At 41.1% G+C, this 242,894-nt stretch overlaps 16 protein-coding genes and 1 long non-coding RNA gene across 35 annotated transcripts; 7 read left to right on the top strand and 10 right to left on the bottom strand.

The window, feature by feature from the left end:
* Window positions 1-16,219: 16,219 nt before the first annotated feature.
* Window positions 16,220-22,215, bottom strand: LOC112573749 (ethylmalonyl-CoA decarboxylase-like). Of its 4 annotated transcripts, none has more exons than XM_025254338.1 (5): window positions 22,065-22,215; window positions 21,087-21,156; window positions 20,540-20,713; window positions 17,023-17,336; window positions 16,220-16,666 (listed from the first exon to the last, which is right to left on the bottom strand). In XM_025254338.1, exons 2-5 carry the CDS (start codon window positions 21,154-21,156, stop codon window positions 16,280-16,282), a joined length of 945 nt encoding a protein of 314 aa, XP_025110123.1. In that variant the 5' UTR covers window positions 22,065-22,215; the 3' UTR covers window positions 16,220-16,279. The 4 variants fall into 4 exon arrangements, with proteins under 4 accessions (XP_025110123.1, XP_025110121.1, XP_025110122.1 ...); XM_025254336.1 differs by lacking the exon at window positions 22,065-22,215 and adding an exon at window positions 21,746-21,830; XM_025254337.1 differs by lacking the exon at window positions 22,065-22,215 and adding an exon at window positions 21,501-21,620.
* A 1,757-nt stretch (window positions 22,216-23,972) lies between these two features.
* Window positions 23,973-34,109, bottom strand: LOC112573748 (fizzy-related protein homolog). Of its 2 annotated transcripts, none has more exons than XM_025254333.1 (14): window positions 34,020-34,109; window positions 33,328-33,407; window positions 32,779-32,883; window positions 32,184-32,315; window positions 31,950-32,009; window positions 31,353-31,454; window positions 30,888-31,043; window positions 30,479-30,544; window positions 30,091-30,193; window positions 29,643-29,764; window positions 28,742-29,038; window positions 27,954-28,058; window positions 26,971-27,069; window positions 23,973-26,309 (listed from the first exon to the last, which is right to left on the bottom strand). In XM_025254333.1, exons 2-14 carry the CDS (start codon window positions 33,391-33,393, stop codon window positions 26,268-26,270), a joined length of 1,455 nt encoding a protein of 484 aa, XP_025110118.1. In that variant the 5' UTR covers window positions 33,394-33,407; window positions 34,020-34,109; the 3' UTR covers window positions 23,973-26,267. The 2 variants fall into 2 exon arrangements, with proteins under 2 accessions (XP_025110118.1, XP_025110119.1); XM_025254334.1 differs by having other exon boundaries at window positions 26,977-27,069.
* Window positions 34,110-34,254: 145 nt separating this feature from the next.
* Window positions 34,255-36,602, top strand: LOC112574322 (protein FAM183B-like). Its single transcript, XM_025255332.1, has 4 exons — window positions 34,255-34,401; window positions 35,350-35,403; window positions 35,611-35,714; window positions 35,953-36,602. The coding sequence occupies exons 1-4, from the start codon at window positions 34,275-34,277 to the stop codon at window positions 36,064-36,066; spliced, it is 399 nt and encodes a 132-aa protein (XP_025111117.1). The 5' UTR covers window positions 34,255-34,274; the 3' UTR covers window positions 36,067-36,602.
* Window positions 36,455-44,079, bottom strand: LOC112574321 (probable rRNA-processing protein EBP2). Its single transcript, XM_025255331.1, has 9 exons — window positions 43,787-44,079; window positions 43,202-43,285; window positions 41,866-42,008; window positions 41,502-41,625; window positions 40,446-40,535; window positions 39,605-39,680; window positions 39,093-39,159; window positions 38,731-38,848; window positions 36,455-37,558 (listed from the first exon to the last, which is right to left on the bottom strand). Exons 1-9 carry the CDS (start codon window positions 43,829-43,831, stop codon window positions 37,493-37,495), a joined length of 813 nt encoding a protein of 270 aa, XP_025111116.1. The 5' UTR covers window positions 43,832-44,079; the 3' UTR covers window positions 36,455-37,492.
* Window positions 44,080-46,905: 2,826 nt separating this feature from the next.
* On the top strand, window positions 46,906-48,466 carry LOC112573735 (NADH dehydrogenase [ubiquinone] 1 beta subcomplex subunit 7-like). Its single transcript, XM_025254320.1, has 3 exons — window positions 46,906-47,102; window positions 47,588-47,759; window positions 48,041-48,466. The coding sequence occupies exons 1-3, from the start codon at window positions 46,991-46,993 to the stop codon at window positions 48,129-48,131; spliced, it is 375 nt and encodes a 124-aa protein (XP_025110105.1). The 5' UTR covers window positions 46,906-46,990; the 3' UTR covers window positions 48,132-48,466.
* A 2,815-nt stretch (window positions 48,467-51,281) lies between these two features.
* Window positions 51,282-59,502, bottom strand: LOC112573733 (elongation of very long chain fatty acids protein AAEL008004-like). 5 transcript variants are annotated; one of them, XM_025254315.1, is made up of 8 exons: window positions 59,371-59,502; window positions 58,435-58,551; window positions 57,392-57,579; window positions 56,916-56,996; window positions 56,202-56,258; window positions 55,775-55,880; window positions 55,186-55,322; window positions 51,282-54,784 (listed from the first exon to the last, which is right to left on the bottom strand). In XM_025254315.1, the coding sequence occupies exons 2-8, from the start codon at window positions 58,493-58,495 to the stop codon at window positions 54,569-54,571; spliced, it is 846 nt and encodes a 281-aa protein (XP_025110100.1). In that variant the 5' UTR covers window positions 58,496-58,551; window positions 59,371-59,502; the 3' UTR covers window positions 51,282-54,568. The 5 variants fall into 5 exon arrangements, with proteins under 5 accessions (XP_025110100.1, XP_025110104.1, XP_025110101.1 ...); XM_025254319.1 differs by lacking the exon at window positions 59,371-59,502 and adding an exon at window positions 59,307-59,327; XM_025254316.1 differs by lacking the exon at window positions 59,371-59,502 and adding an exon at window positions 59,160-59,300.
* A 4,806-nt stretch (window positions 59,503-64,308) lies between these two features.
* LOC112573412 lies at window positions 64,309-84,604 on the top strand. The gene is made up of 19 exons (XM_025253757.1): window positions 64,309-65,000; window positions 71,796-71,869; window positions 74,117-74,205; window positions 74,493-74,635; window positions 75,402-75,500; window positions 75,770-75,898; window positions 76,251-76,342; window positions 76,555-76,627; window positions 77,097-77,834; window positions 78,103-78,300; window positions 78,487-78,693; window positions 78,840-79,024; window positions 79,442-79,503; window positions 79,732-80,031; window positions 80,349-80,464; window positions 80,788-80,852; window positions 81,219-81,360; window positions 81,976-82,115; window positions 82,569-84,604. The coding sequence occupies exons 1-14, from the start codon at window positions 64,868-64,870 to the stop codon at window positions 79,835-79,837; spliced, it is 2,328 nt and encodes a 775-aa protein (XP_025109542.1). The 5' UTR covers window positions 64,309-64,867; the 3' UTR covers window positions 79,838-80,031; window positions 80,349-80,464; window positions 80,788-80,852; window positions 81,219-81,360; window positions 81,976-82,115; window positions 82,569-84,604.
* A 135-nt stretch (window positions 84,605-84,739) lies between these two features.
* Window positions 84,740-103,272, bottom strand: LOC112573411 (telomerase protein component 1-like). Its single transcript, XM_025253756.1, has 22 exons — window positions 103,131-103,272; window positions 102,122-102,249; window positions 101,515-101,583; window positions 100,959-101,068; window positions 100,513-100,646; window positions 98,935-99,065; window positions 98,526-98,618; window positions 97,981-98,133; window positions 97,342-97,484; window positions 97,025-97,136; window positions 96,756-96,863; window positions 96,070-96,243; window positions 93,992-94,179; window positions 93,382-93,551; window positions 92,901-93,075; window positions 92,254-92,503; window positions 90,470-90,588; window positions 90,146-90,278; window positions 89,688-89,804; window positions 89,271-89,414; window positions 88,860-88,940; window positions 84,740-88,531 (listed from the first exon to the last, which is right to left on the bottom strand). Exons 2-22 carry the CDS (start codon window positions 102,242-102,244, stop codon window positions 87,689-87,691), a joined length of 3,570 nt encoding a protein of 1,189 aa, XP_025109541.1. The 5' UTR covers window positions 102,245-102,249; window positions 103,131-103,272; the 3' UTR covers window positions 84,740-87,688.
* A 223-nt stretch (window positions 103,273-103,495) lies between these two features.
* Window positions 103,496-111,266, bottom strand: LOC112573413 (PCNA-interacting partner-like). Of its 3 annotated transcripts, none has more exons than XM_025253760.1 (11): window positions 111,252-111,266; window positions 110,202-110,403; window positions 109,219-109,533; window positions 108,653-108,817; window positions 108,188-108,352; window positions 107,371-107,525; window positions 106,687-106,855; window positions 106,307-106,485; window positions 105,695-105,776; window positions 105,075-105,166; window positions 103,497-104,580 (listed from the first exon to the last, which is right to left on the bottom strand). In XM_025253760.1, exons 3-11 carry the CDS (start codon window positions 109,438-109,440, stop codon window positions 104,259-104,261), a joined length of 1,551 nt encoding a protein of 516 aa, XP_025109545.1. In that variant the 5' UTR covers window positions 109,441-109,533; window positions 110,202-110,403; window positions 111,252-111,266; the 3' UTR covers window positions 103,497-104,258. The 3 variants fall into 3 exon arrangements, with proteins under 3 accessions (XP_025109546.1, XP_025109545.1, XP_025109544.1); XM_025253759.1 differs by lacking the exon at window positions 111,252-111,266 and adding an exon at window positions 110,809-111,205; XM_025253761.1 differs by lacking the exon at window positions 111,252-111,266 and having other exon boundaries at window positions 103,496-104,580; window positions 110,202-110,344.
* Window positions 111,267-111,411: 145 nt separating this feature from the next.
* LOC112573842 (scavenger receptor class F member 1-like) lies at window positions 111,412-141,134 on the top strand. 6 transcript variants are annotated; one of them, XR_003101287.1, is made up of 13 exons: window positions 111,412-111,586; window positions 112,604-112,645; window positions 112,968-113,006; window positions 113,403-113,414; window positions 114,101-114,256; window positions 115,502-115,855; window positions 116,260-116,439; window positions 117,321-117,506; window positions 118,299-118,367; window positions 119,422-119,530; window positions 121,499-121,672; window positions 122,166-122,362; window positions 140,368-141,134. XR_003101287.1 is itself a non-coding variant. In XM_025254483.1 (11 exons), exons 1-11 carry the CDS (start codon window positions 111,529-111,531, stop codon window positions 121,548-121,550), a joined length of 1,257 nt encoding a protein of 418 aa, XP_025110268.1. In that variant the 5' UTR covers window positions 111,412-111,528; the 3' UTR covers window positions 121,551-122,806. The 6 variants fall into 6 exon arrangements, 1 of the variants encoding a protein (XP_025110268.1); XR_003101286.1 differs by having other exon boundaries at window positions 122,037-122,362; XR_003101284.1 differs by having other exon boundaries at window positions 121,499-122,362; window positions 140,368-140,505; window positions 141,035-141,093.
* LOC112573759 (multiple epidermal growth factor-like domains protein 6) lies at window positions 122,827-133,978 on the bottom strand. The gene is given in 8 exon segments (XM_025254348.1): window positions 122,827-124,379; window positions 124,382-127,236; window positions 128,202-128,513; window positions 128,545-129,667; window positions 130,222-130,513; window positions 131,309-131,416; window positions 133,426-133,743; window positions 133,886-133,978. Coding segments are annotated over 8 exon segments (6,507 nt in total). The 3' UTR covers window positions 122,827-122,973.
* A 14,348-nt stretch (window positions 141,135-155,482) lies between the features above and the next one.
* LOC112573758 (multiple epidermal growth factor-like domains protein 11) lies at window positions 155,483-157,116 on the bottom strand. Its single transcript, XM_025254347.1, has 2 exons — window positions 156,096-157,116; window positions 155,483-156,057 (listed from the first exon to the last, which is right to left on the bottom strand). Exons 1-2 carry the CDS (start codon window positions 157,114-157,116, stop codon window positions 155,483-155,485), a joined length of 1,596 nt encoding a protein of 531 aa, XP_025110132.1.
* Window positions 157,117-167,600: 10,484 nt separating this feature from the next.
* On the bottom strand, window positions 167,601-174,287 carry LOC112573757 (multiple epidermal growth factor-like domains protein 6). Its single transcript, XM_025254346.1, has one exon. The coding sequence runs from the start codon at window positions 173,575-173,577 to the stop codon at window positions 168,505-168,507; it is 5,073 nt and encodes a 1,690-aa protein (XP_025110131.1). The 5' UTR covers window positions 173,578-174,287; the 3' UTR covers window positions 167,601-168,504.
* Window positions 174,288-178,462: 4,175 nt separating this feature from the next.
* On the top strand, window positions 178,463-186,949 carry LOC112573925 (putative defense protein Hdd11-like). Of its 3 annotated transcripts, none has more exons than XM_025254626.1 (6): window positions 178,468-179,036; window positions 181,028-181,161; window positions 181,669-181,763; window positions 182,270-182,588; window positions 185,148-185,304; window positions 186,788-186,949. In XM_025254626.1, exons 1-5 carry the CDS (start codon window positions 178,829-178,831, stop codon window positions 185,283-185,285), a joined length of 894 nt encoding a protein of 297 aa, XP_025110411.1. In that variant the 5' UTR covers window positions 178,468-178,828; the 3' UTR covers window positions 185,286-185,304; window positions 186,788-186,949. The 3 variants fall into 3 exon arrangements, with proteins under 3 accessions (XP_025110413.1, XP_025110411.1, XP_025110410.1); XM_025254625.1 differs by having other exon boundaries at window positions 178,470-179,036; window positions 185,148-185,315; XM_025254628.1 differs by lacking the exon at window positions 185,148-185,304 and having other exon boundaries at window positions 178,463-179,036.
* A 4,087-nt stretch (window positions 186,950-191,036) lies between these two features.
* Window positions 191,037-200,305, top strand: LOC112574502 (putative ferric-chelate reductase 1). 2 transcript variants are annotated; one of them, XM_025255627.1, is made up of 9 exons: window positions 191,037-191,216; window positions 193,532-193,739; window positions 194,244-194,374; window positions 194,654-194,748; window positions 195,246-195,321; window positions 195,565-195,600; window positions 196,959-196,997; window positions 198,278-198,316; window positions 199,820-200,305. In XM_025255627.1, exons 2-9 carry the CDS (start codon window positions 193,538-193,540, stop codon window positions 199,958-199,960), a joined length of 759 nt encoding a protein of 252 aa, XP_025111412.1. In that variant the 5' UTR covers window positions 191,037-191,216; window positions 193,532-193,537; the 3' UTR covers window positions 199,961-200,305. The 2 variants fall into 2 exon arrangements, with proteins under 2 accessions (XP_025111412.1, XP_025111413.1); XM_025255628.1 differs by lacking the exons at window positions 195,565-195,600; window positions 196,959-196,997; window positions 198,278-198,316 and having other exon boundaries at window positions 191,048-191,216; window positions 199,820-200,303.
* A 1,440-nt stretch (window positions 200,306-201,745) lies between these two features.
* LOC112573756 (F-BAR domain only protein 2-like) lies at window positions 201,746-223,782 on the top strand. Its single transcript, XM_025254344.1, is given in 29 exon segments — window positions 201,746-201,836; window positions 202,554-202,645; window positions 202,899-202,973; window positions 203,450-203,591; window positions 204,237-204,308; window positions 204,601-204,681; window positions 205,335-205,359; window positions 206,056-206,135; window positions 206,372-206,470; window positions 206,777-206,873; window positions 208,099-208,218; window positions 208,680-208,700; window positions 210,698-210,781; window positions 214,295-214,332; window positions 214,335-214,375; window positions 214,556-214,574; window positions 214,802-214,865; window positions 215,057-215,107; window positions 215,541-215,674; window positions 216,365-216,432; window positions 216,946-216,978; window positions 218,679-218,863; window positions 219,203-219,377; window positions 219,697-219,733; window positions 220,570-220,769; window positions 220,969-221,124; window positions 221,363-221,498; window positions 221,918-222,120; window positions 222,826-223,782. Coding segments are annotated over 29 exon segments (2,841 nt in total). The 5' UTR covers window positions 201,746-201,806; the 3' UTR covers window positions 223,109-223,782.
* A 5,029-nt stretch (window positions 223,783-228,811) lies between these two features.
* Window positions 228,812-234,821, bottom strand: LOC112574566. The gene is made up of 2 exons (XR_003101459.1): window positions 233,065-234,821; window positions 228,812-230,445 (listed from the first exon to the last, which is right to left on the bottom strand). It is a non-coding gene; the product is annotated as an uncharacterized LOC112574566 (long non-coding RNA).
* Between the last annotated feature and the right edge of the window lie 8,073 nt (window positions 234,822-242,894).

Here is a 242,894-nt window from a genome sequence, read left to right as displayed (position 1 = left end):
ACCTAGAGGGTTGTCAAACCCTCAGTTAAAATATTTGGGGTTTCAACTCCCCTTCACTCCTTAAAAAAAATATTGGAGGTCTTATCTACCAGTTGTAAAACACACACACAAAAAAAAAAAGAAAGGAACAGCCACGTATATTTCTTAATATTATCGCAACCTTGTCCGTGATGTCATTCGTGTTTTTATGTAAATAAAAGTATGCCACTGGCATTTTTGAACGACGAATGATTTCCTTTAATTTTCGTTGTATGACAAAATGTCACAATGAGACTTTCAACTCCTCAACATTCCAGCACCTGGCAGCCAAATCGTTTACGTGTTCAGGCCCTTCACGGTTTCTTCTCGTGGTTAGGAGCTGCATTACGTGATTTGCACGTGTCTGCGCAGATGGGGCAAACAGAGACGTAAGAATGGCGGCAGGTCATGTCACTGCAGTCGCTGGCCCACAGGACTTGTTGTCATGCCAACATCAGCATTGGACGAGGGAGACATCGTGGACCTCCACCACCGCAGTTATCTGCTGATCACCGAAACTCGATCGCAGTGACAACCGTGATTACGATCGTCAGAGAACTTGGACCATTGTACCACTCCGCTCTTTCTGAAACTCGACTCCGTCAAGGACCTCAAATCTTCACTGTGGACCATCGAGTAAGGAGGAACATCCATATGAGTCTGTGAGTGTCGTGTAAATGGCTAAATGGATATGGGTGAGCATACGAATGAGTGTACAGGTGTGTGTAAGGGGATATGAGGGTGTGGGTGTGTGGATGATGTGTATACGTGTATCTGCGTGTGCGTGTAAATGGATAATACATATGATCGGAGTGTGAGAGAGAGATCTGTTCGCGCTTCCGCATTCGTCCGTGCATGCGAGTCAAACTGTTGAGTGGACACAGAATTCCAATGTTAATTTATCAGCTCGTAAATCAAAGTAGAATCGCCTCCCTCCCATTCCCCACCTCACCCACCTTTCCGAAAAAAAGTCTCGTTCGGGCCGAGCGAAAGGTCAAAAGGTTACAGACACACTCTGTCCTTAAATGACTTAACGTCTATTATTATCACACCTTGCACTTTATCTCTGACGAAACAGGTATACGTACCTCCCATTACAAGTCTCCTCATCCTGGACCCTCTGTCTTTCAGCTACCTGTAAGGAGAATCCCGATCACAGCATTTTTTTTTTTTTAAGCTGGTCTTCGCCAGGAACCACTTCAACGACCTCCTGCGTCCCGAGGTTTGGACACTTCCTGTCACTCTTTCACCTTCGCGACAACGAAGTCCACAATCACGCGCGGAGTTGGCGAGGTCGCTAAGCCAGCTTGCCGCCAGACGACTGCGAGCACGCGGCCACAGCGCAGACGACACAACCGTAATGGGACTCAAGAAGGTAGGAGGGGGGAAGACGGGAAGGGAGGAAGTGGAATGGAGGTGTGTGTTGGATTTTTTTCTTTTTTTTTTTCCTTTTTTCTTTTTTTATGTCGCGGTTAATGCTAATACGAAAAGGCTGGGGACCTTCTGCCCCTTCACTCTGCTGTGGAGAGAGGTAATGGGGGGGGGAGAGAGAAAGATTGGGGTGTGGGGAAGCTCGTCTGCTGCGAACGAAACGCTGAGCAGACGAAAACTATTTCTGGTCGCGCAAAAGGGCGGTCCGTATAAGGTCACGTGACTAGGCCGCGCGCGACGACGACTGCCATCCGTTTCCCGAGCGGTTCGTCTGCCGGGTTGGATACGTTCACCCTTTTCTCCTGCGAGTGTTTTGAGAGTGCCTGCCTTCCTTCCCCACCCACCCACCTCCCCTTTTCTACTTTTCTCTGATTTTATACATAACAAAACCGCCATGTTTATCGCCAGCTCGTGCAGTTTCCATTCTGTTGATGACTGTAAACTGTTGTCTGCAGTCTGGAAACAGCTTTAATATTTACGGAGTAGTTACATTTTATGCTAAAAGCCAAACATAAAACTAAGCCCAGAGCTTCTAACATCAGTGTGATTATTTTGTTATAAAATAGCAGAGATTTTGTATTGAATTATTTTTATTGGAAAGCGGCACATGTGATGAACCTAAGTTCAAATCCCCGGTGCTGATAAAGAGTTTTTAGTTTGTGCTCACACCGAGGCTTTAATGGCGAGATTGTTTTAGTGATGTCGCGGGAAATGTGATCTTGGCATCTTTCTAAATAGAATTTCAATTTCAGAACGGATATTTTTTAATGAAGTAAGCGTGGCCTCTACAAAACATTTTGACTAGGGTAGGCCTTTAATCATGGCTCTTGTGTGGCTGCACCTGCAGGGTTGTGTGTGGAATGTTATAACAATGCCGTGAGACAACGACAGCAAGTGAGGCAACTCAACATTCCTCTCTTTCTCCCCATTAAATGTTACTCGCTCTGTTTATTAATAGAAAAAGAGTGACCGAGAGGTTCACAAGTAGCTCATTGTCATGTAAGTGCGAAATACTCACACGAACAGGCTCGCTCTCATATACAAACACTTTCAGGTATATGCACGTAACAAACACCAGGGGATAAAAAGTACACACGTTTCAAACAACTTGTCATTTATTTCTCAAAGTTTGACACAAACACACATTATGTTCTTGCAATATCCTGTCGAGTGTGTACATGTACGCACGCGCGCGCCTACGTATAAACCTCATGACGTCAGACGTTGTGGCGAAGCACACCAAGAAGACAGAAAGTCCAGGAAAGCTTAAATGCCTAGTGGAGTTTAATTATTTTCAAACGACCAAGTAGAAATCTGCGAGTCGATCGAGGGAGACAATCAATTGAACTAAAGGGACTTCACTCACCGTAACCGAGCGTCAACAAACGGTAACTTGTGGTCACTGTCATTGCCATGCCACGTAAGAAGTATCTATACAATGGCAATGTTCAGATTAATTGAGGATAAACAGGGTTTTAGTGTCGCTAAATTATCTTCTTACTTCTGTAAAAACCTAGACTGACAGTCTGACGAGAACGATCCTTAATCCTTTGTATTCTGGAGGTTATTCGGGTGGCATTGGCGGTTTCAGTTATTACATGTGTCTCCTTAAACTGCCAAAACAAATGGAAAAAAATTAATGCGCAAAAACGACAAGGGAAGGTTCGTGAAGACAGCCTGTACACCAGGGGTGGGCAATTAATTTTCCCAAGAGGCCGGATGAGAAACTGGAATGGTTCTAGAGGGCCGGATGAGAAACTGGGATGGTTCTAGAGGGCCGGACTAATATAGTTAACTCAGTTTTACCCAATACTGTATGTATAGTATATTTACTGGTGGGCGGCCAGCGGGCTGGCCGGTCAGAGACGGGAGGCGGGCCGGATCCGGCCCGCGGGCCGGCGTTTGCCCAGGTCTGCTGTACAGCCTCGACAGAAGCCAGCAGTCACACAAAGAACCTTTTGACCTTTTGAGGAATTACAATCTTCGCCGAACCCCTGGCTTCTGTTCCCTTTGACCCTCGTTGATCTGTACATTTGTGTGTGTGTGTTAAGGCGGATTAGCCTCGCAATGCCAAGCATCCTGTTTGTGGATACAGTGTGTGGAGAAGGCACTTGCTACGAATATGTCTTACTGTTTGTATTGTATGGTTTTTATATATGGACTGCAAATTGTGGTTTATATATGTCAAAGCTGTTCCTGTTTCGGTCTTGAGCACCCAGTCCGCTATCATCTTGGACTGTGAAAAAAAACAATGCAAGGATGAATGAAAAACTCTCAGTATCCACTGTCCTTCCACTCCACAAACCGATCACATCTTTATTCTCCTGTTTATTTTAATGCTGAACTTTTTTGTAAAGTTCTTTGAGCTCTCTTCCGAGCGAGGGAAAGCGCTTTATTATATTTTTAAAGAAATCATTTAACGCATTTTTTCACTAGGCAAAATTAATAATAAAATAAGTAATAAATGTATCGATGACTAAAGACAGCATGAAAAAATAACCCAGACGGGCAAAACCCCAGAGTCAGACCGGTAGCAAAAATAGTTCTCGAATAAATAAAAAGGCCAGTCTGCATCAATATTATTATCACTTCCACCATCATGCTCACGTCATCATCGTCGTCGCCATCATCATCCTCTACTTGTCCTGGGTTAGTGGCCGCCGACAAGAGCCCTCCCGATAATGTTTCCAAGGGCTCCATGTGCACCTGCCATCCTCACTACACCTTAGTCGCCATTAAAACTTCAGAACTCTCCCGGTGAGGAAATGTTGAGAGACTATTTACTGCCTAGAAATGCCGCCGAGATACCATCTTCAAAAAAAAAATAAACAAAAAAAAAAAAACACCGTAGATAGCACGGACTTACCTCTAAGTATTAGAATACCTTGGTTTCAAAGTTTTTTCTAGTTGTAACTTTTCAGCGAGCCTCTGATCATGGCTTCTGCTCGTTAATCCCGTTATGTGTTCTTCTCCGTATGCGAGTTCTCTCTCTCTATCTCGCAAATCCGACCAAAAACAATCTGCACCTGCAAGTGAGAACTCTAGCCGAGAGATTTTCATTCCTGGGGTGCTATCAACCGTCACATCTGTATCGGGCTGCACACCTCCCACTACACTTCCCTTGTAGCCGAGTGTTGAGTTACGCTCACCCCAACTGACTTCTTTCTCACCACTGCCTTCTCTTTCTTTGTCTGCATGCTAATCCACCCGAGATTATTCAGTCTACTCACACGGAGGGAACATTAATGTTGGCAGGTATACTTGGTGTGCACTGGCAACCGACGGCTGTTCACAGCAATAAACCGTCAGAGGAGTGAAAGAAGGGGGGATCCAATGTAACTGAACAAACTGTCTTTTGTCCTCCGTTCGCCATAATGACTGCAGTCGTCCACATGTCTTCGTGTTATTGGGAAATTATTGCATTGGTTTACTTCTCCACTTCACCAATCCCTCACTGTACATTGTAAATATAGACACAGTCTTATTTCATTCAATCTTTGCGTGTTTTTCACATTTCACAAGTTCACGTTGATCACATCATAATTGTAATGTCAGCGTGTTCAGGGGTCGAGAAACATATTTATTTATTGAGAAACTCACGAAACAATCGATGCACAAGGTCTTTAAATAAACAAACTTCACCGCTCACCTTCTCCACACGTCTCCTCGCAGAAAGGAAGGAGAAAATTCCCATCAATTCATCTTTCACTTTCGCCGTCTAATGACTTCTTCATCATCCTCTCTTTTTTTCTCCTATTCTTCTGTTGTTTTTCTTCTCGTCTTGTCTTTTTGTGCTTTACATTTTTAGGATCCGTGAGTTCAGTGTTTGTGACAGCTGCGCATCTTGTCAGGTCAACTCAGTTCGCTGCTCCTGCTGCTGGAGGATCGTCAAGCCAGCGCCTGGCGTGTGGTTCATCGTGCAACTTATTTTTGTCAGCGCTCACAACGCACAAAAACTTGAACAAAAGGCATCTACCAACATCCCATCCTATCACCTTCCCAAAACATGTGTACTTTAGTCTCTCTATCTCTTCTTTCTTGTCTTTATTTTTCAGCGGCACCGCAACAGTAGCAAAGTCCCATTGAAGACAAAAATCAGGAGTCCTTTGAATGTCCGAGGACGACAAATGCACGTGCAAAGGCGCGGCCAGCATATTTCCCTGTTGTCATGGATACCACACAGAAAGGTTCTTTGTTTGAAACCGGTGTTTGAAAGTCTTTAAAGTATACGCTTTGATTAAGGCAAACAGCAGCACCCTGTCTGTGAAGGCTTCCCCTGATTAAAATGTCTTTAATTTGTAGGCCACTATCAGCACGCGCACGTACACACATACAAACACACAGTAAACACTAGTATAGCGCGTGTTCTTTCCTGTTCGCGCGTGCATATGTATGTTGGAATATGTATCTCACTATTAGCAAATAGATGCACAGCGCGTTCTACTGTGTGTGCGCGTACATCTGTGTGCTTGTGTGTGTGTGTAGTATAGATACCACTTTCAGATACCGTCTATCATTTTTGGCTGTTATTGTTGTTGTTGTTGTTTTGTTTTTCCCTAGAACCTGCGAAAGTGCTTCGCGGCGACAGATTGTGACATATTTCTCTCCCCTTGGTGTTGTCAGGCCTCCTCATCACCACCCCCTTCCCCTCTCGACATCAGGGAGGTAGTTGCCAAACGAGTTCGACGACAGTTGAGAGGCCGAAGCAGGCAGAGAAGATGGAATGCAAAGTCGAGGGAGGAGTGCGGGAACCACGGGGCAGGGTGTATGTGTGGGGGGGATGGCGGAGGTGCTGCTGTGACAGAGACTACTACTGGGAGAGTGCTTTTGCCTCTTGGTGGTTTGTTTTGTCGTCAGCAACTAATTTTCCAACCGCTAATTTCAAACTGCTAGAGTTTCAACTCCGAATTCGAGGTCTGGACCCAGAACCTACGAACCTCTAGGTCCTAGAGAAATTTGCTTAATAACTGAAAAAAAAAGTAACGCAAGCAGCTAGAATTGTCCGTTCCTGACCTCTGTGCACTTATTAATTCCTACCTCAGAGGTCGAAAAACCAGTTTGGGGTCAGTAATGATGAAGTAGTTGAGATACCACCAAACCGTTGAGTTACACTGTACCTATTTATTTACACTCCAGAAATATTTCACAATATGAATAAAATAGTAATATTTTGTTAGTATTTTTATAAGTAGTAAAGCTAGTAACAACACTATATTCTATTTGTAGTGGGCCGGTAGTCCAGTGTTGTTGTTAGTTTTGGCGGGATCTGCTAGGGCATGGCGAGAGATGGCAAATAGCGGTGATTGGCTAGGGTAAAACGGCGTGTTGTTCTGACCGTATCAGAGCATCGCAAAGTTTACCCTTCCCAGAGGTATATAAGGCAGAGCTGAGACGAGGAGATCAGAACAGAGTCGGGGAGACAGCGCGCACAGCTACACGACAAGAAGAGACAGCTCGACCTCTAGCGCCTCGGGCGAGTGACGCAGCCGTGACCATTGTACGAGAATAAAGGTCGCACACCTGCTGACTGTTCTGGCTTTTTGGTTCGAGTGTTGAACTGTTGTTGTCACCATACAACCCACCTTACCACTCGGTTACATTTGGCGCTGCGAGCAGGATCAGTGTCAGCAGTGAAAATTGGCTGCAGAGGGCGACAGGTCAGCAGAGGCTGTACGAACGTGTCATTTAGTCCGTCTTCAGAAGTTTGCCGAGGGCCAGTGTCGACGAGTTTGAAAGAGAGGTGGAGATAGGTCTTGCCCTAAGCCGATGCCTGAGGTCGCCGCGTGTGTCTATGTTCTCAACGCGCTGGAGGGACCTGCTAGACGGCGAGTTCTGATGTTCCCTTATGACATGAAAAACACGCCGGAAAGAATTTTGGATGTGTTGAGAGAGGCATACGGCGAGCGGAGAGATGTTATATGGACATTATCGCCAGTTTTTATAACCGCCGACAGCAGAGTGAGGAGGCGGTCATCGAATATGCTGCGACACTGAGAATTTACAGGCGAAAGCAATCGCCTGATGAGCGACGCCATATCAGTACACACGTTTTGGCGACACGCTTTGTGAAAGGACTTAAACACAGCCAGGTCCGACGTGAGACTCCAGACAGCTGGCGACCATGGGTCTTTCTTTTGCCGATCTCCTTAAGACGGCCGACGTGTAGAGACGAGGAGATGTGTAATGACAGGAGGATGAGATAGATTCGTCTGACTGCACGAGTCAGACAGCTGGAGATGGAGGCGGCACTCCCGACTTCACACGACACAGCAACGTGATTCCCTCCGAGCTGATCGTCATCGCAAACATAATATTTTGCGCGACAGCAGACAAGAAACGGAGCGCAGCGACCAGCACTTCCATGACAGCGATGGTGGAGGGGCAGAAGGCGAGGTTCTGCAGGTGGTTCAACGTGGCAAAAAGGATGGGGTTCATAACACCTGATAATGGCGGCCAGACGTCTTTGTCCACCATTCAGTTATTCACAAGGCAGGCTTCCGCGCCTAGGCAAGGTGAATTGGTGGAATTTGAACCAGACTGTCATACAAGGGGTTTGAAGCCACGTTCGTCTGTGGTATCGGAGGAGTGAAATGCCGAGGCAGTGATCGCCGGCCGATTTCAAGAGAAAAAGTTTCAAGACAAGCCGGTGCAACTACAACAGCGACAACCACAACGACGGCAGAGCCAAGCAGAACTGCAAACAGGACAGATTCCATGGGCGGAGCCGCCGGAGTACCTGTATATCACCAGCCGGCCAGTGGATGACAGTGCTGTGTACACAGTCAGGCCCCTTGTTGACGGCCCTGCACGTGCCCGCAGTAACGACATCAAAGCAGCGAAGCCGTCTCCGCAGTTAGAGGACAGTCAACTGCCGGAGACACAGAATTGTCAAGACTACGACAGGGACGAAGAAACTCTGTTTTGGTATACTACTGTCCCACCCCGTCAAGCCAGAACTACAGTGATACCAAAAGTGACAGTACCTGTGGTTCCAGAAGTGACAGTGCCTGTGGTTCCAGAATTGACAGTGCCTGTGGTTCCAGAATTGACAGTACCTGTGGTTGCAGAAGTGACAGTACCTGTGGTTCCAGAATTGACGGTACCTGTGGTTCCAGAATTGACAGTGCCTGTGGTGCCAGATATGACAGTACCTGTGGTGCCCGATATGACAGTAACTGTGATTCCAGAAGTGACAGTGCCTGCAGAGCACAGCAAATTGCAGCGGCTTGCTGTGAGACAGGCATAAACTCAGATGCAATATGAAAAGTGGTGTGTGACACATTCACTGACATTGTGGATAAGACGTACATATGTTGTAACATTAGTTGTCTATGTTGCTATTGTTCATTTCATTTTTGCCACGGCTGCGTCTACGAAATGTCATGACATACGAGACAGGTGGACGGAATGCCTGCCCTTATATACACCTCGTGCCCAATGTAGCAGTTATTTTGGAAAAGAATAATCAGTCGGTCAGATCAGCTGTTAGGCGTAGTACAGATATTTTGTTTACAAGGCAAAATCTTACTCCACTAGGTAAATAATACCAGCGGCTGATATGACTAGGCGTTGCTTGCGGCAGCAACAGATCTTCTTTAGAGTTTTAAATATTTGAAGCCCCCCCGGGCCAGCATAATTTAGGTGAGCTTGTATATAGCCCTAGTCTTGCTAGCTAAAGCTCATCAGCGAGGACGCTGTTGGAGAAAGAGTCGGCGGGGATGTAGTGGGCCGGTAGTCCAGTGTTGTTGTTAGTTTTGGCGGGATCTGCTAGGGCATGGTGAGAGATGGCAAATAGCGGTGATTGGCTATGGGAGATGGCAAATAGCGGTGATTGGCTAGGGTAAAACGGCGTATGGTTCCGACCGTATCAGAGCATCGCAAAGTTTACCCCTTCCCAGAGGTATATAAGGGCAGAGCTGAGACGAAGAGATCAGAACAGAGTCGGCGGAGACAGCGCGCACAGCTACACGACGAAGAAGAGACAGCTCCGACCTCTAGCGCCTCGGGCGATCGACGCAGCCGTGACCATTGTACGAGAATAAAGGGTCGCACACCTGCTGACTGTTCCTGGCTTTTTGGTTCGAGTGTTGAACTGTTGTTGTCACCATACAACCCCACCTTACCACTCGGTTACATATTAATAGTAGCGTAGTCCCGACACTGGTCACAAACCTTTTCTCTGCCCCAACATGAGTAGAAAACTATTAGGTTAAGTTAGCCCAAAGCCAAACTAATTCCTAATTCATCAGCTACTGAGCAATTGAAGTTGCATAAAAGACCAGACTAAAAGATGTTTGTTTGCTTGTTTGTTTGTTTGTTTGTTTGTTTGTTTGTTTGGGGTTTTTTTCTTTCTTTCTTTCTTTCTTTTTGTGAAGAGTGATGCGGCGACACACAGAGAGAAGAGAGAGATGCAGTCTAAACTTTCCACAGAACGAATTTCTCCCGAGGTGAAGATCCATCTCTTGTCTTGTCGCCACCTTGGTGCTGTGGAACAAGAAATTGCGGAAGGTAAAATTTATTTGTTTTTGGCTAAACGGTGCTTCTCGAGCAACTAGCTGACGACCAAAATATTTATATAAAATACAAAATGGAAAAACAAATTGTATTTCAATATTCAGTTGCGTTTTTTATGAAGTCTGCTACTCTCAGATTATGAATGCAATAAAAACACTACACATCAAATAGTTCTATGCCATTATATTATTGCAGTTACTTGTTAGCTCGCGAAACCGAAACCAATCATGAACTCTGCCACATTTATCCAACATTGGTAAAAAGTTATCCGATGAATTGCTTGCTGGTAAAACGATTTGGGTATATGTAGGTCTACCCTGAGGCCAAGAATATGGGATTGTCTCCGCTATCCGATGACAACAGATTTACCCAGTCCTGGTTACAGGCTAGGTACAGATCCTTAGTGAGTACAGTGAAGTCCTGCTGGGTCCTGACATTTGAGTCACGTGTAGACCAAAGAGTTCACCTGTAGAGGTCAACGTCTTAGGTACGGTCGACAGTCACAGACGGTTTGTGAGAACTGTAGGTAATCAGCCAAGGATTGTGGGGTGCAAATGTGTCTCTGGCTCGTAACTACCAAGCCTTCCCGAGATACTTGAATCTTAACCATAATGCACTTGTGTACTTGCCAAAAGTGCTCGTATGTTAGCTATAATACAGTTGTAGTCTTGCCGCTGGAATTTGAACAAGAGCATCAACTCCGTCCTCTGACTAATGTGTCTTGACTGGTAACACGCCAAACGTGCAGACACCACGGAGGGCAATCTGCACGCGCAAGTGATAACGAGAGAAGTAGAAAGGACGAGAGCATCACAGAGACTCCAATAAATACGTTTTCAAAATCTTTGTTGGGTCTTTCTTCTCTTATTTTAAAATAATAATCGCTTGTCTTCTTCGTCAGAGACAGGTAACAACAAAAGTAGCATCTACGAGGGCAAAGAGTGCGAAGGGGGTGGATGGATAAAAGGACACCCTGCTGGAAGGAAGGAAGGGAAGGGGAAGGTAGTACTAATGGAAAAAAGTAGTTGATGATGCAGCGGCGTGGAGGAATCCGCTGAGACAGCAGTGAAGTGGTGCTGTCTGCGATGCTGCAAAGATGTCGGACGGCAAGAAGTACACACCGCCAGTGGTGTCAAAGGAGTGCTGCGGGGTGTACTGCTCGCAACGGATTCGCTGATTTACGGTAATTATCCAAAGGGAAAAGTGGGGAAGAACTACAAAAAATGAAGAAAGTCGTCTGGAGAATCATAACATTTCACGCTACACCGTTCCTGTGAGTCACAGGCAATGACAACATTGCTGAGTTAAGAGGGAAAGCGTGTTGATGATTTATTTGTTCTTCTTCAAAACGAGGCTGGTGATTGTAAGATGCAACACACGTGCTTTCTGCTCCTCGCGGATTCATCCATGCACGCGCATGTGGGCACTCCAATGTAAAAGAACTTATTAACCTTTTAGCTCATCATTTTTTTTTATTTTTGATAGCTTTGTTAAAGCTATTTATCTTCTTCAAATTTTGCTTCATAATGGTTTCTCTTGAAAAGACGGAGAGCTGTGGGGTGAGTGGATAGGATGGCGATTAAAGATTTGAATTGAGAGGCGTGTGAACTACTCGGTTCTGCATTTCCTGAATAAGATTATTTCCATGGATTTCCATCTAGAATTTACCATATTCATTGACTACACGCTGTATTTGCCAAGCATAATACATAACGAAAATATACACACATAACCAGGGAGTGGAAGATATGTTCCTATCAGAATTCAAAGACCGTCTCATCTGTTGTTTTAACCAAAGACTGACGACCACATTATATTTAGGTTGAAATTCTATGACAATGTCCATTAGCTGCTAGAATGCTGTTGAAAAGTTGTTTTTTATTGTAAACATCTCACCATGTCATAATGACCACGAGTCGTTAACCTTAAGGGCGGCATGTCACATACACTGGCTTGTGCATTGAAGTACAAACTTTTTTAACACACACACTTCTTTGTCAGAGAAACTGAAGGTACAAAAAGAAAGAAAGGCTACACATAAATGTCGAATGCACAGGTTCTGGTGCAACACTGGGGCGCATCTCCAGAAGCAGGTCATCAGCTGTGTGCACATGGCCCTGTAATGGCTTGTCAGTGATAAGACTTATTCATAAACCTCAAAACAAAAAGGACCTTTATTAGCGGGCATTTCAGCTGCCAAAAGCAGCATCTATTACCAAACTGTAGAATTTCGGAACTGTGACCTCTGCCACAGACAATTAAGATAAAAGGTGAATGGAGAAGAAGGGAAAATATTTGGACAAAACATCCGCATGCTCCGTTGCTGATGGCGAGTATTTGTAGGTGCATTTCTTGTTTTAAGAAAACAAACCAAAATATAATTTTATGGCGAACAGGAGGTTGGTGCAGAAAATTATTGCGACCGGATGTTTTTTCCTGCATTTTCTTACGATGAATGCAGCAAAGTATGAGCACCATCTGCAGAGGATACGCAACAAATGGAGACATGCGAACTGGCCAACCAGACACAGCAGACATTTTGTCATGGAGGTCTGTAACATCTTAGCTGTCAGTCGAAAGATGTCCGCTGGCAAATTATGTAAGCTGAAATTAATCCTAACACTTAATGATGCTTGGTGTTTAATCAATCGAGTGCTTTTCAATATAACTGACTTTAATTTCTACCCTCGTCAGGCAGCTGAGTCAAATGATAAACATCGACATCACCCATCTGTAAGCATCTGGAAGAAAGAATATCGAAAGGGTTAAAGATTTTTTTTTCTCGTGCAGATGAACTGGGTGTTAATCACGAATACCCCAATTCAGACCTGGACAAAGGCCGGCCCGCCTCCTGTCTCTGACCGGCCCGCCCGCCCGTATATATACTATATATACAGTATTGGGTAAAACTGAGTTAAGATTATATTAGTCCGGCCCTCTAAAACCATCCCAATTTCTCATGCAGCCCCTTGGGAAAAATAATTGCCCACCCCTGCCCCAATTAAATGAAATTCACATCAAATGTGGCAGAAATGTAAAGAAAAGTAAAGAATAAAAACTGATGAATAGACAAGCTACCCACTCGACAGTTCTTTTTCCAATTGTTGAATGTCAACAAGCATAAAACGTTCCTTAACAAGGTTAAGTTCCAAACAAGAAATTTCTTCCCCAAAATAAGAGAATAAGGAATTTTTTGTTGTCGAGATACAAGACTAGAAACAGCACCATGCACGTGATGCCATGGGGATACTTGAAAATGAATGATTGTTTTAGGGTGGCTGTTCTCCCAGTCGCTGTAACCTTGGCAACGTAAGCATCAATCCCAGATGTCTGTGAAGATGATGATTGTAAATCTCTATCTCTGAGATGGCAAAGGGGGCTGTTCCCCAGAACTGGAGACATCTCGTACTGAGTTCAACTAGTCATTACAAAAATAGCACTCTAGTAGGTCTTTAACCCTGCTCGAATGTGAAGCTTCAGCGGGGCTTGATCAAAAGGTATGCACGAGATGAGCACAATTGTGGTGAAGGGGAAAACATCTAAGCACAATTACTTACCCTGCCAGAGTCCTCCCTTTGAAGTGGATGCGACGCACCATGCATCACTCACAAGTACTTGGAAGCAGCTGCGCTTGTTTACAAGACTACCGTCTGCATGGTGTGTGACTGTAATTTGTAAAAACAACAAGTGTGTGTGCCTGGTTTTCAAGAAGATGTAACAGCATTGACAGCACAGAGAACCCGCCTACACGTGTGGCTTTGTTTGTAACAGCTACAGTGCTGAAAGTAGTCCACTCGTCTGAGACAACTTTGACCTGCTTCTGCTCCTTTGAGACACCTCCTGATGCTCTCGACTATAAGAAACAATTTAGGACAAGACCACACCACATAAATGTGAGGAGACACTGCTAACGCCGACCTTTCTCACAATCGTGTGAAATTAATCACTGAGAAGTATTGTTTTATAGCAAGATTGCCAGCAGCAACAAATAGTTCTCAATCAAGAAAGTAGTTCGGTTTTTGTGGGTGGGTGATGGTGGTTTGCAGTGTACTTTTCTTGTCATTTTTGTCGGATATCCATATTATTCGGTAAGTGCTTGCTCTGTTGTATATTTGTTGGTGAGCAAGCATTATGTTAGGATTTTTAAAATATGATTTTGATTCATTTGTGTATCTAATGAAAATCGCATAAAATATGCCATTTTGCTGCCAGAGTTGACAAAGAAATGAAAAGAGCAAGACACAAACATTACTTTTTTAACAAAATTATATCTCAATATCCACTTTCCAATTTTTAACTGTTTAATAGACTTTTTAATTTAACAGACTTTGTCATCTTTTACAGAAATACAGTTTTTTTCTGGAAGATTTAGTCGTAAGCAACATGTCACATCTCAACAGAAAAAGTATCGTCAAATATTTTGGAAATAAATAGCTTCTCCAAATATTCAGGACAAACTATAAACTTTGTCAATCTGCAGAGAAGATGTGTACTGTTTGTGTCTCGTGCATAATAGCAATGTCTGGGCCGGAACCACAAAGAACTTTAAACCTCTGAGTACATCTTTAACCAATTAACTACAAAAATGGTGGATATCTATAGTTATTTCCTTAACCAATGACCTCTTCTCAAATGTTCATTAGATCAAATATCTTTCAATAATCGAAACTGAGAGCCAGCAGCACTGGGAAATAATCACTAAAATGTTGCTTTCAACTGGACATGTATGGGAGAGCACAAAAACTACCCGACTTTGAGGTTTGTGCGATCATGTCTCCCATTTTCAGGCTAAATACCCCAATTTCTCTCCTCGCTTGGGGTTCTCCCCCTTCCTCGCCTCTTTTTCTTTGCTTCTAGCGGCTGACAAAGCGGGCAGTCTCCAGTTTCAAACGATGCTAATTCCGACATTTGTCAAACAGACTGACGGATGGCGACAGTCTAACGTTTCCCTACAGGCTTACGTGAGCATCAGTGCCTCGCTGGCTGCACGTCTGGCTGGCTAAAGGTGGCTGGCTGGAGGGTGTGCGCCTGCAGACGAGGGTAAGGGTTGGCTGGTGATTCAGCCACCAGCCATATGCTTTACTTCAATGCCTTGTGAGTTAATTTTTCGGCAGGTCTAAATCTTTTCACACCAGTTCACAATTTTCTGGCCTCCTCTCCTGGAAGTCGGCCCTGCTGAGTCAGTGATGACGAAGCAGTGGGTCATGACCGCGGGGTTTCTAACCTCGGTGCTAAACAAAAGAAAGCGTGTAATATGTTTCCTCCAATATTATTTTCTTATTCCATCCTTCATTTACAGACCACGTGTACACACAGAGCAGAGAGAAAGAGAAGTATGCAGTCTAAACTTTCCGCGAACGAATTTCTCCATAGCTGGAGATCCATCTCTTGTTTTGTCGCCACCTCACCTCTTACCCAGTGTTTGTGTTGGACGGATGATGACAAGAAAATGGGCTGACCTATCGGCGCGGAATGTCTTCCATCATCATTAATTAACGTCCATGTTTGGCGGAGGAGGAGTGGTACTGGTGTTTTACTCCGAGCCAGAAACTAAGGCTACATCAAGAGAAAGCAGTCGGCCCGGTAAACAGATGCCACATGCTGAGAAAGAAAAGCGTGCCTTATTCAAGATCTGAACCCAGGTCAGCCAATCATCACTGTATTAATGACAGGCGCTAACCGCTGCGCAACTGGACCGCCTCTATGTTTGGCGAGATGCAAGGCAAGAAAATTCTAGAAAGTAAGCAGACACGTACCACTCACTTTTTTATTGACTGATCTTTGGTAATCTATCATGCATAGTTCAAAAGACTTAACAGTCAAGGGAGCTGTGAATTGTAGATGGTTCGCAAAATCAAAGACATGACGAGTGAAGTGTGCTGAAAGTAGTGCCCAATCCCTCTTTCCAGTGCCACCTCATGGGCTGGTTATTTGGAAGCTGTCCCTGCCCACCGACTAGAAATTGATAGACAAGTTTTCAGAGAGGTAAAGGTGGCGGAACGTGGGCCATTTACATTCACTTTCCCTGTGACCTATCGGCTTTAAGAGTCCCAAGTGTTATTTTGCCCAAAGTATCGTTCAGAAAAGCACATTTGATTTATTCGTTCAGTGTTAATCGTTTAATCTGATTTTTTTTAAATAAACCATAAATTAAGATCAACAAATCAAAGTGCAGTCTCTGCTAGCCCTAATTTGAAAGTAACGCCTTCGATTGTGACCAGTTAAACAGGTAGACATCCTAGTTTGCCTAAAGATGTTCACAGCGGATTTAAGGTGGTGGAAGTGGTTGGGGGAATAAACTTAGTTTGTCTTTGCCTCAAGACGTTTTGGCGCCGGTGTGTTTCACGTTCTTGGCCAGGGCGGCCTTGTGAAGGTCCCCGCCCCACACTGTCGCAAAAACGTCTCTCTCCTCCTCCAGGCATTCCTCCAATGTCCTCCCATCGTCGTCTGCTACCGTCACCACGCTCTTTGTCGCCCGCACCAGCGGCACTGCGCTTGCGCAGTAGATCTCGCTCAAAAGCGCCTGCGCTTGCTCCAGTGCGTCGCCACTTCCGGACAGAAGGTGCTGGACGAGGCCAAGGCGGAGGGCTTCTTCGCCCCCGATGACCCGCCCCGAACACAGCAGCTCCAACGCCCTGGTTCTCCCGACCAGCCGCACCAGACGGGTGCCTCCCCCGAAGCCTGTGATTACTCCCATCTTCACCTGTGGCGGCGAAACGACAGAAGATCGGAAAAAGAATGTTACAAGGCATGAAAAAATTAAATCGATGCATGAAGAACAGGTATCTAGGTGTTAAAAATGAAACAGAAGCGGACAAAGACGAATCTATAATTAAAGGAATAATGGAATAATCTAAGGGAGACAGCAAGACAGGTGTATATGAAAAAAAATTAGAAAAGTCAAAGGTGGGTAGGAAGAAAAAGAAGGTAGGTAGGACAGAAGCGAACAAAAAAGAATGAATAAATTTAAGGACAGAAGAGAGGGACAGGAAAGGTTGGTTAAACGAAAAGGATGTCGTTTTATCATCATCATCATCGGTGATTTCTATGAAACCTTACTTGCACAAAGCCCACCAGGGCGTCTGGGGTCATGGCCCTGATGTCGCAGGCTGTGGCGAGCTCTGCCCCGCCCCCTAGTGCAGCGCCCTGCAGCAGCGCCAGCGACACCAGCGGCAGAGCGTGCAGGCGAGTGAGGGCGTCGTGCATGAAGACGGCTAACCGTCGGCCGTCCTGCGGCTGCAGCAGAGCGCGCACCGTGCTCAAGTCGCCACCCGAGCAGAACGTGGCGTCTGCGCCACGCACGATCAAGCCTCTCCCTTTCGTCCATTGGCTCAGTTCTGTCACGTGGTCGGCCAGCGATACCATCATGGAACCTGCGACAAAACCCGACCGGAAGCAACACAATAATTATTATGGATGCTGCCGTGATACACTGACTAGTCACAGCTGCAGTTATCACACATTCAACAACACCCAGTCTTTTTATTCTATTTATAATCACTTTGTATTTGCATCGGATTAAAAGCAGACGATCGAGTCGTCGTGACACTGAGCGATAAGGGGTTTCTCTTCGATTCTGTTTCTTGCTCTTAAAACTAAGACAAGCTGTCGTTTTTTTTTATTATTATTATTTTATATTAATCTGCAGAAGCTGCTTCGAAATTTATGGTCCCTTGCATATTGACTAAGAAACCAGCCATTTTCGGGGAGTCAGCTGTATGCAGGTGATGGCAAGACACAAAACTTCAATCAGCGATGAAGTAGTAGCTGACCACTTTTAATCACAACTTCTGACTTCCTGAACCTAATTAGACCGATAATAATTCCCTGATTGTGTAAAACACTAGATTAAGACCTGGCTTAAAAATTTTTGTTTCGCCAAAACTAGTTCCTTCTAATAAAAGAGATCCCTCTCGTGCAATCAAGCAGCTTGACTTCCTGAGTAGTGTTCGAGAATAAAGTAAGAAAAACTTTCAAATCTACCCGAGAAAGTTAAGCAGAAGCCCTGGGGTATATAAAGGTTTCAGTCTGAATAGTGTTAGAAGACCGAGACTAATGGGTATTATGTAGCCCTACCACCATATGAATTCATCTGGGTAGCTGACGATGAGTTGGGTACATAACTGTTCTGATTCACCGTTCTGATGTTCATTGCCTTGATTTATAACGATCTTTGGAGAGTAGGGATTCGGCCTACCCAAGAAAGGACAGCCACACCTTATTCAGCAATTAAAGTTCATCCTAAACGTTTAGAGCTCGACTCCCAAGATGTATGATGAGGTCACAATCCTTTTACAAAATGGTCCTGAAGAAACGCCTCTCTTTTCAGGAAATCACTTCCTGGGGGGACACGTGCTTCCAGGCGTGCAAGCGAGTGCGTTATGTCTGCGGCAAACATCAAAGTCAGATTAACAACGGCCGTTCAAACATCCACCCGAAGATCTACACCTCGTTCATCTTTCACTTTTCTTGGTCTGTCCCGACACCTTTTCGTCACTATCCTCACAAAGGAAACCTACTGCCTCGCTAACAACCTGTCACGTGACACAGATGTATACATGCCCACAGACCTATGTTTCAGCTCCGCCTCATGCCCTGACGAAGGAACTGCTGGTGAGTGATGCTGGAAATTCGGTCAGCACCTGGGTGGCAAATATCCAGTTTAAAAAAAGTGAAAACGTGGTGAGCTGCGCGTCGGAAAACTGAGTCAGCGAACGAGGTATAAACACATCCACCTAAAGCCGCCTAACTGTGGAGGAAGCGTTGGCGGACATGTGTGGGGGAGAGAATGATGTCATCGTCCCCCGCGACATGATTTGACTTCTGCCTCTATTTTTGTGCTGATCATCAGAAGGCATGATGGTTTTATTTCTCGATTTTTTTTTTTTAGATCGCATTTACGCGTGATTTTTTTTTTTCGTTCTGATACACAAACAAAAATCGCTAATTTATACCAGTGTTTTGTCCTTCTGTGATACAAGCAAAAATCAGAAATTAAAGTCAAACGTTTTTATTGTAAAATAAGGTGTGGCACAACACAATGCGATAAGGTTTAACACAGTACTCTTCTAAAAGTTTACCAATTATGCGTGACCGATTTTTCAATGCCAATATTTAAGATGTAAGTCTTTTGTAGCTGAAAATAAGTAGGAATCAGGGAGGCAAGGGAAGCAGCCGCCCTCAGAAAAGACACTGAAGAGGCAAGAATGTGAGCGTCGTTCACTGTCCGCATGGTGTTTGCGTCCATCTTCCTACGCCACTGAAGACTTCACACCATCTCCAGTCTCACATCCTAGCGTTAACCTGATTCGTTTTTTTTTTTTTAACCTCGATAAACCCTATCTCAAAATTTCAAATGGCTAAGATTTGAATTTTTATCCTGTTTTGACTGTCTGTAGTTGAATACTTATTCTGGCTTTCTTTAATACTCTTTTTTGAAATTCTTTAATATTTATTAACATTCTTTCTGTGATCACTGCCAGATGACTTTCATTTCTAAAATGGTCTGCGGTTGTTGTTTTTTTAACCCTAAGAAACTGCTACATCAGCACAAATTCAAGACCATGCAAGCGTATCGAGTTATTAAAGCTCCGCGTGTACACGTTGAGTACGACACGCGATAAAGAAATGATCTGCGATTTAAACATTTAAATCTGTATGCTTAAGCCTGAGAAAAAGATATCTGTGTGCCCTACATCGGTAAGAGGGTGTTAAAAGCTTTGATAATGTACCACTTGTTCGTGATCCATTTTTAAAATTTTTTAAATTCTCATCGCGCGGAAACGCTAGCCTTCGAAATAAAATCATTGTAATCCTCACTTTAAAGATTGCTTGATGACTATCCTCGACATATTCTCTACTTCGAGAACAAAACATTGAGACAATATATGTTTCGCAGGAAGATCCGGAGTTTATGAGAACTGTTGCAAGAATCTCATTCAGCAGATAATAAAACGACAACTCGAGCATTGAAGAGCCTAGTTAGGATTTCAAGAGTGATTCCCCTTGATAGATCACGTACCTCACTTCAATTTGAACATGGCTGATATATTACAGAAAGTTTTGTCACAGTCATGCGTTTTATTCAAACTTCAAATTACTCTAAGCTGTCAATGTTTTAAACAATTTGCGTTATTTCATAGTGAACAACTAATAAATTTTTTGATTTTGTTGGAATTAGTCAACAAATGTGTAGGGAGCTTCCCCTAGAAAGCAGCTAAATATGAATTCAAGCTGGTCTAATTTCACCAATTTAAGTTTCATCCATTCTTAACTCATTTTGCTAAATCAACAAAGAAATATATATATAATCCACAGCCGGATACCTTTCCGTCTAAATTTTCAGACCATGACTGCAAGATCTACTTTGTATTTAGAAAATAATTTAGAGAACCTTGATGTAAAGTAGAAGTTCACTTGTTTTCAACACATCAGATCATGGGATAAATCAACAGTCCAAATTATGACTGAAGACTATTTTCTCCATTTGTAAACCTGGCACATGAACCACTAAAACAATGAGTGTAATAAGAACCCTAACCTTGTAAATTTTTCACATGATGTTCAAGAGACATACCTGACAAAGAATTTTTCTTTCCCAAATTATTTAGAGTGATGACAGCAATACCAGTGTCATCATCTTTTGTCAGCTCAACTGAGCCACCAGGGTATTTCTGTAACTCTTCTCTAATTTCTTGCAAGTAAGAGGAGCAGAAAAATCTCTTTGGAAAACTGCACATGTGGTTTTTCACTGAAACATAAATCAGAGTGTTGACCTGAGATATGCATATAATAAGTTAAGATAAATTTAATAAAATTACTTCGTTGTGCTATTCTACTTTAAAAGTTTGGCATTTGTCCTCACTCAGACATCATCCTTTCCTACCCTTCAAAATCCAGGCATTCAATCGAACCTTCTTGAAAATAAAATGGCAGTAGAACCAAATATGGTTTTTCTGCTACATGTTCAAGCAAACTGCAAAGAAAGCTTTTTTAGAAAATGAAAATTAATTTGCTGATTGGATAGTAGACTATATATATATAAAGAGCTTTGTTCAGCATTAGCAAAATCACTAAATGGCAAAAACCAAAAACTCAATGCATAGCATATGAAAGAATCTTACTGGACAAGTTCACAGCATGATTCAGCCATGAAAACCTCTTTGGTATGTTGCACTTTACCTTCCAAGCCATCTGAAAAAAAAATATGCACATTTCAAATGTTAATTCTTGTAGAACACGAGGAAAATTAGCAAAGAATTTTATATTTTAATGTTAATTTCTTTCTTTTAACTAATTCTAATGTGTAAAGTCCCTGAATATACCCAGTGCTCAACTTCTAAAAAGGGGGTGACTCCATGCACCATACACGGGGAGCATCCTCGTAATATGATGTATAGGAAACGGGCCCTAAAATCATTTTTACTTGCTTCAACTCTCACCCGTGCTACACTCTCGATCGTAAGACAAGGTGGTATATTGAGCATGGCTTTCATATGCTTTGACTCGATTCTAGTAATCAACACAATACAGATAACCTTTAACCAAATAACGGCTGAGAATAGGATGGATGCCGGTAGCTGTTGTAGTCATACCCCACAACATGTACACAGCCTCTGTTTGCGGGCACAGCGAAACAACAACGGGGTCGGTCAGTAGTCTGATGCCAAGATCTTAAATTCATAAGCGACTGTTCATACTCTCGTGTTTGGCATTTGTCTGTAAAACGTATTATATTTTTAATGTTTTATCAAATATGACACCTATAACAAATCGTATTTACATGTACTTGACTTTTTTCTGTCATACAACCCACAGATTAGTCGACGGAATACTCCCTACTGAGGCTTGGCGAGGACTTTAGGCTGTCACATGAGCGACACGTGACTAGTACAGAACCTCGTGTCATAAAAACCATTTTTAAAAAACTACAATTCTTGAAATGAATGAGAACGCAGCACTGCGAATTTTATCGATATATATAAATGATTGATCTTTTTTATAACCTTTGTCACCTTTGTGCAGTTAATGTGTTTGCGGTTTCTGTAGCGTTTAGTTTCTTTTACAGGGTGGGGTTGCTAGCCCCACGCTCAATTACGTACCCTCCTCCATCGTCCGGGCGTGGTTGGGACCAGAGGTTACCCGGGTGGTTTCCAGGCGGAGTTGAGTTGCTAATTAGCACCCCATAATTGGCTGTTCCCAAGGGGCACACCGCATATAGGATGCAAACAATCGTTTGACTGCAGGGAGGACTCAGTTGCCATTTCATTCTTCAAATACAAAACTTCAGTTTAATAAAAATCTTTATATATTTACATTGTCAACTGTTAAGTTTTCATTTAAATACACAAATGACCAAAATTGTCATGAGCGACCATTACATATTTCAGTATTGTTGGATATTACGTTTTTAAGACTTCCATCTACTATCTATACACAAACCAGATTTTATTTCATTCTCCGCACACACAACGAATACATTTTCTCACCTTATACGTCAGCAATGCGTGTACTGTATTCGTGTATTGAGACACCTTTGAGCGATGACTTACTGCAGCATGCTCTGTAATTTAGTCAGTGCTCTCGACCCTGAAGCGTAGGTAGTAGGTTTAACACTCGTCTGCATCTGTATTTGACAAATTCCTCCCTGCGTCCAGTTGATGGCTATACCTGTCAGTTAAGCCTACAAAAGAGGAAGTTCAACCACAAATACAGGGAATAGACATGATAAACCGCTCTTCATGTAAGTCGTCGAAGATATTTTTCCTTCTGCAGACGTATATGACATGTGGCCAACAGCCATCCACCTTCCAGGATTGCCTCCCCCCTTTTTTAAATTGGTCAATCCTTGCTCTCAGGATAGTTCATGCACTGACCACTTTGCCACCCTCCATATCATCATTGAACAGTCTATTGAGTGGTAGTCCTCCCTTTATATAACTTTTGTGGACTTTGAGAAGGCGTTCGACAGTGTAAACAGGGACATCATCTGGAGGCTAATCTCCAACAGCAGCCTGTGGAAAAGAACCAACAAGCCAAGACATCAAAAAGCGCAAGTGGGGTGGATAGGACACACGCTGCGCAAACCAGCTGACACCATTGCTGGGCAGGCACTTGACAGGAACCCTCAGGGGAAGAGGAGAGTTGGGAGACCAAAGCAGACTTGGAAAAGAACAGTAGACAGCAAGGCAAAGGACGTCAGAACCACACGGACCCAACTGAGGGGGTTGCCCTAAACCGGGTCCGCTGGCGAGGTGTTGTTGCGGCCCTATGCTCAACAATTAAAGCCTTAACAAGGTTGATGAGTCACTACAAAGGAATAAATACAGACGCCAGTCAACGGCCGGGTACATCGACTGGAAACATAAATGATGTTGAAGTGCTGATCCCGAGACAGGTATATTGTGATAGAAATAATCTGAGGAATGCGTGGATCCTCACATAGAACAGAAGATCAGCGAGCACAAACAAACCTAATCGTAATTTCGTGGTGAAGTCAGCCGTTTCTTCTCCACGGCCGGTTACATCAAAAAAATCAAGCAACTGATGGAACTTCTTCTGTCTGGTACAAAGATGAGTGGTAGCATCTTCATGCCAGTATGGCTATAAGGAGATCGAAGTTAATGTAGATAACACGTGGAGACTCGTATAGGCAAATTAAATCAAAGTTGAAAACAAGCCGATAGAGATGGTAAACACTGGCAAATAAGAGATCAAAAGACAATCAAAATCTTGGAGAAATCTTTAGTCAATGTTTAGACGAAGTGCTGATCTCGAGACAGGTATACTGTTATGTAAATAATCAAAAGAATACGTAGATCCTATCATATCGATTTAGATCCAACGAGCACAAAAACTGTTATCATTATGTTACCAGGATTTCAGCCATCTTGAATCAAGTAGATGTGCATTTTTACGTGTATGCAGTATCCGGAAGGCAATGATAGTTGAAGAAAATAAATTTGCATAGAAACTACATCAAACACATTATAAATAACAGTTAACTAAGGTTTGAGTATGACAAATGCTTTATTTCAGGTTTGCATCGTGTTGCATCAAGGTAATCTGGTTACGGCAGTGCTGTCGCACGATGTGACTCAAACAAGCTGGCAGGCACCCCCACAGCAAGTGTGCCGCGTCCCTTATAATCGTAACTTGCAGTAACCACACTTGCTCTTCGTTCCATCTAAAGACGATCACACTCTACAAACAATCTTTTTCGGCTGAACTTTCGGACAAAACACAGTTTCTGCCCTACGTGTGGCCTGAAGTAGCTGCTGCTATAAGGATTAACTTGGTGGACTGTCATGCACGGAAAAGGGAGACAAAAAATGACAGCTGTAAATTTTCGGACAAAATCAACAAACCACAAGATTACCAGTCTCCAGGCTGGTAACGACTGTCTTGCCAAAATTAAAACAATGTTAGACAACTTAATGTTCTTTTGTTTAAGACTTTAAACTGCTTGCAAATTCCTATTGCCATGCAGTTTACTTTAATAATTTACTTATGCAAACAGAAAAAAATATGGGAAGATAACATTTAAAAATAAGAAACTGCAACAAAATCAACAACTTTATATTAACAAGGAGTAAATCTTCCATTTTCCTCCACATCCTTAAAGTAAAAGTTAAAAAAAAAAGCCACAATCTAAAATTGTACAATTAAGTAGCCATGATCAAACTATGCTATTCCTTTCTCAGAAATCTAAACTCCTTTCATCACAAAATGAAGTGACAGCAACATCGTGCTGGATATCTAAATCCACAGGCGCATGGCCAAAGGCATGGTCAACCTTTATCACTGACGAATTCACAATTATTCTATCCAGAATCCTGCCTAAAGATTCAGTCCAATTGAATCCCTAAGCTTTAAGTCCCTAAGCTTTCATGATCGGTGAAATGCATAATTACATGAGAGGACATGCAAATATGTTGTCTCCTTAATCATCCATCTCAGACTAAACTTTCATGTACACCACTAGCAGCACTAAGTTCAACTCCCACTCCAAAGGATACATTCTTCAATATTACAAGCAAGAAAAGCTAAAACAGTTACCCAAAGCAAATTCTTTTTTTTTAAACGTGCAGCATAATTATGTCATGATGAAAAATAGGTTTTAACATTTAACTGACACATGAGTCAATATTTCATAGATGTTGTCCCACTGCACAAATCAAAAACTTTTCAAGTTACATGTTCACGTCCTATCAGTTCACAGAAGACTAATATTATGTAAGAAGTTAGGTCAACCTTTAGCCAGTTACTCAGACCCTTGCCCTTTCCATGTTTACCACTTGTACCACATCAAGGTGAACTCGTTCTTACCTACAATACCTTTTTCTTACTAGCAAATGTGAACAAGCTGACTTTTACAACTCAGTATCTCAAGATACAGTATTTGCATCTTTAGAAATTTACATGAAACACAGATTCAGCTACTATCTCACACTCTCCACACTGGAGAGTCTCATGCAAAACTACTTTGCACAAATGGCACAAAAATCCAAACCTCTGATTAGAGGAACTATAGTCACATGATCAAACAAGCGCACACCATGTAGCCATACTCAACAGTTCTAATTTCAGGTCATCACTGACTCATCAAAGATCTCTTTGATCTAAAGGCAATTAGTTCCAAGACCCAGTTTCCTACACAGAGCAGTAGCTCACTAGCTTTAGTGAAAGATGTTACTAATTTCAGTTCAGACATTTCATCAGTCTGAAATAACACTTGAAAACAAAACATTCACAAACAAAATACATATCACACAAGATGTACACCACCATATCATCAGGTGTTTTTGGTTCTTTAAGATTCTTAAGCACACAAGGAAGAAAAGGCATTCCAAGAAAATAACACAAAAGGTAAACTTTCTGATCCCCAAACATTTGGAAAGACTCGATAGTCCCATCAGACAGCAGATAAATACTTAAAAAAAAAATTCATGTAACTTTCCTTCGTAAAAGTTTTATATACTTTAATGTCCTCTCAAAAGAGTTTACTAAATAAATCAGGATATAACAACATTCTAATGCTCATAACAAAATGTCAACAACATATCCTGTATGGTTTCCCCATGAAATAAAAATGCTGCAATAATCTTTTCTTTAAACGAATGCCTCAAGGTCTTTTATTACACCATTTCTAGCCGAATGCCAGACATTGGGTGCTTTATTGCACAGATGTGTTCATCATCCTCGTAGTATATGTCACTCACACATGCACACAATTTAAATTTTTTTTCCTTCTCTCTCACAGACACATACACAAAACTGGCTTATAGGTTACTGATCTGCTGCCCTCATCGAATCCTTGTAAAGAGATTCAAGACTGACTTGGACTCCTGCAAAATACAGTTGACAACATTTTGCAACCGAAATAAAGCATCCTGCAAACAGTAACTTTTCAACATAATGGAGTCAATATTCATATTAGCAAAAACTTAGTTTGTGCAGGAAAAACTTGAGTCTGGCTGATGCTGGAAAAAGGAACTATATAAATGTGCTATTCATTTATTATTTTCCCATTACCACACAATTTTCCCTGGTCTAAACTATGATTTCTATCGCGATTACATGCATATTAGTAAGACTCAAAACAAAATGAACATGGGCATGGGGTGAATAACATTTTCATCTATATTTTTCTATTGATTTTGGCTTAAGTACTTTTTTCTTAATTTTTCAATTTACTTTCTTAATTTCTTTATAAAAATGATTCAGAAACATATGTACTAAAACCTAAAATGGAATAATAAATATCCAGCAAGCAGATACAAGAAAACCTATGAGATCAAATAATTTTTTAACACACCAATACAAACAAATCCAGATACCCCAAATGTGCCAACTAAAGTGAAAATTTTAAGACCATAACAATCACAAAATCATAGTTTCTTCAGTACATGCCAAAAATTACAAACAGCCACCACCCAAAGCATGCAGGTGCTGAGCAAAAAATAAAAAAAAGCTAAACAAAAATTACAAAACACAAACTTCACGTACACTCACTTTAGTGGATCTGGTTTTGCTGAATACATTCCAGAAGCGAAGAGTTTCATCACCAGCTCCAGTAACTATAGCTTCGCCATCAGGTGACATGGCCTGAATAATAATAACAAAATCCTTCCTTCATTTCATGAAATACATTTAAAGTATATGTCTTTCAATCTGGCGCAGTCACTATCCCCTTGTGCTTCAAATCACAAAAATGTGAAAGAAATGTCACTTAAAGGTTTTAGAAGGATCTGGTAAATCAGTAAAGTTCTAGGGGACAAAAAGATGACATACATCTGCATGATACATTAATATCAGCCTTCAGATCCAGCTACAATTCTGTTCCGTAACCATAAAGACCAACCTGAATGGTTTGCATTTATTGCAGATATCGGTAGATATAGGTGATATAAACATAACCTGTAAATTTCAGCCTCCAAACCCCATCGGCTAATTATCTGCTATTAAAGTACGCAATTTGCACCTGCAATAAATGGGCACAACTAACAGTGTACTACATCACATTGGTACACCATTCACAACAATGCCAGCCATCAAAACCAATCAGAGTGACAGTTCAGGTTATTCGGACATTGAAAGTCAGCATTTCTCGTACTAAAGTAGTATTTTTTCAGAACTGCAAGAAATGCAGACTGTCAGCATCTGAATAATCTGAACTGTCGCTCATTCTCTCGCTTGCTGATTGGTGTTGACTGCCGGAAATGTTGTGAAAGCTGCACTAGCGTGATGTACACTGTTATGGTGCTCGTTGATCACAGGTTCGAATCGTAGCAGATAATTAACGGATGGGTTTTGGAGGATGAATTTACAGGTTATGTTTATATTGCCTATATCTACTGATATCTGGAAAAAATGCAAACCATTCAGGTTGGTCTTTAAGAATAAAATCCATCCGATGAAGAGGAAAACAAAATATAGGACAATAAACAACAGGTGAATGATCAAAAAGGCTTGCAGAGGTGGATACTTACAAGGTAAAGCACCCGATATGAATGGCCGGTGAGCTTTGCAATCTGCACAAGTGATGGGTACTTCCAAAGCAGGATCTGGTTCTGTGAATAGCCATGAGTGCTCACCTACCAAACAAAACACATTCAGTGATAATTAAGTTCTAGTAATTAACCCTCAGCATGATGGGCCACGAACATGGCTCTGCTGATGTGACACAAGAAAAGCTCTCCTGTTGGTTGATCCAGTTAAAAACCAACCAAACAGGAAGTTTGTTTCTATTTTCAGGTCTTCTTCCTGCAGTTTAGGAGCCATTTTTAATTTATTCTGAGTGAATATTTGATTTCCCCCCTCCCCCTTTGAAAAAATGGGTAGAATCTGTTGTTGGAAGTGACTCTGCCAACAATTTTTAAGATACTTGAACCAGTCTGTGTGCTGCTAATTGATGGAAATATGTTTTTGCTGATGTTTTTGATAACGGCAGGTAACCTATTTAGATGGGCTGATGTTTTTTTAAAATGAATTTTCTTGGATTATTGCTGTCGCCAGAGTGAAAGTAGGTAATTTTCATTACTTTTATTGCAAAGTTCAAGTTTTCTCCTTCCCAAAACTGTATAGGTTTTTGGTCTAATGTTTACATGAGAGCAGCAATAATAAAAACAAACATCACTCTATATCATCTTCTCTTCAATTATATGCAATTGCTTTAGTACATACTTTTACTTTTTTGTCCTGCTAAGGGTTAAGACAGATGATAAAGGATATAAACTTGCGCTCGTCACACATTCTTCCAGAAAAATGCAGTATTCACCAGTTCATTGGAGTGTTTGGACCATGCGAGGTTGCACACCTGCGACCCAGTGTCCACACACTGCAAAGGTTGACCAGTGAGTGTGTTCCAGAACCGTACACATCGGTCTGCAGTGCCCCCACCAGATGCCAGCAAACCATGCTGGTGGGGGGACCATGCAATAGCTTTTACTGCTGCTTGGTGGTCTGTGTATGTCTGCACTGGCCCATTGCTGGTCAAGTTCCAAACAAACAGCTTGTTGTCATTTCCACCTGATGCGAGATGCTGGTGGTCAGGTGACCATTTTAACCCACACACCTGTAGTTCAGCACACACCATACAAATAAGCCCTCATTAAAGACAAGGATGGCATGATTGTAAGGCCATAAAGATGAAACTATACTGACAATTCCTGAATGTGACTGTTTAAGGAATCAAGCTCTTAATTCAATCTTGGTGACATACAAAATTTATGTCAAGATATGGACAAATTTATTCAACTTTTAAAATGCAGTAGTTACTAGAGCAACAGAAGACAGTTCATGAGTAGAAACCTGGGTTTCAGCATATCAGGACTGAGCTAAAAATAGTTCAACGTTCCTTGCTAATGCATAAGTCCATGCAAGTTTGGTTTTTTTTTTGGCTTAAGTGTTCAAATGAACTGCAAAAGTTCTGTATTGTTTTCTGGTTGTCTCTACATCATTAGAATGTATGTGCCATGTAAACATACATGCAAATTGTTAAGGGGGGGGAATTGGTGTTTTACGCCGTGTCAGCAACTAAGGCTATATTACGGCAAGCAGCCAGCCCTGTAAACAGATGCCACATGCAGAGATGCAAATTGTTAAAATCTCTGTCATGCTGCATAACTGTGTTTAAGGGCAAGGGTGGTCCAGGGGAGCTGGATAAAATTCAAACATACCTCTTGCTTATGACCAGCCAGCCGACGTTCTGGAACCACAGATGGAGTCCTAACATCCCTCTGTAGTATAAGTCTGTCCCTGCTTCCTGATGATAAGATATCCCCATTCCATGCCAAAGCCCCTAAACAAAAATAAATAAAAAATTGTTCTTCAGAACATTGCAACAGAATTTTGAAATAAAAAACCTCTGTTACTTATACAACAAAGCTTCTCATGTTACTCATGTAGTTTTAGGCCTACACGCGAGAATCCTGAAATTTGTTTATTAAGACTTAAATGATCCAAATGCACTTTCTGGACACTAATTTTTCTCTTAAAAGGAACATCTCTCTCTCTCTCTCTCTCTGGGATTTACTGACATTCCACTTGGATTGTCCATTAAAAATATGCACAAAAAAGATATTTGAATAAAAAGGTGACCAAAGGCAGTTTAGGCCAGAGACTCACCAACTCGTGCACCATGTCCCTCTAGTGTAGTAATTTTTTTATTTACAGCGACATCCCAAATCTGTACATGGCCCTTATGGGTACCCACAGCCACTTGCTGTCCCTGTAAAATACACAGCCAAAAAATCTTCAAAACCAAACCACAGAGCATTTGGACGTATTGGATTAACTAAAACTAACAGGCAGAGGAAGTTAGTCCTCTCTTAGCTGAAGCAGTTTAGTAATACTGTGATCGATCCTTCAACTACTATGTACACTATACTGTACAACATAAACACACAATAATGGTTACGCAGAAGAAAAATATTTTTGGCTCAAAAGATAAATGATGCATCCCAATATCCACATATCACAAAAATGGCTTCAAAACCCAGAATGAATTACTTACTCTCTCCGACCATGATACAGAAGTTACTGTGTCACTGTCTTGAGACAAATCACACAGCCTTGTCACCTGAGCAGACAAAGTCTTTTCATTCAAAGTTATAGTCGTAATAAGAACTCTAAAGTTGCATTCATTTTCAATACTACGTAAGAAATGAAAAAAAAAAAAAACCAACAAAAAAAACCCAAAGAAAATAAAAGAATAAAAAATATGAATTTTTTTTTAACTATAAACATTTTCATCTGTTCTAAAAAAAAAATAATTTTAAATCTAAGGCATCATGATTTTAACAGATTTATGGCAGTTAAAAAAACAGAAAGAAAGAAAATTTTTAGTAGAAGTTGTATCAAACAAACAAAATCAGAGCATGATTATGATCACACATGTACATAATCCACAAACAAAGAGCTACCTGGCTTGTGCATGCACTCCACAGGTAAACTGAAGTACCCAGTCCAACACTAAGGACATTTTGTGAAGACCAGTCCACAAGATTCAAATAGAAGTCATCCTGAAGTTCGGGGGCATCAAGTACTTTGAAGGGTATTTTTGAGATCTTTCTTACTGCCTGAATTAAAACAAAGAACCTTTAACAACCAAACAGGAACTATATTTATCAACAGGTTTCATAAAATGGAGACCATAGCAAAAAAATCTCTTTGACAGAAATGGAGAATAATGACAGTAAATATATATGTCCAGAAATACAGGTAACAAAAAGTTTTTAAAAAGAGACTTATGGAAGGGGACAAAGGTTCCAGGAAATATGTTGGCTGGTCAGTTATTTGCATTTTATGCCATGCCAGCAACTAAGGCTATATTACAATCATCCAGGAATTACAGAACATAATGAAAATTAAGCATTCATGATAAGTACTTTGCGTGGAGAACGCAGAAGCTTCTGGCTCTTGCTACCAACTGGTGAGAGGGAGTAAGGTGAAGCATCACAGCCATCTGCACAGCGGCGAGGAGTGTTATACTGTAGACAAATATTCATTCAAAGCTCAACATTCTGCTGCAATTGTCGATTGGAAACCTTTTATTCTGATCAAAAGAATGATCATAAGTGAACTATTCCCTTGACTACTACCATGTGCTGATTTCTTTTCACTGAGAGAGTGATAATCTTAAGACATAAGCTTAGTATAAGGCATTACCTCTGATACATCCCAAATTCACCTTTTTTTAAAAAGTCATCTAAGGCACAAAAGCTAACTGCAAGCATGTTTTCATTTTAGTTCAATCATATACCACTTCTAAAATCTCATATTTCTCGTAAAAATTATAATCACTTTAGAACGATCAGTTTTTATTTTCTACAAGATTCTGCCTACATTCAGTTGGCGAGTCCTTCAACATCTTTCCACTGTTAAACAAGAGTCTGCTAAAGGTATTTAGAAAAATGTTTCTGTAAGAAATATATTCTAGCTCTTTAAGCTGAGAAAGATAGGACAAGACAACCCTCTAAAATTACCCTGAACAGGTTCTTAGTTTCTTTGGGAGTAAGCACTTTCCTCTCCTCCACCTGAACTTCCTGAGGAGAAAAATAAAGACATGTACATAATCCACAAGCCTTTCCTTTATGAAACAATTTTCACTATCTAAAGAAGTCATTTCACCAAGAAATATTTCTTGTAATTTACCAAAAAGTAATTGCAAAAACAATTACACGGTGTTGACTCTTTGCTATTTCTGGAATCACACCTACTTTAAGGTCTTCGATGCCTGCAGACAACAGCTCGTTTTTCAGTAAACAGGAATAGGCTAATCCATCCTTAGCACTATCCGAATTAGCCTCTTTAGCCTTTCTGGTCTGAGGTGGTGCCTGCACACTGCTTTCCTGTTAAGCAATAAGATGATATCAAAACAAATTTTTATACTTGAATTCAAATGTGAATAGTATAATGCTAAAAGTCAGAAGTCTGAGCTTTTTTAGGATTATCAACAGCATAGAGATACAATATAAGACAAAAAAAAACTCAATGATAAAACATATTGTGGGACCATCTTTTGATGAAAGTATAAAGAAGTTCATTAATTATAAGCCTAAGCCTATTGTATAAACTACTGTATAAACTAATGTGGTCGCATAGCAACTGTAAGGAAAGTTGACTGATATCCTAGAAGTTTTAAGTTATAATAAATATGGAAATCAAATCAACAATTAGAAAAACACAATTTGGCTATTAAAAATAAAGATAAAGTTCTGAACAAATAAATCTTAAATTATATAATAATTTGAAATTTTTTCCAAAGAAAAGTTATCATACATCTATCAAAAAACTAGCAAAAAATATGGTTACCTGAACTAAATCAAAGCTAATATGCCAGCAAGCATTGGTGCGTGAAGGAATGAATCGATCTCCATATATTTTCTTGTTTGGTGACACAACTGGACTTAAATTTGGCTGTTTAAAAATATAGTCAAATACAATCAGAGCTTTTTAAGTGTTTAGGTTAATTTCAGTAAAACACAAAAGGAAAAACAGCACATCTTAACAATACTCTCTCATAAATTTACACCCGGAGGACAAAAGGTAAAAATAAATCTAAGGTTTTTGTAGTCTACAAGAACATTGATTTTAAATACAGTAACTGAAATTCTTAATGATACAATTTTCAAAGCAAAATATATGGCATAAGTTGCTGTTAGGTTTTGCATTCCTTGGTCATATTATAGTTTTAAATAATAGTAATAATGTTCGACATGTCTGCACTCACCATGAACCTATTACTCTATATTTTTTTCCTCAAAAACACTTTCTGAACAACTCATTACGATCAGTGCAACAACATATATACACATACAAAGTGCCTTAAAATTGGATTTTGAAGCTCAAACTAGAACTTACAGATCCAAATGGTGACATCTGGCCATTTTGTTGTCTCAAAAGTCTTTTTTCGTATTCAGGATCCATTCCTCTTTACAAACCTGGAATAATTACAATTCATCACTTTGAGCACATATTTAAAGATGCTTGTTGATATCAAGTGATACGATCACTGCAACAAGATCTGCTTGTCGTCTGGGAAAGATAATTCTTGATCATCAGTTTAGCACTACAAGGATTTTATTTTGAAATATGTATGGTTACAGCGATTTTGCATTGCCTTGTTCTCGGGAAATGGCTCCATGGGTCACTGAAAGAGTTGTATTAATCTTTTATTTCTAGCCTGAAACCTAAAAAAGACCTACTACAAGTAATACGCAGTACTAGATGAGTTCATTAAAACCGTTAGAATCGGTAATTTACAGAATGTTAACTAGTTGTAAATTCTGTCGGCACTTAAAAAGAAGACATTTAAAAAAATTATGTACGACGAATGATAACATACATTTGCTCTTAAATGCATAGAAAATAAGCTGCAATGTGATGCATCCTCTACGACGGTATTAGCAACTCATCAGCGAAGTTTGTTTTGGTTTTGACTCAGTAAACTCGACAATTACATAGCCTACTCAAAAATAGAGAACACATTGAAAATAATATTGTGTTTTGAAGAAAATGGACAGTTTGTTACAAAGAAAAGAAGATATGAATACCTCAGTGCTCAGAAGAACAAAACTCAAATATAGTGAATATACACAATCACTTTACGCTGTTAAGGCCATTATGGCGTCATTTCAAAGCATTCTGGGAAAGATTAGTTAATCCCTTAAAAATTCATATATGTAAATGTAAGGCAATTCTGTATAATAAAAAAGTTAATATAGTAAATATATGGTGATTTTTGTTACAAAAATTAATATAGTTTAAACGTGATTTTTCCTTGACGACCACCATAACAACTAGTCAAGATGGCGGCCCCTCCCAAAGAACCGAAGAACTTGGTACATCAGCAAGCCATCATATCAGAAACCATTGCTAAAGAAAACCGATATCTAAAGCTTCATACCAACTTCACCATAAATCCTCATAATAAATGTAGGTATATTGAATAGTATGCAAACTTATTGATTTTCCCGGCTGCTTAGAGACTGTCAAAAGCGCTCTATATATATATATAGTCGGGATTGATTTCTGCTGCAGCATGCGACTCTTCCATCCGTAATTTTATTGTCAATTTTCGATCTAGCTCTTCCTTTGAGTTAAGGTTATCCGTGTGCGAAGTTATTATAGCGAAATTGTGAAACTTGTGATTCTGATGTTTTTGACCAGACAGGTTTGACGTCTCTAATGTTCGCCAACAGATCTACGATCGACATTTTAGTTAACGAAGTTAATTCTGTTTTCCTGGTGATAACCAAACACAGTTTTCAAAAAGAAAACATCTGTGCATCTTGTAAATAAAGCAAAGTGCTATATAAATGTGCTATAGTAGTGATCAAAACCTATTCAAATCCACACATTGTGTTCAATCTTCACCAAATCTGGCAGGAATATATTTATTATTTATTTCTTAATTATACTGTAAGCTGCCCAGTAGCATGTTGGTTTTCTTTCGCCACTCTATTACCAGTGGGTCCAAATAAAAGGAATACCTTGACCTACTCAAAACAAATTTAGACTACTAATTAGTTCAAACTCGGACTATATCATAACTTAAGAGTATTCTATGCAAGAGTAAAAAAAACAGAGAAGGAACAAGAAATGAGAAATTGAGTCATTTGGCAGCTGAAACCCTAGAAGCATGGAATGCTGAAAGCATATTGGCCCCATATGTATAAAATTTAACTCTTGTATTTTAATATTTTACAAAGTTGTATTTTATAGTTCTGTGAAAGGTATTAAAGTAATCCATGCTGGTATTTTTCTGATTGACAATACTTTCTTAGTTAATAATATTCATGGCTCATTTAACATCTTACCTCTTCTTTGTAAGCGAAAGGAGATAATGCAAATTGGTCATTGTAATAACTATTTTTATTTCAGTTGGTTTCATTACTGGGAAACCCAATGAAGAAGAAATAAGAGGGGATGAGGACCGTAAGTATACCATCTTCACTAAAGACAGTTTTAGGTTTCTATGTAAAAACCAAAAGGTTGTCTAAAATAGAATATTTTTTCCTTTGATATTGGCTTCAGCAAGTAATGTTCAAACATACAGAGGCAGTATTAGTAGTTAACCAAAGTACTTATTGTTGTTCACTGCTTAGTGGACTGGCATACAGCTAGCTTGCATATTTGCTGCAGCATATTTCAAACAAGTGTTTGAGAGAGCACATCAAGAACCTACAAAAAAGTACAAACGCCCACAGACAGAAGCACAAGAATATGGCTGGATTTCAACTCCATTGGTAATGTTTATACAAATCACTCATGCATTTAAATTTTTTAGCCTCTAATTGCATGTTTTTATTCCACTGTATATTTGTAAACAAATGCTCATGAAGCCAGACTTCTGGAGTAAATACCACTGAAGAAAACATAATATCCAGTGCACCTAGCAAGATTATACTTCTTTTCTCTCTACCTATAACCCATTACTTTGTCACTGGAAATGCATTTCTAACAATAATTTCATAATTTTCACAGATCAAAACAGACAGACATGACACACGTCTGAATCATTTTCATCATCATTCTTCAATCACAAAGTTCATGGAAAAGGCTTGGCTGGAAAAGGAGCAACAGAGCTTGGGAAATTAAAGACACTATTACCAATTAATTTATGGTTAATTATAAAAAATATGTGAATATCATGCTCAATATTTGCCTTACAGTATGTCCCACACTGGTCTCTATATTTGATTTAAAGAATTAAGATACTCTCTCACTGGTTGTACAAGATTCTTCATTTCCAATTTCAGTCACACAAAGCAGTGTATGATCTACATATTTGTTCAAATTAAATCATCAGATTTGCTTCAAACAACCATCTCTTCAGTCAACTTATGTGTGTTACATTTTTAAAAACTGCATTTGCTTTTGCATTATAAGTACTTCTGAATAAAAGGGTCTCAGATATTATCCTGTTTAATGATCAGTTTTATAACCAATCTCTGTGGCGTAAATCATTTGCTGAAGAATTCTAAAGTTGTCTCCATGCTGTTGGAAATCTTTTGTACATGTCATTTATAAGATTATTTATGAATTTATAAGAAAAGCTTCTCAAAAGGAATCATGCAAAACTTCACACACTAATAATGTACAAAAACATTACCTATTAAAACAGTTCTGACGAGCACCAGATATTTTTGTGTTCTGTAGCATACCTTGAGATAGGCAGGAAAATACTACAAAATTACATGCTTCATTCCAGTCAAACTCAATTTGGAAGCTTATAATTCAAGAAGCCTTCATGACCAGACATTCACAATTACGAATTAGTAAACCAGTCCGCTTTTTTTTTTTTTTAACTTTTGGCTTGGGGTGTCTTCAGGACAAGACCGCCATATTAAAATATTTTAACAGTTAAAAAGGAAGAAGGCTGTATGTGTCAAGTGTCCTGACATTCAGCTCTTGTATAATCACAAATTAAAAAAAAAAGAGGCTCCTCTTTTCTTAGGATATAGCACCAAAACGTAGTTCTCCTTTCCTCTTATGCTTGGCAAACTTGATGCACTTAAAACTATAACCCAAGAATTTGCTTTACAGACACCAAAAAACTGTTTTGAAACCTTTTCATGATAAACTGGGATTAAAACATGCGAGACATGCACATACCGAGAGATCTGAACACTGTGCATCGACTGGGTATAAGGTTCTGATTATCATCTACATGGGATTATTGTCTGCCTTGTGTCCCAAAAGACATGCGATGATCAAAAACTGAAAACTAAAAGGCAAAGCCAAATCAGAGTGACTGAGGCACAGTCATCGAGAAAGACCTAACACCATGAATAACTACCTATTGTGTCAACAGCGCATGTGTGCACACATTCACAGTAGGGCAGTGCAAAATCTTTGTTAACATGCTTTCAGAACCGTCACATGAAAAAACTAAACTCTCAAATTTCAGTGTAATAAGATAATTATGTCATTCTAAAGTATAACTTTATAGTATTCTTCATGAAACTGTTTTAATATTCATTAAAAAAGAACACACAAAAACAATTTACATTTTTATCAACTTTTATTTCTTGCTCTTTTTGTTTTTTAATATTTTTCTTCGAACCTTCCCAGGGCGCACCTGTTTTACCTGAAAGCACACACAAAAACTTAAGGTTATTTGCACTGCATCTCTTTCGTAAATGTGAAAAACAGAATTTTTAAGGTTTTACACAACTATCATGGCAAGTAACTAATAACCTTTAAATTAAAAACTTTTGGTTAGGCACCTGTATACAGCAACAATAATAATAATAAATGAAGTACAGGCAGTCCTCGACTTACGACGCTGTTCCATTCGTACGCCGATTTCCACTGTAAGTCGGAACATACGTACATACTGTACACACTTATCCTATCCTAACACAGTAATTATCAAAAAACACTTATAAAACAAGTTTAATAACGTAATGAAATGCGCATCAAACAGACGTTTCCGATGCAAAACCACTTAAGTTGAAACAAAGCTTTATACAGTAAATGGGAGATGTGTCGTAACCATGAAACATCGTAACTCGGGGCTGACGTAACCAGAGGACTGCCTGTATAAAGTACAAGACTCTTTGAAATAATTTTTCAAGTTTCAAATTCACCATAACAGTTACAAAAAGAAACAACTCAGTCACATTGACAATTTAACATCAAAAGATAAAAAACTAATAAAGCACAACATATAGTAGTCCCTTAACTCATTGGTCAACTAGTTCCCTAACTCCTGTGCTGGTACTTTTAAGACCCATATAATGATATATAACAGTGCCTATGAACTATCCAAAGAATACATCATAATTCCAATTCATTTAACATGCATTTTAAATTTTGTCACAAGTAATGGTGATTTCTCTTACATTTTTTAAATGCCTAAAAGGGGGTGACATGCTGCAAACCTTGCATCACAATCGTGTTGTAATCTTTTTTTCAAATATTTTGGAAACTCACTGATTCCAAACCTCATGAATGAAAACTGTTGCAGGCCCATTGTACTAAACTAAATGCAGATTTTCACACTATAAACTGATCACCAGTCACATTGTCCTTCACAGAAATTTAAAAAAAAAATTTTAACAAAATTGTTAATGCACCCATGTGATCTATTTAAAAAAAAGTGTTTTGAACACATTTCTAGGGTGCACAGTGGCTGCTTCAAGAGACAAGACATCTGCAAGCATGCTATTATTATGTTATAAATTTCAAATAGGTATGTACACATTCAAGTTATAGCTGCACAAATTTTTTTATTTTTAAAATAAAAATCTCCCAAACCTTCTTCTTCATGCTGGATGTTGATGACGAAGTGCTCTCCTTAGTATTTCGTTTGGACCGCTTCTTTTGGCCACCAAAACCAAACTTTTGGTTTTTCCAATCCCTTCTTTTATTTGCTCTGTAAATGGAAAAAAATGTTTGGATAAAACCCCTTTTGATAGACTATGCAGTCAACCAGAGGCTGTGAACTGATCCTGCTGCAGCAGGCTTTAAATGCACCATGACTTACCTAGCATTGCCTTTGTTTATCCCATAAAATCCCACATCATCTATAAAAATATTTGTAGCAAAAAGATACTGTGTTTTTGTGTACAAACATTGATTATTTATCAAAAATAACATAAAAACATAGAAATACTTACTTGGGCTGTGCACTTTTTGTCTTCTTTTCATTTATATCATTCAAGAAATCAAGTTTTTCAATTTTTCCTGTGCCAAAAAAAAACAATGCATCATAAATAGTATATTTAAATGCACAAGTATGGACAAAAACATTTTGTTTAGCATCACCAGAAGATCAATCACGTGTGAAAGAAACATGAAAAAATGCACTACAGCTATATACTATATAAAAAAAGTATACAAAACACAAGACTATTCTCCCGAACTAAAACAGCTCTGCGGATTCTCGTTAATAATACACATGCTGCCTCCTTGTGCCAACAAGCACTGTGGATATGTTTTATCGTCAAATTAGCAAAAGATTAAGTTTTTTTTACTGCTATTGTCAATATACAAAATTTATGGGGGGAAAAAACTTTTCATTCTTTCTCACTGGAATGATTTTGAATTAAGAAAGGAGGGTAGAAACTGAGACCTAAAAACGCCTATCATCACCATACAGTAACGGCAATAACAATTTTTTTTATTTTACCTTTCCTGTATTTCTTCACTGCATCCAGCATTTCTCTTTTTTCTTTTTGCCTCTTCTGCAGTACTTCTTGTTGGACCTAATAAAACAAACAGTGAGTATGATTTATGCTCTTCAAAGCCTTGATTCTAGAAATTTTAAAAAAATGCATTTCACATTAAAAGGCAATGAATATAGTGTGAAATTTATCTGTTTCAGTACATTAAGGGTTGACAGATGTATTTAATCAAGTGGAAAAGTCTTGTCAACTCCATCTTATAGACTTTTTTCAATTCTGTTCACAGCAGTTGCAGTCTTTGGCTTTCAAATTGTATTATCTTTTAATATTACTGGGATTTCTACAATTACAAGATTAAGTTTTCAGGATGGATCACAACACACCTGGTGCAAAAATTATTCTAAAAAGGTTTATCAAAAGTTGATCAATTATTTTTTTTTAAATTATCTTAAGAACTAGTCTAAACCATAGGTTGAAGAATTTAAGAAGAATTTAATAAAAGGTTTTGTCTTTGAATTAGCAACACACAAGTAGATTTAGACCTATTTACTATTTGTCATGTCTGCACGGGCAGACACTTCTCTGTAAAACCTAGCTCTGACAACATAAAGTACAGACCCTACAGTACAAACTCACCTGAGGGTGTGAGTGTGAGTGTGTACACGCATGAACACAAAAGCGTGCAATTAGTATACATTTTAAATGCACTTGTACTTTCAAAGAATACACTGGTAATGGTGAATGGTATTTCCAGAAAGTACTCTGTTCAAAATATTCTAAGAGAACGATAAAAATAAGAATGGACTATGAGTGTGCACAGAAAGGAATAAATTCCTAAAATCTTACCTTTTTGCCATATTTTTTAAGTTCTCGTAGTTTTTTTGCTTTCAACGACCTCTCTAATGCTTGTTGCCTCTCCTGGAGTTTGGCCCGTACCTGCATCAATACAATCACATGCAAATATAAGCAAGGCATACAACCTCTTCATTTAAATATCAAGTCTTTGGCATGGTCCACAGCTTAAAATACAAGCCATGTAACTTCATATCTGTCATGTGGTGACCTGTAGGTGAGACAAGATAATTTCCTACAGTTAGTAAACTGGCTATATGACCTAATGTTTACATCTAGGGACAGACAGGTAAAAAATGGGAGTCACTTAGAAAAACTGTCTGGACATGTTATGCAAAGTAATGGCTATAGATTAGAAAGCAGTCAAGAAAAATTATTTGGATAAAGCTGTCAGGCTGGTGCTGCATCATAAGGCCATAAGAGCAAACCACAACTAGATAAGAAAGTACCTGAGGATATTCTGCCACTTAGGTCAGTACAAGGCTGCCTGGTAAGAAGAAATGGAAAGTAAGCAGGAAGTAAAGTCGTCCTGGTCATGTTAGCCAGCAATGTTTGCTAGGTTGTGTCCTCTTTTTACTCTAGCTAATTCGTTCATATGATGCATGAGATGTGACTGACCAGAGGCATTCTTATTACTGTGGGCTTATAAATGAGAGAGGAGGAGAATTTAAGTCAAAAGCAAAACATCTCAGTGGTGCTTCCTTCTAGGCAAAGAATCTACCTAAGCCATGGAGGAAAAAGACTAAAAACAAAAACCAAAGGACACTTGGGCTGTAGAACTATGCTGTATGCGACTTGCGATGATGATGTGATAATTATATACCATCTCCTGCATGTCTATGTTAATGTGGGTGAACAGACTAGGGTACAGAAAATCTAAATATAACCCTCCACTCATGTGATTAGTTTCCCAGGATCAATATCATATTGTTCATGGAAAGTGCCACTCTGTCAAATGGAAAATACAATGAGCAATACAATACTTGGAGACAAGCACCACACACATTAAATCTGGTTAAAATAAGGCACTCAAGCTAAAAATATACTTGCTTTCACCATGTGACTGTCTGATTTGGCCATTTCTGCAAAATAGTCCTCAGGCCTTTTTGTCGACAACCCTAGCTGAGACAGTTTGGGCAAAGCTATGAGAACAGCTGCCTGTGCCTGCCTGTAGCTGATTGTAACAAAAACAAAAAAAAAAAAAGGTGAGAAAAATAGGGTGAAGAAGCCACTGTACATGCAAAGCAAAATCTCTTAAAAGGATGGCTAAGATCACAGAGAAAATAAAATGATCAACAAACAATCTGTCTTTTTATAAAGGAAGCATGTTTTTAATTTTTAACAGTAGGTCTTTCACTGCATTCCCTGAAAGCAGGAATGTCATTTTTTTTTAAATTCTCTGAAAATTACTTACAACAGGAGCTCTCTCTTAAATTCATCTTCAACATCCACAACCTCTTCAGATGCTGAAGATATAGGTGCCGCAGTTACGTCTAGCCTCTCAAACCAAGAGAGATCAGTCCTCTGAAATTCTTCAAGTTTCTGCTTCATTCCAGCCTATATGAAAATGTAGGAGTTCAATCTTTTTTGCCTTCAAAGAAGTCCACTGTCATCTATACATATATATCTTCCAAACTTTTAAAAGAACTAAAACTTTACCATGTTTTCATTAATGGGTGTTTCAACAAAATAAATCTGCATAAAAAATACCAGTATACACAAAAAGATTAAATTTATAATTGTAGTGGTACAAAGTGCCACTCACTTTCAAGGCTTTTGAGGCCACGATGGATACAGAACAAGTACATCCCTTCTTTTTTCAAGATAATTGGTTTGTAAAAACAATTCACACTCAAGTCATATTGTAAAAACCACAGATCCCTAGCAATTTATAAACATTGTCAGGCTTCATTTAGATCTGTTCAGTCAAATATGGCAAAGGCAGGCCAAAATTTTCGCACTAAGAAAAAGCAGCTGATTGTGGTGGGGCTGGTTGTGATTTAAATCCATTTGTCAAAGTGTATACAAATGATTTTGAATGAAAACAGGCTCAGTGAAATGTTTAATAAATATGCAACTTTCAGACAGCATATATCATCAATATTTTAAGTGAATAAAATCTGACAGAAGCATGATAGTAGAAGGATATGGATATCAGTAGAAATTTTATTCACTTGGGATTAGTTTTTTTGTATTTTGGAAATATATATTGTGATTATTAAAATGAAAGAAAATAAAGGGCAAGTGCTAAGAAAAATTTAATATATGAATAAATATTAAATGAACTGAGTACACAAGCAAGTCCATGTTTGACTTTTGCAAACTTATGTTTCAGTTTGACTGCTTCACATTCAGCAAACATGATGGATTAAAGAGACATAGGATGGTATGTCTTAAAAATTTTAGATCACCCTTGTTAAAATATATAAGGCGCTGATAGCCAAATTAATAGCTTATAGCATAGCTCTGTCTCCTTTTTGTTTCATGCATTCACTGAAATAACATTTTAACACATTGTGCGATGCCAACAACATAAACTTTGTTCCCTTTTTACAGTGCTGTTTGCCCATGTACTTCAAACATCTTACCCTGAAGAAAAGATGGAAATTTCCCTTGGCTTGCTTTATAAAAAAGGAGCTTCAATGTAAGACATCGCAACAGTAGCACCCATCCTAATGTAAGCAGTCATGATTTAATGATTAATAATTATACGCTACGCATTCTTAGTAGTGCAACCACATCATACTCACCACATTGTTGATAAAACTGCGTGGTGGTCTAGCCTCTATATTCAGACCAGCTTTAAGACGGCCATCTGCATATGCACGCTGAAGCTACACCAAGAAGGGGGAAAAGAACAATTATTAAACTGCTGCAGAAAACAACCATTATATATATATAAACACACACAAATCCTGACCCTCTAAGAGTATTTATTACATTTTAATTCCTTAATAAAAACAATCTGACGGCAAATAAATTAATCCCAAGGATTAGGATGTAACGTGCTGGTACGTGTGTATACATCTCAAGAACAAACTGCTGTCTAGTCATGAAACAAGGTAAATCGCTTTTTTTTTTAATCACTTATTACGGTCATTGTGTTCAGTAGAATTGTTGTGCGAACGCAACATTCTGGTTGTTTTAATAACACTGTTTGCTATTCGATAACGCATTTAACGTAATCTAAGAAAGTCGAGTTTGTTTATTTCTTGTAGTTTGGATCGGCGGCAGTGATTTGTCTGTATTTTACAACTTTTCTTTTTTAAAAAAAAAAGTATTCCGCAATCCATGGCTTAAATCTGTTTTCAAATTGATAGATTTAGTGCTTATACCTCTGTGTCGGAGTCATATTCACTGTCGTCTTCGCGCTCGTCCATTGCACTCTGTAAACCGCGTGTTGGTGGGTTGATGTAAAAAGTCAGATTGAGTTCCGTCGCTTGATCCGGAAAAGGGAGATAATGCTCTCGCTGTATAGGAGATAAGCGATGTCGATGGTTTTGTGGGTGTTACATGGTGCTAATCGAAAAGGCAACAATATTTCACACGCCAAGGCTCATGGTTTCGGAAGGGAAGCATTCATTATAGTAGTGCATAGAGGTTACTAAAACACTTGCTTGTCATAACTGCAGTGAGAACTAAGAAGGCTTTGGCCCAAATCTCGACTCGGGGCCTTATTCATACTAAGTGCGATATCGCCTTTGGGATGAAGCATTTCTTATCTGCTTACCTCACTCTACGCGCACTTTTCTCTTGTTCTCTTATTTCTTTTTATCACTTTTAGTTGTTCTAGCATTGTGGACCATGTCGCTTTCCTTTTATTATGTACGAGCCACGTACGTTGCTTCATATTCTCTAGATTAGATTCTGGATCTATACGTTTTCAGCCATGGACGTGTATAGGTGGATTGCTGTCTGCCAAGACCAGTGATTAGCCTCTTGCGAAGTGATCCGCTGTTAGTATCGGCGAGAATATTAGTTCGTGCTTTAGCGATGTCGTCTGGTGATGAGATGTTAGTGTGTGTGTGTCATCCTGCATCTTGCTCTCTGCATGTCATTTACTGCTGTTGCCTTTGCTTCTTCAGTGCCAGGACTGTGCTCTGCTCTCAAATGTGTTGCTTTAAAACTTCAAATTCAATCAGGGCCGTTGTGAGCCAGCACGTTCGGGCCCAGGGGTACACGACTTGCTAAAACAAGTTACTTGTTATATAGCTATATATAGCTTGTCAAGTTCATAGATTCAGGGTAACATGAAGCTATATAAAGACAGACAAAAGTTATGTCATAAAAATCAGTAACAAAGCATATTGTGCTTGTTCCTGATCTCCGCTGTCTGATTCTCCAGCAAGTCGATCAGCCTGACATCACCTCCCCACCATTGTCAGAATACAAGGTGAAGGTCATTCTCAACATACATGAGTTATCATCAGAAGTCATCGTGCAATTTGACAGTGTGGCCTGTGTCTATCAGCTATATGCAGGATCGAATAGACAAAGCTCAAAAAAGATACAACCACAGTGCATCTACCTCAGTACTTGCCAATTACCGGACTGCAGGTGGCCGTTAAGCGGATTGCTCTAGAAAACGTACATCACATGTTCTCTTATATACAGAAAGAAGTTGTATTAACCAAGCGGCTACAACATGAGACTTTTCTCCCTCATCACTGTGGATGCTCATGCTTGTTATGGGCTATGGTTCTTGTCGTCACATGCTGTATGCCAGTGTTCAAGTGATTTACCAGAGGTAGCGGTCACATATCTTGCATATAGAGCTAGAGGTCACATATAACTTGTATATAGAGCTAGTGGTCACATATTTCTTGTGTATAGAGCTAGCGGTCACATATATCTAGCGGGTTGTACTGCATGCTTTGGAATACTTGCATAGCAAAGGTGTCATACATAGGAGTGTGAAGGCTATTACCATTGACAGGTACAATTCGTATGTCCCATTGGCCTCCACAACTCTCTTTCTACACAGTTGTAGGAGGCCAGCGCTCGTGAACAGTCTATATATGAATTAATATACTCCAACTTGCTGATGGTAATTGCCCCATGTATTTCAGTCCAGAAATTCTTGAATCTGCATGGCTATTTCTCAGTGACTGTAAAACTAACCTGATGATTTTAATTTCAGTTAAAATTCGGCTATTTTTCAGTGATTGTTTCTGAGACATTATTATTATTATAACATTATTATTGTTGTTTGTTTTTCTTTTTAGTAAAGTGCTTTGAGCCCACTTTTAATGGTGGGGAAATAAACTATTAATAATAATTTCTACTGTGTGGCATTTAGCTATTGTATATCTTTCTTTTTTAATCATGAGCTTCATTAGCGGTCCGGTGGCGCACCGGTTAGCGCCTGTCACCAAATGAGGGTTAGCTGCCCAGAGTTCATTTCTCGTCTCGGGCACACTGTTCTTTCTCTGCAGGTGGCATCTGTTGACAGGGCTGGCTGCCTTGCCGTAATATAGCCTCAGTTGCTGGCACAGCGTAAAACATCAATTCCCACCCCACCCCCCACACCCCCCATGAGCTTCATTGAATCAATTAAATGTTGTGTATAACGTCTTATGTTGATTGCAAAAATGAGTTTTAAAAATAATTTTAAGACTATAAAAAGTTTTAAATTTATGTTACCTAGCTCTTTTTAATTTTTGTGTCCTCACAGCAGAGTTACATTTTACATTCTTTTTTGAAGTGGGATTCAAATAATTTTGTAATGTATTTAATTATCATTTGTAAACTTGAGTTGTAGTATAGTATATGAGATTTTAAGATACGACCACAGCTGTCATTAAAAAAAAAAAACTATATTCACTGATTTTTGTGGACCAATGTTGATACCATGCAGTTGCCGACCAATAATTAATAATAAACTGTTAAAAAAAACAAAAAACAAGTGTAACGTATATAGGTTCTCTTTTGAGAACGTACCTATATAGTTTTCGATCCGGCTTTGACTTCGACCAAAAAGGTATCCTCTTTGCTTTGACTTACCGTGGACACGTAAATATATAACTATATCTTTGTATAAACTATATATATAACTCGCTTAAATTTACGCTTTACTACAATTACTATCCTCCATTTATCGAGAAAAAGTGGCAAGTTGAGATTAACTAAAGTGCACTTTCATTGATAAACAAATTAATTAAGACCAAATTAACTATTATAAACCCATCAGAGCCTCTGACGTAAACATCAACGCGGGGTCTGTCCTCCAAAAGGGATATGACCGTCATTTTGCATGTCACGTGATACGCAACAGGAACGAGCTCAATTTATGTCGTACTCTGCACTGTAATAAACCAAACCAAATGATAAAAGATAAATATTCAATATCTCGCAGGAACTTAAAACAAACTTGAATTAATATAAATATTTTACCCAATCAATTTCGATTCTATTTAGAGTCCGATCCGGTAAAACCCTCGTACCGGTAGAGGTCTCACGTTATTGTGCGAGAAGTGCTGACTGACTTTGAGAGGGTCAATGAAGTGAACGAAGGCAGAGTTCGGTTGTATATCCTCAACATGGGGAATATGATGTATGCGTATGTAACGCATCCAGATACCGCTCCAGATATTAAAAATCCTCCCACTTTTAATCCATTATTAGGATTTCCAAATGGACGAAAGGAAAGAAGTGAGTTCTAAAACGCTTGTGATATGGTTTTAGATGGTCTCGATATAGGTAGTTTGTACTGCTTTTATTTCATACATAATGAGAAAAGAGGTTAATTTCCAATATTTTTGAAATCTTGTATGAAAATGGTTTTAATTAAGTACATTGTTTGCTTACTTACAATAAAACATCCAGTATATTAAAAGAATAAAGTTTACACGAAGCCGATTAGTTATCCTTATAGTTGAAGGTGTGTTTTTCTGCACTCATTGTAGATACTCTTATTCAATTCTTTGGCTTAAGTGTGCAAGTGTTGCAGCATTTCTTTTCATGTGGCATATAAAGGAAGGATTTAATTAGATTTTTTACTAATCAGTTTATTAATTTACGTACCTGTTAACTTTGATACAGGAAAGTTAAATGTTAATAGAACATTTACCAGCAGGCCTGAATTGGTTTCCATGGCCACTTTAAAGAGTGTCTCATTAAATGTGTAATTATTGCAGCCATCGAGGCAACAAGGGAAGAATTAGATCGAGCAGCCGTGCCATTGGACAAACGAGACTACTGTGTTGATTTCTACCTAAAGTATTTGCGGTGTCGGGAGCAGGCATTTCCATTTGTGAAGTCCTCTTGTCATCATGAGTGGCATGAGTATGACGTCTGTCAGTATGAAGAGTAAGTGCTTTAATTTGATAACATGAAAAACGAAAAAGGGGTTTAGATTAGCATTTAATAACTTACAAAGATATCTTTGTATCAATTACTCTTAAAAAAAAAAAGTTTAGAGAACTAGACCTGAGGTATGATGGGTAAAACAGCCAGCTTTACTTGCATGCTGGTGTCATTAAACGATCTTTGTTCTTTTTTCCCAATCATTTTTTGACAGCAGCACAGTCTGTATTTGTGCTTAGGACTTTCAGGTTCATAAACAGTTTAGATCTTATCTTTTTTTCCAGCTTTGTGCTGCGCATGAAAGAATATGAAAGAGAAAAAAGACTGAAAGAAAGAGCCAAGAGGATAGAAAAAAGGAGAAAGCAGAAGATGTGAGAGAATAGTGTTCATCATTTTCCATTATATGGAACCTTCTGCAGCTTCTCTTCTGTAGTAGTAATGGTAGTGCCGCACTTTACTGTTTTCCAGATACTTTTAGAAACTTTTAAAGACATTTAAGCAGCATTCTTATCCACACACTCCACTCCTGTTCAGTCACAGGCCAGCACAGGCATCATAGGTTTTTCATTACAAATGAAAGTGCCAATGCCAGATTTTAACATCTGTGAAAAGATTTGTGTGGAATGAAATTAAATAGATTTTCATGTAATGTGTGCAAGAAAAATGTTTATATACAATGTTTCTGGCATATACATTATGCTGAGCACCTTCCTGTGTTTGCATATTTGTAATTCTGTGGGCAGCAAATGTGGAGAGTTGTGTTGGCTCTTTTTTATCTTGTGTTACCTGAATGAGTGAAGCAGTGGGGGAACATCAATAAGCTGTTTTTATTATTATTGGCCAAAGTTCCCACCATACAATCAAACCTTTAGATGACCATTTGGTTAAGCCAATTGGAAGGATGTATGTCATTTTATCAATCTATAGTTATCACCCATGAAGGCTTCATATTCTGGTGGAAGGTTTCTGGCTTGAGGCCTTCTCAGGTCTGTGGCTGGATTTATCAGGGAAGGTAATGGGGCTCTTTACCTTTAGCTTGGACTTGACACTGAAAATAATAAAATTTGTAGTGTATTTTCCCATTTAGAGGAGAGCTTGATTCACTGAACATAAAAAACATAAGGTAAACAAGCTGTCAGTTCATGTAATAAAGCAGCCACAAGAAGGTGGGGAATTACGGAATTAGCAGGAGAGGTCACTTTAATATGGATAATATTTCTTGATTAATTTTACTAAATATTTCTATGCGATATTGATAAACAAGCTTTCAAATCACAAATGCAGAGAGAGCACTCAGCTAGACTGTGTCCTGTGTAAAGTTATTGATGTTCATGCCCCAATGTCTTGACATCTGATACTCTCATCCAATTGTATACCTTGGTATTCGGAGCTCCACGTAGAACTCCATGACCTGAAGTACACTCTTTAGTGAGCTGAGCATGAAGACTGGATTACCATCCGCAAAGTAATCCAAATCACTTCGAAACAACACACTGCGTACACACAGCCAAAACAACCTATCTTCAGTCCCTGATAATTGACTACACCTCTTCCAAAAAGCTGCTTGACATCTGCAATAGAATGAATTGACTTATCACAAAAACACTACTGCCTACCATGCTTCACAGCTACCGCAAGTTTTCAGTGACATTTTCACTAGTAATATCTCACATTCAGTCATCCCTAGACTTGATATCAACATCTGTTGTGATGTTCTCCTGGTAATGCTGTGATGTTCTACTCAACCAGTCTCCAAGGCTGATGTAAAAGTGATCATAAATATTGTTAATGTCAGTTTGTCAATAAGTGTTTTCCCATCTTTGTTTAAAACTTGCCTGGTAAGGCCATTTCTTAGGAACTCCATTCTTGACATTAACGTGTTCAACAACTACTGCCCAGTTTCAAGCTTACCTTTTCTCTTAAGATAATTGAGAAAATGGTTTTGACACAGATTTAATTATCTGAAGTAGCATGGTTCAACTCTAATTGATGGATTCAGACCTCGTCTTGGACACACTGTTCTTTCTCTGCATGTGAGATCTGTTTACAGTGCTTGGTGCTTTCTGTGATATAGTATTAATTTTCCCATCCTCCCTATCTAACTGGTATTACCCAGACTGTCAAATGTCAAACATCCTTTTATTTCTAGGGTGTCTCCCAAGGCTCCGTACTTGGCCCCATTTTGTACGCAAAACCACCATCATGCATCCAGTCTCCTCTTGTTTCTCGTCAATCATATGCTAATACATGTAGTCCGCTGTACGGCTGCACCCATCAGATGGCACAGAAAACTTAATGACAAAACAGAGACCCTCTTCTGCTTGAGAAGAAGAAATCGGCTATTACTCATCAATCAGTCCACCCAGGTACATCAAGGTGGGTGACACCAGCAGCATGTGGTCCATCTAAAATCTTGGGTATATTGTTACTGCAGACGTGACCCTTGAATGACAAGATACAGCAGTCAACCTATCACTAGGTCTTTAAGATCTGTCATCTACCACATTCTCTCTACATGCACTGCTACCACTCTTGTGTCTTTATTTTATCCTGGCTTTATTTTTATTTACTTGCAGGCTGCCTTGCATACCTTCCAGAAAGTACAGAACTCTGCTGTTTTGAGCTAAAAAATGGGACCATGTCACTCTTCTCCATTGGCTACACATCTTTTCTCACATTCAGTACAAACTGTACTGTCCTATTTCTCTGAACTTCTCTTCCCTTACATCCTAGCCAGACTACTTAGCTCTTTGTCTGATGACCATAATTATGCTTTCAATCCTGCTCCCCAGAAAACCACATAGAGTCACCAGATTTTTAGTTACTGTGCTGCAAAACAGTGGAACTTTCTTCCCTTACGTATTTGCCATCTACCCACTTTCAAATCCCTTAAATGTGCACCAAAAACACGTCTTTTCAATAAGCATTATTCCATACACCGATCAACATAGTTGTAATTGTAGTCAATTGACTAGTCCATCTGCTTCTTCTGTAGATTTATGATACTCTCAATCCTTACTGATTCTTCTTTGTGTCCTTCATGTTTGTCTTTTATTACTTGTCTGCACGGTTCTACTACTTGTCTTAAGTGTTGAGAGCATGCTCCTTCACAATTGTGATAAAACACTAAATAAATCACATTTATTATTGTTATGGTTGCCGTTGAATGCACATCTACAATTAAAAGGGGGAAAGCCCATTACCCCCCTCTCCATATTCCAAACTTAGAAAGTAGTAAAAATCTCCTGGGCAAAGTCTTGCCTTGATACTTCACAGGCATGCTTAGTCTTTGTGCTGTGTCCTAAATGTTGAAAATATGCACGTGATTGGCTCGCGATTCCAATCTGCACTGATTCAACTGCTTTCATAATGTCCATTGAAAGTAGTTTCAAAAGACAAATCATTTGCTTTGTTTTTAACATTGTTTTCAGAATATTTCATCTGAACACAAGTTTACATTGTTATTATACTATTAAGGCAATCAAACAATTATTCTGTTACAAAGGACGGATAAAACAACAGCTGTTAAGTGATGACTAGGACATGGTTTAATGTGTGCAGGGAAATGAATTCTGGAAAAGACTGCAAACTCTACACATAAAAGCGATAATCACACTTTTATCTAGACAATGCACATTTATACATTTGGCAAAATGAGCTGCACAAATATATAAACATCAACAAAAGCATTATGCAAGATACATATATCTGGAACACTTTGCAATCCAATTTGAAATGTAGAATAATAAACAAAGTGTAAATGACTGCTTTGTAAAAATTAACATGAATATAAAATACAAAACTAAAAAATTATATATACTTTTTACATATCTCTTACAAATTTATCAAAAAGTTGTGACATAAAAGGTTAAGACTCTTTTCAAAAGCAGGTAAAATATAAATAGCAGAAAGCCATAAAATTGGAAGTGGTTTATAGATCATGAAGAATTTTTTTTATGCGGCTTTTCTATTCATTTTTTTCCAATAGCTGTGTTTTTTTACAGGTAATGAAATTGTTGAAAACTATAATAAGACGTGTGGAAACATAAGGCTCAGAGCAGACTGCAAAATATTACAACCGAACATTTAGTGGTTAGTTTTTAACACATTGCTCATTACTGAAAGCACAACACCTAAATTAAGACTGAACTGTCAAACTTGAGGGTGAAATATTTTACCCCTTCCCTCACATAGCAAGTTTTAATCATGACAGAACTGGGTATATCTATATGAAATATTCTTCATATGGTTCTAAAGAAATTTTATTCAAGCATAAGCAGGATTTGGGTTTATAAAGGATTCAGAAAGTATTTACACTAACAGAAAGTTTGGCTCTTGTTTTTCTTAAGAAGTAGGTTGTGTAGCTTGAGAATTCGCTTTTGTTGTTGTTCATAGGCTTCAGTTTAAAAAAAAAAAAATCATCTTTTAAGTGTTCATAAAAATATGGAGTGCCTAACTAAAGGCATTGTAATGGTACAGTTTTACAATTAATTTTAAAGCTATAAATTCTATTCTGGGACACACTACCAGATAATGTTGACGTATGCACCAAAAACAGCAGATGGGATTTGCATCTTGTCATGATGTTTTAGTGCAACAATGTCACTATAGATGTATGCTAGTAGTTACACATGTGAAGGCTTGAAACTGTCATCAAAGTCCATGTCTGAAATTGATCTTGTCTGCTTAATTTTCTCACAGTTATTATCATTAATATATAATCAAAATATGAATAACTTAAAGCATTCATAATGCAACTGTGGCAAATGGTAATCATTCACTGGAATATGGGGAAACCAACTCTGTATATTAAGAAAGATTTATTTTTAGGTGAGGAAATGATAGAAACCTTTTCACTGTTAAAGCTGCTAAAAAGTTTGAAAAGAGAAAAATATTCTAAAGCAGGAACAACTTTGGCACAATTTACTTGCCATGCCCATTTTTCATTCTTGTGGGTGGCCGATTTTAAGATTTGATGATTTATAATCTGGTGATGAAACATAATCATTGGAACATGTGTCAATGAGGCCATGAAATAACTGGGGAATCTGCAAAAATGATTAAATTATGCTAACAGAAGACTTTTTCAACTGTTACAAGTGATGACAGATTTTAAGACTTAAGTTTCAATGAAAGTGTAAAGAAATGCATTCAAACATAAAAGTCAAAAGTCAGCATAACTTCAGCCATAGTAACAAGCTTGCTAAAACACATGCCAGCAATGTGTTAATAGCTTTTCATAGATGTTAGAAAGACCAATGGTTGAGAGCTCTATAATGCTAGTCAAGATAACCCCAAAAGCACATCACTCTCACATCCATGTTTTTCAATCACACAATGATAAATATTTCAACACGATTCTATGATTTCTACATAAGATTCATAAAGATGAATAGCCAAACACAAAAAATCATTCAAATTTGAATAATAAATTATAAAATTAAAAAAGCGCAATAAGAGAAAATTGAATGCTGTTTATATCTTCATACACGAGTTTAACTTTTTTCCTAATCTTGATTATTTAAGTATGTTAATGACTTGTCAGAAGAGCGAATTTATGATTTGACTCAAGTTGTAAATGATACAATATTCAAACACCATTTTCCTGAAAACTTCTGAGTAGGCTATTAATGGCGTCACACAAACCCTACCTCTCCTTCACCTCAAAAAAGGGGAAAAAAATGTAGCTGCTTGTTCTCAGCTGTATAGTTTCATCTTTGATGCCTCTAAATAACATCAGCTAGCGAAAATAATAGTCCTCACACACAGCTATAACTAAGAAACTTAAATGTTTAAAGTAAATTAGCATTAGCTTCTAAAACACTTATGATATATTGAATGCTTTTTCACAGGCTGGCACTGTAGCATAAAATACAACCATCTTGATTATCCACAGAAATTGGTGATCGGAAGGCGGACATTTTCTTGTTTAGATGGATTTTTTTTTTTGCCTGTGTATACTTTCTGATTCAGTTGGACGATATTTGGTGCATTCATTCCCTGAAATATTTTTTGACTGCGCTGGTACAATGTCTTGCAAATCACTCATATAACAATGGCAGTAACTTTCAAATACATGTTTGCAGTCTTTGATGCTTACTCATAATACCAGGGGTCACAGTGGTATTATATAATTACAACACACAACCATGATGGAAAACAGAATAATATATCATCTCTTACAACAGACTTGAATGATTACAACAAAAAAAACAAAAATAGAAAGTGTCTTGGCTGAAATGATTCTGAATAATGTAACAACTTTTTGGAAGGGTGCTTTGTAATGTTAAATCCCATCATTTGATTGTCTTGATCTCTTAATGGAAGCTTATAAATTGATGTCCTTCACCTTCTCTATGCAAAGTTCATTAACTCTCTGGTTACCTTAACTGAAAAAAGTAGTCAGAGAAATTTGGTGGTGCATCCATCATTCATTGCAATTTGACCTGGTTTATCAGCTGTTTGATAAATATTTGTCTTAAAAAGTAACTTTTTTTCCAAAATTGGAATCTTTAAAAAAAAAAAAAAAATACTGTTCTACTAATTTAAATGAATCTTGTTTAAGGTTGCCAGGAAAACTGCTGCATACTGTAAACTTTGTTGCTTAATAAGGTGTAAGGTCTTAGAAAGTACACCTACTAACATAAGCTCAGCACAAGGACCAGAAGTCCACTACATAAGAAAAAAGGCAGGTGGGGGAAGAGGCTTAGGTGAAGGCGAATTGGGTCACTGGGCATCAGCAGACCATGGCAAAGCAAGTAAACAGAGAACTTCTGATAAAGCAGATGCCGATCTTGCTTGAAGTGCGATCATCAACTGGACTTCTTCTTCTTGCTGGTGACACCATTAGCAATATGGTTTTTGTGGTCAGGTCTTGAAGGCTTTTTGTATGTCTTGATGTAGAAGTGTGCAAACATAACTAGAAAGATGACAGCATAAAGGCCAATCCAGTAAACGAAGAGGATTGGGTAGTCACATTCAATGAAGAGCAACTGAGCTGAATGAACCGTCACCAGAATGAACTGTGTCTGCAAAAGACAAAATGCAACTAACCTGCACACAACTCTAGAAGACTAAATTGCCTCAAAAGTATACAAAGTACAACTAGGGACAAAAACAAAAATAAAAAAAAAAAAACCAACAAAACTCAAGGGTATACTAATTAAAAGAAGCCAGATCTCTTTACATCAATGACCCTATACATAATGTCTTTGCTTAACATCTAAAGTCTAGGTCTTCAGTTTTCCAGGTTGAAGATTCTTTTATTTGAATTTCAGGTGTTAGAATGATCAAGAGACTAAGTGCTGACAGATTATTCCAACTAAGCATGGCTAAATTTATTTCAGGCCTGTACTGTCCATTCAAAAGAGCTTGATTTGGTACAAGGATAATCTTCATAAGCCTGATGTCATAGATTGTGGCTACTTACAATCTGCATGGATGTCATGTATTTTTTCCACCACAAGAATCTGCTGAATTTAGGGCCCAGAGCTGACAATCCATAGTATGTATACATCATCAAGTGAATAAAGGAGTTCAGCAAGGAGTGGAACGTTCCAAAACCACCTAAACAATAGGGAATAAAGAAATAAACTTTGAGACAAACATAAAAAATGCCCCCTAAAAATATGATTAAACCAATCACAATCATTACTCCTAACAGCCTTTCCCATAATGCTAGTCCTTTTTCACACCTTTTCTTTTGCAATATCATGTTACGCTTAGTTCTTGTTCTTAGGTTCCTCTTTGCGTTTTCTGTACTTTATTTTCTTTTAAGGTTCATATGATATTTGTTTTCCTGTCCCTTGTATGCTGTCCATGTTTCGTTCTTGTTCTTAGGCACTAAGAGCATGCTCCTTAGGATTGTGAGTTTGCGCAAATTATTATTAAATGCAAATTTATGGTAATGATAAGGGTGGAATAATAATCCATGCAATAAACCTGCATGTTAGTTTAATCAATCCATCAGTGAATTTACTGCAGATGTGTATGTTACATGAATAAAGGTCTGCACAAACCTGGAACAAATTTAACTCCAAACCACCATGAGATCGGCATAATGCCATGGTGAAACACATGCAGAAAAGAAACCTGGTTAAACTTTTTCCGCAAAATGAAGAAGACCTGCAAATACAGAAAAAACATTGAGAGACAGTAAAAAGGTGAAAGGAACATTCAAGTGTAAGCTTCTCTTAAAGCCACATGATTTAAAGGATTAAATCTTATCTTTAATGGCTGATAACATACTTTGTCCTTCAGCTGCTATATAACACTATCTGTTATACTGGACTGAAATATGCTAGAGATATGTCCTATGAGACTGTACACAAGAAAGAAGGGAAAAAAATGAGCAAGGAAGAATGCAAATGTGTATTTTATATTATGAGTAAGCATTATTAGATCAAAATGTAAGAAATCTACAATACGAAGGACAAATTTACTCACAGTATCTAAAAGTTCTATGAACTTTGAGAAGTAGAACCACCAGCAAACTCGTGCCATCTGTAACAGATAATGTAATTATATACAGTTTAAGTGAAATGTTTTCTGTGCTGAAGCAATTAGTTCACACTATATATCTCAATACCCCTTAGAGCAGGACCTGGGCAATTAAAAGGGGCCGCATGAGAACTGTTCTTTGAGGGCCGGACTAATATATAACTCAGTATTGCGTACCCAAACTAAGTATACATAGTATATATACTGGCGGGTCCGGCCGGCCAGAGACATGCGGCCGGGTTTGCCCACCCCTGCCTTAGAGGGTGACAGAATAAAGAATCTTGAACTGACATGTAATAATATTTCAGTGGTGTTAAAAGCGCAGCTGTATTTTACTTTATGCCTCAAGAAAATTTTAGCAAACAGAATGCCTTGTATCTGAAAGGATTGGAGTTCACTGTGCTACAGTAGGTCAGATATTCATAGGTTAAAAAAAATTTACACACACACACACACACCAATATTATTATTTTTGGATGTAACATTACACAGAACTACAAGTCCAAAGATCACACATAGTTTAGACAATGCTTTAGCAGTATTATGGTTTTAACTCCTAGGTTGTAACATCCTGAAAAATGATTATGGTGGGTTACTTTTGTCTGCATATAGCAAATGTACCACATTTAACAAAATGCACATCAAAATTTGCTTGCTTACCCTCAGTGGCTGAGGTGTGTTGGAATAGTCAACTGGCTGACAACCTAAGCTGTAGCCAGCGAGCCATCCTGACAACAAGAACTGCAACATAAATTACACATTTTTGGGTGGCTGCTTGTCTTGCCTCCAATGTTTATTTATGTTTATTCATTAAATTTACCAAAGCAGCAAGTGCCTGCATATTGTTTTTTGTGGGCTTAATTTGAAAAGTAAGGGAAACATGCAAGTACTTTTTTCCTGAAAGGATAACTGGAACTGACTTTTGTAGTTAAGCATTTTTCTTGGTTCTCTTCAGCCCATGCAACTGCCACTACTACTTCTATCTTGTCACTGAGAAAATGTATGTTCTTTTTCTTAAGCGCTAAGAGCATACTCCTTAACAGTTTGAGTATGCACTTTACAAATTTTGCATTATTATTATATGCAATCAGTTTAAAAAGCAGGAATACAAGCATCAAAAAAATGCATAGACCCACCTCTACAAAGCAAAATGTGGACATTCCAACCATGGCTAAGTTATATACAAGCAGGACTGATCTCATCTCCACTGGTTTGCGACCCTCCATGATGCGAGGGCCCAACAGCACAAAGACCACATATGCTATGCAAACCAGCAAGGTAGGCAAAGGAGACTGCATTAAGAACCAGTCAGCCACACGAGGATCTGTGAACATAAAATCAAATTTATAAATTTCAGTATGATTATAGTTAAATTTACTATCGTTTACATGGTTAACATTAACATGTTTAAAAATCACTGGAATCAAATGCTTAGGAAAAGAGGAGGGGAGGCTACTGATGTATGGTGGCGAGTGTACTCGACTCATTGTCAGTTTGAGGAATGCTTCCACAAAGAAAAATCAAGGTCTGATCTTTCTGGGAAGGTAAACTTCAGCAGAAAAAGAAGGGTCAGCTATGCACTAGACAGGGTAAACCCCTTACAGTTCATTGCCCTTACAGCCAATAGCATATGGATCCTTTACCCTAGCTTTTATTTTTATCTGATTGAAAATCCTATTCTATCACTTATCCTTGTTGGGTGTTCATTAGTGATGACTTTGTACACAGTACTCTACATCTTCCTTCAACCTTTCTTTGGGGAGTGGTAAAGGCAAGACCTGTACACTCTTGGCTATCATCTTTTGCTTCTTATCTGTCACCATTTCTCTCTCTCTCTTATAGCTTGGCTAGTCCTGAGGCTTTGAAACACTCTTAAATCATTTAAGCTCATATATTTGTAACCAGGACGTCTACACCAGACTCTTTGGTTTGCTTTACAGATCATATAAAATATGGACTGGTTGGCAAATATAATCATTTTTATTTCATACTTTGTATATTTTATTATAAGGATTAGTTCAAAATGTACAATGTACTGATCATATTAAAATGTACAATTCAAATTAAGTACATGAAGATTGATACTCTGGCCAAGGGTGGTAAATGATGGACCCATAAATGCTGCTCACACACACACACACAAAAACTGCCTGCCAGATATTTTTGTTCCATGGCTTACCTGCATTTTTCTCAATCGCTTTGTCATATATTTTTGCAGCCTGAGTGATGTAGCTGGCCATGTTGAATTCTAATTACTATAGAATACAGGCACTGTAGGCTAGCTGAGTTTTGAAAACTGCAAATCAAAAGAGCATACAATTAATATCACGTTAATGTTCCTTCTAGTTTTGGGGCAATCTTTCTTTCTGAACGTTTTCATAAAACTGCTATACCGCAAATATATGCGTCATACATCTTGATTACTGGACCTTACGCATGAATCTGTTTTAAAAATACCGAAAACCTCCAAACAACATAAGCGGGTGAAGTGCCTAAGAGTGCAAATGTATGATGCGAGCCAGACTTTGATCTCTCGTCACATCGTGGCGATCGACTGAGGTGAGGGCGCTAACTCGACCAGACCTGTAACATGTTGTGAACAGGCCTCATGTTGCATCTTTCGTTACTTTTCATATATGTCTGCCTATAATCTTGAAAAATTTTAGAACAAAACTTACAGCTCGGCGAATGGAGACTGTGATTATCATACTCACGCACACACAGCCGTATTGCAAGCTTTATAATAAACAGGATGCACTATCGTTGACAATGCATTATCATATATATATATTGGATAATGTTAAATTCTTGATTTTTTAAAAAAATATTTCTATCATTTACACAAAACGTTCACAGAAATCGAAGGTTACTAAGGCAATAGCTGCTTCAGTAACCAAGGCTGACCCCAGATCGTAAGGTCACAGCACCGATCAGCTCATCACCGTCCGATCAGAGAGCATGGTCTGATGACAATCCCGGTGACAGCGAAGGAAGTGTTTCTTCTCTAAAACGATCTTAAGGAATTTGACATTTAAATATTATGTATCACACATTTTTATGTTCTTGCAATAGGGCTTTCTACTGAAAGTAATAGTCTTGGCTCCGTAACACTCACCCGGCAACTGTCGGTGTCGCGTGCACCGATGTCTGGGGATGAATGATTGCTTGGCATGGTCTGCGCATGCGTTTCATGAAAAGGTTCATTACCGCTTGTAGGTCATTTCCTCTGTGAGGCGACGTGAGTGTACACAGTGACAGTAGAGTCTAATCGCCAAACGCTCACGCACTGTCGTCCGAAGCTTGTTTTATTGTAATGAGATTTTTTTCTTTCTTTTTATTAGTTGTCTAGTCTCTGCCAACGAAACCATATCGCTATATAGACATGTAAAATGTTCACAGCATATTTTATTGTGCAGACGACGTACTCTTTAAACTTACCGCGTTTCGTTTCGCTGATGCACATTTAGTCCTACTTTCACTTTTACATTTAAATTTTAATCGATGACCTTTTTGCAGGCTTGTTTGCGTCGAAGAGAAGGAACACTAAAGTATTACCAGTGGTCATCGCTAAGAGACAAAACAGCCACGTTTCTATTTCCGCTGTGCGCATATTAATAAATCGGCCATAAAACAGAAAAATAACGCTTTCTCAGACGAAATCAACCAAATAAAAATGTGCCTTGCAGCATATATAGGTTGTCGACATAAAAATTTATTTTTAGTCACTTTGTGTTTTGCCAGATACAACCACTGTACTCTGTGAAATCTGTAAGTTCTTATATAGACAAAACTGCTTACGGTGATGAACAAATCTATAAATAGCTTACTTAATAAAGTGTAGTGCAAATATTTGGATGCGCTTATCTTAAGAAGAACGAATTCGTAAGCAGGTAGCATGCTAGGTGTTATGCATAGGTACGAGCGTCCTCGATCCCTCAGGGCATGCGCTCTGTAAGTAAAAAACGTTTTCCCTTAACGAGCAACCTGCGTCATAACCACTCAGTATTTTTAAGGTCACCAAGGATGATGAGATAGAGGTTTTCGAATTCAAGATCGCAAACTTCCTGAATGCAATGAAGTCCCGATCAAAGCAGGACATTCTGATAAAGGTACATATGCCCGTATAACGAGACCCAACGACCTATATATAGTGATTATCAACGACTTCTCGAGGTCGGCGCTTAAGGCCACAGTTCATTTTTACAGGTCACTTATAAAAGAAGCCTACATACACTGAACATTCTCTTTGCACATCACAAATCGCAATTGAATTGTTGTTTCAAAGTTTTGTTCGCCGATCGCAAACAGACGTGGTAGTGTGCTTTCTTCGTTTGATAGCATTTCGCGGATGTTTGATCGTCTGCTAAAGAATAACTACTCTTCAAATCTAAATAAAAATAACATGAAAAACTATACACACAGCCCGTTATAACGTATGTTATACATAAACTTATGTTCTCCTCGTTGACACTACCCACAGATGTGTTGAAACCTTTGCTATGGATAGTAACTGCCCATTCTGTCATGATATTGAAGAGTCCGAACTACACTTTGTTTTTATTTGCCCGGCCTACAATAGCATTCGAGAGAAATTCAAACCCATTAATTTCCGTAGATGGCCTTCTATAGTTTTGAATTAGCTATGTTGCTTAGCACTACAAATGCTAAAATTCTATCCAACCTATCGCTATTTGTTTTTAAGGCATTTCAAATTTGTATGGATGTATGGGAGTCCGTTCATTTGTTCGTTCCTTGTATATAGTCTCTATATATTTATGTTGTCTTTATAAATATAGATATATTATAGTCTATATGGTGTTTCTCACTATAAATATATCTTTTCTCTCTCTTTCTCCTTCTGTCTTTTTACCTCACTCACTCCTTCCTTCCTCCAATCTTCTTCCAACCAGCGTCTGTTTCGTCACCCACGCAAAGGAATGGGTTCTGCAGGTCTTCGCCTTTTCATTTGTGGACAACGTGACCTTTGACACGAGCAGCTGTGATATGCTGGTGTGAACGGGGTCGTCAACAGGCGCTGCTGCACGTGCTGAGACCTTCGTAGTGAATCAGCAAAGACAAGGGCGCGTTGTGCGTGACCTCAAGGTATACACGCACCTGGTGTCCGGAGCTTACCTACACAACAGCGTATGAAACCGGATCTGAGATGAAAGTGTGGGTGCACCAGGCGATGTCTCTCTCATCTCACAATAGGTCTTTAAGAATGTAATTCAACGATTACTTACCTTGTCCTCGGCACTGCCAACATCCTCGTCGTATGTCGTAGTCATCCACACTGTAAACTGTAGAAAAGTGTCTTAATTTAGCTGCCATACCTATCTACAGTAATTTGTTTTAGGCTTGCAGGGCTTCTGCTAAGGCTAAATTCTTTGGGGTCCCAGGGAACCCTTCTTCAGATTTTAAGGGGTCCCTGTTCTTTGCCCAAATTTGAAGGGGACCCCATTGAAAAAAAAACAATGCGTACTGTACGCAATTTTTTGCGTAAGCAGAAGCCCTGGGCTTGGATGCCAGGTAAAAAAAAAAGACATATATAATGCAGAATAACCTAAGCTGTGTTTTAGGTTTTTTTCCTTTTCTTTTCAAAAGTTTAGATTGCAATTTAAATAAACCATATTTGCGTAAACATACTCGCTATCACGCACACCCACATACACATCGTGGACGATGAAATGAACATCAGTACTATCATGATGAATTTCAAAATTACATCTGGAGACTTCCTCCAACTTTTGTTGTTTTTTTTTTCAGCGAAAGTTCTCGCATTGAGTCATATACCTGCCCAACTAATCATAATCATCGTCGTTGTCTGTCGTTGTCGTTGTCGTCATCATCATCATCCCCTGACTGGTGCTAGCTGATCACCCAATAACTGACGCTAAATAACGACGCCGGTCGTTGAGTGGACACCCGACGAGATGGAGGAGCGGCCAGGGTGCGCAACTCGTGACGGTCTGGCGTGGTGTTAATCATTCCCAGTTGATAGTATACATATCTCGTTTCGAAATTCCGTTTTTCAATAAATGTACATTTTAAGAGATATAATTGTACATATTAAGATATACAGGATATAGCTGTACAAAGAGATAACATCGCTGGAGTCTGTATTTTAAATGTGTACTTTTCCTGCCATTCTCATTTTTCTCTGTTCAACCATAATTTTTTATTTTTTGTTTAAACGGTCTTTTGTGTGTGTTTTGAATTCCATAATATAATGAAAATGTTAACAATCATCCCTTCGTCATATATCGACATTAAGCTTGTTTTGTTCACTCCTACGTCGTTAAACCGTCAGGTTGTTTTTAGCCTAGTAAGCAAAGTACATTGAACTCCTCTCCACGTGGGGAAGTGCATTTATAAATCCAACTTTATGTTATAGCTGCTTGAAACTGCGCCAAGCTTGTATGTCAGGGTAGAAGGTTAGAGTTGAAAGGCTTTCATCACGAGAAAACCACTTTGTTTGACAGGTCGTTTTGGCGGTATTTGCTTGATGCTGGAAGTTCACCTGACCTTAGTTGTAGTTTCCTTTAAACCTTTCCTCCCAGTAGCAAAGGAGGGTTTCAGAATAGGCTTTACTCCATTGTGTTCTTCACTGCTTTCCCTTTTACTTCTTTTTCGGTGCGAAATGTCACGTTTCTGAGGAGAGTTTACGAGAAGTCAGGCTGAGATCACGACGACTCATCACTCTGATTCATTCAGGCATTTTGCTTTTGACAAGATTCAAGATTCTTTATTAATCTGTCACCCTCTGAGGGCCATTTGTATTCAGTGATGTTATAGTAAATAAACACTTGTAATTGGCCACTGAAAAGACAGGTTATGTTCGTGTATTCTCTGGTAACTATAATAATAATATTCTGCTACTGTTGCTTTTTCCCGACTATCAAAGGCGGCTCACGGCGCTTTACAGAATCAAACACCCAAAACAGACGATGGTATTTAGATCGCATCATCATATAACAATACATGGACAACACATTTTATTCCTTTTAGTTACATGGACATAAACATCGAATAGAAAACAACTCAGGGAATCTTTTATGATCTCTGGAGTATGGATATGAGTATATTTCTTTGCAGCAAGCAAGCGCGCACACACACGCAAAATCAAACAAACGCAGAATACAAATACCAATTTTTGAAAGGTTTTTTGGCCCACGGCTCATTCGATAATAAATTGAAATTAAAATATATAAGAAATAAAAGGCGAAAAAATAGGAGAGTGAGGCCCTCAGGTTATGGTAGCTGATGGCCATTTGACAAAAAATAAATAAATAAATAAAAAATAAAAAATTCTCGGATTAAATTCATGATGAAGGCTACGAACAGGGGCAACACACCAGGCGACTTGACTACACGGTCTTCATCTCGACCATCAAATACATTCAGTGTCAGTTTTACTGCTAAGGAGACATGGCAGTGCTAGTTGTCAGTAAACATCGACTACACGAACTGTTGACAATCCTCACTCACCTCTCACCCTCTCACCCTCCCCTCCCCCGCCTTTCTGTGAGAAATGACATAAACTGCCGACAAGTCTTACCCGCCATGACAAATGGTGGTCTGAGACACGTACGACAGACATATTTCCAATGCGGTCGATAGTCATCAAACGAAAAAGCAGTTTAAATACATGAACAGAACGATTCACATGGATGCACACGGATTGACAGATATATATATATACAAACGCACAACTACATATATAATTCAGTGGACACGACAGCAAAACCCACCAACGTGCTCTTTCTTTCTTGTCAGTTAAGAAAGCCCAGACAGGCCGTGGTACATCCCATCAGATGATGATCGACTGTCCTAGGTCTGTCACCAGACAGAAGGAGGCCATAAACCGTTGGGCGAGGTTCTGTCGTTAACGTTATTCCCGATTCGCAGATTCGCATGACTAAGTTCTTATCTCTTACCTTTGAAAAAAAAAGGTGAAGAGGTAAGGAAGCTGTGGGGATGATGATCCTAGGAGAAGGAGAGGTTGAGGACACTAAAACGATGGGAGGGCAGGGTAGCTGGTGCACGCTTTGAGTGCGCATGCGCAAACTGAAGGCTGGAGGGGCTCCGCGAAGCAGACCGGGCCGAACAGGCATTGCGAGCTCGGCATCAAGAGCAGGTAGACCGCGCGCACACCTGACGACAACGTTCACAGTGGATTGAGGCGTTTCATCCAACATCAACAGTTCACGTGAGAGCAAAAATCAGTAACATCTGATTTTTGAAAAGCCCGACAGAAAAAGTTTTATCAAAATAGAGGAAAACCAAGAAGAGGAAGAAGAAAAAAAAAGATACTTTCAGTTGCTGAGGATTAAAAACGTTTTGTATGTTCAAATAGACCTCCATTATCGAAACATAATTTACTGACATTTGAGAGGTCAGGGAAAGACCAGCTAACGCATACCCACAGCCTTCCACCTCTACAATCGTCATCGTCACAAGACTTTGCTTGATAGTTTCGAAGAAGGTGTCAACAGCCGCAACGACAAAGGACAAAGGAAAAAAGAAAAGAAGACAGGTAAAAGCAACAGTGGTGACAACACGTGGGTGAGGCAGACGAAGAAGATGAGAGGCAGGGATCGTTGCAGTTGTGGATGCTGCTGGGGTTGTTGCTGTGCCGCGAGTGCACGGCTCACATACGGCTGACATACCCACAGGCCCGCAAATACGACTTTGACTTTCTGGACAACATCCGTACTCCGGCCCCCTGTGGGGGGATGCCCAAAGGTAAGCACGATGATACCATCAACTTTCATGGCTTCATGTGCGGATTGAGTTCTCGCATATATTAAATAACGCCGTACCGTCAGGGTGTATTTTAAATTAAAGGTTGTCCCTTAGCCATTTGGTGTTGAAGACCACATCTTTTTTCGGAGCTAGTTTATTGTAAGAGCTGTGCCTATTTTTTCTTCCTCTCTGTCTTGCCTTTCCCAAATCCCTCTATTGATTGTGCTACCCGGGTATCAAACCTGCGCATCGCCGTATTCAGACGCCATTGCTTTAACCGCTCGTGTGTCGGTTTGCTTCCGATGTATTTAGGGTTAGGTATTTTCCCCGCTTATTAATTTTCTTCTTCTTACTTTTTTATCTTTAATTTTTGTTTCTTTTTTATTTTCTTGTTTTTGTTTAAATCATCTCTGGTATCTTTATTTTCTACATCAAATATGAGCCATCAGTCTGTCAAGTTTCCATTCCATTTCGGTTCCCAAAACAGGAATTAAATGGAAACTGCTCACAAAAAACTTACTAAAGCCATATTACAACTCTTACGTATTTTACTCTGTTTTAAATAACACACAGGCATACAAAACACATCTTTTAAGATTATAATCATTCCTACATAAACGTGATAGCACGAACAAAATTTCGATAATAAGTGTGCAACTATGTTCTTGTTTTTCTTCTTTTTTAGTCCTGAGACTTCATACTGTAAATAGACACCAATGGATTACAGGTGCGAGACAGTGAAATCTAGAAAAAACAGAGCTATAGACTACAGGAATGTCAAATACAAGCCCTTGGGGGAAAGGGGAAAATACAAATGCAGCAATCAATACCTATCCATCATTGTTTTTCCTTTCTACGTTTAGTCACATCGCCAGAGGCGCGAGATCTTTGATCATGATGAATAGGATGAATGAACAAGTATATTGCATATGTACATTCTAGAGAGCATCCAAGCACGAATGCCTATCTACATATTTGTATGTAAATATATATAAAAGTTGCGCAATTAATAGTGAAGCGAATTTTTGCTTGCCAGAACCTCCAGACAATCCACAGAAGGTCTGTCTGCCAGATGGAAGACTAATGGACTAGCACGTGCAGTTCTCTTGCATATCAAAACATCCGAGAAACAACTCCCTAGTGTCTCTTTTAAAGTATGTCTGCACAGACTTTTCAGTGCCAGATGCTGATTTTAAAATTTTCGATGAGAACAGAACCCATGGCCTCTAGTGCATGAAACGGCAAGAAGGATGTTTGTCTTGAGAGCCTGAACACACAAGGCACGGGGCATGAGCAATGGTGGTGTAAAACAAGATCTCACAATAATATGTTTGCCCTTTCGGCTGTGAGTATACGGTCAAGAATACATAGAGGTCAAAGGTTAAGGTTCAGCACTGAAACAGTAAGACACGAAGATTTTTTAAAAAAATGCTATAAAGTAACGCGGATGTTATTTCTTCAAGGACCAGCTTGAGTTTAGGCACAAAATGCTTTGAGACATCAGCTTCTGTTCAAAGGACCTTCTTAACCGGACACAAGTCGAAACTAGGACCATGGCATTTAAAAAACCACAACCAGCAAGTAAAGAATATGGCAAACATAGTAAGATATTTCATAATGTGTCCAGTTAATACGTCTTCTAGAATGCAGCTCTGTTCTGGATTAGTATCTATCTAGATGAAAAAATAACCATCAGTTTCAGAGGAGGAACAAATATTTGATGGAAAAAGAGATACAAAGATCTACAATAATGTACAAAACAGCATAGCGATTCAAAGTAATATTGAAAAATTGGAGGAATGGTGTAAAAATAAAAATATCAAATAATATGAAAATGTGCGATCATTATATGAAGGTAAAAACTCATCCGAGATCCATATATAAAAGGGTGATGAGGTGCAAATAAATACTTATAATGAGGAGAGGGACCAGGTTTAATTTTGACTTTGAATTGTCTTTTGACATATTCAAAGAGTGGTAAGTAAGGCAAATTAAATGATTGGCATTATTATCAGGACTTTTATTTGGATAGAGAGATTTTTAGAATATACTGTAACAAGCACGTGCGCCTACAATTGAAATATGCCAATGAGGTCTGGAGTCCGATCTTAAAGAGGCAAGTGATATAAGTAGAAAAAGTACAAAAGTGCGACTAAAATACTTGTAGAATGTAATGGTATGTCTTATTCCAATGAATTAGGTACTTAAGACTCTCTGAAGGGAAAACGTATCAAAGAAATCTCATTCAAATATTCAAGATATTTCATGGATGTAGTGATATAAATCTGCGTGTATATTTCTCACCACCACAAACTAACAATACTAGAAACTAAGATGAGTAGCTTCAGGAACTCTCTAGATAATAGTCCAAAGCGTCTAGAACTATTTTAAAGTTATACCTGCTATACTTATTTATTTACGAAGTATTTACTTACTTATTTGAAAAGCACGTTTTGTTAAACATTCACAAGACATGAAAACAAAGGTGTTTGTAAATATTAGTCTTCGCAGCTGTCTTAAAATGTACTACAAAGGAAGAAGGTAGCTTTGTCAGACTAGCACAATTGATATTTATTTCATAAACTTACTTCCTTACATAAATATTTTAAACCTTCTTTTCAGTTGTGAGTCTCAAAGGTGACATCACGTTTTGTAAGGTTGTGAAAATGTCTTAACACATCAAAACATCTTGTCCTTCATTTTATTGTCTTTCTCTACCTTTCAGCCCATCCTCTTCAAAATATCGCTGCACGACTATGTCCTACAACAGTTGTACTTTCTAGACTACTTCATCTTCTGTATAGTTTTACATATTCAACAAATCTTTAGTACCAGAAATATCTTCTGACAAAACAGTCTACATTTAAAGTTTATAGCTGAATTTTAAAGTTTCGTTTTCCCTGTTTAAATCAACAAGTTCTTATTTCCTAACCAAGGGGTTCTGTTTGACAGATTTTATGATCCGTCTCCAGGTCGTAAGCGCCAAATCTTTCACTTGTCTTTCCATGACATAAAGTTTGTTGCTTTCTAATTTTTGTTTCTTGTTGCTGTCTTCCATCATTCACTTCAGCGCTCTGGGGCTAAATATTTCAACATTTATGTCAAATACAAGTATTAAAATGTATAAGAAATGAAAACTTTTCTTGATGTTGAGAGAATAACTTTAAGTATTGACAAATTTGTAAAGACTGAAATTATCTGCAAGTGGAGGTGACCGAGGGGACACAATACCATCATTTAAAGGTGTCCAAACAGATGATCACAATAATTCATCTCAAATGGACAGGTTTTCCTGGCAGAAAAGAACAAAAACGATTTTTTTTTAAGTACTGGTGTTTTTAAAAGCAATTACAAAACTGGTTTGGAATCAGTTCCGGCAACTAAAGAACCCAGATAACCTTTGAACATCTGTGTCCTTCACGCTTGATTCATCGGCGGCTATTTATACAGCAGTTATCTGACAATGTGATCACGCCCTGTCGATCGACGATGACGGTGCGATTTCCACAGAGCGATGACAATCGCGTCTTCACGCATGGAAATGTAGAGCACACCCTCACACCGGCCTTGTTTGAAATTTGGAGTAGTGACTTCCCCCTAAAAGCAATATCTGTATTTAAGGAAAGAATATTTTATAGACCAACAATTGCTTCTGGGGACAGACGAGACCCTACAGTAGAATTATCACTAGGCATGGCCATGTCAACGCACTAAAAGAAGAAAAATCTTCTAGAAATGTTTTTTATTTTGTTCTGTTTGCTTTGTTGTTGTTGTTTTGTTTGTTTGTTTGTTTGTTTGTTTGTTTGTTTGTTTGTTTGTTTGTTTGTTTGTTTGTTTGTTTTGTGTGTGTTTTTTTGGTTAGTTGGTTTAGTTTGGTCTCCTCTAATTTTTTTCTTCTCAAATTGTTTTCTTTATTTTGTTCTAATTCTTCATTTTCTTTTTTTCTTTTTCTCATTTGTTCACTGTTGATTTTTGATTCTTTTAAATTTGTGCTCTGGTATCATTGTGATGCTAACCACGGTTTAGCCTTTTACTTTGTAGAGGAAATCCTGTTCAGTTTTCTCCGCAATATTAAACAGACCAGGTGTCAGTAAAAATCCTCAAAGGTAGGTACAGGTAGCTGGTAAAGGGTGGAGCTCGACAGCCTGCGGCCTCCATCATTAAGTCTACTGCTGCATCCGGGTTTACCTCATAGTTTGATCAACCAACAGACCGGAAAGTAGGCCATGGACGTTGATTTCCTGAGAGAGATAAATCCGGGGATGTCGGGAGTGCTACGAATAACCGTTCCAATGCATGTCCGTTGCTAGCGATAGAGAACAGTTTTGCAAATTTCGACTTTTATATTCTTTCTCACTTTGTCTCTCTCACACACACACACACACACACACACATCCACCCTACGTACGAACGCATGCACGGCGGACTAGCACAAATCATTTTACCTTGCAGTGCTTTTATTTAGACCAGCATGAAGCCAAGCTTTTAAAACAAATGGATGTGATTTAGCACAAAAAGCATCCTAGAGCCCACCAATAAGATTCTTTCATTACACGGATTTTCCCCAACAAAATGGATGTAAAGGCCATTAAGATGCACTCCTCATCCTCGTGGCACACTATGTCAGCGTCGACTTTTAGTTTTTCTGTGCTTTTTACCTCTGTTCTGGGTTGTTCTTCGAAGCCTGTGACAAATCGGTCTGTTCCTATAAATATCGTCCACAAGCGGTCTCTGCAGCTAATTCTTGTTGTCACCCTGTCTACAGTTGTCATTGTCTCCACCGCAAACTCAACTGTTTCGACTCTAAAGATCATAAAACCTTTTACTTAGAATGTGACATTTGTGTTTTAATTTTTCTGTACAATACATTCAGACCACTTTAGGAAAATAAGCTATAAAATCATCATCGTCATCAATACTACTAATACTTTACCTTGTGCACTTCTGCTTTAACAAAACCAGTTTTGTTTGAGTTCTTTCCCCTTAAAGGACCAATGGGGTACAAAGTCTGTTTTTTTCCCAATGATTGAGGAAATCAAAATGCAAGATTAAATTTTTCAAAATCTGGGTGATTAACCCTTTACGTGTTCAAAACACGCGCCTACAAACATCATGCACAGGTCGAGGTCAACAACACTGACGTCAGGATTGTACTGTACATGGGTTCGTTTAAGTTGTGAAGGCCTTAGCCTGTGGTGGATCACGTGAGGGGAAGTAATTGGTGTTTTACGCCGAGCCAGCAACTAGGGCTATATCACACAAGGCAGCCCTGTAAACAGATGCCACATGCAGAGAAAGAACAGCGTGCCCGAGATGAAAGTTGAACCCAGGACAGCCATCACTGTATTGGTGACAGGTGCTAACCGCAGATCCATTGGGCCGTCATGGTAGAGAATGGACCACACGGCAAATAGGTTACTGCACTCAACTAGTCCTTTTAGTTCGCGGGATATCTTTTATCAAATGCATGTATTATATTTCGTTTGATCTTTTCAGTAATGGTCTGAGCTATTTAACTAATGGGCATTCTTCTTGGTCCAAACAGCAGAAACCTTTCAAGTCATCAGTCCAGGTGGACTATTTTTGAATGAGACATATTTACATAAAATATTATTTTTACTATTTCTTTTTCTGTTTGTTACTAGTTATTACTCAGTTTCCTAAACTTCACCCTTAAATTACAAAAGGTAAACAACTATAGTTCTGGTTAAAAATACTAATTCATTTAAAATTAATAAATAAATGTAAATCAAATGTATACCGTAATTAACGTCTTTGTTTTTAGAAAGAATAGACATTTTCTCTCAACAGGAAAATTTGCCCGAGCGTTTTCTGCCAGGCTTCTGTTAGAAAAACCTGCTTGGCGGCAAGACTGCAATAAAACCACGAATTATGGGCAGATTCACTGCCTTCGCTGTCCTTAGCAACGCGATTTCAAGCGTGTAATGACACTTAAAATGCATGAGACTCGACCCAAACCCTTCCACGTCATCTGGTCTGCAGACACGGACATCAGTAAACTGACAATTTTTTTCCCGAAGTCGTCTTGTGAAAAGCGCGTGCGTGCGCGTGCGTGCGCGTGCGTGCGTGGGTCTAACAGACTGATGATTATTCAATTCATTTCAACACGGAAAATGTGACGGACACAGCGACAGAGACAAACAAGTCCGAAACTTTTGGTGATAAATATATAATTAGCATGACTGCAGATAGCCGATAATAAACATATTTACGACCTGTTTTTTTTTTCTATGAAATCATATCTTTTAACCGTGTAATGTGTAATCCGTATTCTAGCTAACCGTCTAATGCAGACCTGGGCAAACGCCGGCCCGCGGGCCGGATCCGGCCCGCCTCCTGTCTCTGACCGGCCCGCCCGCTGGCCGCCCACCAGTAAATATACTATATATACAGTATTGGGCAAAACTGAGTTAACTATATAAGTCCGGCCCTCTAGAACCATCCCAGTTTCTCATCCGGCCCCTTGGGAAAATTAATTGCCCACCCCTGGTCTAATGTGTAATCATGTATTCTAGCAAACCGTGTAATGTGTAATCAGCTTTTTTAGGAGAATACAATCAACAATCCTGGCCAACAGCAGGAACTAACAGATTGATCGTGACATCGTAACAAACACAGATGTCATCATCTGTGACAGGCAATCCCAAGTGTTGTTGTTGTTTGAATAATAATTATTTAGTTATTTAAATAATTTATATCTAATAACAATTTATTACAATTCTTGACCTAATACTTTTAAATAAATATGACTTAATGATCTGATTTGTTTTTCAGATCCTGGACACAGTACCAAACTGCAAGCGGGCACGAAGATGAAGATCGAATGGCACCTGTCTTATCCACACAGAGTAGGTTGAATAGTCTTTGATTTACTTTCTTTCCCTTTCCTTCCAAACCCTCCCTCCTCGCTGCATGACAGCAATACATGAGGCAAGATAATAACTGATACTAAATGCACTTATTGAGGGCGGTACACCAAGGATGTGTATAAGGGGACTGCTGTCTGTCTACCAAGACCAACGCTTAGCCTCTTGCGAAGTTCTCTCCTGTTAGTCTCGGCGAGCCTAAGCAAAGAATGTGACTAAACCGGAAGCTTTGTAGTCGCATGCCTCGTTTTAGTAGTTAACTGGGAAAAAAATCGTCTGACAGCAGTCCAGTAATACAAGTTCGTGGGTACACTTGGGGTTGAAGTCCACAGGACGGGACAGGCAGGAGCGTTTGTAGTTCTTTTTCTTCTCACAACAATGCCCACACCACTTCACAGTTCCATGGTACAACCCATATCTTCTCAACTGATACGCCATCTAGTGGGGAAAGGTCTTTTATAATTTCATAGTTCTATCATAGCAGCTGGCCAATGTCCATGTGTATTCGGTTCATACGCCATCCGGTAGGAAGGTCTTTTAACTGCTTCAGAGAAATACATCGACAAGATGAAAGCATGTACTGCTTGCTTAGGCGACATAAAATTCGACACGCAAGAGGGGGAAAAAACAAGGAATAAAAGCCACATTCAGCAAACCATACACTTAAAAGAAAGGAGAAGGGACACCATAAAAAGGAGAAGGGACACCATAAGACTAGCAGTGTTTTGTCCCAAGATCTTCCCTCGCGCACACTCGAGAGAGCAAAGGTCACGACAGTTTGGTGTTAGCGTTGAGCAAAGCTACGAGCGTTTACACTTTACGAGCCTGAAAACCACGGTGAACCCACCGAATGAGCTCGTGTATGGATACCTATGGCTGGACACACACAAAGGCCAATTTTAGTGTAATGAATGTCGAATCTGTACATCGAATTATAAAAGAACTGAAATAGGAACGGATACGTAATCGAATTTTTCAAAATATTTTGATGAAGCCCTGATTCTAGACTTGAACACGATGTAAAACTGTTTACCAGTGTTCCCTCTATTACATGTTTGTTTAGTTACATCCTGGTATACGATTTGATCGTTCATTTCTAGGAAGTTATTTATCCCGAGGATAAAGAACTCCACCTTTATCCTGGCATGTGCGTTGGGCGAGCAAATATTGGAACTTTAGGTGGCTGAAATATTAAAGTAGTGTAAATACTTTAGTGTGCATGCTTTGATACAGTCTACCTTTCGTGTCCGTGTATCGTTGTGTGAACTCGGGGATCTTTAGTTTTCCTCTGTATCTGAGTGACCAGGATGTAAGCGCATCAGAATGGATGGCGGAAGCACGTTCGGTGTGGCTGGCACGATGGGCGATTCCTGATCGCACGTGCATAACAGGATGGGAGTAGTGGGCAATTACTTGACATAGCTACCCATACAGACAAGTACACACACACACCAAACATTTACTTACTAACTACCCCGGATCTGAAACTAAAAGATAGACCCTGGCTAGCTCAGACCTACTAGTAGAACTCATAAAGCGATACTGTCTCAGTATTTAGTATCTTGAGTTCTCACAAAGCTCTGCAGTTATATTTTCGTATTTTTCATAAACTATCAAAGTTCCATGCTTTTTGTTTTCATGACCTGCTTTAGTTATCTTATTTCAACATTTAAGTGGCGAAGGTCACATTCTGCGCTGGATATCAGTGGTGTAGGAACTAGGAAGATGCTCTGCTCTTTGGAGGCAAACTCCATGATGACAGTGAACGCCGTTCGCATTCTTGCCTTCTCAATATCTTTATTGAGAGGGCAGCTGTACCCCTGGTTTCTCTGCAATTATTCATTGGACATTACCATTGGTACTACTGGTAAAATGGCTGCGTGGTGGTTTCAGTGGTTCTATTATTGCACGTGGAGTTACCAACGTGTACAGGTGTAGAAGAGAGATCACTCACAGGCTTGACACTCTGCATTGTCTATCTTGTCCCCTGTTGCCGTTCTTCTTTTCAGCAAGAAATACCATTGTCATCCAGCTCAGAAAGACTGGTCAGTGTTGGCGCCCTCAGCACTAGGTCTCTCTCCTAGTCATAAAAACTTTCTTTTTAACCAGTGGTATATTTCCAGTTCTTTCATTTATCCATTTGTGCTTTCGCTCATCTGTTGATTCATTTAGCCATTTTGTTAAAAATATAAATATATATTGCAAAATAATTTTTTTGTGTATTCAAAGGGAGGCTACTACTTCCAACTCATGGGCGACAACAACACGGAGATAAGCCGCTACCCAGCGTCTGGTATGGCAGGACAGGCTGATGGGACGTGAGTCTAATGTGGTTGATTGATTGATTGATTGATTGATTGATTGATTGATTGATTGATTGATTGATTGATTGATTGATTGATTGATTGAAGACGATGATAATATCATGGATGTCACTGTAATTCAGCTGATTACACACTGAAGCTTTTTACCTTGATGCACCTCAAAGCATCGGCCATATTAAGATGGTCGGATTTAAAGGAACTCTAGAAGTCCGCTGCATCTCCGCGCAGAGGCCTCGGGTCGTGGTTTAGTGTTTGGCGACAACCTCTGGTGTCTTGTGCAGGTCTCTCAGCTATGACATCAACCTGCCGCCACAGTCGTGCAGCAACTGTACTCTTCGGATGGTCAGGCAAGCGGGGGAGTGGACAGCAGGGTCAGGCCAAGACTACCTCTTCTGGTCATGTGCAGATATCGACATAGTCCCACGTACGTCGAGACACGCAAATGTCTCAGACTTTTCTTTCTATCTAGTAGTTGATGTTTTTTGTTGTTTTGTTTGTTGTTTGTTTGTTTGTTTGTTTTGTTTGTTTGTTTTTTTTGTTTTTTGGTTGTTGAGTCCGCCGACCAGCACTGTATACAAAACATTCTTGCTCAACCCTTCAATGAAATTGCAAGAAAAAAATTTCAAAGTAAAAACAGTAACAAATTTTTTTTGCCGCACGCCGCAGTTGTACTAAATATTTTAAAAAAAAAAAAACCTTTTCCCAAAAAGCAGTTGGTCAGTGGTATTAGGAGTATACTGGGGCAGGAGACACTGGATACAGAATACACTCAGTATAAGAGTCATGAGATTCACCTGCCAGGTACACTGTGGATACAGTGACTGAGAAAGACAGATCCGACTAACAATCTACGTTCTCCGTGTAAACAAACCTCAGTGGGCTTAGTGCAGCACACCTACACAGTGGACCCAGTAAGTAAGCAACGAAATGGAATGCACCTGTCGGTACTACAAATATAGTCACACCCATCTCACCTGTCGGTACTACATGATGTACACACAGCTTACTTTTCGGTATTACAGTTATGTACACTCTTTTAGCTCACCTGTCGGTACTACATGTTGTATATACACAGCTCACCTGTCGGTATTACATGTTGTACACACACACCGCATCTGTAGGTAATAAGTACATGATGTACATACCTAGGTCTGCTATACTGTCAGGAATTCTTCTCTTTCACTTTTCAGAGTTGACAGAAACTGAAATGTGCAGTGGTCACGGGACCTACAAAAACGCTAAATGTGAATGCGACCGTTTGTTCCATGGAGAAAACTGTCAGTTCAAAGGTATGTTGTGTCTTCCTACCAGAAATTCTGCAATGAATCTGAAAATGTGTGAGTGCACACTTCCATAGAATTGTGTGTTTGTGTGTCTTGTAGGTTGAGGGCTCTAATTTTTAGGGAGTGAGTGATGCTGACCTAAATGACTAAACGCAAACAAGTACGCACACAAAGCGCAGAGCGGAAGTACAAAAATGATGATGGTGATAACAATAATGATGATGATGGTGGTGGTGGATGGCTGATGATGATGATTGATGGATGATGATGTGCAGATGAGTGTGTTGACGATGGCGACTGTGGAGGTCCAACACAAGGACAGTGCGTGCAGACAGACTCCACTTCGTACCCTAAGAGTCAGTGTTACTGCAAACCCGGCTGGTTCGGATCCACGTGTCAGAAAGGTGGGCCTCCATCCTTCCACTTAGTCCGTCTGTCTGTTATCAATTCTGTAATCAACAAGGAAGTTTGAGGAACTTCTCACGGTAGTGGAGTAAGTTACCATAGGTGTTGTTCCATTGATCTTATATGGCAATATCTGAGTCATAGGCATGTCTATAAATGGCGCTTGTCCATTGGCCAAGATGCCCACACTGTAAGTGTTTAACATGATAATTCACTCCCTTTATTTTATTTTTGTGTTATACATTCTAAGGACATCATTTGACATTTCTTACGCCATGAATTTCCCTGACGAAGATTTTTTTTACTTTATCATCACATTTGATGTAACTGTCTCCTTTAATATTTTTCTAGTCTCACCTGTAGCCGCGCCACCTGTCGATCTCAACGGGTACCAGCGGGTACAGCTGCGACAGGACATCACTCTTCACTACAAGATCTTACAGGTGAGTAGTTTCTCCCATGTTTGAATTGGCAGTCAAAGTCAACTGGAACTTTCTGAGTTTTGAAAACTGTGTGCGATAGACGACATTCAACATGAATCAACGGCTTTACGTCTCATTGGGTTCCAAGTGTAGCGCGAACATCGTTCACGTGCCTACAGGAACATTGCACCGAGCTGCTTGTGTTGCCTAAACTTTCTTTGTTGCACGTGCAGGACACACAGGAAGTGGAAGTCGTCATGTCAGCCAAGACTGTGAGCTGGATGTCCCTGGGATGGAGGACTCGCGGTGAGTGGCACTCTCGTAAAAGGGGATGAACCCTGGTGACGTAAATAAGATGGTGATGACGTGACAACGGTGGTGACAGCCGAGAAAGACGTAAACATGCTGGTGATGACGTAACAACGGTGGTGACAGACGAGAAAGACGTAAACATGCTGGTGATGACGTAACAACAGTGGTGACAGACGAGAAAGACGTAACAACGGTGGTGACAGATGGACGTAGTGACACGTCACGTCAATGACGGCTCACGTCTGTGAGTGGTTCACAGAGCCTACATTCCTTTACTGTCGCGGTTTGTTGTCTGATGCGGCAATCGACTCTCGATGGCGGTCTGCTGCTTGCAATAACAATAAAGACATGTTTCTTATATTAGTCAATGTAGCTGTTGTTGATGTTGCTGCTGGTGGTGGTGGTGTGTATCAAGTATTGTTATATTACCGCATTCTTTACTGGTTGTTCTCTTGTGGTTCAGGAACTGGCGCCAGCTGTCGCAATTTCCCTAACCTTTCCAACATTAACTCCTACGCCACCCCAGAGGTCGAACCTGTCGCCGAGTCAAAGCCCGAACCTAAGGCCGAAGGGACAGCTAAACCCGAAGGCGCAGCCGAACCCAAAGCAGAAGTTACCGCAAAGCCTGCAGGAAGTGGTGTTGCTGAACCTGTCGCAGAAGTCACTGGAAAACCTGCAGGAAGTGGAGTTGCTGAACCTGTCGCAGAAGTTACCTCAAAGCCTGCAGGAAGTGGAGTTGCCGAACCTGTAGCGGAAGTTCCCGCAAAGTCTACCGGAAATAGTACTGCCGAACCTGTCGCAGAAGTTACTGCTAAACCCGCGGTTAATGCCACTGCTGAGCCTCTGGCCTGGGGTAAAGCTGAGCCTATCGCAGAAGTCACAGTTAAGGTTCCAGCTGCAGAACCTGTAGCAGAAGTCACAGCTAAGTCACCAGCTGCAGAACCTGTAGCAGAAGTCACAGCTAAGTCACCAGCTGCAGAACCTGTAGCAGAAGTCACAGCTAAGGCACCAGCTGCAGAACCCGTAGCAGAAGGCACAGCCGAACCTGCTAGAGTGGTTGACTGTGCCAACGAGCCGTCTGGTGCTGCTGAGCCGAAGAGCGAAGGTGAACCGAGCAGTGAGGGGACAAGTGAGCCTAAAAGTCAGAGCGAACCTAAAACCGAAAGCGAGCCCACCAGTGAAGGAGAGCCCTCAAATAATGGTGAGAACAGAAAGGAAGAATGAATGAACAAAAAATAAAAAAAAGGAAGAAAGAAACTGACAGACAGACATTCTCGTTTTTGGTCGGTCTGTCTTCTAGACTTTTCTTACTACTCGCATTATGAAAACATCTGTACCTGACATCTCTAACGTAAAATTCTCTTTTTTTTTCATCTGTGAATCATATCTTGCACTTGTTTGACATTCTCTTCCTTTCTCTGTGCATGCTTACCTGATGGAGGAGAAATGGCTTTTCTTGTGTTCGCCAGGGCTCCACCCGATGGACTGCACCGACGTTGTGATTGCTCAGGCTAAAGGAAACCTCTACCGGGTGGGAGATTTCTACACTAGGGACCGCTCTACACCCGTGATGGACGAATATTTGGGGGGTGTCAACAGCCTGACAGCCGCCCTTGCCTGGGAGAAGGACGACACGACGACCATGATTTTCAGGAGGAAGCTAACGAGTGAGGAAAATGTGCAACGTTTGACAAAGTTTAGCAACGCTGGGTGTTGAAGGTCTAGGAAACGAATGGTTCTCGAGTAAATAGTCACAATTTGTCAAAATTTTTGTGAAAATTTATTATTTGTTACTAAGCTTGCTCACATCCATAAGACTGATGCCAGATTTTTCCTGCACGTGTGTCTGACAGCATCCGATCCTGCTGACCACGAGTTTAAAAACGAGCTGATGCACGTGATCTGGGCAGTGGGGCAGCGCCAGGGTGCGTATCGCCACAGCCCCTGTTCAGCCCTGGAGACCAGTAAGGTCTCCATCTCGGACTACTACAAGAAAGACGAGCTCAAATACCACGGGGTGGGCGCTCTGCAGAGGGGGACCGCTTCTGTCAACTTCTTTTGTGAGTCCATGTTTCTTTGCCTCCATGGCGGTTCAGCAAGATGTTAGATACGTCAGATATATGAAATAGTAGATGAAGTTGTAGAAGTGGAAAATAATTTTGCGTTTATGTTTGTCAATAAAACATCACCAACATTTTCATGGCAGCTGTAAACAACCCCACTCCACAGAGCAACTGCCTGCGGGGGTCATGCCCGGCGGGTCAGTGTGGGCTGGACGCCAGCTGGGAGTTCGACCCGACGACGGACACAGTCAACTTCACCCTGCGCGCCAACGTCAACACCAATCGCAACGCCTGGGTGGCCGTTGGCTTTTCTGATGATTCTCTCATGGTTAGTGTCCATGATTGATAGTAGGGTGGGGGATGAAAAGACATACTGTCATCAAATTCGATGGTGGGTGGGTAGGTAGGCTGTCTTCAGATTCCTGAGTGGGTGGATATATGAGTCAGTTGACTGCCGTTCGAATTTGCGGGTGGATGTAGTACACCATTGGTACTATCAATAATACTAGAATTTTTAGAAATAAAATGTTGACAGGATGCAGGATAACGACGATCAACTCTGAAGACCTCGGTTAGTAGTGAGAGCACTGGCTTTAGGTACCTGTAGCAATATTATGTAAATTATCTTAGGTATCTTCAGCATTATTATGTTCATGGACTAGAGTGCATGTAACCATATTATTCCAAACCAGTTCCTGTGGTAGGCTTAAATATCAAGGATGTGACCTTTTTCTTTCTCTTTCAGGCGAACACAGACGTAGTTTACGGGGGAATAACTCAGGATGGAACTCATCACGTATGGGACGGGTAGGTGAAAGTTCCCATTTGTTTTTCACTAACGCGAAACTCTTAAAGAATAAATGCAAATATCTCATACATTTGAGTGAAAATTGTATTATCTCTGTAGTCTGTCGGTTGGTGTACAATACATTTTTTTTAAGTCATGAAGAATTGAACAGTTCTTGATGACTCCAATTTTTTTTTCGCTGCTTCCTCTTCAATCTCTATCGAATTATTTTTGTCTTCCTTCTTTAGATACCTGAAAGGGTATTCAACACCAGAGGTGGACAAAGCACAAGATGCGACCGACTTCTCGATTAACTACGACAAACGGCTACCTGACCTTCACCTTCAAGCGTAAACGCGACACCGGGGACAAGAGCGACTACAACCTGGCCACATCCTGCCCTCGCCTCTTCTTCGGCGTTGGAGGCAATGTGGTCGACGCGCAAGGAACCATCCGGAAACATATCGCCGTTCCCTACGTGTCGCCACAGCAAATCTGCTTCCGGCCTTGTGGTGCAGTGGGTAACCCGGATGTTAGTTCCATGACTGGTAAGGCCTGTCCCTGCGATAACCCATCTTTTATTTTATAAAATCCTAGAACACAGAGTTACACAATTAATGTGCCTTCTTGTAAGTTGTAACTGCATTAGTGCATTTCAACATTGTACACGGTTATACATTAGTGTTAGGCCTTTTCACTGTCTTGTTTAACACCACCTAGGAATAACAGTTCGTCCTGTCTTGTTAAATGGTCTGGAAATTCATATCTTTTCACTCACGCATTGAAGAAGCGGTGAGCACAACTCACATGTAAAAGAGTAAAACACTTGCCTCTGTAACACATTTGAATTAAATTTCTCACGCAGAAAAGAACTATAAAATCCAAGGGGAGCTGACTCTTCGAAACGAAGTGTTTGTACCAGCCCTGAGTGACCCCAAGTCGCCAGAGTTCCAGAAACGTGCCGCGGATGTCATGAGCAATGTCAGTACTGATGTGCAAATTGTTTGTCTTTAAAGTATGCTATTACAGTCCTGTCATCTTGTTCATAATGTTATTTATTTATACATTAATATCCTTGATTTATAATTTAATTTGTCTGTGGCGTGTCAACGGACGAAGGAAATCCATCTGTGTGGCTGATGATCTTAGCCAGGGCTTATATTTAGGATAGGGCGCATAAAACACGAGCATCTTGCAAAATCATTTACGGCTTATTTTCAGGTTAGGTCTGTTTTTTTTTTGTTGTTTTTTTTCGAGGAAACACGGTACGTCGATGTGAATTGTATTTATTGATATCTCTGCAGGTTGAGCATGTTCTTCGGCCCTTCTTTGGCGACAGACTCGTGGGTGTTACCATATTACAGATGAAGTAAGTCGAGAGACAAGCCAAAAATAACAGTTCGAAGTCAATAAAGACGAAGACACTAGAGCGTATCTTAGATTGTGTTTAATAAACAAATACGATAACAAAACATTAATGACATATTGAGCCGAAAACATATTGTTACCTTTGTTACTATGCTAAGTAAATTTATTACCTGACAGCCACGGTCAAGACAATTCTGTTGACAATTCTGATGCCGACAGACATCCTCAAACACTTTTATTTGCTTTAGAAGTTTATTGGAGCCTTAACCTTTCCAACATCGTAGGAAATACGTGCTAACATTGCTTGGGTATCCGGGTCTGCACATCTTCAGAATGTACCAGTGAGTGTTACATCTTGCATTTTTAGGAACGGTAGTATCATCGTGGACTTCCTGCTGAGCTCAAGTCTGCCTCTTCGTTAGACGAAGTCGTACAGAAAGCGAATGCGACTCTCCGCGAGCAACTTCCATATGAGAACTTCAGCCTTAGACTTGCAGAGTTTTCGCCAGGTAAGTGGTTTTTTTTTTTTTTTAATTTTTGTACGTTTTCTTTGCTTCCTTTGAGTTGGCCTGCGGTTATCTGACTGGTTGGGTGTTTGGCTGCGTAAAGCTCTGCCTTAATTGAAAGATCCTTCTAGACTGGAACCTGGTTCGGGCAGTCAAAGGTTTCCTATAATAATGTGACCAATATCAGCCAACTGTCAGTCCCTGATGACTACGTAGGGGTGGGCTAGTCGTACAAGAACACAACAAAAATAAAAAATGCCGCACAACTGTAGATTTTATTCAGAGTTTCACTCGGCGACTGGCTGGCCGTCTCTCTACTCACTTCCAAACCCAAAAAGCTTCCTTCAATCCTAAAGCTGCGCTACTTATTCTTTCTCCATTGAACGTTCCAGAACCGTCAACCTTTCCAGTTAGAAGAGAAACCAAAAGTAAAATTTGGGTGTTTCCCTGTGTGGCTTCACTAATGCCACGCATAAAGCTTCGACTCAAAAGTAGAGATTGAAAATTGTTATTAAGACCAAAGCTCGAAACGTTAGCGACTTTAATCAACTTGAGTTGCCATGCTAGTTAGTACATAGAAAACCATCGGCAGAAAGTAGTGATATGATTACATTCTAGTTTCAGCCAATGAAATGCATCAAGAAGGCCTCTCAGAAGTGGAGATAATCGTCATTGCTCTTGCCGTTGCCCTTGTTGTCGTTGCCATCATCATTGCTGTGTGCAAGATTGTGGAGGTCAAGAAAGCTAAATCTGGATATGTAAGTGTATTGTGCTGTTGTAATACACTCCCTCAACTTTCTTTATCCACTTGACCGTTAACTATTTGAATATTTTGCTTAGTCGAGTTGAAATGGGGAAAACAATAAACGGAAAGCTTATTGCTGGAGTTATAACAGGTTCTTAACAGCGGACAGACCGAAGGCTTGAAGAAGATTTTGCTGCAAATTTTTAAATAGCGGAAGAGGAATATATGCGTAAAAGAAACGGTCCTGTACTGCATGCCGTTGATGTCTCACATCCGTTGCAGTCCGCGTGTCGAACATTCAACCGGAAGTAGATTGTCGCTCAAAAGTCCATCACAGCGCTAATCTTGACAATTCCATGCAGTAGTTATACTACACTGTTCAGCATCTCTTAATAATTAGAAATATTTTAAAATTGTAATTAACATTATTATATTATCAATATATTAAATTGTCATCACCTTACAGAAGCGAGGAGTCATTCGAGAATATTCCATGTCGTCCGGAAATACAGCTACAACGACCATGACCTACCGTGAGTTCATAGCTTCCGGTGATGCAGACGCGAGCTACGAAGGCAAGAAGCCGCCGTCGTCTGGGAGTTCCGCATACGTCAACCACGCCTATGATGCATCCGGCTACCAGAAGAATGCACCATGATATCCACCTGATAATCTCGGACTTGGATAGTACATCAACACAAAAATAATTACCTACCGGTCCATTAAGCAGGATAGAAGGATAAGTAGAGAAGGAAAGAATGTCACAACGAACTGGCCATTAGTGAAACAGTTACAACAAATTTACAATGTATTAGAGAAAATTTTGCAACAAATTTACAAAGCATTAAAGAAAAGATTACTATAACTGTGGTAAAATATGTTGATAGCAGAGATGAATTTTGAAATTTTTTTTGTGAAAATGCTGTTTGTATATAATTCTACACAATTTGCCAGACGCGATTTAAAAAGGAAATTTCACTGATTTCTGTAACGCATGCGCATGTTATGGTGGCCAGTGAAGATGCAGAATCTCAAATAGCTTGCCTGGTGATTGTGTAAGTAGAAGTTCCTCATGCGTAGAATGTTAAAACTTAATTGTTTTCATTACGAATGTTAAAGGGTCATTGTTTTCATGGATCTGAACAGTTGAAATATATATATATGTAAGCTTTTTTTCTGTTTTGGGGTGGGTGGATGGGTAAACTGTTTTATCCCGAGCCCGCAGCTATATCACGGTAAAGCAGCCGGAACTTGCCCATATATTTCTGTTTTGTCTGTTAGCTCTATGATTTAAATCGCTTATGGATCTGAATTTTTTAAAATCGCATGCTGGGCATATTTTTTCTCGTTTCGTTTTTCCCTCCTCCCCAGTTACTATATATAGCACATTTTATGTGTACATTGGTGAAATAAGTGTATATACATGGCTGGAAGTAGTCGATGAAATAACAATGATGATTCTGGTATTATTTTCCCGTTTTACAGCAGGTTTAAGTAAGGCCCGGTGAATAAGCAGAGATTTCTGACGACTTCATTAGCAAATAACAGGCAACGAGAGAGAGAGGACGAGGGAAAGAATTCTTTTAAGCTGAACAAAATCGCTATACATACAAGAATCAAAATGATTTTAAAAAAGTACTGTTTTCAACCTGTATCACACATTTTTTGTTTATTTTTTTACCTCCCTTTCTGTGTCTGCACTCTTGTTTAATTAATTTCCATATCAGAAGCTAACCTGACACGAACTGACTGTGAACAAGGGGTGGGGTAGTGGATAAGAAACCTCTGCACCGTTCCACGCAGGTGTTAGAGTCCAGATTTCATCTTCTGACATTGAAACAGTCGGCTTTCTTGGACATAGCCATGTATCAGGATTGGCTGTTCGCAGCGTTCACTCAGCTCGAATGTAGGCAGCCCTACGGATGCTTTTTCGCAAAACGCAATAAAAACTTTGCTTCTTCACTAAAACTAATGACCGCGCCAAGTTCTGTGAACTTTTCATCAACGCTTAGCTAGTTAAATGTTGGACTAAGGTTGTATTTACAGGCTTAAAATCAGCACGTGTGTACCACCAGCCTACACTGAGGTCTTACACAGCAGAGAAATGTTTTCAATAATTTCATTCCCCCCCCCCTCCATTATGTGTTGCTGCTTATATACATCTAAAATGCTAAATATTCGTAACTACTGTATATAAAATTAATGGACATATATTAGTTCAATTAACAATACGCCTAATCGTTACAGGTGTTAGAATTTTGACGAAATTAGGCTGGTTCTAATGGACTATGGTTAACGATATTTTGTAAAGGTATATTTTTTTTTCTTAAAAGTAATGTATTTGCATTTTGTGAACTTGACGGCCTATGTGTGTACACTAAAACTTATTTGCAAGTGTTAGTTTGGCAGTGTCGTTTTGAATGCAGCAACAGAAGCCCATTGTTTGTTGACAATAGCATCTTTTACACCTCAACTGTAATAAACGCTTCTATTGACCTTTGAAAACAAACGCTTTTTTCTTCAAACATCTTTTTGTGTGGGTGTGTCAGTGCGTGTATTCTGTTTTATGTCTACACGCTCACACAGAATGAAAGAAAAAAATCATAGTTTCGCTTCCGAGCGATTTATTCGCATGGATTTTTTTTTTTTTTTTTTTTTTTTTTTGCGCAAATGCCCACATCATTTTAGCGTTCGTTAACCTCCATCGCGGTACTTCACACATAATTTACGGAGTATAAAACAAATGAAAAAGTCTTTCCAAGCATTGCACACACTCTTACACTTCGCCGGTTCCGCACTGTGTGCAGTTGCAGCAGCGGAGTGACCACGACAACACCGACACTTCACTGCGGCAGCTGCAGGCAAGTCTAGGCTTCGTCTGCAGACTAAGTCATGTGAGGATTCAGGTCCTGTGGCGTTTTTGTTGCACAGCAACGTATTTTTCTAAGCATGGCTGTTTCTCCATTTTACCCGTCACTCTTTCTTGCTTGCCAACAATGGTTTATAGGTTGCCAGTCTTGGAGCAGACGAGAAAGTACTTGCACAACCGAGTTTCCCAGCGCCAGTCAAATGTTCCTAAACACACTAGGTTTCAGAGCTGTTGCCTCTTCCATCCACAATCCCTTGCGACAGGCACCAACCGCCAGAGTCCAATACTGCGCTCCCTGCAAAATGCCGTCTGATGTCACATCGGGAGAAGACGTGAGACTGTCGCTGTCTGACGAGATCACAGCTCTCTATTCCTACCACTACCTTCTCCCCTCCGAAAATTAAAAAAAAGTCCCGCTAACATTATAGTAAATATGTCAAAGAATCATGTTACAACACACTATGCCAGCACATTTTAAAAAATCTGGTGAAATAATAAGCAGTACTTTTGCTATTAAGATTGTTCTCATTTTTCTTTTCAAAAATTGGCGGGGGTGTGGAGGGAGTTCAAGTGTTCTGTCTGTAGGCAGGATGCGTAAGCTCGCCTCCAAAAATACCCCCCGAACACCGGCAGTCTAATATTGTGTATACCATTGTTACTGTGATTTTCCTTAGTCACACATCTCTAAATATCTGTCAATTAAAGACACTCTTAAATGAGTGCAAGAAAAAACATGGGGAGAAGCATCCAAGAATCTAACAAGATTTTCTTATGTAGTGTTCCTCTGGTGAGTAGTCCACCGTATGAAGTACCTGACTCCAAACAAATGTTTACCCCACTGCCAGTTTGTGTTTTGTTTATCTTTTTTGTGCTGGGATAAAACTGTATAAACTTCTGATTTAAATTTTGTAGACAAACTACTGCTAGTAACTTTGTCTGTAAAATGCCATCTCTTCTAAAACTGCATGCCAAAGCTTAGGATGGCAGAAAGAGGCAAGAATACAACCAACACAAAATAAGCAGCTGCTACTAATCTTTATGCAAACAGGATTCATGAAGCTCCTTTACCAAGTCTGATAGCCTGCCCTACCCTGGATAAATGTGTACCTGCAGTAGCTATCACCTATTCAATGGCCCAAGGATAGGCCTACCTAATTACAAAAAAGAAAATCTGATAATAGCAGAAGCCCTAAAAAAAACTTCTGGTTTCCAAATGAAAATCAAACATTTTGTTGTCTAATATTTGCTCTAAGAATATCTGATCAGTAGATAAATTTGACTTTTCACAGCTTATTGGCAGCGTTCTTGATGTCTTTTTCGTTAAATGTTTTAATTTTTAAGTGTAATCTTCTTACCTCATAGTTTAGTGAACAACACGAGCATTCACATACTTTTCCAGGAAATTCTCATCAAGTGGATTGGTTCACCTATTCAGTAGGTCATATATTGGCAGTTGGGTTTGCCTGTTGGTTAAACTTAATCAGCTAGCTGCCTACTCAATAGCTTAATTGCATGAATATCATCCCTGGTGGTTCAGATAATGTAGATCCAAAACAAGATTCTGGAAGTTTTCAAAAACTAGTTTTGCGTATTGAGAAATTTCAACTAGATGTATTAATATAACCTTGCCGTCAAAGCATGTGCTCTGTTTGTTAAAATAATTTTTGTGAAGCTAAATACAATGAATTCTGATGTCAGTAAATAATGGTCAATAGTTCAAAGACACCTTTGTTGTTTCCAGAATCCCAACATATCTTTGACCCAAGCAACCAGTAATTGACATTTTAAACAAACATGCACGATATGTAATTTAATATATGAGAAATAAAATTATGATTGACTGCAATGGATGATTGGAATTTATAAATAAAGGGATTTTTTACTTCATCAATAATGTAAGTAAATATTAACACATAAAAACATCAATTTCCACACACATATTCATAACTCTTCTTTAGCTGCAACTTTTCACAGTAGGTACTTTTGAACAGTTTATGCAGATAAGAGTGAAAAACACAACAGAAATCCAGGTAAAATAACACATGGCACACTTCCAAAAAAAAAATTAACAGCTGGAGAACTTGACTGTGTAAAAATATGTTTCTGAAAAGTGACAGAAATGCAAATCAAGAAAATTTATTGCAAGCTTTCTTTTGGTTTTGTGCAGCAACAACAGTCACAGTCTCCCTTACATGCTCAGCTCTCACACATGCAGTTACTGACGTGCAAATTGCTAGAATGTAGTGGAGAATACTACTTACACCTTGTAATTAAACAGTACTATGCATAAGTATTGTTATTAAGATTCTAAGCTTAAAACCTCTTAGGGTCACACCACTTCACATCAATCCACAACCCCTATCTTTCCTGTGATAAATTATCACTTCGCTCACACAAGGTTGGTTCTTTTGATAAAAAAATAAAATAAAAAAGAAAAAGCAAAGTGTCTTTAACAGAAGGTCTCAGCATGCTTCTGTTACTGTTAAGCTCTTGAACACACATGTGAGCACTTAGACGGGCCATTCACTGAGATCCTCTCTTTAAATGCCACTTTAAAAAAATTCCTGAAGATGTGATGCTTTGAACCAGCCAAATATCATCAGATTTTGCACTTGTGGTTTCCTGTTACCCCTTTGCCAGGGCACCAAGAGGTATTTCATCACATACACCTTTCCTTTCCATCCAGAATTGAATAGAACCTTCAACAATCTATCCTTTCATGTGGACGTCATGCTTTCATCAGGCCCCTCCTCCTCATGGCTATCTGATGCAAAGCGGTTATCAAAATCCTCTAGCATCAATGTTGCCAACTCATTTATCTCATAGTCATCGTCCTCATCATCAAGATTGACATTGAACTCATCTATTGCAGGTCCATTCTCTGAGTTCAGAATGTAGTGCTCATCATAGTCTTCAAAGTTGTCGTCATAAAAGTTCTCACTGTCAGTGTGCTCATCGTAGGTTGAGGAATCCTCCTCTTCTTGGTTGGCTCCCTCCTCAAAGTACCCGTTCATGATCTCCCCACCATTGTCTGCACCAGAAACATCAGATGATGCAACTTCGGTGCTGGTGCTGTTGGGGACGACAGCACCCAGAACATGAAGTAAGGTGTGTGGCCCAGCCTGGGTGTTCTCCCCTAACACGTTGGAGACTAGCTGTGCCTCATCCTGTGATGTCAGCATCTGGACATTGACCACATTGACTACATCATCGTAGTTGTGTTCGATGTCTGGATTCTCTTGATCCTCTCCATCCTCGCCATCATTGTCATCCTCATTGTTGTCATCAATGTCATCTTCATAGGCATCCCATTCACCTAGGTCTTGGGCAATACGACGATAGCGAGATTCACGCAGCACTCCCTTAGCCCGCTGAGTTTTGGGATGTTCTGGCCCAAGGATCTCCTCAGAAACACGCGCCCACCGTTTGAAGTAGGCATATGCCTTGCGGTAGTCATTATTATCTTCGTACACAATGCCGATGTTGATGTACAGGCGGGAGGTGAGAATGTGATACTCACCATACATTTGCATGCACAGCTCCATGGCTTGGTTATACAGCTGAGGATAAACCAGAGGTCAGAACTTCATTTTAAGATCAGTGAGGACAAGAAAAGGTATTGATTCTCTCACGTTACAATCCTTGTATATTACAGGAAAAGGAACTGTAATACCTAAAATGTCTAGGTGCACTGAATTATTGCTCCTGTTTACATGGTAAACAGGGTTACAAATTTAAAAACAGGCACACACACACACACTCACGCACACACAAAATGTTGTAATGCAATGTAGTAAAGCATAAATGAGTGAACAGAAACATGGATACAAATAGCGGCAAGTAGTCATGTGAGCACACCTATGGACATGTACATTGACTACATAGTACCTTCAGCTGCTCCATGCTGCCCCTGGGCGCCAGGACACCCTTTGTCATGAGGGCTTCAGCATAGTGACCCATGTCATTTAACTGCACCAAATATAGAACAATAAACTCGTAGAAGCTACAATGCACCTATACTATTCCTTAAGCATGTGAACACTTTCTTTTTTCCTTTTTTGTGGAAGAGGTTACCACTCTGCATTTTAAGAATGAGTTTTCTCTTAATAATTATGTTATCATGATGGAAATATGATTGTGACAAATATCACAATCAGGTAAATAAATGAAAGGTATAAATTATATTTTTCAAAGCAATGCATAAAGCCATTTTAGAGCAATACAGATCAATAATGACCTCCCTTCATCCAAGCATATTTAGCACTGCTGTATGATTTTCATATGTGTGCCAGCACTGACCTCCATAAAAATTTTCAAGGCCCTGTCAATGTACTTGTTCCCCTCCACTATGGCTGCTTCTCCTGTAAGCTCAGGGCCACCTCCACAGGCTTCCCAACTTTCCATGTTGAAAGCTAGCTTCATTAAGCTCATAGCCAGCTTGAACTGCAGAAAGAGTAATTATGTAAACAGAAGCATCCCTTGTAAAATAAAATACTTGACTTTTTTAAACAGTCGAACATCACCTCATCTTCAAATACTTCATACTTTATGACAGTATTTACTTTCAATGCTTGTTAAATATGATAAGTCTCCAGACTCTGTGCAAATTGTGTTGTCACATCCATTATCAAAGCCTGGATTATGTACCTTTATAAGCAGGTAGCTGAAATGATAGCAATATAGCAACTTTAGTAAAACAGAATAAAAAATTTTCACCCTATGGTAGTTTCCTGGAAGAGTTTTCCGAATGGCAATAGATTTGCGACCATAATATATGGTTTTTCGTAAGTCTGGTAACTGACTGGGTGATACAAAGTCATTCAGCTTCAGTTTCTATTGAAGTAGAAACACAAACATGATAAGATTTTCAGACTAAAATAAAAGGTCGCACTATAAAAATAGTATGTAATATGAAAATATAATAATTTTTCAAAATAATCCAATTTTTCTCACTACATGAATTATTTCTCTGTTAAATCAGTTTAAAAATATGACTTTTGGATAATAAAACAATAAAACCACAAAATAACTCGAACTAAAAAAAAATATATAAAGAAAGAAAAGTAGTGTTTTAAAAATGTGTTGTGGCCTCTTAAGTATTAAAATAAATTGTAAACTATGAGCTATCTCAACAAGCGGTAAGAATAAAACTTTCAGCATTAATGCAATGTTACCTCATCATATATCTCAGACATGAGAGCATACAGTTCCACCATGCGATGTGGTCTGGCCCCCAGCTCCTTCTCCTCTATCTTCATGGCTGTCTTCAGCAACTCCAGGGCTTCATAGTGCTTGCCAGCCTGGATTCTGACAGCATCAAGTTGAGATATTACATATGTATGCTGCTAAAAGATTCAATGCAACTACAAACTAAACAAAATTTCACTTAACCACCAACAAGCATTCATTTCTAATGTGTTTCAACTTCTCAGAGAAAAGAAAACTAAACAGGTTAAAAAAGTTCTGTCAAAGATCCAGAGAATTAAACCATCACTTACACAACACGACACACTTTCTCATAGCGAAGAGACACAGCTTCTTCATTCACGGAATCATCCTCCTCAAACTGGGAAAGGGCTGTTTCATAGCTTTCAATCATCTCATCAATAGGACCAACCTGCATCAGGCCAAAACGTTTTCCAGTAACATCATTATCATGCATAGCCAGCACTTTCTCCCATTCCACTGAATGCTTTGAGAGCCAAGATTTAGCACATTAGTCCACAAGAATATGGCTGCCAATCCCAAGGGTAAAGGTCGCGATTAACAGCTACTGGGAACACAAAGGGACTAAATTGGACTTTTAAAAAAAAAACAACTGAATTTGCATTGAGTACTAGTTCTGTCAGCACTATTTGCACACAGGTTTTTAACATTACGACAAAGTTTGCCTAAATATGTTGGCGTAACCTTTAAACCAAAGACTGAAACTTGACAATACTGATTAACGCAAATACTTTTAATATGAATTACAATTGTGTTTATACACTATCTGTTTCTGTGTGCTCTATTTTCCCTCCCACTCACTTCTCCCCACTATCATTGTCAGTTACTGGACTAAGTCTACCTTCACAAATATTGCCTGTTATACTAAGCATATATAATGCTAAGAATCTTGAAGTGCAGGTGCTGAAAGGTCTTTCATAACTGTACTGAAGAGAAATAGCTAAAAGCAAAACACTGAAACTATGATCAAACTAGTTCCACATTCTCTTTATCACTCTTACTTCTATGCCCAAAAAAGAGAAAACAAAAATCTCATAAGCTGCTAAGCAAAAGTAATGTTCACACCAAGAGTTTAGACCACTGAAAAAAACTCATCCAAGACTCAAAATATCTTCTTCAGTATTGCAAAAAAAATGAAATTTTTATTATAAATTGTTTTGTTTCTTCAAGATTTACTAGATGACTACAGGAGAAAAAGGGCACATTTGTTTTTTTAGTAAATGAAAGTGGACTTCCTGAAAGTTAGTACTTGCCTGGTGTTATCCGGGCACACCACTGGTCTAGTGAGCAACAATTTTCAGATAGGTGACAGCACTGCCAGTATAGCAGTGTTTTTTTGGGGTTTTTTTAACCAACACTCAACCTAATCAGACTGTGGGGTAGTTGGAAGGGCCTCAGCATCATGTCATCTGGTAACTCTCAAAGAAAGAGAACTTATAATAAAAATTTTGTTTTTTTTCTTTGACATTGCAAGATGACATGACCATAGGAGAATAGAAATCTGGAGAAGTAAGCACACAACCCATATGTCCTTGATCTTGTGGGATGTTACGCCACCAAGATCAGGCCCAAAAGTGCCAAAAGGGCAGTGTGTGTAATAGATCACTCAAATGAACCTGAAAAGTAGAGTCAGAACTGAAGCTGATGGTGGACATAAATATCTGATAATGCTACATTACAATCCCCAATGTCAGGAGCAGACACATGTAGCGAAGGGGAGGCCTGCATTGTTTGCAAAAACCTCTCAACAGCGATTATGCTTTGTGGGCTGAAAACTGGAGATAATTCATGACTACTTCTCATTTATTTTTGTAACTGGCATTGCTTTAGTAAGCTGTTGTAATGGTTTGAGATGAACACTGTAATGTGATGCCACTAAACATAAAATACCTGTTTTATGGCTATTGAGACTAAACACACAGAAACTGTTGGTTGCTAATACTTGCACTCCTATATCAGTGTGGGCACAAGATGAGCCAACAAAAGATGATAAAGCAACAGTAGGACAGTGAAAAGAAAAAAGACAAAATACTGAAGAGAGACAAAAGTAGCTTACCTTACGCCAGTAAGCTAGCAGTTGAGAGCTGTACTCTTCATGGTACAGCCTGTCAAACACTGACCACTGAGACAGGGCAGCAGACAGGTGGAAAATGTCATCAAGACACAACAACTGGTGAGGCCACTCTTCTGCCCGCCTCTCTAAGTTGTCAGAGTTCTGGAAGTATTCTGCTAGCATGCGGTGCCACCAGATGTAGGCCATTGTCCGCTCGCTCTTTTCATTTTCACATGCTTCTGCGGTGAAATATCTGCATCAACAATACCATGAACATATATACACAGATATCCATGCATGAACATGCACGAACATACGTTAAAAAAGTAAACAAACAGCTTTTTCTCCCCGTAGAAGACTACCTTTCACTCTGTCATTATCTGTTGCCATGAACTGCCTGTGGTGGGAGGAATACTCTATTAATATTTAAAGGAAAAGGGCTTTGCATTTAGAACTGGTAGCAGGATGGCTGAATAGCAGTCACTGACTGCATATTATGAAGCCAAAAGCAGCAGCTATTACTACTACAGCCCTTCCAATTATATACACTGTTTACTAATTAGTGGAGGGTGTTGGACTGGGGGCTAAAAAGATGGAAATGAACAGACGACATAATCATCCCACAAAGATATAAACATTTTCTTTCTAACCTCTTCCTTACAGCTTTGCTGAGAGCCCTGTGATAAAAGTCAAGCCTGCCGTCTTTGCTGTCGCCATATGGTCGCAGGAAGGGTTGTAGTCGCGTAAAAATCCACTGCCACTTCTGTTCTGACAGTAAATCGTGCTTCTTCTTTTTTACTTCTTTCTCTTGTGTCTCTTTCTCCTCTGGACATAAAAAAGTAGCATGACTCATGAGAACATAAATTCGAATGAAGTCCCATTCTCACTTTCTTATTTGAAATTTTTAAAAAAAAATCTTCATGAGACTCAGCTATGATTTTAATTAACTGCAACAGTTACAACTTTTTCTAAACTTTAGCTGTTTTAAAAGACAATCTGCTTTGGACTTTAAACAGTGAAAAAGCAAATACTGATACTACAAAGAGTATTATTTAAATATTCCACCTAACACCAACCATTTCTATGACTTGTGTTCTTCAAGAAGGTAAAATTAATATTTTGACAAGGAACCTTTTTCTTCATATGGTGATGGTGGTCTAAGGACACTCTCATCAGCCAGAAGTTCTCGCAGCTCTGACTCCAGGAGGCCTGATGATGATGCCTCAAGGAGGCACAATGTTGCTACAAGCAGTTCGCCACCAGTTTCTTTTTCTAACTGACACAGAAGCCTGTCAAGTATGCTGCAATATTAGCAACAACAAATTCTTTAATGCCTGCACGTCACTGGTGCTGAGGTTAAAATAAATTGGAAAGAAAAAGTGTAAGATTGTGTATGCCTGTGTAAAACCATAGCTGGCAGTACACAATCTTCAACATGTGTTTTATTCTTCATGCATGTATTCGGCAGCATGTGACAGGTGTAAAGAGGCACCTATAAGAATAAATGCAGCAGTGTGCTAAGAACATGCCAGGACATTCTTCCCTTCCAGCTTGACTGGTTATATCAAGGTCAGTAACACTGTCAATGTGGTTGTTCTCAGCACTTCTTCAGATATCCTTCTAATATTAGTTTTCCAATTTTCTGACAATGTTAGTAGCAAAGTTTCTTGCTTAGCCCCTCTAGGCAGGCTTCTACATAGGCCTGTTTGCTTGCTACTCTTCATGCTTGAATAACATTTACCTCAGGAGTCCTTCTGGCAGTTCAGCAATCTTTTCATCAATGTGAACACTTTCATCCAAGTGTCGTATCTCCTCACAGGCCACACACAGCCACAAAGGGTTATCCGATGATTCTTTGGCTAGCAGCTTTGCCATCTGTTCTTCTGAGAATCTTTTACCATATTTGTCCAGCATGTCTTGCACTATTTTCTAGAAAAGAAAGAAACTGCAAAAGAATTCATGCAAAGAAGCAAGGCACTCTAAGATACATGACAGATTGTTACACACCATTTAGCATATGTTAATTTTGCACACCTCTCTCCCTTGCCATAGGAGATCTCTTGCACACTCACCTGCAATCATAGCTTGTTTAATTAAATGGGAAGGCAAAGAAAAATATTAATTTTGGTGGTAAAATTTCTTTTCAGTACTTACCAGTGGAGTTCATCCTACTTTCTACCACAATTCCAGTCATTTGCTCCTGGTTGGTCAAAGTTGACCAATGAGAAGGGAGCACACGAACTCAAACAATTCACCTTCATCCCTCTACCTATAGCCAGTGACTTTATCTCTCCACTTTGTTACCATGACTGTGAAGATACCCATAGTAGGGAGGTAGAACAGGCATGGGCAAGGTGACACATCAAAGTGTCAGCTGTCTTGGAGCAGGTCGACCATGCATGGATTTAGATAAGAAAACATCCATATCCTAGTCTTTTTGAGTAAAAGGAAAAGCATGGGCAAAGCTTGTGTAATTCTTCTTCTGGAACCCACAACACCTAAGATGAACTTTTTTAGGAATTCAAGTAGACAAAGTGGCAAGTTTCACATCTAGATACATAATTATCAAAAAAGGAGGCCAATGGTAAAGATCACCTGGTGCCTAGTCACTGAATATTATTCTGTTCTTATCAGTGACAATGATCAAGACTGTGGAAACAGCCATGGTAACAGATGGGAAATCCTCCGTTCGTAAAGTACAAAAATGAATATTGACTGCTTGCTGAAAATCCGCTCTCCTGTGCTACGCCCATTTGAGTTTGAACCAGACAAAGTCAAGGCTGTCATATGTGAGCTGGAAGCCAGTGATGAGTGTCACACTTGTGTTAACGAATGTACAGACTCACCAACCTAATCGGAGTGAGGGGGAGATGGAAAATGACTAATAGGCTGCACAGAAAAAAACCCAAGAAAACCAAAAAGAGTGCAAAAAAAGCCTACCCGTCTAACAGTCAAACATTTGTACCCAAAGCCACCCCATTACCCTCAGTGCCAAGCCCCAACAAACATGGGGAGGAAGGAGCTGAAAAAAAAAAAAAATTTAGGAAAGTTCAAGATGCTGTACCATTATGTCTGGTCCTTCAGTTGAGTGAAGTGGTGTCGAAGTGTGTAATTGTGCTGTTATTTGCCAGTAAGAAATGAAGGGTTTCTCACTGTCTATCCTTACCTTTATCCTCTGAAGCTAAAGAACGTGTCTTAACAGGGCAAAGCACCTCTTCCCGACATGTTTAATACCTGACAGTAAGTACTCATCTGTCCTTGGACCAATAGTGGCAAAGATCCTTTGATGAGTTGACAGAACATGACAGCAAGTATGCATATTGGACACCACAAGCAATGCAAGGTTTCTCCATGACACAATGCAAAGAAACATGACCGACACGGTAGTTGCCTGGCAAAAAACTGGAGAGGTGAACTCACTGGCTACACCAGGCAGGATGAGTTGTGAGTCAGTTCAGTTTGTGTGCTCCCTGTTCACTGGTCATCTTTGACCAACCAAGAGCAGACACCTGTACTTGTGTTAGCAGGTAGGATGAACTTCATATAGTCATCTGGTACAGTAAAAAGAAGAAATTTATTTTGTCCTGTTCCTGTTGGAAAAAGTTGCCTATCTTTAGAGTACAAGGCATAACCAGGTTTTACAGAGTTTTGCTACAAGCAATCCGACAAATAACACTGTTTTGTTTTGCAAAGGAACCTCTGAAATATTATATTGGTCTTGAAAATGCCCTAAAAACCTAGCAGACTCTCTTCAAAATACCACAGTGAAAATATATTCCCTAGACTTGAATATATCACCATAAAAACACCACCCCTCACCTTGCGTGAGTCCAAATCCAACGGAGAGATGATCAACTCGATAGGCTTGGTTTCTCTAGCAACTAATGCACGGTGCACATCTGTGTCATTTATCATTGTCAGTATGCACCGAACATGTGGAGCAAGCTTGCGAGGCAACCAGCTGATGACACGAGCTGTATTTTCTTCCGTGAACTGCAGACAACATCAAAAAGTGTTTAAACCCTACACTTAAAGATGAAAATGGTCACGAAAAAGCATGAAGCTCATCTACATGCTCCCATGCACCACCCCTCTTCCCACACACACACACACACTGAAATCTTTAAAACACAATCATATCTTGCAAGTGACTGACCCCAAAATGTACCCACTCTGCCTCAATTTCTCATAAGGTTTAAATAAAAATTCTTTTCAAATTTATAAGCATATATAAGCTTTTTTATTCTTTTAGTAACTGCAACAATCACAAACTTTGCATACTTGTAGCATGGCATGATATAATTTCTGAATTTTGAGGAAATAAAGCCCATACCTGATCTGATAGAGAAGGCCCTGAGGTTGTTTGACATTTAGTCTGTAGATGACCTTAACATTAAAACAACTTTCAGAGGTTCATGGAATACCTCAATAATTTTGTTGTCAGATTTTCATGCTTACTTACCATGTTACAAGCGAAACAATTCTTTAAAAAAAAGAGGACTAACCTGGTTTAGAGCATCAATAAAAATTATGAGTGGTTTGGTGTTAGGGTTTGACAATATACTACAGCACATCATGGATGCTGAGTCTAGATCCTTCGGCATGTTGGAATTCTGTAACAAATGAAATGCTGGTGAAGAATATTTAAGGGTGGGATTAAAAACAAAAAGAACTAAACAAATACCTTCATGCAATAAAAATGCATATGTGATGCTGAAGAAGAAAAGTATCTACTACATCTGTGATATCACTGGTGTGATGTAGTGCAGCTCACCTTTGCCATGTCCATATCCCGGAGCAGTCGTTTGAGCATACACTCTAAAGATGCTGAGCCAGGTATTGCACCAACAAAATGATAAAAGACATGCCATTTTCTGTTACCTCCCCTAAGACAGAAAAAAAAAATGCAATGATAAGAACAATCACTGAAAACACTGTGATGTATTTCTGACATTTTAACGTTATCAAGAAAAGGTTTATCCCAACCTGTAATAACAAAAAGGAAAACAGTCAAAAGCAATATACCACATGGAAAAAAACGAGTTTAAAAAAAGAAATTTTAAAGAGCGCGATGAGTGGATTTCTACTTACCCAGGCACCACTAAACGCCCTTCATCAACTTTTGCCAATGTTGCCATGACAGCTTGACAAAGTATACATGATTTGCCACATCCAGGGCTACCCAGTAGCAACAAGGGTACGTCTCGGTCCTCCTGACTTATGTACTCTAGTATCTGCAATTTAACACACAAAGTGTTAGTATTAACACAAATTAACATTTTCATAAACAATTCTGGAAAATGGGTGGGAATTAACAGCTGTTCAACACTTTAGTTAGAAAGTCCAGTGCTTTAACAGACTGAAAAAAATTCGTTTTTACCCTTATTTTATTACTCTTTTAAGAGCCTCTAATATAGCTGTATCCCCCTACCCCCACCCCCCAAAAAATTGAGCAAATTATTGACAAAACATTGGGCAAACTAAATGAAAAAGAACATTCTGACAGAGCTAACAATATCCAGCTAGCAAATCTACAGCAGTTAGGAGGCATTTATAAAAAAACAAAATAAAATGAATAACAAAAGATTGTAACAGAAGATAATGTTCTGGAGAAATGCTATTTGATCCTTTGTTAAAAAAAAATTACTGCTAAGTTTTTGGAATGTGTGATGACACAATACACTACTTCTTCCATAAATTGTAATAGACAAGTTAACAAACAAGACAAACCTTCTGAACCATGGCTTCCCTTCCTTGAACACTGTGGGCTTTGTGAATAAGAAAGCTGTGGTGTGCAGACAAGGCAAAACAATCCGGGTGTTCCAGCATGCTTTCTTCCCCACAGGATTCACAACGGACTCTCTGTTGTAAAAACTCTCTTACCTATATGATCAAAAGGAAATAAATAAGAGACCAATCAAAGAAATTTAGGAAAATTTCTCAACAATTCTTTGCAGTAAATAGGTAGAACTCTATTACTCACTGTTACTGTGTCACTAAAAATTCATAAATAATTTCCATACTATTGATGTTAAACATATAACTGAAAAAAGACTAATTATCACGAATAGTTTAAATAATGTTAACAAAGACATCTGCAAAGTAAACTGAGAAAACCAAATCAATGTCACGATATTAAACAGAGGACAAAAAACAAAAAAAGGAGAAAAAAGAACATATATACATAAGAGTGCGAACTGAAGAAAACGCACATAGGCATTCATTAACAAACCAGAAGAGTACTAAATAAATCAATACTAGTAAAGAAATCTCACCCTCTGCTTCAGATCATCACTAAACTTTAACAAAGGTCTTCGTTTGTGATCAACACCTCTGTATTCACAACCGTAGGCAATGATGCGAGAGCTCTGGTGAGCGATCAGATTTAAGGTGAAAAAAAAAATGTCTTTCAATGTTGCTTTCAATGTTCAAACACAATAACTGAATGAATTAAGTAGACACAAGCTGAATCCCTTTATTACCTATCAGGATGCCCAGTTATTAATACACACATTAAGCATTCATTTATCAAAAGCATGCTCTCATTCTGACATTCAACAGATATTTTGTTTCCAATAGATCATGAAAAAGAGATACAAAAATCTCATGTCAAATAACCTATTTAAAAACAAAGATCTACTCTAAAAATTGATGAATGTACAAATAGGGAATAACAAAACTTACAGGGAATTTTTGAGAAATTATATCATTGGGGCCACAGATTTTCTGGGAAGCTGAAGTCTTTTGGACGAAACATGACCTTTCCTGCTCAGGCACTTGTTCCAGGAAAGAATCATCCCGTATAAGGAATATGGCTGTAACATGAAAACTCTTCTCTCAAAGAAAATTCATTTGCAAATAAAACCCAATAAAACAACTGCTCTGAATATGTTGACACACATCTATCCTTTTTTTATTATTCTGTCAAGGATTTTCAGGATTTTTTAGTATTTATTATAATCTTTAAGCTGAAAGTACCATAAAACCTCCCTTTTAAGACTTGATAAAATTCACTGAGAGGGGTTTTAGTATAGAAATTGACCAGTCTGTTTTTATTCCTCAGACTATGACTTCAAACACCTACAAATTAAGTTCATCTATTTAAATGTTGAAAAAATGCTCTTGAAACCATATTATAGTACTTTCCTTTATTGCTTTTGCTCAGTCATGCTTGCTTATTTTGTTGCACTTGAGGGAAGATTTATAGGGGAACTAACTCTTCAGGTAAGAGCAATTGATCAAGACATGTGAACTGATAAACAAAAAGAAAACCATGAACAGGGGCCAGTCATTTCAACCCAAAACCACATTGTCCCAGCCATATCAACCTCATGCCCAAGTCGAATAAGCTCTGCCATGACCATGCTGTCTCTTGTACAACATTATCCCACACCAAAATATGAATCAACCCAGGCCCAGGATAAATGAAATCCTGAGCAGCAACACCTGTTTAATATTATCCCAATGTCTACATATTTAATATGAACCTCTAAACTAAAGAATAAATAAAAACAAATGCTTAAAAAAATTGATTAAAGAGAAAATCAATTTATGCATCACTGTAAGATTTGTTTGAATGTTTATTGCCAAGTAACCAAGTAACCACTTCTGTTTTGTAAGATGTTAGCTGAACTTGTTTAAACAACGAATGGCTCTGTAGGTAACATTTAACTTTTATAGCTACTTTTGTCATAGGTGATTGGTTTGTCTTTTGGGCCTGGGTTGATGTAGTCTTGCATGGTATGGGTGAATTTGACTCAGGTGGGTGACCAATATGGTTCTGGGTTGAAATGACTGGTGACCCAATGAACAAGCATCCTTCTTCAAAATGTACTTCACTTATTTTAAATTATTTCTGTGGAAAGTCATAATATAGGGCAAATGGATGACCAGAAGTGCACTCTATTTTAAAATGCACTTAATGTGTTTTTGGTATGCAAATGTTTTCGGAATATGAATTCTGCAAAAAAGGTCATAATAAAGAACAAATTATCGGTTGTTAAGATGCACTGGCCATGTAGTCATAATAAGGATGACAGTTATATAGTGAAATATATCCGTGAAAATATGTTGGGTTATATCTAAAAGCAGTCTTAATGAGGAGGTTTTACTATATTTATAGAATTTATCAATGTAGATAAGGAGGACCGAAAACACAGGCACAAAATTAATCAGAGAGCTATTTATATGTGACATAATTTAGCAACAAAAACAGATGCGTAAGCATTCAAAATGTCAGGCAAATATATGATCTTTACTTACAGTTCCTATTGTCATCCCTGTAAGCACTTTTTAACAGCTCCAGATCTTCAACCAGAAGTCCATAAGCCTCAAGGTAGTCTTCTATAACTTCATCAGCATACTCTCCCCACATTGGAACCCAACCTAATGACTCACTTCATTCAACACGCACCCAACCCCCAAAATTAGCACATGCTGTAAACTAAATTATACTGAAATTCATATATTTTAGTTTCTTTTCATCATAAATCACAAGCTCTATATTTCATTTTCCAAAAACTAAGAATTATTTCTTGAAAACTCTCTGGATCAGCAAAGTTTAAAGGTGAATTTCAGTTTAATGATACACAAAACAACTTTATCAGGAACCCTTAAAAATGCTTTGAAGAAAATTCCTTGGAAGAAACACGATAACAAAAATTCTCACTGGAAATGTCAGGCAAAATTAGCGGTAAGCTAAGCCTGACCTTGTGATGTTGATGAAGATGGGCATTATATCACTGTAGTAGCAGTTCTCAATGCTCGTCTGCATCTTTTCTAATTCTGCTACATCCCGCTTGTCAGGGTGTCTGCCTCCCTAAGCACCCCCAGCCCCATTAAAAGCATTTTACTACATGCATGTCTCATTACATATACATTACGAACAGAACAATTTTATGCATAACAATAAATACATGTACACACAATTTTTAAATCTATACAAAATTGTGTTAATTACATTACTTTTTTATAAGAAAATTTTGTTTAAATTTTTTTCTGACTGTCCAAGAAGTGGGATGATATACAGACAGTAATAAATAAGTTAAAGCTGTTCCATTCTCAATACTTTAAATAATTTCATGTTACATTTGCTTAAATCTCTACAATTTAGTTTTTTGCTCATTACTAACACAGACATTAAACACACAAAGTACTTGATTACAATAACATTAATAGCAGACAAAATACTGAACATTGTTTTTGACTGACATGGTTATTTCTACATCAGGGAGCAAATACAAATTTTCTATCTGTTGCACTTACCCATTTAATAAAATTTTCCTGCAGATTTAACCTTTTCTTCTCACACCATGCACGCAGCTCTGTAAGAACCTGCAAACATTATTTTATGATGATTGCTTTTGGTTTCAGACATATGGAAACTTGTTTTAACTTTATAATTTTAAAGTTTAAAGTTTCTTGCTTGTCTGCTAGGTAGACACAGTTTTTCAACTATACATATGAAGAATGAAAGCTCAACTTTTATTTTAAAATAGACAGTATCAACAGCAAAAACAAATATTTATATTTTGAAGGAAACATTTTAACAGTGTCTTTTGACAAAAAATGCAAACAGTAATAAAACTAAGATATACTATTTAATAAAATGGATATGTGGAATAACATACAATATATGTTTGATAGATTACCATTATTTAAAAGATTGTTTTTTTTAAAAAGTCATACTTTTACTGGTATGATTAATAATCTATTATAAATGAAGAATAGAATTAGGATTAAGCATGAACATTAATAAAATGGTTTGTAGCATCAAACCTGGCCCATTTTACAATGAATAAAGACATTATTCACAAACAAAAATTGCTCCATAAAATAAGGTTACAACTAAGTTAAAAAAAATAATACTCACATCCTTTCTTAGCATGTCTCTCTCTGCAAAGAATTCATCTGTGTATGAAGTGATAAATAGTTTGACATTGACTTTGTCTCTAGGTGCACGGACAGGTGAGTCCACCGCCACAGCACATGCCATGTCGTCTGCAGCATGAATATATTAATAAATTTACATGCACATATGTGCTGCTTTAATTTCAATGAACTTATCTTATACTAGTTTGAGTGAATGATATGAAAGTGGTATAAATGGAAATTTAAGCCAATGCAATTTTCAGCATAAACAAAAGTCAACCAAAAAAAAATAAAAAAGAGAGAGAGAAAATTAATGCTAGTGCAAAGCACACAATAGAAATCTGGATCTCCAAAGAAGAAATGTCCACAACAAATGTGCTTTTCTCAGCATATAGTAATCTGTCTTGTCAGCTTACAAAAAAATAAACGGCAAAATTAGTCTCATCAAAAAGACATACAATCAAGAAAAGTTATTCTTAACAGTTAATAATATATCTGAGAACGTCAACACAACATAATGCTCTGTATCTGCAAAAGTATTACTATAACTGGGGTTGCTTTATACATATCATCATATGCAATTAATTAATGAATTCAATAACAGATCTAAAATAACCAAGAAGAAACACCAAAATGTATCACTTATTTTAATAAAATAAATAAACGATGCCATTATCACACGCCTTTGCCGCTCGTAATTAGCCTCCTAATAGTTCTTTCATCTTTCTGAACTGCTTATTCTGGTTGCAATAATACAATCTAATTTGAAACTACAATTAATTAGTAAAAGCACTCTGACAACTTGTGGTGACAGCTTTTAAATGGTTATTTTCAACAATCACGAAGCGAAGGAACATTAGTAGGTGTATAGGCTTTAATAAGCCTGGTTGATTTTTCGGTGTGTTTGTACCAGCAACCGCACGCCCAGCTTAACAATTACTAGGATCTAGCAGACGACAAAGCGTTCTACCTCAGCTGCAATCTCAGGCATGCAGATATTTAACTCTCACCTAACTTCCAAAGGACGTCGTTATTCACATACTTCCGCAACAATAATTAACAAAAGCTTAATCATTCAACGTCGATGAAAACACCGATACTGATAAAAATGACCTCGACCACGAAGAGTTCTGCGTATGGGAGAGAACCTTGTCATCGGTCCTAGCCGATGCAGTTATCCTCCCGCAACTATTTCGCCGTCACCACCGGTGTCCATGGTCTCTCCTATTCTTTGCACCTTCCTTTATGAGAATTGGCAGCCCAGTCGACTCTCTCCCTCAGCCCATTAAGACTTTTTTTGCGCTATGTCTTACTGAAGATGACATAAATATAATTAGAAGAACTCGAAAATCGTGCTATGGCACTGTGCTGTCATGACCCTTCGTAGTGGAAGAGCATGGAAAGACCATTCAATAGCTGTTCACATTTCGATTGCACAGATGGAATATGTGGTATATAACATACGCACGCTCCCACGCCATATTAACTGCACTTCGTGATGCATATGCAGAAAATGAACGTGAATAGAATAGTAATGTGTATATCAAGTAGTATATTTTGTGCTAGAAGCCAAAAAATAGCAGATTCAGAAATAAGATACAAAGACCCTAACCACGGACGTGCATCGGTTACACAAGTTTGAGCACTAACAGTCTCATACAGGCTTCCTGTGACCTTCGCACACAACTCTGCCAAAGGCTCAAGGGCATTCGTTTAGCCTTTAGAAAGAAAACTCCCAAACACATTTACATGTTTCATTTTATTTCTTCTCAAATGTAAAATCAACAACTCATGACTGTTCAAGTTGGGGAAAATTTGATGCTTAAACAGGCAAATCACCTTGGTATTTTTAAAATCCTGAACAGTCTGCATTTGCAATATAAATATTGCTAAAAATTACCTCATCTTTTCATTTACAGTTTTGTTACTAGGCATCCTCTCTCATTCTGTAGATATTTTTCTAGTCTCACAAAAAATCCCATAGGTAGATATTACCTTTCTGAATCAACGAAAGTACAGGATTTATTCAACTACTATAACTGCATGATTGGGCTATACAAAAGCAAAAGTAAAATACATTACAGTAAAGCAAACAAACCCATCAAGCCATTTGATAAATATTTATGCTAAACAGTTTATTACAGACGAAAAAAGTGTGTGATTTGTTGTTGACCCTTTATCTGAGGAAGCAGCCTACGTCTGCATTTTTTATTCTGCTGAGAACATTTCTGTTTCTGATTATCATGGTTACCGACTACCAGCCTGATTGTTCCTATGGGTGCCTCTTTAGATGAAATAGAGGAAACACAATGACACATTTTTTTGCAAACTTGCTTATCGGCATGACTTGGTCTACTTTGTATATTTTCTTTATCGGCCATGCTGTCATTTATACAATTCGCTTGCTTGTCAAGACATGTTTCATTTATGATGGATTCTGCAGGATGCATGACTGTTTTGCTGTAAAATTAAAAAAATGTACACGTCTTACAAGAACATACTAAAGTAAGAGTGGACAAAATAATTAACAGTAATGATAAAATATATAACAAAGGCTAGATATTTTCTCTCTCTATATATATATACACACACGCACTTGAGAATATACTTTATGTAATAATTGTAAACACAACAGTGATACCGTTTGATGTTTCATGATTCTACACAGATGCATGCACACACACACATAATAATAAATTTATTATTATTATTACACACACATGTACAAACTGATATTCATGTACTTAATGAGATATTTAAGCAATTCTGAGATTTGCTGAAAAGCCGCTTTTGTTCCAATGACTAATGAATAAATATTTTGTGTGTACTTCAAATATGAAGAATCTTAAAATAAAAATGAGACACCTAAAATCTTAACCCAGTCAGGCATAGTTAAATAATTTAAACTATCAGGAATAAATCAGATTAACATGCATCGTTATGTGGCAGTATACCTTGGCAAAACAATGACAGAATCCAAACATCTTTTAAAGCATACTTTCTGGAATGTCTTGCTTTCTTGTCCATCTGGTGCATGACTGATAATCTTCAAAACAAAAGTGTTTCCAAATAGAAATGGTCAAATTAGATTTTGACATAAGTATCTTAGTTATACACTGCAAAGATATTTCATTGTTTTGGTTGAATTGTGAAAGTGTCACATACTTTAGTATCATAGCATTTAATTTACACCTTTAAATAAAATTAATGACATTTTCACAGTCTGAAATAGTTATGTTTAATTTTCACAAAAGTAATTTTTTCATACTTGACCCCCCTCCCCACAAAAAAATCATTTGAGTGCAAGCAAATGTTGCAATATGACTGCACAAGCATGTGTGTATTTAGCTATAGGCTTGTATGTGCATGTGTGCATGAATTATTGTCTGTGGATGTGTCAGCTATGCAGGTTAAGCTCTGGGTCCTGCATTCACTGAAATCAAGATTAATTCTGGCAAGAAATGTAATATCTATGTTGCATGCTTAGTGGAGTTTTTATCAGACACAAGTGAAGTTCTTTTCATATCAGATATATCATAGGTCAACAAGAACAACAGCTAGCAAGGCTTCTTACACTGATATTTTTCTTCTGTAAACCAGGCTTCTTACTTCCAGCCTTCTTCAAGGATGAGGAATCCTTTGTTAAAACTGGTGAACTGTATATACACAGACACAGTCACAAAACATATTACCTTCCTTTAACAATGAAAAATATCCTTTAAACTTGAATTGAAAACGTACCTCCTCCGTAAACATTACTCCTAACACCCTTTCCCACAATGCTAGTCCTTTTTCACACCCTTTCCCGCTTGTCTTCTTTTTGCACGATCACAATACTCTCAGTTCTTGTTATTTGGTTCCTCTTTGCATTTTCTGTATTTGTTTTTATTCGTCATTAGTACTGTTGCTTATTCATTCAAAGTTTATATGTTATTCATTTGTTTTCCTGTTCCTCGTATGCTGTCCATGTCTCATTCTTGTACTTAGGCGCTAAAAGCATGCTCCTTAGGAGTGTGAGTATGCACTTTACAAATTTTGGATTTATTATTATTAATCACAACATACTCACAGATACATGGGCACATATGCAGAAATGTATACGTGTTGGCACGTGCACACACACACACACACAAACCAGACTACTTCAAAAATATGACTGACAGGAAAGAAAATATGAAAATGTTACCAGAAACGTGTCAGCGTGCAGGAAAACCGTGTTGGGGTATGTGATCCAAATGACAAATCCTGCATCCAAAGATAAGCTGAACTGACAATAGTAGGAGCTGATGCACACTTATCCAGAAACCATAGCAGGACTCGCTGAACTCGCCTACTTGCTAGTGTACCACCTTTGTTAGCTGCCACCTTTGGATGATAATCATTCACTCAACAAACTGGTACATTTTCGGAAAATTTCTATTGTAAATGTATATTAAAGACAAAAGTTTCTTTACATATGTTCTCTTTTTTTTTGTTTTAACAATGTTCTTCACAAATAGCTGTTATAAACGTTGGTCTTTTACTTACTGATAAACAGTACAATCATCTTAAGATCACAGTGTTTACCTTGTCTGGACTTATTAGCAGACCCTGATCCTCCATGGTAAGTATAAGGTCATCAAGTTGCCTTTCTATTGAGTTTGCAACTTCCTCAACAACTTGATGTGGAAATCGCTTACTTTTGCAGTTGACCAGACTATTCTTTATGGTGACTATCACGCGGGTCAGCCCAGATCTGTTTCATACAACATGCATGTGTTAACTTTTCCTATTAAATATAGCGTAAAGGGCAAGTTAAATAATGCTATTGTTTTACATATCTACATATTGCAAATAATGTTTGTCAATTTAGACAGAAACTTTTAAGAAACCTCTATAATTCCTTGTGCTTCTACTTCTATTATGTGATATTTATGTGTGTGTAATGTACAATAAGCCTGTGTTTGAATTGGGAAATGAACCTTCTAAGCCAATATTCTAATGGTCTTTAAAGGGCCATAATTCTAATTGTCTTTAAAAACCAAACTTTTATATTACAATGGAAAAGAAATTTTTTTCGGCAGGGAAACAGTGCCACATAATCATAACAAAATGATTCTGTTTTTCTGTATATGTTTGCACAGAGTGTATCCACTCTGGTAATCAAATCCTTAATTTGTGATGTACAAAATTTTGCGACCTGCCTTCTAACACCCATAATTAAAGCCCCCTAGAATTTGTTTTTCTCAGGACTGTGGAAGTATACCATGCCTTGTACATGCTGGATCTTCCATACGGGTTTGGAGTCGACTTATGAAATCTGTTAGCATTCCTAAACCCTTGACATGAAGCAGGAGGTTGCTGTCTGGTGGTGGAGCATAGCCTTGACCTCCAAGTCGTAACTGTGCCATCAGTGACAATGTCATCTAGCAATCAATGCAGGGTAGATTTTTAAAAAAAGTACTAATATGTATGTACATGAATAATCTACATATTAATAATACACATGCATGTACACACTGAGGAACACATGCAGATATACACAAAAACACACACATATATATACATGCCAAAATCAAAATAAATTTTTATTGTATTCTCCACATATCAATATTTTTGATGCAAAATAGAATAATAATAATAGTAATAATAATAAAGGCAAAATTTGTAAAGCGCATACTCACACTCCTAAGGAGCATGCTCTTAGCACTTAAAAACAAGAACAAAACATGGACAGCATACGAGGGACAGGAAAACAAACAAATAACATATGAACTATAAAATAATAAACAACCTTACTAAGTGAAGAATAAAGAAAACACAAAGAGAAACCAAATAACAAAAATAAGAGCTGAGAGTAACATATTGCAAGAGGGTGTGAAAAACGACTATCATTTTGGGAAAGGTTGTTAGGAGTAATGTTTACGGAAGAGGTGCGTTTTCAGTGCACATTTAAAGGATTCATTAGTGGGTATAGGTGGCGGATATGGAAAGGGAAAGAGTTCCATTTTTTTGCTGCAAACACTAACCAAAAATCCTGAAGAATTTATGGTCTTAACTGTTAGGAAGACGCTCTTTACATCTTTACCTGAAACAAAGACATATTCTTTTCTTTTGCTTCATGTTTGAGATGTGTGAATGCGTGACTGTCCAAGCCTCTTTCTGGTGTGTTGAAAATGCAAGCCAATGCCAGCTCACTGCGAGTGTTTACCAGTAAGTGGATGTAGCTGGAGATAATCTGAGCAACTATTTCCTGCAAAGGAGCATAATAATAAATATCTAGTAATGTTCACTTTTCCATCTACTGTACAGGTAGCAAAACTACTAATTAGTCATTGGGGAAAACAAAACTAAGAATCTGAAAACTGGCAGCATTGTTTAGACATTTTTTAAGCATGTCTCTATCCTGCAAAGAGGTAATATAATTAATAACCAGAAATGAAGACATCATAACTGGCCTATTAGTGCAGCAGACTAAAATGCATATACATGTGCATGCACACACGCACACATACAAATTCAAAGTTTTTTCCCCTCCCTAACTCCCAGGTACCTTTAAAAAACCTCTGTCAGATGACTCTAATCTATCATTGGCATTATCTCCCTGCTCCTGAGAGGCCATGAATGAAAAGAGAAGAGCTTTAGCAGAACTGGTAAGACTTATCCTTTGCTGCTCTTGGTGGATGGTTGTATTCTTCAGCATTTCAGCAACAACTTCCTGTATTACAGAAAACTATTTATAGGGTAGCTTTAACAGTGACATCTATCACTTAATGATGGTACAAGATCTGTTGACAATTTCAAATAACCTTAAAGACACACACACACACACACAAACTGCTGAAAAATATGAATTACGCTGGTCATCCTTACTCAGATTAAAAACCCTCAAGTCCACTATCCTATTAATATTGTGAGATTTACTATACGGGACATTTTGTAGTGAGGATGTCACCTTTATACAATTTTGCCATTTAAAAGAATTAAATGTCTTGTAAATCCAAACATAATTTATTTGAAAATATTAGCTGGGTATGTTAATACTTTTTATCCCAGTATGCAATACAAGAATCCTAAATGTAATAAGTAACATAGCTGTTGAAGTCTAAACATATATACTTGCAACAAATCTGGTGCCTTTCCATGAAATTCAAAGTGAACTGAAGAAACATCTTTGAACAAAGCTGAGTCTGTCTTCAAAAGTTCAGTTAAAAAGGTCTTAAAAACATCCACAGCATCAAAGTGGTTGCTGCTCTTCATAAAAGAAGTATACTTTTCCAGCAAGTCTTCGTAGAGGTTTCGTGTATGCTGATGAACTGTGGTATCTAATGTGCTATTCATTACTGTTTCTAGCAATGACACAACTTTCTCACAATTGATCCAGTTTGCCTGCTCTACCACTTCCTCTCTGTTGGCTTCAAACAGTTCTCCCTTCTGGTAAAAGGACATAAAAAATGAAAGCAAATAGAAGATTTCATTTAGGACATTTTCATTATTAAGGGAAAAAGAGAAAGTTCATCCTGTTACATATCAGTTGTGATTCATGATTATTCACTGCTAAAAATGTAAATATTTATCCTGTTACATATCAGTTGTGATTCATGATTATTCACTGCTAAAAATGTAAATATTTATTTCTGTAGTTACTTTCAGATAAACTTAACACTTTTCTTAAGTTAATAAAAGTGTTAAATCATTTCTAGATTTAAACATTTACTATCTACTAGTCAGTGATATTCCTTTATGAACATCAAATATTACTTGGCCCACTGCTGAACGGGCAAGAGAATGGTATGAATGGGAGATATTACTTAAAATGGTTCCTGCAATAAATGTAAGACTAAAAGTATCTTTAAAATGATTATGAATGAGTCTGTGATTGGGGTGTACAACACACACACAATTGCCTCAAACTACTCATGGAGCATGAGAAATTTACCTATTAATTATTAATGACATCAATAAAAAATGCAGCAGTCATTTACAATCACAAGGTCATGGGTTAGCCATCACAATCTACAAGGATGGTGTAATATCATGAAGAAATAAACTAAAGTATGATCTCATTTAATTAATAAAGGTATTTTCATCAGCATCATTACCTTTTTGTTTTGATTGGCAATACAAAGCTGCACAACTTGCAGCTGGTCTTGAAATGCTAGAAGAGTAATTCTCTCACTGATAAGTTTGAGTCTGCGACAGCATCTGATGGCATACTGAAGCAGGGACTGTTTTTTAGGGGGAAAAAGTCACCACCACTCGATCTGACCCCATCAATACAGGCAGGTTGTAACATTAGGTGCACTGTTTCCATGATTTGCAATTTTATTACTCAGTTTTTTTTTCTGACTTGTAAAGAATGAATCTTTATTAAGATTATCAAATTAACATCGTTCACGTTTGTAACAATTTGCTATTACTACTAATAATAGGTTGGGTTTTCTTTTTCAGTCTGTGAATTGTTATAGTTTACGTGTTTTGTGACCGAACATACGAAATATTATTCAAACATACTGCAGATTAAAATTTTTGAATATTTTAAAGTTAAAATATAATGTTCCACTACACAAAGAAAAACTATTAAACAATCAGTGCATGTTTTCACATAACGATGACGATAAAAATCCGTCACTAGAAAACAAGAATGCGATAACACGTTACGGAGAATTAATTCAAAGACAATATATTAGTTCGTGGTGCCGTCAGAACCTGAAGCCATAAACTTTAGCTCGTTATCACTGACTGCGATTTTTTTCTACATCAAAAATAACGTTTGACAGTAGTCGTTTAACTCAAATTTTGCAGACGACTGTGGGGACCAATCAAATAACGCCAGTGACACAAGGGATGTCATTCTCGCTACTTGATTTCCAGAAGAAACAATCACGAGCTGTATAGCCAAAAAGCACCAACTATATTATAACGTCCGTGGTAAAAGCAAAGATCTCAATGTAGTCTTTGGTAACAGTCTTTAGCACGAGCTCATCACAGAACATCGAGAAGACCAAAGGAATTAACGTACTACAGAATAAACTTCAATGTTTCCCAGCAATCGACTGATAAACACGGAAATCACGTCGACGCTTTTGTCTCCCAACTAAAGAAATTTTCACACAAATGCACAAAGTTGTATCAGTATATGTGTGGCTCACTTGATTCATTTGTGTGTGCTTACGTAATTCGCAAAGTGTTGAGAGTGCCTCTTTTTTTGTATATCCGTATTCATAATGACTTTAAAAAAAACAACAACAATAAAGGCTCAAAAATAAAGTTATCAGTGACGACAGCACGTACGGTATCTTTGCATGACGACACAAACGGATCAAACTGCGAGGCAAAATGCTGTAAAACGTTTTTGTGTGGAAAAAAAATCAAGTATTTCTTCCCACTACACTATAATTGTCAAGTAACTTTTTCTGTGCTGAGAATATGGATGGCTTGAGCTGTTTTGTGTTCACTTCGTCTGTATTTTTTTCTTCAAACTGGGGTAAGAACTTAATATTCAAAGCATACGCATTTATGGAGGATAGCTGTATCTCATTTTGAACTAGAGCAAAAGGTAAATTATTTCAATCTATAAATAACGAGAGCGTAAAAGCAAAACGACAAAGAAAGTTCGCGCTGGTGAAAAAATATTACTGAAAATATTACATATATATATATATCTCCCCATCACACACACACACAATTACTGTACTCCCAAACATTTTTATTAGTCCATTCGGTCAGTTCACCTATCAGTTCTTAAAGTGCTTAAAGAACAGAAAATAATAAAGCAAGTCCGACCACTGCATGTAGGAGACGGCTCCAGTACGTTACTTTCACATCCAGATCGAGTCGCTGCACCACGCACCACGGGCCCCTTGTAATTTTAATAATAAATTATGTTCCCAATATATAATAATGTGTTTACAACTCCATTGTCAATATCTACATTTTATTTAGTAATGTGATATAGACTGTAAACATTAGGAAAGTGCACTACGATCTACATCACCTCTTGAACACAGAGTTGTTTACACGAGAGTGGTTAGTAAATGAGGAAAATGACGGTAAAGAATCAAATTTGCAGTGTACCATAGAAACAAAAATCCCTCGAGTGAGGAATGTTCCGTCAACGTTTCCTTAAAAGAAAAGAAGAAGGAAAAAAATCCACTGTGGCCGGGCCCCTTCAGAACCGTGGGTCTGGGTGCACCAGACCCGACCTGCCCTTCCATCTCGTCAGGCACGTTCACATCATATACTAAGCTGCAGTTTCGAACAACAAAGCGTGCTTCGCAGAAGTTTGTCTAGTCATCAGCTGACACGTCCGTGGATGCTGTTCTGGTGACGAGGATGAATGGACATTGGAAAAAATGACTTGTGGAACTGAAATCATTCAGTTCTGCTTTCTGTCAAATCTTTACATATCTTAACATATTTGCGTTATACTGTTAAGATAAAATATTTACTAGTTTGTTTGATTGTCGAGCTCACTTATATAAACTTTGTTTTTTTTCGCCAGTATTAGTCTCTTCTTACAAGGAAGGAAGCCTCTTGTATGAACGTAAGTTTTTATTTTTCCTTCCCTATGCCCTTTTCGAAATGAAAAGAGAGAATAGTTGTGAATGTGGCATTTGAGGTAATGGTGGTGGAGGTAACAGCTGTAAATACTAAGTAACTCAGAGGCAAAATATACACGTGCTCAACCACAGTGTTCTCTAATTTTAACTTTGTATCTTCCCTTCTCTCTGTCTCTTTTAAGGAAAGATACAACTACTTCATTACAGCTTTGATTTGGATATTTATTAGTTAATTATATATATATAAGTATTTTAAAGTTCATTCTAATATATTTGTGTATACTATAGTTTCTGTGTTTATTACAGCTAGCACGGATGTGAAGAAAATTCTCTCGACTGATGGCTGTGAGCATTTTGAAATCTGAAACTACTAAGAAACCGCATGTGTCTTTTCTGGTCTTTTTCTCTACTTGCACAGTTCCTTTACTCTCAAATAAGTTAACATCGAGCCTGTCTTTCTGAAGAAAAAAAATTCAAGGCGACGACAATGACGGTGACAATAACAAAAGCAATAATAACATGAATACTGTAAACAACCATGGTCAAACTACACGACCAATTAATGGACCCTGTCCCCCTAATTCCGCCCACATATACCAAGTCTTTCCAGAAAGAAATGAGAATTATTAAAAAAATATTTATGTAGTGGTGGTGATAGATCGTGATGACTAAATATCTTACAAATCTGTTCAGTTGCAAAACGCGTTATAACTCTTCTATTTGTGTAATTGTTTGTTACAGTGCCTGTCCCAGGTGAGTGAAACATTTCGAAGACTTGTTATTTTCTTGGCAATCCGGCTTAGTTCCTCTTACTTTGTGATAACTTCCAATATATATTTACATGCAAAGGCCTTCTATTTTTCACAGAGATTGTTGGCCAGACAATTTCTTTCGGCAACTATTTCTGGAGGAAGCATAGAGTTGCTCTATGTTATTGTTTGTAATCTCCGAATCAAGGATGCCAGCTTTTTTAAGCTTTCAGTGAGAACAGAGCTGATCGGAAGAGTGCTGATGAAGCAAAATGTAATTTACATCGAACTCAGTGAACCAACCCAGACCTGTGATTTAGAAACAATTGTACATAAACGGTTCTTTTGAAACCTGAAGTTTGGAGCGGATACGTGGGTATCTATTATTTTAGACCAACTTGTTAGGTGACCGAAGTTTTTCCTCTAAAGAAAGAAAACTATTAAATCAAAATTTTTCATTAAAGTTAAATCGATATTGATAAAATAAACGAATTGCTAAAAGCACCTGCCATTTACAGTTTTTTCTTTGTTGATATGGTTTCCTACCAAATATCGCTGATTTGCAAATTATCTCTTACTGGTGGGCTATTTCTATTGACACATCATAATGAAAATTATAGATATATATGAGTACATGTATTTATATATTTATGTATATTTCCTATATGACTTGATTACAATTGATATTAGGGCCGTGTGATAAAGGGATGTTTCACTGGAATTCCGGATGCTACCCATGTTCACGCTACTGCTACAAAGGAAAGTGTGATAAGTGGACTGGTGTGTGTAACTATCATAAGTGTGACGACGGAAGCAGATACTCCGAAGACTTCCGGTGTCTTAGAAGTAAGTTATATTTTAGAGTTTTACATTTCACAGATCAGGAGCCGCATTTGTAACGCTAAGGTAACTCGTCATCCAATTGTATATCAAGCGCGAAGTTTTGTCTCCGAAGTTCTAAAGTAACTTCCAGGCCCTAAGAATGTTGCTTTACCCGTGGGACCGTTGTTATCAAAGAGTTGCACAGATCCTCTGGGATAAAGTAGCATAAAGCAATATCCTTGGGGTGTAAATAGTGCGTCCTAACTTCGGAGACAGGACGTTTTACTTTTACTTTCTTACTTTCACCCACGGCAAACGACTCGCTTCATGGTTGCGGTAGAATCGTGTGAAAACACCAAGAAAATTTTTAATTAAAAAATATAATAGTAAAAAAATCCAGAAAGTTCTTTTATGGCTATAGAAGTTCCCAGGACACTTCATGCTTCATCCTGAAATTTAACTATAAAAATTATGAAGCCGGCGAAAAAATTTAACTGAAATTCAAATAATTATTCATAAACATCACAATAAGTTTTACAATTAAAATAAATATTGAAATACATTAATAATATTCAAATCATGCTATTAACTTCAAATTTGAATACAACCTTATTGTATATGAAGATAATTATTTGAATTTCAATTAAATTTTTCGCTGGCTTCATAATTTTTATAGTTAAAATTCATTTTAAGGATGAAGCGTTGGGGATGAAGTGTCTGGGGATTAAGTGTCTGGACACCCTATAGAAAGCTAAACGCACTTGACTGATTAAAACAATTATGTAACTGGGAAATAGCAGTCTATTGTAACACAGATTTTTCTTGCATATATATATATATTCATAAATATATACATAAAGACTCTTTCACATCCTACGTTCTTCTCTTTTTAATTGGTTATCGTTACATTTTCCTTACCGAACGCTACTCGTATGATGTACATTCTTATGATAAATTAGTTGGAATTAGATTTTCTTCATTTGATTATTTTTATAATATTTCTATTATTTGCACATTAAAGTTATCAGATGAAACAGAAATCGAGTATTTTTATTTTGGGGCTGACAGGTCAAGAAGACAAAAAACAAAAAACAAAAAAAACTTGATTCTTTCAGTATTATCCACAGCGGGAACAAAAGTCTAAGCGAAGAACTGTTTTTATTTAAGTCCACAGGGTGCACAAAAGGCTATTTGTGTCCACAGAACACGAACAAGAATCATTTTTTAAAATTTTATTTTCATTTATTTATTTATTTTTTTTGTCCACAGCGTGCACAAAAGGCTGGTACGGTGAAAACTGCGGGCGGCCATGCGGGAAATGTTTGCTGGACACGTGCCACCCGCAGCACGGTCTGTGCTACAAGGGTGATAAGCTCGGGTATTCGTTAAGAGACGAGTTCTTCAAGGCTGTGGATTTAAATGAACCTTGGAACGACTCCAGCTTGGTACGATTCCACGGATGGTGTGAACACATGATCGAGGTCAAGGAAAATAAGATCACATTTGCAAACGTGTCCGATCGAGACTTCGTCGTGCAAGGGGAGACCAAAGCCAGTAGTCTTGATGACATCAGAAGCTCTGCGGGTTTCAACTACCGTGGCCCACGTTGTGAATATCGGTCAGGTTCGTTCTTTCCATTCAAACGGTGTTGATTGTGTCTCTTATAAAAATAGTCAGGCTGCAGTTTCTCCCCTCCCCATTTCTTTCTTTATTTCTAGTATGGCATAAACAATGACTACACGCAATTCTAAATGTTACAGCATAATTAATCCAGCTATCTCTAATGTTTTAAAAATATTTTTATACAAAACCTACCTCTCATTAAACTGCATGAAAAACGAGATGTTTTGCTAACACCAGATCTTCATCAACTGCTTATACTGGAGACCGCGCATTTTGCTCTCACTTTCGGTTCCACTGTTGGATTATTTATTTCTTTTTATTTATTCTTTATTTACTCTTTTTAGAACACACTTTTTTATATAAATGAGTTCTTACTATTCCTTTTTCACATTAAACAAATTTAGGTTGTGATCGTGGGCATTATGGTATCAAGTGTGAAGAGGAATGCAGCCTATGCGCTGCTGATACGAGCGGACCTTTCTGCAACGATTTTGCAGTTTGTATGGGGAATTCATGTTATCCCAAAACCGCGAGGACTTGGATTACAAAAAACATCTACGGTTCACTGCGCTGCCGTCAGTCAGGTAGATAAATTTTTAGCACTTAGCCTGTATGCTTCTTCCTCTATCTGTCCATCTAGCGCCAGTCCGCATCTACTTCCGGTCTCTGCATTTGACGTTTTTAAAAAAAAATCTTACTTCAGGATGCATGATGGCGGCTTTCACACTTAATAATAATACTTTATAAGGATACCATTTCACAGGAACAGGAGCAACAAGCAAGCAATAGAGTCATAACAGATATATACAGGCCTCTGGACCATCTCAGCCCAGGGATCACAGGCCATATCCGGCCCGCAACAAGCAGCCAGTAATAGAGTCATGACACAGATTATATTACATGGGCTCTGACTTGAACGGCCCGTGAAATTTTGGTCAACATGGCCAATACATTAGCCAATAGGGAATTAGAATCAATTCGGAGGTTTGCTGCTTCGGCATTTAAGTGAAAAGCAAAGACCAAAAATGTGTTTCCTGAAGAAAATTTGAAAAACGGAGAATACCTTAATAGGAAGAGACTGCTAGTCTTTGGTTTGTTGTTGTTTGTTGTTGTTGTTGTTGTTGTTGTTGTTGTTGTTGTTGTTGTTGTTGTTGTTGTTGTTGTTGTTCTTCTTCTTCTTCTTCTTCTTGTTATTATTCCCAGACATAATCTGGCAATTATCTCCACTTGATTCGGAATGTCACTCTCTTACTTTCTCCATCCTGCCTCACCCTATTCCGTACCCAAAAGGACCTGTCAACCTTTAAGTGTAAAAACAGAAGTGTTTCACTACTTCGGTACACTGATGCCACACATGTCCCGGCTAGTAATTATTTATTAAATACGCAAAATGAAAAACTTAAATGTTTTTGTTATGCCAAAACCTTCTCAACATCCCCTTGCTTGCTTGTATTCTTTCTCGCAGAGTGTTTTCCAAACGAAACCAAGTACTTCCTTCTACCGACGCATGCTAAGGCAGACGAGGTGAAAGGACGAAGGTGTTTAAACAATTGTGGGCGCTGCTTCCGAGGACTATGTGAACAGAATAGAGGGGCATGTCTTTCTGGTTGCGAAGACGGGTACACTGGGAACAGATGCGTGGTACAGAACTGTACGTATTTGAATGTGGGGTCAGCCTTGAGTGTCCTAAGATAACAATCTGTTAAGTGGATCGTCAAGATGTCTCTTTCTTGACCGACCGGTAGTGAGAAGGATTAGTTTCTTCAGAGATATGTAGAGCAAAATCTCTGGTCTTGCTTAGACCAACTGCTCCAGAATGCTCTCCTATCGGGGCTTTTGACTTGAAGTGTGAAAGTATAACAAATCATACACCTTATGTCCAAAACTATGCCTTCAGTTTAAGTATCAAAAAAGATTAAGGCCTTACTATCTCTCTCTCTCTTATGCAAGACGAGCCCTAAATATTGATGTAGCATCCTATGGAATAGCCTTCTTCACACTTCCAACTAACGAAATTCAGTCTATACCAGTTCAAAGCAGGACTTGTAAACATCTGTATTAAAACTTTTGACCTTCCATCCAAACACCCATTGCTAACAATAGAAAAGAATGTACATAAACCGTTTTTTCCTTATTCACTAGTCACAAATTCCTGTTAAATTAAACAACAATCCCATTTTTATACAAATTCTAATTTTCCATCTTTAATGCCTTTCTTGTATAGTTAAGTAGTGTTTTGCTTTCCTTTCGTGGGCTAGATGTAAAAAAGCAAAACTTTGCTCATTCTGTACCCTCGTAAATGATTTATCATTTGTCTCTTTCTCACTCACACACACGCGCACTATTACGCGCGCGCGCATACACGTATATATAGATATATTGTGTGAGCATTTGTGCGTGCTGACCGCTGACATCTTTGTCTGAAGAAGTTTCTCTTTGATAGACACATATCTGAACACCCTGCCAGACGACGAGATTGTCGAAGAAAAAAACCAAACAAAGATTGAACATGGTGAGTTTCAGAAATCAAGGAAAACGGATCACCCTTTTTTATTGCATTGATGTTACGGGCTATTCATAGTAATTTATTAGTATTTGTTTATATAGTATTTAATATAGTGTCCGTGTGTGTGTGTGTGTGTTGTGTGACCATACATTTATGTTCACAACGTTTGATATCGATTAATTGAATGAATCAACATACAACACATCAATTTGCCATAAATAAAAAGCTCAGTTACCATGTTAAATCCTTTAAAGTGAATGGTCATACGCTTTCATTACCGATACTTGCTCTCTCACTGTCTTCAAAATAAACGTCCACTTCTTCAGGATACCCCAGCTTGCTTAATGTTTTGTGCCGTTGTGTTTCGAGGGATGGAGGGCATACTTGTTCCCTTACCTCTTACAGGCTTAGAAACGGTGAAAAAGCCCTCCACTTAAAAAATTATGAAGCAAAGAGGAGAGTTTTTATCCACTGGCGTCTGCTACGGCATCTCTCGTTGGAAGATATCCCTCCCGCTAAGATGTTTGACTTCTTTCTCTGGCTTCTCCACGAGAAATGTCTGACTCCCATTACCATCAGTTTACTTTCCTTTCCCCCAATTGTAATTTAGCCTTAGCTCAGAGACTTTAATTTCTGACCCAGGCTTCCTTCAAGGGGTGACAGAGAAATTCGTATTATTGATGAACTCACGTGCAGAGTTTTTTTCTTATAGTGGTCAAGGGCGGTAGCACCTGGGTTAAGTGAGGGCTCTGGAAGTCAAGGCCGCTAGCCCCCATTGACCAGGGGCAATAATTCGTTTGGTTCAAGAGCAGTTAACGTTGTAAGCCAAAGTCAGATCGACTCTCTTCGCACTAAAACACAAAAACCCAAGAGACAAAATTCCTGTGGCTTTGTAAAGTTGTAGCCCTTCAGCTTCTAATAGTCGGATCACTTGCTATAATTTCTAAGCTTCATCAGTTGTAAATTGTAGAATACAGAGTGATGCCCCAAGGTAAAAAAAAAAAAAAAAAAAAAAAGGGGGGAATGCTAAAAAGTCTACTTATGTTTCTTGTTTGTTTAGTTGACAAACCTGACATGACTCCTTCTGAAATGATCCAGTCAACCATCGTTGTCTTGGTTGCATTGATGCTCCCGTTCGTCATTAGCGCGTTGTACGCGCGTACCATCAAGTGGGTTTATTTGCGTCTTCCATTACTTTTCAGTTGTTTACTAAGGTTTCTTTATAATCTGTAGATCTTTTCTTTGACATTTACCTTTCCACTCTTTCTTTCTTCACTGATGTTTATGTATAACAATAATAGTAATAACAATAATAAAGAGTTTTGTAGCTTTTTCCCGTTACAGTAACAAAATAGTAAAAAAAAAAACCCACACAAATATACAAGTATAAACTCAAAATGGATATTAGATCTATATATTAACACAGCAGAAAATATCAACTATTAAACAGAGAATCAATAAGACAATATCAAAGCATAGGTAGAAGTTTGGCAGCAAAGGCATTAGGGAAAAGGTTTATATAGTTTGAACATTTGCCTTTTGGATGAACTTTTTGAGATGACACAGTTTAGAGCAGAAGAAATGTTAGACATATCAGACGCACACAGCTCTATCACCTACGAGACAGAAGTCAAAATAATAGTAGTTTATCACAATGAATCCGTAACGACAGCCGGCGTTCGTTGAAACGGCTTCTGTACAGGCGCCCGTAACGAACCCCTGCTGTCGATGGATTGTTGTATTTTTAAAATTGTAACCCTGTACGTAAATGAACGAATAAATAAGGGAGAAAACATCGGAACCTTTGGGACATGTTCCTCCAGCGATTACTTCCCTTTAAAGGCTGAAAAATTCAACCAATCATGTGTTTCCACTTGTTTTATACCACTGTATAGTTTTATTTGACCGCCATGACATTTGTTGGGGGTCACTCGATTTGAGGTGGATTTGTACTCAAACAACAGAAAATGAGAAGAAAACAGTAAGTAATATTTAAATTCTAATGTATATTCTAATAAAATATGATCTTGTTTGGTACTTTATGCTTGTATATATTATGTAAAAAAAAATTCTTCTTAATTTCTGACATGTGGCCTTCCGCTCGGGTTGTGAATACAGTTACTATCTTTGATGTGAGCTTACTACAAGAAATCAGAACCTATAATTCTTGAAATTAACACCACGCAAATGTTTTTAAAATGCTCTTTTAAATGGCGTATCACATATATTTGTCTTTTTTGTAGTTTAACAGATATAATCTTTTTAAAACACCGGTGAAAATTTGCTTCGCGGGCATTCGGTGCTCGTAGTAATTTGTTTTCTGTACCTTCTTAGCGTACCGATAATAATACTATTAAATGCATCAATCTGATTTTTTTCTGACAAGAACAGTGTTTATTCATTTCAAGTTTATATGCGATTATCGTAGTGTGATTCCTGGAGGTTTTACTTGTGCTAGCATGATATATCCTGTGCAACCCTGTATGAATTTTTTTTTTTTAATTCAATTACACCTACCTAATTTGCTTTGGATTACCTAATAAGTGACAGTTCATGCAGGATTCAAATGTAAATATTTTTGTTTTACACAGTTTGGTCTCATAATTAGTTGAATTTTTTTCTTTCTCTTACAGTTATTTTTTAATGATTTCTTGAAACTGGTGAATTTCTATGCGTACGAGGGGAATGTGACCTCGTTGATCCCCTTTGTATCGAATGAGCTAGAAAATCCTTTAGTACCCCCAAGAAATATGCTATGACAAAGACTTTGCAGATTGCTCCATCTGATATATTTCGTGCTCAGAAAGTGAAGTAAAGATAAATGTCAGAAAATCTATCACCAGCGTTAGCAGAAATAATTTTCGGAATAAAATGTCTTGTTCGGCGTAATTGTAAACAATATCTCATCCCCTTCAATCATCATCGATGTGTCTTTGTTTCAGTCGTAACAGCTGCAACAGTTTTTGCTCTGAAGTGCAGGTGCACACTATTACTGTTCTGAACATCCTAATCTGTCAGCTCGTCATCATAATCATCGTCATCCTCATCAGTGGCTCAATTATTACTGTTACTTTTGCCGTTTTAAAGACATGTTCTCTTGTGGCCATACACTTGGGTTTTTTTTCCTCGTATTTCAGATCCTTTGAGGTAGAAAATCAAAGTTACCGTATTCTCAATGAGATGCAGTAATCGTAGGGATGACGCAGGTTCAAGGAATCAATCAGATAAGGTGGATCAACCTTGACCTGCAACATCACAGCTCCAGTCTTCATGAGTTTGCTCTTTTACATCCCAGGTCTTCAACGCTCAAGGTGCCCATAGCTTTTATTATGCCTAGAAATAAGTTCTGATCAAGAAAAATATGTTTCATGTATCTGAAGAGAAGTACGTTTGGTTGTATATGTGGGATTACGTGCATCTTGTTGTCCTTATATGTGTTGGTTAAGAACAAAAGAAAAATGTTAGTCCATGCATAACTATGCACAATATGTCCCATAATTATACTCTTTAACATCTTGCTTCATTCTTTTATTGGTACATCTGTGTGAAATATTTCAGTGGTACATAAGAACATGCATAGACTGATGAATATGACATTAATAAAATATATTTTACATGTAGAAAAACTAGTTTCTTTTGCTTCAACCTTTGGTCTTTAGATCAGTTCTTTCTTAGGTAGCTTCAGTTGCAGATACATAAGGTGCTTACCCAAATAATCCTGGAGAGAACGAAGAATGCCCTAGACATAAGATTGGGGCAATCATGCACATACAAACCGCTAATCCAAAAATCATCATTGAACAGCCTATTGAATGACAGTCTCACCTGTACATGACATTTGTGGATCTTGAGAAAACGTTTGACGTCGTAGACAGAGACCATATGGAAGTTAATGCACCACTACGGATTTCCACCAAAGTTCATTGCCATCCTCTAGCAACTGGACTAGTGACTTACAACAGAAGTCTGACTGACCCCTTCGCAGTAAGGACCAGAGTGAGGTATGGTTGCATGCTTTCTGTGTTAGGTACCTTCAGTTCCAGACATGTCTGTATGTCTACAGTTTAGTGTGCCAAATTTGCACTATGCCTAGGCTTCAATAGACTAAACACAGAAGGCTCTTCTTGGTAGTGTTGGAGAATGAAGCTATAAAAAGTAACTAAAAATACAAAAGTTACTACACAGGGAAACCAGTGCATAAAAGTCAAATATTTGTCAAAGACCCCTCAATCAATAAAGACTTAAAATATCAAATGCTTAATGTTTGTTTGCAGTTTTATACGCAACATAAAAAATCATAAATAAGGGTAAGCAGCTCAGGTCTACCATACCTCACATGATCGGAAAAAAATTCCTAGAAATAACTCCTTCCCAATAGATCTACGACTGTTAAAGTATCAGTTACCTTTGCGATAGTTTCACATCATATAATAGAATCTATTTAGCTAAAAGTCGTATTTGTCAAAGAAATCTGGCTTGGGCTGTGACCATCTCCACAGGATAAACGCAATAACAGATACAAAGAAAATGGACGTGACCACAATGCCTGCGATGATAAAATCACGTGTGAAGTCATAGAAATCTTCTGAATGCATGATGGCGCCTTCTTTCACTAGAATGTCATCTCGACAGTTTTCACCACCCATCCACTTTCGCAGCCCGATGGGCATCTTCCAGACACAGGATCGCAGACAAAGGTGCTGCTGTTGGTTACGTTACATCTGCCACACTCGTCTACACAGTTCTCACCATAAAAACCGCGTGTACAGTTTTCCTCACAGGTGGGTCCCATAGCTCCAGCTTCACATCCATAAGTGCATGAGCCGTTGATCCTACTGCAGTATCTTCCAGAGCAGCGTCCACATTTGTTGTCACAGTTTAGTCCCCACATGCCCAGGGGGCAGCGAGATCCAAATTGCGGAAGCTTACATGGCTCTTTGCAATAAGGTGGCACAAAACCTGGGATACATTTGGGACAATACCCATCCAAAGGATCACACAAAGACATGTTATAGCAATATCCGCACTTCTCACTACAATCACGACCGAACGAGCCATCATCGCAAGGAGCATTGCACTGTTTGCCTTTCCATCCAGGTAAGCATCCAAACTGACATGCCCCATCTTCCCAGTTGCACTGCCCATCACAACTACCGCAGGCTACACTGCAGTTGTCACCGAATGTACCTGCAGGACATAGCGTTTTGCATTTAACACCAAGATAACCGGCAAGACAACCAACTCCAGTAGGACAAAAACCACTGACATGATGGCAAACACTGCGGTTTCCGCAGAATCCACATCGATTCATGCACACCGACCCATAAAAACCTGGATCACACGTCGAGTTACAATGTAATCCTTGAAAGCCAGCAGCGCATCCATATTTGCAGTTACCGTTTGTCCTACGACACTTGAATGCATCGTAACAATTTGGGCTACATGTTTCATTGCAGTTAGGACCAAAAGTACCTTCAGGACATGGGACAGAGCAAGTGTCGCTCATCCATCCAGGAAGACAACCATCCATGCATTTCAGGTTCACACGATCACAGCGAGCTAATCCTCCCTTACAAAACGAACACGTTACATTGGTCTGACGACAGTCTTCACCATACCAATAATTTTCACACCCATCAAAGCATGTCCCCTTTGGAAGCAGACAGCTTCCAGATGAACCACTACACTTTGCGCAGCTGTCAGCAATTTTCAACAAAGTGTCGTTTAAACACTCCAAACCAGCATATCCGCCAATGCAACCGTATATACAGGAGCCATCAACATTATTACAGTTTATGTTTCCTCCTAAACAATAACCGCATGTACCATTACATCTAATACCGAAGCTGCCAGTGGGACAAGAAAAGTTGCAATAAGACCCAATCCATCCAGGAAGACATGACAGTGAAAAACTGCATTTTCCTGAAACTAAATTACATGTACTTCCTTTATTACTAAAGGGACAGTAACCGCAGTCGCGGGAGCAGTTTACTCCGTATGTTCCTGGCGGACACCGAGTCGGCATTCTTCTCCAAACCAGCCGGCCTGGCAGCCGTCTAGGCATGTTCCTTGCGGCAGCAGGCACTTGCCATGTGATCCTTTGCAGTGAACGCAAGAGGCGCTTGAGCATGCTGCGCACTCTGTTCGGCAGTCCTCTCCTGTGGAATGCGCAGCACACCCGCTTGTGCACAGGCCGTCGGCAGCGCTGCACGTTTCACTACCGTTTCCACAGCTCCCACAAACTTTCGCGCACTTGGCTCCAAATGTGCCAGAAGCGCACTGCTTGTCACACTGTTTGCCAGACCAGCCGTCCAGACACACATATGCTAGTGGACATTCCCCCGTGACCGCATCACACGTCGTCTTCTCTTGGGTGGTGTTGTTCAGACAATGTTTGCAGTCTAGGGAGCAATTTTCGCCATGCGTTCCAAATGGACACCTAAAACGACATTCAGCACCTATCCATCCAGGGACGCACCCAGCAAGACATGTTCCGGTAGGAAGCATGCATTCCCTAAACGACCCTTTGCAACTAGAGCAGGAATCTGCAAAGCATGTTGCACAAAGTGTTTCACAACCTGTCCCCGACTGCTTTTCTTTACAGCCGGACGAACATTCCCCACTGACGCTGCTGCAAGTTATGCCCTTAAAACATGCTCCACAAACTCCTGAACATGAACGACCATAGGAGCCAGGCGAGCAAGCTGTGTCGCATCTTATTCCCGTCCAGCCCTCTTCGCACTCGTCAGCGTCTGCACACTGTCCGGCTTCTGCTTCACATACTGCCCCGCCGCGCCTTGTTTTGAGGCAGCGACCACAGTCGCGAGAGCAGTTCACTCCGTATGTTCCTGGCGGACACCCGAGTCGGCACTCTTCTCCAAACCAGCCGGCCTGGCAGCCGTCTAGGCACGTTCCTTGCGGCAGCAGGCACTGGCCGTGCGATCCTTTGCAGTGAACGCAAGAGGCGCTTGAGCACGATGCGCACTCTGTTCGGCAGTCCTCTCCGGTGGAATGCGCAGCACACCCGCTTGTGCACAGGCCGTCGGCAGCGCTGCACATTTCATTACCGTTTGCACAGCTCCCACAAACGTTTGCGCACTTGGCTCCAAATGTGCCTGCACCGCACTGCTTGTCGCAGTGTTTGCCAGTCCAGCCGTCCAGACACACATATGCTAGTGGACATTCCCCCGTGACCGCATCACACGTCGTTGGCTCCTGCGTGCTGTTGTCCAGGCAGTGTCCGCAGTCACGAGTGCAGTTCGCCCCATGCGTTCCAGCTGGACACCTGTATCGACACTCAGCACCCGCCCAGCCAGCGGTGCACCCTTGCAGGCATATTCCTTTAGGCGTCAGACATTGGCCGAACGACCCTTTGCACCCAAAGCAAGACGGCGACGCGCATGCTGCACATGGCGTTTGACAAGCTGTTCCCGAACGCAGTTTTCGGCAGCCTGCAGGGCATTCTCCGCTCACGCTGCTGCACGTTGAGCCGTTGGCGCAGGCGCCGCAAACTGATGAACATCGACGACCATAGGAGCCTGGCGGGCAAGCTTTGTCGCACCTAACTCCCGTCCAGCCCTCTTCGCACACGCCAGCGTCTGCACACCGTCCGGCTTCTGCGTCACATACTGCACCTGCCCCGCCACGCCTTGTTTTGAGGCAGCGACCACAGTCGCGAGAGCAGTTCACTCCGTATGTTCCTGGCGGACACCCGAGTCGGCACTCTTCTCCAAACCAGCCGGCCTGGCAGCCGTCTAGGCACGTTCCTTGCGGCAGCAGGCACTGGCCGTGCGATCCTTTGCAGTGAACGCAAGAGGCGCTTGAGCACGATGCGCACTCTGTTCGGCAGTCCTCTCCGGTGGAATGCGCAGCACACCCGCTTGTGCACAGGCCGTCGGCAGCGCTGCACGTTTCACTACCGTTTGCACAGCTCCCACAAACGTTTGCGCACTTGGCTCCAAATGTGCCTGCACCGCACTGCTTGTCGCACTGTTTGCCAGTCCAGCCGTCCAGACACACATATGCTAGTGGACATTCCCCCGTGACCGCATCACACGTCGTTGGCTCCTGCGTGCTGTTGTCCAGGCAGTGTCCGCAGTCACGAGTGCAGTTCGCCCCATGCGTTCCAGCTGGACACCTGTATCGACACTCAGCACCCGCCCAGCCAGCGGTGCACCCTTGCAGGCATATTCCTTTAGGCGTCAGACATTGGCCGAACGACCCTTTGCACCCAAAGCAAGACGGCGACGCGCATGCTGCACATGGCGTTTGACAAGCTGTTCCCGAACGCAGTTTTCGGCAGCCTGCAGGGCATTCTCCGCTCACGCTGCTGCACGTTGAGCCGTTGGCGCAGGCGCCGCAAACTGATGAACATCGACGACCATAGGAGCCTGGCGGGCAAGCTTTGTCGCACCTAACTCCCGTCCAGCCCTCTTCGCACACGCCAGCGTCTGCACACCGTCCGGCTTCTGCGTCACATACTGCACCTGCCCCGCCACGCCTTGTTTTGAGGCAGCGACCACAGTCGCGAGAGCAGTTCACTCCGTATGTTCCTGGCGGACACCCGAGTCGGCACTCTTCTCCAAACCAGCCGGCCTGGCAGCCGTCTAGGCACGTTCCTTGCGGCAGCAGGCACTGGCCGTGCGATCCTTTGCAGTGAACGCAAGAGGCGCTTGAGCACGATGCGCACTCTGTTCGGCAGTCCTCTCCGGTGGAATGCGCAGCACACCCGCTTGTGCACAGGCCGTCGGCAGCGCTGCACGTTTCATTACCGTTTGCACAGCTCCCACAAACGTTTGCGCACTTGGCTCCAAATGTGCCTGCACCGCACTGCTTGTCGCACTGTTTGCCAGTCCAGCCGTCAGACACACATATGCTAGTGGACATTCCCCCGTGACCGCATCACACGTCGTTGGCTCCTGCGTGCTGTTGTCCAGGCAGTGTCCGCAGTCACGAGTGCAGTTCGCCCCATGCGTCCAGCTGGACACCTGTATCGACACTCAGCACCCGCCCAGCCAGCGGTGCACCCTTGCAGGCATATTCCTTTAGGCGTCAGACATTGGCCGAACGACCCTTTGCACCCAAAGCAAGACGGCGACGCGCATGCTGCACATGGCGTTTGACAAGCTGTTCCCGAACGCAGTTTTCGGCAGCCTGCAGGGCATTCTCCGCTCACGCTGCTGCACGTTGAGCCGTTGGCGCAGGCGCCGCAAACTGATGAACATCGACGACCATAGGAGCCTGGCGGGCAAGCTTTGTCGCACCTAACTCCCGTCCAGCCCTCTTCGCACACGCCAGCGTCTGCACACCGTCCGGCTTCTGCGTCACATACAGCACCTGCCCGCCACGCCTTGTTTTGAGGGCAGCGACCACAGTCGCGAGAGCAGTTCACTCCGTATGTTCCTTGGCGGACACCCGAGTCGGCACTCTTCTCCAAACCAGCCGGCCTGGCAGCCGTCTAGGCACGTTCCTTGCGGCAGCAGGCACTGCCGTGCGATCCTTTGCAGTGAACGCAAGAGGCGCTTGAGCACGATGCGCACTCTGTTCGGCAGTCCTCTCCGGTGGAATGCGCAGCACACCCGCTTGTGCACAGGCCGTCGGCAGCGCTGCACGTTTCACTACCGTTTGCACAGCTCCCACAAACGTTTGCGCACTTGGCTCCAAATGTGCCTGCACCGCACTGCTTGTCGCAGTGTTTGCCAGTCCAGCCGTCCAGACACACATATGCTAGTGGACATTCCCCCGTGACCGCATCACACGTCGTTGGCTCCTGCGTGCTGTTGTCCAGGCAGTGTCCGCAGTCACGAGTGCAGTTTCGCCCCATGCGTTCCAGCTGGACACCTGTATCGACAGTCAGCACCCGCCCAGCCAGCGGTGCACCCTTGCAGGCATATTCCTTTAGGCGTCAGACATTGGCCGAACGACCCTTTGCACCCAAAGCAAGACGGCGACGCGCATGCTGCACATGGCGTTTGACAAGCTGTTCCCGAACGCAGTTTTCGGCAGCCTGCAGGGCATTCTCCGCTCACGCTGCTGCACGTTGAGCCGTTGGCGCAGGCGCCGCAAACTGATGAACATCGACGACCATAGGAGCCTGGCGGGCAAGCTTTGTCGCACCTAACTCCCGTCCAGCCTCTTCGCACACGCCAGCGTCTGCACACCGTCCGGCTTCTGCGTCACATACTGCACCTGCCCGCCACGCCTTGTTTTGAGGCAGCGACCACAGTCGCGAGAGCAGTTCACTCCGTATGTTCCTGGCGGACACCCGAGTCGGCACTCTTCTCCAAACCAGCCGGCCTGGCAGCCGTCTAGGCACGTTCCTTGCGGCAGCAGGCACTGGCCGTGCGATCCTTTGCAGTGAACGCAAGAGGCGCTTGAGCACGATGCGCACTCTGTTCGGCAGTCCTCTCCGGTGGAATGCGCAGCACACCCGCTTGTGCACAGGCCGTCGGCAGCGCTGCACGTTTCATTACCGTTTGCACAGCTCCCACAAACGTTTGCGCACTTGGCTCCAAATGTGCCTGCACCGCACTGCTTGTCGCACTGTTTGCCAGTCCAGCCGTCCAGACACACATATGCTAGTGGACATTCCCCCGTGACCGCATCACACGTCGTTGGCTCCTGCGTGCTGTTGTCCAGGCAGTGTCCGCAGTCACGAGTGCAGTTCGCCCCATGCGTTCCAGCTGGACACCTGTATCGACACTCAGCACCCGCCCAGCCAGCGGTGCACCCTTGCAGGCATATTCCTTTAGGCGTCAGACATTGGCCGAACGACCCTTTGCACCCATAGCAAGACGGCGACGCGCATGCTGCACATGGCGTTTGACAAGCTGTTCCCGAACGCAGTTTTCGGCAGCCTGCAGGGCATTCTCCGCTCACGCTGCTGCACGTTGAGCCGTTGGCGCAGGCGCCGCAAACTGATGAACATCGACGACCATAGGAGCCTGGCGGGCAAGCTTTGTCGCACCTAACTCCCGTCCAGCCCTCTTCGCACACGCCAGCGTCTGCACACCGTCCGGCTTCTGCGTCACATACAGCACCTGCCCGCCACGCCTTGTTTTGAGGCAGCGACCACAGTCGCGAGAGCAGTTCACTCCGTATGTTCCTGGCGGACACCCGAGTCGGCACTCTTCTCCAAACCAGCCGGCCTGGCAGCCGTCTAGGCACGTTCCTTGCGGCAGCAGGCACTGGCGTGCGATCCTTTGCAGTGAACGCAAGAGGCGCTTGAGCACGATGCGCACTCTGTTCGGCAGTCCTCTCCGGTGGAATGCGCAGCACACCCGCTTGTGCACAGGCCGTCGGCAGCGCTGCACGTTTCACTACCGTTTGCACAGCTCCCACAAACGTTTGCGCACTTGGCTCCAAATGTGCCTGCACCGCACTGCTTGTCGCACTGTTTGCCAGTCCAGCCGTCCAGACACACATATGCTAGTGGACATTCCCCCGTGACCGCATCACACGTCGTTGGCTCCTGCGTGCTGTTGTCCAGGCAGTGTCCGCAGTCACGAGTGCAGTTCGCCCCATGCGTTCCAACTGGACACCTGTATCGACACTCAGCACCCGCCCAGCCAGCGGTGCACCCTTGCAGGCATATTCCTTTAGGCGTCAGACATTGGCCGAACGACCCTTTGCACCCATAGCAAGACGGCGACGCGCATGCTGCACATGGCGTTTGACAAGCTGTTCCCGAACGCAGTTTTCGGCAGCCTGCAGGGCATTCTCCGCTCACGCTGCTGCACGTTGAGCCGTTGGCGCAGGCGCCGCAAACTGATGAACATCGACGACCATAGGAGCCTGGCGGGCAAGCTTTGTCGCACCTAACTCCCGTCCAGCCTCTTCGCACACGCCAGCGTCTGCACACCGTCCGGCTTCTGCGTCACATACAGCACCTGCCCCCGCCACGCCTTGTTTTGAGGCAGCGACCACAGTCGCGAGAGCAGTTCACTCCGTATGTTCCTGGCGGACACCCGTCGGCACTCTTCTCCAAACCAGCCGGCCTGGCAGCCGTCTAGGCAGTTCCTTGCGGCAGCAGGCACTGGCCGTGCGATCCTTTGCAGTGAACGCAAGAGGCGCTTGAGCACGATGCGCACTCTTTCGGCAGTCCTCTCCGGTGGAATGCGCAGCACACCCGCTTGTGCACAGCCGTCGCAGCGCTGCACGTTTCACTACCGTTTGCACAGCTCCCACAAACGTTTGCGCACTTGGCTCCAAATGTGCCTGCACCGCATGCTTGTCGCACTGTTTGCCAGTCAGCCGTCCAGACACACATATGCTAGTGGACATTCCCCGTGACCGCATCACACGTCGTTGCTCTGCGTCTGTTGTCCAGGCAGTGTCGCAGTCACGAGTGCAGTTCGCCCCATGCGTTCCAGCTGACACCTGTATCGACACTCAGCACCCGCCCAGCCAGCGGTGCACCTTGCAGGCATATTCCTTTAGGCGTCAGACATTGGCCGAACGACCCTTTGCACCCATAGCAAGACGGCGACGCGCATGCACATGGCGTTTGACAAGCTGTTCCCGAACGCAGTTTTCGCAGCCTGCAGGGCAATTCTCCGCTCACGCTGCTGTGCACGTTGAGCCGTTGGCGCAGGCGCGCAAACTGATGAACATCGACGACCATAGGAGCCTGGCGGGCAAGCTTTGTCGCACCTAACTCCGTCCAGCCTCTTCGCACCCCAGCGTCTGCACACCGTCGGCTTCTGCGTCACATACCTGCACCTGCCCACGCAGCCTTTTTTGAGGCAGCGCACAGTCGCGAGAGCAGTTCACTCTATGTTCCTGGCGGACACCCGAGTCGGCCTCTTCTCCAAACCAGCCGGCCTGGCAGCCGTCTAGGCACGTTCCTTGCGGCAGCAGGCACTGGCCGTGCGATCCTTTGCAGTGAACGCAAGAGGCCTTGAGCACGACGCGCACTCTGTTCGGCATCCTGCTCCGAATGCGCACACCCGCTTTGCACAGGCCGTCGGCAGCGCTGCACGTTTCACGTTTGCACAGCTCCCACAAACGTTTGCGCACTTGGCTCCAAATGTGCCTGCACCGCACTGCTTGTCGCACTGTTTGCCAGTCCAGCCGTCCAGACACACATATGCTAGTGGACATTCCCCGTGACCGCATCAACCGTCGTTGGCTCCTTGCTGTTGTCCAGGCAGTGTCCGCATCCACGAGTGCAGTTCGCCCATGCGTCCACTGGACACCTGTATCGACACTCAGCACCCGCCCAGCCAGCGGTGCACCCTTGCAGGCATATCCTTTAGGCGTCAGACATTGGCCGAACGACCCTTTGCACCCAAGCAAGACGCGACGCGCTGCTGCACATGGCGTTTGACAAGCTGTTCCCGAACGCAGTTTTCGGCAGCCTGCAGGGCATTCTCCGCTCACGCTGCTGCACGTTGAGCCGTTGGCGCAGGCGCCGCAAACTGATGAACATCGACGACCATAGGAGCCTGGCGGGCAAGCTTTGTCGCACCTAACTCCCGTCCAGCCCTCTTCGCACACGCCAGCGTCTGCACACCGTCCGGCTTCTGCGTCACATACTGCACCTGCCCCGCCACGCCTTTTTGAGGCAGCGACCACAGTCGCGAGAGCAGTTCACTCCGTATGTTCCTGGCGGACACCCGAGTCGGCACTCTTCTCCAAACCAGCCGGCCTGGCAGCCGTCTAGGCACGTTCCTTGCGGCAGCAGGCACTGGCCGTGCGATCCTTTGCAGTGAACGCAAGAGGCGCTTGAGCACGATGCGCACTCTGTTCGGCAGTCCTCTCCGGTGGAATGCGCAGCACACCCGCTTGTGCACAGGCCGTCGGCAGCGCTGCACGTTCACTACCGTTTGCACAGCTCCCACAAACGTTTGCGCACTTGGCTCCAATGTGCCTGCACCGCACTGCTTGTCGCAGTTTGCCAGTCCAGCCGTCCAGACACACATATGCTAGTGGACATTCCCCGTGACCGCATCACACGTCGTTGGCTCCTGCGTGCTGTTGTCCAGGCAGTGTCCGCAGTCACGAGTGCAGTTTCGCCCCATCTTTCCAGCTGGACACCTGTATCGACACTCAGCACCCGCCCAGCCAGCGGTGCACCCTTGCAGGCATATTCCTTTAGGCGTCAGGACATTGGCCGAACGACCCTTTGCACCCATAGCAAGACGGCGACGCGCATGCTGCACATGGCGTTTGACAAGCTGTTCCCGAACGCAGTTTTCGGCAGCCTGCAGGGCATTCTCCGCTCACGCTGTGCACGTGAGCCGTTGGCGCAGCGCCGCAAACTGATGAACATCGACGACCAAGAGCCTGGCGGCAGCTTTGTCGCACCTAACTCCCGTCCAGCCCTCTTCGCACACGCCAGCGTCTGCACACCGTCCGCTTCTGCGTCACATACTGCACCTGCCCCGCCACGCCTTGTTTTGAGGCAGCGACCACAGTCGCGAGAGCAGTTCACTCCGTATGTTCCTGGCGGACACCCGAGTCGGCACTCTTCTCCAAACCAGCCGGCCTGGCAGCCGTCTAGGCACGTTCCTTGCGGCAGCAGGCACTGGCCGTGCGATCCTTTGCAGTAAACGCAAGAGGCGCTTGAGCACGATGCGCACTCTGTTCGGCAGTCCTCTCCGGTGGAATGCGCAGCACACCCGCTTGTGCACAGGCCGTCGGCAGCGCTGCACGTTTCACTACCGTTGCACAGACTCCCACAAACGTTTGCGCACTTGCTCCAAATGTGCCTGCACCGCACTGCTTGTCGCACTGTTTGCCAGTCCAGCTCCAGACACACATATGCTAGTTGGACATTCCCCGTGACCGCATTCACACGGTCGTTCCTGCGTGCTGTTTCCAGGCAGTGTCGCAGTCACGAGTGCAGTTCGCCATGCGTTCCACACTGGACACCTGTATGCCCGCCAGCAGCACCGCCCAGCCAGCCACGGTGCACCCTTGCAGGCATATTCTTTAGGCGTCAGACATTGCCGAACGACCCTTTGCACCCATAGCAAGACGGCGACGCGCATGCTGCACATGGCGTTTGACAAGCTGTTCCCGAACGCAGTTTTCGGCAGCCTGCAGGGCATTCTCCGCTCACCTGCTGCACGTTGAGCCGTTGGCGCAGGCGCCGCAAACTGATGAACATCGACGACATAGGAGCCGCGGCAAGCTTTGTCGCACCTAACTCCCGTCCAGCCCTCTTCGCACACGCCAGCGTCTGCACCACCGTCCGGCTTTCTGCGTCACATACAGCACCTGCCCCGCCACGCCTTGTTTTGAGGCAGCGACCACAGTCGCGAGAGCAGTTCACTCCGTATGTTCCTGCGCGGACACCCGAGTCGCACTCTCTCCAAACCAGCCGGCCTGGCAGCCGTTCTAGCACGTTCTTGCGGCAGCAGGCACTGGCCGTGCGATCCTTTGCAGTGAACGCAAGAGGCGCTTGAGCACGATGCGCACTCTGTTCGGCAGTCCTCCCGGTGGAATGCGCAGCACACCCGCTTGTGCACAGCCGTCGGCAGCGCTGCACGTTCACTACCGTTTGCACAGCTCCCACAAACGTTTGCGCACTTGGCTCCAAATGTGCCTGCACCGCACTGCTTGTCGCACTGTTTGCCAGTCAGCCGTCCAGACACACATATGCTAGTGGACATTCCCCGTGACCGCATCACACGTCGTTGGCTCCTGCGTGCTGTTGTCAGGCAGTGTGCCGCAGTCACGAGTGCAGTTCGCCCATGCGTTCCAGCTGACACCTGTATCGACACTCAGCACCCGCCCCCAGCAAGGTGCATCCTTGCAGGCATATTCCTTTAGCGTCAGACATTGGCCAACGACCCTTGCACCAATAGCAAGACGGCGACGCGCATGCTGCACATGGCGTTTGACAAGCTGTTCCCGAACGCAGTTTTCGGCAGCCTGCAGGGCATTCTCCGCTCACGCTGCTGCACGTTGAGCCGTTGGCGCAGGCGCCGCAAACTGATGAACATCGACGACCATAGGAGCCTGGCGGGCAAGCTTTGTCGCACCTAACTCCGTCCAGCCCTCTTCGCACACGCCAGCGTCTGCACACCGTCCGGCTTCTGCGTCACATACTGCACCTGCCCGCCACGCCTTGTTTTGAGCAGCGACCACAGTCGCGAGAGCAGTTCACTCCGTATGTTCCTGGCGGACACCCGAGTCGGCACTCTTCTCCAAACCAGCGGCTGGCAGCCGTCTAGCAGTTCCTTGCGGCAGCAGGCACTGCCGTGCGATCCTTTGCAGTACGCAAGAGGCGCTTGAGCACGATGCGCACTCTGTTCGGCAGTCCTCTCAGGTGGAATGCGCAGCACACCCGCTTGTGCACAGGCCGTCGGCAGCGCTGCACGTTTCACTACCGTTTGCACAGCTCCCACAAACGTTTGCGCACTTGGCTCCAAATGTGCCTGCACCGCACTGCTTGTCGCACTGTTTGCCAGTCAGCGTCCAGACACATATGCTAGTGACATTCCACCCGTGACCGCATCACACGTCGTTGGCTCCTGCGTGCTGTTGTCCAGGCAGTGCCGCAGTCACGAGTGCAGTTCGCCCATGCGTTCAACTGGAACCTGTATCGAACTCACACCGCCCAGCCAGCGGTGCACCCTTGCAGGATATCCTTTAGCGTCAGACATTGCGAAGACCCTTTGCACCCATAGCAAGACGGCGACGCGCATGCTCACATGGCGTTGTGACAAGCTGTTCCCGAACGCAGTTTTCGGCACCTGCAGGGCATTCTCCGCTCACAGCTGCTGCACGTTTGAGCCGTTGCGCAGGCCCGCAAACTGGATGACATCGACGACATAGGAGCTGGCGGCAGCTTTGTCGCACCTAATCCCGTCCAGCCCTCTTCGCACACGCCAGCGTCTGCACACCGTCCGCTTGCGTCACAACTGCACCTGCCGCCACGCTTGTTTTGAGCAGCGTACCACAGTCGCGAGAGCAGTTCACTCCCGTATGTTTCCTGGCGGACACCCCGATCGGCATTCTTCTCCAAACCAGCCGGCCTGGCAACCGTCTAGGCACGTTCCTTGCGGTAGCAAGCACTGTCTGTACGAGCCTTTGCAGTGAGTGCACGGGATGTCTGTGCAATAATTACAGTTTTTTGTACACTGTAATCCCTTGTAGTTTTTTTCACAACCTTGCGGGCAGTTTCCATCTGTTGTACTGCATACTGTCTGAGCGCAATGACCGCATGTATATTTACATTGTTCACCGTACGTGCCAGGCTCACATACATCTTCACAGTCTCTTCCCTTCCATCCCGAGAGGCAGCTGTAATCTTTTGGGCACCGCCCTGAGGAATTACATGTTTCAAGTTTGTCGTTTAAAAGGCAATGGCCACAGTCTTTAGAACAACTTTTTCCGTACGTTCCTCTTGGACATGTGATAAAGGTTTTCTTTCGACATTCCGGCGGAAGCCATAAACCATTAACACATCCCTGAGAGCAAATACCTTGTGGGAGATCACAGTTGTGTACTCCTCCCAAGCAGTTTTGCATGTATCGCTGCAGTAATCGTCACACATCTGGTGCAAGTAGTTCTTCAAAGCCCTCTTGCAGCCTTTTTCACATTGGCCCGTTGTTTCATTGCAAGTTTGTTGAGAATGTGGCATTTCACACTGTCCCAGTTTAAGCAAAAGTCTCCGTAAGTTCCTGGCGCACAACCTTCGAATTACAAAATGCGGCTTCATTTATTCTTACAGCCATGTGCACTGCCTTGACTGCCAGTCACACAGATCGTCAAGACAGACCGCCGGGCATCTATTAGAGCAGTCAAGTCCGCTAAACCCTTTTGCACACCCGGATCGCACTCACAGTCTCCTTGTCACATATTTCATTAGTACCATTGCAGTTTGCATTTCTTTTGGCAGTCGTTTCCGAAGTAGCCATCTTTGCATTCTAATGCATAAAGATGTGTCAGGTACGTGTTGTAACCACTCATAACAATGACCGTTAGGTTTTGAACACGCTTCTTACATAGTTCTTCTCTGAAAACGACTTCTGTCTCGTTCCTGAACCAAAGCCTGTCCACGCAATGCACGTTTGCCATCCAAATATATATCTAAAAAGCCGTTACAATGTTGCGTTTAAAAATTTGGCAAATATCTGCCCGATCACTCTGCTTTGAAAACTTAAATTCGAGCTGAATGAATTTGTTGTCTTCTAAACCCACCTTGTAGGTGAGCTGTAACTTGTTTCTAGCGTACTTGGAGACATCTTTTACACCGAAGTAGTCAAAGTCATCGTGACGTATTGGACATTTGATTAGTATGACATAGGCGATGAAGAAAAATTGGGGTCATCAGTAGCGTCGGACTGTAAATAATCCATGATGACGTATCTGTCAGGTTCTATTATCTGAATTTCGCGGCGAGACTCGTCTTGAGGTGTGGTTAAGAATCCTTTCCTTTACATGTGCGAAATGGTCCCCCTGTCGTGCCTTGGTAGGTTTTTACCAAGTGACAAGCTGTTGAAGTCTTGGTATCTGATAAATACTTTTTGTTGCTTGCAGCATCTGTGCAGAAGTATTGCACGGCCAAATTTGTCGCAGTTCATCGTCTCCCATTCCGGATTTTTGAGGACGAAGTGCATTTTTCTCATTATAGCGTTAGTCCTTTCGTCGAGCGTTCCACTGGCACACTCACATTTTTCATTGCAGTAGCGTCCGTGCGCCATAAGGACAAGCGTAAACTTCCATTTCACACACACTGGTAAAAGCAGGGTACTCAATACAAAGGCTGACTTTGTCCCGGCGCTCATCGACGTTGTAACACGTAAAGCTGACGTGTTGTGGTAGTATTCCACATAGTGGCATTACAGTCTGTCCTGTTGTTCGTCTGGGTGTTCAGAGTACACGTTTGTTGCCCCTTGAATGCAGTCCGAGCATCTACATTGCTGACGGTAGTCAAAAGTGTAGTGCGACACCACATGTAGATACTACCGTTAATGTCAGGAATACTGGCCGGACTGCTATACGTCTGTTTGGCCGGGCGTTCTACACGTGCCTATGTTCTTGTCTCTTAAAATATTGGAATGTTTTCATGGATTCCCTTTTCGACTTTGCTCGCTGCTATGTACGGATAATTCCAACGTTCGGCGGCATCGTATAATCTTCTTAGAGGGAGAACATTCTCGTCTTTGTTCGTAGGATCCTTAAGTTGGCCCAAGACACCAAACGGAAAGAAAAGAAGCAACAACATGCTGTTGATTACAAGTCTCGATATTAATGTCGGCATCCACACTAGAATGTCTGCCGTTCTTTGCAGGTACCAACTCTCAGTCTGCCGTTTCTTACGTTAATATTCTGTGACGTCAACATTTGACGTCTTCGCTGTGTCTCACTTGATAAAGCTGACGTCGTTTAAAGTTGTTTATGACGTATTACCTTATTGTTTTCAAATCGTCATGTTAACTCATGACTTCTAGAGAAAATACGCTTTACGAACTGAAAAATTAATCATATGCTGATGATACGCAGCTGTACTCACAGCTGACTCACTCTGCTACCAGTACTATAGAGTTCTGTATTGATAAAGTCAAAGGCTGGATGGTGACAAACTTAAACTCAATGATAATATAACGGAAGCCCTCCTATGTTCCACAAAAAGAAATCCATCTACACTCGCTTGTCCACCAAGTCGTGGGCGAAAGCAATATCACTTTTGCTTCCTCCATGCATCGGGAATCTGGGATTCATTATCATTGCAGACATGACTCTTGCTAAACAAATGACTGCTCTCTGTCAGTCTATCTATTATGATAAACAAAGGACAACTGTCTGTCTATTATGATAAACAAGTTACAGCTGTCTGTCAGTCTGCCCATTATGAACTACACAAGACTCAGCGCCATCATTCGCATTCTGTCTACGCGCGCTATCAACACTCTTGTCTGTGTATTTGTTCTATCTAGAGTTGATCACTGCAACTCCTTGCTTGCTGGCTGCCCTAAATACCTTCTTCACAAACTCCAGAAAGTACAGAACCCCGCTTCACGTCTGGGGCTTAAAGCTAGGAAACGGGCCCACGTCACCCCTCTCCTTCGTTTTCTACACTGGCCATACCCATCCATTTTCGCATCTAGTACAAACTTTCCATGCTGTGTTTTAATAACTTTGCTGGCACCTGTCCTGATTATTCTTCTGAACTGGTCTTCTCTTACCTTGTCACGGGTCAGTCTGTGCCTCCATGTTTTTAAAGTTAGTTTAATCCCTTCGCTGTTTGTAAATTACAATGGTAAATAACATGTATTGATGTGTGAGTGTGTCAGTGAGGGAAGGGAGATCACTCTAGCGAGCAATAGAGAGAAGCAGACGGCATGAGAGTGGATGTTGTGTGAGTGTTAATGTGAGCGTAGATCTTAGAAGTAATTCCTTGTTTAGACAAGGTTTCTCTTTTCCTCTGTATTACTATTCCACTATACAAAAAGGATGACCTCATCCAGCCAGGCAATTATAGAGGTATCTCTCTCATTAACACATTAAGCAAAGATTTTACATTTGGTTAACCAAATGGGCAGTGAGTAACCAATACAATACAACTTCATTTATCCACAGTGGTATTCGTACTAGCAATATATATATATGTTGAAATAATTTCTCTCTCACACACACACACATTATTCCCAACAATTGTAGTTGATGACTTAGGTCACCTCAGGCTAGTACAAGAACACAACCAGTTGAGTTGATCAATTGGCATGTGGAATGGATAAATTGTGGTGACCATTGGTTCTGCATACAGGCATAACATACAGCCTGACCACAAGAGCATTTGTAGCACATCTGTAGCAAAATTTACATTTCTAAACTTAAAAAAAAATTAATAAACAAATGGATTGAGCAACACAGCAAACAATAATAAGTGAAATGTAGTGGTTTTCGGAAATGGGATTTTATTGCAAGAAGGGAAAACTGGTTATATGATAGGAGAAAACTTGAAACTGTCAAAATGTACAAACATCTGGGCATATTTTTGCCCATGCATTATGTTTTTACACATGCACTTCATGACCTTAATTGCTTCTAAAGCTCAAACTAGTATTATAGGTTTTTTTCATATTTGATGCTTAGATTCAGCCTATACTACTCTATGGCTCAGAGATCTAGTTCCTGAATGCAGACATCAGCATAACTGAAAATGCATACCTGTTTGCAATGAAGAAATTTCTTAATGTTTCAAGAAGAACTCCCAATGCTGGTGAATATAGGCATTATCCAATATATATCAATGCATATGTAAGATTCATTGCATATTGGCTTAAAGTATTGCAGCTGTCACAGAAAAATATATGAAATGTTACCTTTTACACAATGATAATAACATTAAATGGCTATATTATGTGATGATTTTTCTATACAAATATGGGTTTGGTTCATATGGGATAGTCAAGGGGTCTGTGTTCTAGTTTACAGTATTTTATGCTATTCTATAGAATATTTTTGATGTTACTGAGGAGACTTACATGCTGAGAGATTAGTCTTTTCATGCTTTAAAGCCTACATTTCAAAGGCATTAAGCAGCATGGGGCAAATATGCAAGATTGAAACAGTTTAATAACTAAAGGTTACACTTCAACCTAGAGTTTTCAAAGTCTTAATGGCCCTATATTTTTCTCTAATCATTAAGTACCTTATAACAGTGGTTCTCAAAGTGTGGTCTGCAGGCATAAGTCAGGTGGTCCGCAGCTGACAGTCATATGTCAGCAAAGTGATGCATTCCTCACATTAACATTTTAATTGCAAAGAACAAGTAGTTTTATGTCATCTTATTACTATACTACTGTCACAAAAGTACATTTAGTTTTGAATTGCAATGAAACAAATGTGGCAATTTAAATTTGAAATTCATAGTACAGAGCAATTTTAAGGCCTTGGTGGTCCGCTACATTTTTTACTTAAAGAAAGTGGTCCGAAATACTTTGAGAACCACTGCCTTATAATATGTTAACACTTTGCATAGTTATAGAAAACCTTGTGAGTTGTGCCCAGAGCTTGTCTTGTTAAATTGTTGGCTGTCTTTTGCAAGGTGTGACCAGTCCAGCCCCACTTCCACTTCTTGATGTCTTCGCTGGCAGGTTTTTGGTTAGTTCTTTCCCATGGGTCTATATTGGAGATCTTCTTGGGCCATCTGATGCTGAGGATGTGGCACAGACATCTGAATCTTGTTGGTGATGGTGTTTGTCACACGCCATGTCTCAGATCCATAAAGAAGGACCGACTTTACATTAGTGTTAAAGATGCAGATCTTTGTGTGTAGAGATTTTAGCTATAGAAGTTTAACCATCATGCTTTATGTAGAATCTTTCACCTGTTTTGGTAACCAGTGAAAATAGAAAATAATATCAGATCGAGGACATAGCATGGAACTCTTATAAATCTTTTTTATCATTTCTTCCATGCAAGTTACTATTATTCAGATGGTTTTCAGCATAATGTTAACATTGTTTAAAGAAAAAAAAACAGTAGCTACTATCCGATGCAATGCCAAAAAAAAAATGCTCAAAAAAATAATAGAAAACACTACACTGGATTAAAGAATATTAAAAACACTTATTTGCTAGAAGCTATATCACAAGATATGCGCCAAATATGGAATGATTGTCTGCATGGTCAAAACTGACTCACTAAACCATTTGTAGTGAAGACCAGTGTAAAACAGGGTTGGACATTATCAACAACAATTAATTTTCCAGGATTAATCTTCCTGATGGTCACAGAATGGATTATGCGCAAGACAACCCAAGACAACAAAACAGGTATCCAGTGGACCTTCACCAACCAAGAGGACCTGGACTTTGCAGACAACATTAGTCTCCTATCTCATCGGCAACAACATGCACTAAGTAAGCTAGCAGAGGAAGCAGAGAAGACTGGCTTAAAGGTCAACAAAAAGAAGACCGGAGTGATGAGAATCAACAACAAGCAGAGACTCCCAATCCAACTTCAAGGAGAGAACATCGTGGAAACAGACCGCTCAGGTATCTCGGGAGCATTGTCAACAAGGATAGTGGAGCAGATGATGACATCAAAAGCCGCATCAACAAGGCCAGGCATAGTTTCAACAGCCTACGCCCCATCTGGAACTCCCGAGCATTATCCTTCAGCAGTAAGACCCGCATCTTCAACACCAATGTGAAGGTACTCCTACTGTATGGTTCTGCAACCTGGAAACTGACAAATGCCACCAACAACAAGCTCCAGACCTTTACCAACTAATGCCTACGCCATATTCTGGTAATAAGATGGCCTGAAAAGATCTCCAACAGCAGGCTGTGGAAAAGAACCAACCAGAATGCCACTAGCCAAGACATCAAAAAGCACAAATGGGGCTGGATAAGACACACATGTGCAAACCAGCTGAAACCATTGCCAAGCTGACTGAAACCCTCATGAGAAGAGGAGAGTTGGGAGACCAAAGCAGACTTGGAAAAGAACAGTAGAGAGTGCGGCAAAGGACATCAGAACCACATGGGCCCAACTGAAGGGGGTTGCCTAACCAGGACTGCTGGCAAGGTGTTGTTGCGGACCTATGCTCCTCAAGCGAGTAACAAGGAATAAACTTCAAAAACTATGGTCAAAACTGAACTTGTTCATGACTATGCTCGATGTTTAGTAAAGTATACAAAGATTTTTTAGAAGAGTTTTCTTGTTCCTATGTTGATGTTTTAAGAATACATGCTAGTTTTTTTTGTCCATTTTAGCATGTACATCTCAGTGTTATGTCCAGAAGTAGATTTTGTATGCAAAAGACATCTATGTACAATTTATCTAAATGAATTGTTGTCTTTTGCAAATTTTCTTTTAAGATCTCAGATTAGTGTATAGTTTAAAATATTTGATTTAAAATATTTCCATTTTTATTGCTAAGAAATTATGTTTATATCTTACATAGAGGAGTACCATTTATTCTGTGCAGACAGAACCAGTGGTCACCACAAAACATGTAAATAAAACTTGGACAACAGTTATTTATTGAGTTTGTGAGTCTCTGTTTAAGAAGTTTATCATAATGTTGCCAGCTTCTTTTCAAAAGATTCATAAACAAAATAGCTCTCTTGGCAGTCACTAACTGTTCCATCATTCATCAATTGACTATACTAGAACGTGAACACTTTTTTTTGGGAGGGAGAGGGGCAAGGTTGGGGTGGAGAGAAACTCTTATGTTGAAGTAGGTATGGCTATTTAATATTTCCTATGCAGGATGTTATTTAACAGCACAAACAGAGTTATCAAAAACTCTGAAGTACATATGGGTACTTCAGGTAAAGAACAAGAACTGGTTGCTCATGTTCTGTTGAAAAAGCATCATCGGTGTATGGTACAGAAATCCACACAGAAAAATCAAAGCTGATGACCAACAACAGTAAGCAGATTCAAAGGAGAAAGTTGACAGTCTTTAATATTGAAGTTCACTAGTCTCATGTGAGATTTGTTGCCATTATTTTTTTCTTTATTTTGGTAGTTGACTACAGTTTAAGTAGTACATTACACTGTTAGTGATTTATTTTATTAGTAACAGCAGCATCCTGATTAATATGATATATTTGGATATATTAAGATTTGCATGTATCCCTAAAATTCTTTAGTTACTTGGATCAGTAGATGAGATACCTGTACAACTACCAACTCCATTTTTCTACTGGCATACAGGGACCTATGATTTGTCATTTAATTAAATATCAGACAATTTGAAAGATTTATATCACAAAAAATGTGCAGTATTCTAGTGACAACATAAAGTCAAAGATCGACCTGTTATGAGTTTCCAAAATGTCATAATGGCGGCGATAGCCGGGCAGTTACAGCAAATAATGCTAAGGCAGCGGGACACATTGCAAATTACATATTTCAGTAAATATTCATTTGAACACTTATTTGACGAATTCTTGTGTTAAATGTGATTTATTTTGCGAAATTTCTGCCAGTCTTGGGGCAACTGTCGCTGGTGTCTTCATGCAAAATGATCAAGCGCAAAACTGTTTTTTCACATTGGGTGTTTTTTCCGGAATGTCTTTTGGCAAATTAGTTTTTCGGTCATTTGAGAAGAATGTCAGTGTTAGTATCTACTCATAGAACGCCCTTGGGGACTTCTAAGATTTCACAATGTTACATACGAGAGATTCAAACATGGTCCAAAATAAAGCTGACGCAAATCCCGAACTTCAAAAAGCAATATCTCCAAACCTAATAAAGACAGAGATTTAGTTTTTGTTTTGTTTTCGTATGTTTCCTTCTATTTTCATTGAACATAAAAATACTCTATTCACAAAAAATAATTTTGTGTGCTGGTACCTAATATGAGTACATAATTATGTTTAATTGTCAAGATTTAAGACTTCGAACATCGGCATTCTCAACCGCCACTCGGAAAGCAGACGACAATTACTCTCACATACTGGAGAGTTATCTTTCATGCAAATATAGTATTTACACTGACATGTAATACAAGTTCGTGGTATTTGTAGCAGCGAGTGTGGCTTAGTTCAGCAAATCTATGTATGTCTTCGATCCAAAAAAAGAAACATCGCTCAGGTTGTCGTGTTCAAGAAGCGATTTTTTTGCCCCGAAATTGAAACGGTTGATTTTGGAATACGTACAGCCCTACAGATTTGAACTTCATCTGGAAGCTTCGACTGAAATTTTAAAAAAAGGTCCTAACTTAACTCAAGAGACTGGTAAGTAAATCTTCTCCAGATCAAACTTTAAAGTATATAGTGCACTCACACGTACGTCTGTCATTTGTTTTTTAACATTGTGCTGGATAAGGATACGATGTGATTCTCACCGTTGAAATGTTTTGAGCAAATTTTTGATTACCGTGTGGGGACGTTTGAACAAAGCAAAGATCTGTATTTACAAATCTCGAGATAAATCGATCAGATCTGAACAAAGGTAATTCAAAGTTAATCGTTTGTTGCCATTATCTGTAGCATTTCCTAAATGAGTGCAAACTATAAAATCCATTTAAGTGTCGAAGAACATGAAGCAACAGCCCATTGTGTCGTAGTTTCTTTTCCTTTATTAAGGATTGCATCTGTTCTCTTTAAATTCAGCCTACGACACTATTTTATATACTTCCATTTCGCCACTTCCTGTTTTCTCAACAAATCCAGGTGTCATTAAGAGAAAAACATTAATATAATATTTATCGTGACTCCTGATCATAAATACCGCCTGAATACTTTCGTGATACTTTATGCAGTATGCCAAGCCATTTTCCTTCATTTTGATTCATTTTTTTACTTTCATTGGTACATCTGTGAGAAATGTTTCCACGGTACACAAGAACTTGCATAGCCCGATAAATTTGTCATGATTAAGTATATTTCGATAGAAAAACTGGTTTCTTTGCTTTTACTTTTCGCTTTTAGATCAGTTCTTCATTTAGGTAGCTTCAGTGCAGACGTCTGTAGCATTAGAGGCGGTCGGTTGGCGAGAACAAACTCTGTGAGTTCATTTCTGTTCGGCACGCTGAAAATCTTCTCTGCACTAGCATCTGTCTCTATGGCTGCTTTGCCGTATACGCTTAGGGCTGCCCCTAAACACCAATTGCCCCTAGGGCTTAAATAGACAAACATCGGGAGGTTCTTGTTGGCAATGCTTAAGAATATAGAGCTGAAAAGCACCTAATGTAATATTAAAACTATTACACAGGAAAATCAATGAAACAAAAGAAGATAACTAGAATACTGCAATATATTTGTAAAATACCTTGCACCTCTCCCAGTCCAGATGTTTAAATATCGAAAGCTAAATGTTCGTTTGCAGATGTCTCCGCAACATGAAAATAATGAATCAGTCAAAACGCTAACCTTACTGGCATCAAAATGCAGTCAATAGATGTCCAGTATATCTGATATGATAAAAAAAACTTCCTAGAAGTCCACTCCGTCCCACAGATCTACGAATGTTAAAATATCAGTTATCACGGGAATTGTTTTGCATCATATCAAAGAATCTATTTCGCTAAAAGTCGTATTTGTCAAAGAAGTCTGGCTTGGGCTGTGACCATCTCCACAGGACAAAGGCAACAACAGATACAAAGAAAATGCACATGACCACAAAGCCTGCGATGAGAAAATCACGTGTAAGTCATAGAAATCTTCTGCATGCACGATGGCGCCTTCTTTCACTAGAATGTCATCTCGACAGTTTTCACCCACCCATCCACTTTCGCAGCCCGATGGGCATCTTCCAGACACCGGATCGCAGACAAAGGTGCTGCTGTTGGTTACGTTACATCTGCCACACTCGTCTACACAGTTCTCACCATAAAAACCGCGTGTACAGTTTTCCTTACAGTGGGTCCCATAGCTCCAGCCTCACATCCATAAGTGCATGAGCCGTTGATCCTACTGCAGTATCTTGCCAGAGCAGCGTCCACATTGTTGTCGCAGTTTAGTCCCCACATGCCCAGGGGGCAGGGAATGCTCTTATTCCACAGAAGCGGAAGCTTACATGGCTCGTTTGCAATAAGGTGGCACCAAAACCTGGATATACATTGGACAAAACCCATCCAAAGGATCGCAAAAGACATGCTTTATTGCAATATCCGCACTTCCTCACTACACATCGCGAGGAACGAGCCACGCATCACAAGAATTATTGCACTGTTTGCCTTTCCATCCAGGTAAGCATCCAAACTGACATGCCCCATCTTCCCAGTTGCACTGCCCATCACAACACCGCAGGCTAACTGCAGTTGTCACCGAATGTACCTGCAGACATAGCGTTTTGCATTTAGACCAAGATAACGGCCAGACAACCCAACTCAGTAGGACAAAAACCATGACATGATGGCAAATACTGCGGTTTCCGCAGAATCCCATCGATTAATGCACTCGACCCATAAAAACTGGATCAACTCGGTACGTGTAATCCTTGAAGCCAGCAGCGCATCCATATTTGCAGTTATCCGTTTGTCCTACGACACTTGAATGCATAGTAAAGTTTGGGCTACACGTTTATTGCAGTTAGGCAAAAGTACCTTCAGACACGTGACGGAGCAAGTGGTTTGGTCATCCAGGAAGACAACCATCCATGCATTTCAGGTTAAGACGATCACAGCGAGATAATCCTCCTTTACAAAACATGCATGTTACATTGGTCTGCCGACAGTCGTCACCATACCAATAATTTTCACATCCGTCTAAGCATGTCCCCGATGGCAGAAGACAATTTCTAACTAAACCACTACATTTAAAGCAGCTGTCGGTAATTTTAAATGTGCTGTCATTTAAACATTTGAGTCCAGAGTATCCCGCTACACCCGTATGTACATGTTCCATCAACAGTATTACAGTTACAATTTCCTCCTAAACAATAACCACATGAAAAATTACATTTACTACCAAAGGTGCCAGCAGAACATGAATCATTACAAATAAACCCCTTCCATCCAGGAAGACACGAAAAAGATACAGGACACTCGCCTGTAACTGAATCACATGTAGTTCCATTATTATCAAACAAACAATTACCACAGTCTCGAGTGCAGTTTACGCCATGAGTTCCAGCTGGACACTTGTATCGACACTCAGCACCCGCCCAGCCAGCGGTGCACCCTTGCAGGCACGTTCCTTCAGGCGACAGGCACTGGCAAGACGACCCTTTGCACCTCAATGCCCAAGACGGCGACGCGCATGCTGCACATGGCGTTTTTGACAATCTGTTCCCCGACGCAGATTTTGGCAAGCCTGCAGGACAGTCTCTCGCTGACGCTGCTGCACGTTGAGGCGTTGGCACAGGCGCCGCAAACTGCTGAACGTCGACGACCATAGGTGCCAGGCGAGCAAGCTTGTCGCAACTATTCTCCCGTCCAGCCAGCTTCGCACAGCCAGCGTCTGCACACGACCGGTCTCCGCGTCACACCCTGCACTGGGCCACCAGACTCTCCAGGCAGCGACCGCAGTCGCGTGAGCAGTTCACTCCGTGTGTTCCTGGCGGGGCACCGAAGTCGCACTCTCGTCGAACCAGCCGGCCTGGCAGCCGTCTTGACACGCTCCTTGAGGCAGCAAGCACTGGCCGTGCGATCCTTGCAGTGAAGGCAAGAGTCGCCCGCGCACGCTGCGCACCGTGTTCGGCAGTCTCCCGCTGTGGAATGCGCAGCACACCCCCTGTGCACAGGCCGTCGGCAGCGCTGCACGTTTCACTACCGTTTGCACAGCTGCCACAAACTTTCGCGCACTTGGCTAAATGTGCCAGAAGCGCACTGCTTGTTGCAGTGTTTGCCAGTCCAGCGGGCGTCCAGACACACAGTGCTACCACTCGTGCTGACATTCCCCGGTGACGCACCCATGCATCACACCGGCCGCGTCGTCTGCTCCTGCGTGCTGTTGTCCAGGCAGTGTCCGCAGTCTCGAGGTGCAGTTGGCCATGCGTTCCAGCTGGACACTTGTATCGACACTCAGCACCCGCCCAGCCAGCGGTGCAACCCTTGCAGGCACGTTCTTCAGGCGACAGGCGACTTGGCCAAGGACGACCTTTGCACCCAATGCAAGGCGACGCGCATGCTGCAGCATGGCGTTTGACAATCTGTTTTCCCCGACGCAGATTTTGGCAGCCTGCAGGACAGTCTCCGCTGACGCTGCTGCACGTTGAGGCGGTTGGCACAGGCGCCGCAAACTGCTGAACATCGACGACCATAGTGCCAGGCGAGCAAGCTTTGTCGCACTATCTCCGTCCAGCCAGCTTCGCACACGCCAGAGTCTGCACGACTCGGTCCGGTCACACCCTGCACCTGGGCACAGGCCCTCTCCCAGGCAGCGACCGCAGTCGCGTGAGCAGTTCAAGGCAAGGAACCGAAGTCGGAACATCGTCTGGCAGGCCGTCGTTGACACGCCCTTTGCAAGCACTGGCCTCCAGCGATCTTGCAGTGAAAGGCAAGATCGCCGCGCACGCTGGCGCAGTGTTCGGCAGTCCTCCCGGTGGAATGCGCAGCACACCCCCTGGTGCACAGGCCGTCGGCAGCGCTGCACGTTTCACTACCGTTGCACAGCTGCCACAAACGTTTCTCGCACTTGGCTCCAAATGTGCCAGAAGCGCACTGCTTGTTGCAGTGTTTGCCAGTCCAGCCGTCCAGACACACATTTGCTCGTGGAGGCATTCCCCGGTGACGGCATCACACGTCGGCGTCTGCTCCTGCGTGCTGTGTCCAGGCAGTGTCCGCAGTCTCGAGTGCAGTTGACGGGCCATGCGTTCCAGCTGGACACTTGTATCGACACTCAGCACGCCCAGCCAGCGGTGCCCTTGCAGGCACGTTCGCTTCAGGCGACAGGCAACTGGAAAAAACGACCCTTTGCACCCAATGCAAAGACGGCGACGCGCATGCTGCACTGGCGTTTGACAATCTGTTCCCGACGCAGATTTTGGCAGCCTGCAGGACAGTCTCCGCTGACGCTGCTGCACGTTGAGGCGTTGGCACAGGCGCCGCAAACTGCTGAACATCGACGACCATAGGTGCCAGGCGAGCAAGCTTTGTCGCACCTATCTCCGTCCAGCCAGCTTCGCACACGCAGCGTCTGCACACGACCCGGTCTCCGCGTCACACCCTGCACCTGGGCCACCAGGCTCTCCAGGCAGCGACCGCAGTCGCGTGAGCAGTTCATTGTTCTGGGCGACTCTCGTCGCACTCTCGTCCAGAACCAGCCGGCCTGGCAGCCGTCTTGACACGCTCCTTGAGCAGCAAGCACTGGCCGTGCGATCCTTTGCAGTGAAGGCAAGAGTCGCCCGCGCACGCTGCGCACCGTGTTCGGCAGTCCTCCCCGGTGGAATGCGCAGCACACCCCCTGGTGCACAGGCCGTCGGCAGCGCTGCACGTTTCACTACCGTTTGCACAGCTGCCACAAAACTTTCGCACCTTGGCTCCAAATGTGCCAGAAGCGCACTGCTTGTTGCAGTGTTTGCCAGTCCAGCCGTCCAGACACACATTTGCTCGTGGACATTCCCCGGTGACGGCATCACACGTCGTCTGCTCCTGCGTGCTGTTGTCCAGGCAGTGTCCGCAGTCTCGAGTGCAGTTGACGCCATGCGTTCCAGCTGGACACTTGTATCGACACTCAGCACCCGCCCAGCCAGCGGTGCACCTTGCAGGCACTTCTTCAGGCGACAGGCACTGGCAAACGACCCTTTGCACCCAATGCAAGACGGCGACGCGCATGCTGCACATGGCGTTTGACAATCTGTTCCCCGACGCAGATTTTGGCAGCCTGCAGGACAGTCTCCGCTGACGCATGCTGCACGTTGAGGCGTTGGCACAGGCGCGCAACTGCTGAACATCGACGACCATAGGTGCCAGGCGAGCAAGCTTTGTCGCACCTATCTCCGTCCAGCAGCTTCGCACACGCCAGCGTCTGCACACGCACCGGTCTCCGCGTCACACTGCACTGGGCCACAGCCTCTCCAGGCAGCGACCGCAAGTCGCGTGAGCAGTTCACTCCGTGTGTTCCTGGCGGGCACCGAAGTCGGCACTCTCGTCCGAACCAGCCGGCCTGGCAGCCGTCTTGACACGCTCTTGCAGCAAGCACTGGCCGTGCGATCCTTTGCAGTGAAGGCAAGATCGCCCGCGCACGCTGCGCACCGTGTTCGGCAGTCCTCCCCGGTGGAATGCGCAGCACACCCCTGGTGCACAGGCGTCGGCAGCGCTGCACGTTTCACTACCGTTTGCACAGCTCCACAAACTCGCGCACTTGGCTCCAATGTGCCAGAAGCGCACTGCTTGTTGCAGTGTTTGCCAGTCCAGCCGTCCAGACACACATTTGCTCGTGGACATTCCCCGGTGACGGCATCACACGTCGTCTGCTCCTGCGTGCTGTTGTCCAGGCAGTGTCCGCAGTCTCGAGTGCAGTTGACGCCATGCGTTCCAGCTGGACACTTGTATCGACACTCAGCACCCGCCCAGCCAGCGGTGCACCCTTGCAGGCACGTTCCTTCAGGCGACAGGCACTGGCCAAACGACCCTTTGCACCCAATGCAAGACGGCGACGCGCATGCTGCACATGGCGTTTGACAATCTGTTCCCCGACGCAGATTTTGCAGCCTGCAGGACAGTCTCCGCTGAACGCTGCTGCACGTTGAGGCGTTGGCACAGGCGCCGCAAACTGCTGAACATCGACGACGCATAGGTTGCAGGCGAGCAAGCTTTGTCGCACTATCTCCCGTCCAGCCAGCTTCGCACACGCCAGCGTCTGCACACGACCCGGTCTCGGTCACACCCTGCACCTGGGCCACCAGTTCAGGCCTCTCCAGGCAGCGACCGCAGTCGCGTGAGCAGTTCACTCCGTGCGCACCGGTGTTCCTGGCGGGCACCGAGTCGGCACTCTCGTCCGAACCAGCCGGCCTGGCAGCCGTCTTGACACGCTCCTTGAGGCAGCAAGCATGGCCGTGCGATCCTTTGCAGTGAAGGCAAGAGTACCGCCCGCGCAAACGCTGCAATGCATTGGCCGTGTTCGGCAGTCCTCCCGGTGGAACGGCCTGCTGCCGCGTGAAGCACAGGCGCCATGCCCTGGTGCACAGGCCGTCGACAAGCAGCGCTGCACGTTTCACTACCGTTTGCACAGCTGCAGCCGTCGCGCACTTGGCCAAATGTGCAAAAGCGCACTGATCCTTGTCATGCCAGTGTTTGCCAGTCCGCCCCCAGCCGTGCTCAGACAACAGCATTTGCTCGTGGAACAGTTCCCCGGTGAGTTCCCGGTGGAATGACGGCACAACGCACTCGTATTGCTCAACAATGTTGCGTGCGTGTCACAGAACCGTGTTGCGTGTCTCCAGGTCACAAGACAGGCAGTCCGCAGTCTCGAGTGCAGTTGACGCCATGCGTTCCAGCTGGACACTTGTATCGACACTCAGCACCCGCCCAGCCAGCGGTGCACCCTTGCAGGCACGTTCCTTCAGGCGACAGGCACTGGCCAAACGACCCTTTGCACCCAATGCAAGACGGCGACGCGCATGCTGCACATGGCGTTTGACAATCTGTTCCCCGACGCAGATTTTGGCAGCCTGCAGGACAGTCTCCGCTGACGCTGCTGCACGTTGGGCGTTGGCAAGGCGCCGCAAACTGCTGAACATCGACGACATAGGTGCCAGGCGAGCAAGCTTTGTCGCACCTATTCCCGTCCAGCCAGCTTTCGCACACGCCAGCGTCTGCACACGACCCGGTCTCCGCGTCACACCCTGCACCTGGGCCACCAGGCTCTCAGGCAGCGACGCAGTCGCGTGAGCAGTTCACTCCGTGTGTTCTGCGGGCACGAAGTCGGGCACTCTCGTCCGAACCAGCCGGCCTGGCAGCCGTCTTGACACGCTATCTTGAGGCAGCAAGCACTGGCCGTGCGATCTTTGCAGTGAAGGCAAGAGTCGCCAAGCGGCACGCTGCGCACCGTGTTCGGCAGTCCTCCCCGGTGGAATGCGCAGCACACCCCCTGGTGCACAGGCCGTCGGCAGCGCTGCACGTTTCACTACCGTTTGCACAGCTGCCACAAACTTTCGCGCACTTGGCTCCAAATGTGCCAGAAGCGCACTGCTTGTTGCAGTGTTTGCCAGTCCAGCCGTCCAGACACACATTTGCTCGTGGACATTCCCCGGTGACGGCATCACACGTCGTCTGCTCCTGCGTGCTGTTGTCCAGGCAGTGTCCGCAGTCTCGAGTGCAGTTGACGCCATGCGTTCCAGCTGGACACTTGTATCGACACTCAGCACCCGCCCAGCCAGCGGTGCACCCTTGCAGGCACGTTCCTTCAGGCGACAGGCACTGGCCAAACGACCCTTTGCACCCAATGCAAGACGGCGACGCGCATGCTGCACATGGCGTTTGACAATCTGTTCCCGACGCAGATTTTTGGCAGCCTGCAGGACAGTCTCCGCTGACGCTGCTGCACGTTGAGGCGTTGCACAGGCGCCGCAAACTGCTGAACATCGACGACCAAATAGTGCCAGGCGAGCAAGCTTTGTCGCACCTAGTCCCGTCCAGCCAGCTTCGCACACGCCAGCGTCTGCACACGACCCGGTCTCCGCGTCACACCCTGCACCTGGGCCACCAGGCCTCTCCAGGCAGCGACCGCAGTCGCGTGAGCAGTTCACTCCGTGTGTTCCTGGCGGGCACCGAAGTCGGCACTCTCGTTCCGAACCAGCCGGCCTGGCAGCCGTCTTGACACGCTCCTTGAGGCAGCAAGCACTGGCCGTGCGATCCTTTGCAGTGAAGGCAAGAGTCGCCCGCGCACGCTGCGCACCGTGTTCGGCAGTCCTCCCCGGGTGGGAATGCGCAGCACACCCCCTGGGCACAGGCCGTCGGCAGCGCTGCACGTTTCACTACCGTTTGCAGCAGCCTGCCACAAACTTTCGGCACTTGGCTCCAAATGTGCCAGAAGCGCACTGCTTGTTGCAGTGTTTGCCAGTCCAGCGTCCAGACACACATTTGCTCGTGGACATTCCCGGTGACGGCATCACACGTCGTCTTGCTCCTGCGTGCTGTTGTCAGGCATGTGTCCGCAGTCCTCGAGTGCAGTTGACGCATGCGTTCCAGCTGGACACTTGTATCGACACTCAGCACCCGCCCAGCCAGCGGTGCACCCTTGCAGGCACGTTCCTCCTTCAGGCGACAGGCACTGGCCAAACGACCCTTTGCACCCAATGCAAGACGGCGACGCGCATGCTGCACATAGCGTTTGACAATCTGTTCCGACGCAGATTTTTGGCAGCCTGCAGGACAGTCTCCGCTGACGCTGCTGCAACGTTGAGGCGTTGGCAAGGCGCCGCAAACTGCTGAACATTCGACGACCATAGGTGCCAGGCGAGCAAGCTTTGTCGCACCTAGTCTCCCGTCCACAGCTTCGCACACGCCAGCGTCTGCACACGACCCGGTCTCCGCGTCACACCCTGCACCTGGGCCACCAGGCCTCTCCAGGCAGCGACCGCAGTCGCGTGAGCAGTTCACTCCGTGTGTTCCTGGCGGGCACCGAAGTCGGCACTCTCGTCCGAACCAGCCGGCCTGGCAGCCGTCTTGACACGCTCCTTGAGGCAGCAAGCACTGGCCGTGCGATCCTTTGCAGTGAAGGCAAGAGTCGCCCGCGCACGCTGCGCACCGTGTTCGGCAGTCCTCCCCGGTGGAATGCCGCAGCACCCCCTGGTGCACAGGCCCGGCAGCGCTGCACGTTTCACTACCGTTTGCACAGCTGCCCACAGCCAACTTTCGCGCACTTGGCCTCCAAATGTGCCAGAAGCGCACTGCTTGTTGCAGTGTTTTGCCAGTCCAGCCGTCCAGACACACATTTGCTCGTGGACATTCCCGGTGACGGATCACACGTCGTCTGCTCCTGCGTGCTGTTGTCTCGCAGGCAGTGTCCGCAGTCTCGAGTGCAGTTGACGCCATGCGTTCCAGCTGGACACTTGTATCGACACTCAGCACCCGCTGCCAGCCAGCGTGTGCACTCCTTGCACGTTCTTCAGGCGACAGGCACTGGCCAAACGACCCTTTGCACCCAATGCAAGACGGCGACGGCATGCTGCACATGGCGTTTGACAATCTGTTCCCCGACGCAGATTTTGGCAGCCTGCAGGACAGTCTCCGCTGACGCTGCTGCACGTTGAGGCGTTGGCACAGGCGCCGCAAACTGCTGAACATCGACGACCATAGGTGCCAGGCGAGCAAGCTTTGTCGCACCTATCTCCCGTCCAGCCAGCTTCGCACACGCCAGCGTCTGCACACGACCCGGTCTCCGCGTCACACCCTGCACCTGGGCCACCAGGCCTCTCCAGGCAGCGACCGCAGTCGCGTGAGCAGTTCACTCCGGTGTTCCTGGCGGGCACCGAAGTCGGCACTCTCGTCCGAACCAGCCGGCCTGGCAGCCGTCTTGACACGCTCCTTGAGGCAGCAAGCACTGGCCGTGCGATCCTTTGCAGTGAAGGCAAGAGTCGCCCGCGCACGCTGCGCACCGTGTTCGGCAGTCCTCCCCGGTGGAATGCGCAGCACACCCCCTGGTGCACAGGCCGTCGGCAGCGCTGCACGTTTCACTACCGTTTGCACAGCTGCCACAAACTTTCGCGCACTTGGCTCCAAATGTGCCAGAAGCGCACTGCTTGTTGCAGTGTTTGCCAGTCCAGCCGTCCAGACACACATTTGCTCGTGGACATTCCCCGGTGACGGCATCACACGTCGTCTGCTCCTGCGTGCTGTTGTCCAGGCAGTGTCCGCAGTCTCGAGTGCAGTTGACGCCATGCGTTCCAGCTGGACACTTGTATCGACACTCAGCACCCGCCCAGCCAGCGGTGCACCCTTGCAGGCACGTTCCTTCAGGCGACAGGCACTGGCCAAACGACCCTTTGCACCCAATGCAAGACGGCGACGCGCATGCTGCACATGGCGTTTGACAATCTGTTCCCCGACGCAGATTTTGGCAGCCTGCAGGACAGTCTCCGCTGACGCTGCTGCACGTTGAGGCGTTGGCACAGGCGCCGCAAACTGCTGAAACATCGAACGACCATAGGTGCCAGGCGAGCAAGCTTTGTCGCACCTATCTCCCGTCCAGCCAGCTTCGCACACGCCAGCGTCTGCACACGACCCGGTCTCCGCGTCACACCCTGCACCTGGGCCACCAGGCCTCTCCAGGCAGCGACCGCAGTCGCGTGAGCAGTTCACTCCGTGTGTTCCTGGCGGGCACCGAAGTCGGCACTCTCGTCCGAACCAGCCGGCCTGGCAGCCGTCTTGACACGCTCCTTGAGGCAGCAAGCACTGGCCGTGCGATCCTTTGCAGTGAAGGCAAGAGTCGCCCGCGCACGCTGCGCACCGTGTTCGGCAGTCCTCCCCGGTGGAATGCGCAGCACACCCCCTGGTGCACAGGCCGTCGGCAGCGCTGCACGTTTCACTACCGTTTGCACAGCTGCCACAAACTTTCGCGCACTTTGGCTCCAAATGTGCCCAGAAGCGCACTGCTTGTTGGCAGTGTTTGCCAGTCCAGCCGTCCAGACACACATTTGCTCGTGGACATTCCCCGGTGACGGCATCACACGTCGTCTGCTCCCTGCGTGCTGTTGTCCAGGCAGTGTCCGCAGTCTTCGAGTGCAGTTGACGCATGCGTGTCAGCTGGATCACTTGTATCGACACTCAGGCGGCACGCGCAGCCAGCAGCGGTGCACCTTGCAGGCACGTTCCTTCAGGCGACAGGCACTGGCCAAACGACCCTTTGCACCCAATGCAAGACGGCGACGCGCATGCTGCACATGGCGTTTTGACAATCTGTTCCCCGACGGCAGATTTTGGCAGCCTGCAGGACAGTCTCCGCTGACGCTGCTGCACGTTGGAGGCGTTGGCACAGGCGCCGGCGCCGCAAACTGGCTGTAACATCGACGACCATAGGTGCCAGGCGAGCAGCTTTGTCGCACCCTATCTCCCGTCCAGCCAGCTTCGCACACGCCAGCGTCTGCACACGACCCGGTCTCCGCGTCACACCCTGCACCTGCTGGGCCACCAGGCCTCTCCAGGCAGGCGACCCGCAGTCGCGTGAGCAGTTCACTCCGTGTGTTCCTGGGCGGGCACCGAAGTCGGCACTCTCGTCCCGAACCAGCCGGCCTGGCAGCCGTCTTGACACGCTCCTTGAGGCAGCAAGCAACTGGCCGTGCGATCCTTTGCAGTGAAGGCAAGAGTCGCCGCGCACGCTGCGCACCGTGTTCGGCAGTCCTCCCGGTGGAATGCGCAGCACACCCCCTGGTGCACAGGCCGTCGGCAGCGCTGCACGTTTCACTACCGTTTGCACAGCTGCCACAAACTTTCGCGCACTTGGCTCCAAATGTGCAGAAGCGCACTGCTTGTTGCAGTGTTTGCAGTCCAGCCGTCCAGACACACATTTGCTCGTGGACATTCCCCGGTGACGGCATCACACGTCGTCTGCTCCTGCGTGCTGTTGTCCAGGCAGTGTCCGCAGTCTCGAGTGCAGTTGACGCCATGCGTTCCAGCTGGACACTTGTATCGACACTCAGCACCCGCCCAGCCAGCGGTGCACCCTTGCAGGCACGTTCCTTCAGGCGACAGGCACTGGCCAAACGACCCTTTGCACCCAATGCAAGACGGCGACGCGCATGCTGCACATGGCGTTTGACAATCTGTTCCCCGACGCAGATTTTGGCAGCCTGCAGGACAGTCTCCGCTGACGCTGCTGCACGTTGAGGCGTTGGCACAGGCGCCGCAAACTGCTGAACATCGACGACCATAGGTGCCAGGCGAGCAAGCTTTGTCGCACCTATCTCCCGTCCAGCCAGCTTCGCACACGCCAGCGTCTGCACACGACCCGGTCTCCGCGTCACACCCTGCACCTGGGCCACCAGGCCTCTCCAGGCAGCGACCGCAGTCGCGTGAGCAGTTCACTCCGTGTGTTCCTGGCGGGCACCGAAGTCGGCACTCTCGTCCGAACCAGCCGGCCTGGCAGCCGTCTTGACACGCTCCTTGAGGCAGCAAGCACTGGCCGTGCGATCCTTTGCAGTGAAGGCAAGAGTCGCCCGCGCACGCTGGCGCACCCGTGTTCGCAGTCCTCCCCGGTGGAATGCGCAGCACACGACCTGGTGCACAGGCCGTCGGCAGCGCTGCACGTTTCACTACCGTTTGCACAGCTCCAACTTTCGCGCACTTGGCTCCAAATGTGCCAGAAGCGCACTGCTTGTTGCGTGTTTGCCAGTCCAGCGTCCAGACACACATTTGCTCGTGGACATTCCGGTGACGGCAATCACACGTCGTCTGCTCTGCGTGCTGTTGTCCAGGCAGTGTCCGCAGTCTCTGAGTGCAGTTGAACGCCATGCGTTCCAGCTGGACACTTGTAGTACACTCAGGCACCCGCCATGTCCAGCCAGTTATGCACCTTGCGAGACGAGTGTAGCCGGCAGCAGCAGGCTATCACGTCGAATTGTCCTTGGTGTGGCATCCAGTGGCACGTGACGCTGGCTCTGCGCAATGTTAGATGCAATCCTTGTCCAGTTGTTCCTAATTGTGCGTGCTTTGCAGCGCTGATATGGGCATCCGCAGTTCGGCTGGCTTTGCAACGTTGGTCGTCCGATTAGTAGGACAATCTCGCACAAAACTCCTGAGACATGGGGATCGCCGTACTGCTTAGCCTGCAGCGGGACAAGCGTTGTCGTGCAGTGCCTGTAGACTCCTTCCAACTCTGTGTCGCAGACATTATGTGTCGTGCTTTGCACCAAGCCGTGTTGGTCCGCGTCACACCGCTCCTGTCTGGGTCGATGTGATCTTTTCTTCTCAGCAGCGGCCACGGTTCGCGAGAGCAGTCAGACGTTATCCCGTAATGTTCTCTGGAAGGGCCGAAATCGGCGTTCTTCGTCCTAAGAGGTGCTGCATAGCGCATCTTATACATGTCACTTGCGGTAGCGAAGCACTGGCTGTAGCGACTTTGCCAGTGAGTGCATCGGATGTCGTTGCAGGATAATTACAGTTTGTTTGTACACTGTATGCCGGCCCTTGTGAGTTTTTTTCACACCAGCGGCGGGCAAGTTTCCATCTGTTGTACTGATACTGGTCTGGCGCCAAAGACAGCCGAGTGTATATTTTACTTTTCACGTGACGTGCAGGCTCACAATAACATTTACAGTCTCTTCCTTCCATCCCTAGAAGACTTGTAATCTTTTGGGCAGATGCCCTGAGGAGTTACAGTGTTTCAAGTTGTGTCGTTTTAAAAGGCACTGGCCAGCATCTTTGAACAAGTTTGGTGTCCGTCGTTCCTCTTGGCTAAGCTTGATAAGGTTTTCTTCGACATTCGCGTGGGAAGCCATAACGCATTAATGACATTCCCTGAGAGGCAAATACCATGTTGTGGGAATCACAGTTGTGTACTCTGCGCCAAGCAGTTTCTTTGGCATGTAGTCGTGCCATGTAATTCGTCCGATTCAGTCATTTGGTGTTGCATTGTGTTCGTTCATGAAGCCCTTTTGCAGCTTTCTTCACGCTTCGGGCGGTTTTGTCCGAAGTTGAGTGTGTTTGTTGAATGTGGCATTCAAGCACTGTCGCTTTTAAAGCAAGTCTCCGTAAGTTCCTGCGCATACAAAACCGTCGAATTTAGACGAAATGGCTGGCTGGTCGATGTATGTTGCTTTTACGCGCGAGGTGAGGTTCCCCGTTGATCTGGCCAAGGTTGGGCACGTACCCACAGATGTCAGACAGATCCGGCCGGGCTCCTACTATAAGCAGTCAGGTCCGCCTGTAGGAACCTCCTTTTGGCACGACGCGTATTCGGACTGCACTACTAGTCTCCTTGTTCTATATATGTTCATTAGTACCGGATTCACGTTGCATTTCTGATTTGCGGCGTTGCGGTGTTCGAAGTATGGCCTATGCTTTGCATTTAATTCGTAGAGTTGGTGCAAATGGTGTTAGTAATCACTTCAGTACAAGTGAGCCGTTAGGTTTGTGAACGACTGCTGTTTTTATCATAGGTTATTTGTGCTCGTTGAAGAACTGACTTGCGTGTCGTCGTGTCGCTGGAGATGCAAAGCCTGTCGTCGACTGTGCAATGGACAGTTTGCCATCCAAGAATGATATCTGATGAAGCCGTACAAGTGTTGCGGTTTAGAAAGTTTGGCAAATATCTGCCCGAGTCACGCCTGGCTTTGGTGAAAGTACTGTAAATGTCGAGCGTGGAAGTGAATGGTTGTGTGGTCTACTTCATTGACCACACGGTTGTATGGTGTGGCTGTGTAGACGTTGTTTGTATGCGTACTTGGAGACCATCTTTGTGACGAAGCGGAAGTTCTGAGACTAGTAGTCGGTGACGCTAGTTGGACCATTGATTAGGGCTTGTATCCTATTGTTTTGTGTTGCGTGTAGGCCGATACGAAAATTGTGGGGTCAGGTCAGAGTAAGGTCGTCGGTGCTGTAATGAGATGGTATAAGATGGCCATGGATGGGACGTCATCTGTCAGGGTGTTTACTAGTGAGTTGGAAATTGTCGGCAGCGAGGGACTTCGGTCTGAGGTAGTGGTTAATAGAGATCCTCTTCCGTTTACCATGTTGATATGGTCCCTCTGGTGCGTGGCCGCTTGGTCGGTTTGTGTACCAAGTGACAATGTGCTGTTGAAGGTTTTTGTAATCTGATAATACTTTTGTTGCTTGCAGCATTTGCAGAAGTATGTGCAGCGGCCGGAAGTTTGTGTCGCGAGTGTCATCGGTGATCTCGCCATAGTGGCCGGCGATTTCTTTGTGAGAGGGAAGTTTTTCTGCCATGTTAGCAGCTGTTTGTAATCTTTACGGTGGAGGTTTCGACTGGCAGACTGTCGCGTCACGAGTTTTCATTGCAGTAGCGTCCCGTGGGAATACAGGACAGAGCGTAAAGCTTCCATTTACGACACCGCACTGGTAAATTGCAGGGGTCTCAATACAAAGGCTGCTTTGTCCCGGCGGCTGCATCGACGGTTGTAAGCGGGCGGTAAGCTCGACGGTGTTAGTGGGTATGTATTCAAGAATAGGTGCGCATTACAGTCTGGTCCTGTTGTGTCGTCTGGGGTGGTTCAGCAAGTACACGTTGGTTCTTGAATGCAGGTCCGAGCACTAAGAGTTGCTGGGGGTAGTCAAGAGAGTGTAGTGCGAGCACCCGCACATGGTAGATACTATCGGTCAGGAAGTACTGCCGCTTGCTATATCAGTCTGTTTGCGGGGCGTTCTAGAGCGTGCCTATTGTTTGTCTCTATAAGAATAATTTGGAATGTTTTTCATGGATTCCCTTTTCGACTTTGCTCGCTGCTATGTACGGATAATTCCAACGTTCGGCGGCATCGTATTCTTTTTGTAGAAAGAGAACATACTCGGCTCTGTTCGTAGGATCTTTGAGTTGGCCCAAGACACAAAAAGGAAAGAAAAGAAACAACAACATTCTGTCGATTACAACTCTCGATACAATGTTGGCATCACTCCACACTACAATATCTCTATTGCTCCATACCAAAATGTCTGAGGTTTTCTCCAGGTACCAATTCTCAGTCTGTGATATCTTGCGTTAATATTCTGTGACGTCAATATTTATTGTTTTGTCTTTGTATCATAAATGACGTTTTTTTAAGTGACCTATGACGCATAGTCCTGTTGTCTTCAAATCGCCATCTGAACTTATGACCTCTATCGAAATATCTGTCTTCTGACAAACTAAAGCAGCTGCGGGTCTTTCCCTCTAAAGAAAAATGCAGAGAAAAATAAAAACTAATAACGAACTATAAACAGAAGAGAAAAAAAAAAAGGAAGAGAAAAGACGAAGGACCTTATAAGATAGGAAAAAAGTGAGACAAAAAAGGTGAATTTGCAAACTGCTTTGAAGTAATTAATCAAGTGCAAAAGTTTTAGATTTATACATCTCCAGAACGCTTGTGGTCCGTACCTCTTAGTTTGGTAATGTGAAGCATCCACAATTCTTTTCTGTAGAAGTTTACTAGTGTCAGTCACCATTTGTATTTCCCTTATTTTATGTTTATTACCCATTTGTGAGTTCACTGGGTAAACAAGTAAGTAAGTAATATGAGTTTGGGGACAAAAGCTGAAGGCGATCCAGACTAGTTGCACCAATGTTCTCAATGGCACTGTTTGCATCAAGGTGCCATTGAAATTTATTTGTACTTGCCAGTCAGGCTGACCAGCAGTACACTTGAGTTAGTAGTGATCCACTGGATCTACCATGGTTATTAATAATAATAACATTCAAACAAATAATAATCATATAAAAATATCAAGATCAATGTAAACATTCTTTTAACGCCTACTGATGCAGGCCTTTTGTTTGTTGTTTGCAGAAAAATCATGTACGAGAAAAACTTCAAAGACAGCGAGTACACTAAACAAATATCATCATGATGGTGCGCACATTACTGGACTGTGATTTACTAAACGACGAAAAGGAAAACTTCTTCATAACGGTTATGTAATTATCTCCCCTAAATCTATGCCGCAAGGAGACCACTAGGGTCGCTGCGCGCAACGCGGACATCGCTATTGACACAGGAGACCGTTCTATGACCCATCTTATAGTATTCATATTCTTGTAGCATTTAACGTGCACTATAATCAAAGATTGTAAAGGATTTGATGGTGGGTAGATGGCAGATATGGAAGGGAAGAAAGCGCCGCTGTTTTGAGTACAGCCAGTGACCATATGTGGCTGTTCAGGTGACAGGGATAGAGCAGCATCAGATGAAGAACAGAGCACTCTGGCTAGGAGTACAGGGGAAGAGAGGTTAAGAAAAATCGAAGACATTAGCTTGCAAGAAATTTAAAACAGGCTTTTACTGAATGAAAGAACAGATGGGTAGCCATTGCAGACAACGTGGGAGAGGAGTGACATGTCCCGTTTCCTAGCTTTAAACACCAGACATGCAACGGAGTTCTGTACTTTCTGTAGTTTGTGAAGACGGTACACAGGGCAGCCTGCAAGCAAGGAGTTACAATGAAGCTGAGATAGAACAAATGTACAGACACGAATGGTAGCAGCACATAAAGAGAGAATATGGCAGATGGCGCTGGTCTTACGGGGCTCATGATAGGCCGACGGACAGACTGCTATAACAAGGGATATAACGAGGCTATCCAAGGCTATAACGAGGAATCCTAGATTTCGGACGGACTACAAAATGATGATGTTGGTGTCGCCCACCTTGACGTACTTGAGTGGACTGATGAATGATGTACGATTTCTTCTTCCAGAGCAGAAGAGGGCCTCTGTTTTGTCATCATTAAGTTACAATTTTTCTGTGTCGTTCAGTCGTTCACGTCACTAATAATAATAATGATGATGATAATGATGGGTGTTTTTAATGCGCAGCACCACGTCCAAAATAGATCACACTCGCGGCGCAGACCAGTAATGATAAAAATTAATAATAGTAAATAATACAGACTTCAGTGGTGTTAACAGCAGAGTGAGACTCAGTCGGCAGGGTAGAACAGTATTGCTGTCATCACCATTGTCAAAGGCAGATAATGTGTTAATAGTAGTTTCAGTACTGTAAAATGTCGATGAGCGTAAAGGATATGGTGGTGTTCCTGTAAGGCCACAGGTGAGTCAAAATCACTTTCTCAATTATCTTAGAGAGAAAAGACAAGTTTGAAATTGGGAGGTAGTTGTTAAGCGTTTATAATTTTTTATTGTTTATAAATTCCCACTTCTTATTATTATTAAGCGTGGGCTTCTTAAGAAGATAGGAAATCACCTGTTGACAAACTGACATTAACAATATTTGTAATGGCAGTAAGTAAAATAAGAAGACATGGTCTTTGGGTCAAACGGGCACTTTTATTTAACTCACTACCCCTGTACCCTTCCAGAAACTTTTGTACTCAATTTTCCCATGGTCCTGGAGGTATGGAATTTTCACCAGTTACTCATTTCCGGTGACAATGCAATTCAAGCATTAAGTAAAACAAATTTTAAAATTAAAAAACAAATTTGTTTGGGACCAAATTGGCCGAACTAGGGGAGATAGGTAATTGCTTCTCTAGGACTAGTAAACTAAAGGCTCTCTTCCCTACTTTGAGGATAGTGAGTTAAATAAAAGTGTAAAAGATTTGGCAAAAAGAATAAGCTCTAAAATCTATGTAGGGACGGAGATTAAATCAGGTTAAGCTTAAGAAAAACAAGAATGCAACATGCATCTATTAAGCTTAAGTACGAACAGAGATGTTGCACAAGAAAACTGAAGAATCACTGGAGAACAAAGTAACTCAATCTGTCAGGCGATGGCTTGTTCGATAAAAAGCGATTTACTTTTTAATAAGTTCTGAGTCACTTCCATGGTTTCCTTCCAAAGAAGGTGTGGGTTGTAGAAACCAGAAATTTATATAGACAAGATTGGGATCTCACGGCCGCTGTCAAACAGTAAAATGAAGTTTAAAAAATGAAAGGACTGTACTTGGAGACATTTACTCTTGAAAGAATGTCGATTTTAATAAATTTTAAAGTGATGCGAAGCCGATAAAATTTTAATAGTTGTGACTACGAATAAATCATTGCATGCTGATATTTTCCTCAATACAAGCATTTGATCATGGTATTAACTCAAAACGTACATAGGGGTAAGTGCGCGATGCTACCAGTAGAAGCATATGCCAGCAATAAAATTTTGACTGGTATTTTTTTTTTTAATTTATACCCATTAATCTACAAAGTAGACAATTATCTGTGATACTCCGTTCTAAAGAGCATTTTAAAAACATTTTCGTGGTGTAAAATGTAAAAAAAAAATAGGTTTTGATTACTGGTAGTAAAATCAAATGAAACATTGTAACTGTACGCGACAGAGAATTCACTAATTGGGAAGTCGGTCAACTATTAGAAATTTTAAAAAAATATATATTTACACGATATAAACAAACATAAAGTACCATTTAAATATTACTGTTTTATTCTTATTTTCAGTTGTTTGAGTACAAATCCATGTTGAATTGAGTAACCGGTAACTGACTTTAACATGACGCTTGATCACAGAATCTTTGCCTAGTTTCGAACATAATGAAACCCCTGATTTGTTGTTCACCCACCCACCCCAGCTGCTAAAGGGAAGTAATCAATAGTGGAACAACTCCTAAAGGTTTCAGTAACCTCCCTTATGTATTCATTCATATTTATACTCACAGAGCGATGTGTACGACCCGGCCCAGGCGGCACTGCGCGGGGTGGGTCAAATCTGAACCTTTCGCCGGCAAAGAGGAATTTAACATTATGATAACTATTAAAGATGAAAAATCGCTGTAGACCAAAGTGACAACCAAAATGACTTTTTCAATTTCCAAGCATATAGTAGGTTATTGCATTTGCATCAGTGGTACGACACTTAAAGTAATTCTTCAACAAACGAGGGTTACTTCCCCCTTATGTTGTGTAAACAGAGGAGTATTTTCTGCCCTGAATCTTATTTGCCGAAGTTAGTCCGCTGGAGGAACACCTTAGCACATGAATCTTCTGATGAGCCAATGAATATATAATGACTTCTGTAATCTACGCTGTCGGCAGCTGGGGGCTGGTCGGTTGGCTGTCTTGGCGGGGTTGGGGGGATCGAGGCCTTTGTCAATAAATGATGACACCTAGATCTACAGTTGATCTTCCCAGACTGTTTCAGCGTCTCTCGTCGACGTCCTGCACATCTGGGTCGCAGTAGCTCTTTTTTCTTCCTCCTAAATAATTCATAGCAAATTCACCTTTATTAATTCTCTATGCATAATGTTCCATTTCATTTCCCACTCACCTCTCTGTCGCGCCATAAGTTATCTTGGCCAACTACGTTTTATCCATTCACTGATTTCGCCACACATTAAATCTTTAACACTGCCAAAAATCATATATAGAAACTAGTTTAAAATAAGTAACGAATAGATTTTCAATCTACTTCGGCTATAAGCAAGGAATTACTTCTTGAAGGCTGAGTTCTATTAAGATTCTTCGCTTAGCTCACACGTCCACACGTACAACTAAAATGTCCGCTCAACACGTCTGCGTCTTTTATCTTCACCAGAGTTAGCTCCTCTTGCGTCGACTTCCAGACTTTTCCTCAACCACACTGCACTAGCATACGCACGTAAACTGCATTTCTGACAAGGTAAGAAAGATTTGTACATTTAATGCAAGGTGGAAGTGCCTTTTATATCCAATTCATCCACAGATTTCAACTTTTCAGCAATTTGGAAGATACTTTCTAGAAAATAGTACTGAAAGAAATCTATTAATTTTGTTAAGATGTGTTCGCCATTTTTACAGACTTTTGCAATAGATTTATCGCCGTCGTCACTTGTAGAATTATTACACGAGCCATTATTTTTCAATACATTTTTGTCTAAAAGCAGTACGCTAACGGTAGTATTAAAGTGGTTAAATTATAATATTAACAATTTGGGGATCTACTTGACAATAATGGAATACCTATGCAATTTTAAGTATTGCAGCAAATGCATGGTGATACAGTTAATTTTTTTTTACAGTACTATAACCGAATCATGTTAATTGTGAAATATAAAACATTTATCATAAATGAAGAGAATCAGAGGTAGACACTATATGCTATGCACCACTGTTAGACATAACTAAACATACAAAGGCACAGAAGACGTACACAGTAAACTCTTAGGCTCACAGACGCCTCCTATATGCATTAAAAATGGAAAATATCTTTTCCAGACTGTCAATGGAAACACAAATGTGCAGAGCATATCCCTTTACTGTTACAACAGATACAAAACTCCAGTTGTTTCAGTACCATATCCTTCACTGTGTGTTAGCTACAAACACTTATTATATAACATAAAACAAGATTTGATTGAATCTTTGCACTTTCTGTGCATAGTCAAAGGAAAGTATAGAGCACTTGTTCTTTGATTGTATTATTGTTAAAAACTTCTGGAATATAATCTTTTAATGCCAGGGTTATAACATGATGTCTGTATAAAAATGCCAGATAAGATGAACCTGATGTACTTCTGTATGTAATGATTGTTTAATGATTTTTATCTTTGTGCATTTTTTACAAGATAATGTATCAGTGAGGAGGAGGGGAGTGTAAGTGAAACTGTAGGTTTCTTTGCTTGTTTATGCACATGTGTGTGATAGAGAGACAAAAAGAAAGTGTGCAAGAGACAGGAAGAAAGTGAGACTATATTTTAGTGTTATGTTATAGTTATGTAAATTGACACTTGTTTTTAAGTGTTTGTACTGTATGTACTGTAATATAAAAAAAAATGTAAAAGAATGAAAAGTTTTTAAATGGAAGAAGAAAAATTGTACAGAGTTTGAGGGAGAGGTTATTAGTTGGTGGTCAAGCAGCTGTTTCACAGTTCACAATGCTTGGTTTTGTTTTTGTTTCCTTAATGTAAAGGTTTAGTTTTTTCCTATCTTTGTTTTTGACTTCATGCATATAGTATATTGTATCACTTCCTCTTACAGTTGAATGCTTCTTTATCCATAGGTGCAAAGCTTGGGTCCAGAAGATCAGGTAAATATATGCTAAATATATGCTAAATATATGCTAAATATATCCTCTAGTTTAGGCTACCTCCTACATGTGCAGTGACTTCAGTGGGGCTGATATCACAACCCATGTCTTATGGACCAGACTTTCATGTGCAGCTGGCAGAATCAAATGTCCTCTTTTAATTGCAGATTGTGTAGCCTATAAACTGCAGGTAAAGTTGTACAGCGGTTGTCAAGGCAAATTCACCTGAAAACTTTCTGGTGAACTGCACTAGCAGCTACTGACCTTATAACAGTATGCTTCAGTGGAAAGAGTTCTCATAATGCCAAGCACACATCAGTTTCAAGTGTTTAAAGAGTTCACGGATAACATGGAAAACATTCTTCACATAGATTAAGTGGTAGGAAATTTAAGATGCGAAGTGAAACAATTTATCTGGTCATACGACACACATTTCTCTTTGAACAGAATATTGAGAGGTCTTTTCCTCAATTTACGTCTGAACTTCATGCTGAAATAAAAGACAAGATCTTTTGCAAATCCACCGGCACGTAAGTGATATGCTCCAGAAAATGGCTGAAAAATTCAGGTCAGTTTCTGTGTTGCAAAGTCCATGTTTTGTTGCTCTAGCTCTTCCTGTTCTTCCCAATATGTTTGGTCTTAATGTTTTAGAGGATGAGAATATGTTAATGTATTGTAAACTGTTGTGCCTGTCGGCTCCTTTTAGTATTTTGCTGGATAAGGATACGACTGATGATGTGTGTTTGTCACTGTGTCACGATGTTATTTTTAGACCAGAACGCTGGTGGTTGACCTTTTTACGAGCAATCACAGTTTTAACAGCTTGTGCTTTTGCGTAGTTGGCACTGCTGTAGGAAAATATCTTTGTTTTACTGAAAGTGCAAGACTTGTTTGTCCTGTACGTGACTGGATAGCAAGCGATTTTGAAATATTTTGAGAAAATTCTTGATTGCGGTGTGACGAGGAAGTTCGCACGGCACGTTTGAAGAAAGCAGAGATGTGTGCATATATATATACACACATCTTTGAACAAAGTTAATCCAGTGGCATTTGTTGTCATTATCTTTTAGCATTTCCTAAATGAGTAGAAAACTCCATTTGAGCGTCGGAGAACACTCAGCAACAGCATATTGATTTCTGCAGGTCTGTTTTCTTTTACAGAGTATGCCATTTTTTTTCGGATTCGTGCAGACGACGCTATTTGTAAAAATAATACCCTTTCGTCACTTGTGTCTTCTCGAAAAATCCAAGCGTAATTAAGAAAAGAACATTAATAAAATATTTCTCGTACCTCTTCGCTATAAAATACCACCGAAATATGTTTTCGTGATACGTTGTGTTCTATTTTCAGCGAGTTTTGCAAAGCAATCGTCGTTCAAGAATGAAAAGCTGAAAAAGTAACTAATATAATACCAAAACTATTACACATGAAAAGCAAAGAAACAAAATCACAGCTAAAATGCTTTTATATATTTTTTAAACACCTCACACCACTATCAATCGAAGAGTTTCAATATCAAAAGCTAAATGTTCATTTGCATGTTAGTGCACTAAATACGTAATTAGACAAAACGATAACTTTACACATTAAAAGTGCAGGCACTGGGCAGAAAAGAAAGGTCCAATACACCTGATATCGTCAGAAGGAACTTCCCAGAAGTCCACTCCGTCCTATAAATCTACGATTGTTGAAGTACAAGTTATCACGGCGATAGTTTCACATCATACCGTACAACCTAGCTAAAAGTCGTATTTGTCAAAGAAATCTGGCTTGGGCTGTGACCATCTCCACAGGATAAACGCAATAACAGATACAAAGAAAATGCACGTGATCACAAAGCCTGCGATGAGAAAATCACGTCTGAAGTTGTATAAATCTTCCGCATGCACGATGGTGCCTTCTTTCACTAGAATGTCATCTCGACAGTTTTCACCCACCCATCCACTTTCGCAGCCCGATGGGCATCTTCCAGACACCGGATCGCAGACAAAGGTGCTGCTGTTGGTTACGTTACATCTGCCACACTCGTCTACACAGTTCTCACCATAAAAACCGCGTGTACAGTTTTCCTCACAGTTGGGTCCCGTAGCTCCAGCCTCACATCCATAAGTGCATGAGCCGTTGATCCTACTGCAGTATCTGCCAGAGCAGCGTCCACACTTGTTGTCGCAGTTTAGTCCCCACATGCCCAGGGGGCAGGGAGTGCCACAAAGCGGAAGCTTACATGGCTCTTTGCAATAAGGTGGCACAAAACCTGGGATACACTTTGGGACAAAACCCATCCAAAGGATCGCACAAAGACATGTTATTGCAATATCCGCACTTCTCACTACAATCGCGACCGAACGAGCCAGCATCACAAGAATTATTGCACTGTTTGCCTTTCCATCCAGGTAAGCATCCAAACTGACATGCCCCATCTTCCCAGTTGCACTGCCCATCACAACTACCGCAGGCTACACTGCAGTTGTCACCGAATGTACCTACAGGACAGAGCGTTTTACATTTCGCACCAAGATAACCGGCCAGACAACCAACTCCAGTAGGACAAAAACCACTGACGTGATGGCAAATACTGCGGTTTCCACAAAATCCACATCGATTAATGCACTCCGACCCATAAAAACCTGGATCACACGTCGAGTTACAATGTAATCCTTGAAAGCCAGCAGCGCATCCATATTTGCAGTTACCGTTTGTCCTACGACACTTGAATGCATAGTAACAATTTGGGCTACACGTTTCATTGCAGTTAGGACCAAAAGTACCTTCAGAACATGGGACGGAGCAAATGTCGTTCATCCATCCAGGAAGACAACCATCCATACATTTAAGGTTAAGACGATCACAGCGAGATAATCCTCCTTTACAAAACATACATGTTACATTGGTCTGCCGACAGTCGTCGCCATACCAATGATTTTCACAACCGTCTATACATGTCCCCGATGGCAGAAGACAATTTCTAACAGAACCAATACATTTAGCGCAACTGTCCGTAATTTTAAACTTGTTCTCATTTAAACATTTTAATCCAGCGTATCCGGAAATGCAACCGTACGTACAGGAACCATCAAAATTATTACAGCTACCATTTCCTCCCAAACAGTAACCACATGTTAAGTTACATCTACTACCAAATGTTCCTGCAGCGCACTGCTTGTCGCACTTTTTGCCAGTCCAGCCGTCCTGACACACATGTGCTTGTGGACATTCCCCGGTGTCGGCATCACACGTCGTCTGCTCGTGCGTGCCGTTGTGCAGGCAGTGTCCGCAGTCTCGGGTGCAGTTCGCCCCATGCGTTCCAGCGGGACACTTGTAACGACACTCAGCACCCAGCCAGCCAGCGGCGCACCCAGCCAGGCATGTTCCGGCAGGCAACAGGCATTGGCTAAACGACCCTTGGCACCCAGTGCAAGACTGCGACGCGCACGTGGGACATGGCGTTTGACAAGCTGTTCCCGAACGCAGTTTTGGGCAGCCTGCAGGGCAGTGTCCGCTCACGCTGCTGCACGTTGAGCCGTTGGAACAAGTTCCGCAAACTCCTAAGCACGCACTTCCATAGGTGCCAGGCGAGCAAGCTTTGTGGCACCTAACTCCCGTCCAGCCAGCTTCGCAAGCGTTAGCGTTTGCACACGACCCATTCTCCGCGTCACACCCTGCAGTTGGGCTACCAGGCGTTTCCAGGCAGCGACCGCACTCGCGAGAGCAGTTCACTCCGTATGTTCCCGGCGGACAAGGAAGCCGGCACTCTCCTCCAAACCAGCCGGGCAGGCAGCCTTCTTGACACGTTCCTTGCGGCAGCAAACACTGGCCGTGCGATCCTTTGCAGTGAATGCAAGAGGCGCCCGTGCATGATGCGCACCCCGTTCGGCAGTCCTTCCCAGTATAACGCGCAGCACACCCCTGTGCGCACGTGCCGTCTGCAGCGCTGCACATTTGACCGCCCTTTGCACAGCTCCCGCATAGCCCCGCGCACCTGGCTCCAAATGTTCCTGCAGCGCACTGCTTGTCGCACTTTTTGCCAGTCCAGCCGTCCTGACACACATGTGCTTGTGGACATTCCCCGGTGTCGGCATCACACGTCGTCTGCTCGTGCGTGCCGTTGTGCAGGCAGTGTCCGCAGTCTCGGGTGCAGTTCGCCCCATGCGTTCCAGCGGGACACTTGTAACGACACTCAGCACCCAGCCAGCCAGCGGCGCACCCAGCCAGGCATGTTCCGGCAGGCAACAGGCATTGGCTAAACGACCCTTGGCACCCAGTGCAAGACTGCGACGCGCACGTGGGACATGGCGTTTGACAAGCTGTTCCCGAACGCAGTTTTGGGCAGCCTGCAGGGCAGTGTCCGCTCACGCTGCTGCACGTTGAGCCGTTGGAACAAGTTCCGCAAACTCCTAAACACGCACTTCCATAGGTGCCAGGCGAGCAAGCTTTGTGGCACCTAACTCCCGTCCAGCCAGCTTCGCAAGCGTTAGCGTTTGCACACGACCCATTCTCCGCGTCACACCCTGCAGTTGGGCTACCAGGCGTTTCCAGGCAGCGACCGCACTCGCGAGAGCAGTTCACGCCGTATGTTCCCGGCGGACAAGGAAGCCGGCACTCTCCTCCAAACCAGCCGGCAGGCAGCCTTCTGACACGTTCCTTGCGGCAGCAAACACTGGCCGTGCGATCCTTTGCAGTGAATGCAAGAGGCGCCCGTGCATGATGCGCACCCCGTTCGGCAGTCCTTCCAGTATAACGCGCAGCACACCCCTGTGCGCACGTGCCGTCTGCAGCGCTGCACATTTGACCGCCTTTGCACAGCTCCCACATAGCCCGCGCACCTGGCTCCAAATGTTCCTGCAGCGCACTGCTTGTCGCACTTTTTGCCAGTCCAGCCGTCCTGACACACATGTGCTTGTGGACATTCCCCGTGTCGGCATCACACGTCGTCTGCTCGTGCGTGCCGTTGTGCAGGCAGTGTCCGCAGTCTCGGGTGCAGTTCGCCCCATGCGTTCCAGCGGGACACTTGTAACGACACTCAGCACCCAGCCAGCCAGCGGCGCACCCAGCCAGGCATGTTCCGGCAGGCAACAGGCATTGGCTAAACGACCCTTGGCACCCAGTGCAAGACTGCGATGCGCACGTGGGACATGGCGTTTGACAAGCTGTTCCCGAACGCAGTTTTGGGCAGCCTGCAGGGCAGTGTCCGCTCACGCTGCTGCACGTTGAGCCGTTGGAACAAGTTCCGCAAACTCCTAAACACGCACTTCCATAGGTGCCAGGCGAGCAAGCTTTGTGGCACCTAACTCCCGTCCAGCCAGCTTCGCAAGCGTTAGCGTTTGCACACGACCCATTCTCCGCGTCACACCCTGCAGTTGGGCTACCAGGCCTTTCCAGGCAGCGACCGCACTCGCGAGTGCAGTTTACTCCGTAAGTTCCTTCCGGACATAGAATAGAATTTTTTTTACGACATTCAGGTGGAAGCCATAAACCATTAACACATCCCTGAGAGCATACGCCGTGTGGGAGATCACAGTTGTGTACTCCTCCCAAGCAGTTTTTGCATGTATCGCTGCAGTAATCGTCACACATCTTGGTGCAAGTAGTTCCTTCAAAGCCCTCTTTGCAGCCTTTTTCACATTCGCCCGTTGTTTCATTGCAAGTTTGTTGAGATGTGGCATTCAAGCACTGTCCACAGTTTAAGCAAAAGTCTCCGTAAGTTCCTTGTGCACAAACCGTCGAATTACAAAATGGCGGCTTCATGTTATTCTTACAGCCAGTGGTGCACTGCCCTGACTGCCAGTCACACAGATCGTCAAGACAGACCGCCGGGCATCTACTTAAGCAGTCAAGTCCGCTAAACCCTTTTGCACACCCGGATTCGCACTCACCAGTCTCCTTGTCACATATTTCATTAGTACCATTGCAGTTGCATTTCTTTTGGCAGTCGTTTCCGAAGTAGCCATCTTTGCATTCTAATGCGTAAAGATTTGTCAGATACGTGTTGTAACCACTTATAACAATGACCGTTAGGTTTTGAACACGCTTTTTACATAGTTCTTCTCTGAAAACGACTTCTGTCTCGTTCCTGAACGCAAAGCCTGTCCACGCAATGCACAGTTTGCCATCCAAATATATATCTAGAAAGCCGTACAATGTTGCGTTTAGAAATTTGGCAAATATCTGCCCGATCACCCTGGCTTTGGAAAACTTAAATTCGAGCTGAATGAATTTGTTGTCTTCTAAACCCACCTTGTAGGTGAGGCTGTAACTTGTTTCTAGTGCGTACTTGGAGACATCTTTTACACCGAAGTAGTCAAAGTCACTCGTGACGTATTGGACATTGATTAGGCTGACCATAGGCGATAGAAATTTGTGGGTCATCAGGTAAGCGTCGGGACTGTAAAAATTATAATCCATGATGACGTATCTGTCAGGTTCTATTATCTGGAATTTCGCAGCGAGGACTTCGTCTCGAGGTGTGGTTAAGAATCCTTTTCCTTTACATGTGCGAAATGGTCCCCCTGGTCGTGGCCCTTGGTAGGTTTTGTACCAAGTGACAAGGCTGTTGAAGTCTTGGTAATCTGATAAATACTTTTTGTTGCTTGCAGCATCTGTGCAGAAGTATTTGCAGCGGCCAAATTTGTCGCAGTTCATCGTCTCCCATTCCGGATTTTTGAGGAGCGGAAGTGCATTTTTCTCATTATAGCGTTTGTAATCCTTTGCGTCGAGGTTCCACCTGGCACACTCACATTTTTCATTGCAGTAGCGTCCCGTGGCGCCATAAGGACAAGCGTAAACTTCCATTTCACACACACTGGTAAAAGCAGGGTACTCAATACAAAGGCTGACTTTGTCCCGGCGCTCATCGACGTTGTAACACGTAAAGCTGACGGTGTTGTGGTAGTATTCCACATAGGTGGCATTACAGTCTGTCCTGTTGTTCGTCTGGGTGTTCAGCAAGTACACGTTTGTTGCCTTGAATGCAGTCCGAGCATCTACATTGCTGGGGTAGTCAAAAGTGTAGTGCGACACCCACATGTAGATACTACCGTTTGTCAGGAAGTACTGGCCGGCTGCTATACAGTCTGTTTGGCCGGGCGTTCTACACGTGCCTATGTTCTTGTCTCTTAAAATATTTGGAATGTTTTCATGGATTCCCTTTTCGACTTTGCTCGCTGCTATGTACGGATAATTCCAACGTTCGGCGGCATCGTATTCTTTTTGTAGAAAGAGAACATACTCGGCTCTGTTCGTAGGATCTTTGAGTTGGCCCAAGACAGAAAATGGAAAGAAAAGAAACAACAACATTCTGTCGATTACAAGTCTCGATAGCAATGTCGCATCGCTCCACACTACAATGTCTTCCGTTTTTTCTACGTACCAACTCTCATGCTGCAGTTTCTTACGTTAATATTCTGTGACGTCAACATTTGACGCTTTTTCTGTCTCACGTCGGAAAGCTGACGGTTTTAAGTGATTTATGACGCATAACACTATCGTCGTGTGAACTCATGACCTCTATGGTTACCGAAATATGTCTTGTGACAAACTGCATCTACGGTTCTTAAAAAGCAAGTTAAGGTAAAATTCAAAAGAAGAATAAACAATAGAAAGATAAAAAGATATAAATAACAATCAAACATAACTAAATAATGAAAGTAAGAAGAATTTACAAACTGATTTAGCTGACCATTCTAACAACAAAAGCTTTAGAACTGACATTTCCAGAAAGGCAGTAACAAATCGTTCCACACTGATTTAAAAGACAGAGCAAGCGCCCAGCGTAAATCCCTGGAAATAGAGTAGTATCACGAAAACGGTCCTGGCGGTATTTTATGACGAAGAGGCAAGAGAAATATGTTACTAAAGCTTTTCTGGATTTGTCCGCAAAGCAGGAAGTGACGGAAGGAAAGTATTTCTAAAAATAATGTCGTGTGCTTAACCTGAATCCCATGCGAACCTTAACGTAATGTGTTGTTGCTGAATGTTCTCTTGGACATTTAGATGGAGTTTGTACTCATTTAGGAAATCCTAAAGATAATGGCAACAAACGCCAGTGGATTAACATTTCAAAACATTTCAAAGTCGATTGTTACCCAGTCATACAGTAAAAACAAGTTTTGGACTTTCAGTTAAACGAATAGATCTTCCTCCTATACCAGCTATACAAAGGCACGAACTGGTAAAACTATGATGGTAAAGAAAACCTTAGAGGTCAAGTACCAGGTACACAACATTAACGCCTTCTACATCCTTCTGGTGTACAAAGGTGACACAATCACAGTATCAGTCGTATCCTTATCCAGCACAATGCTAAAAGCAACAGTATAAGGGCACCATTGATGTGCGTGCTCGAAACAGCTAAAAAGGAATTGAAATTCAAACGTACCAGGAGCTTAAACGCATGCAGCTAAATGAGAAAGAAAATTAAATTATTTTGATATTTTTAGTAATATTTGTAGTCATTATCAGCAGTCACTTCTAAGAATAATTAATATAAAAATACAATACTTGAACTTAACCGTCTATCAAATTAAACAAATTACAGGAGTTTACAGTGATCAACTTTATTGGTCCCAGTGGGCAATTTAAACATAAGAAGGTGCTCTAGCCTCAGTAAGTTAAAAATAAAAGTAGAACAAATTCATTGCAAGGTGCAGCGTTAAGATGTACATTAGCATGTGAAGGGAAGGCAAATAGTATTTAAATATATACTATAAAACAAACAACAACTTGCATCAAGAATAATCATGTGCTCATCTACAACACCACAGACACACTCCACTGATATTTCATCTGAGGTCGAGCAGCTGGACCGCAGATAGCACAAACGATTTCAGGTGTCTGTTACTTTTGCATGTTGGCATGAAATAGCATCTACCTGAGCTTAATAATATAAATTCTCTCCTTAGTACATGTTCAGGTATAGACAAAGTGCGTGAAGCTTTCCCGTTTGTTGATCACAAAAAGAAGCTAAATCCCTCTGTCCGACACAAATTATCTTAGAACAGATGTGGACAATACTGTTGAGATCTTAGACAAACGCACGTTTGTAATGTATTTATATTTTATTAACAATAATACACACGGAAAAATTAACTGAAATGTGTCCGCTTAGTAACAAAGAATCAATGATACAAAGTAGACTGCAATGACCGTGTGTCCCGATTTCTTGCATAAATGGTCTCTGGCTTGTCAATAAGCCACACTAGACCCAAACTGTGGGCAATTTTACAACCCTTTTAAAATTACTACATAACCTCTTTCTTTAGGCTGTGGGTTAAAAAAATACCCTACCCCCGCTGTTCGAGCTACTAGCTCCCAGTACAACGAATAGCGCCCTGAAACTTGATCTGAAACATCAAGTTTGGCGAAGAGTGAAGCAAGCCGTGGATCTGTATGGCGGATGTCCATGTAAAGCAGGGGTCTCAAACTCAATTTACCCGGGGGCCACTGGAGGCAGAGTCTGGATGAGGCCGGGCCGCATCAGGTTTTCCACAAGAAAAGCTCTTACAAAAACATTCCAATGTTATCAAATGTCTTATTTTTTCATCTTATTTTTGTGTTAAAAAATAAAAATAAATTAACAAATTCATAAGAAAAAATAAATCAATTAGTAATAAATGAATAATTGAAAATGAAAATATAATAATAATACAGCAGATATAGAAGACTGAAGAAAATATAGTTGCTGACCAGAGAAATGTAATTATTATTATTCAGATTTAAATGTCTGTATTAGCATTTCTTTAACATTTAACTTTCTGAACATGAATGGAACATTGAACATAAAACTGTTCTGAACATGGCTTCTGCCTACTTCTTGCTGTAGAGGTCTGGCAGCGCTTACTCTAGCATAGCCGAGCCACAGTTGGCTTAAGGGAGGAAGCAGTTGAGACCCTCAGTACGGCTTGAAGATGCTCATCAGTAAGTCTGGATCTGTACTTGGACTTATTGAAGTTCAAGGTAGAGAAGAGCTTTTCGCACAAGTATGTGCTCCCCAAAAGACACATGGTCCGCTTGAACATTTGGGAAAGCTCAGGGAAGCTAGGGGGCAATTCTCTCAAAAATTGCCCGAGCTTGTCTGCTTTTCCACTCACCTCCCTGAACTTGGCTTTGAGTTCAAGTTGCACTGCAGGTCAATGAGCTCCATTTGAAGCACAGGAGGAGCACCTTGTACATAAAAGGAGTAGGGTCCTCAAAAATTTGAAATGTGGTTCTGTGCGTCTTGAAATCCGCAAATCTGTGATCGAATTCCTACTGTAGCTTCAAAATGACATCCACATACTCTTCACCACTGACGGTGTGCCTGCATCCATGAGTACCTTGCATGCTGGAAATGGCAAGTTTGTCTGAGAAAGCTGGGCTTTCCATAACATAAGTTTTGTAGAGAATGCTCTCACGTTGTCATAGACAGCACTGACAAGTTGCCCCTGACCTTGTAGCTTCTTGTTCAGTACGTTAAGCTCATGTGTCATATCAACCAAAAAAGCTAAGTCCATGAGCCATTTTGGATCACTTAGCACAGGAACAGCAACCCCATCTTTCTCCATGAAGGCTTTCACTTCGGCTCTCAACTCAAAAAATCTCTTCAATATGTTTCCCCTGCTGACCCAACGTACCTCGGTGAAGCAGAGCACATCCCCATATTCTGACTCCATTTCCTCTAAAAAAGCACGAAACCTTCTGTGCTTTAAGCCCCTGGATCTGATTTGGTTGATACATTTCACAACGAAAGACATCACATTGTCAAACTTCAGGCATTTGCTGCAAAGGGCCTGCTGATGAATAATATAGTGCAGAGCAATGGCCTCCTCCACACCTTCCTCTTCCAGTTTTTTTTTTTTTTTTTTTTTGAACAAGTGCCACCAGTCCTCCCTGTCATTGATGGCGCTCCATCAGTTGTTATTCCAACAAACCTCCTCCAAGGCAAACCGGCATTCTCAATGGCATCACACAGCTGGTGAAATATCTCCTGAGCTGTGGTCTGGCCATGCATTGGAATCACTGTGAACAACTCCTCTATGACTTCAAAAGTGTCATCAACACCGCGGACAAAACTGCGAGTTGGGCAGTGTCGGTGATGTCTGTGGTCTCATCAAGAGCGACTGAGTATACAATATGAAATAATATATATGAAACATTTTGCTTTCTCACACAGTTGATCATAAATGTCACTTGACAGGTCAGAAATGCGCTCTGCTACGGTGTTGGCAGAAAGGCTGATGTTGCTAAACTGACCTTTCTTTTCTGGACAGACAATACATGCAGCCTGTAATATGCACATTTTTAAAAATTCACCTTCTTTGAATGGCTTTCCTGCTTTAGCAATCATCTCACTAACCACGTAGCTAGCTTCGACTGCTGCGTCATTCTCTTTGGTTGCTTTCTTAAAGAAATTTGTTGCCTCAGTAGATGTGTTTTAAGATTAGCAACCCGGTTGACTCTCTCATCTCCCTGGTATTTTGCATACTCCTCAGCATGTCTAGTTGTGTAATGATGTTTCAAATTGTATTCTTTGTGCACTGCAACTTTCTCTGTGCAAATAAGACACGTTGGGCTGCCTCTGTGGGAGCGAGAGAGGAGAAGATATAACAGTATCAAACTCGGGCCGCACTAACATGAAACTTTGATATTGAGGTGGGGGCCGCAAACTTTTGTCCGGCGGGCCGCAGTTGGCCCGCGGGCCGCGAGTTTGAGACCCCTGATGTAAAGCTTTTCTCTACGATGTATTGGGATTTTGTGTCTAACTTTCAAGAAAATACATTTCGCACACACAAACACACGCACACACTAACTCTAACGTGAAGATACGCCTGTGGCTACTTTGTGACTGTGTTTTGAAAGCCTTTAATACAATCGCGGGCATATTGTCAAAGCAGCGTATGTGCACACATACACACAGCAAATTCATACAAGCGATGTGCAAATATGTCGCAAAAATTAGTTGTGCATACGCTTACAACGACAAACTAGGTCACTTAAATGTGATATGCGATTCTCTTAAGGTGGGGGGTGAATCTTCGAAGAAAAACACTCCCCACAGCCCACTCCTACTCCCTCCCCCCTTCCAGGAACAACTATTCTCCTCAAGCTCACCCATGAACTCACAGTTAATGCAAATTTTATACCTGCTTGCGGCAGCTCAGCATCCTTTTACCGCCTGACCTTGCGCACTCGATCATGACTCCGTGTCCAGCCCTGCCGGAAGGTGGTTTTTCCGACGTAGTCTGTTTCAATTTGATTGACGGATTCTCAGCCGCACCTTCCATCCCAGTGGCAACGCAGCTTGTTAACGAAAAGAAAATGAGCTATACACGAGATGGGTCAGATGCCAAACGCTTGACAAGCTAGTCAGATGTATGTTGCAGTTTTATTGGAGCGCAACAGGACGTGATTTTCGCCTGAGTACTTCCGAGTTACTTGGTCTGGTCAGTCTTTCTTCCACAAAGAATCACTGAAGAGCTAGAATCCAGCGATTACTTGATTCGAATTTCGTTCTTCGGTTGCCTGTCCAGAGCCAATCAAAGAACGCGACTATAAAGACAAAAAAAAAAGCATGACGGCTCTAAAAACTTTGCGTTTGTTGGGAGTAGCGATAGTGATACTCGCTCAGGTGAGGACTGGCTTTGCGTACTCCAGTGGGGCACCCGCGAGCGCCTGTTCGGACATGACTCCTCGCCACGGGGGCACCAAACCGACCACCCCGGCTCCATTCAGGGTCACGGTGACACCAGGGATTTTTCGACCAGGAGATGTGCTGGATGGTAGGCTTGGTTCATTTTTTTATTTGCCTTTCTCGCCATGGGTCATCTCCTTCAAAGTATGCTGGCGGACGTTTAGGATGCGTTTCTTTGCAGAAACGTGAACGTTTCCTATTTTCTTTGCTTCTTCCTCCAGACCCCTTTATTTCTGTGGCATATGTCACTATGGGTTCAAATAGTTTCCAATGTAATGTTTTGGTTACCCAACAGAGCTTATACGATATTTTAACAGCTCTATTTCTCATATTTTTCCTTTCTTAATGATTTTGTTAGACTTGAACATGTAAAGAAAATCATTTCTAAATTTTTGTGTTTGTCACGGGTACCGTATCACTTCGATAGAATCATTTCCTTTTAACTGACCACCCATTTTGAAGACTATGACATTACTTTTTTTAAAATTTAGTGTTGATTTTAGTCTGTTAGCTTCTGTATGCATGTTATTCAACTGTTTTTGTAAACCTACTATTGTACTAGAGAACAATACTACGTCATCTGCAAAAAAGCAACAAGAAATCATTTGTATACCATGTTTACCCATAAGAGACATTTCAATTGTTAGCTGATTAGTAAAAAAACAAACAACAACAACAGGGAGCTTACAAACATCCTTGCTTGACTCCCCATGGAGAATAAAAAAGATTGGAGCATAATTTTATCCTTTTCGTGCACATAGCTTAATAATTATTTGTATATCTCCTGGAGTGCTCAGTACATCTATTTGTTCAGTTTCTTTCTTGAAGCATAATAGAAGTTCCCCCCCCCCCCCCATTGATGGAATCAAAAGCGTGTTTGAAGTCGACGAATGCAATATAAAATGTTATTATTTTGTAGAAAGAATAGAAAAAAAGTATAAAACATTGTCTATTGTGCTGTAACCTCGCCGAAATCTGCCGGTTCTATTATTCTCTTCTCGTTCCTCCCACTCTGTTAATCTTGTATTTAAGATATTATTATAATCTCAGTTATGGCACTGGGAATACCTATAACCACGTGTAATACCACGCTAGTTTTCGAGATTAGCTGTCTCATCTGTTTATAAATTTTCACAACTATAGATTTAGACCATTCTCATGGAAAATTTCACTGAAAAGCTTATAGAACACTTGAAGGTAATAAACAACTTTGTCATTAGAATGAATTATCATTTCTCCTGGTAGTGTCTTGCTTTTTTACCCTGTTTATGATATCTTATACTACTGATCCTTTAGTGTTTCGAGATCCCATCGTCAAGGAGCCAGAGCTGAGACATCTTTTGCTTCACTCAAAATAACATCTTCATTGACTATGTCTAGAGCTAAGCCACTGTCATTAAATATCTGGAAAAAATAATGGTACCATTGTTCAGTGTTGATATCACTCTGGGTTACTGCTTCTCTTTTTGTATGTATTTTATCACGCCAAAATAGTTTTGGGTCGTTTATAGATATTTTTAGGATTTCTGTGGTTTTTTTTTTTTTAAGCAGCTTTCTTTTTCTATGTGAATTTTAAAAATATTTTTTCACAACTATTTCACGTTTCTCGTGGTCGACTTGATTCGTTTCCAGACATTGTTAAAGCATTTTTTTCTGCCTACATTCTCTTTCATACCAATTCTTTGTGTTGCTCCTTGTTCTTTACTTGAATATTCACAGAGTAAACTTGTATAAGGCCTTCGACATAGTTTCTACTGACGGAAATACATCCTTGTCAAGTTCACTGATTTGGTCTGCGCTATTTTGGAAACTATCCAACATATTTTGTGCTGTTTAATTGAAAAAAAATGGCCAAATAAATTTAGACTTTTAATTATGCAAGAAAATTTAACGAAATCATACCACAAAATTAGCGGACTGATAATAGAATTGATGTAATACATAACTAAGTGCACAAGGGCTAATTATCCACACCCTGCACCTTTGCTCTGCCACAACCCGCTTATTGGCTTGACCGAGATGTTGCTTTGCTAGCACGTGCTCAATGATGCGTGTCTGGTATGTGTTGTCTGTCGACAGTCACCATAAGCTCATCCGACAGCAGAATGTTCAAAGGTTTCTTGCTGGAGGCGCGGTCGGCCAACAATCCATCATCGACCGAACTAATCGGTACCTTCAGCAATGAGACTAGCAAATACAAACAGCCTTGCGGAGTAAGTATCGAATAATAACAAACAGGTGTATGAAGGACTAAAACTTGTGTGTGCGTGGGAGTTGGGGTTGGGGGGTATAAGAGGGATACAATCTGCGTTCGATCAAGTATGTATGTGCATGTATGATGACATGTACGTGTGAAGGAGAGGGGCAAAACAAACGTGTGTGTGTGTGTGTGTGTTAAATACCTCTCTCCACTTTTTGGGTTTAGGATGGGCCACATAAAATTAGCTCGTCTTTTCCAAGCGTGTTAAAGCAGGCGGGCTACTTAAGTAGCCCACATAAAGAACATAAAGAGACATGCACTTGTCCAAAGACATTGTGACTCCTTTTCAGTTTCTCTCTGTCTCCTCTCACTTTCTTTCTCTCTCGTACATGCGAGCGCACCTATGCAAGGAGGGAGGATAATTTGATAAAGACAGTTATCATGGTGATAGATCTCTTTCAAGTATTACTTTAGCGTGATAGGCTGTTACCAGAATCATTCTTTTCTCTTTCTTTGTTAGGTTGGCTCGCTCACTCACTCACGGCCCGACGATGCTGCTGTAAAAATCTTCAAATGGACGGCGCCCTCAACAGTCCAAGGCAACGTGAAATTTCGGTAAAGGAAAGGAGAGAACATCAATATGGAGGCCTCTATAGGGTTTAGTTTTGACCTCTTGTATAATATGCTAAAAAGAAACAGACATTTAAAATATAATTTTGTGCACTGTTCACTGTGGGGTAAATGATCCTTTTAGGATATGACATCATTATAAGGAGAGTCATTGTTGGCCGTTAAGAATATCGGTGTTAGTTGAAACTTTTTATAAACCAGTGTTATATACATTAATACATTGCTCACAGCAAATGGGCAAGTGATTAATCCGGGGGGATAAAAAGTGGCGGAAGGGGAAAGATGCTGGACTCGACCTGCCGTGGCCTCAACAGGATGGATCACTTACGTTCACGCCCACCTGTGACGAATAACTCTATCGCATTTACCTTTAATTAAAAATGCTTTTATTTCTTTATTGCTTTGTGGTCTTGCATAAACTTCTCGATCTTTTAAAGGAATACAACCAATTCAAACGAATTTATCTGTCTATATTTATGTCTATTACACAGCTTAACCGTCGTGGAATATTTCTCTGCCATCTACACGAACATTGAGTCCAGCACAATTGTTGCCTCCACAGCCAATACCATAGCGCCTTCAACGACTCCTACGAACACTCCCGTGTCCACCACTGCTACCACAACTACCCGCGCCACGTCCTCCACCACCGCAGCTACCACACTCAGCACGACCTTAACCCTCTCTACTCGTCTTAGCACGACACTGATGCTGTCCACCAAATCTAGTTCAGCAGCGACCACAACCACGGCTCAAACTACACTCACTACAAGGGGCGTAACACCTGTCACGAAAGGGAGACAATCTCTAGTAAGCACTAGATTTACACGATAGGCTTAGAGTGATGTTGGGAACTGGTGAATGACGTTACAATTGTGTATAAATTGTTCCTAGGTGTCATTGTCCTTCTACATGACATGTACATATACTTTATCCAACCCGTATGCTTGTATGTGGCACCGGTATATCATGTCTAATAATTAAGGCATCTAGAATTATCTAGAATCAGGTACCAAGTACAACACGCTGGTTTATGAGACAGTTATGTTTATGTGGACGAGTAGGCAGGTACACACCACTGACACGGACAGGAGCTAGGTCGTGTGGAAATTTAGATTTTCTTCTTTTATTTTTTTAAATACTCGCTTACTACTTATGTTCTGTTTTCGTATTTCATAGCATTTGCTTAACCCGTTTTACTTTCTCGACAAGAACTGTCACTATGGTGTTAACCTTCTTTTGGAGGTACCTTGAGATGCGTTTTGTCAGGTTTCTTTTGTAGACAGTCAATTTATTTTTTGTTTTGTGATAAGTTGATTGATTTCGTATGGATTTTAAATTTTCTTTTGCATGCCCGGTGAGAAGTCTTTTGTGAGGCCCTATTTTTAGTAAGATGGCTAGATGCTGTAAGCGAAAAGTATCTTTGCTTAATTTTTCAATTGAAATAATGTTATGGGGAAGGGGATGAAGGCGTATGGAACCCATAAAAGGCCCTCACACTCCCTCCACACACACACAGCCCTGTCGGTCATCCCTGTGACTAGGTGTCACATACAGAGGGGGAGGGGGAGTTCATATTTTACCTCCGAGCCAGCAACTAAGGAGATATATCATGGCAAATCAGTCAGCCCTGTAAACAGATGCCACATGTCGAGAATGGACATCGTGCCCGAGACGTCACATGCAGAAGGAGTGTTCAGAAATGAGCACAGTGATGACGAACGAGTGTTTACACCAGTATACTACCTGAGGCTCCCTCTAATAATATATTTCACTGCCTGTGGTGTAAAGAGCGGAAGTTGTATTACTGATAGGTTTTCCCGTTTTGCTTTCATTACCACACGACATCCGAAGACCTCAAACAGAATGACTAAACGGGCAGCTAGTGAACAGGGCAAGACGTGTCATGAACTCTGATGTACGTCTTCTTCCATCGCGTGTGTTCGCAAAAAAAGCGGTCGTCTTTCTTTGACCTCAAACTGGCTTATCTCTAGCCAGGTGCTGGGCAATACCTGAGGGTTTTAACAGATCTTGATTTGAAAAGTATGCCAACAAGACAGTAAAAAAAATGATCAAAAGTTTAAAAAAAAAAAAAAGTAAGAATGCTTTTCACTTAATTTAGATCTTTTCATTTTCAGAAGAAAATGGGCGGGTATATAACACATTCTTCTTTTCAAAGGAGGCCCAGGAACATAAACTTTATTTGCATTTTCATTTTTTATGTCATACCATGAAAACTAAATAAATATGCTGCTGCAAAGGGGGTCTCCTCTCTCGCTGCATAAGCAACCACACGTCTCTCGAGGAGCGGAATAAAATATCTGATCACAGCAGGTTTATCTTGTACCCCCACGGTTCCACGCCTCGCCCCTCCCATCCTTCACTCCCCATATTCCGCCCAGATCCCCGTCCTCTCACAGTGCGAAATTGCCTTTAGGTGAAATCATTTTTCCTGCCGGAAATAAACAAAAACAGCAACAACAATAACGGTTTATCTTGAGTTTTTCGAGTCAGATACCGACACTTGTAGTGACACCATCAAAACAAGAAAAGAGAGAGAGAGAGAGGAGAAAAGTCTTTTTAGGACGTCAATTGCGTGTTTGGAAAAGTATTTTATGAGGCCGTATGTAAATCATAAATATTACTTTATCATGCTGTGATGCTGTAGGTCTTCGTGTGTGCGTGAGAGAGAGAAAGTAAAGGTGAGAAATATAGCGGGAGGTAACCACGTGCCCTGGCATACCCCCGTTACAACTTGTCTTTCCTTTTTGACGCAACCCGAGCGTGACCATCCCAACAAGGGAGATAACTTTTCTACTGGCCATTGGCTTCTTAAAAATCGACAACGGTATTTGCTTACTTTAACATATCGCTACCACCTGCATAATGTGATGCAGTTGCCGCGGCTGTTGCATTCACTGTAATAATTTCTAAGGTGCCATTTAAATGTGAAGTAACTTCCAGGAACAACTTTTTACACCGGCAAAGAATTCGATGATTGAGTTGAAAAGTGTTCAGTCCCTATACAGTATACACCATTTATCTACATCAAAATTTTCGTTTCATTTTTTTTTTCTTAGCAGCAATGAGCTTAATTCCACCAGTCTGGGCTGATTTTGCATAACCTGGCTCCGAACCTATGAAGACAAAGCTGGGTACACGAACATGCATACTGGGTATATCAATTAATAATAATGGACATGCCATTTATTAGCTCGTAGAAGGAACAGGAAATCATAAAAACAATACTTTGACGTCCTGCTGAGAAGATGAGATAATGGCCGCCAGAAGACATTATGATCGATTGTTTAGTTTGCTAACTGCTTCACTGATGTAAGCCTTTTTTGTTGTTGTTGTTAACCCCTTCAGGCCGATCGCCTCGAGCAGCTACGTGACAGCGGCAGATCACGAGATAGCGATGACTTGCAGAAGCTGCTAATCGCTATAAATAACGCACGCAGAAGAATATCATCGAGAAGGGGAACCACGGCAAGAACTTCACCATGACGTCATGATGGCTCTGACGGTTAGCTTCAGGTCCGTTATCATCTTATGTCACAAATTCAATTCTGAATGGACTGCTTGTCTCAGGTCCCGTTTGCCGGTGTCGCAGCCCCCACCCATGTCCGTTTTCGTCTGGTCTTTGCGCTAGATTATACATCCCTATATTTAGACACACGCTGTCTTTCAAATGAAATGGTCTTCTATAAAAATTCTGTCAAAAACATATATGAATTTAACATGAAAATTCGATGTTTATTCAACTTGCTTTTGCGCATGCTCTAAACACGTCAGTTGAATTCTAGCTCTAAGTGCACACATTTTCTTTTAACTTAAATTGTTTCATTAACATATCTGCTAAAAAGTGTTTATTTCGCTCTAAGACTCTATGTGTATTAAATAGTTTTGTCCCAGTTCACATCAGAAAGGGAGCAGCATGAAACTGAAAACAACATTTAGCTATGTCAGATTGTCATTTACAGACACATATATATATATATACACACACAATTACTGTATATACTATTATACATGTACACAGTGCATCATGGATACGATACATGATCAAGTAGGACCGTCCGTTGCATGTTGTTTGTTTACTCAGTTAATTGACTTTTGAATCCCAATTATTTTTGTGCCTGCTAGCTGCTGTATTTAATTTGTACTTGTCTCTAATAACCTCCTCGTGTTTTTAATTGGCTCTTGCGCTTAACTTAATCGTTGTTTTGTTGTTGTTGGTTTTTGTTTGTTTGTTTTTTGTTGTTGTTTTTTTATTTGAGCGGCTGTTACATTCAGCTTGATTTTTGTTATAACTGGCTGCTGCATTTAGCTTGATCTTGCTTGTTACTTGTTGTTACATTTACCTTGATCTTGCATTTAAGTAACATCTGAGTTAAGTTTGAGCTTTCTCTGAGTGACTAACGTATTGTTTGCATCCATACCCAGTTCGCGCCTTGATTTTTTTTTTTTAACCTGCTGTTGCGGGTAGCCTGTGCTTGTATCTGGCTCCATAATACAGTTTCGTGTCCTTCATGGCTTTAACGTGTAATACCTTTGCCACGTCTTGTAACTAATATCCATTTAGCTATTTAAGTTATAATTAAGTTGTTCTAGAATTTAGGCAGCTTTTACGTTTAACTGTTAGTCTTTTTATTTAATCCTGTTGTCTCCTGTACAATCAGAACGTTCTTGGGTTGTTTCCCTAGATATAAATACATTATAAATAACTATCTGGCTGTTATAAGTAAAGAGACTTCATTGTTAAACTTTCTTGATTGTTTAGGTCGATGTTCAATTTGCCTAGATACCTCATCTGGCGTTTTGTGATTAATTTGCTTACTGTAAAACATATGAAAATGATCTCAATGCAGCTTTTTGTATTTAATCCCCTTTACTTCAACCAAGCCTTCCCCCCATATACAGAGTGAGAAAGAGCTTGTATTATTTTTATTGTTGTCATGTCTTAAAAAGATATATTTGCATTTACAACCGTCTGTGTTTTCACGCAGAATAACGCTCTGGCTGGAGACCACAATATGGCTGTGGGCAGACACGATGTCACTACAACGACGATGTGTTGGCTGATCACTGCCATGTGTTCTACTGTTGTCTGCAGGCTTTTCTGAAAATGAACCTTCACGAAGCAATAAAGAAATATGAAAGAAATCAACGTCGTTTGAATTTTCTGTTCTCTCTTACAGTTCTCGTCCCCATCTCCGCCCCATCGCCGCTTTATCTTATCGCCTACTCCTTTGTTTGAAATTTTTTTTCCCTCACACACTCATTTCCGACTTTCGTACGCTTTTGAGACTGAGAAACCAAAGATTGATTTGCATTTCGATTTCGTTTTGTGAATCACGTGTACATTATTGTCTGGAGGCCTGTAATTATATAATGAACTTTCAGCGACATAACGTGTATTGCTTCTGTCTTTTACATCGCTAGAAGCCCCTCCACTTTGTCATTCACATAAAAATTCATGAGGCACGAAGCGATGTTTGAATGCGCCGTGTTAAAAGTGTCACTCCACTGATTTTTTCCTCGTAGGAGGAAGTAGCGGGAGAGGTATAGATAGAAGATGCTTGGAGTGCCAGAGGGCACGAAGAAGGAAGTAGATCAACATGTGCAGAAGGGAGGATACCCAGTAAAAGATGTTAATCGAGGCTCCCGAAGGACTGCTTATTATGTTGGCTCTCTCCCTTGCATCTTTCTCGGCCGGAGGACATCATAAACTGTAGCTTACATATCTTTCTTTTCTGGTCAAAGGTTTATTTTACAGTTGTTTTCGTGAGGAGACTTTAAATACGAAGCATTTTAGGAGGTGCCAACTCCCCTTCCCCCGAAAGGCTTATCTTTGATGTAAATATGTAATTATCGTTCATCTTTATTATGCCTGATTTGCCCTGATTGTCTGTGGGACAGCTGACTTCAATACCATCAACAATCATCATTTTTCTAAGTTTCCTGCCGCACTGTGTGAAGTATGATAGGCCAGTTCGATCTTGTTAATTTTATCGTCTGTCATTTTTCTTTTTTCTTTTTTTTTTTTTTACACCAGCGTGCGCGTATGTGTCTTCTACTTCCTTGTACTGTTCACTTCAGAGGCAGTAAAGGCGAGTCGAGAGTAAGTCGTTTTTCCGATTCCCCAGGGCGAAATGGGGAACAGAGAAAAGCGTTTTCTGAAGCTATCAAGCAAGGAGCAAACCGCGTGGGCACTACTTCATGTTTCGTTACCCCAGGGCTCCTTTGCCACCGCTTCACGGATAAACAAGTGGGGACAACCTTTATAACTACGGAAATAAAGTCCTCGTCCTTCAGTCCCCCATGTTGCCCCAAGGGAATGACTTACCCTCGCTTCATAACGACCACACCCCTGGATCGTCTGATGATCTAGAGATGTCGCCACAACATTTCAACGGACGTTTATTCACTAGGCTCATAAGCCCTTCGTCGTGCTCAATAATTTTCCTTAAATTTTTTTTTTTACTTCCTGATCAGTGACGTGGTAGAAAAGTTTATGAATCCTGTAGATTGTGATCGCCATGGCAAATATTTTCTTTTTTCAAAATGCTCTGTCAGGCAAAGTACATATGTGTGTGTGCGCGCGCGTGTGTGAGCGAGAGAAGAGAAAGATCTGGATGAAGACGAAATCGCCGATAGCTGCCCACGTCAATTAATCTTGAATGGAAACCGTCTGAAACCGATGGTAATGACTCAGAAAATCAATCTATTAATCTACAGTAAATTAAGTTATCGCATCATATTGATGGGGGCCATTCATTTCACCCCACAGCAAAAGTCAATTCATCCCACGTAGGTTCATTTCGCCCAAGCCCAAAAGATGAATCGATCACCGATGAAACAAGTAGCTATTAACATCAAATATTACCAGAAGAGCCGTACTTTGTTCAAAGATAGATACCAAGCTGGTATTTCAACAAAACCATGCGAATAAGTTTAGCCACCATTTTACTTCTCCAAAAATGGGCGCTTGGAAAATACCCTTTCAAAGAACGTATATTACAATGGCAAATAAACATCATTTTTCTATTTAAGCAATCTTTTAAATTTTTAAAGATTTTGCCATTATTTTATTGTTAATTTGTATTTTGACTGTTGTTGTTGATGATGATGACTACTTCTACCACCACCACTGTCACCAGTACCACTACTACTACTGAGACCTTATGGCCTTGTTCTCAACTGTAACGCTGTCCAGTCTCACGGGGACAAAATAATCTTCAAGTCGCTTGAAAATGGTGTTGATTTTTACAAAATCATGTCATGCTATTATACTTTACTTATTTTGTTTATATCTGATTTTTTTCCCTGCTGTGTGGTACTTGTGTGACAGAACAAACCTGTAATCTGATGGCTGTTGTGGCATCTGGCGGACTGTACCACATTTAAAAGTAAAAGAAAGAAAATACGATACTGATAACATTCAGAATCAGCAACTTATTTTCTTCATTCAAACAACTTCAGACACACCATGCAAATCAAATGTTATCAACCAGATCCATACATTAACACATAAGTAGAGTTGTTAGTTTAAATAAACCCGATGGCAGTCATGGGACAAAATAATTTGTTCTTTTTCTTATAATATAACACTAATTATGTGAAAAGCTGACAACATATGTAGGGCTGCATCATTTTATAGGCATCTGTTGTCTTTTTGGTGTTTTGCAGCAGATGGGAGCACTTGAGAGAAAAATATAAATTTTGGTGTCTGATGGGTAAAAAAAAAAAACTCCGTTAAACCCGCTTCAACGCAATAGGCTGCTGCTAAGTATTTCATTTTGAAATGCATGATTAAACAGTATTAATGAACCAGTGCTGTGGGTTTTCTTTGATAGCAATACTGAGTAACTGCTCTACTTTTTTGTCATCGCATGAGGCCCATAGCACTAAAAATGTAATGGCATAAGAATCAGATGAGCACTTTGGCTAGATTTAAGGATACTTCTTTTCACAAATATAACCAGAAGAACAAGAAAATTGAAATTAATTTTACTACCCATGACCCATTTTAGGAGTCGAACCTTTGTCATAGCATCAAATGCTAGCTGCATGTGTACTGCCGACTAAGGTAAACTAAGGACTGTCTTGGTCTGGAGTAAACTGACAGCCATCTGTCACCTCCATCGCCCATCCCAGTCTGGGTTTTGGAAGAGTCGCTGTTCTGTGGCACCATGATATTGCAGAGACTACCCAATCAGTGACATCTATGCGACTGATTTCAAGAAAGATGGAAAAAACGGGGCCGCGGTCATTTCATGACTATAATTTACTAAAAATATGGATTTAAACAGCACATTTTTCAACATTTTTAAAAGGGGATTCACAATTGACGACAGTGGTGTCGGTGCACTGCTGTAGTGTGATATGCTTCGAGTTAAATTAGCCTATCAGCGAAGTCTCTGCATGCAAAAATAATAAGCAACAATAACAAATAAGTCAAAATACAAGTTTACAATAAAATGATGACAAAATCTTCCATTTAAAAGATTTTTATAAAAGAGAAAAATCACGTTTGTAAGACACGCTCTCTGCCTGGGTATTTCCAAGCGCCCATTTTTGTGAAGTAAAATGGTGGCGAAACTTATTCGCATGGTTTTGTTAAAATAGGCAGCTGAAATTGCGTATTTATATTGTTCAAATAAAGTATGGCTAGTTTGGTAATATCTTGTTTTATCGGTGATCGATTCGTCTTTTCGGTCTTGGGCCGAAATGGATCTAGGTGGGACGAATTGGCTTAGGGCGAAATGGTAGAGCCAAAACGGTCTTGGGCGAAATGACCTGTGACAACATTAAATACACAGCTAGAACACTTCACGGTAAAAATTTAGCCAGGTGAAGCCGGGTACCTCAACCAAATAAACCATAGATTTTTTTACATAGTTCAAATGATACAGAATATTAATTAATTAATGCTGAATGAGAAACATTTTTGCATTATCTTATCTTTTCCTCTATAAAGTATGGTATGTAAGGACCTTACGGCTGAAATTCGTTCCGAAATGACGAAACCTCTCCTTGGTGCCTTGGTACAGGTAACTCAGGTAACTTCAACCTAATCCTTATTTTAGCATTTGACGTTCAGCGTGTGGAATGCCTCTCGTCACCACTGAAACTGCTTCAGTGATCATGCGCTCCTCTCTCTCTCTGCGCATGCGCTGTCCTAATCGACCGCAGAAAGGAAGTATAAGGTGAGATCTGAGCTTGAAACTGGAACCGGGTACACCTGCACTTAAAAATGTGCTGGCCTGCTCTTGCCAGGCAGGTAAAAGGCGGTGGCTTAGCCTCAGGCTGGCAAACGTTTGACAGTGACTGGAGACGTTTTCACACGTCCCCAGGAATCTTCCTCCGCTCACCGCTGAGGTCTTCGAAACCCGCGAACTTGCCACCAGATATAGTGTCTCAAGACTTTTACAGGTGAGTACAGATACACTGGGCTGTTATTGACCGTCAGTTGTTTGTCAATGTTTCCATTTCTCGCAGTGACACTGAAGCAGATTTTTGTAAACCATTTACTAAGGTGACCAGACGTCCCGCTTTAGGCGGGACAGTCCCGCTTTTGATCCAACTGAAGTCCATCAAAGATTTGTACGTCTGGTCAACCATTTACCTACGTCACCGATTTAATTGGAACCATGCATGACTAGAAATGACAGCTGTTTCTCCTCTAATATCCCCGTAGATAGTTGCCAATATGTCACACAATTTGATGAAAGCTATTTACCGTTCGGAATTCCAAATTTTTTTGGCGGATTGCACAACAGTCTATTGACATTGCACAAATTGGAATGACTATGACAGTGACAGACGCTATGAACATTGTCTCTCAAGGAATTTAAATTTCGGTGATAACGGTGGCTGTGAACCATTGTCTGTACCTCAGTGCATTATTTCCAAACTACATAAAGGTATTTTGATACTCACCATATCCTATAAGTATAATAATATTCACAGAAAATGCCTAGAGGCTGCTTAGTTGAGTTCCCCCTTTCCCTTTTGACACTATACTTAAAAGACATTCCAAACAGCAAATAATAATAAATTAAAACCTACCTTATTACAGTTTATGTCCCACGCAATCAAACTGAATGTATACAGATCTTTATATTTAATGCTAAGGATATCATTTTATTGCTGTGAGTGTCTCAGGGTGTGTTCGTTTTAGGCCTCAGTATCTACAAGGTTGCAGATAATTTCGATAAGTATTTAAAGTTTAGGTTCTGAGCGTGCTTCAGGAACGAATGCTTTTCCATTATTCTTTTTTTATTTTTATTTTTTTTTTTTATTTTTTTTTTTTTGTTATCGTTGGTCTCGACAGCGGTGAACAAGAACAAGGGTGTTTTATATGCGTGTATTTCTTTCTGTCTGTTCGTCCATTTGTCTTTTTCTTCTTTCTCGTCTGTTTTCCGCCATCTTATTCTGCTCAAATTTTCCAATTTTATTCGTTGAAATTTGTGTACCGTCCCCATCGTGCTGTCAGCAAGGTGCGCTTTCTCTGATTCATCAAGTTTACTGGAGTCGACTCACTTCAATCATGTTGTCAGCTGACGCCCCGATAAATCGCCGGACAGACGCTGACATTTACATCAGCACCGAACGTGAAATGTCTTGAAGAAGAGCAGTTATTGATAGGGAAGATGCTGACATCACGGCATTTATTACAGAAGAATGAGTTCAAGCAACTGTGCTTTGCGACTGTCAATGAAAACAGTGTATGTGGATAGTGGTATTGAGCGTGTGTATGTGTATGTGTATGTGTGTGCGTGCGTGCGGAGGATGGAATAACGGTGAGGAGAATCATATGAAAAACCTTGCAAACAACAATAAAACAAAAATAAAAATGAGAAGGTAACACTCTAGCAAGAACATTTACAATATGTTCAGCAACAGTAGTGGGTCTGTTATCACCACCACCACGGGTTGATTATACTTAGTTTAACCAATCTACTACTCGGACACATCTGCAGAATAAAATGAATGAGCACACTAGAAATGAAACTCGATTCTGAATATTTTATATACCCATCTATACCTGCCAGATCAAAATGACCTTTTACCATTCCTTCCCTCGCCTGTCCTTCTCTTACTCTGGGCTTCTAGTCTTCTAAGTGCAAATTCACCGAACAAACAATCTCTCCTTGCAAGTTCAAGCTTGGTGACCTGCCTCCATGAGGTGTGTGGGTGTTGGCGACCTCGGTACAATTTCTGCCCTCTGACGTCACGTGACTATTCATTGAGTCAGCCCCACTCCTACCCTAAACTCGTGCTAGTCCTAGTCATCAAGGCTAGACTGTACTACATTAAAAAAAAAGTCCGTCTTGTGTAAGCAAGGGGACATTTTAGATGGCGACAAGAATACTTGCAAGACGATGAAAGCTTTTATTTTGCTTCGTGACTAGACAACTTCCCCTGTATTTGACCTTTACACCTCTCTCCATCTCTAGCTCTCTTGCGTGCACGCTTTTTCTGGTTTTGAAAGGGTGGGGTCAGAGCTGTCGATCTGCGTTTTGGACGCACTGCACACATAATAAAAACGTGTGTGTGTGTGTGAGAGAGAGAGGGGTGTAATACATGGCATCAACACACTTTATATTTGTATAGCCTGTAGTAACAAATCCATCCCAGACCATATTAGCCCATAAATTCTGTTACCATAGTCACAGCCGCCACAGGACTCAAGATGTTTTCTTGGAATTCGCACGCATATTATGAAACTTACTTTATCTTGCCAGAACTCAATGGGGTACCTACCGCAGACAATGGTGGTGGTTGTGGCGCTTCTGGTGTCCACAGTCAGCGGGTATCCAAGTGGCGCTCCAGAAAATTCCTGCGGTAATCTTACCCCGAGTCATGGAGGCAGCTCTTCCATGAACGTGGCCAACTCCCCCTTCACTGTCACGGCCTCCAAAGGCACTTACAGTCCAGGAGAAACCATTACAGGTAATTAAAAAAACAAATACACGACAACTTGTGTCGGAGGCATGTTTCTCGTCCTTTTTCTCTCTCTCTTTCTAGCCTGTGTCTGTCGACTTCGCTGGTCAACACCGGCGGTCCTCGACGAAACGCCCCTTCCAGATACCATTTAGCGTCTGCCCGTCCGTTTGTATGCTCGCTTGAATGAACCGAATACATCGCATAAGAGAACACACATTTGATCAGAGAGAACAAAAATTTCGTTTATTAGTTGCTGAATATTTTTATCCATGTATGTATTATGTTTATTCCATGATATTTCTTACAAAGAAAAATAATTAACTTTTAATGTTTCATTTATTCAGTCCTTAAAGACACACCGTAGTGAAGTGATATCCTTCCACCACCGAGTGCTAAAACCCATAATGAATATAAGCTGATGCATCATTCTTCAAAAAAGATTACTGGGTGCTGTCTCTGCTCATCTGTTTCCAAAGGTCAACCTCTGTTATAAATGTTTCTGTCCTACAGTGACTCTGAAATCGGCCAGCTCACAGACCTTCTCCGGCTTCTTGGTGCAAGCACGTAGTTCGGGTTCCACCAATCCTCTCGGGACATTTGGAACCGCCTCTGGTACCCGACAGCTGACATGTGGCAGTGCCGTTAGTAATGTTCACAAAAAACAGCCTTTCTTTGAAAACAAACAGTTCAGATATACTTCAGACTTTCGCAACATGCAACGATTTCTTACTTTCCAGCAAGAACATTCTTCTGTTTTGCACTGAAACATTTCTAAAAACTAGGTCCACAGCAAGCAAAAGAACAAAAATTTTTTTTTGAAGGGTTAGCACTTCCATGACTATGAAGTTTAAGAAAAAGCTTTACGGATGGGGGTTGGGTCTGATAGGATCAAAGCAATAATTATTTTGTTTTAACTGCAGAACTCAGCAAGTACTCACTCCTCCGGTGCTAGTAAATCCAGCATTCAACTGACGTGGACGGCGCCTCAGACTAACGCCGGGACAGTAACATTTTGGTATGCAATTTTCAGATAAATTTCTGTCCGATTCACAGCTACACATTATTAAAGACTAACCCGAGTGCTAAATTATTTTCAAATGAGTGAGTTTATTTCTTAAATCTGATATAAAAGCTATGTGCTGTTTGTGATGTCGCCATTCGTCATTCATCCCTTGACTGGTACTTGTCGTCGGTGGTGGTGGTTGTGGTGGTGGTGTGGGAGACATTGATAGACTCAGCAGCTGGGTGCTAGTGAGGAGGTTCTGTACTAGACGACCAGTCCACTCTTTAACGTTCATAAGCCATTTGACAAGGTGTCATGCCGGGTCACATGACCTAACGTCGCTTTCTAAAAAGTCCGTCTAGAGGGCGTTTTGAATCATCCATTTACAACCAAGCGCATAAAGAACTTAATATGTGCTTTTGTTTTTCAGAATGACTTTTATTAGTCGTGTAGCATGGTTAACGCTTTTTTATTATCTTCTTTTATCTTTTCTTTTTTTTTTTTCGCAGGGCAACTTTTGTACAGTCGTACAGCACGTTTTACGTTGGTGTGCAGTCCAGCACTCTCACCTACATGAGCACACAGGTATCTGTTTTTCAGGTTTTCCCAGCCGTTCTAAGTAACGTTTCATTATCCGATGTAATGATAGGGTGTTCCGTGAGCAGCTATATGAAGAAAGCAAATCCATTTTTCTTTTAGATTTAGATATTCGGTTTGTGTATGTCGAGGGTGGCTTAACAGCATTATGACACCAAGAGGTTTGCTTGCCGAGTGGCTTTAAACACTACCAAACATTATATCACTGACGAATCTTCTATCCATTAACAGACTTCTACTACTTCAAGTTCGACTAAGACAACAAAGGTAAGGTTATTTGACGGAACACTCGTTTTTAGAAGGTCACCCGCCATACAACTGCTCACCGCTTGTCGACTAACGCATAGAAGATTCACTTCTTACACAAGCTGATGTTTAAAACTGTAGTAGAATAACTCTGTGGTGATTCCCTGCCAAGCCATGTCTTGTATAAGCTACTGGCATAACTTGACGATACACAAGAAGGATAAGCCCCAACCCTTGCCCTCCCTCCCCGGGTGTCACAATAGTACTTGAACTCAAACTCAAACTCGGGTATTGAGTAGGTCAGAGTCCTAGAAGGTTGGGAAGATCAAAAGGGTTACATCTAAATTTGCAGCAATTTTAAAGCAGATCATTGAAAAAAAGCTTTAATTTAAAACACACACATACACAGACATGGATAATCACAGTGTCAAATTAGAATTGCTGTCTGTCGTAAGTACTCTAACTCTGAGTCTGAAGTGTGAAGGGTACTGTTTAGAAATATAAATATATACTTTATTATAATGTCAGCGTATTTGGGGAAAATATAAACAAAATGGAGTTCTGTTTCATCACAAGCAAAATGGACATTGTAGAAAATGATATTCAACATAGTAGCAAAATTTATGACACCAGATAGCTTATGCACAGTTCAAACTGAACTAAAACCTCTCTCTTACCTATCCACTTAAAACTTAAGAGTTAATTAGAACTACTTCAGCTTTTAGTAGGCGCTGATGCTAATCTTACTGTTCCAATCCTGCTTGTAATAACACTCTATCAGCTTAATTGTAATTCTTTCATAATCAGATTTGCATCGCTAACTCCTTGGTTCTCGTATACAACACAAAATCCAAATTAAAGTCTCCTAAACTGTAGACTATGTCTGTGTTAGTTCTATTACTATAGAGAGCGAGTGCTAATAGAACTAACACAGACATACCTCCTGCGTTACCATAGAGTGTCAAGGAAAAGGTCCACAGTCTATGACAGTCGATGAATAATACTATTTACTATTTACTTTTATGATCCCTTGAGAAAGGTTGACTTTCTCTTTGAACCAATACTTTCAAAAGCGTATTAAAACATGATTACTTTAATAACATTTGTTTACACATACATGACTTCATAAATTCACATTCACTACACAAGCACAACATGAACACACAAAAACCAACAAACAGACAAACTTTATGTCAGCACATATTAGTAGAAAAACAAGAGAAGGGATAGAAAGGGAGAGAGAAAGAGAGGGAGATTCGTCTACAAACCGTTTCAGATCGATGTGAATGATCTGTGTCGAGTTCCTGTCCTCACTTTGTTTCTACTAATGTGAACTTTTTAACATGTCATCACTGACAGTTGTTCTATCTGTTACACAGACGTCTGCTTCTACATCTTCTACGACTATGTCGACAAGGGTAAGGTTATTTGAACGATCACTTAATGTCTTCAAGAAGTTATCTGCAACGTGACTGTTCACCTCTTGTGTGCTTACACCTAGAAAACTTTCGTTTTGCACAAGCACAAGCCCATGTTTTTTTTTTGTGTGTTTGAAATGAAATAACGCTGTTATTTTTAGGCTGTTACAATGTATATATAAATATCAAAATAGATTTATATATATATAGATACGTTACAATCAGTACAGCAGGCAAAAGTAGCTTTGCCAGTTGTCAGTCACTAAGAAACAAGCAGATTCGCCAGATGTTATGATACTTGCGTCAGGATGTGGGTATCATCAACTTAACTTATGGTTGTGAAAGATGTTGATTGATTTCATCATACTCAAGGAGAAATATGTAACTGTAATAGTTTCTAGGTGAGTTCAAACTGACAAACTGGCCACAGTTACAGATGCCTTTTGCGTACTCATACCCTGAAATATCCTGCTGAACCTTCTGCCAAGTCTGCTTTAAAACTGACTGTTGAAAGAAGGCCGGCTTCATATTGCACATGCTGTCTTGCAGTATCCCAACCAAAATACCTTGTCGGAAATTTGTGACTCACATAAATCTTGAACTCAGCTAACCCTTCTTATTTTTAAAATATCAACTGTTTATTTTTAAATACTAATCCACTTCTTTAATAAACTGTACAGGCACAGACAGAAAGAATTGTTCTTTAACGAAAACCATCAATTCCACGGAAGAATACACACGCACAAACGATGTATACGACACTTTATTGCTATTATTTATTTTATAGACCACGCAATCTCTAACTGCCTTCCCCCCTACCACCACCACCACCTCGCAGCGGTTCACAACTTTCGCCTTTTGGAAGTATAGCAGGACCAAGACTTCATGGCCACACTATTGCTATCTTAAGTTTCCTGTACTGTAGGTCTGAGTGCTCTATAGTGTACTAGGACTAACACAGAGTGTGTTGACAACCACTACGTCACCAAGAATAAAGCTGCAGGACCCACACTCTAACAATCTATAAATAATGCTGTTTACTAAACATTTTTTTCTATAATCAATTGATCAAGTTTGACGTCAGAAACCTTTCTTTAAATTGAGAATTTTCAACGTGTATTAAACTATGCAGAAATCGTTTACCCACAGTGGGCAACTTGCTTCACCTGATATTGAGGTTAATATTTCGTGTTTGCTAGGCACTCTCTTTTCTTACCATATTCCACTCAATGTGAACATTTAACATGTCCTGACTGACAAGTCTTCTATCCATTACACAGACTTCTACTACCACCTCATCTTCAACTAAGTCAACAAAGGTAAGGTTCTTTGAAAGAACACTCGTCTTCGAGAAGTTACATGCAACGCCCAATGTGACTGCTAATCGCTTGTAGACTAATACCTTACAACAGTTTCCCTTTTTGCAAGAGAATCACTCGAGTTCTCCTGAGCTGCTTGTTGTGTTGACAATGCTGATATACCGCTTGTCTCTTTTTGCAAATACGACTTTTGACAAACATGTTTCAAATATTTGTCTTAGTGCTTACTACCAACTAATTAAGACAATTTCGCCACACTCTCTCAATCCAAACTACTAGGAGTCTCGTCTGTTCTTTTTTTCTCTTCAAATTAGACTATAGTAACTCTCTTCATGCAGTTGTTCACAGTATCTAATTAACAAACTTCAACAACGTCCGTAGCTTTGCTGTTCGTCTATTCTCCACGCTCGCACATCTGAACATGCTCCTCTGGCTACCAATTCAACCAAGAATTGACAACTAACTCTCAACTCCCTGCTCCGTATTCCTTTTATTGGCTCTTCCCCTGTCTGTTTTTCTCATCTCTTGTCTACACTCGTGCTAGAAAGCTCCGCTTATCATCTAACTCGCGCATTCTGTTCATGCCACCTACAAAGACAGTCAGTGTGGACAGTGTATGTTCTCTTTTTGTGCTTCTAAATAACGGAGCTCTGTTGCATACCACAACCATTATTCTGAATCAAAGACAGTATTCAAACACTTGAAAACCTATTTTTTATATTTTAAAAAATTGATTTTTAATAATTTCCCTAGTATTATTGATCAATACAATTTGTTTTACAATTTGTTAGTAATATTTAATTCAGTTAAATCATTCGTTTATATTTAATTTTTTAATTTTTTGTTACCTGTATATTCTTTTAGCCTGTTATCTTGTGACCGAGTGTGTTTTGTGTAATATAACATATGATTTTTACCTTAGTATTTTAATGTCATTTCCTGTGTATTATTGCTTGTCAGCGTAGAGAGTGCAACCCGTTTTGGCTGTGACGCTGCGCAATATAAACGTTCATTTAAATTAAACATAGAAAGCGACTTGCTGTGAAATGTCCTCCTTCCCCACCATACACTGGATCCCACCTAATACAGATCGAGTACGAAATACGAATCAGCATCACTGTAGAGATTTACTTCGCTGGACTAATAAACGGCTGATTTTTCAGAATTGGGGAAATTACATGCACAGTTAAAATAACATCAGGTGGTGCTATGCAAATTAGTCCAGCTATCGTTTCCTTTATTTCTCTGCACAATGTGCAAAAGCAAACAACAAACAAACCTGACCCCTATTTTGTTCATTTGCTACTGCACATACTGCTTTTTACTTCCACCCGGCTGCAAAGCCCATTTCTACCCGAAAGTACTTAATCAACAAATGGTGACATAATGCTGTTAAACGCTCGCCGTATCCTTTTTGTTCAAGTTACTGGGGAAAGTTTGAAAATTTGATCCCAGATTTCAACGCTGTAAATTATCGGAGTTTCTTAACTGCTGATGTTGCAGGGATCTGCCACTGTCAACAATCCTACTACTGCAGCAACTGTAAAAACAAGCGGGACTTCGTCAATCAACGACACCAACAGAAATGTCTTTACATTGCTTACTGTTAGTAGCATTTATGTGTTGTCTGTACTAGTTCTGTAAGCTTAGCATTCAAAAACTAGTCTGTACAAGCTGAGAATATTATTTTCACGCACATGATACATTGTTTTACTGTTTTGGGCAAGGGTAATTTTGACATATTTTCGAATCTAAGTTCTCATTCGCTTCTTTCGAGTGCACTGATTAAAATATGATGATATACTTACCAAAATTTACATTTCTGTAAAATGAGGTGTTTTTTTTTTAAAAAAAATTCACAATATGTCTACGATGTGATGTATATTGTTTACAGCCTCCCCTTCCCCCACCACCTCATGTTGACAACTGTCTCGTTCGTGTATTACCTGAAGCGAGAATTAAATTTTAAACAGTACACCATTGTTCTGTTGTTAGTTTGTCCTCGACGTGACCTCGTGAAATCTTTTAGCAGATCACTCACTTCTTTTGAGTAAGCATATTCACTTGTAAGATGGCATGGTCCCCGCTTATCGTGGATTTACGACGATCTGACTGTACAAGGGTAGCCTGCTGCGAAGCGATAAAATGTGTGATTTAAACAAATGTTTATTTGTGATCCCAGGGTTTCGTTGCACCTGGAAACATCAGCAGCTTAATATACTAGAACTATGTGTTTATATGCCCCTTGGGTTTTTTTTTTAAAACTCAGTAGTAAAAGTCTTCTCCGCGTTGAAGTAAAATGCTGCACTCAATGAAAACATTTTTCTCAGTTCTTGAGAACTTTGAACTTTATTCGTCATATTCATTGTGTTTGTTTAATGTGTTTGTCCCAGGCACAGCTGTAATAATAATGCAGCTCATTACAGACACCGCAATATCTCAACCATCTGCTATTTAGACACCAGAAGTATCACACAGAAGAGACGATAAAATAAATTTGTCTCAGTATTAAAGATGAAAAACATAGCAAGACATAATACTTACAGCCACTTGTCATTAGTGCCCATATCATTCAGTCTATAATAATGCAAAAGCTTTATGAAAAACTCGTACACGATCGATAGAATGAATAGGAAGAATTTGACCGGTAACTTCATAAAAGTACCCGGAGCTAATTCACTGTCGGCTATCGTTTAATTGTGAAACAAATTAAGGTAAGCCAGGGAGGACTGAAGCAAAATTAAGTCACACGCAAATGCACACACGAACATCGACAGCTGTCAACCTCAGACTGCTAGGAGAAGGGTTACGTTTGTTTCTGAAATTGCAGGATGGTTGATTTATAAAACGACGCAGATCTGAAAGCTACGACAAACTGTAATATCGGTGCATGATAGAACTGGGAAGATTTTGCTGCATAAATTACTACAGTTTGCATTTAAATATATTCCTGTTATTTCCATGTAAAACTTAATCACTAACATAACGTTATAGGGCAAGAAAATATTAGAGCAACCATCTGCCAATGTGTGTTCATGTGGTAGACACCTACTCTCCATCAATGTTCAAGTTAACATATACTAATTAAAATGTTTGTGGAAATTTGCTAACATATCTAAAAAATACTCTCGACGATGCGTGATTTCGTTGTATGCATCGTGTAATTCATCTGTATATTCATCCGACTGTTAATATACGTGGAAAAAAATTATAAACGACGTAATGTATGAGTGGTAAAATATTGTACAAATATTTACAATACTTTTAGCGCCTCCTAGTTTTGATTCTAGAAGCGTATCGAACGCCCGGACTTTTCAGACATAAATCTTTTCCATTTATAACAGTCAGGCTTTTCACTCAAACCGTCTCAACCGATTGTTGTCACAGCTGACCGGATGCTTCAGCTGCACAGAGAGTTGTCTTTTCATTGTCATGCGCAATTGTTTCCAAAGAAACGCCATCTTCTGGAAGAGGCAAATGTTGTTGCTCGATGATGACAACTTTTGCTGATAACTTTTGGGTAAGACAACGAATAATTTACCTTCCAGTCATATTCAGCTCATCTAGTTTTTATGTATACTATAATCAGGTGCAGGAAATCTATGTGTGGTCTGAAGAATACATCGTAATTGTATCTGAGGGTGTTGATCCTCTCCACTTTTACACTGGAAGTCTTTAACTGATAAACTTACACACTGTAGGGTGAGATAAATTATAATGCCCTCACATTTATTTACTTTTCTTAGTTTCATGCTGGACCTTACTAATGAGTGTTGATTTATTACATTGGTGCAATTTAGAGCTGAGTTTGAAGTCAAACCGGAAGTGGGGGGTGTAAATAAGAGGACACACCTCCCTAACAGTTGTCGCGATTTCAGTGCGATTTGATAATAGTTTGAGTTTTGGCAAGCAAATACGAAGAAAAAAACAATTGTTTTAAAGGAAACCTTTGTACTCTTCGGGTACATGTTTGTTAAAAGCTTATAGTTCAGAACACTTCCTTTTTGTTTAGTAAGTCAGGAAAGCAAACAAAACAAATCGTTGTCCACCCCCACCCTATCCCTCAGATAATTTCATATTGATGTAGAATATCCTATATGTTTTTCAGCAAACCAAGTACTTGAATATCTTTATGCTAGGAGCCTAATCTATTTTTTAAATCTTGTGATATTATGATTATGATTATGACTAGCAGTATATGAAAAGTTACTAAATTGTGATTATTGTATATCTTCAGGGGGAAAAGAACAATGGGTTCTTCGTGGTGTACACTAATATGAAAAATGGCCAGACTTCCACCAAGGATCTTATAGATTTCCTAAAGGAAAGGTACATGGATTTAAAGTAAATTGATTTAAAAAATGTAAACAGGAGAATATAATAGAGCTCATATGTGTGTGCGTGTGAAAATCTCTAAAAGCTCATGTTAAAAACTTTATCTGAATGTGTTAATATGACTTGATTACATGATATTCATGCTTAAACATGACTAGTTCTTCTCTATATGTTTCCAAGCTAATTAGCCAAGTACACAAGTAAATTCATTTACTTTTGATCATTCTGTTGCCTTTTATTTTTTTAGCTGTGCTGTGGAGGAATCTTACAGCAAATTGCTTGCCAAACTTGCAAAGCTTACTTCCAACACAGCTGTAGTTGGGTATGTGAAAACTTTAAAAACAGAGGTCCTGTTTAATATGTAAAGAATGAAACATATGACAAGGTTTTTTTTTATAGATTTTTAAATCATACATGGCACAGAAGCAAAAGGAATATGATGGGGTCGTGGGAAGGTCTGAAATTTTTATGGGATAATTTTTTAATAAGAGCATCAAGGTGCTTTGTGTGTAATTTGTACAAAGTACATTTCAGTATGCTATTTTAAAATATGAAACATTGCATATCTTTTGTTAGATTCTAGGTGGGTGTTGAATATTATGGGGAAATACATTGTGCTGTGGTTTTGTTTTAGATGTTTTAATCTTTCATAGTGCTTTCCAGCATTCTTTTAAAGAAGTTTCAGCATTTAAGCTACAGATTATGATAAACACAATTTGAGAATTGCATACAGGTATTTTGATTGTGCTTCTTTACAAGGACAAGTAGTGCATAAACCATGTTTTCTCTGACTTGCAGAACGTTTGCACCATTTTGGGCCGTGCTAAGGTCTCTTATAGAGAAGCTGTCCAGCCTGCACATGCAACTGGTGCACACATGGTCAGATCTCATCAAGGACATGGTTCGCTACAGTGATGAACAGCACAAGCGTCATAAATCTGTGAGTACAAGATATGGGGAGGGGGGGAGGGACTCCAGTTTTGACAGCTTTCTATCAACACGAACATGTGTCTTGTTTTGTGATTTTCAAGTTAAAACACATAAACATTTATCTTCTTTGTAATGAGTGCAAGTTCTTAGCTCTAGAGCAGACCTGGGCAAACGCCGGCCCGCAGGCCGGATCCAGCCCGCCTCCTGTCTGACCGGCCCGCCCGCCAGTATATATACTATGTATACAGTATTGGGTAACACTGAGTTAACTATATTAGTCCGGCCCTCTAGAACCATCCCAGTTTCTCATGCGGCCTCTTGGGAAAATTAATTGCCCACCCCTGCTCTAGAGAGATGTTTACCCCATTACCACCTTTCCCCAAACATTTGATGAAAAAAAGGAAGTCATTGCTGCTGACCCATTAGCTGTGCAGCATCTGAGTTTTCACAAGGACATTGCACCATTGCTTTAAAAAAAAAATGCTTTCTCGAGCAACTCTTTTTAGGAGAAGAGTGAGCATAGAACCTTAAACCGGACTCATTTTTTTATTTATTGTTTTGTGTTTAAACAGCTTTACTATAATTCTTTGGAATTTTTATGGTGGTTTTTTTTGTGTGTGGGAGAAATGCTTGTTATGTAATTCCCTATTTTCAGATGAAAGAAACAGAACAAGGCACTTTGGAAGTTGTTCAAGCAATACAACAAACAACAGTTGCCTTGCATAAGGTAGTTCTTATATATTTTTGGTAATATTTAACAAGGTGGTCCTGAGCATTTCTGCTTCCTCTGTTTACATAAATAATTAAAGTTTAAGTTTACTGTTGAAGATAGTAATAATAGCTAAGAATGACTTTATGCTGTTCTGTTTATTTAAAGTCAATATTTATGATTTTATTTTTAATGTCGTATGTTTGCAGGTATGGCTTTTACAGGTTTGTACTTAAAATAAAAATTGCATAGAGAGATTTAGTTTGATTTGTTTTAAAAAGTCTTGTTTTAAATGTGTTTTTTTGTTCAGGCACGAGAGATATACCATACACGATGTATTGAGCGGGAGCGATTGAGAAGGGAAAATGCATCACCAAAAGAATTGGAAAAGGTCTGATATAAAACAGCATGAGCTTTGAGTGGGTGGGGGAGGAGAGAAAAACATCGACTGGCAATGATGATCTTTTATTATGATTATATTAATTATTTAATCTTATTTACATTAAATTTCTTTTGAAAGTAGATTGAGAGCAGAGGGGCATAAGAGTGTGTACTCCTTGTATCAACCTCTTGTTCTTACTTTTTATAGCCACCTATTGTCTCTTAAGACTTAATAACTCTAGAGCAGTGGTTCTTAACCTTTTTTGAGGTACCGAACCCACAAGTTTCATATGCACATTCACTGAACCCTTCTTTAGTGTCATCACGAATTGACCAAAGCCTTCTTTAGTGTCATCACGAATTGCGGGTGTCTCTTGACTTCCGTGGCGGAGGCTTCGCCAAACCCCTGAGACCGACTCACCAAACCCCTAGGGTTCAATCGAACCCCGGTTAAGAACCACTGCTCTAGAGTCATGAATGTTTGAAGATTTAGGTTTATTATAAAGCAACTGCTGACTTCCTTAAGGTAGAGACTCCACACTTTGCACAAAGATGTTCCACAGAAGTGCACCATGCTTAGATGGAATGTATATATTCTGGTATTGGTGCAGCTTGTGCATTGGGAATGTAGGTGATGGATATATTTATCTTTTTTTTTTCCAGGCAGAAATTAAATACAAGAAAGCATGTGAGTATTTTCAAGTTGTGCATTTCTTAGCAGATATTCAGAAAGATTATTCCAGTATCTTTGTGTCTAATGTGATAAATAAAATTAGAATAAAATATAAAGTGAACAGAAAATCCACACAAATATGGCTGTAATAAAAGTGTTTTGGGCTGTAAATATTGTGGACACATTTAAAAGTTTTGAATACCTAAGAGGTCATTCTAGTGGCGCAGTAATGAGGATTATGGGGTGGCATCCCACTTCTTAAAAAAAACAAAAAACTAGTGTGACTAAAAATACACAGGGTTCTACTCTTTAATACTTTATTGTTATTATATTTCATGTTTTCTTAACAGCAACTTTTTTGTCCGGAGATCATTATAAATTAGCTACTATTTGTTTCTTCCTTTAAAAGTATTTTAACTGATGGTAAATAGGTGATGTTTTGCTGCACTCATCCTAGGCACCAAAATTCCTTTGTATGCCACTGATTTATTGATGGCATATTTCACTCTTTTGGTTTGTGTAAAAATAAATCAATAACAAAGTTATTTGCTCGATAATTTTTTTAAATATATGTTTCAGTTTTTTGTTGACAGGGGCAAACAACACAAAATAAAACATCAATAATTATGGTATCTTTGTTTTACTTTGCTTCTTCTCACCATAGTTTTGCTGTATATATTTGGTCTTTAAAATCACTGATTTGTCTTTCAGTTGACGAATACAAAAATTTGATTGACAAATATGAATCAGTGAAAAGCGTTTTTGAAAAGAAGATGACTGATTCTTGCCAGGTATGTAACAAAATATGCTGTGTCTTATTCTTTTGTAATGGCACTGGTGTGTTTGAAAACAGAAGCATAACATTTTTAAGGTATTTAGCTGCTGTAAATACTTTGAAATGATTATGCTTTTTCTCACAATCTGTCTTCCTACTTCTCTGGGGTTTTTTCCCACTTTTCTTTGTTGTGCATCTTTTCTGGTAATGACCTAATTGTGGCTTTTAACTGTGATGCTGAACGTTTTTTAGCATTTTCAAGAACTGGAAGAGGAACATATCTGTCAGATGAAGGATTTCATTGATACATATGCAAAATCATGGGAGAATGAACATGCCCTGCTAGGACAGGTATGTGGTGCTATATTATTTGCATAAACAAACACAATTATTTGGAAGAATCTGTATATTCTTTTATTTGTTAAATGAGTTGTATGCCTGTGGGCATGTATAAAAGAAAAGGAGTGTGGTATCTTTTAAACATGCTTTTGTTGTTCTAATTTTAAGATTGAAAGTTAAAAAAAAAAAAGTGGTAGGAATACACATCCATGCATTAGCATAGATGTACAAAGCTAGCATTTAGAAACCAGTAGTATTAACTTCCCTGTTTCCAGAGTACCTGCTACAGTACAGTTATTGGCAAAAACTTTTATGCAGGTGCATCGAGAGTTCAAGCTGAACTGTGATGAGCTGACCGTGCAGAAACTAATATCTTCATTCATGGAGGCCAAGAGAACTGGTACAGAAAAACCAGGTAATGCACAGGGGTGTTCACAGTGTCTTTTTAGTTCCTGTCAAATATAATACTAACATTTGTTTTTTTTTTAAATTTACCTTATTATTTGATTGTAATATGGCTATGAAACCACAGGAAAGTAATAGCTGGCTTTTGGAGTAATTTTCATTTTTTTCATTCAAATGGTACAAAATTACTCCATTGTGAAAAAGGATAATGCTGTAGCACATGTATGTGTGGAGATTGGAGGGTTTTTGGGGGTTGGGGGTTTGAAGCCTTTTGTGATGAGGCAATGGCCTAATTGAGAAAATGCAGTTCGTCTCTTTCTCTTGCTCCCCCCCTCTTTTTTTAAACAAAAACAAATTTGAGTGCTAATCTAATTCTGTGTTCTTTTGAAAAGTTGTCTCAATTTTGCTGAGTTCATTATTTTATGACAAATAATGGAAAGAAGGAGTAACCACCCTCTGATCACCAGTTGTTCTTTGTATTACACTGTACTATGAAAGTTTGTTCTTTGTGGGGTTTTTCTTTTTTGTTATTGCAATTGCACAAGTTTGCTGTGGGGCATAATGTCATAGTTCAGGAACAGGGGAGGTGTTGATGGTCAGTTAGATAAAGACTGTGAATGAAAAATAGTAGTCATACTTTACAGTCGATTCTTTTTTAAAAAAACGTTCACTGGGGTGTCCAGTAGCATAGCATTTAAAGCACTCACTTGTTACCAGCGCAGTGAGAGGCCCTGGGTTCAGAGCTTGCCTCGGGGACAATATCTGTGATACCTGTTTGCATGCTATCGTGAAGAAGGCTCAACAGTGCCTCTTTTTTCTCAATGAATGTAGATCATATGTACACCTGAACCGTGATTGTAGAAGAGTGTGTCTGGTGGAGCGGATGTGTGTTATGGTACTGCTGTTTTGCTATTGTGCTTCCATGTAGAGCTGCATCTAATTGCCCTTTGGGATAAAGTCTTTTGACTGGCCATCGGGATTTTCTTCAGGTATTCAGTTTCGTTCCACATCTCTCAATGCAAAATCACCTATAGATGGAAGCATTTTCCTGCCAAATCAGCCAACCAACCGATGTATATTTGAAAATGTTTTATCATAAAGGCATATCTTGGTTTCTATGACAGTTCATTCTGTCAGCATTTTACATGTTTTACACATGTATACCAAATGACTAATCTGTTGTAGAGGAATTAGGTACTTGGACGATGTCGATACATATACTTATTTTTATGCAGGCCCCATAGAATTTGTGGAGCCAGACTTGTCAAGTATGTCAACCCCTGTGACACGCCCAATGTCTCCGGACCCTGCAACAAGTGACAAGCGTGATAGTCTGACGGAGAAGCAGAAACAAGGTGTGTGTGGCAAAGTAGTTTGCAGTAACAGGGTTTGGGGCTTTTTTTTTTTTTTTTAAGAACATTTTAACATTGGCATGGAGCTTCTTGGTTGCTGCTGAAAGCATATCATATGCATTTTACTTTTTAACAGTTTTGGGGGATTTCTCTGTTCCTTCACTTACTGTGTGTCATGTGATGTTAGATTCAATTCAGATCATAACGTTGGTGTGAGAGGGCGATTCCTTTGTGGTAGGTATTTACCTGCCACTCATTCTAACTTTGCTCGTCTTTTTCTCCATTTGCAAAATTTCTTTACTATTTATTCATTTGTTTCTTTCTTCCTCCACCCCCTTTGCTTCCTTCCATTGGTTGTTTTTTTTCACCCTTTCCTAACATTTTTTATCCTGTGCATTAATTGCATAGTACAGAATAAATATAGAATGGTCATTAAAATTCAGTGTGTTATTTCACTTTTGCAGAGGCTGTCCTGTTTTTTGCTGGTAAAAAATTCAAATATTATATTCATATTTAATTGGAAAATTATTTCAGGAGATATTTTACATTTTCACTTGCAGTTTTTGTATTCTTATTCTTGTGGACCCAAGTATGCCAGAAAACTGTGCTATTTTATTATTTATACTTTTTGCTTAATACGTTAACAGATGTTTGCTTCTACTGTGTATCTTTGCACTGTCGACCTTGACACTGCACCATTGAGGAAATGCATTTTATTGAAAAGTTAAAGAAAAAATGCCTGCACTTTCACTATGCAGCCTTGTGCCTGTTGCAATACACCTTATACACAAAAACACAATTGTTTTATTTTTATTTAGGCAGTACACTCAGTTATTGTGTAAGAAGATAGACATTTTAATGCTGCCAAACAGCCAACACAGTAGCTGACAAGTCATCTGATTTCATTGAAAGATTTTACAACAATCTTTTTATCTTCTCTCTTATTGTATTTACTGTGCAAGTTTAATTACAGGTAAGGGAAAGTTGTTAAGATAACATAGTGATATCGCCATGCATATAGGTATTGCTTATTCAAAATGCAGACATCAGTGATACAATCTTAAATTGCCTTTTATAGTCTAGAGAAAGATTAATTTTGGGGGTTACAAGTGTGAGTAGCTTCTGCTCATCAGGACCGTCATCTTTTACTCATGTGCTCTATTTTCTGAAGATTTTTCATTTTTAATCAGGCAAAAAATGTTTTTAAAATCACTCCTCTTTCACATAGCTTGCACAGAGCAGATATTGGACGTGCTGGTATAAAGGCCAATACACATGATCTTTATTATCATCATTATTATAGGGTGAGGTTGATGTAAGTACGCTTTAGAGTAGAATGTTGCAGTGTCATTTAAGGTTATGACTGGAAGGCTGTCACTGCACACCCAGCAGAAATGGTTACCTGATTTGCCATGGAAAGAAGAAAATTGTTCCTCTCCACCTAGTAGAAATGGTTACCTGATTTGTTGGGGAAGGGAGAAAACTGCTCCTGCCCATCCAGCAGAGATGGCTGATCCTGATTTGTCGGGGAATGGAGTAAAAGGCACCTGGATCCAATGAACCATTTGCAGTTCATGTTCTATGCAGTTCTATGGTCACTAGGCCATAGGACCTTTGCAGTCTTATGTTCAATAAAATTCCAGTGTTGCCATCACTTATGTTAATTACTGTTTGTAGCATCTATCTCCATTCTGCAATACACCCTTCAGACAAACCTTCATTTTCTGGTTTTTAGTAGATTATTTTGCAAATTTAAAACTGGTGCAAAGGACTTAAGTCACACAGCACCAGACCTGTATTGGAGCGTTCTTGCTGTGCATGATGCAGCTCAGTATATTCAGTTAATGAGTTGAAAAGAGTTTTGCACAGCCATATCTTTTGCCCATTATAATAACAGTAATACACAGACTCTACTGTTTAAACAAAAAAGAACAAGGGTTTTTCATTTATTTTTGAAGCATAGAACATGTTCATTAGAGTAGGATTGTTTTAATTTAAAATTGCCAGGGTGCATGCCTAGTTTTGGTTTAAGAACACATAAGTTCAGCCTAACAAGTGTGGAGGCTCTCTTGCTAAGGTGCAGTATCCTCACCCCCTCCCTTCCTTTTCCCCCACTTTATATAATCTTCTGCATTACCAAGGGCTGTGGATTTCATAGTGTAATCAAAGAAGCATTATTCATTTTTCAAGTCATTAAAGCATGGTAGAGGATGCTGTTCTGAAAGCTCAGACGGGGCTCGACAAATTTGTATTTGTGGCACTATACAAAGGGATATAAACTACAAAAGTTGCTAGGTGAAGGTGTTTGAAAATTTTAAGCCACATGAGTTGAAAGATACCTGCTGTTCTGCTCACTACTGTCAGTGCAGCTGAGCTTGCAGCATTTGTTGAGCCCTGATATTAGAAAGGTAGCTGGTGTGTAGCAACAGGGTTGTGATGTCATTGGCGTACTGATGAAGCAGAACTCCTGCCTTCCTTTCAGACTCTAGCGGAAGCCCGAGTCCCGTTCTGTCTGATCAGCCAGGCCCACTCAGCCGAAGCGTGAAGCTACGCGTGTCGCGCACATGTAAACATGCTCCTCTCTTTCTAAAGTGGCATCATTGATTATTTTTGTGTCGTTAGTCCCTTGGTTACAGCAGGTTACTAAAGCTTTGCTAGACTATAAAAGGGGAGAACTGGGCATTGTATTTGCATGCTAAGCATTGCTTGCATCTGCTTAACCAAGGGAACTGACATCTTTCCATGTGTTCCGTTTTGTACCTCTATCCATTGGTCTTTTTTCTGATTTAGGGCTGTTGTAATGGGCTGCAGCTTTTTTTATTATTATTATTTTGCTTTTATTTTGTTTCCTTCTTTGCTGTGGTTTCAGTCTGCCTTGAGTTGTTTTGATTTCTTTTATTTGGATATTCAACATGTCATCATTAGCAGTTAAGGAGGTTGCAATGAAATCTTGGTCTCCAATTTTGAAACAAAAGATTTTAACAAAGAATCACGATATGTAACTTTGTGCTAGGACTAGTTGATTAAGAAGCACGCAAAAAGAAACAAAAGAAACTCATACGTAAGGGGAAAGAAGAATAACATATTGTTTATCTCATATGTCTAGCATTTCTGCCACTTTTTAAAATGTATTGAAATGATCTGATCCTTTACTAAGAAAAAGAAACTTTGAGTAGAAAACAAGACCAAGGTTTAATTTCTGACCTAGGCTTTGGCTTTTGCCTTTGAGCCAGCACTAGAAAGTAGATCAGCTCAGCTTGGATTTGGGCCATTTGTGCATGCCTGGTGTTCAGTCATTCAAATTTGACTATTCAATCATAATGATTTGGTGTTTTCTGGTTCTTGCATTTTGTATTTGTAGCCAGATGTTTGGCCTTGACAGTCTGTCATATACAGTTGTGTAACCAATTCATTTATACTTAAATATTACCCATTCTTAAATTTGTAATCATTTCTCAATTTTTTTTTTTTTTTTGCCTTCTTCATCTGCCTAAGTGATACAATTCTGGTTTGAATTGTTCTTCTTTCAGACTTATATGTTGTTTTATGCATAATATACATGATATAAATTTTTCCTCATTAATGTATATGTGGTAAAATAATTTAAGTGACTGGCTTTTTTTAGGTAGTGGTGAAGGCAATATCTTTTTCCTGGTTTTATCTGGGCCTATAAGGCAGTCTCTCTCTTTCTCAGAATAGTTAGGTTAAAAGAATTTTAGTAATCAGATTTTTTTTCCTAGGCAGCCGTTCTGCCCAATCCCTCCTCTCTCAGCTTATCAACATGCATGCATTAGAATAAAAAATATTTTTATAAAATCAAAAAGGCAAGAGTGACCTTTATCATACTTTAATTACTTTGTGAATTTGTTATTAATCATCAGATCATTAGCACCATCTACGTGTACATATTTCCAGTTTCACGTTTTTGAAATAAACATTTAACATTTTAATTCCAGATGACCATTATTTTATGCCATTGTGGCGGTTTTCCAATATAGTGGGGAAAGTGGTAGTTGTGATTGTGTTTAGCCATAATTTCAAACATAAATAGGTCTGCACTTCATAAATTGCAATCTAAAGGGACTAGGCTTGCCATCATTGACATTAGAGTCCACTGCATGCTCTTTTGAGTTCTTCATCTAAAATCTCACGAAGTTTTATAGCTTTGCTAACTTTCTGATGCCCTTGCTTCTGTACCAGTAATCAATCATTTGGGCATGCATAGTTACAGCAACAAGAGAAACTGCATGTAGAGATTATTCTGTGTAGATTATGAAAAGCTTGACATATGTGATGTTTCCTTGAAGTTATCTTGAAAATGGATTAACTTAATAATTTGCCAGCCAAAAACAATTCTTAGCTATTTAGATCAGTAGATGTATTTTGCATTCTAACATCTGCAGTGCTTTTGTTGTTCTCACCCTCCCTAAATGCTTTTTTGCCATGTACTGTTTTAGATCTGCATTATTTGCATTACCTGTATTGTGCTGCAATTTTTGCAAATATATATATAATTGTAGCATTTTTATATTCCTGTAAATTTTATAGCTACAAGATTATAGATTTGATGTTTGACTATAAAAAACTTAATGTGTTTGCTTTATGCACGTTTATATATATAACATGTATTTATATGCATATGTGTAAGTGCACATGCATGCACACACAGAGGCAGGATTGCAGTTTAAGCAGAATTTTTTTGTTGCTGCACTAAAACTGGTCAAGTACGTTTTATTTAGGTCAGTCATCTAGCATTTGCAACAAGTCTTAATGTTTTTGCTTCTAAGATAACAGTAAATTTTAAAGTCTCACAAATTTCTATATTTTTATTTTAAGAAAACAAACCTTTGAGATTAATGACCTAAAAGAACATCCTAGAGTCAAAGTTGTCCAAAACCTCTTGTCTGTTTTGAAGCAAAATCATGTAAAGAGTGGTCTTGCTTGAAATTGAAAAAATATCAACCAGTTGATTATATTGATGATGGGCTGTTATTGAAGTGAGTTTTTATTTCTAAGCTTTAGGGATCCTGAAGCTTATAAGAATCCTGTTGACCAATTGTTGTTTCGTTGCTGTTAAAGATAGTATATTTCTTGGCTAGATTATAAGCCTTAGTTCAAAGTTGTATGTTGCAGACCGGTTAAGAGAGGTGGAATAAAAATAAGTGGCATAAAGAAACAGGATTATTTCAAGATCAGAACTAGCAGCTTGATCATTTTTACCATTTCCTAGTTTTCTGTCAACTTTCTGTGAACAGTTATTGCTGAAATTATCAATCATTCATTAGAGAAGTAAATAGCAGGTGGGTGGGTAGATATCTAATAAAATGTGTATCATCCGTGTGCTACTGCTGTGCTTTTCCATTTTTGAAAGCTGATGTCTAAAGTAAAAATGTATAGCTCTTCCAGTTTGCAAATGGTATGCATTTTGGTAAGAAATCTTGCCTTTTCCAACCACATATGTTGTGAGAGGTGTGATAAAGACATGAAGTGTAGCATGTATGCTTATCATAACAGCTCTTGCAGCCATTTAATGGTAGCATTCATAGGCAAAAGCACCATTTTGGTTTGTTTGGATTTTTTAAAGTTTTTTTCCTCTTTTGTTTTTTCCCTTTCTTTAACATTAGTAATGTACGTGACTTTGTATGTTCATTATCTTGATTGTCATTTGAACTATAAGGGAAGAAAAATTACATTTCTAGTGCAAGTTTTTTTTTAATTTAAAATTTTTGTTTAGAGCAATAGCTACAACTAAATATCTCAGGTTAGCAGAAAGTAATTCAGTTATCACATAGTTAAAGTGAAAACTCTTTGTCAATGTTTGGATTTAAATGAGGCTTTGCTTTCAGTCTACAACAGCTATAATGAGACAAGACTGCTTATAGTAAAGTATAAAATATTTTTTTAAAGTTCTGTAATGATACTAGAAGTGTTCTGCCTGTTGACAAAATGGTATAGCCTCAGGGGCCCCAACCCCAGCTTCTCCAAGTGCAATCACATTATAAATTTTCTTCTTTATTCTTTGTGTTATAACTGACAGATTGACTCAGTTGCTGAAAGGAAGTAATGTTCTTTCTGTTAGGGTTCTTGAAGAACAAAAATAAGAAGAAAGAGAAGAAGCTAAAGAAAAAGAAGACAAAGATGACAAAGACAGTGAATCTGTGTAAGTTGTGGTAGAGAACATTTGATTCACTTAATATCCATTCTAATGACATGCCAACGGCATGCTGTTGTACTTTTGACATTGTTAAGATCTTCATAAATTTTATTATTTTTTTTTTTTTTAAGTGCAGCAGACATTAAACGAATAGTTACAGAAATCTTTTCATGACATTTTTTACAGGGATGCTGAAAGTCAAGGGGTGAGTAACTTTTTTTTATTATTTCTATTTTTTCAATCACTGAGATTATGATGCATTCTCATCTCAACTCAGGTAAACATAATGACAAAAAAAATCTACCACCATGGTATCCATCAACCACCGTGTTTGTTAAGAGATTGTAGCTGCATAATGTTAGTCACATATTCACCTACAGAACTGAACAGCTGATTTTCAGTTTTAAAGGTGATGACTGTTTTGTGCAACAGGATGGCCCTGAAGCAGAAGTAGATGAAGAAGGATACCGCATTCGTCCAGATAATCCTATGGATAGTATCCTTCATGTTTTAAATCTTAATCAAGAATTTAGACTGGATTAAATTAAGTTTCACATGTAACTAGACATAGAAAAAACTTTGAAATGCAAGTGTAAGAAAAGAGGCAGAAAAATTATGATAAAACGTACTGCAAGAATTTGATTCACAGTTAATGTCAGTATTCAGAGATTCTTGACTTCTTCACAGATAATGGAGATAAAAATAGCTGGTACTCCAGTGATAGCGACACTGATTCAGGTATTTTTATATATATTTTTATTCTTGCATGTGAAATGTTAAGCTTTCACAACATCTGCACTGCATGGCAGGTGTAGTTTTTCAAAGAGAAAAAAACCAGAATAGTGCTTCATGTAACAGTTCCTTTGGAAATATTACCTGGTCAGCCATCTCTGAACTATACATATTTATTTTAAGTGCCTTTATGATAGGTCAGAAATTGATCATCATGGGGATAAAATTTAAATTTGTCTTGTGACAAGAAATAGCATTCAACTTAACAAACATTCTGTCAGAAACTGTTAGTTAAAACTTGTAGTGTTTCATGTATATAATCTGCTCATACATTTTCTTTCAAAAGACCAGGCGGAAGTTTGAGAATCAATCATTTAATGTTCCATTTGGTCTTGAAAAGTCTATATAACAGTGCCTTCTTGTTTCATAAAAATTCCAGATGGTGAAGAAAGCAGAAGAAAAATAAAAGTGGAAATTCGACCACTGAGTCCAACAAACAATAGTTCTACAACAGGCACCATTGAAGACATCCGTGCCTCCTTTGAGGGGCTTAGATTATCTCCCTCTGCAGTGGTTGGTTGATCATCACATTTTCTTATGTTTGTTTAGTTTCCAGCAAGATTTTATTCTTTCATATCTGTCCTTTCCCAGAATTTGAAATATAAAATGCAGTAGTTATTTGTCAGCACATTTCGATCCTTTGGGTGACTACAGTCTCAATGCAGAGAACTATCAAACCATGCGAGGAGATTGTGGAACTGACTTGCATGCCTAGGTACACAAACTTAGTTTAATTTAAAAAGCAGCACTAGGATTCATGGCATATCTTCTCCTTTGCATTTGTAATATATTTACCACTGAATTATGCTCATTTCTCTAACACTTTGAGACAACCAAGCACTGTGTCTTATTTGGGTTTTTTATGTTATCAGAAAAAAGCTAAACATATTTGGTTGAACTTAAGATTTGTCAAGATTTTCCAAGACAAGACAGTTTTTATCCTTTACCTTTAGACATTGTAGTTGTATTCCTAAAATCATTGCTAAATAACATCAACAATTAAAAAATTTCTATTGGCAAATGTTTAGATCATCTTCAGAATTTTTTCTGAAAGTCTTGCTTGTTGATCTTCTTCACAAGCATGTCTTTCTAAAAATTTTAGAAGAGAAAACCAAGATTGGTCTTAACATTCTTTCTGCTTTCAAAAAATGTCTGGGAACAAATTTAAAAGATTGAAATTTATTTAGATTTTATTTTTTACAGAGAAAGCGAAGTCAGACCCCAATTGACAAGAAGATGAAGAGGTCACAGTCAGAGTCAGACACACTTGAGTGAGTACCTTGTACCTTTTTAGGATTTTTAATACTTGTGCAACACATGGTTTTATGTTCTTTATGCATTTTTATTTTATCCAAGGTCTCCCTTAGAAGGATGCATATAGATGTTTCAGCAAAGAATCTTTAGCAACCATTATTTTGATCTTTCTCTTCCATCTTTCTTCAGGCAATGATTGAATGAAAAAATGAGTTAGAGGGTACAAATGTGTGTGTGCTTGTGTACATATATGTTCTTAGTATCAGTATTAGATTTAATTCTATTCTATCTTTACCTTATTTCTTATTTTCTTTCTTATTTTCTTTCTTATTTTCTTATTTCTTAAAAACTCACCCTCTTCTTTTGTTTCTCTCAGAGTCAGAGAATGATTTACATCTTCATCTCATTTCATTAAACCATTTTGAGAGCTTTTCTTGTTTTTGGTGTAGGGAGAAAAGTATGCAACTGCTTGCTTGTTCAAACAAAGAAACATTTTCAAAATCATTTTCATGCATTTACTCATTTCACAGGAAATATTGTACTCTAGGCCGGAATCGTACTCGGTCAGTTCCAGTCTCTTTGAGCATTTTGCATATATTTACAACTAAGTTTTTCATTTGTCATGTAAAACAACTGTTTTCATATATATATTTTTTGGCTGCTCTAACAAGTATTTGTATATGTATATATGCAAATATTTTTTGTTTTGGAAGTAAGAATGACTTGTTTTAGTTTTGCAGTTTAGTTTGTTTCATCTTTCAGAGTTGACCTTTGTTGTCTTATCATATGGTGGTGAAATTTGTATGAACACTAAGATAAAATCGTGGTGAAACCTTGTTTTGATATTTGTGGGAAAAGCATTTTGTGCATGCAAGCCAGAGTTAATTTCGAGTCAAATGATCTGACAGTTGTATTTACTACTGTGCCTGGGCCAGCTTCATGACACTAGCACAACCATGTCTATCCTTAACCACATGAAGATGAACCACACATGTGATGTCCAGCACTACAGTCATGGAATCTGTGTAAAAACTGTACAAATCAGTACTATACAACTTTATTTGCCCAAAAGACAATCTCAAGCTTGAACTGCTATAGGTTAATTACATGTATACTGACCAACACACATTCATATCCCATCATATATCAACACCAACCAGACCCACATGCACTCACAGCTCATCCCATACTTTGTCATGATGTTAATATATGTGGCTTGCTTTATCTAATGGCAGAAATAACAGTTTGTCTAAGCTTATGCAAAGTAGAATAATTCCATGTTTGTAGCAAATTCTGCCTCATCATATACGGATTTTTCTGTATGCACACTTATATGTTTCCTTGCAGTATTACATTATCATACATTTCTTCATACACTAACAAAATCCAGGAAAAGTCAATTGTTCAGAAAATCATGAGGGATTCAAAAACACCATCTTACATTGTTTTCTCTGCTCCAAACATGATTAAAACAATTTATACTATTTACTTTACCTGCGCACATGTATGCGCATGCATGTAAGTACACACACATGCTAGCTTTGTGTGTTTGCTTGTGAATTTTAGCATCAGTTTGTACTTTCACCCCATACCTTATTTATTTATCCTGTCTTCAAATGTTTTGGCTTTAACCTGTGTTTTGTCTAAAGCTTTAGTTTGGCATCTTGACATGTACATGAATTGTGTGCTATTTGAAAGCCATTTGTCCTTCAGAGACACAGTTATTTGATCATATTTTTTACTTTAAAATAATTTGAAAATGAATTTTTAAACCAGTTGAGTTGTATATTTTCAGTTTTACTTGCTTCCTTTAACCACAAGAAATATATAAGACTGCAAATATCACCACTTATTTTGAGACTGATCATTGAGTAGGTGTAATTTGCTATCATTGTATGTTTAAATGTTCTCATTTTATTTCCTGATCAAAGATTTTAATTTATCATTTGCTTCGTTTGCTCATCATATGAAGTTCCATACTTTAGTTCCTCAGTTCCTTTGTCAACCCCCCTACATGTACCAGCACAGCTCAGTGTAGACTTTTGCAGTCATACAAAGCATTAACAGTGAATTTATTTTAATTTCCTCGTTACTCGCAGAAAAGCACAGAAAGATTAATCATCCTCATTATAATCAGTTGTATCAGATTATAATCCATGTTCTTGAGAATGATACATGACAGCAAGAAAAACCAAAAAATTATTGCTTCACAAAGAATTTGATCAGGCAAGCTGACACCCTTATTTTTGCTTCTTTATTCCAGTGGTAAACCAAGTCAAGATCTCCTCAACCTTGACTTTTTTGGTACTTCCTCCAGTGCTTCCACACCAACAGGCACCTCGTACACCCTGCCATCTCCCATCTCCCCCAAGACTGAGATTAACTGGAACCTTGCCTCTGCAGGCCCACAGACCTCAAGGTCCTCTTTTCCGACATCATCCCCATCCAGTAAGTACATTGTCTGTCTGTGCTAATGGTGCTGGGAGTGCTTTGGGAGTTGCTTCCAAACTCTTCCTCCTTCATCTTTTTTTTTTTTTTTTCATTTTATTTTAGTCAGTTATTGTTTATACTTTATTGCACTAATGTGAATTTATATCATGTTATTCTCTGCTTTGGCTCTTGTTGTAAATCTGTAGTCAGATTGTCTTGACATTAAGAAAGAGTCGGTCAGTCTTGAAAGAGGACAATTGTGTTGATTTATGGTCATCGTGATAGAAAGTCGTCCTGAGATGTTTTTCTTATAGAAATAAAACAGTGCTTTAATTGAGAAGAAAATATTCTCCACAGACCTGACTGACTTGCTAAGCCCAAGCAATGAGAGTGGCAGCAGTATAGGGGGCAGATCAAGTACAAATCCACACCTACTAGCCAGCTCAACTCCCCAACTACCAGTGGCAGCATATCCTTTCCTGCTGCTCTCCCGGCCAGGCCTCCGTCACGCTCAAGGGCAATTCTCCCACAGGTTTGTCTCCAGCTGTCATTTCATGTATGTACATTCACGACACCTGCATAGCAAAGCCAAGATTCCAGTAGCTGGTTAGCCATCCCACCTTGATGCTGTCTACAACAGACCCAAAATACAACTCCAGACAAACTGAAGCAAACAGACTGATTTCATCTAAAACATACTAGCTACCAAATATTGGAATATTCCAGACTGCGGCATAGAGGGGTCATGGTGAGATAGTGACTTGACTAAAACTTGACTATAACAAGAAAGAAAATAGATTGTTTATTTTTACTTGAATGAACCAGTGTGATTTTTGCCATTATTATGATAGGGCACTTTCAAGAATGCTGCATCAAATTCAGAGCTCAGTAAACTTGTGCGTTGGGGTTGTTTTTTTGGGGGGAGGTGGGGGCAGGTGGAATACTTGACACTACCCCTATTAGAAATACCATATATTTAATGATAAACTGCATTTCACTCACACACTGAAAGTTGTTTTGTGCCAGTTTGGGTAAAGTTCCTTGTCGAGGCAAATATCAGCATGTACATTACAGCAGCAAGGGTGTAGAATTTCTTTCTGTCCTTTTATTTTTGGGCACCTCCACATTAAAAATGTAGTCAGAAAAGCAGATCAGATAAGCGTGTGAGCCTTTATCAACTAAATCTTCTACATTGTTTAAGAGAATTATTGATTAGTAATAATACTGAGTCATGTTAGTCAATGTGTGCAATGTCGGTACTAGAAGGGGACTGTGAAAGAGAGAGCATGTGAGAAAGAGTAGTGTGCATGTACATCCATGTGTATATGGAGGAAATTTACGGGTGGGTATAACCAACAGTGTGAACAGTAGCGTCTGCAAGTATGAGTGTGTGATCGGTATTTGTCGAAGAATTAGTGACCATCGATGTCCTCATATACTATCACTTGGTCAATAATTTAATTCTTATTATCTCAAGAGTAAATTCAAAATGTCAAGGGTTTTTAACAAGGTTTTTTTGTAATATTGCAGTTGACAACTGACTTGCTTTCAGTGAAATGTTTTCCCTAGCAGCAAGATACTCCAAATAATTATTTCTTGTCCGAAGAAGTAGGAAAATGTATTTTGATCCATGAATGGCGTCCAAGTAAAATGCTTCCTATCATAAAAAATAAGCATGGCAGACAGTAAGACATACTGGTAATATTTTTAATGTTGCATTGCAGCCTCTGAAAGTTCAGAATGGACCTGCAAGCTTAGTTCGCAGTGACAGTAGTGGACCAGTCACATTCAACACTACCTCAATGCCAGTAGGATCTTCACGAGGCCCCAGTCCACTCACCATCGGCATGTCTGACACTATTCCCCTTGCTATAGCCTTCACAGAAACAGTCAATGCCTTCTTCAAGGGTCATGATGCCACAAAGTAAGTTTTAATAAGTTTTTTTTTTCTTTGACAGCAAAGACTACAAGTTTTTAATTTATTTATTACAATAGAAATTTTCCTTTTGTTTTCTGTGTTTAAGTGTGATATTTTTACATTGCACAAAACGATAGATATGAGGCCTTTTCATTTTAATTTTTATTACAGACATGTCAGTCATACTGTTTTCATATTTTCTCAGGTGTGTTGTACGGATGTCAGGCAACCTGATGATGTCATTTCCAGCAGGTGTTGTCAAGGTCTTCACAGACAACCCATCACCACCCTCTTTATCTTTTCGTATACGAAGCAATGGTCACCTTGAAAACTTGATTCCCAATAGCAGTCTGTTATCTAAGTATGTTCGCCATATTCTTATTTCTTTTACAAAATGCTTTCTAATAGCAGCTGCACTTTTTGTGAGCCTTAAGTCATAACTATGTTTCACATTGTTGTGAAATTTGAAACACATCAGTGTTTTTACCCTGTCAAATATCAACACATATGAGTTCTTGCCTCTTTTATTTCTTCAGCCCAGGGTTTAATTCCAGCTAAACCTAAATGCAGTGTTGCTTTTCTTCTGGTCATTTTTTCAGGGACAGCAGTCAAAACACAGGTGTTGACACGTTGACATTCACATTTGACATGTTGTCACTCATAGAGCATCTACGACATCAGGGAGAACAGAATAAGACAGCCTCCTATTTCAATGTTGACATCCTTAAATACCAGGTGCATATAGTCTTGCTATGACTCTTGAGCAAATAAGACTTTGTGACACGTAGTTAAGAAAAAAAAATTTCCACTGGTTTTTGAGGATCATAGCATGGACTGAAGGTCTAGATATCACAGAGGAAGCTTAGAACCAAAACCGAAAGCTGAGAGATCTTAACCTAGATACTTTTGCCTTAAAGAAGAAAGCAATGTCTCATGCTTAGTGTTGGATATCCTACTTCTACCTTAGCCATCTTTAAACACTGGCACAGTTTCATTGATTTACAATCACATTTGTCCATGCAAATATATAATACTTTATGGCTACTCACTTCTAGCAGCTTTATTATTCTACTCATTGTCATGCATTAACCATCAGTATAAAGACATTGGTTTGGAAATGATCTCTATTTTTTTCTCTTTTTACTCTTGTGAAGATAAAAGCCAAGGCAGGTGTTGATAGCACCCCACTGCCACTGGTAGTGTACTGGAAGTGTGAAGAAAACACAACGGATTTTCGCATGGACTACCGCTACAATGCCTCAGCTATGTCAGTTGCTGCCACGCTGAAGAATGTCACTGTCGCAGTTGGACTTGATGCTGAGGTGTTAAAAATGCATAGCCTGCCATCAGCGAATTGGTAAATTCTGACATCTTTTGATTACTATGCATATTCTAGACAGTTTTCAAATTATGATTGATGTGGCATCAAATTGCCATGGATGGCATGAGGGAAAATTAGAAATATATTCTAGATTATTTTTGTGGCTGACTAATCCTTCACAAAATAGCAAAATAATTTTTATTTTATATATTTTTGATGTGTTTATTTATTGTTTATTCAGTTTTTCTTCTAACAACATCCACTCTGTTCTTTCAAATAACTTAGAAGGCACTGTTGTTCCACAAATACCGTATTCATTTATTCTGTCATTCATTTTTCATGAAAATACAATCGATTATTGCACAGGAAAAAACATCAAGCTAAACAAAATTGTGCCTAAAACCCTGTTTAGTTTCCCTTCCCTATCCTTCAAGATGCACAAGCATCTACCAGATTGTGATACCATACCATTCAAAATTGTAACCTCCCCCCGCCCCCACAAAAAAAAGACACAAAACAAATGCTAAACAGGTAGCAAAAACAGCTTGAAAGATGATGTCTTGCCAGAAAAGTATGTAATTATATGTGATTGTAACATCTATGTAAATTATGCTTTTCTGGTATCAAAGAGTTTAGTGTTTCTGTCTTCCCTTTCTCCATTGTTACCAAGACCTATTGTTTATAATTGTGATGTGGTAAGGAGCTGTAACAGTCACCTCTTTTTGCTGCTTTTGACTGAAGGGATGCTGACACAAAACGTGCCATGTGGAAACTGAACGACATATCAGATGTCAGTGAACAAGAGTCACAGGGCTGCATTCGTGCCAAGTTTGACATCAAAGATGGCCCAGCAAAACCAACCACCACAGCCTTGCAATTTGCTGCAGAGGGTGCCACACTTTCAGGGGTGGACTTTGAGTTAGTAGGCACAGGCTACAGGATGTCGCTTATTAAGAAGCGCTTTGCAACAGGTGAGCTAAGTGACCAAGTTCTTCTTAGTTGTATTTATATCTTCCATTCATAAGATCAAGATTTGTAATAACTTCTCGGTCGTTATGATAAGAAGCTGCTTAAAAGATATTAATGAACAACACTATTAAAAAAAAACTGGTGACAATATGTGTTTAACTCAGTTGCTTTATATCACCCTGTCCCTCTCCAAGATTTGCCTACCAGGTGCACTTAAACTTTAGCAAAATCAGCATCAAAATAGTTAAAAAATAAACATGATTTACACATGAGTTTAGAGCATCTGGGTTTATTTTTTAAATACATTTTAAAATGCATGAAGGGTCACTTAAGTAAATTTGTGTTCAAGTGAAAAGACCTGAAAAAAAATCCCACATAAAACCTGTTACATTTGATCCCTGAACAGCATGGGTTTGATCTGTGCAATTCCACTTATATACACTTATTTTTTCCCATTATATTGGACAATTGTTTTTTAGACTTGAATTTGAAAATAAACTTATAGCCAAATCTCATATCCCAGAAACAAAAAAAAGGTAGATTATGAGTGCATCAAATATATGAACATGTTCGTCTGTTTTATCATATATTATCATAAAACATGCAAAAATCCATTAGAACAGCTAATGTATTAAAACTTAGTCGAAAGTTTAATGTGGATTATCAGTTTTATAGGGTGTTAGCAGCTCTAACTCCTTCATTGTTCAAAGGTTTACTCTTATTCACTTTTTTTTTTTTTTTTTTTTTTTTGGCAAAAGAAATTTAATAAATTGTTTTTACATCAAGGATGCCCTTTTTTTGTGAAGTTCACATGACAGTATGTAGAAACAACTCAACAAAGCACTGCAGATCATGAATAAACTTTGCAGTTCAGAATTTAGGAAAAGTTGACAACAATACCTTCCCTTTGGCAGTTGCTTTTTGACATTGCAAACTGCCAACTACTCAGACAGTGCATTAGAACATTAAAATCTGCTATAACAACATTGAGGGTTAAACATTATCAGTGAAGGTAAAGGTATATTAATTAAACCAAATAATAACTACTCCCACAAAGTTTAGTACATAAAGGTATATTGGTTGCAGGATAATTTGCAGACCCAGACCGACCACTTGAGCTAATGATATGTATAAGACTGTAGATCAGATTCAGTGTGTAACAGCAGACTGATGCGTCTATGCAATCCACAACTAACCTGTAGGGAAGGTTATTGACAACTAAGCAAACAAGAAGCAGAGCAGTTCAGGCAAAACAGGAGCTCTAGTTGGCACTGCAACTAGGGGCTTGTGGTTCTGAATAAGAAAAGGCAGGCTTCCTCTACAGCTGCTGGTTGTTCCTCCTCCTCAACAAGGACAGCAGTGGTCAATCCATCAGGAGTCACCATATTTGAGATCTTCTAAACAGAAGACTGCAATTAACTGTGATGTGATCCCATCAATCAAGTCTTGTAGCTATGCTGTAGAGACTTTTTGAAAAGAGAAGGTGTTGTAATTTGTACTCACCTTGCTTCAAGTGTTTTTTGTTGGGTTTTTTTTTGTCAGCATCTTGTGCTGCTTTTAATGATAGACTCAGACATTTCATTTTCATCTCAGCTATAATATTTTTCATTTTCTGTCACTTGACATGAGAAGTGAAATAAACAGTAGCACAATGCTTTGCAGTAGTCAGTGACTTTCCAGCAGTTGTGACATTTAAATTCCCCATCTTCATGCAGCCTCATGTCATCAAAAGTAATGCTGCAGAGACAGAAGAATCAGTTTGGTATGTTGTCATCTGTATACTTTTATTTCAAAGTCACAGCAGGCAAGTGTCTTAATAAAAACTTAATAACAATGAATGATGGGTAGAAGAGAAAGAGAAAACAAAAAGTGACCATTTCATTCATGTGCTGTTATTTATGTGTAACTTAATAGGACAAAATGAGGAACTTATCGGTCATATTTTTAATTTTCCTTTCCTCTGCTCTATCACCTATCTTTCCCTTCTACCCCCATAGATCAGCTTAAATCTTTAATCCCTTTATACCCACTGAACTTTGTGCTTTGAAACCATTATCTTCTTGTTGATCACTGACAGAAGAAGGAAAATTTCATTTAGTGTACTATAAATATAATACAGCGAGTGGGTAGGTTAAAGTTTCAGCCAGTCTTTAAAACTATTCTTTTTGAGTTTTAGGGTAGTGTTGTATCATATGTGATAATTAGCAAACATGAACATTATATCACATGGTTGCCATGGTGATTGGTAAATAATGACTTTCATTGTCTTGATTCTGTGGACTGCAGCTGCCTGCCTTTTTCTTTTTTAAAGATGAGGACCACTTAGTTGCTTCTAACCATGCTACAACAAATTTTGATAGAAAAATTTGCAGAAAAGATTTTTTTTTTTGTGTGGCTAGAGTGTGTAGAAAGCTAACACCATCACATAAAATGTCTTTAACTTTATGTCCCATCAGGCACAAGTGCACTTTAGTGTGACCTTGGACATGTATATATGTTCATGCATATGCACCTGCATATATGTAAACACAACTACACATGCACACACATAAAGGATGAAATTGTAGGTGAACGAAAACATTAAACTTGTAAATGAACAATGTAGTAATTATTGTATAGTTGTCACAAATATCATTCCTTTGATGAGAACTGATGGTAGGCACATGTATTTGTAGTCATGCATGTGTGAGGGGATCAAGAAGGATGCAAAGAGAGGTATGTGAATGTCTATGTTTGCAGAGTTTATCATTTTTTGTTGAGCAAATTGACACAAGTTTCAATATTTTTTAACGGGATGTTGGAAAAATTTGTAGTTGATCTGATGATGCAACCATTTAAAAAATGAGTGTTATTGCTTTAGTTAGAGTTTGGTTACTGGCTAAATAATAGACAATTAAGCAGAAATTTTGTATTCTAGCATGAAAGTTTGTGCCTGGTTGAATGTTGATTCTGGCATCATTGAATGAAATTGCCTGGAAAAGGAGTTATTTTAATTAATCATAGTGTAAATGGAGTGTGTGGTATTAAAACCAAGTGCAATATAAACATGGATTGGTTCTTCATATACAATTTGTTGCATTTGAAACATAAACAACAAATAACATACTATATAAATGGACTAATACTGGCTTTGTTCCTGATCAATTTTAAGCTGCAGACTTACAATTTCAATATGTGCCCGATCATTGCAAGATTTGTTGCTGGGATCTTTGTGCTTTGTACATGTTGTGGGTCGCTGTCGCTTTTATTGTTATTGCCTTGCCTATGGGATTGCCCTGGCAATGGATTGCTTTTTTCATTCACTTTTTCAGCCCAGTGTTGATGGATCTTATGAGATCCTTGTTTTTGCCCCGTGATGTATCACTATAATCAACGTTAATTTCTTAATAGGAACGTGTATGCTTGCTTTTTTTGTGTACAGTGCCCGCAGAAATCTTGATGTCAAGACCAACAATATAGTAAGTGCAAAAGAAATGGAATATTGGCTCGAAAAATGTAGAACTCTTGTGTTTATGTAAAGCCCCCCTGTTAGCAGCTGAGATTCATCTAAAAATAGTCCAACAGTGCATTTAAAAAAAAACTCTGAAATGTTTATTGTGTATCAAGTGCCTGTAAGTGTACTATAATTCTTTTATAGAAGAAAGTAAAATGGCATTCAGCAAACCGGACATGAGGTGTTCCACAAGTAAATTCCATTTGCACCTATTTGCCACTTGCACAGAAAATGAGATATGATGGGATACTTCAGTTTAAATCCCTGTTTTGATGTTTTTACAACACTTGGAGGCATGGAATAGATGTATGTACATAATATGTATATGCGGGATCTGTGTGTGAGAGAGATATGCTAGGTGAATAAGGGTGGGTTTGTTTGGTTTTTTTTTTTGGGGGGGAAGGTCAGAGGCTAAGGGCTTGCTGGTTTTGTTGCTTATCTCTGATCATTTTCATTGCAAATTTTGGGAACCAGTTTGTTGATTTTTGTCAAGAGACGTCCATAATTTAGTAATTTCTATTTCAAATGTAGTTAGACCCCTTTAAGTAAATGCAACAAATTTAAATGTGAGAAACTGAAATGAATTTTCTGAAGCAAGATGCAAGAAATCCTGAAAGGCCATCAGAAAGAAGAGAGGTCAATAAAACATCTTTTTCAGACAACAGCATTGCCAGTGTGTAAATTGACTCTTTCTCTTTTTTTTCTTTTTTTTTTTTTGTGGAGCATGGGATCTCAAGAAACAAATTCCCTTTCTCTATTTTCAAGCAGCATTTTTTTAAGCAGTGTTCCAGAATAGTTCCGCTTTTTTTTTTGTCTGCATTAATACTGTATTACCCTTTTTTACATCTTCGAAGGCTATTTGAATGAAAGCCTTAACATATATCATGTTCTCATCTTTCTCCATGCCCAGGTTTCAGATTCAGTTCATAATCTGATATAGTATGTTTAGGAAAGAATGGTTTTGAGTGGAAATATTAGTGCTGCAGCTTTAATGTAACCAAATTTCAACGCACTGAACCTGGCCATTATAATGCACAATTCTATTGCAGCAGAGTTCAATTTCCAAAATTGCACGATGACTGTCATCACTAGATGGGTCCATTGTATTAACCAACATAGTCATAGGGCATAACCCTAACTCTCCAAGCTAGTCACCTGTTGTTCTTCATAGTCTTTGTAGCAAGGGGACTTTTATTTAGTTATTTAAGCTATATTTATGTCATTGTCCATTGTAGTTTGAATTTTGTGATCCTTTAGCAAAAGTTGATATTGACCTTCACCAGCAATGTGACATCTGATAGAGCAGTTTTCACTTTCGACTTAGTGATTCTGTGGCTAAACATGATCAGTGTAGTGTTTGATTATAGCTGTTCAGGGCTTCTGCTTACGCAAAAAATTGCGTACAGTACGCATTAAAAGTTCAGAGGACCCCTTCAATTTTCGTCAATGGGGTCCCCTTCAAATTTGGGTGAAGAACAGGGACCCCTTAAAAATCTGAAGAAGGGGTCCCTGGGACCCCAAAGAATTTAGCCTTAGCAGAAGCCCTGGCTGTTACCATTAGTTCAATACGCCCGGGGTGTTTTCTGCATGATTCGGACCATTGCTGTACTGATGGACACAATGGCCTGCCTGTTAACACACTAGCTTTGGCTTATTGTCTGGAGTTCAGACCACCAGCACTAGCTCTTGCAGCAACTGCTACACAGTACAAAATTTCCAAAAATAACCTGCTTAAGACGGTCTGCTGGTTTTAAAAAAATCAGTGGAACATTTATAGCTCTTTTCCACCAACCTCAGCAGCAGAGAACTGTTTTCTTATAGAGGTGCTTCACTAAGCTTTAATTCTCAAAATTTAATTTCTCAGTTAGGCATCTGTGACCAGCAGTAACAGACAAAAGGTACTTCATAGGCAAATTTATAAACACTTGGTGCTTTTACAGTGAGATAGGCCTAAAGCAACAGCATTGTTACTGTAGACCCCTTGCTCACCTTTTTTTTTCTTTGCATAGGATAGAATTTTACACCCCTCATACATCTAAATGTCTTTTGTTTTAGACATTTATGGCAGAGAGGTGGTCTGGTCATTGTCTAGTACATGCAGAATCATCTGTAGACTCTGTGGAGTCCCATTTTGAAAATAGTTGTATCCTCCTATACTAGGCTATAAGGAATATTTTTAGCACTTAGAGAAAATGGAATCCACATAATATTCAGCTGATAATCTTCCAGTTTTTGTGGTCTTGTACATGGGTTTTTTTTTTTTTAATTCACTCTTAGGTTTCCTGTGGAGTTTATTCCTTATTTAATTTTCTGTATTGCATACCTTTAAATTGTGGAAATGTGGTGCCAACTAAATGAAACATCTGTCAAATTATGTAAATGGTGGAACATTATGTGTGAAAGGTGAACTGGCAAGCAAGAGAAAACATTTTATCTGTAGCCTTATTTCTTTGCTAAAATAATGTCTTTCTTGTAGTTGAAGATGGGAATGCAAAGTCAGCCTTAACATTGATAAAGATCTTAAAACAGCTTGATAATTTGTTAAAGTGATGTGGAGGAAATAAATAGGCTATTAAGTAGAAGAATAAGAAGGAAATTTAGCAGCATGTGAAGTTGTCTTCAATCATCCCAGGCCAGCACCCCTTTCACACATCATGATATCAGTTTTGCTTGTGTCATACAATTTGCTTCATTCAGCCAGTTTCCAATGCTGAATAAGTCATTTTCATGGAATGTTTTATGTTTATGAAATACATTTTTAATGTCAGTGCTAAATATTTCAAAATCGGATGCCCTATATTTTCCTTTCACAATTTTAGGCATGAGCTTATCCAGATACTCACACATGTTCACTGATATTTGCCGTTCTATTTCATATGCTGTTTGCCTTGTTTATTTGATGTGTAAAGTATATATGAAATATTTCTGATATAGAGAATATGCATGTAAACTGTTCTGTGATTTTAAATCATTCAAGATGAAATTACCTGCTTTGTTTGATCACAATTACAAAGGATGTAAATTTCATTTGTGTATGCAGGTTTCATTTGTTTAGAATGAAGAATGCTTTCTAATCAGTGTAAAGAGCAAAACAGACACTCTTCAACAATGTATTTTTCAGTCTTACCTGATATGGAAGATTGGTTGTAGCATTGGAGGATTTCTTGTATTGTGAGACATTTGATTATGAGAGGGAGGAATTGTGGAGGAAGGGCATTGGGTTGGTCGGTGGATTTGTTTTTATTGTTTGCCCATCATTTAGTGATGCTAATGCTGCTCTTGGCATTATTACTGGCTTGACGATGATGCTTATGATAATAATCTGCAGTGGAACAGGTTTTTGATGAAAAGCCCTTTGCATATGGCCTTATTATCTTCAGAATAGCATTTTGTAGAATTATGTGGATCAGAGAGAGATATGGAGACCTCATGAGTCTGCTGAACTGCAAGCCCAGAAACTGTATTCTGAAAACAGGTCTTCTTTTGAGAGTTAGTCGCCACATTTGTGTACTATTAAAGAGCAGGAGAGTATTGCTGTATATATTGTAGGAATGTTTACATCCCTGCTTTTTCATTTAACATATATTGCCATCGCAGCAGAACAGCTGTTGGTATTTCTTACCTTGGATTCAATAAGAGGATACCTTCTAAAGGGACCATTCAAACTTCTCCGCTATAAACTCATGATTGTCATAGTGCACTTGTTTGTCTTAACTTTTTACTGATTACTCAGACAAGTATAATTGAAAAACCACATCTACTGGGTGGCTGAGCAAGAAACCCTCAACTGTAGCAAATTAATAGAATGTAACAAGTTAGCAAGTGCAAGCACAGCACAGCTCACCTGATTAGTTCCAGACAAAGATCATCAACTTCAGGCAAGTTTAAAAGATCATGCCCTGTGAGAGAGAAGGCTGACAAAATGGCAAAAATTAGCACTGATGACAAGCAGGATGAAAACAGTCTAACAAAGATGAAGACCATCATAAAGGTATTGCACAGACAGTTACTATCATGTGTCAGAATCAGACCAGGTGACAAAATGGTACAACCTATACCAGAGGCTAGACATGTCATCTCTAACATACTTTTGTGGGGATGAGAAAAGACCATGCAGCACATGCTACAGGAGTGTATTCTCTGGGGACAGAGGTCTGGGTTTTGCTGTTGCCCTTCAGCATCACACTGCGTGGGTTTGTGGAAGCTCTGTAGATGACTTCCAGCTTAATTTTGAGAGCTACTCTTCGAATGTGATCAAGTTAACAACAATGCAAAGGGGGATCAGGGGGGTCTGTCATTTAATACCACATGGTTGAATAAACTGTAGATGAAACATTTTTCAATTTGAGATCTCCGGGAGGGAGAACGTGAAGGGTGGGTAGAATCCATTGTTGGGTTTGTTGTCACTTTTGCTTTAGCATACTGCTCTCTGTTATTATCCAGGTGCATAAAGAGATAAGTAGAAGTGTTGAGACATTCCAAGAAGATTGCTATTAAACAGGGTGAAGCCAAACTAAATATGAAGTTGCTCACCTTTGACAAATTCGGAAATTGTTGGAACATATCTGGAGAGTTTGAAGTAAACTGTCACTGGCATCATATCAGCTCTGCATTAAAGGGTATTTGGAATTTTCATATTTCTCCCTTATCCTCCCTTAAAAGATCATACCCATAAACTCGTGCACATAGGCATGCCCCGAAGAAGCGACATGGGCCCACAAGAAGATGCACATATATGCATAGATTGTAAAGATTCATTCTTCTAGTGAAATCAGCTTGAATAAGGAAGTCTCAGCAACTATTTATCTGTTTCAGATTAGGGATCTGCTGGGAAAAGGATTATGTGTACATATCCAGATTTAACTTTTTCCCTATAAAATGTTTGCCTTGAGATGTTTATATCCTGGTGTCTAGTTTGTATGTTGTGCACACAAAAGTACATGGGAATCTTCCTGGGGAGCAAAATAGCAAAGGAGGAGAATCTACTGTTGATGATGATGTGTTGTACCTTTTCATGGTCAGAGCAGCAACCTCTAGTCTATGAGGAAAGGGGATCCCAAGAGCATGTACGTGAAATTAATATGCACCAAGTTCCTCAGGGGGAAATACATGTTTAGGAGTTAGAAATAAGTCAAGTGTCACATGTTTGTCTTATATCCAAGTCATTTTTTTTTTCAGCGATTGCGGAGCAGGTAATTCTCTAAAATACTGGAGAATCAGCAGGTTCCTGTAATGCAGATAACAGTGTCAGCTCTAATCTCTACTTATTGCTATAAGATTTGTACTGATCAAAAGTCAGGGGCACATTTTAAATATGACTAGTAGAGATTGTATGACTTTTATGGAAAAGGAGTCTTCTGTAAACAAAAATATGCTCAGATATGGATGTCTTGAGACAGAACAAAAGCCATTTTTGTCTTCAGCACTAAGGTATTTATAAAGTTTCACCATACCTGACGATATGTGGACAGCTAGTTCTTTCCTAAAAGAATAGTGGCCAAAATGTGCAGCATTTTGTTGATGAAAATGGTGCTTTAAAGACATTTCCTGTCACGATTGACTAAAATCTGTAGCAAAATGTGATTCTTACTGACGTTCAGTAAATTGTAGAGTTACTGATATCCAGCAAGCTGTCATGTTTACTGATGGTCAGCAAATGTGGCAGTTACATTTATTTAAGAGCCATCATTTTTACTGATGGTCGGCAATCTGTCACTTTGTTCAGAAGTGTGTGGACAAGTTGTACAGAATAGCGGTCACAGTCAAGACCAGCAAATTCTTGTTCTCAGCTGATTTGCAGCACTGGCATTTTCCATGTACCTACTGACAATAAATGAGTTTAAAAGAGAAATATGCTTAGGGTAAATTGTTTTTGTCTTTTAGAGGCTCAATGGCTTTGTTTGAATGATGTAGTTAGAGTTTTATTACCAGCTTGATTCATCCACTGGGATAGTTTTTAGCTTGCTAACAATGCATAGAGTATATACATCTTGTGTACACCCCATGATACGAACCTATGCATGTAGGCTTGACGTGACTAACGGTCTCCAGTAACTTAATTTTGATAGAGATACTATTGATATAGACCACTGATACAAATGCAATATATTTTCACCGTTGAGTTGCATGACACAAATGGGGCGACATTACACAACCTGTTTGGAAGGATTTAGTTTTTGGGCTGTGAAGACCTTGGAGAGCACGTGTGACATATCAACTGGATGAAGCTGGTAACATGATCTCAACTTGCATAATCACTCCACCCCAGCTCTGCCATTTGAGTCAAGGATAGCTGCAACGGTGAGACTAAAATGCATTTGAGAACAAAGGTGTGACCCGGATGAAACGCCACAAGCCTTACCTACCAGCGAGTGCCAGGCCAAATTTTAACTGACGCAAAAAAAATATCCCTACATATCCCATTCATTAACGGCACACATCACCGCACTCTACTCCCCTCTGGTGAGGTACCCGATAGGTAATCGGATAACCGAGTGGTTAAAGTGATGACGTCCTACCTTCAATGCCCGATTAGTGCAGCAAACTTCACCCATACGACCCAGCCTGGGGGAATGGGTTACCTGACTCCATGTAGGATTAGGTATGTAAGGCAGCTAGGGAGAGGAGATGGGCACCGTCCTCACATAAAGATGGCCCCGAGAAAAGTGAGGTCTCTATATAACACTAGTCGTGGACAGCGAGGTGACAGAAGCAATCATCAGTCACCTAGGCAGGTCTGCCGTCGTTGTCATGAGATTTTTAATTTCCATGTCCTATTATTGCCACCTGTGTAAATTCATTCGCATCTATTGATGTAGGTGTTTCTCTAGACACGTCTAACCTTGCTAAAACTGCTCTGGTCCCTTCTTCCGACCCATCACCTCCATCAACATATATTTCTTACCATGTCCACATGCAAACATGAAGGAGAGCGGACAACACCCTTGTCGCATATTGACAAATAGAGTTAAGTTTGTTAATGTTCACAGAGGCCGCTGGCAGACCTGATCGACCCATGCAAGGTCTGACCGAGACCAATTGGAAGCAACGCCAGATCAATAAATCGAACCACGCTGAGCGAGGAAACCTGTAGGATAAAAATTACATTAATTGGTTTCTCGTCAAACACGAGGGGCAGAACTTTAATAGGTTTGCCGTGATCATAACTGCACTAAATGTGGAACAATCTACGCTAATAATATATTTTTTCTTTCCTCTCCCCACCTCTTGTCAAATTCGCCGGATGCATATTGTAGGGGCTTGTACCCAGTAACCAGACACCGGGGCGCCCAGCAGGGTAGTGGTTAACACTTCAGTGAGAACTAAAAGATTCCGGATGCAGGTCTCTATGAACACCTTCCATACTAGACACTGCAGGGTTGGAGTATGCAGAATTGAAAATTTCATATTTTTTTCCCTTATTTTCTGCTTTTAATTGTTCTTGTGGTTATGGGTATTACTAGATTATGTGTGTCTTTAATAAACTGGATGGTTCTTTCTACTTTATTTTTGTTCCAACCACAGTTTTTTCCTCAGATTTGTAGCAGTGAGCCTGACTGGTGGCCATGTTTGTGTGCGTGGCTTGCCCTGCGTACTATAACGCGAGCGCTCGCGTTCTTTTCGCTACACGACACAGGCACACGTTGGCCAACGTGCATGCTGTACCGGAGGGTGCCAGAAGGGGAATTATTCCATAACACCGATCTTCATTCCCCTTAATGGCATCGGCCGGACTGGGAGCAAGGCGGTTCGTCGGGGAGTTGGGGAGGTCACGATGAGACTATCAGCGGCAACTGTTCGCCCACGAGACTTGTCCCATTGCCGTTAGGAGGACCTCTCGCAAGCCAATTCTTTTTCTTCTTACTCCGGTGGCAACCACCTTCTGCGAACCCTTGCAGGACTGTCTTCGGCGATGTATTGTGTCGGAGCGACATGACCAAACCATGTGATCAGCTTGCACCTTTTGATGGTAGCGAGAAGAGGTTCCTGGGGACCATGGTCTCGTAGCCTGTCCAGGTGAAAGCGCATTCGAGGATTGGGTGTGTGCCGCTTAACCCTCCGCTTCAACCTTAGAGACGAGATTTTAGTCACTAATCACATCCACTCCTTCGTCTGCACCTTGTTAATACTTTCCAAGTGGCATAGGCTGTGTTGCGTGGTGGTGTGGTTATTTCAGAGTGCGCCTTGCGGCCCACCACCTCCGACTTCAGCACTCGTGGACCACTCTTTGTCTGGTCTCTACCCTTCGACCTGTCCGACTTGGGTGACCCTGCTAGGAGCTAATGCTCCTGTCGGCATAGCTCTTAGGGTCATCGAGACACGCAAGCCCCCCGACCGCGGCAAGGTGGTGATCCAACAGGGGGTTGTTAATACTTCATTTGAAGCGTCTCGGCAGCAAAATAAAGTCTATCTGGTTATGGATCAACCAATCTGGGGAACACCAGATCGTCAGCCTCCAACTTTTGATAGGATGAAGGGCTAGCCTGTGGCTTTGAGCAAATTCAAGAAGCTACAGAACCTTGCCGTTAGATTCACCAAGGCCGAAGCGGCCAACCGTACCATTGCCAAAATGTCTTGTCCTATTTTTGCATTGAAATACCCGAGCACGGTGAAGATATCCTTTCTCCGTACTGCCTGGAAAGCTCATTATAGCTGTTCAAAGATCAGTTTCCACTTCTTCGTCACTATGCATAGAAGTTAGAGCATAAAACTGTAGAAAGGTCACATTATGGAACCTGGCAGTGATGGACAAGCAGGTGAGAACTGTTTCGGAATCTCACGACAAACACGTGTTTTGTTTCCTCGCCGCTTTAGTCACAATTCGCGACCTTCCTCCAGTCCATCCTTTACCTCTGCTTGTCCCACGACATCCCATGATGAAAATACCGGTCACAGCACCGACATCCTATACAGGGTCTCACAATTTTTTACCAACTGGTGTTATTAATCACTCATTTGGACCCATCACATCACAAAAACAACCAATATCATTACTTGCATTATAATACATATACATGTAGTATATATGGCGTAACGGCTTAGAACTTCTGAAACTTTCCTTTTCTAATCAACTAATTCTTTTCTTAATTATCTATTCAATATTTAGTCTTTTCTGCATTTTTTATTTGTCAGAAAGGTAGTTTTTATATCTCAACTAAGTGAGCGCGCGGTCACCCACTTCATCAGGTTGCTTTTCCCTTCTGGCAACTTCCTGTCAACAATCAACCCGCGATGACATTCGTTTCTGCACGACGAAATCGACTTTTGCACACCACTAGTCCACAGCCAAAGTAGCCCAGATGACTGGAGGGAACACGAAGGGTTGGAGGATCTGAATTTCCTTTTAACATCACAAGAACATCGATTTTACTGCCCCACCCTCCAGCAGGAACCCTAATTGGACAGTTTCCGCTAATGAAATTGTGTTTTCTTTCTTCATTTTGTTTGTTGTTATTTCTGTTTTTACTATTTTCATTAATCGATCAGTCACCAGTTCCACCCGTTCTTACAGTTTTCACACACACACACACACATAAATGATCCCTTCCTTCTTTCTGTAGTCTGACATAAGTGGTTTCCTGAAAGTGTCAGTCGTTCCCTCAATTCCTTTATGACACCTGCATTGTACCTGGCTCCCCCGGTTTTTCTTTTTCTGAAGTATTGCAGCTATTGTATATTGTCCGAATACCGTCACGATAATTTCTAATGACTATTCAATAGGAACTAGGTTAATAGAACTGTTCGATCATACAGTGAAAACCTAGATTACCAAGATGGCATCTGACGACACTATGACCCACTTGCTATCCAGCATGCCCTAAATTCGTTCTGTCTTCCTGATTTTTTCGTTCAGAGCATCAATCTGCAGAAATCCTCGGAGTGCTTCAGCTGTATCCTGTAACCGCTATGTCGATTCTCGCGGCGACCTGCTTCTATTTTTCATCTCTACATTCATAAATCTTTTCCTGGGAAACATTTTTCGCTGGGAGTGCTGGCTGTGGACGGCCTGAAATCACGCGATCAACCCAAAAACTCGCGGTTCGATGTCGACTGCAATCTGCCTCAGAAAGTAGGCAAAGGGTCACCAGGTCATTTCCACCATCTTCACGACTCAGTGTGGAAAAACTGCCAGAAATTTATGTCAAACTACTCATGCGCAGTCAGACACTTTCGACCAAGGGGCCTAATTTTTAAAGGAGTACTGAGTCCACCTGCATTGCAGTATCCAAAAAGACGTTGAAAAGGTGGAAACAATATTTTATTAAAATTATTAAGTAAATAATATCTTTATAGCCAACAAAACTAACGGTCAAACGGGTGTGCAAGATCAACGAAAGAACATGTTTTATCTCGGTAAACGTTGAGGCAGAGATAGGAAAGGACAGACGGAGAGACGGTGGGGGAAAAAAAAAAACAGCATGAAGGAGAGGGGGTAAGGATCAAAGCATGTAGTACTGCCAGGGGGCATCGCCATCGCAGCTATTAGCCCCCTTTTTCCGACTACTCGTGTATGAACAAGTGCATAGCCTGCTAAAAAATGGTTAATTGGAGTCTTATGCCGAGTCAGCAGGTGAGGCTGTATGCCTGTACCATGGCATGTAGACAAACGCATCTTGCTGCTTCATCGGATTGAATAACAATAATAATAAGAAGAATTTACATAGCGCATTTCCACCTTGATTTAGCAGCGAGCTCAATGTGCTTAGAGCTCTGCACAAAAACAAATGCATAGCAAGATTTCAGACTACAAAAAGGGAGGGAGAGAGGGTCGAAAATATGTTTTACGCCGAGCCAGCAACTAAGGCTATATCCCGGCACAGCAGCCAGCTCTGTAAACAAATGCCACACGCAGAGAAAGAACAGAGTGCCCGAGACGAGAACTGAACCCAGGAAACCAAACTTTACTGTATTGATGACAGGGGAGGGATGGGGAGCGGGTGGGAAAGCTTCAAAGCAAGTGGTCACTGTCCCAACCAACCCGACAAATCTCATTATACGCTCATTGCACCGAGTAACGAAGTTCGGCTTAAAAAAAAAAAAGTCGTTACTTTCTCTCCTATTTTAAGTGGAATGGGTTAGACAAGTCAACCACTTAACCCTAATAGATGAGGCAAGGTTGATGGAGCTCAGATTGTTCCTTCGTGACACGGTTGCTAGCTAGTGTGCTGTTCGTGATTGACAAGCATCGATCCAACAACCCCCAGCTTTCTCTTCCGCAGTCAGCTCCGGATGGGCGCAGCCAGACACCAGTCAGCCGATCCACGGCGAGAAAAAAAGAATCCAGAGGGCACGTAAGTACACTTTTACCTGCAATAATGACCTCTTAACAGAGGAAGACCTTCTTAGTTCTCTGTAAGAAATTTTAAAAATCTTTCATATTATTTTCTTCGACTCATTATACCCCAAATCGGCTTGTTGAAGACCTATTGTCTGGATTGTTACAAAAATCGCATAAAGGACGCCACAGATTTTAGTTGTTTTCTCAGAATTCGCTAAAAATGACTTCGTTTTTACTTCTTGGTGCAAGATGATGATGAGGAGGAGGAGGAGGCGGAGGAGGAGAAGGAGGATGATTTTTTTTTTTGCGGTTGTAGTGGTGGTGATGGTCCTTTACTGCCTGAACGCTACTCAAGTAGACAGTGGGTTGGTGGTATCTAATTTTGTTGAAAGAAGAATAAATCTTCTTTGGGGGCTGAAAGATTCAAATTCAGAGTGGATCAGTGGATTTTCCAATAAAACTGACAATTCCCACCTTGCTTCTCAAGTGAATGATGTCGTGTGGGAAAGAGCAATCGAAAGATACAGGGGATTGTCTTCTGTATGACAAATTAGATAAAGATTGTATGGCTCCGGGCTTACAGGTAAACAAAAGTCCTGTTGGAACAATCGTTTACACTGATCCCTCAACCGCCCGATCCTTAACTTTCCTCAACAGATGTACATCCCTTCGTTACATAATCATGTGCATATCGTACACGGATAAAAAAGTTCTTTTCGGGGAGCAATTGTCTGCAGCTAGCACCAGGAGCACCAAGCTCCTGTTGTTGCGCAATCGCTCACAACTCAACAGACAGTTCAAGGATATTTTCGTTTCGAAATTGTGCAAAGGTGGAGAAAAGATCACCAGATCGTGCAGATATCCTTTCGTTACATAATCTTGCAGAGAAGATACATCCCTCGCGTGATGGTGCACTGCAAACCACCGCCTTAAGACTCCCTGATGGCCTGTTTGCGCGACAGGGGGGTGTTAATGAGAGTCACTGCGGGCACGCTCCACCCTTGGGCAACTACAGTGGCGTCCGATGCCACCGCCATAGCTGTCGAGATCTGTAGTTTCCTCGAGAATAAATAATAGGATGCAATCCCGGTCTTGTCTCGTAAAAGGATAAAATATTTAGCATCCATCAGCTTGCCCAGCGACAAGCCGGCCTGCCTTCACACAACCTGTGCGATCGATGCGCTGTCAGACATTTTGCTGGCAACGAGAATGTGAGGTGAGCGGGTGGTGGAGATGAGGGGGATGGGATGAGAGAGGGAGAGGTGGAAGGAAGTTGGTCTTAATCACGACAAACAGGCTGTTTGCGGTCTTTCATCAAGCGGCCGTAGACGAAGGTCGAGACGACAATCGAAGATAAGCTTCTCCGGGACGACTTGCTCCATATATTGGACTGTATGGATAGGCATGAGATGCCATCTTGGACTGGCTGATACCTCCTACTCGCCACCCCCAGCTCCTCGAATGTCTGAACAGATTTTTCCCATGAATGCTTGTGTCCAAATGCATTCCCAAATTCTAGCGTGTGTGTGTGTGCGCGCGCGGGGCGTGCGTATGTCTGCGTATATGTGTTGGGAGAGGGGATAGTCTGATCACACATCTTGCATTCACTGTGGCACTCTAACCCTAGTGTCATGTAAGGATGAATTTGCAAATAGCCTGGGATATACGAGGTCTGTCTGAAGTAATGGGACTAGTTTCACAAACAATAGTAAATTCTTCTGTTCAGACACATCTCGCAAATACGTACCTTGACCGATGTTTCAATGAATGTAAGGCTAAGTGCTTTTTTCCTTTTTTCTTTTTCTTTTTTTTTTTTTTTTTTTTTTTTTTTTTGCAAGTTAATTCCCACTGAGAAATATTGGACTGTGAACTCTCAGTTGATGGTTCATACAGCTATTCTTGGTACACGTTGAATCCCGGCGATTTGATCGGGTGGGCGGAGTGGCTAATTCAGTCAGAAGAAAAGATAATGAACTGGGTAATTATAGAAAGAAGTCCTTAAAGGAAAAGGTCGGATTCTATCATTAGCTAAATGACTAAAATAAGATGCTCATAATAATGAAAAGTCGATGGAGGAAAGGGTGACATATCAGGATGTTGCTATTTCTGACCTTGGCAATTTCTTGCACTTTCTTCACACAAAAAAGCATACTAAAGGGCTAAAAGCACAGACTTACAAGTGTTCTTTTTATAAATCGTTGGTGAAAATATTCATTCATTTGTCTCTTGGCTGGTACCGGTCGTTTTGGAGGGTAGATTGATAGACCCGGCAGCTGACAAAGCCCGGCACACGCATGTCTTGGACGATAGTGAACAGGTCCGGCACAGGACGACCAGTCCAGTCTTTGATGTTCATAAGCCCGTTATTTCTCTGGCCATCACACGTCGACCACACTCCAAGGTGCCTTGGAGAACAGTCTTCGACCCTGTCCAGTCATTGCCGATGTCGCGATCCTGATGGGATACCTGTCGTAGCTCTGACATTTTTGGAAAGGGTGGCTCTCAAGTACTTAAAGCTGCTTACCGTTAATGTAGATTGCTGCTTCACCGTCGTCAATGGCATTGCCTTTGTTCTTGTCACTGGTGGTCTCCATTCAGTCTGTTGGCAACATCTTGCAGTTTTTTGTTAGTGCCTGCTATCAGGTCGATGTCTGCAAAGCGTAGGCGGAAAATCGGCCTTACATCTATGGAAATGGAAGTATGATTGTCATGAAGTGGTTTGCAGAAAAATGTCAAACAGCACAGGCGATAGGTCGCACGCTTTGACGTGAGCATGTGTCGTGTGAAAGAAAGGTCTCATTCAGCTGTACTGCTCTCAAGCTGTTACACAGCGCTTCGATCGGCGGAACATAATATTGGACACACAGTCCGGATTTATCTTTGTTTTCTTATTATTCTGCGACTGCAGTTACAGTAAGTGGTGTTACTAGATCGACAGTTGCCAGTTGAAAAGATTCTCTTGACAACGGATGTTCAAAAGAAAACAGCAGAGATCAGAAAATTTTTTATTTAGCTCCAAATCACCAATAATAAAATCTTATCACAACACAGAAGTATTTTGATCAACTTTTCCTACTCACCTTCCTTCTTTCCCTGCCACATTCAATAGAGGCACTGACATCTTATTCAAACTATTACAGACTACGAGGCAAATACAAACACTCGATTGATGCACAGCAAACGATGCCCACCTTAACTGCTCATTCGTCTTTGTCACACAAAAAAAAAACCAACAATAAAAAACAACAAAACAACTGCCAGGAAATAAAAAGACTGTTTTGATAATAAAACCTAGCAACAATCGAAATGGAAGCAGAGACGGATCGAGCTAGAAACGTGGGCACAAAAGCAAGCATAGCAGGTGCACCACACGTACATTTGAAAACATTGCAACATCAGAATAGCTCTAGACACACCACACATTTCTAGATTAAAGAAACTTGACAGCTATGATGATGATTGTAGTGATGCTTAGGGGCAGGCAGACGAGGCATTTGTCTATAGGGGGCTAAGAAAAGGCTGGGTGGTAGTATAGTTTTAGACGGAGGGGGTAGCAAAATGGAGGTGATGCATCTAACAACAGAGAGAACATCCATGAGTAATACAAATACAGGTACTTGAATTGTTCCCCAGCAATAGATTCATCATCTAACTGAACGAACTGAAAATACACAGAGCTGGTAAACAAGAAAGAGCGATCGATCGAGTAAGCGAAGGACAAAAACGCTGACAATGACAATTCCTTAAGAAGGAGTTAAATGTAAGGAAAACATATACTCCCCCCTCTCCCCTTACCTATAGGTCTCGCCCTGTACAGGATCACGATCGAGTACGAAAAAAAAAAGAAATCAGATTGAAATTCTAGCTGCCTCCTCGATCCAGGTGAATAAACTCGTGAGGACCAACAATAATAAAAGAGACAGCGGGGGTGTGTAACTCATATCCTAAAGGTAAGGATCAGATTGACACACTATAGCAGTGGCGTAGGAACCAGGGGGGCAGCGGGGGCAGCCGCCCCCCCAAGGAAAATACAGGGGGGGCAGGAATATCCTTTTGCCCCCCCAATATTTGAGACGTAATTCCTCACAAAGAGCAAAGAACCAAAGAAAGGTAGGGGATCGTAGAGAGGAGACGGTCATCACCGTCACAAAAGCGGGCCCTGAGGCAAGTGGAGGTGTAGCGAATCGAAACCTCCGGGCGTATCTAAACGTATGGGTATTGTCTGCGCATGCGCACGAAGCGAAACTTCACTACCGCCTGGTAGTTTACTTGAAATAAAAGTAAAGGACGAAACATTACAAAACATTACGAAATAAAATAGCATTGCAAAAGCAAAATTATACAACTCACAATATACTTTGATCTGGTTTTTGATAAATAAATCCAAGAAAATATTTACTATTCCATCGGATGTTTATTTATCAAAAACCAGATCAAAGCATATTGTGAGTTGTATAATTTTGCTTTTGCAATGCCATTTTATTTAGTATGTCCAGTAATGTTTCGTCCTTTACTTTTATTTCAAGTAAACTAGCAGGCGGTAGTGAAGTTTCGCTTCGTGCGCATGCGCAGACAATACCCATACGTTTAGATACGCCCGGAGGTTTCGATTCACTACAGAGGCTCTAGCACCTCTGACGATCAGATCGGGGACAGTCCGTTGGTATTGTTTGCCATGCTAATTGCAGGCTGTGTTGAAGCCTGAGCGAAGAAAGCAGCCGGACAGTACATCGGTACATCGAGTGTGGTCTCCCTCCCCCCTGCCCCATAATGCGACGCCTTTTCTTTGGCGGTTTTCGTTTGACCAACATCAAACATCCCCCACCCACTCGCTGTCACCCTAAAATTATCTGCTATCGCTTACAACTGAAGGGGCCGCACTGGCCATCGGGAACACAGAATGCCAGTAACGAATTAGTTGCATAGCAATACCCCAGTGAGTCTTGCCAATCAGACAGGAACCCTTACACTTTGTGAAAAGCTAGCGAAGCATGAGGAAGGCAAAGACTCCGAGTCCCTATATTGGTAGTTTTCTTTAGAGACAGAGAGACTGGTATTATTGCTATCTAC

This window comes from Pomacea canaliculata, linkage group LG10, assembly GCF_003073045.1.
Source record: "Pomacea canaliculata isolate SZHN2017 linkage group LG10, ASM307304v1, whole genome shotgun sequence".
Lineage (NCBI taxonomy): Eukaryota > Metazoa > Mollusca > Gastropoda > Architaenioglossa > Ampullariidae > Pomacea > Pomacea canaliculata.
This window is presented reverse-complemented; position numbering and strand designations above follow the sequence as displayed.

Coding starts and splice junctions, on each gene's coding strand:
- LOC112573749 (XM_025254335.1), bottom strand. CDS start 21,458: ATGAAAGCCATGCTCAATATACCACCTTGTCTTACGATCGAGAGTGTA. Junction 20,714..21,086: donor TCATGCTGTGAACTTGTCCA/GTAAGATTCTTT, acceptor TTTATGTTTCAG/TGAAAAACCACATGTGCAGT. Junction 17,337..20,539: donor AAAGAAAAATTCTTTGTCAG/GTATGTCTCTTG, acceptor GTTTTGTCGCAG/GTTCCATGATGGTATCGCTG.
- LOC112573748 (XM_025254333.1), bottom strand. CDS start 33,393: ATGGATCCTGAATACGAAAAAAGACTTTTGAGACAACAAAATGGCCAG. Junction 32,884..33,327: donor AGATGTCACCATTTGGATCT/GTAAGTTCTAGT, acceptor ATTTTTAAACAG/CCAAATTTAAGTCCAGTTGT. Junction 29,039..29,642: donor TGGCTGGTCATAAGCAAGAG/GTATGTTTGAAT, acceptor GCTGAACTACAG/GTGTGTGGGTTAAAATGGTC.
- LOC112574322 (XM_025255332.1), top strand. CDS start 34,275: ATGGCGGCCCCTCCCAAAGAACCGAAGAACTTGGTACATCAGCAAGCC. Junction 35,404..35,610: donor AATAAGAGGGGATGAGGACC/GTAAGTATACCA, acceptor TATTTGCTGCAG/CATATTTCAAACAAGTGTTT. Junction 35,715..35,952: donor GCTGGATTTCAACTCCATTG/GTAATGTTTATA, acceptor TAATTTTCACAG/ATCAAAACAGACAGACATGA.
- LOC112574321 (XM_025255331.1), bottom strand. CDS start 43,831: ATGGACGAGCGCGAAGACGACAGTGAATATGACTCCGACACAGAG. Junction 39,681..40,445: donor TTAAAAAATATGGCAAAAAG/GTAAGATTTTAG, acceptor TTGTTTTATTAG/GTCCAACAAGAAGTACTGCA. Junction 38,849..39,092: donor ACAAAAAGTGCACAGCCCAA/GTAAGTATTTCT, acceptor TTCCATTTACAG/AGCAAATAAAAGAAGGGATT.
- LOC112573735 (XM_025254320.1), top strand. CDS start 46,991: ATGGGGAATATGATGTATGCGTATGTAACGCATCCAGATACCGCTCCA. Junction 47,103..47,587: donor AAATGGACGAAAGGAAAGAA/GTGAGTTCTAAA, acceptor TAATTATTGCAG/CCATCGAGGCAACAAGGGAA. Junction 47,760..48,040: donor GACGTCTGTCAGTATGAAGA/GTAAGTGCTTTA, acceptor CTTTTTTTCCAG/CTTTGTGCTGCGCATGAAAG.
- LOC112573733 (XM_025254315.1), bottom strand. CDS start 58,495: ATGGCCAGCTACATCACTCAGGCTGCAAAAATATATGACAAAGCGATT. Junction 55,881..56,201: donor TCATAGAACTTTTAGATACT/GTGAGTAAATTT, acceptor CTGTATTTGCAG/GTCTTCTTCATTTTGCGGAA. Junction 55,323..55,774: donor TGGAGTTAAATTTGTTCCAG/GTTTGTGCAGAC, acceptor CCTATTGTTTAG/GTGGTTTTGGAACGTTCCAC.
- LOC112573412 (XM_025253757.1), top strand. CDS start 64,868: ATGCTGCTGGGGTTGTTGCTGTGCCGCGAGTGCACGGCTCACATACGG. Junction 65,001..71,795: donor CTGTGGGGGGATGCCCAAAG/GTAAGCACGATG, acceptor TTTGTTTTTCAG/ATCCTGGACACAGTACCAAA. Junction 76,343..76,554: donor TTCACTACAAGATCTTACAG/GTGAGTAGTTTC, acceptor TTGCACGTGCAG/GACACACAGGAAGTGGAAGT.
- LOC112573411 (XM_025253756.1), bottom strand. CDS start 102,244: ATGGCATGTGCTGTGGCGGTGGACTCACCTGTCCGTGCACCTAGAGAC. Junction 93,552..93,991: donor CTGCCAGAAGGACTCCTGAG/GTAAATGTTATT, acceptor CTAATATTGCAG/CATACTTGACAGGCTTCTGT. Junction 88,941..89,270: donor CCTTGAAAATTTTTATGGAG/GTCAGTGCTGGC, acceptor TATTTGGTGCAG/TTAAATGACATGGGTCACTA.
- LOC112573413 (XM_025253760.1), bottom strand. CDS start 109,440: ATGAATAGCACATTAGATACCACAGTTCATCAGCATACACGAAACCTC. Junction 106,856..107,370: donor GAAGATCCAGCATGTACAAG/GCATGGTATACT, acceptor TGTATGAAACAG/ATCTGGGCTGACCCGCGTGA. Junction 104,581..105,074: donor TCTGTCATTGTTTTGCCAAG/GTATACTGCCAC, acceptor TTAATTTTACAG/CAAAACAGTCATGCATCCTG.
- LOC112573842 (XM_025254483.1), top strand. CDS start 111,529: ATGGATGGCTTGAGCTGTTTTGTGTTCACTTCGTCTGTATTTTTTTCT. Junction 115,856..116,259: donor ACGTTGTGAATATCGGTCAG/GTTCGTTCTTTC, acceptor AAACAAATTTAG/GTTGTGATCGTGGGCATTAT. Junction 116,440..117,320: donor ACTGCGCTGCCGTCAGTCAG/GTAGATAAATTT, acceptor TCTTTCTCGCAG/AGTGTTTTCCAAACGAAACC.
- LOC112573758 (XM_025254347.1), bottom strand. CDS start 157,116: ATGGCGTTCAACTGCACTCAGAGACTGCGGACACTGCCTGGACAACAG. Junction 156,058..156,095: donor TTGGAGCCAAGTGCGCGAAA/GTTTGTGGCAGC, acceptor TGAAACGTGCAG/CGCTGCCGACGGCCTGTGCA.
- LOC112573757 (XM_025254346.1), bottom strand. CDS start 173,577: ATGTTGTTGTTTCTTTTCTTTCCATTTTCTGTCTTGGGCCAACTCAAA.
- LOC112573925 (XM_025254626.1), top strand. CDS start 178,829: ATGACGGCTCTAAAAACTTTGCGTTTGTTGGGAGTAGCGATAGTGATA. Junction 179,037..181,027: donor ACCAGGAGATGTGCTGGATG/GTAGGCTTGGTT, acceptor GTCTGTCGACAG/TCACCATAAGCTCATCCGAC. Junction 181,764..182,269: donor CAAGGCAACGTGAAATTTCG/GTAAAGGAAAGG, acceptor TCTATTACACAG/CTTAACCGTCGTGGAATATT.
- LOC112574502 (XM_025255627.1), top strand. CDS start 193,538: ATGGGGTACCTACCGCAGACAATGGTGGTGGTTGTGGCGCTTCTGGTG. Junction 195,322..195,564: donor TCACCTACATGAGCACACAG/GTATCTGTTTTT, acceptor ATCCATTAACAG/ACTTCTACTACTTCAAGTTC. Junction 196,998..198,277: donor CTACGACTATGTCGACAAGG/GTAAGGTTATTT, acceptor TCCATTACACAG/ACTTCTACTACCACCTCATC.